This window comes from Hemitrygon akajei, chromosome 5 (assembly GCF_048418815.1).
Source record: "Hemitrygon akajei chromosome 5, sHemAka1.3, whole genome shotgun sequence".
Lineage (NCBI taxonomy): Eukaryota > Metazoa > Chordata > Chondrichthyes > Myliobatiformes > Dasyatidae > Hemitrygon > Hemitrygon akajei.
Window position 1 is genome coordinate 124917762 of NC_133128.1, and position 243647 is coordinate 125161408.

At 47.8% G+C, this 243647-nt stretch overlaps 1 protein-coding gene across 2 annotated transcripts; it reads left to right on the top strand.

The window, feature by feature from the left end:
• The first annotated feature begins 82173 nt into the window (after window positions 1-82173).
• igf2bp2a (insulin-like growth factor 2 mRNA binding protein 2a) lies at window positions 82174-224251 on the top strand. Of its 2 annotated transcripts, XM_073046398.1 has the most exons (16): window positions 82174-82600; window positions 83949-84009; window positions 156893-156941; window positions 159208-159259; window positions 167523-167586; window positions 170244-170510; window positions 171496-171630; window positions 172777-172899; window positions 173839-173974; window positions 190692-190814; window positions 193220-193288; window positions 201580-201696; window positions 204876-204950; window positions 205910-206041; window positions 213214-213327; window positions 223449-224251. In XM_073046398.1, the coding sequence occupies exons 1-16, from the start codon at window positions 82429-82431 to the stop codon at window positions 223533-223535; spliced, it is 1776 nt and encodes a 591-aa protein (XP_072902499.1). In that variant the 5' UTR covers window positions 82174-82428; the 3' UTR covers window positions 223536-224251. The 2 variants fall into 2 exon arrangements, with proteins under 2 accessions (XP_072902499.1, XP_072902500.1); XM_073046399.1 differs by lacking the exon at window positions 193220-193288 and having other exon boundaries at window positions 82175-82600.
• The last annotated feature ends 19396 nt before the right edge of the window (window positions 224252-243647 follow it).

The window sequence follows — 243647 nt, forward strand, 5'->3', positions numbered from 1 at the left end:
ACAGGGTGCAAGATAGATCGGAATCAAAATCCGAATCAGAATCAGAATCAGGTTTATTATCACCAGCATGTGTTGTGAAATTTGTCAACAGCAGCAGTTCAATGCAATATATAATCTACAAGGGAAAAACATAAGAAATAAATAAATTACGGTATACGTATAGATAGATAGATAGATAGATACTTTATTCATCCCCATGGGGAAATTCAACTTTTTTCCAATGTCCCATACACTTGTTGTAGCAAAACTAATTACATACAATACTTAACTCAGTAAAAAAATATGATATGCATCTAAATCACTATCTCAAAAAGCATTAATAATAGCTTTTAAAAAGTTCTTAAGTCCTGGCGGTAGAATTATAAAGCCTAATGGCATTGGGGAGTATTGACCTCTTCATCCTGTCTGAGGAGCATTGCATCGATAGTAACCTGTCACTGAAACTGCTTCTCTGTCTCTGGATGGTGCTATGTAGAGGATGTTCAGAGTTATCCATAATTGACCGTAGCCTACTCAGCGCCCTTCGCTCAGCTACCGATGTTAAACTCTCCAGTACTTTGCCCACGACAGAGCCCGCCTTCCTTACCAGCTTATTAAGACGTGAGGCGTCCCTCTTCTTAATGCTTCCTCCCCAACACGCCACCACAAAGAAGAGGGCACTCTCCACAACTGACCTATAGAACATCTTCAGCATCTCACTACAGACATTGAATGACGCCAACCTTCTTAGGAAGTACAGTCGACTCTGTGCCTTCCTGCACAAGGCATCTGTGTTGGCAGTCCAGTCTAGCTTCTCGTCTAACTGTACTCCCAGATACTTGTAGGTCTTAACCTGCTTCACACATTCTCCATTAATGATCACTGGCTCCATATGAGGCCTAGATCTCCTAAAGTCCACCACCATCTCCTTGGTCTTGGTGATATTGAGACGCAGGTAGTTTGAGTTGCACCATATCACAAAGTCCTGTATCAGTTTCCTATACTCCTCCTCCTGTCCATTCCTGACACACCCCACTATGGCCGTGTCATCAGCGAACTTCTGCACATGGCAGGACTCCGAGTTATATTGGAAGTCTGATGTGTACAGGGTGAACAGGACCGGAGAGAGTACGGTTCCCTGCGGCGCTCCTGTGCTGCTGACCACCGTCATATATATATTGAATAGATTAAGAATTGTGCAAAAACAGAAATAATATATATTTAAAAAGTGAGGTAGTATTCAAGGGTTCAATGTCCATTTAGGAATCGGATGGCAGAGGGGAAGAAGCTGTTCCTGAATCTCTGAGTGTGTGTCTTCAGGCTTCTGTATCTCCTGCCTGATGGTAACAGTGAGAAAAGGGCATGCCCTGGGTGCTGGAGGTCCTTAATAATGGATGCTGCCTTTCTGAGACACCGCTCCCTGAAGATGTCCTGGGTACTTTGTAGGCTAGTACCCAAGATGGAGCCGACTAAATTTACAACCCTCTGCAGCTTCTTTTGGTCCTGTGCAGTAGCTTCCCCCCGCCCCCCAATACCAGACAGTGATGCAGTCTGTCAGATGCTCTTCTATAGAAGTTTTTGAGTGTTTTTGTTGATATACCAAATCTCTTCAAACTCCTAATAAAGTATAGCCGCTGTCTTGCCTTCTTTATGACTACATCGATATGTTGGGTCCAGATTAGATCCTCAGAGATCTTGATGCCCAGGAACTTGAAACTGCTCACTCTCTCCACTTCTGATCCCTCTTTGATGTGTTCCTTAGTCTTACCCTTCCTGAAGTCCACAGTCAGCTCTTTCCTTTTACTGATGTTGAGTGCCAGGTTGTTGCTGCAGCACCATTCCACTGGTTAGAACATTACAGCACAGAAACAGGCCTTTTGGCCCTTCTTGACTGTGCCGAACCATTTTTCTGCCTAGTCCCAGTAGGCAGACCTGCACCTGGACCATATCCCTCCATACACCTCTCATCCATGTACCTGTCCAAGCTTTTCTTAAATGTTAAAAGTGAGCCCGCATTTACCACTTCATCTGACAGCTCATTCCCCTTGATGTTCCCTTTAAACTTTTCCCCCTTCACCCTTAACCCATGTGCTCTGGTTTTTTTCTCTCCTAACCTCAGTGTAAAAAGCCTGCTTGCATTCACTCAATCTAGACCCATCATAATTTTATATACCTCTATCAAATCTCCCCTCATTCTTCTAGGCTCCAGGGAATAAAGTCCTAACCTATCCAACCTTTCTCTGTAACTCAGTTTCTCAAGTCCCGGCAACATCCTTGTAAACCTTCCCTGCACTCTTTCAACCTTATTAATATCCTTCCTGTAATTCGGTGACCAAAACTGCACACAATACTCCAAATTCGGCCTCACCAATGCCTTATACAACCTCACCATAACATTCCAACTCTTATACTCAGTACTTTGATTTATAAAGGCCAATGTACCAAAAGCTCTCTTTACTACCCTATCTACCTGTGATGCCACTTTTAGGGAATTTTGTATCTGTATTCCAAGAACCCTCTGTTCTACTGCACACCTCAGTGCCCCACCATTTACCTTGTATGTTCTACCTTGGTTTTTCCTTCCAAAGTGCAATATCTCACACTTGTCTGTATTAAACTCCATCTGCTATTTTTCAGCCCATTTCTCCAACTGGTCCAAATCCCTCTGCAAGCTTTGAAAACCTTCCTCACTATACACTACACCTCCAATCTTTGTATCATCAGCAAAGTTGCTGATCCAGTTTACCACATTATCATCCAGATCATTGATATAGATGACAAATAACAATGAACCCAGCACTGATCCCTGTGGCACACCACTAGTCACTGGCCTCCACTCAGAGAAGCATTTCTCCACTACCACTCTCTGAATTCTCCCTTTGAGCCAATGTCTAATCCAATTTACTACCTCACCATGTATACCTAGCGACTGAATCTTCCTAACTAACCTCCCATGTGGGACCTTGTCAAAGGCCTTACTGAAGTCCATGTATACAACATCCACTGCCTTCCCTTCATCCACTTTCCTTGTAAGCTCTAATAGATTTGTTAAACATGACCTACCACGCACAAAGCCATGTTGACTCTCTCTAATAAGTCCCTGTCTATCTAAATACTTGTAGATCCTATCTCTTAGTACTCCTTCCAATAATTTACCTATTACCAACGTCAAACTTACTGGCCTATAATTTCCTGGATTACTTTTAGAGCCTTTTTTAAACAATGGAACAACATGAGCTTTTGGTTCCATACATAGCCGACCACTCTGATCTTCAAGAGGACCAATTTTATATCTTGCTATCCTTTTGCTCTTAATATACCTGTAGAAGCTCTTAGGATTATCTTTCTCCTTGACTGCCAAACCTACCTCGTGTCTTCTTTTAGCCCTCCTGATTTATTTCTTAAGTTTTTTTTGCACTTTTTATACTCCTTAAGTACCTTATTTGCTCCCTGTTTCCTATACATGTCATACATCTCTCTCTTCTTCTTTATCAGAGTTCCAATATCCTTCGAGAACCAAGGTTCCTCATCCTTATTCACTTTGCCTTTAATCCTGACAGGAACATACAAACTCTGCACTCTCAAAATTACTCCTTTGAAGGCCTCCCAGTTACCAACGATATCCTTGCCAGAGAACAACCTGTCCTAATCCACGCGTTTTAGATCCTTTCTCGTTTCTTCAAATTTGGCCTTTTTCTAGTTTAGAACCCCAACCCAAGGACCAGATCTATCTTTGTTCAGGATCAAGTTGAAACTAATGGTGTTATGATCACTGGAACCAAAGTGTTCCACACACACTTCCGTCACCTGTCCAAACTCGTTTCCTAATAGGACATCTAATATTGTATCCTCTCTAGTCACTACCTCTATATATTAATTTATAAAGCTTTCCTGAACACATTTTATAAACTCTAACCTGTCTAGACCTTTAACAGCTGCTGGAAAACGCCGATCTTACCTTACGCTCGGCGATCGAGCTGGCCGACACGCTGGAGGCCGCTCTGCACAACGTTGACGCTGTCCAGCCGCACGATCTCCCGCCGGCCCCCTGGATGCCGCAGACCCTGCCACTCGCCGGCAAATCGACCTCGGCTGCTGCCAGTCGCGAGTCCATACACTCCCCGCAATCGACCACAGCTGCTGCTAGTCGCAAGTCCGCGCAGTGTTACTTCTGTGGACTCGAAAAGCACCCCCGAAAACGCTGCCCGGCCCGAGAAGCTACCTGCTCCAGCTGCGGAAAGAAGGGCCATTTCGCCAAGGTCTGTAAGTCTAAACCACGAGCGGGGTCGAGCAGCGCCGCGTGCGAGGCATGGGTGTCGCCATCTTGGTCGCCACCATCTTGCCTGCCCGCCTCATGTGAGGCATGGGGGTCGCCATCTTGGTGGCCGTCATCTTGCCTGCCCACCTCGTGCGAGGCATGGGGGCGGCCATCTTTGTCAGCGCTGCCTCGCCCCGCCTCCAACCCACGGGTGCTTACCGGGCACCAAGACGGCGATTCCACTCTGGCCTCCGTAACCCTCGATCAAAGCGCCCCACTCCAGCTTGCAAGGTCAATGATGGACATCCTGGTGGAGGGACACAGGACTAGCTGCCTGTTTGACACGGGCAGCACTGAGAGTTTTATTCACCCGGATACGGTGCAACGCTGCGGACTCGTGACACGGCCGGTAAGCCAGAGGGTCACCATGGCTTCTGGGTCGCATTCAGAATCAGAATCAGAATCAGAATCAGACTTTAATCGCCAAGTACCTATGCACATACAAGGAATTTACTTCCGGCAGATGTTGTCTCTCTGCTCATAACAATAATAATGATAAATATAAATGAAAATATAGATTATACATACAGGTAGTGCAATCCAAGTAATAGTTAGCCGACAGTTAACCGGCAGTTAACTGTTCAGCAAAGTGACCGCAGTAGGGAAAAAACTTCTCCAGTGCCTATTAGTCTTAGTCTGGAGGGATCTGAAGCGCCTACCAGATGGAAGCAGATCAAACAGTCCGTGCGCAGGATGGGAGGAGTCCTTTATGATGTTCCCCGCCCTCTTCTTCAACCTGGAAGAGTACAGGTCCACAATAGAGGGCAGGGAGGCTCCAATAATGCTCTCGGCAGTCCTCACTGTGCGCTGTAGTCTGGTTCTATCCTGCTTGGTGGCGGCTCCAAACCACACAATGATGGAGGTGCACAGGACAGACTCAATGACTGCAGTGTAGAAATGCAGCAGCAATTCCTGAGGCAGACCGTATTTCCTCAAGAGCCGCAGGAAATACATCCGCTGCTGGGCCTTCTTCAGGATGGAGCTGATGTTCTGCTCCCACTTCAGATCCTGAGAGATGGTGGTTCCCAGGAACCTGAAGTTCTCCACGGTGGACACAGGGCTGCTGAGGACTGTGAGGGGAGACATAGCGGAGGGATGTCTCCTGAAATCCACTATCATCTCCTTTGTCTTGAGCGTGTTCAGCTCCAGATTGTTCCGACTGCACCAGAGCGCCAGTTGGTCCACCTGCTGTCGATATGCAGACTCATCACTATTCTGGATGAGTCCGGTGATGGTAGTGTCGTCTGCAAACTTCAAAAGCTTCACATAGGGGTTGGAGGAGGGGCAGTCATTGGTGTAGAGGGAGAACAGCAGTGGAGAGAGGACACACCCCTGGGGGGCGCCGGTGTTGGTGATTCGAATATCCGAGGTGACCTGTCCCATCCTTACCTGCTGACTTCTGTTGGTCAGGAAGCTGTAAATCCAATCGCAGAGGTCAGGTGACATCCGGGGGGTTGTGTAGTGACATTGGTGGTGCAGGGCACAGAATATCGGGACTTTGCGCTGGGGCTGGACTTCCAGAGCCACCTAAAAAGTGTGACTATGGCATATGATGGGCCTTTCCCACCACTCACTGTCAGGAATCCTCAGTTTTGTGGGACTTCGTCATATACCCTGCTACTGACCACACACACACACCGACCCACACATCCCACCCAGCACCATGCCGACAGCTGCGCTACTGACACCACTTGCAGCCTCTTCATCCTCAAGATCCCTCCCCCACCGCTGTTCGCCGACTGTAAACCTGTGGCAACTAAAAGCAGGAGGTACAGCGCGGGGGACAGGGCCTTCATTCAGTCAGAGGTGCAGCGGCTGCTCAGGGAGGGGATCATTGAGCCAAGCACAAGTCCTTGGAGGGCCCAGGTGGTTGTTGTTCGGACCGGGCAGAAAAATAGGATGGTCGTGGACTATAGCCAGACCATCAATAGGTTCACGCAGCTTGACGCGTACCCCCTACCCCGCATCGTGGATATGGTCAACCAGATAGCTCAGTACAAGGTGTACTCGACCATAGATCTGAAATCCACTTACCATCAGCTCCCCATCTGCCCAGGGGACTGCCCCTACACCACTTTCGAGGCGGGTGGCAGGCTCTATCACTTCCTGCGCATCCCCTTTGGTGTCACGAATGGTGTCTCTGTCTTCCAGAGGGAGATGGACCGGATGGTGGACCAGTGCCAACTGAAGGCCACATTTCCCATATCTGGATAACATCACCATCTGCGGTCACGACTGGCAGGATCACGACACTAACCTCCAATGATTTTTCCAAGTGGCCAAAGCTCTGAACCTTACTTATAACAGGGACAAGTGTGTGTTTGGAACCACCCGACTCGCTATCCTTGGGTATGTCATGGAAAATGGGGTCATTGGCCCTGATCCCGACCGTATGTTAGAACTCCCTCTTCCCACCACCCTCAGAGCCCTCAAACGGTGCCTGGGCTTCTTTTCCTATTACGCCCAATGGGTCCCTCACCATGCAGACAAGGCCCGCCCCCTGGTCAAGTCCACCGCATTTCCCCTCTCTGCTGAGGCCCACGCGGCCTTCAGCTGCATTAAAGGGGACATTGCTGAAGCAACGATGCATGCGGTGGACGAGACCATTCCCTTCCAAGTAGAGAGTGACGCCTCCGACTTCGCGCTGGCTGCTACCCTCAATCAGGCAGGACGGCCGGTAGCATTCTTCTCTCGTACCCTTCAAGGCCCTGAAATTCGGCACTCCTCGGGGGAGAAAGAAGCCCAGGCCTTAGTGGAAGCTATTAGGCACTGGAGGCACTATCTCACCGGCAAAAGGTTCACCTTGCTGACCGACCAGCGCTCAGTTGCATTCATGTTCAGCAACAAACAGCGGGGCAAAATCAAAAATAATAAAATTTTGCGGTGAAGAATGGAACTCTCCACCTACAACTATGACATCCTGTACCGGCCTGGAAGGCTCAATGAGCCCCCTGATGCCCTATCCCGGGGAGCATGTGCCAGCACGCAGCTCGACCAGCTATACGCCCTCCATGCAGATCTTTGCCACCCGAGGGTCACCCGACTTTACCATTTCGTGAAAGCCCGGAATCTGCCTTACTCCCTCGAGGAGATCAGGACGATGACCAGGGACTGCCAAGTCTGCGCTGAGTGCAAACCGCACTTCTACCGTCCTGAAAAGGCACATCTTATCAAGGCCACCCGCCCCTTTGAGCGACTGAGTGTTGACTTTAAGGGCCCCCTTCCCTCCACAGACCGCAATGTCTACTTTCTCAACATTATCGACGAGTACTCGCGGTTCCCCTTTGCCATCCCCTGCCCCGACACCACTGCCACGTCCGTCATAAAAGCCCTGCGCCAGCTCTTCACACTGTTCGGATATCCCTGCTATATCCACAGTGATAGAGGGTCCTCCTTTATGAGTGACGAGCTGCGCCCCTACCTGCTGGCTAGGGGCATTGCTACTAGTAGGGCCACGAGTTATAATCCCCGGGGAAATGGACAGGTGGAGAGGGAGAATGCCACAGTGTGGATGGCCACACTTTTAGCCCTTAAGTCAAAAGGGTTGCCGGTCTCTCGATGGCAGGAGGTCCTCCCCGAGGCACTCCACTCCATCCGCTCCCTGTTATGTACGTCCACCAATGCCACCCCTCATGAGCGCCTCTTTTCTTTTCCCAGGAAGTCTGCCACTGGGACCACCCTACCAGCTTGGCTGACATCCCCAGGGCCAGTGCTGCTCCGGAAACATGCGAGGAGCAATAAATACTCCCCGCTGGTCGAGAGGGTTCACCTTCTACATGCGAATCCCCAGTATGCCTCCGTGGTCTTACCTGATGGGCGGGAGGACACGGTCTCCGTCCGCGACCTGGCCCCCGCAGGAGCAGCAGACCACTACCCCAAACACTCCACGGTAACTATGAACCCTGTACCCGAGGTGACACCGCGCACACCGAGCCCTACACAGACCCCTCACGACACTCCCATACCGGGTGCCTCGCACACGCATGAGGGATCACTGACGCCTAGTGGGCTGACACCTCCAGTTAGGCCGGAACCAGCACAACCACCGTCTCTGGTGCAATCACCACCGGTGCTACGTAGATCGCAGCGACAGATTCGACCACCTGATAGACTTAACCTGTAAATATACTTGTAAGAAACTTTGCCCCATGGGGACTCTCTTTTAAAACAAAGGGGGGCTGAATGGGGTGAACTACATATACCTGTCTGGACACGCTCCCCCCCCGCTGACTGCTCCTGTGGCTCCTCCCACAGACCCCGGTATAAAGGTGATTGGAGGCTCTGCTCCTCCCTCAGTCTCCAGGACGTTGTGTGGTGGTCTCTTGCTACTGACGGTGCTTCCTTCCAGCCAATAAAAGCCTACCTTGACTCACATCTCCGAGAGTTATTGATGGTGCATCAGCGTCCCAATCAATATGTGGAAAATTAAAATCCCCTACAATCATAACTTTATGTTTCCTGCAGTTGTCTGCTATCTCTCTGCAGATTTGCACCTCCAATTCTCACTGACTAATGGGTGGTCTATAATACAACCCCATTAATGTGGTCATACCTTTCCTGTTTCTCAGCTCCACCCATATGTCCTCGGAAGACAAGCCCTCTAATCTGTCCTGCCTGAGCACTGCTGTAACATTTTCCCTGACTAGCAGTGCCACCCCCCCCCCCCCCACCCTTCATCCATCTGCCTCTATCACGTCTGAAACATTGGAACCCTGGAACATTAAGCTGCCAGTCCTTCCCCTCCTGTAGCCAAGTTTCACTCATGGCTACAATGTCATAATACCATGTGTCAATCTACGCCCTCAGCTCGTCAGCCTTCCCCACAATTCTCCTCACATTGAAATAGACACACCTCAGAAGATTATTACCACCACACACAACCCTGCTATTTGTGACTTTGCACGAACCTTTAACATCATTGATTTTCACCCCCGCTCCACTATCCACTCTGGCACTCCGGTTCCCATCCCCCTGCAAATCTAGTTTAAACCCCCCCCCCTCCCCATAACACTAACAAACCTCCCTGCAAGGATATTGGTCCCTCTGTAGTTCAGGTGTAACCCGTCTCTCTTGTACAGGTCCCACCTGCCCCAGAAGAGATCCCAATGATCCTGAAATCTGAAACCCTGTTCCCTACACCAGTTCCTCAGCCACGTGTTCATCCTCCAGAGCATCCTATTCTTACCCTCACTGGCACGTGGCACAGGTAGCAATCCTGAGATTACCAATCTCAAGGTCCTGCTTTTTAACTTCCTACCATACTCTCTATACTCACTCTTCAGGACCTCCTCACTCTTTCTTCCTACATCACTGGTACCGATGTGTACCATGACATCTGGCTGCTCACCCTCCCATTTCAGAATGCTGTGCACGCGATCAGAGAGATCCCTGACCCTGGCACCCGGGAGGCAACAAACCATCCGGGAGTCTCTGTCACGACCACAGAACCTCCCGTCTGTACCTCTAATTTTTGAGTTCCCTATCACTACCACTCTCCTCTTCTTCCTCCCTCCCTTCTGCACTGCAGAGCCAGACTCAATGTCAAAGATCCGGCTTCCGCAGCTTGTCCCAGGTAAGCCATCCCCCCAATAGTATCCAAATCGGTATACTTGTTGTTGAGGGGAATGGCCACAGGGCAGCCCTGCTCTGCCTGCCCTTCCCCCTTCCCTGACGGTAACCTAATTACCTGTGCAGTGCTCCTTTGGCGTAACTGCCTCCCTGTAGCTACTATCTATAAACTCCTCATTCTCCCGAATGATCCGGAGGTCATCCAGCTCCCGCTCCAGTTCCCTAACGCAGTTTGATAGGAGCTGCAGTTGGCAAATGTTGCTCCTGTACGCCCTCTCGTCACCACCTGAGATTCTACCAACAATGGTTGTATCATTAACAAATTTATAGATGGTATTTGAGCTATGCCTAGCCACACAGTCATGTGTATACAGAGAGTAGAGCAGTGGGCTAAGCACACACCCGAGGTGCGCCAGTGTTGATTGTCAGCGAGGAGGATATGTTATCACCAATCCGTACAGATTGTGGTCTTCGGTTAGGAAGTCGAGGATCCAATTGCAGAGGGAGGTACAGCGGTCCTGGTTCTGCAAGTTCTCAATCAGGATTGTGGGAATGATGTATAGTCGATGAACAGCATCCTGATGTAGGTGTTTGTGTTGTCCAGGTGGTCTAAAGCCATGTGAAGAGCCATTGAGATTGAGTCTGCCGTTGACCTGTTGTGGCGATAGGCAAATTGCAATGGATTCAGGTTCTTGCTGAGGCAGTCTAGTCATGACCAACCTCTCAAAGCATTTCATCACTGTCGATGTGACTGCTATTGAGCGATAGTCATTAAGGCAGCTCATATTATTCTTCTTTGGCACTAGTATAATTGTTGCCTTTTCAAAGCAAGTGGGAACTTCCGCCTGTATCAGTGAGAGGTTGAAAGTATCCTTGAATACTCCTGCTAGTTGGTTGGCACAGGTTTTCGGAGCCTTACCAGGTACTCCATCAGGACCTTCCACCTTGTGAGGGTTCACTCTCTTTAAAGACAGTCTAACATCAGCCTCTGAGATGGAGATCACAGGGTCATCAGGTGCAGCAGGGGTCTTCACAGCTGAAGTTGTGCTCTCCCTTTCAAAGCATACATAGAAGGCATTGAGTTCATCTGGTAGTGAAGCATCGCTGCCATTCATACTATTGGGTTTATATAGTTAAGTCCCACAGAAGAAGTTGTTCTCAAATGGCAAGAGTAGGCAACCGTGGTTGACAAGGGAAGTTAAGCACTGCATAGGAGCCAAGGAAAGAGCATATAAGGTAGCAAAAGTGAGTGGGAAGTTGGATGATTGGGAAGCTTTTAAAATCCAACAAAAGGAAACGAAAAAAGCAATGAGAATGGAAAAGATGAAATATGAGGGCAGACTAGCCAATAACATAAAGCAAGATACTAAAAGTTTTTCAGTTATATAAAGAGTAAAAGGGAGGTGAGAGTGGATATTGGACCACTGGAAAATGATTCTGGTGAGGTAGTAATGGGGGACAAAGAAATGGCAGATGAACTTAATAAGTATAATCAATCTTTACTATGGAAGACACCAGCAGAGTGCCAGAGGTCTGTAAGAGTCAGGGAGCAGAGAGTGAGTGCCATTGCTATTACAAAGGAAAAAGTGCCAGGCAAACTGAGAGGTCTTAAGGTGGATAAGACACCTGGACCAGATGGACAACATCCCATAGTCCAGAGAGAGGTTGCTGAAGAGATAACAGATGCTTTGAATATAGAACATAGAACATAGAAATCTACAGCTCATTACAGCCCCGCAGCCCGCAATGTTGTGCCAACCACGTAACCTGCTCCAGAAACTTCCTAGAATTTCCCTACTGCATAGCCCTCTATTTTTCTAAGCTCCATGTGCCTATCTAAGAGTCTCTTAAAAGACCCCATTGTATCCGTAGCAGTGCATTCCATCTGTGTGAAAAACTTACCCCTTGCATCCCCTCGGTACCTGTTTCCAGGCACCTTAAAACTATGCCCCCTCAGGTTAGCCATTTCAGCCCTGGGAAAAAGTCTCTGACTATCCACACGATCAATGCCTCTCACCTCTATCAGGTCACCTCTCATCCTCTGTCACTCCAAAGAGAAAAGGCCGAGTTCACTCAATCTATTCTCATAAGGCATGGTCCCCAATCCAGGCAACATCCTTGTAAATCTCCTCTGCACTCTCTCTATAATATCCACATCCTTCCTGTAGTGAGCACAGTACTCCAAGTGAGGTCTAACCAAGGTCTTATATAGGTTTAACATTACCTCATGGCTCTTGAGCTCAACCCCACATTTGATAAAGGCCATTACACAATACGCCTCCTTAACAACACTGTGAACCTGCACAGCAGCTTTGAGTGTCCCATGGACATAGACCCCAAGATCTCGCTGATTCTCCACACTGTAAAGAGTCTTACCATTAGTATTATATTCTGTCTTCAAATTTGAGCTACTGAAATGAATCACTTCACACTTATCTGGGTTGAATTCCAGCTGCCACTTCTCAGCCCATTTCTGCATCCTATTGACGTCCCTTCAGACTATCCAAAACACCCCCAACTTTTGTGTCATCAGCAAACTTACTAACCCACCCTTCTACTTCCTCATCCAGTCCATTTATAAAAATCACAAAGAGGAAGGGTCCCAGAACAGATGCCTGCAGAACTCCACTGGTCACCGTCCCTCCAAACAGAATACGAACCATCTACAACCACCCTTTTCCCTTCTGTGAGCAAGCCAGTTCTGGATCCACAAAGCAAGGTCTCCTTGGATCCCATGCCTCATTACTTTCTGAATGAGCCATGCATGGGGAACCTTATCAAATGCCTTACTGAAATCCATACACACTACATCCACTGCTCTACCTTCATCAATGTGTTTTGTTACATCCTCAAAGAATTCACTTAGGCTTGTAAGGCACGACATACCCTTGACAAAGTCATTCTGACTATCCCTAATCAGATTATGTCTCTCCAAATGTTCATAAATCCTGCCTCTTAGGATCTTCTTCAACAACTTGCCCTCCACTGAGGTAAGACTCAGTGGTCTATATAATTTCCTGGGTTATCTCTACTCCCTTTCTTGAACAAGGGAACAACATTTGCAATTTTTCAATCCTCTGGTACTTCTCCCATCCCTATTGATGATGCAAAAATCATCGCCAGAGGCTCAGCAATCTCCTCCCTCGCCTCCCACAGCAGCCTGGGGTACATCTCATCTAGTCCAGGAGACTTATCTAACTTAATACATTTCAACAGTTCCAGCACATCCTCTTTCTTAATGTCTATACACCCAAGCATTTCAGTCCACTGTAAGACACCCTCACAATTGCCAAGGTCCTTCTTACTGGTGAATACGGAAGGAAAGTATTCATTAAGTATCTCCACTACCTCCTCCGGCTCCATGCACTTGTTCCCACTGTTGCACTAGATTGGTCCTATTCTCACATGGCTCATCCTCTTGCTCTTCATGGAGAATGCTTTGGGGTTTTCCTTAATCCTACCCACCAAGGCCTGCTCACGGCCCCTTCTACCTCTCCTAATTTCATTCCTGAGCTCCTTCCTGGTACCCCTGTAATTTTCTAGAGCTCTAACAGTACCTAGTTTCTTGAACTTTCATGAGATTTTCTCTTCTTCTTAACTAAATTTTCTACATCCTTTGTACACCATGGTTCTTTTACCCTACCATCCTTTCCCTGCCCCAATGGAACATACCCATGCAGAATGCCATGCAAATGTTCCCTGAACATTTCCCACATTTCTGCCGTGCATTTCCCTGAGAACATCTACTCCCAAGTTCCTGTCTAATAGCATCATATTTCCTCCTACCCCTATTAAATGTTTTCCCAAATTGTCTGCTCCTATCCCTCTCCAGCACCATGGTAAAGGAGACAGAGCTGTGGTCACTATCTCCAAACTGCTCTCCCACCGAGAGATCTGACACCTGACCAGGTTCATTTCCCAATACCAGATCAAGTACAGCTTCTCCTCTAGTTGGCTTATCTATATATTGTGTCAGGAAACCTTCCAGAACACACCTAACAAACTCCACCCCATCTAAGCCCCTTGCTCTTAGGAGATGCAGTCAATATTAGGAAAGTTAAAATCACCCATCACAACGACCCTATTATTATTGTACCATTCCAGAATCTGCCTCCCTACATGCTCCTTGATGTCTCTGTTACTATTGGGTGTTCTATAAAAAACTCCCAATAGAGATATTGTCCCTTCCTGTTCTGACTTTCACCTACAATGACTCAGTAGACAATCCCTCCATGACTTCCTCTTTTTCTGCAGCCATGATACTATCCCTGTTTAGCAATGCCACTATGCCATCTCTTTTGCCTCCCTCCCCGTCCTTTTGAAACATCTAAAGCCCATAACATGCAGAAGCCATTCCTACCCCTGAGACATCCAAGCCTGTGTAACGGCCACAACATCATGGTTCCACGTATTGATCCACGCTCTAAGTTTATCCGCCTTGTTTATGATACTCCTTGCATTAAAATAGACATATCTCAAACCATCTGGCATCTTTGCTTTATCAACTGCATATCCCTCCTCACAAACTCCCTACAAGCTGTCTCTACTTGTGCGCCAACCACCCCATCCTCTGCCTCTTTACTTAGGTTCCCACCCCACTTCAGATCTAGTTTAAACCCTTCCCGATAGGATTAGCAAACCCTTCTTTCAGGATATTGGTTCCCCTCCAGTTCAAGCGCAAGATGTCCCACTTGTACAGGTCAATCCTTCTCTAGAAAAGGTTCAAATGATCCAAGAACTTGAAACCCTGTCCCCTGCACCATCTCCTCAGCCACTCATTCATCTGTGCTATCTTCCTGTTCTGACTTTCCCCAGCCTCTGACACCGGGAGCAATCCGGAGGTTACCACCTTGGAGGACCTACTCTTCAGCCTCGTTCCTAACTCCCTAAACTTACTGTACAGGACCTCTACCCTTCTCCTGCCCATGTCAATGGTACCAACATGTACCACGACCTCCAGCTGCTCACCCTCCCCTTCAAGAATATTCTGCAAATGTTCGTGGACATCCTGAACCCTAGCACTCATGAGGCAACATTGGCCATGATCTTTCAAGAATCACTTGATTCTGACATGGTTCCGGAGTACTGGAAAATTGCAAATGTCACTCCACTCTTTAAGAAGGGAGGAAGACAAAGAGAGGAAATTAAGGGCCAGTTATCTTAACCTCAGTGGCTGGGAAAGTGTTGGAATCCCTTGTTAATGAGGAGGTTTCAGAGTACTTGGAGACTAATGACAAAATAAGTCAAAGTCAGCATGGTTTTTGTAAGGGAAATCTTGCCTGACAGATCTATTGGAATTCTTTGAGGAAATAATAAGCAGGATGGACAAAGGAGAGGCAGTGGATGTCATTTACTTAGACTTTCAGAAGGCATTTGATAAAGTGCCTCACATGAGGCTACTTAACAGGATAAAATCCTATGATATCACAGGAAATATACTGGCATGGCTAACAGAATGGCTGACAGGCAGGAGGCAGTGAATGGGAATAAAGGGGGCCTTTTCTGGTTGGCTGTCAATGACTAGAGGTCTTCCTCAGGGTTCAGTAATGGGCCTGCTACTTCTGTCATTGTTTGTCAATGATTTAGATAATGGAATTGCTGGCTTTGTGGCAAAGTTTGCGGATGATACAAAGATCGGTGGAGGGGTAGGTAGTCTGAGGAAGCAATGCAATTGCAGCAGGGCTTAGACAAACTGGAAGAATGGACAAAAAAGTGGCAGATGGAATACAGTGTTGGGAAATGTATATTTATGCATTTTGGTAAAATGAACAACAGTGCAGACTGTTATCTAAATAGGGAGATAATTCAAACATCAGAGGTGCAGAGGGACTTGGGAATCCTTGTGCAAGACTCCCAGAAGGTTAATTTACAAGTTGAGTCTGTGGTTAAGAAGGCAAATCCGATGTTGGCATTCATTTCAGGGGGAGTAGTATATAAAAACAAGGAGTTAATGCTGAGCCTTTATAAGACACTAGTGAGGCCACACTTGGAGTATTGTCAACAGTTTTGGGCGCCATATCTCAGAAAGGATGTGTACTCATTGGAGAGAGTCCAGAGAAGGTTCACGAGGATGATTCCAGGAATGAAGAGGTTAACATATGAGGAGCGTTTGGTAGCTTTGGGCCTGTGCTCGCTGGAATTTAGAAGAATGCGTGGGGATCTCATTGAAACCCATCGAATGTTGAAAGGACTAGATAGGGTGCACGTGGAGAGGATGTTTCCTATGGATGGGGTTTCCGGAACTGGAGGGCACAGCTTCAAAATTGAGTGGCAACCTTTTACAGCAGAAGTAAGGAGGGTTTTTTTTAGCCGAAGTGTAGTGAATCTATGGAATGCTCTGCCACAGGCTACGGTGGAGGACTTGTCCATGGGTATATTTAAAGCCGAAGTTGATGGATTCCTGATTGATCAAGGGACATGGTGAGAGGACAGGTGTATAGTATTGCATTGGATCCAGGATCAGCCAGGATAGACTTGATGGGCTGAATGGCCTGATTCTGCTCCTATGTCTTATGGACTTAAGGTGAAGGAGGAAAAAATTACATAAATGAGATCTGAGAGATAGGTTTTTGCACACAGAGGGTGGTGAATATCTGGAAAGAGCTTCCAAAGGAGATGGTGGAGACAGATACAAATACTGTATTGTGACGAGTACTTGAATAGGAAAGTAATGCCTGACTTACCATCACAAGTCATTCAACCGGCCCCCACCGAAAGAGAAGCAGGAATGCTTCATGGATTTGTGTATCTTCTACCCTCTTCACCTTTGGTCATCCAGTACAGAACGGGTCAGGGAGGGAGGAGGATGTCCTAGTCAACCTGCTCCTGGGACTGGCTAAGATAGCTACCCATGGGTCCCAGAGACCAACAGTGGAGGGTTCTGCTCGGCTGACTGCCTGGCAACATTCAGCGGGTATGTCCATGCCCAGGTAGTTGTGGACAAAGTACACATGGTGTCCACACATAACATAGAGCTGTTTCAAGACCGTTGGGCACCATGGAGGATTAATGTATCCTTGAGGAAGGAAATGTGTTATTTTAGCCTGCGTTAGTCAGGGTTTGTCTCTTTTTTGCTTGTATTGTGATTGTATGATAGTACTGCTGTGGTATGAGTTTATAATAACTGTATTTTGTGAAAAATAGACAGAGAAGCAGGATAATGCAATGCTGGGGGTCTCATATCAGGCTAAGACACAGAACATTACTGTTAGTTTGATGTTGTGGTGTTTTGCAGAGCTTGGCAATTATCTTGCAGACTTTTCATCACTAGTCAAGGTGGCACAACCTCAGTGCGCAGTTGTTGGTGTTTCTCTCTGGGGGGTGCTCGCATTTACATAGGCCCCCATTTGCTTGCCTCAGTCCTGATTGGCTACCCCTCCAGTTGACCTTTGAATTCTATTGGCTCACATTTCTTTGGCTCTTAGGGGGTCGTAGATGGTGTCTATTTCAATATGTTTGCTTACGGAGTTACCACGCTTCTAAAAATCCTCGTGCCTGCTTTGTGTTTGCCTGCGCCAGAACCTCCGCGGTGTCCCAGGTAAAGTGGAGTCCCTCTCGGTCTTCGTGTACTGAGATCAGCGAGCCAGTAGCAGGATTCCCTTACAGTCATCTCATCGTGCTGGAAGACCAACGAGTTCCAGGCAGACCAAAGTGTATCTTTCACCGAGATGATGATCTTCCAGCAGCACTCGATGCCTGTCTAGGTGCGTGACAGTAGTAACAGCCTATAGATCACAGAATCCAGCTGGCTGGAGCAAAGTTCAACGTAAATCGATTATACAGTATGTACACGTCACCACAGATTACCTTGAGATTCATTTGCTTACGGGCAGAACAAACAAATAGAATAGAATCAATGAAAAACTGCACCCAAAAATTGTCAAATAACCAATGTGGAAAAGAAATCGAACTCTAAACACAAAAATATCAATAATAACAATAAATAAATAAATCAATCTGGAGAACATAAGTTCTGCAGTCCTTCAAAGTAAGTCTGTAGGTTGTGGAATCAGTTTAGAGTTGAGGTGAGTGAAGTTATCCATGCTGGTTCAGGAGCCTTAGCTGTTTCTGAGCCTGGTTGAATGGGACTTAAAGCTCCTGTACCTCCTTCCTGACGGCAGCAACGAGAAGAGAGCATGGCCTGGATCGTGGCTGTCCTTCATGACAGATGCTACTTTCTGGTGGCAGTGTTCCTCATGAATGTACTCAATGGTGGAGCCTCGGCAAGAACCCTCACCTCCTTCTCCTCACCCTCTTTGTAAGCGGACAGTCTGTAAAGAGATGGGAGATTGTCTTATTCTCATCGTAGCCATCCAAGAGTGGTGTGCGTTAGCAGTGAGATTCCCACAGTACAGGAAGTATCTGACCAGGAAGGTGAACTGGTAAAATGCTCTACTGGTCACACGTAGTGGGAAAAAATGTCCTGCATGTCATCCAGGCTGGTTGTTTGATTTCATCAGTACATGGAGCTTCTGCGAGGCAAGCAATAAAAGTGCAGAATGAAGATTACGGTTACAAAGGAAGTGCGCTACGGGTGCAAGGTCATAATGAGGTAGATAGTGAGGTCAAGAATCCATTTTATTGTAGGAGGGGAGCATTCAGTCGTATAACAGCGGAATAGAAAATGTCCTTGAGCCCAGCGATTTGTCTCTACTGTCTGAGGGAGAGGAGAGAACGTCTGGGGTGGGAGGGATCTTTCATCATGTTGCCCCACCCCCTTACTGTGAGCCAGGCAAGGTCATGGTGTTCATTGATGAGGTCCAGCAATGGGCTCTTCCGACAGACGGCTTGGACAGTCTACACTGAGCATCTTCTCACAAAATGATCCATACTGACCCATGTTTCCCTGAAGGAAATTCCTAGAAGGGATAGGTAGTGTGGTAAAGCCAAGCTGAATGGGACCAGGCCCATCCTTTGTCAGGTGGAAGGGGTAGCTGAAGTACATAAGCACCATTCTTCAGCTTGACGCACTCACCCAGGAGGGTGACCATCTGAACACGGGCAACAGTGAGTAGGCCTCCCACCACTGGAGATCTGGGTGTGCTTCACAGTCAGTTGGATCCTCAGATGATGACAGAAGTAGGTGGAGATATTCGGCCTGGAGGTCGGTGACCAGTGGTGTTCCACAGGGACCTGACCTGGGAATACTGTGATTTTTATAAATGACTTGGATGAGGATGACTTGGTCAGTCTGCAGACGACACAAAGATCGGTGGAGCTGTGGATAGTGTGGAAGGCTGATTAGGTTGCAATGGAACAGTGACGGGATGTGGTGCTGGGCAGAGGAGTGGCAGATGGAGTTGAACTCAAAAAACTGTGAAGTGATTCACTTTGAAAGATGGAATTTGAAATCAGGATATAGGGTCACTGGCATAATTCATGGTAGTGTGGAGGAACAGATAAATCCTGGGGTTTACATCCATAGATCCCTCACTGACAGAGTTGTTAAGAAGGTGCATGGTGTGTGGGCAGTCATTAGTTGGGGAAGTTAATTCATGAGCCGTGAAGTAATGTTGCAGCTCTATAAAACCCTGGTCAGACCCCACGTTGAGTATTGTGCTCAGCTCTGGTCACCTCATTATTGGAAGGATGTGGAAGCTTTCGAGAGGTTGCTGAACAGATTTACCAGGATGCTGCCTGGAGTAGACGGCAAGTCTTATGAACGTAAGTTGTGCAAGCTAGGGCTTTTCCCTTTGGTGTGAAGGATGATGAGAGCTTACTTGATAAAGGTGTACCATGTGATAAGAGACATAGACAGAGGGGGCAGCCAGAGACTTTTTCCCAGGACAGAAATGGCTAATACAAGAGGGCATAATTTTAAGGTGTTTGGAGAAAAAATAGGGGGATGGCGGGGGTATGTTATTTACACAGAGTGGTGGGTGCATGGAATTCCCCAGCAGGTGTGGTGATAGAGGTAGTTACATTAGGGGCATTTAAGAAACTCTTAGATAGACACATAGATGATAGAAAATGAAGGGTTATGTAGGAGGGATGGGTTAGATTGATCTTGGAGTAAGTTAACAGGTTAGCACAGCATCATGGGCTGAAGGGCCTGTACTGTGTTGCAATGTTCTACGTTCAATGAAATGCAAGACAACTTGGATGACCACCACAGTGTAGGTGCGGGAAATGCAATATACCCCTGAGACCACCTCGCATCTCATCACAAAGTGTTGCTCGCCAACGAGAATGGACACCAATGGACACCACTCCCAGCTTCCGAACTTTTGTTGCCACCTGCCCATCCACTCCTGCCACTTTTTGGTGCTCACCCTGTCTCTTCCCAACCAGATCTCGGGCACCTTCAGGTGATCGGACCAGGCAGGGAAGTGAAAGGACGATCAGTCAGGCCAGTTGCCAAAGAACATGTGCTGCAGTTAACTTTGGTCATAGATGCTGATCGATCTGCAGTTTCAGGTGGAAGATCTAGTTTTGATTCAAGTACTTCCATTGCCTGGAATCATCACCCCGTGATAATCTCATCCTTCCTGATGCATCCAACAAAGGGTGAAACAAGAGAGGGGAGAGGACCACCCTTCCTGCCTCCCGATGATAAGTCGTAGTACAGGAAGGAGGTGGCCTAGCAACATGGTGCCATGACAACAACCTTTCCCTCAATGTCAGCAAGAGAGCTGATCATTAACTTCAGAGAGAGGGATGGTACACATGCTCTTGTCTACATGAATGGTGTTGAGGTTGAGAGCTTCATGTTCCTAGGAGTGAGCATCGACAATAGCCTGTCCTGGTCCAACTATGTAAGCACTATGGCCAAGAAAGCTCTCCCATATCTCTACTCCTTCAGGAGGCTAAAGAAATTTGGCATGTCCTCACCAACCCTTACTTTTTTAAAAAATTGATGCACCAAAGAAAGCATCCTGTCTGGGTCTATAACAGCTCGATATAGCAGCTGCTCTGCCCATGACTGCAAGAAACTGCAGCGAGTCGTGGACACAGCTCAGCACATCACAGAAACCAGCCTCCCCTCTACAGACTCTGTCTGCACTCCTCGCTGCCTCAGTAAAGCCCCACCCAACCTAGGCTTTCTCTCTTCTCCCCTCTCCCATTGGGCAGAAGATACAAAAGCCTGAAAGCACGTACCACCAGGCTCAAGGATAGCTTCCACCCCACTGTTATAAGAATATTGGATAGTTCCCTCGTACAATGAGATGAACTCTTGACTTTGAAGTTTGTTTAACCCACTAAGCAGTTTTTTAGGAGTTGATTAGTTTGGATCAATATCTACCTCATTATGATCTTGTACAAACATTTGTACTTTACTGTCTACCCCCCTGCATTTTCTCTGTAGCTATCACTCTTTACTGTGCACTGTTATTGTTTTACCTTGAATGCACTGTGCAATAATTTGATGTGTATGAACAGTATGCAAGACAAGCTTTTCACTGTGACTGTAATAAACCAATTCCACCTTGATGGGGAAGGCATTGTTATATACATACAACCTGCTCCATGGATAAGCAATTTTCAACAGCACAACACTATCATTTGGACTTTTGTCAAAGAATTCATTAATTTCCCCTGAATTAGTTGTCAAAGCTAGTGTCTCTAATAGTTAGTTCCTGCAGGCTGGATTTGAGCTGAAGCATTTTGAGGGTGAGTGTGTAAATGAGGTGTTCAGTAATTGTACCTCTCTTTGTAATTGGCAATATGAGAGCAGCTAGGTTAAGCTGTCTTGATGAGAGCTGTTTGAGTGGATAAAAAGGAGAGCAGACAAACTGTGGTGTGGTTTTACACGGCGGATCTTGAAATGCAGCTGTGTTGCCGGGGAACCCTTGGCGCATCTTGCTCCAAAACCATGTTGTAGGAAAACAGTGGAGCTGAACATTGGAGGAGATGACTTCCCTAGGAAGTCCGGCTGGAGCGAAAATCTGGCTGGGTCCAACCGCGTAAGGAGAAGAGCAAGAGTCCAAGGGCAATAATGGCAGACCTGTACTCGCCGGAGTTTCGAAGAATGAGGGGGGATCTCATTGAAATTTATTGAATATTGAAAGCAACACACACAAAATGCTGGAGGAACTCAGCAGGTCAGGCAGCATCTGTGTTGCTTGAAATGGACAATCATAGGACAATCATGTTGTGCCGACCCTCAAACCCTGCCTCCCATATAACCCCCAACCTTAAATTCCTCCATATACCTGTCTAGTAGTCCCTTAAACTTCACTAGTGTATCTGCCTCCACCACTGACTCAGGCAGTGCATTCCATGCACCAACCACTCTCTGAGTGAAAAACCTTCCTCTAATATCCCCCTTGAACTTCCCTCCCCTTACCTTAAAGCCATGTCCTCTTGTACTGAGCAGTGGTGCCCTGGGGAAGAGGCGCTGGCTGTCCACTCGATCTATTCCTCTTAATATCTTGTAATCCTCTATCATGTCTCTGTTCATCCTCCTTCTCTCCAAAGAGTAAAGCCCTAGCTCCCTTAATCTCTGATCATAATCCATACTCTCTAAACTAGGCAGAATCCTGGTAAATCTCCTCTGTACCCTTTCCAATGCTTCCACATCCTTCCTATAGTGAGGCGACCAGAACTGGACACAGTACTCCAAGTGTCAATGTTTCAGGTTCATATGAAGAGACTTAACCTAAAATACCAACTGTCCATTTCTCTCCACAGATGCTGCCTGACCCACTGAGTCCCTCCAACATTTTGTGTGGAACTTGAGTGTAATCTGGATTCTGTGGGTCTGATTACTGCCACAGATGGGTGAACTGAATCCACAAAATTAACCGCTTAAACCTCATAAAACCTCGAATCAGGTCACAGAAGCACTGCCTACGCAGTTCCCACCAAGCCACAAGACGTGATCAGAGAGGTGGCTTGTGAAATGGTGCGGCAGGGGTGCTCGGGATAAAGGTGGAAATCTGGCAGCCCGGGTGCAGAGGGGCGAGGAGTCGGGAGGGTGGTGAGGAGACGTGGAATTGTCCACTCTGGTGGCAAAAGAGGGAATTAGGAATTATTTCTGGAAATGGTGAATGGGAAAAAAACATTTTGAGGGCTTGGATGTTCCTGGAAATCACTGTGTGAATTCCAGAACTTTTAGGAATGTCAGTGGTGCATTGTGGCTGGAATTCAATGGCAAGCATATAAGAACATAAGAACATAAGATATAGGATCAGGAGAAGGCCATCCGGCCCATCAAGCCTGCCCCACCATTCAATAAGATCATGGCTGATCTGTCTGTAAATTCAGCTCCATCTACCTTCCTTTTCCCCATAACCCTTAATTCCCTTACTATGTAAAAATGTATCTAACTGTGTCTTAAATATATTTAGTGAAGAAGCCTCAACTGCTTCCCTGGGCAGAGAATTCCACAGATTCACCACTGTCTGGGAAAAACAGTTTCTCCTCATCCCCATCCTAAATCTTCTCCTCTGAATCTTGAGGCAATGTCCCCTAGTTCTAGTCTCACCTACCAATGGAAACAACTTTCCTACTTCTATCTTATCTATCCCTTTCAAAATTTTGTATGTTTCTATAAGATCCCCTCTCATTCTTCTGAATTCCAGAGAGTATAGTCACAGGCGACTCAATCTAGCCTCATAGGTTAACCCCTTCATCTCTGGAATCAACCTAGTGAACCTCCTCTGCACTGCCTCCAAAGCCAGTATATCCTTCCCCAAGTATGGAGACCAGAACTGCACAACAGTACTCCGGGTGCGGCCTCACCAGTACCCTGTATAGTTACAGCATGACCTCCCTGCTCTTAAATTCAATCCCTCTAGCAATGAAGGCCAACATTCCATTTGCCTTAATAACCTGTTGTACCTGCAAGCCAACTTTTTGTGATTCATGCACAAGCACTCCCAAGTCCCTCTGCACAACAGCATGCTGCAATCTTTCACCACTTAAATAATAATCTGCTCTTCTATTATTCCTTCCAAAGTGGATGATCTCACATTTACCAACGTTGTATTCCATCTGCCAGACCTTGGCCCACTCACTTGACCTGTTTGTATCCCTCTGCAGACTCTCCACATCCTCTGTACAATTTGCTTTTCCACTCAGTTTAGTGTCATCAGCAAATTTTGCTACACTACACTCAGTCCCCTCTTCCAAATCATCAATGTAAATGGTAAACAGCTGTGGGCCCAGCACCAACCCCTGCGGCACCCCACTCACTACTGACTGCCAACCGGAGAAACACCCATTTATACCAACTCTCTGCCTTCTATTGGTTAACCAATCCACTATCCATGCCAATACACTTCCTCTGACTCCATGCATCCGTATCTTATTATAAGTCTCTTGTGAGGCACTTTATCGAACACCTTCCGGAAATCCAGGTATACAACATCCACCTGTTCCCCTCTATCCACTGCACTCATTATGTCCTCAAAGAACTCCAGTAAGTTTGTCAAACAGAACCTGCCCTTTCTGAATGCATGCTGCGTCTGTCCAATGGATCCCCTCCTTTCTAAATGTTTTGCTATTTCTTCATTAATGACAGCTTCAAGCATTTTCCCAACTACAGATGTTAAGCTAATTGGCCTATAGTTTCCCGTCTTTTGCCTGCATCCTTTTTTAGAAAGTGGCGTGATATTTGCTGTCTTCCAATCCATCGGGACCTGCCCAGAGTCTAGAGCGTTTTGGTAAATGATTACCAACACATCTACTATAACCTCCGTCAATTCCTTCAGCACCCTGGGATGCATCCCATCAGGAGCAGGGGACTTATCTACCTTCAGACCCTCTAGTTTGCTTATCACTATCTCTTTAGTGACAGTGATTTTATCTAGGTCCTCACCTCCCATTTCGTCCATAACATCATTCTTTGGCATATTAGATGCATCCTCTACCATGAAGACTGACACAAAGTAGTCGTTCAATGCCTCAGCCATTTCCTTATCACCCAATATCAATTTCCCCTTCTCATCTTCCAAGGGACCTATGTTGACTTTAGCCACCCTCTTCTGCTTTATATATTTATAAAAACTTTTGCTATCTGTTTTTATATTTTGTGCTAATTTACTTTCATACTCTATCTTCACTTTCCTTATTTCTTGTTTAGTTGCTCTTTGTTGCTTTTTAAAGTTTTCCCAATCCTCCAGTCTCCCACTACTCTTTGCGACTTTGTACTCATGAGCTTTTAATTTGATACTATCTTTTATTTCCCAAGTTATCCAAGGCTGGCTCTCCCCACACTTACTGTCCTTACTTTTGACTGGAATATACTTCTGTTGAGCATTGTGAAAAATCTCTTTGAAAAGTCTTCCACTGTTCCTCAACTGTCCCACCAAATAGCCTGTGCTCCCAATCCACATCAGCCAACTCCTCCCTCATCCTATTGTAATCTCCTTTGTTCAAGCATATTACACTAGTTTTAGATCTAACTATTTCATCCTCCATCTGTATATGTGAAATTCAATCATACTATGATCCCGGACTACAAGATCGTTCATCTTACCTGTCTCATTGCACAGGACTAGATCTAAGATAGTATTTTCCTTGTAGGTTCACTAACATGCTGCTCAAGAAAGCCATCATGGATGCATTCTAAGACTTCCTTGACCAACCTGATTCACCCAATCTATGTGGAAGTTAAAATCCCCTATGACAACTGCCGTTCTGTTCTTACAAGCCTCAGTTATTTCTTGGTCAATCGCCTCTGCGTCAGCAACATTTTTATTAGGTGGCCTATAGACAACTCCCACCAGTGATTTTTTCCCTTTACTATTCTTAATCTCTACCCAGGTGGACTCAACATTCTGCTCTGTAGATCTTATATCGTCTCTCACAATCGCCCTGATCTCATCCTTAATCAAGAGCGCCACCCCACCTCCTTTGCCTTCCTGTCTACCTTTCCGTATTACCTGATACCCTTGGATATTTAATTCCCAGTCATCTCCACCTTGCAACCAGGTTTCTGTAATGGCCACTAAATCATATGCCTTTGTACTGATCTGTGCCACATGTTCTCTAACCTTGTTTCTAATACTATGGGCATTCAGATGAAGTGTCCTTATACTCATTGTCCTTTTAGAATCTAGTGACCTATGTGATTTTTGCTTTTTACTTTAATGCACTCTACTCTTACTTTTTTCTTCACTAATTCTAGCTTTGGTCTTTGCATCACTTCCCTCTTCTTTACTGTCTGGGTTCCCATCCCCCTCCATTTTAGTTTAAAACAATCTCCCTAGGACATCGATCCCAGCTGTTTGGTTAAACCGAGGGAGAAGCTCACAGCTCTGCTCTCATAACATAAAGAACACAGCACATTACAGCACAGTAAAGGTCCTTCAGCCTACCATGTTGTGCCAACCTTTTAATCTACTCTGATATCAATCTAACCCTTCCCTCCTACAGTACATAATGCTCCATTTTTCCATTATCCATGTGCCCATCTAAGAATTTCTTAAATACCCCTAACATTTCTGCCTCTACCACCACCCTGGCATGTGTTCCACACACCCACCATGCTCTGTATACAAAAACTTACTTCTGACATCTCTTGATACTTTCCTCCAATCATCTTAAAATTATGTTTCCTTGTATTAGCCATTTCCACCCTGGAAAAAGTCTCTTACTTCTTCACTCTATCTGTGCCTCTTGTTATCTTGTACACCTCGATGAAGTCACCTCTCATCAACCTTTGCTCCAAAGCAAAAAGCCCGAGCTCACTCGATGTATCTTCATAAAACATGTACTCTAGTCCAGGCAGAACTCTCGAGGTAAATCTCCTCTGCATCCTCTTTAAAGCTTCCACATCCTTCCTATAATGAACTGAACACAATACTCTGTGGGCTAACCAGGGTTTTATAGACGTGTAACTTCACCTTGCGTTCTTGAATTCAGTCCCCTGACTAATGAAGGACAGCACACCATATCCCTTCTAGAAACATGGAAACGTAGAAATCTACAGCGTTTTACAGGCCTTTCTGCCCACAATGCTGTGCCGACCATATAACCTGCTCTAGAAACTGCCTAGAATTTCCCTACCGCATTGTCCTCTATTTTTCTAAGCTCCATGTACCTTTTTAAGAGTCTCTTAAAAGACCCTATTGTATCCACCTCTACCACCTTCACTGGCAGTGCATTCCACGCACCCACCACTCTCTGTGTGAAAGTCTTACCACTGACATCCCCTCGGTATCTCCTTCAAAACACTTTAAAACTCTGCCCCCTCATGTTGGCCATTTCAGCCCTGGGAAAAAGCCTCTGGCTATCCACAAGATCAGTGCCTCTCATCATCTTATACACCTCTATCAGGTCACCTCGCATCCTCTATCACTCCAAGGAGAAAAGTCCGAGTTCCCTCAACCTATTCTCATAAGGCATGCTCCACAATCCAGGCAACATCCTTGTAAATCTCCTCTGCACTCCCTCTATAGTATCCTGTAGTGGGGTGACCAGAAATGAATACAGTACTCCAAGAGGGGTCTAACTAAGGTTTTATACACCTTAACCACCTTGTCAACTTGTGTGGCAATTCTGAGGGATCTATGGATATGGACCACAAGATCTTTCTGTTCTTCCACACTGCAAAGAATCTTGCTATTAACCCTGTATTCTGTCTTCAAATTTGACTTACCAAATTGAATAACTTCACAAATTTTCTGGGTTGAGACATTTGCTTGAAAGGAGGTCAACCAACCATCGACCAGATGGATCTCTGGGGGAAGGCTGTCAGTTGGAAAGGATGCACCTGTGTTTCCTGGAGCACAGAAAACTGAAGAAAACTGATTGAATCTGGGAGATAGGAACTTGGCACTGAAACCAACTGTCTGGGATGGAAAAGTGCAGATTCTTGGTCTCTGTACCACACAGCCAGAACCAGCTGTGGGTGCTTGGTATTCAAGTACACTGAAGAGTGAGAAGCTGAACTTCAGTGAGGATGTGCTGGTGAGGGAAGGAGAGTTTCACCGAACAGGCCGAGTCTGATGCAGAAACTCTGTAAGTCAGATAATTACCCTCAACCATCAGGATCCAGAGCTAATGTGGAGAACTTCATTCACCTCAACACTGAACTGATCCAACAGCCTATTGACTCACTTTCTACAACATGTTTTCAGAATTATTTATTTACTTATTTATCATTATTAGTCATTATTTTTGTATTTGCTAGCTTGTCTTCTTTTACACATTGATTGTCAGTCTTTATGTGTAGTTTTTCATTGATTCTATTGTACTTATAAGAACATAAGAACATAAGAGATAGGAGCAGGAGTAGGCCAATTGGCCCCTCAAGCCTGCTCCGCCATTCAACAAGATCATGGCTGATCCAATCTTAACTCTAGTTTTCACCGAATCCCACAAGGCAACAGTGCCAACCAACAGGGCACCATGCCGCCCATTTTATTTTATTATTCATCCCGCCCAAACCCATGTGATCACCCGGGGAAAAAAAACCGAGTTGCCAATTGAGGAGAAAAAATCTGGAAAATTCCTCTCCGACCCATCCAGGCGATCGTAAACTGGTCCAGGAGATCACATGGCTGATCTAAACCTAGCCTCATGTCCACTTACCTGCTTGCTCACCGTATCCCCTAATGCCATTTTTATCCAGGAAAATGTCTATCTCCGTTTTGAATTTATTGAGTGTAGTAGCTTCCACAGCTCTCTGGGGCAGTAAATTCCACAGCCCCACTACCCTCTGAGTGAAGAAATTTCTCCGCATCTCAGTCCTGGAATGGCATCCCCTTATTTTAAGATTATGCCCCCTGGTCCTAGTTTCACCCATCATTGGGAACATTCTCCCCGCATCCACCCGATCAAGCCCCTTCACAATCTTATATGTTTCAATAAGATTGCCTCTTCTCTGTTCTGCTATGAATGCTTATGAGGAAATGGATCTCAGGGTGACATACACGTACTTTGATAATAAATTTACTTTGGACTTTGAAACCCTGTACCAGGACTGAGAGTGGAGAGGGAAATGGTCAGTTTAAATAGGGCTCCGAGGCGAGTGAGGAAACAAGAGTCCAAAGTGATTGGTGAACCTGGACAGATGTAAGACGTCAATCTCCCTCTAGTCCTGATGTAGATTTTCAACCCAAAGTATCAACAGTTTCTTTCTCTCTCTCAGGTGTTCAAACTGCTGATTTTTTCCAGTAGAGTGTTGCTCCAGATTCCAGCGTCTGTCATCTCCTGTATCTTTGTTCCATTTCTTATTCTCCCCTAGATCTGCCAATACGCCTCTGCTCCAAACATTAAAACAAAATCATCCCAGAGAAAAGAGTGACGACTAGCAAACCCTGCTGACAGTCTAATTGTTAGTTTGAGTTTATTGTCATGGGCATAACAATCTCAGGGTAGAAATGCCATGAGATTTTACTTTTTGCAACAGCAGCAGCACAGAACATTACATATGTGACAATGTAAATTATATAAATTTAAATTAACATAAATCATGCATAACATACACAACGAACTAAACACAAGTAAACATACACTGGTGCAAATTGAGAGAGAGAGAGAGAGAGAGAGAGAGAGAGAGAGAGAGAGAGAGAGAGAGAGAAAGAAATATATTCCAAAGTAAAATTAAGGTTGTTCAGGTGGATTCCAGAAGTTGGAGAAGAAGGGGTCACTGAACATTGAGATATGGGTCTTCAGGCTCCTGTACCTCCTACCTAATGGCAACATTGGGAAGAGGGAACAGCCCGGGCTTATTGCTAACCTCAGCTCTCTACTACAGCAGCATGATCTTTCCAAAGGGTCAGAATTGTTTGTGTGACAAAGCTAAACTTTCAACAAATGTTCCTTGTTCAACCTCATGTTGAGAACATGAACCAGTCTTCACTTCTTAATGTAAGTTACAAGCAGTAATTTATTTGAAGTTAAGCACCAGTTCTGGCTGCTACAAGATAGGGTTTGCAAAGTGGAGTGACCAGAAGACTTCTTATCTGCATTAGCCAAACAGAATTCTTTGGAAAGTGACAACACAGTTACGTATATAGGGTCGTAAGAAAGCTAGCTTTCATAAATCAAAAGTATTTACAGGAGTTGAGATGTTATGTGAAGTTGTATAAGACTTTGATGGAGTATTGTGTGCAGTTTTGGACAGCTACCTAGAAGAAAGATGCAAATAAGACTGAAAGAGTACAGAGAAAATATAAAAGGATATTGCTGGGACTGGAGGACCTGAGTTATAAGGAAAAGTTGAATAGATTAGAACTTTATTCCCTAGAACATAGAATAATAAGGGGAGATTTAATAGAGGTATACAAAATTATGAGGAGTACAGATAGGTAAATATAATCAGGCTTTTTCCACTGAGGTTGGGTAAGATTACAACTTGAGGTCATGGGTTAAGGGTGAAAGGTGAAATGTTGATGAGGTGAATGAGGGAATAGTGAGAGGGTGGAATGAGCTGCCAGAAGAAGTGGTGGATGCAAATTTGATTTCACATTTAGGAGAAACGTGGATAGGTACATGGGTGGGAGGGGTATAGAGGGTGATGGTCCAGGTGTAGTTTGATGGAATGAGGCAGCTGGACAGATCGGTGTGTATTAATGGGCGGGAGGACCTGTTTCCGTGCTGTGTCCTCTGACTCTATGACTCTACTACATCAGCAGCACAGCAGTTTCAAACTCCAGGAAGTGTACACTTCACATGACTGCTCCTGGTCCCAGAACATACTGTATCCTTCTGTCCCGACCGTTGATTCCTCATATTCTCCGAATTCCCTTTTCCCCATGTTCTCCCAGGCTCCTTGATTGCGGCACACTGGATCCTCATCGAAACCTGCAGCATAAGTACCCTGGCTTTGTATCCACTCATCGCCAGATCGTTGTTTCTGCCAGTGTGGTAATTCACGTTCCCGGCCACTTGTGACTGTGCATTCTAAGCACTGTGGTTTGCCTGTGTTAACTCTGTCTCTCTGTGTCAGGAGAAGCATTGCCTGTTGCCTGCCTTTCCATTGGTGTGGGTTCAAAGGAGGTTCACAAGACTGATTCGGGAAATAAAAGGGTTATCGTATGAGCAGTGATTGAAGATTCTGAGCCAGTGCTCGTTGGAATTTAGAATGAGGGGAGATCACACTGAAAGCCATCAAATTTGGAAAGGCCTAGATGGAGTGGAGGTGAAGAGGGTGTTTCCTTTGGTTTAGGAGTCTAGGACCAGCTGGTACAGCCTCAAAATAGAGGGACGTCCATTTCGAACAGAGATAAGGAAGAATTTCTTTAATTCAGAGGTTGGTGAATCTGTGGAATCATTGCCACAGGTGGCTGTGGAGGCCAGGTCTTTGAGTGCATTTAAGGCAGAGGTTGATGCGTTCTTCGTTAATCAGAGGTGAAAGGTTAGGGGGCGAAGGCTGAAGAATGGGGTTGAGAGGGAAATGGATCAGCCATGATGAAATGGTGGAGCAGACTCTATGGGCCGAATGGCCCAGGTTTGCTCCTATGTCTTATGGTCTTGTGTGCAGACTTACTGTTTTTTTTTGTTTCTTTATTATGTTCTTTCTGCCTATTGTGTGTTTTTATGCTCCATTGAATCCAGAGTAACAATCACTTCATTCTCCTGCACAATCGTGACTGAAGAATGACAATAAACAATCTTCAATCTTGAATCTTGGACTCGTGTCTCTCTGAACAAGAAGAGTCCCTGCATTGCTCTCTGTGTTACACTGTCGCCACAGACTTCCATTCGGAAGAGCACACTTCCCCCACTGCCCACTTCCTTCCATCACCATGCCAACCTTGGATCCAATGAGCAAGTTCACCCTGGATCCCACATGCCTTAACCTTCTGGACCAGTGGGCCCTTGTCAAATGCCTTAATGAAGCCCAAATCTACACCCTGCCTTAAAGCAGAAGTAATTTACGATCAAGGGTCAATGTTATTCACCACACACATTGACATGCGTTTGGAAATTGATGTGGTGTACTGGCACTACATGCAACAAAAATGACAATTTCAACCATTATACAGAATAAAAAATAAAATTAGAAATACAGACATAGAATAAAATGTGCATAAATACACAAACACTGGCATGTATTTCAAGTCAAGTCAAGTCAACTTTTATTGTCATTTCGACCATAACTGCTGCTACAGTGCATAGTAAAAATGAGTCAATGTTTTTCAGGACCATGGTGTTACATGACACAGTACAAAAACTAGACCGAACTACGTAATAAAAAAACAACACCAACACAGAGAAAGCTACACTAGACTACAGACCTACACTGGACTGCATAAAGTGCACAAAATGCACTTATACAGAATGGTTTAACGTGTTGAAGTGCAGTGGAGTGTCTGATCAAGCTGGGGGAAGAAACCTCTGAGATGCTGTTGTGGTGAACTACATATACCTGTCTGGACACGCATCCCCCCCCCCCCCGCCCCCGCTGACTGCTCCTGTGGCTCCTCCCACTGACCGTGGCTCCTCCCATGGACCCCGGTATAAAGGCGATTGGAGACATAGCCCCGGCCTCAGTCTCCAGGATGTAGTGTGGTGGTCACTTGCGTTTGTTCTTTCTTCCAGTCAATAAAAGCCTATATCTCACCTCATGTCTCCGAGAATTATTGATGGTGCATCAGCTGTGAAGATTTTTTTGCATTAATTGCCCTGTAGCGCTTTCCAATAGGGAGATTTTGGAAAAGGCAGTTTGCTGGATGGGTTGCGTGCATGATGATCTTTTCCTGCCCATTTCTTTGTCCTGGACACAAAACAAGTCCTGCAGTGATGTGGACTGCAGCCAATGACCTTTTCTGCTGACCCGACAGTTCTCTGTAACTTTTGCACGTTGTAAGAGGCTGCTGCTCCAAACCAGGCTGATGAGAGGATGCTCCCCATGATGGCAGTGCAGAACTGCATCAGTATGTTGTGGGGAAGATGAAAGTTTACCGACTGCTGCAAGAACTACGTACATCCTCTGCTGAGCATTTTTGTTAATGAAGGAGATAAGGGTCTCCCACGTGAGGTCCCGTGAAATAACGAGGCTAGAAACCTGAATGCTGAAACAGCACCAGCTGTGGAGTTGTTAATGATGAGTGGGTGGAGAGGAGACACATTTCTCCTGAAGTGATGTTAGCCTCCGTGGTTTCAAGGGCATATGCTTTTGTGTTTGCACCAGGACACTAGCATGTTTACTGTGGTGAACTACATATACCTGTCTGGACATGCCCCCTCCCCACCCCCCCGCTGACTGCTCCTGTGGCTCCTCCCACAGACTCCGGTATAAAGGCGATTGGAGACGCAGCCCCAGCCTCAGTCTCCAGGATGTAGTGTGGTGGTCGCTTGCTGCTTGTTCTTTCTTCCAGTCAATAAAAAGCCTATATCTCGCCTCACATCTCCGAGAGTTATTGATGGTGCATCATTTACCCCTGGTAGCATTTGGATTCGTCGCCTCTGGTGATTAGTCCTATGACAGTGGAGTCATCCGCAAAACTTCAGTTTAACGGATGCATAACTGGAGACACAGTCATTGGTGTAGAGAGGAAACAGAAGATGTTGATAGGTTCTTGATTAGTCAGGTCATCAAAAGTTATGGGGAGAATGCAGGAGAATGGGGTTGAGAGGGATAATAGATTGGCCATGATTGAATGGCAGAAAAGACTCGATGGGCAGAATAGCCTAATTCTGCTCCTATTTCTTATGGTCTTATGAGTTACAGTAACATCCTGAAATCTCTGGTACAAAGTATTCTTCCCCTTGTACCTGCCACGTTCATTGTTGTTGGTGTCCTTGAAGTGTAAAGCAGTGTGCTCTCACCTACCAAGGTCTGAGAAAAGTAACACGCTACAAGATTGTTCATTCTGAAGGGGAATGCTTTGGTGCCACAGGAACTTTATTCTCCTGTAGGCTGAAACACCTACTACAAATATCAGAAACAGAACCGTATGTATTATCGCAAACAAGAGAAGATCTGCAGAAGTTGGAAATCCAAGCAACACACACAAAAAAATGCTGGAGGAACTCATCAAACCTGGCAGCATCTATGGAAAAGAGTACAGTCGACGTTTTGGGCTGAGACCCTTCATCAGGACTGGAGAAAAAAAGATGAGGAGTTAGAGTTAGAAGGTGGGGGGTAGGGGAGGAAGGAACACAAGGTGATAGGTGAAACTGGGAAGGGGAGTGGTGAAGTAACATTGATTTCTCAAATTTCCGATAATGCCCCCACTTCTCTACTCCCCATTTCCTTTTCCCTCTCTCACCTTATCTCCTTGCTTGCCCATTGCCTCCCTCAGGTACTCCTCCCCCTTTCTCTTTCTTCCACGGCCTTCTGTCCTCTCCCATTGGATTCCCCCTTCTCTAGCCCTGTATCTCTTTCACCAATCAACTTCCCAGCTCTTTACTTCGCCCCTCCCCCTCCGAGTTTCACCTCCCCTCCCCTCACCTTCTAAATCTGACTCCTCATTTTTTTTTTCTCCAGTCCTGCTGAAGGGTCTCAGCCTGAAACGTTGACTGTTTACTCTTTTCCATTGATGCTGCCTGGCCTGCTGAGTTCCTCCAGCGTTTTGTGTTTGTTGCCCATATCACTGGCATGAGATCTGTTGTTCTGCAGCAACAGTACAATGCAAAGACATAAAATTACTGTAAATCACAAATTAAATAAGTATTGAAGACTAAAGGAATAATGAGGTAGAGTTAATGTGTTCATAGACCATTCAGAAATCTGATAGCAAGTGGGAATAATCTATTTCTGAATTGTTTGAGTGTGGGTCTTCAGGCTTCTGTATCTCCTCCCTGATGGCAATAGGTGGCACCTCTTGAACATGTCTTTGATGGAGAGGCGAGTTGTGCCTTTGAAGGAGCGGGTTGTGTCTACAAGCCTCTGCCAGCCTCTTGCAATCCTGTGTTTCCATTCCCGTACATCTATTGAAATTTCCTTTGTCTTTGATGACCTACTGTATCTAAAACCAAATCAAGGAAAATGGGGGACTTCAGCTCTGAAAGAAAAAAAATATTCTATTAAGTATTGACCACAGTTGTCATTTCAAGATTTAATTCACTATTACCGTCATTGGGAGCAGGAATCCCATTGATTTTGTACAAAGACCATCCAGTACAGCAATTGAGTAATGACAACGACCAAACACCGCAGAACACTGTGTTGGTTAAACACCTGCTGTACGTCCAGCTTCTCTGAGTATTCAAGACATTTAATGTCACTGCTTTCCACAGCTAAGCCTAGGGTACACACAGGAAAATTTCTGTCCAGCTCATTAAAGCATTCTGTGGCTTTGAGGACTTTGTAGTATTAAAGGTACAAATACTCTGCCGTTACTGACCTTGGCTTTTCCAACAGGTACTCTTAGTTCACCTGGAAGGACAAAGGACAACAGGCATAAGGGAACAGCACCACCACAGCTCTGAGGTTGGGTGAGACTAGAACTAGAGGTCACGGGTTGAGGGTGAAAGGTGAAATGTTTAAGGAGAACATGAGAGGGGGAACTTCTTCACTCAGAGTGCGGTGAGAGTGTGGAACGAGCTGCCAGCAGGAGTGGTGGATGTGGGCTCAGTTTGAACAGTTAAGAGATGTCTGGGTAAGTACATGGATAGGAGAGATATGGAGGATTATGGTCCCACTGCCGGTCGATAGGACCAGGCAGAATAATAGTCAGACATGCACTCGATGGGCTGAAGGTTCTGCTCCTGTGTTGTTGTGCTCCATGCCTCTCTACTCTATTTATGCTCATGCCCACCTGCTCAAGTGTAATTAGCGGGAGACAATAAAAATGGCTGCCTTGCCAGCTATGCACAGATCCCAAAAATGAATGCAAGGAAAATCAAGCTGTTTAACTTTTCCTTGTGGGATGACTCCTTCATAACCCAACAAATCTCCTCTGATCCATGTCTTTCTTTATATAGGACAAAGAAACATGTTATTACCCTTCACCCATCAAGCTCTTGAGCCAGTGTGGACAACTTCACTCATCTCAACTCTGAATTGACTCCACAACCGATGGACTCACTCTACAGCTTACGTATAACACCCTGGTAAAGGTTTTACTGTAACGTTGTAAGGTATTTCATGTAATGGTCTTTCTGTAGGAGCAGTGTTTGAGTCACTGCTGGAGATAAGGGATGCTTAGGAATGTGGGCCTCCCAATCAGGAGAGGGGAACAGGGAGGAGGTTCTAGAGAAGGCTGGGGGAGCGGTTTTGTGACTGGCACCAGACGTGGGTCTTTGTTTTTTTTTTGGGCGGGTGATGAAGAGAGTAGATGCTGGAGAGAACCAATCATTGGATTCGATCTGGTTGGGAAATGCGACTCGATAGAGCCCAGGTGTGGAGGACTGCCAAGGGTCAGTGAATATGGCTTTTGGAAAGTTTGAGCTCCAGACTGTGCACATTTGACTGTTTAAGTATAATGGGCCCTTTTGTTTTTCACTTTCTTATCTTTACTAACTCTTTGATTAAGTTATCATTCACAAATATACTTCTTTATAATTGTATACAGTATGCGATCTGGCTAAGTCACACAGCATTCACACAAACCGGAGTTTGGGTGGGTGACACATCACAACCCCATGGATTTGGCGGGACCAAAGTCACATATTTCCCTAGACTTACGAAGCCAGAGAAATGTGGGTTCTCACCGCAGAATCCAGTGGCCGTTAGCAAAGGACTAACGAGCCACATTTCCAGAGGCCCCCAGTAAAAGTGGTTTCATATGTTCACAGTATTATTTATTTGTTTATATCATATTTACAAAATTCATCTTTTTTGCCAATTGGTTGCTTGTCAGTCTTTGTTTGAGTGCAGTTTTTCATTGGTTCCATTGTATTTTTGTTCTACTGTGATAGCCTTCAAGAAAACAAATCTCGAGGTAGCATATGCTGACATAAATGTACTTTGATAATAAATTTACTTTGAACTTTAGGAAGTCCTGTCAGGAAGGGCAGAACAGATTGGGGCTCTTCTCATTGGAATTTATGCTGAAGCATAAAGATCTTATGGTTAGTGTGGGAAAATGGTGAGAGGATAAGGACAGCCCCATCACGAAGGTATGGTCTCAGAAAAAAGGAGGCACTTGTTTAGGACTGAGAAGAGGAAATGTTTTTGAGTCTTTGACCTCACCTGGAAGCAATACTTCCACACAGGCTTTACCATATTTGGCTATAAACTGTTGGACAGATCGGTTGTCATGATTGACTCTTGCTGTGGTTACCGACCTCCTATCCTCTAAATAAAATGGTTTGTGTGGCACAGGAGAAGGGGCTGATTATGGTCTGAGCTGGGGTTAAGTGAAGTGGTGACACAGGAATCTGAAGCAACACACGAGATGCCGCAGAGCTCAGTGGGCCGAGCGGTATCTGCCGGGGCAATTGGACCACCGTTGCTTCAGGTCAGGAGACTTCACCTGGGCTGAGCAGAAGGACGGCAGGGGCCCGAGAGGGGTAGCAGTGAGTGAGGGTCTCACAGGAACCCTGTCGAAGAGAGGAGGGAAACCCTGACATAGTCAGCGTCCCATGACGAGGCTTTGCATTGGGTGTTACCATAGAGGTACAGGAGACTGCAGGTGCTGGACTCCAGAGCAACACACAAGACGCTGGAGGAAGGCAGCACACAGAGCAGCATCTATCAAGGGGAATAGAGAGTTGACATTTTGGCTCAAAACCCTTCATCAGGACTGGGGAAGTGGTGACAGCACGGAGGGTTGCAGTGGTACCAACGCCCAAGCAACTGCTCTGCCCAAGATCACAAAATGCTGCAGAGTTACTAAGAGCACCGTCACCCCCTCAGTACTAATCAATAAGCTCCAAAACCCGGGCCTCTGTGCATCTCTCCACAAATGGATCATTGACTTCCTCATCAGGAGACCATAGTCAGTGTGGATCAGAAATATCATCTCCTTCTCACTGACAATCAACACCGACACATCCCAAGGATGTGTGCTTATCCCACTGCTCTACTCTCTCTACACCCATGATTGTGGGGCTGGGCACAGCTCAAACGCCATCTATAAATTTACCACTGATATAACTGTTGGCAGAATCTCGGATGGCGATGAGCAGGCGTACAGGAGTGAGGTAGATCAGCTGCTTGAGTGGTGTCACAACAAAAACCTTGCACTCAGCTCAAGTAAGACCAAAGAATTGATTGCGAACTTCAGGAAGCTGAAGGGAACTTCCCTTCGAGGGTACACACTCCAGTTCTCAACGAGGGATCAGCAGTAGAAAGAGGGAGCAGTCCAGGTTCACGATTCAAGGGGCGCCATGATAGTGTGGCGTTTAGTATGACACTTTTACGCCTCGGGCATCGGAGTTTGGAGTTCAATTCTGGTGCTGTCTGTGCTCCCCGTGGAACGCATGCATTTTCTCCAGGTGCTCCAGTCTCCTCTCACAGTCCAAAGTCGTACCAGTAACCACGTTAGTTTCCCATTGTAAATTGTCCCATGATTAGGCTAGGGTGAAATCAGGGGTTGCTGGGTGGCACAGCTCAAAGGGCCAGAAGGGCTTATTCCACACTGTACTCAATGAATAAATAAATAAGTTCCTGGTTGTCAACACCTCTGAAGATCTACCTGGGCCCAACATATTGATGCAATTATGAAGAAGGCATGACGAGATCTGGTATGTCACCAAAGGCAGTCACAAATTTCTACAGATGTACCGTGGAGAGCATTGTAACCAGCTGTGTCACTGCCTGGTATGGAGGGACCACTGCACTGGATCAGAAAAAGCTGCAGAGAGTTGTAAACTCAGCCAGCTCCATCATGGGCAATAGCCTCCCCTGCGTCGAAATAACTTCAAATAGGCGATGTCTCAAAAAGGCAGCATCCATCATTAAGGATCCCCATTGCCCAGAACATGCCCTCTTCTCATTACTACCATCGAGGAGGAGGTACCCGGAATGTTTTGGCAACAGATTCTTCTCCTCTACAATCAGATTTATGAGTGGAAAATGAACACTGCCTCACTATTTTCGCTGTCGTTTTTGCATTGCGTATTTATTTTCTTTTTATATATCTTTCTTATTGTAATTTATAGTATTTTTAAATGTTTCACACTGTACTGCTGCCTCAAAACAACAAATTTCACGACATAGGTCAGTGATAATAAACCTGGTTCTGATTCCGAGATTATGGACACAGCTCAGTCCATCACTGAAAGCGACCTCCCTTCCTTGGACTCTGGCTACACTTCTCTCTGCTTCAGAAGAGCAGCCAACTTAATCAAAGGCTCTTCAAGTCACTGCCAAGCTCCCTTCTCTCCACACCCATTGGCCATTGGTACAAATACTTGGAAACATATACCACCAAGCTCAAGGGCAGTTTCTATCCCACTGTTTCAAGAAAACTCAGACCTTTTGTACAATAAAGATTAACTTTTGTTCTCACAAGCTACCCTGTCACCATCCCTGCACCTTTTTTGTCTGCCTGCACTGCACTTTCTCCATAACTGTAACACTTTATTCTGCTATCTGCGTTTTCCATGTAATCAAAACACTTCTGTTTTGAAATTATCTGTATGGATAGCATGCAAAACAAAGTTTCTCATTGTATCTCCATACAAAAATATAACAGTAATAAACTAATATAAATATTTAGACCATAAGACATAGCAGCAGAATTAGGCCATTTGGCCCATTGAGTCTACTCTGCTATTTGATCATGGCTGACTTATTACACTTCTCAAACCTGTTCTCCTACCTTTTCCCGTAACCTTTGATGTCCTTACTGAACAATGACGCATCAACCTCTGCTTTAAGTATACCCAATGCTTGGCCTCCACTGCCGACATCTTCTAAACTTCATCAAGTACAGGCCCAGAGCTATCAAAAGGTCTGTGTACATTAACTCTTCCATTCCCAGGATCGTTCTCGTGGACCTCCTCTGGACCTTTTTCAATGCCTGCAAATCCTTTCTTAGATAAGGGGCCTAAAGCTGCTCACAACACTCCAAGTGCGGTCTGACCAAAGCCTTCTAAAGCCTCAGCATTACAAACTTGCTTTTATATTTAGTTCTATCAGAGTGAATGCTAATGTTGCATTTGCTTTTCTTACTACCAACTCAAGCTGCAAGTTAAACTTTAGAGAATCTTGCACCTCCGATTTCTGAATTCATTCCCCTTTTAGAAAATTGTCAATGCCTTTATTCCTTCTAATCAAATGCATTGCCATGTGCTTCCCTACACTGTATTTCATATGCCACCTACTTGCCCATTCTCCAAATCCCTCTAAGCCCTTCTGCAGATTCCCTGCTTCCTCCACCTACTTTTGTATCATCCGCAAACTTGGCCACAAAGCCATCAAAAGAGATGGTTGTTGACTTCAGGAGGGAACAGAGCGACCACTCCCCACTGAACATCGACGGCTCCTCGGTAGAGATCGTAAAGAGCACCAAATTTCTTGGTGTTCATCTGACGGAGAATCTCACCTGGTCCCTCAACACCAGCTCCATAGCAAAGAAAGCCCAGCAGCATCTCTACATTCTGCGAAGGCTGAGGGAAGTCCATCTCCCACCCCCCATCCTCATCACATTCTACAGGGGTTGTATTGAGAGCGTCCTGAGCAGCTGCATCACTGCCTGGTTCGGAAATTACACCATCTCGGATGGCAAGACCCTGCAGCGGATAGTGAGGTCAGCTGAGAAGATCATCAGGGTCTCTCTTCCTGCCATCACGGACATTTACACTACACGCTGTATCCGCAAAGGAAACAGCATTATGAAGAACCCCATGCACCCCTCATACAATCTCTTCTCCTTCCTGCCGTCTGGGAAAAGGCTCCGAAGCATTCGGGCTCTCACGGCCAGACTATGTAACAGTTTCTTCCCCCAAGCTATCAGACTCCTCAATACCCGAAGCCTAGACTGACACCTTGCCCTACTGTCCTGTTTATTATTTATTGTAATGCCTGCACTGTTTTTGTGCACTTTATGCAGTCCTGGGTAGGTCTGTAGTCTAGTATAGCTTTCTCTGTGTTGTTTTTTTTTTACATAGTTCAGTCTAGTTTTTGTACTGTGTCATGTAACACCATGGTCCTGAAAAACGTTGTCTCATTTTTTCTATGTACTGTACCAGCAGTTATGGTCGAAATGACAATAAAAGTGACTTGACTTGATCAATTCCTTCATCCAAATCCTCGACGTACAACACGAAAAGAAGTAGTCCCAACACCAATCCCTGTGGAACACCACGTCACCAGCAGCCCACCAGAATAGGCAATTTTATTCCCAATCTTTGCCTCCTGCCAGTTAGCCAATCCATGCTAGTATCTTTATGGGACTCTTATTCTGTTTGTCAGCCTCATGTGCAGCACCTTGTCAAAGGCCTTGTGAAAATCCAAGGAAACAACATCCACTGACTCTCCTTCATCTATCCTGCCTATTATTTCCTCAAAGATTTCCTCCACATTTGTAAGACAAGATTTTCCCTTAAGGAAACCATGCTGACCACAGCCCCTTCAAGTACCCTGAAAGATCATCCTTAATAATTGGACTCCAACATCTTACCAACCAGAGAAGTCAGGTTAACCGGTCTATAACTTTCTTTCACCTGCCTCCCCCTCTTCTTAAATAGTGGAGAGACATTTGCAATTTTCCAGTCCTCCAGAACCATTCCAGAATCTAGTGGTTGTTGAAAGATTACTACCAATGCCTCCATAATCTCTTCAGCAACCTCTTTCAGAACCCTGGGGTGCAGTCCATCTGGTCCCGGTGACTTCTCTACCTTCAAACTTTTCAGCTTCCCAAGAAACTTCTTCTAAGTACTAGCAGCTACACTCATCTCTGGCCTCTGACACTTTCGAATTTCTTGCATACTGCTAGAATCTTCCACAATGAAGATTAATGCAGAATACTTATTAAATTCACCTTTGACCCCATTATAATGTCTCCATTGTCATTTTCTAGTAGTCTGATATTTACTCTTGCCTCTCTTTTATTCATTATATATCAGAAAAAACTTTTAGTATTCTCTTTTATATTATTGGCTAGCTTCCCTTTATAGTGTTACGTTCCCCGGTAACCGGGTGACTTCTCAGCAAAGATAGATGGGTCCGCTGAAGCCTGATGCTACTATTTTCAAACGTTTTTACTTATAAAGGGGCACAAACGTATGGTTAATACAAAACATTCAGATCATATATGTCGTCACAACTCAATCTAAAGCACAGGTATAGTAATAATCAATCAGAAATAAGCTCTATCGTTGTCTAGGGGTAATGTAGATATATATTGTTTACTGGATATCTAAAAGTCTCTTGCGGTCACTGCAGTTCCACTAGCTGCTGTCGTTGTGGTGTCGCGTTGGTGCACTTTTGTTAGAAAGAGAGACAGAGAATTGAATGAAACAGTTACCCGACAGGTTTTCCAACCTGTAGGAGTTCGGTTTGTCGGAGCCTCGTTGGGGAGTAGACTCTCATCTGTGGCCTCCCCTGTAGCTAAGCCATTCTTCCGTGGTGAGGTCGCCAATCTCAGGCAAGGAAAAGACGCACACGAACCCCACCACCGGCTGTCGCAGGATTTCTAGCGTGTCTTCTGGTGCGTCTGTGGCCCCCGCCTCGGCAGCCCACCTTTTATCTTCCTCACGGGATTGCCGGTGTCAATCTCTCTCTCAACCAGCCCACGTTGCCCGAGGGCTTTACACGTGGTCTTCATGAGACAATAGTCAGAGTCGCTTTATTCTGCTTCCCGGGGGAACGTGGTCTTCCGCACATCTCCCTCTCTCTCCCATTTTCCTGTGTCTATTCAGCACGTCTCTCCCCCTCTTGGGTCATTTGACCCCCCCTTGACTAGGGCTCTTGCGATTCTCACAAAGGAGGGGGCTGGGGTCATAACAATAGTTAATCTTTTCTCTCCTTATTGCTTTTTACAGTAATTGCTTATTGCTAGTTGTCTTCTGTTGGCTTTTAAAAGCTTCCCAATCCTCTAGCTTCCCACTTAGTTTTGTCTTATGCTATCTTTGACTTCCCTTGATAGCCACGGTTGCCTCATTCCCCCTTTAGAATATTTCTTCTTCTTTGGGATGTATTTATCCTGCCTTCCAAATTGCTCCCAGAAACTCCAGCCATCGCTGCTCTGCTGTCATCGTCATTATTGGCCTCCTCCAATCAATTTCCCATCAATTTCCCTCACCACCACCCAGGGTCTCCCAGGTGAGAAAGTCCTTCCCAAAAGAATCATGAGACATTATGTATTGCATCCAATGCTTCTTTTCAGGTCTCTTCGACATTGGTAAGACCAGGTTCCGATGGGGGGGTCCGATTTTGACGAGGATCTTCACTCTGTCCGGTGTACCTTCTGGGAACTCCTGGTGCCCAACCATTGTAATTCCACTTCCCATTCCCACATTGACATGTCTGTCCATGGCCTCCTCCACTGCCAGTTCGAGGCTTTACTCACCTTAGAGAAAAAGCACCTTAAATGCTGCCTGGACGGTCTCCATCTTGGTGGCCTGAACTAGGAACTCTCAAAGTTCAAAGTTCAAAGTAAATTTGCCATATACTACCCTGAGATCCGTTTTCCTGCAACCATTCACAGTAGGATAAAGAAACACAAACGAATCAGTGAAGAACTACACACAAAGACTGACAAACAACCAATGTGCAGAAGAAGTAAAACAGTGCAAGTATATATTAAATCGATCACTAAATAAATAAGTAATGCTGAGAACGCGAGTTGCAGGTTCCTTGAAAGTGAGTCCGTAGTTTTGTGGAGTCAGTTCGGAGTTGAGGTGGGTGAAGTTACCTACGCTGGCTCCGGGGCGTGATGCTGAGGGCTGATAACTGTTCCTCGTGATGGTGTGGGACCTGATCCTGTAACTCCTTCCCGATGGCAGCAGCCAGAAGAGAACAACCTTGATGATGATGCTACTTCCTTGCGGCAGTGTCCCTTGTAGACCTGCTCAATGGCGGGGAGGGTTTTGCCTGTGATGGACTGGGCTGTGTCTACCACCTTTTTTTTAGGCTTTTCCACTTCTGGGCTTTGGTATTTCCATCCCAGGCCGTGACGCAACTAGTCAAGATACCCTCCACTGCGCATCTAAATGTCCTCAGGTCTTCCTCTGCTGGTCTCTTAAATTTAAACCATCTCCCTCAAAAGTTAATTAGCAGATCAGCATTCTTCAACTAGACTCCCAAGCTGTAGAATTCAACACCTAAAACTGTAAGGGACACAGACTCAGCTGACACCTTGGAATGCCGGCTCAAAACCTATTTGTTTAACCTTGCTTTTAACTAACAACTTCTCATCTATTATTTTCACGCTTATTTTTATTTTAATGTGCGCACTTTATCCCATCGTAAAGCTCTTTGAAGTACATGGTCTGTATGAAATGTGCTCTATAAATAAGTTGTTGTTATTATTATTATAGCAGTTTATCGAAGTTTTAGATGACATGCCAAATCTGCACAAGCATCTCAGAAAGCAGAGGCACTGCCGTGCCTTCTTTCTGATGGCAGTTGCTGAGGAGAGACCCTCTAAAGTGATAACACCAAGGAATTTGGAGTTATTGACCCTCCCTCCTCCGATCTCCTAATGATAATAGGTGGCATGTTTAAGAAAATGAGATTGCATTCTTTGGAGTCTCCTTTCTCAAAGGGCTGAGAAAGACCATAAGATATAGGAGCAGAAGTAGGCCAGTCGGCCCATCGAGTCTGCTCCGCCATTCAATCATGGGCTGATCCAATTCTTCCAGTCGTCCCCACTCCCCTGCCTTCTCCCCATCGAGTCTGCTCCACCATTTCATCATGCTGAATTATTATCCCCCTCAACCCCAATCTCCTGCCTTCTCCCTGTAACCTTTGACACCTATCAAACTCCCCATTTAAATATACCCAATGACTTTGCCTCCACAGCCATCTGCGGCAATGAATTCCACAGATTCACCACCCTCTGGCCAAAGAAATTCCTCCTTATCTTGGTTCTAAATGGACGTCCCTCTATTCTGAGGCTGTGCCTTCTGATCCTAGACACCCCCATTGTAGGAAACATCCTCTCCACATTGAGTCTATCTGGGCCTTTGGATATTCAATAGGTCTCAGTGAGATACCCCCAACCCCCACCCCCATTCTTCTAAACTACAGCAAGTACAGGTCCAGAGTCATCAAACACTCCTCAAACGTTAACCCTGGTATCATTCTCATGAACCTCCTCTGGACCCTCTCCAATGTCAGCACATCCTCCCTTAAATGTGGCAGAAGGTGAAGCAGAGGGGGAGGGAGTGTGAAGTGGCAGAGTAGGTGGAAGACGGAGGAGAGAAGAGAGGGGAGGAAAGGTAATGGTAGAGGTGGAAGGCGATGCTATTGATCATCCATTAAGGCAGGGATAGTTAGACAATGATAACTATGGGGGGTGAAAACTTCCCAGGAGTAGACAGGAATGAGGAGTTGATTGGATCATGATCTTATTGAATGGTGGATCAAGTGACATCTTGCTCCGAACTGCTGTGATAAATGTGAGGTGTTGCACTTTGGAAAATGAAGGCCAGGTAGGAATTTCACAGTGAACTGTAGGGTGCAAGTACATGGTTCACCGAAAGTGCAGTCACAGGTAGACAGAGTGCTGACGGTAGCCTTTGGCATGGGCATATTGGCCTTCATCGGTCAGGGCACCGAGTGTAAACGTTTGGAGATTATGTGGCGAGGCTGGTGAGGCCACACTTGGACTATTGTGCTCAGTTTTGGTTGCCCTGCCATAAGAAAGATTCAAAGCACATTTATTTTCAAAGAATGTATAAATTATACAACCTTGAGATTTGTCTGCTCACAGGCAACCACTAAGCAAGAAACCCAGATAACCCAATTATAAAGAGAAGATTATAAAGAGAGAGAGAAAACACACACACACACACACACACACACACACACACACACACACACACACACACACACACACACACACACACACACACACACACACACACACACACACACACACACACACACACACACACACACACACACACACACACATCCTGAACCGACCGAGTCCCAGATCCGCTCCCGGAGCAGCCCGAGTGGGCCCGAGCCTTGGTCCCCAGTTCATCACAGAAGCTCACAGCAGCCAGATCAGTTCACAGCCTCGGCGCCGCAGAGAAAGAAATGAACATTTGCAGGAGGGCAAACGAAGTCAGCCTGACCCTTGCCTCCATACCCAACACTTGGGCTTCTGGTCTATCTGTGCCCATGTTTAAAATGTCCATGCTCCAGGACCCCAATCCAGGTGCCCAGCCTGAAGCTCTTCTCTGCTGCACCAAATCATCTCAGCTTGTGGATCCAACCTTGCACCCGGGTTTAGGTGGACGAACATCAAAACTCTTCTGCATTGATTCCTCTCCAAATCGCCCACTCCATCTCTGGTAGAGAAACGAACTCCGTCCACTACTCCAGCTTGAATACGTTGTACCTCACAATGCCCTAGGGCAGTTCGTCCCCCGATCCAGCCTCGCCTCCACCTCCTCCTCATTGTCCGCAGTGATAGTTCTCCACAATTTGCTTCAGAAAAGATGTTATAAGTGATGCTTTTGGTTGAATCTCGCGCTTTATGATTTACCAGTAAGCTGTCGCACATCTTCAGTCGCGTCATCTTAAACCGGAAGTTCATATCTTAGTATGTTATTAAACCGGAAAGAGTGCAGGAAAGATTTATGAGGATGCTTCCAGGACTTGAGGGACTGAATGATAGGGAGAGGTTGGACAAGCTAGGACATTATTTCTTGGAATGTCGAAGATAGAGCAGTGATCTCATAGAGGTGTATAACATTATGAGGGGCAGAGATATGGTGAAAGGGGAGAGAATTCAAAATGCAGAGATGCAAAGGGACTTGGGAGTCTTTGTGAAGATACCCTAAAGGTTAACCTCCAGGTTGAGTCGGTGGTGAAGAAGGCAAATGCAATGTTGGCATTCAATTCTACATGTATAGAATATAAGAGCAGGGATGTGATATTGAGGTTCTATAAGGCATTTGTGAGACTACACTTGGAGTATTGTGTGCAGTTTTGGGTTCCTTATTATAGAAAGGATATACTGACATTGGAGTAGGTTCAGAGAAGATTTACGAGAATGATTCCAGGAATGAAAGGGTTACTGTATGAGGAACGTCTGGCAGCTCTTGGGCTGTATTCCCTGGAGTTCAGGAGAATGAAGTGGGTGGGGGGGGGGGGGGGGGGTGGCGGGGGATCTCTTAGAAACATTCTGAATGTTAAAAGGCCTGAACAGATTAGATATGGCAAAGTTGTTTCTCATGGTAGGGGAGTCTAGGGCAAGAAGGCATGACTTCAGGATTGAAGGACATCCATTTAGAACAGAGATGCAGAGAAATTACTTTAGTCAGAGAGTGGTAAATCTGTGGAATTTGTTGCCACAAGCAGCTGTGGAGGCCCAGTCATTGGGTGCATTTAAGGCAGAGATAGATAGGTTCTTGATTAGCCAGGGTAACAAAGGGTACAGGGAGAAGGCAAGGGAGTGGGGATGACTGGAAGAATTGGATCAGCCCATGATTAAATGCCAAAGAGACTCGATGAGCCAAATGGCCTACCTCTGCTCTTACATGTTATGATCTTATGGAATGCACTCAGTCTTTTTCCTAGGGGTGGGGAATCAAGAACTGGAGGGTATAGGTTTAAGGAGAAAGAATTAATAGAAAGTTTTTATACAAAGGGTGGTATCGATGTGAAATGAGCCACCAGAGGAAATGATTGAGGCACATACAATAACAATGTTTTAAAAAACATCTGGACAGGTACATGGATTGGAAGGGTGAAGGAAGATTTGGGCCAAGCGCTGACAAGTGGGACCAGTTTAGATGGGAATCTTGGTCAACATGGACCAGTCGCGCTGAAGAGGCCGTTTCTGTGTTCTGTAGCTCTATGACTACATAGTTGTTATGTTCTATCCAGGCATATCACAGTTCACTGGACTCTGTATTGAATTGAACAAACTCAGATGAGGAGTCTCTTCTGTTAATGGCAGTAACATTTATGTATTTCGAGACACCGTATGGTAACAGGAGCAAAGGATTTTGTGCCACCCCACAACACCCACGTGAAATCCATACGCTTTTGGATGTGGGAGCAAACCAGAGTAGCCAGAGAAAACCCACACACTCGAAGTGTCACAAAGGGGCATTGGGACTGGAGCAGACCCAAATGCAAGACACAGACACTGAAGTACTAGGGACAGGACTATGTTTATTAAGAATACCAGGGAAGCCAAGGAGCGAGGACAAAATAATAACACAGACGCAGACATAGAATAACAAAACTGGAAAACCGGGACTTGGACTTGGGACATGAACTTGACAGGGACTCGGTACCTGGGTCTTGTCTTGGCTCTTGACTAGAACTCGGACTTGGCTTGGCTTGAACCTCAGGCTTGACTTGACCAGGCTCAGACTCCAACTTGACTAGACTTGGACACAGAGCCGGGACTCTTGGTATGAGTTTCTGATGCTGTGCTTCTTGGTGTGGGCTTCTGACGGGGATGGTCCAGCAAAGGAATAGCTGGACCCCTGAGCTATTTATGTTGCCAAGCCTGAAATGAGGATCAGCTGCCTCAATTAAATCGCCCAGCGGAACAAGGGAAAACAGAAACAACCGGAATGCGGAGTTCATGGACCGGACCGTGAACTGGATTGCAGACTTTACGGACCGGACTGTGACACAAAGGTTCATTTATTATCAAAGTACAGTATACAACTCTGAAATTCTTCAATTCTCTAGCTAGCCATGAAAGCAAGTAAGAAAAGAAAGGCAGCACGAACATCAAACCCCAAACCCCACCACCCGGCAAAAAAAAGAACAATGAAATGGAACAGGCACATCAATCCCCACAAATTCCTCGTCCCACACAAAAACCACTCAAAACGTATCAGGGACATTGACCCCCCCCCCAAATCCCTCCTCCCACACAAAAACCACTCAAAACGTATGAGGGACATTGACCTCCCCCCCCCCCCAAATCCCTCCTCCCACATAAAAACCACTCAAAACGTATCAGGCACATCAATCCCCCCCAAATCCCTCCTCCCACACAAAAACCACTCAAAACGTATGAGGGACATTGACCTCCCCCCCCCCCCCCCAAATCCCTCCTCCCACACAAAAACCACTCAAAACGTATCAGGCACATCAATCCCCCCAAATCCCTCCTCCTGCACAAAAAAAACAAACAAAACGGATCAGGCACGTCGACCCCTCATCCCCCTCCCTGTACAAAAAAACAAGAAGATCGGACAAAAAAAAACCAGAATATAAATCTATAAGACTGCAAAATAGAATCTATAGTGGAAGTCCACACCCACAACACAGAAAACCTGAGGACAGCAGCAGAGCTTTTTATCTCTGGTACAGAGCAAGCAAAAGACCAGCAGCCGGCGCTCACTGACTTTGATGCTTCAGTCTCCCTCGTCGGTTTAACCAGTGAACAATGGGAGCTTTAGTTGGCAAAATGGAACCAAACATTGACTCGCACCCCCCCCCCCCCCCCGCCATCCTGCAGTCTTCTCACCACGAGGTTCACTCACATAGAACATAGAACAATACAGCACAGTACTGGCCCTTCAGCCCACAATGTTGTGCTGACCCTTAAACCCTGCCTCCCATATAACCCCCCCACCTTAAATTCCTCCATATACCTGTCTAGTAGTCTCTTAAACTTCACTAGTGTATCTGCCTCCACCACTGACTCAGGCAGTGCATTCCACGCACCAACCACTCTGAGTGAAAAACCTTCCTCTAATATCCCCCTTGAACTTCCCACCCCTTACCTTAAAGCCATGTCCTCTCATATTGAGTAGTGGTGCTCTGGGGAAGGGGCACTGGCTGTCCACTCTATCTATTCCTCTTAATATCTTGTACATCTCTATCATGTCTCCTCTCATCCTTCTTCTCTCCAGAGAGTAAAGCCCTAGCTCCCTTAATCTCTGATCATAATGCAGACTCTCTAACCAGGCAGCATCCTGGTAAATCTCCTCTGTACCCTTTCCAATGCTTCCACATCCTTCCTGTACTGAGGCGACCAGAACTGGACGCAGTACTCTAAGTGTGGCCTAACTGGAGTTTTATACAGCTGCATCATTACCCCATGACTGTTAAAACTCTATCCCTCGACTTATGAAAGCTAACACTCCATAAGCTTTCTTAACTACCCTATCTACCTGTGAGGCAACTTTCAGGGATCTGTGGACACGTACCCCCAGATCCCTCTGCTCCTCCACACTACCAAGTATCCTGCCATGCAGCCTCTGCCTCCCGGAATCCTCTTGGAGAGTGCAAAGTGCTGAATCACCCAAATCATCTCCAAACGGCAAAACACGGCCTTCAACTAGTTCTTGAATCACATTCAAGATGAGAAACAAATGCAAAAGAAGTGAAGAAGATGGTTTCATGATCTATCCAGAAGCTGTCGACCAAAGGAGCAGAGCCATCTTGACCGGAAGGAACGTACATGGGGAGAGCGCAGAAACTCCTTAGCAACAGCTGCAGAACAGAAGCTGTTTCACTGGCGATGTAATAGTGTTACACTAACTGCAGTTCTACCATGCTGCCCCAACGTCCGTAATGATCTGTCCTGGTGAAGGACTGACTACCTATAATGTTTATTCAGCTTTTTCCCTCTACAGATGCTACCTGACCTGCTGGATATTCCCACCATTCTCTTTTACTATCACAAGTAGATAGGGTCTTAAAGAAAGCTTTTGGCACCTTAGCCTTAATAAATCTAAGTATTGAATACCCAGAGTTGGGATGTGATGTTCAAGTTGTACAAGATGACGGGAGGCCTAATCTGGGGTATTGGGTGCAGCCGTGGTCTCCTACCTACAGGGAAGATATCAATCAGATTGAAAGAGTGCAGAGAAAATTTGAGAATCTGAGTTATTGGGGAAGGTTGAATAGGCTAGTACTTTTACTCTGGTGTGTAGGGCGATTTGATAGAGGTACTTTATACAAAATTATGAGGGGTATGGTTAGAGTAAATGCAAGCGGGCTTTTTCCGCTGAGGTTGGGTGAGAACTAAAGGTTATAGGTTAATAGTGGAAGGTGAAGTGTTTGAGGGGAACTTCTTCACTCGGGGAGGAGGTTGAGAGTACGGAACGAGCTGCCAGCAGAAGTGGTGGGTGCGGGTTTGATTTCAACATTTCAGAGAAGTTTGGAGAAATACAATGGATGGGAGGAGTATGAGGGCTGTGGTCTGAGTGCAGGTTGACTGGAATAGACAGAATAATGGTTCATCATGGACTAGATGGGCCAAAGGGCCTGTTTCTGTGCTGTAGTTGTGGTGATACCACGTGTAAGAACGTGATTGGAGAGAGTTCTGAGCATGCGCAGATATGATAGAAAGATTGAGAAAAACATGGTATTGTAAGACACGTGTGGTTGCTGTTAAATAAAAGTTCTATTCTTCCAGAATATGGTTCTTTATTAGGAACCCACAGTACATATTAACATAAAGAACACAACATGGTGTCAGAAGTCGGTCTGGAAGAATAATACATTTCCTAACATGGGAGAATCAAAGATAATTTTCTGAAAAAAGAGCTCAGACTGTTTTGGTGTTGCTAGCAGTTTTACAAATGGAAGGTTTGCAGCCTCCATCGACACTTCAATTGTCTGGGAACGTAGCTGAGAACTGGAGAAAATTTAAGCAACGTTTTGAATTATATTTATTGGCGATCGATGCAGGTAAAAAATTGGAAAAAACTAAAGCTGTGCTTCTACTCCACGTAACAGGTGATGACACAATTGAGGTATATAATCATTTTATTTTTGAAAATGGAGATAATTTAAATTTAAAATTGATAATGGACAAATGTGAAACATTGAGTATACTGAAGCGTAATGTGATGTGTGAGCGGCACAGAGCTGGTGAAACTATTGATCAATATGTTACTGAGTTGAGACACCGGAGTGAAATACGCAAGTTTGGAGAATTGACGGACTCTCTCATTAAAGACAGAATTGTTTGTGGCATGCTGGATAATGGTCTGAGAGAAAGGCTGTTAAGAGGACAAGACTTAGACTTGGAAAAAGCTTTGATGCTCTGCAAAGCTTCAGAAACTGTGATGTCGCAGGCTAAAGAACTTCCCATTGCGAGCTGCAATGTAGACACTGTGAGAAAGTGTGAACATACTAGAAAAAATAATAAAACAATGACAAAAATGACAGATGTCGTCTGAGTGAAAAAAAGTTATGTGATCACTGTGGGTGGCAGCATCGGCCAAAACAGTGTCCAACGTATGGGAGAATGTGCAGTGACTGTGGTAAAAGTAATCATCATTCACGCTGTTGAAGAAGTAGAAAGAAAATAAAACACGTAAATGCAGTGCTTGAAAATGAATGTGAGGAGTTTTATATCGATGTGCTTTGTGAAAACAAAGTAAGAATGACTGGACTATGCCATTGCAAGTGAACCAAAACATTATTCTGTTTAAACTGGATACTGGAGCACAAATAAATGTTCTTGCAGAATCTGAGTTTAATGCATTAAAGCCAAGACCAAAGTTACATCAGACAAATATAAAAGTGACTGGGTATTCAGGTGCAGACATTCCAGTTAAAGGAACACCTGTGGCAAAGGTATCACACAAAAATATGGTGCACACGCTTTCATTTGTGGTAGTGCCAAAGAATGTACAGTTAATATTGGGTTTACCTGCCTGTGAGAGTGAATTTGGTGAAAAGAGTATTAGTCCTGGACAGTGACACAGAGTCAGAATACAGTGACTTGATGAAAGAGTATGAGGACTTGTTCAAAGGGCTTAGTTGTCTTCCAGGAGAGCACTCGATTAAAATTGACAACACAGTGCCACCCGTAGTACATCCATGTAGAAAAGTGCCTTTCGCATTACGTCATCAACTGAAAACAGAGCTTGACAGAATGGAATGGTTAGAAGTCATAAAGAAAGCTCCCAGACTCATCCCTTTGTTACCAGCATCCGACAAAGCATTGCCACCAAAACCAGGAGTTGCAATGTTGCCCTCTGGAAGTAACGCACATGCATCAACGGGCCATGCATTCCATCACAATCTCACCTCTGCAGGAGGACAGAGGCCAATCTTGCCGGTACAGTACAACACTGATCTGAAGCCAAAGAGTGACAGGAATCAGGATCCAATTGAAGAAGTGAAAGCACAGGTAAAGGAATTGAGAAGTTTTATTGAAACAATGAAGTCTCAGCATAAAAAAGAGATGACACAGTTAATGAATGAATTAGATGAAGAAAAAAAGATTCGTATTTCATTACAAATGGAAGTGGAAGGAATTAAGAAAGCTATAGTACCTGAAGAAGTACAACCCAGATCATACATGGTCCAAACAGAAGAAGGAGCAGTGTTAAGAAGAAATCGCAAAGACCTCAAGAAAGAAACTTCAGAGTTTCAGTTAACTGATGCAGACCAGACAAAACCTAGAAATAACAACAAAATACAAGAGCTGTGTGAACCACTGAGAAGGTCTACTCGTGTATGTAAACCCCCAGAGAGACTGATAGAGACATGTTAAATTATGCATTTGGTATGGTCAATGTTGCTGTTTTTCTTTTTTAAGGAAAGGAAGATGTGGTGATATCACGTGATTGGAGAGAGTTCTGAGCATGTGCAGATTGAGAAAAACATGGTATTGTAAGACACATGTGGTTGTTGTTAAATAAAAGTTCTTTTCTTCCAGAATATAGTTCTTTGTTAGAAACCCACAGTACGTATTAATATAAAGAACACAACAGCAGTGTTCTACAACTCTATTTCCAGCAGCTGTAGTGTGGTATATCTCATTGTCCCAGTATATTGTTCTACTCCTACCTGCCCTCATTCAATTTAGGAAGGTGTCTAGAAGACTTCTACCAAGGTGCTGCCTGGATTAAAGGGTAAAACCATAGGAGCAGGATATAGAAGCAGAATGAGGCCATTCAGCCCATCAAATCTACTCCACCTTCAAATTATGGATTTTTTCAACCCCAATCTCCCACCTTCTCCCCAATACCCATAATCCCCCCTTGAATAATCAAGAACCAATTGATCTCTAACTAAATGACTTGGCCTCCACAGACCTCTGGTTAACAAATTCTATAGATTTTGGCTGAAGAAATTCCTTCTCGTTTCAGTTTTAAATGATTGTCCGTTAAAGCACTGTTCTGCCAAAGCCAGTTCTAACCACATCAAGTTCACTGATGACACAACAGTGGTTGACCTCATTGGCAACAATGACGAAACAGCATACAGGGAGAAGGTAAAACAGCTTGTGGACCGGTGTAAACATAACCTGAGTCTCTACATGGACAAGACTAAAGAGAAGATTGTGAATTTCAGGAAGGTGCTGTTAGACCACTCCCTAAACATCAGTCGTGGAGAGAGTTAGGAGCACCACGTGCACTTTACTGACAATCTCATCTGGTCACTCAACAGCACCTCTTTAGCCAAGAGAGCGCAGCAGCACCTCCACCTCCTGAGGAGACTGAGGCAAGCGAGGCCTCTTCCCCCCCCCCCCCCATCCATTCAGGCCATATATCAGAAGCTGGTGCCTCAAAAACCCCTCCCATCCTTCCCACAACCTCTCTGACCTCCTGCCATCAGGCAGAGGTACCACAGCACAAGAACCAGAACTGTCAAGCTGGGTAACAGCTCTTCCTCCAGGCCGTTAGACTTCTTAACACCCTGCTGCCTCCCAGCACATGTGAATGTTCAGCCCGACCCCTCCCCAACTCTCAGACACACTCTCATCCTGCACTGCTCACTTTTCATCTTGCATTGCCGCTGTTCCACATATTTCCACCACTGCTTGTTTTATTATAATTGCGACAGTAACATTATACCGTCTTACATAAATACGCGCCTCACACTTCATGTCAACCTGTCGATCTTCAGGCCATGTCACTCAGGGACTTGTGTTCATATTACTTTGTGACTCTGTGTGCTGGGTCGTAACTATATGTGCTGCGGGTGACTATATACACTGTGCTTTGCACCCTGGCCCCAGAGGAACGATGTTTCACTTAGCTGGATACGTGTGTGGTTCAATGATAAACTTGACCTTGATCATAAACTTTTATTCTGAAGCCAAGCCCTTGGATCCCACTAATGGAAATATCCTCTCCATGTCCACTTGATCTAGGACTTTCAATATCCAGTAGGTCTCCCTGAAATACCCGCTCACCCTTCTAAACTCCTTTGAACACAGGCCCAGAGACAACAGACCCTCCTTTCTTGTGAACCTTCTCTAGACCCTCTCATATGGGGTAGGAGCTGCAAGGAAAGAGTGGACAAACTTGGGCTATTTTCTCTGGAGTGTTGGAGGATGAGGAAAGACTGTTAAAAGATTATAAAATTACGAGAGGCATAGATAGGGTAGACAGTCCACGTGTTTTTCCTAGAGTAGAAATGTCAAGTACTAGAGGTATGCATTTGAGGTGAAAGGGGGTATGTTTAAAGGAGATGTGTAGGACCAGTGTTTTTACACAGAGGGTGGGAGGTGTCTGGAATATGCTTAAAGGGGTGGTGGTGGAAACTGATATGGGGAAACAACAGTGGCCATGCCTCTGGCACTGAGTCTGTCCCTGTGGCTCAGAAGGGTAGGGAACTGAAGAGGGTGGCAGCAGTTATAGGGGACTCTATAGTCAAGGCGATTCTGTAGATGCCAAAAGGAAATGGGGAAGATAGTTTGCCTCCCAGGTGCCAGGATCCCAGAAGTTTCTGAGCACATCCACAAAATCCTGAAAAAGGAGGGTGAGCAGCCAGAAGTTGGGGTACATATTGGTACCAACGACATAGGTAGAAAAAGGGAGGAGGTCCTGAAAAAAGAATTCAGTGAGTTAGGAAGAAAGCTGAGAAGCAGGACCTCAAGGGTAGTAATCTCAGGATTACTGCCTGTGCCACGCGACAGTGAGGATAGGAATAGAATGAGGAAGCAGATAAATGTGTGGGTGAAGAATTGGAGCAGGGGGTAGGGATTCAAATTTCTGGATAATCAGGACCTCTTCTAGGGCACGTGGGACCTGTACAAAAGGGACGGGTTGCACTTGAATCCGAGGGGTAGCAATATCCTTGCAGACAGGTTTACTAGAGCTGTTGGGAATGGTTTAAACTAATATGGCAGGGGGATGGGACCCAGTATGATAGAGCTGAGGAGGAGCCAGCTGGTTTACAAGTAGATGATAGATGTTACATGAATGTAAGGAAGGACAAGCCAATGACTGGGTACAAATACAGTGAAATTGTACCACAGAGGCGAAATTCAAAAGGGCAAAGAACACAGGATTAAAGGTGTTATATTTAAATGCATGTGGCATTCAGAATAAAGTGGGCAAACTGGCGGCATGTTTACAGATTGGAGGCTGTGATGTTGTGGGCATCACTGAGTTGTGGCTGAAAGAAGGCCATAGTTGGGAACTTAACATCAAAGGAAATACTCCGGAGGCCCACTCAGCAGCCGGGACAGAGCAGTTTGAGGAGGTTACTCGCAGGTCAGTGCACCTTGAATAAAAGGAGAGCATTGCGGGCATTCAGACATTCTGGAGGGCCGTTCAGCGGAGGGAACAGAGCAAGCGGGGCGGCCATTGTTGGGAGTGGGCCAGCAGTCAGACTTTGACCCAAGAGGCTTCGGTGAGAAGGGGCTGAGGCCAAAAACACAGGTTAGGAGATCTGGTCTTGGTTGCCCATTGTACAGTGCAAGCAGGATGGCAGATATGGCAGTGGGATGCTCCTTGAGGATGTGAGAATTCATGGAACCTGATAGTCTCTCTGATAACTACATCTGCAGGAAGTGAACCCAACTCCAGCTCATGAAAGATAGCATTAAGGAGCTGGAGCTGGAGTTAGATGAACTTAGGATCATCTGGGAGGCAGAGCAATTGATAGATTCAACTTTCAATCTGGTGGTTACACCCAGAGTGCAGAATTTGGGGAGTAGGTGGGTGAACACCAAGAGAGGTAAAGGGAGAAGGAAGTCGGTGCAGGGTTCCTCTGTGGTCATTCCCTTCAGCAACTGGTATACCCCTTTGGATACTTCTGAGGGGGATGACCTATCTGGGCAAGGCAGCAGCAGCCAGACTAATAGCACTGTGGTCAGCTCTGAGCCTTAGAAGGGTAGGGTGAAGTCAGGTGGAGCAATAGTCATGGGGATTCGATAGCTAGGAGGTCAGACAGGAGATCCTGTGGCACCAAAAGAGTCACCAGGATAGTGTGTTGCCTCCCGGGTGCTAGGTTCCAGGATGTTTCTGAGTGGTTGCAGAATATAACTGAAGGGGAGAGTGAGCAGCCAGAGGTCGTGGTAGGTGTTGGTACCAATTACATAGGCATGAGAGGGGTAGACACAGCTTGTAGGGAGTTAAGAAACATAGAAACATAGAAAAGTACAGCACAATACAGGCCCTTCGACCCACAAAGCTATGCTGAATATGTCCTTACCTTAGAAGTTACATAGGGTTACTCATAGCCCTCTATTTTTCTAAGCTCCATGTACCTATCTAGGAGTCTCTTAAAAGACCCTATTGTATTCACCTCCACCACCATCGTCGGCAGCCCATTCCATGCACTCACTGCTCTCTGCGTAAGAACTTACCCTTGACATCGCCTCTGTACCTACTTCCAAGCACCTTAAAACTGTGCCCTCTCATGCTAGCCACTTCACCCTTGGGAAAAGCCTCTGACTATCCACACGATCAATGCCTCTTAATGAGTTCCTCACAATGAGCTTGTGAGGAAGGATGTGCAGATGAGAGAGCAAAGATGCACTCAGCCAGTTGGTTTGAGATGTGTCTATTTTAAATCAGGTTAAGAAAAGGAAAGCTTACAAAAGGTTCAAGAAACGAGGTATTGCTAGAGCTCTAGAAAATTAGAAGGGTGCCAGTAAGGAGCTGAAGGATGAAATTAGGAGAGCTAGAAGGGGCCTTGAGAAGGCCTTGGTGAGCAGGTTGTGGATGGTTTGTATTCTGCATGGAGGACGGGGACCAGTGGTGTTCTGCAGGAATTTGTTCTGGGATCCCTTGTCTTTGTGATTTTTATAAATGATCTGGGTGAGAAAGTAGAAAGGAGGGTTAGTAAGTTTGCTGATGACACAAAGGTTGGGGCTGTTGTGGATAGTGTGGAGGGTTGTCAGAGGTTACAGCAGGACATTGATAGGATGCCGAACTGGGCTGAGCAGTGGCAGATGGAGTTCAACCCAGATGTGTGAAGTGGCTCATTTTGGTAGGTCAAATTTGAAGACAGAATATAATATTAATGGTAAAACTCTTGGCAGTGTGGAGGATCAGTGAGATCTTGGGGTCCATGTCTATAGGACACTCAAAGCTGCCGCGCAGGTTGACAGTGTTGTTAAGAAGGCGTATGATGTGATAGGCCTCATCATCTGTGGGATTGAGTTCAAGAGCAGTGGGGTAATGTTGCATCTATATAGGACCATGGTCAGACCCCACTTGGAGTACTGTGCTCAGTTCTGGTCACCTCACTACAGGAAAGATGTGGATACTATAGAAAGGGTGCAGAGGAGATTTACGAGGATGTTGCCTGAAGTGGGGAGCATGCCTTATGAGAATGGTTGAGGGAACTTGGCCTTTTCTCCTTGGAGCGAAGGAGGATGAGATGTGACCTGATAGAGGTGTATAAGATGATGAGAGGCATTGATTGTGTGGATAGTCAGAGACTTTTTCCCAGTGTTGAAGTGGTTAACATAAGGAGGCATAGTTTTAAGGTGCTTGAATGCAGGTACAAAGGGGAAGTCAGAGGTAAGTTTTTACACAGAGATTGTTGGGTGTGTTGAATGCACTGACAGCATCAGTGGTAGAGGTGGATACAATTGTGTCGAGACTCTTAGATAGATGCATGGAGCCTAGGAAAATAGAGGGCTATATGGTAGGGTAATTCTAGGCAGTTTCTGGAGTAGGTTACATGGTCAGCACAACATTGTGGGTCAAAGGGACTATAATGTGCTGTAGATTTCTATGTTCTATGATTCTATACTTTGTATCAAAAGGACAGGCAGGAAGGCACAGACGGTGGTGTGGCTCTGTTGTTTAGAGATGGAATTACATCTCTATAAAGAGGTGACATAGGGTCAGAGAATGTCAAATCTTTGTGAATGCAGTTAAGAAACTGTAAGGGTGAAAAAAAGCATAATGGGAATCATATATAGGCCTCCAATTAGTAGCCAAGATGTGGAGTTGAGATTGCAAAGGGAGCTGGAAAAGGCATGTAATAAGGTAACGAAACAATTGTAATGGGGGACTTCAATATGCAAGGGGATTAGAAAGATCAGGTTGGTATTGGATCACAAGAGAAGGAATTTGTTGAATGCCTATGAGATGGCTTTTTAGAGCAGTTTGCGCTTGAGCCTACTCGGGGAAAGGCTATCTTAGACTGGGTGTTGTGTAATAACTCAGATCATATTAGGGAGCTTAATGTAAAGGAACCCTTACGAGGCAGTGATCATAATATGATTGAATTCAGATTGCATTTTGAGTGGGAGAAGCATAAGTCACATGCATCAGTATTGCAATGGAATAAAGAGAATTACAGAGGCTCGAGAGAAGAGCTTGCCCAGGTGGATTGGAGGAGGATACTGGTGGGGATGACAGCAGAGAAGAGGTGGCTGAGGTTTCTGAGAATAGCTCACAAGGTGCAGGATAGATACATTCCACAGAAGAAGAAATTCTCAAATGGTAGGATGAGGCAACCGTGGCTGACAAGGGACACTTATGCAGTCTCATGACACTGCATAAGAGCCAAGGAAAGGGCATATAAGGTAGCAAAAGTGAGTGGGAAGCTGAATGATTGAGAAGCTTTTAAAATCCAACAAAAGGAAACTAAAAAAGCTATTAAAAAAAGGAAAAGATGAAATATGAGGGCCAACTGGCTGATAAATCAGGATACTAAAATTTTTCTCAGTTATATAAAGGGTTAAAGGGAGGTGAGAGTTGATATTGGACCACTGGAAAATTATGCTAGTGAGGTAGTAATGGGGGACAAAGAAATGGGAGATGAACTTAAGAAGTATTTGTATCAGTCTTCACTGTGGAAAACACTAGCTGTATGCCAGAGGTCTGTGAGTGACAGGGAGCAGTGAGTGCCATTGCTATTACAAAGGAGAAGGTGCCAGGAAAACTCATAGGTCTTCAGGAGGATAAGTCACCCGGACCAGATGGACAAGATTCTAGAGTCTTGAGAGAAGTTGCTGAAGAGATAAAGGATCGGTCATGATCTTTCAAGAATTATTTGATTCTGGCATGGTCCCAGAGGACTGGATGATTGCAAATGGGACTCCACTCTGTGATAAGGAAGGAAAGAAAAAGAGAGGAAATTATAGGCCAGTTAACCTAACCTCGGTGGTTAGGAAAGTGTTGGAGTCTATTATTAAGGATGAGCTTTCAGAGTACTCGGAGACAAATAATAAAGTAAATCAAAGACAGCATGGTTTCTGTACAGGGAAATCTTGCCTGACAAATCTGTTAGAGTTCTTCGAGGAAGTAACAAGCAGGGTGGACAAAGGAGAGGCAGTGGATGTCATTTACTTGGATTTTCAGAAGGCATTTGATAAGGTGCCACACATGAGACTGCTTAACAAGATAAAATTCCATGGTGTTACAGGAAAAGTACTGGCATAGACAGAGGAATGGCTGACAGGCAGGAGGCAGCGAGTGGGAGAAAAGGAGTCTTTTTCTGGTTGGTTGCCAGTGACTAGTGATGTTCCTCAGGGTTCAGTATTGGGACCACTACTTGTCACATTGTTTGTCAATGATCTGGATAATGGAATTGATGGCTCTGTGGCAAATTCTGCAGATGATACAAACATAAGTGGAAGGGAACGTAGTGCTGAGGAAGCAATTCGATTGCCGCAGGATTAGACAAATTGAAAGAAAGGGGAAAACATTGGCAGATGGAATACAGTGTTGGGATATATATGATAAAGCATTTTTGTAAAAGGAACAATAGTGTGGAATATTATCTAAATAGGGAGAAGGTGCAGAGGGACTTAGGAGTTCTCATGCAAGACTCCCTGAAGGTTAATTTACAAGTTGAGTCTGTGGTAAAAAAAGGCAAATGCAATGGTGACAATTATTCAAGGGGAATAGAATATAAAAACAAGGACATAATACTGAGGCTTTATAAGACACTAGTCAGGCCGCACTTCAAGTATTGTCAACAGTTTTGAGCCCCATATCTCAGAAAGGATGTGTTGTCATTGGAGAGAGACCAGAAGAGGTTCACGAGGATGATTCCAGGAATGAATGGGGTTAAATTATGAGGAGAGTTTGGCAGCTTTGGGCCTGTACTCACTGGAATTTAGAAGAATGCGGGGGGGGGGGGGGGATCTCATTGAAACCTACCAAATGTTGAAAGGACTAGATATGGTTGATGTGGAGAGGATGTTTCCTCTGGTGGGGTATCCAGAACTAGAGGGCACAGCCTCAAAATTGAGGGGTGAATTTTTAGAACCGAGGTAAGAAGGAATTGTTTTAGCCAGAGAGCAGTGCATCTATGGAACGCTGTGCCACAGACTGCAGTGTAGGTCCAGTCCATGAGTATATTTAAAGCGTAAGTTGATGGTTTCATGATGGTCGGGGCATCAAAGGATATGGCGAGAAGGTAGGTGTATGGGGTTGAGTGGGATCCAGGATCAGCCATGATGAAATGGTGGAGCAAACTTGATGGGCCTAATGGCCTAATTCTGTTCCTATGTCTTATTGTCTTATGATAGTTTCATTTATAGAAGATTTTCTATCAACTCTTGAATATGCAGAGTATGGGGGGAATACAGATCATGTCTAGTCTAGTTTAATTTAGTTTAATTCAGCATCATATACAGCACGGACATCGAGGGCTGAAGGGCCTCTTCCTTTGCTGTAGTGTTCTATTCGAGATTCAACATTGCTTATTGTCATTCTTCAGTATACGAGTGTGAAGGAGAATGAAATAATTGTTACTCACCTGGTCCCAACATATCGATGTAGTTATAAAGAAGGCAAGACAGCAACTATACTTTATTAGAAGTTTGAAGCGATTTGGCATGTCAACAAATACACTCAAAAACTTCTATAGTTGTACTGTGGAGAGCATTCTGACAGGCTGCATCACTGTCTGATATGGAGGGGCTACTGCACAGGACCGAAAGAAGCTGCAGAAGGTTGTAAATCTAGTCAGCTCCATCTTGGGCACTAACCTACAAAGTACCCAGAACATCTTTAGGGAGCAGTTTCTCATTAAGGACCTCCAGCACCCAGGGCATGCCCTTTTCTCACTGTTATTATCAGATAGGAGATACAGAAGCCTGAAGGCACACACTCAGCGATTCAGGAACAGCTTCTTCCCCTCTGCTATCCGATTCCTAAATGGACATTGAAGCTTTGAACGCTGCCTCACTTTTTTTAATATACAGTATTTCTGTTTTTGCACATTTAAAAAAATCTATTCAATATACATAATTGATTTACTTGTTTATTTATTATTATGTTTTATTTTATTTTTAATTTTTTTTCTCTCCCTCTCTGCTAGATTATGTGTTGCACTGAACTGCCGCTGTTAAGTTAACAAATTTCACGTCACATGCCGGTGATAATAAACCTGATTCTGATTCTGACAGGGAATTATGAAGTTGTGGTGACTGGTGGGCTGGTGGTGTAGTCTAATGGGCGGAAGTGTTGACCAGCCTAATGGCTTGGGAGATGTAACTGTACTTGAGTCTGGCGTTAGCAGTCCTGGTGTGGACGCCACTTAGTCTTTTCCCTAGGTTTAATGATCTGTATTTACTCCCCTGCAGACAACTCAGAAATATTTGTCAGGCTGTTAGACAGTACCGCGTGGTCACCTGAACTCTCTAGCCATAGACGTTACTTCCATTCTTCCCACACCTCTCCTGTCTGCAACTTAAAGCACAACTTCTTTTCTGACCTTTCCAGTCCTAATGAACGGTCCTTTATCTGAAATGTTAACTCAGCAAACCTGTTAGATCTCCAAGGAGCTCCAGCATTTTCAGTATTACACTCAGCGGCCACCTTATTAGGCATTTCCTGTACCAAATAAAGTGTCCACTGAGTGTATATTTGTGCTTTCCTGTACCCCACTGTCGTAACATGTGGATATCTGAGTTACTGTCACTTCCCTGTTAGCTTGAACCAATCAGGCCGTTCTCCTTTGACCTCTCTCATTAAGGAGGTGTTTTGCACACAGAACAACTGATTTTGTTTTTCAGACCATTCTCTGTAAACTCTAGAGAGTGTAATGTGCAAAAATCCCAGGAGATCAGCAGTTTCTGAGATACTCAAACCACCCTGCCTGGCACCAACAATCATTCTACGGTCAAAGTCACTTAGATCACATTTCTTCCCCATTCTGATGCTTGGTCTAAACAACGACTGAACCTCTTGACCGTGTCTGCATGTTTTCATACACTGAGTTACTGCCACACGTTTGGCTGATTAAATATTTGCATTAATGAGCAGGTGTACAGACGTAACTGGTTAGGAGGCCACTGAGTGCATATATAAGCTCACGTGGGCCTTTTCTATTTCTTACTTAAAGAAGCTTGGAATTTATTGAATCAATAGCAACTGGGCACATTGCCACTGGAACAGAGAGGCTAGAGAGGTGATGTGATGATTCTAGGATCCAGAGAGGAAAGTACTGGGTAATAATGTAGAGCATGACAATGTGCTACAGCTTCGCACCAACATACAGGTAACATTCAAAGCCAATCTGTGGAAACATTTTCTTTCAGTAAATCTGCAGAACAGCGGTGGAATTGGAGAGCTTGAACTTTGTCATGTGCAGATTATATAATATTTCCTTGTTTTTCCTTCCCGCACCTTGTGGCGCATCAGGCAGCAACCTCGCCATTTCTTTAATATTTTGTCTGCTTTTTATGAGGCTGAGTTGCTGGCACGATGCTCGACCCAGCACATAAGGAGCCAGACAGACTCGAACCTGGGACCTCAAAGTCCAGTACTGATGCCACTACACCACCGGCCAGCAATATTGTTTCCTTACAGAGATAATATTTTGAGAGGCAGTTCTGGAATGGTATTTGGCAGATGTAGCAAGTGCATGAGTTATGGGCAATCTTGGTGCCATCGTTCCTAAAGTTTGACTTACCCGACAACTCTAATATTGTACGTTATGACCACCTGGGTGCTGCAAGATCATCTGGGAGGACAAAGGGCATCCAGACCAGCCACTTCTATGGTAGATCCTGCACTTGAAGTTCATGATCTGGTGACTAGAAGCAGCTTTACGTAGTTGCAAATGGACTCACTCATCAGCTGGCCAAAGTTGACAGGGAGGCCATGAAAGATATCAAAGTTCAGAGTAAAGTTATTATCAAAGTACCATATGTCACCATATGCTACCCTGAGATTCATTTCCCTGCAGGCATTCACAGTAGAACAGACAAATGCAATAGAATCAATGAAAATGTACAATCAATGTGCAAAAGACCGTCTGTGCAAATACTTAAATGGAACCATTGAAATAGATAAATAATACCAAGAATATGAGCTTAGAGTCCTTGAAAGTCAGTCCATAGGTTGTGGAATCAGTTTTGTGTTGAGGAGAGTGGTTCACCCTGGTTCAGGAGCCTGATGGTTGAAGAGTAATAACTGTCCCTGAACCTGGTGGTGTGGGACCTAAGGCTCCTATACCTCCTTCCTAACGGCAGCAGCGAGGAGACAGCATGGACTGGATGGTGGGGATCTTTGATGGTGTAGGCTACTTTATTGTGGCAGTGCTCCTTGTAAGTGTACTCAGAGGCGGGCATCTCTGGGATCAAGGGTCTTATCAGCAAGATCAACCCATAAAGAAATAATGAGTTTCCTGACAAATTTCTCCATTGAGAGGCAGGCAGAGAAAAAGGGTCCAAACTCTCTCAATTAGGACCCAATGACAAATCCTGCCTCCTTGCTTCCCTGATGACTCTCATCAATTTCAACAGGTGGCCCACAGAAAGCACGCTGTTCAGATGTATCAGGGTTTGGGATGGCAGCTTCTCTGCCAAGACCATGAGAAAATGCAGGAAGGGGTAAATGAGTCTCTGTCTGCATTCCTGCTGCCTTGGGAAAGTCGTCAATAAAATCAACAGCCCCGATCATGCCACCCCATTCATTCTCACCTTTCAGGCAGGAGGTACCTGGATAGGAAAGGTTAAGCGATATGGGTCAAACACAGGCAAATGGGACTAGCTTGGATGGGAATTTTGGTCGGCAGGGATAAGTTGGGACAACGGGCCTATTCCTGTGTTGTATTACTCTATGACTATTAATATACAAGGTTCTGAGAGCACACAGCACAGTCTCAAAGACAGCTTCTGTCCGGCCATTTTCAGGCTCTTGAACACAGCATTCCTATGCTAGGAGACAAACTCCTGAACTGCCAGTCTATCTCATCATCCACTCTATCTGTTTGCCTGGACAGCACTCTCTCAGTAATGGCAACACGACATAGCGATTCTGCTTTATTTTTTTACCACTTTGATGTACTTGCGTACGGCATGATCTGTGTGGATGGGCAGGGGAAACAAAACCTTTTCACTGTATCTCAGTACAAAAATCTATCCAACCTTATCTTAAATATATTTACTGAGGAAGCCTCCACTGCTTCATCGGGTGGAGATTCACCACTCTGGGAAAAGCATTTCCTCCTCATCTCCGTCCTAAATCTACTCCTCAGAATCTTCTATAAGATATCTTCTCTTTCTTCTGAATTCCAGCAAGTGCAGTCCCAGGTGACTCAATCTCTCCTCATAGTCTAACCCCCTCATCTCTGGAATCAACCTGGTGAACCTCCTCTGCACTGCCTCCAAAGCCAGTATATCCTTCCTCAAGTAAGGAGACCAGAACTGCACATAATTCTCCAGGTGCAGCCTCACCAGTACCCTGTACAGTTGCAGCATTATCACCCTGCTCTTAAATTCAATCCTAGCAATGAAGGCCAACATATCTTTTGCTTTCTTGATAGCCTGCTGAACCTGCAAACCAACCTTTTGTGATTCATGCACAAGCACTCCCACGACCCTCTGCACAGCAGCATGCTGCAGTCTTTTCCTATTTAAATAATAACCTGATCTTCTATTTTTCCTTCCAAAGTGAATGACCTCACATTTTACCAACATAGTACTCCATCTGCCAGACCCTTGCCCATTCGCTTAACCTGTCTACATCTCTCTGCAGACTCTCTGTATCTTCTGCACAATTTGCTTTTCCAATCAATTTACTGTCATCAGCAAACTTAGATACAATACACTCGGTCCCCTCTTCCAGATCGTTCATGTATATTGTGAACAGTTGCAGACCCAGCTCCAACCCCTGTGACACACCACTCACCACTGATCGCCAACCAGAGTAACACCCATGTATCCCAACTCTCTGCTTTCTATAAGTTAACCAATCCTTTATCCATGCTAATACATCACCCCCAACTCTATGCATCCTTATCTTTTGGATAAATATTTTAAGCAGCACCTTATCGAATGTCTTCTGGAAATCCAAGTAAATAACGTCCATCTGTTCCCCTCTATGCACTACACTCATTATATCCTCAAAGAACTCCAGTATGTTTGTCGAACAGCACCTGCATTTGCTGAATCCATGCTGTGTCTGTCTGATGGATCCATTTCTTTCCAGATGCCTTGCTATTTCTTCTTTAATGATAACTTAAGGTACTTTCCCAACTACAGATATTAAACTAACAGGCCTATGGTTACCTGCCCTTTACCTACGTCCTTTTTTGAAAAGTGGCATGATGTTCACCATTTTCCAACCCTCTGGGACCTGCCCAGAGTCCAGAGAATTTTGGTAAATTATCACCAAAGCCTCTACTATAACCTCTGTCATTTCTTTCAGTACCCTGGGATGCATTCCATCAGGACCAGGGGACTTGTCTATCTTCAGGCCCACAAGCTTGCTCAGCACTACGTTTTTAGCAAGCTATTGTATCGACATCTTCACCTCCCTTCGCTTTCATAACATCTCTCTTTGGCATGTTAGATGCATCCTCCATTGTGAAGACCGACACAAAATAGTCATTCGAAGCCTCAGCCATTTCCCCATTACCCAATATCAATTCCCCCTTCTCGTCCTCCAAGGGACCTACTTTCACTTTAGCCAACCTTTTTTGTTTTATATAATTATAAAAGCTTTTACTATCTGTTTTTATATCTCGTATTAGTCTATTTTCATAATCTAGTTTCCCTTTCTTTATTGCTTGTTTGTTGCTTTTTAAAATTTTCCCAGCCCTCTGGTTTCCCACTACTCTTGGCAACTTCGTATGCACAAGCTTTTAGTTTGATGCCTCCTTTTATATCCTTAGTTATCCAAAGATGGCTCTCTCCACCCTTACTGTCCTTGCTTTTAACTGGAATATACTTTTGTTGAGCAATGTGAAAAATCTCTTTGAAAGTCTTCCACTGTTCCTCAACTGTCCCACCTTATAGCCTGTGTTCCCAGTCCACACTAGCCAAATCCTCCCTCATCCCATTGTAGTCTCCCTTGTTTAGACATAATACACTAGTCTTAGATCAATCTATTGCACCCTCCATTTGTATGAGAAACTAAAACATACTGTGATCACTCTTTCCAAGAGGATCCCTAACTACAAGATCACTAATTTTTTATCTCATTTTTTGGTCTCATTGCACAGGACCAGATCCCTTGTGGGTTCAGTAACATGCTGTTCAAGAAAGGGATGCATTCTATGAAGTCCTCCTCAAGACTGCTTCACCAACTTGATTCACCCAATCTATGTGCAAGTTAAAGTCCCGCATGATAACTCCCGTTCCATTCTTACATGCCTCAGATATTTCCCTGTTTATTGCCTATGCCACTGTAATTTATTATTCGGTGGCCGATAGACAACACCCACCAGTGATTTTTTTCCTTTTACTGTTCCTAATCTCTACCCAGATGGATTGAACATTCTGCTCCTTACACCTTATATTATCTCTCAGTGTTGCCCTGATCTTTAGGAACTGTGTTAGGGAACTGGAGATGCAGCTCGATGGCCTTCGTCTGGTCAGGGAAAGTGAGGAGGTGATAGGAGCTATAGGCAAGAAGTCACACCGGGACCTCGGGAGACAGATAAGTGGGTAACAGTCAAGAGAGGGTAGAGCAAGAGTCAGATACTAGAGAGTACCTCAATGGCTGTCCCACCTAACAATAAGTACTCCTGTTTGAGTGCTGTTTGTGGGGGCGACCTACCTGGAGAAGCAACAGTAGCCACGCCTCTAGCACAGAGTCCGGCCCTGTGGCTCAGAAGGGTAGGGGAAGGAAGAGAATGGCAGCAGTGATAGAGGACCCTATAGTTAGGGGGTCAAACAGGAGATTCTGTGGATGCTGGAAAGAAACACGGATGGTAGTTTGCCTCCCAGGATGCGGGATGTTTCTGATCACATCCATGATATCCTGAAGTGGGAAGGTGAACAGCCAGAGGCTGTGGTACATATTGGTACCAATGACATAGGTCCTGAAAACAGACTACAGGGAGTTAGGAAAGAAGCTGAGAAGCAGGACCTCAAAGGTAGTAATCTCGGGATTACTGCCTGTGCCACACAACAGTGACTATAGGAACAGAATGAGGTGGAGGATAAATGTGTGGCAGAGGGATTGGAGCAGGGGGCAGGGATTCAGATTTCTGAATCATTGGGACCTCTTCTGGGGCAGGTGTGGCCTGTACAAAAAGGACGGGTTACACTTGAAACCGAGGGGGGAAAATATCCTGGCAGGGAGGTTTGCTAAGGCTATTGGGGAGAGTTTAAACTAGAATTGCTGGGGGTTGGGAAGAGACGGAGGAAGGGGCGGTTGGCTCACAAATAGAAAGCTTGTAGGCAGTGTGAGAGGGAGGATAGGCAGGTGATAGAGAAGGGATACGCTCAGACCGATGGTTTGAGATTTGTATATTTTAATGCAAGAAACACCATGAACAAAGCCGATGAGCTTAGAGCGTGGATCAGTACTAGGAACTATGATGTTGCAGCCATTACAGAGACTTGGATGACTCAGGGGCTGGAATGGTTACGTAGAGTGCCAGGCTTTAAATGCTTCAGAAAGGACAGCGAGGGAGGCAAAAGAGGTGGGAGCATGGCTCTGCTGATCAAAGATAGTGTCACAGCTATAGAAAAGGAGGAAATCATGAAGCGATTGTCTACGGAGCCTCTGTGGGTGGAAGTTAGAAACAGGAAGGGGTCAACAACTCTACTGGGTGTTTTTTATAGACCACCCAATAGTAACAGTGACATCAATGAGCAGATAAGGAGACAGATTCTGGAACGGTGCAGTAATAACAGGGTTGTCATGATGGGGCTTTTTAATTTCCCCAATATTGATTGGCATCTCCCGAGAGCAAGGGGTTTAGATGGCATGGAATTTGTTAAGTTTGTTCAGGAAGGTTTCCTGACACAGTATGTAGATAAGCCTACAAGAAGAGAGGCTGTACTTGATCATAATTCTATCTCCTTTACTGTAGCATTGGTAAGGGATAGGAACAGACAAGTTAGGAAAGTGTTTAATTGGAGTAAGGGGAAATATGAAGCTTTCAGGTAGGAACTTGGAAGCATAAATTGGGAACAGATGTTCTCAGGGAAATGTACAGCAGAAATGTGGCAAATGTTCAGGGGATATTTGCGTGGCGTTCTGCACAGGTACATTCCAGTGAGACAGGGAAGGGATGGTAGGGTACAGGAACCGTGGTGTACAAAGGCAGTTGAAAATCTAGTCAAGAAGAAAAGAAAAGCTTACGAAAGGTTCAAAAAACTAGGTAACGATAGAGATTTAGAAAATTACAAGGCTCGCAGGAAGGACCTTAAGAATGAAATTAGACGAGCCAGAAGGGGCCATGAGAAGGCCTCGGTAAGCAGGATAAAGGAAGCCCCAAGGCATTCTACAAGTACGTGAAGAGCAAGAGGATAAGATAAGAGAGAATAGGACCAATCAAGTGTGGTAGTGGAAAAGTGTGTATGGAACCGGGGGAGGTAGCAGAGGTACTTAATGAATACTTTGCTTCAGTAGTCACTGCGGAAAAGGACCTTGACAATTATAGGAATTACTTACAGTGGACTGAAAAGCTTGAGCATGTAGACAGTAAGAAAGAGGATGTGCTGGAGCTTTTGGAAAGCATCAAGTTGGATAAGTCACTGGGACCAGACGGGATATACCCCAGGCTACTGTGGGAAGTAAGGGAGGAGATTGCTGAGCCTCTGGCAATGATCTTTGCATCATCAGTGGGGATGGGAGAGGTTCCAGAGCATTGGAGGATTCCAAATGTTGTTCCCTTATTCAAGAAAGGGGGTAGAGATAGCCCTGGAAATTATAGATCAGTGAGTCTTATTTCAGTGGTTGGTAATTTGATGGAGAAGATCCTGAGAGGCAGGATTTATGAACATTTGGAGAGGCATAATATGATTAGGTATAGTCAGCATGGCTTTGTCAAGGGCAGGTTGTGCCTTACGAGTCTGATTGAATTTTTTGAGGATGTGACTAAACACACATTGATGAAGGTAGAGCAATAGATGTAGTGTATATGGATTTCAGCAAGGCATTTGATAAGATACCCCATGCAAGGTTTATTGAGAAAGTAAGGAGGCATGGGATCCAAGGGGTCCTTGCTTTGTGGATCCAGAATTGGCTTGCACACAGAAGGCAAAGAATGGTTGTAGACTGGTCATAATCTGCATGGAGGTCGGTGACCAGTGGTGTGTCTCAGGGATCTGTTCTGGGACCCTTACTCTTTGTGATTTTTATAAATGACCTGGATGACGAAGTGGAGGGATGGGTTAGTAAATTTGCTGATGATACAAAGGTTGGGGGTGTTGTGGATAGTGTGGAGGGCTGTCAGAGGTTACAGCAGGACATTGATAGGATGCAAAACTGGGCTGAGAAGTGGCAGATGGAGTTCAACCCAGATAAGTGTTAAGTGGTTCATTTTGGTATGTCAAATATGATGACAGAATATCATATTGGTGGTAAGACTCTTGGCAGTTTGGAGGATCAGAGAGACCTTGGGTCCAAGTCCATAGGACACTCAAAGCTGCTGCGCGGGTTGACTCTGTGATTAAGAAGGCATAAGGTGCATTGGCCTTCATCAAATGTGGGATTGAGTTCAAGAGCCAAGAAGTAATGTTACAGCTAAATAGGACCCTGGTCAGACCCCACTTGGAGTACTGTGCTCAGTTTTGGTCACCTTGCTACAGGAAGGACGTGGAAACTATAGAAAGGGTGCAGAGGAGATTTACAAGGATGTTGTCTGGACTAGGGAGCATGCCTGATGAGAATAGGTTGCGTGAACGTGGCTTTTTCTCCTTGGAGTGACAAAGGATGAGAGGTGACCTGATAGAGGTGTATAAGATGATGAGAGGCATTGATCGTGTAGATAGTCAGAGGCTTTTTCCCAGGGTTGAAAGGGGTAACACGAGAGGGCACAGTTTTAATGTGCTTGGAAGTAGGTACAGAGGAGATATCAGGGGTAAGTTTTTTATGCAGGGAGTGGTGAATGCATGGAATGGGCTGCCGGTGACAGTCATGGAAGCGGATACCTTTAAGAGACTCCTGGATAGGTACATGGAAATAGGTACATAGAAAAATAGAGGGCTATGGGCAACCCGAGGTAACTTCTAAAGTAAGAATATGTTCGGCACAACATTGTGGGCCAAAGGGCCTGATTGTGCTGTAGGTTTTCCATGTTTCTATTTCATTTTTAATTAAGAGCGCTACCCCACCTCTCTTACCTTCCTGTCTGTCCTTCCATATTACCTGATATTCTTGGATATTTAATTTCCGATCCCTTCAACCCTGCAACCATGGAGATGACCACTAATCATACCTCTTTCTACTGAGTTGAGCCACAAGTTCACTGACCTCGTTTCGAATACTATGGGCATCCTTCCACATTACCTGATATCCTTGGATATTTAATTCCCAATCCTGTCCACTCTGCAATCAGTCTCTGTAATAGCCAATAAATCATACCCCCTTGTTATCATTAATCCATCATTAAGGACCCGCACCATCCAGGCCATGCTCTCTTCTCAATGCTGTCATCGGGAAGGAGGCACAGGAGCTTCGGTCTCACACCTTCAGGTTCAGGAACAGTTATTACCCTTCAACCATCAGGGTCCTGAACCAGCGTCGATGACTTCACTCACTCAACACTGACTCTACAATCTATGGGCTCACTTTGAAGGACTCAAGTTCTCAGCTCCATTTATTTATTTACTTGCTTTTACGCAGTTTGCCCTCTTTTGCACATTATCTGTTTGCTATTCTTTGCTTTGTGTGATTTTTCATAAATTCTATCGTATTTCTCTGCTCCACTGTGAATGCACGAAAGAGTACTAATCTCAGGGTAATATATGTTGACATATATGTACTTTGATAATAAATTTACTCTGAACTTTGAAACCCTGACTGAGAGTGGAGAGGGGAATAAAGAGGGGAAGGGGAGTGGTGAATCTCAGGGTCGTATGTGATGATATATATACCTTGATAATATATATATACTTTGACCTTTTGAACTTTGAACTGCGAGCCAGCGGTTGGTCTGTGTAGCAGCAAGAGTTCATTGGAGTCTGTGTGTACTGTGTGATGGGCTCGGCTCCAGCCTTGCATGGGCGTTCTGTTATCCACGGGGCACACTGCGCTGACCCTGTCACAGAAGAAGCTCGAACCTGTCCACGGAGCCCCTGGCCAAAGGAGCGAGGACAAGACACAAGAAAGCTTTGCCCCGTGCACAAGTACATTCTCCCTAGTGGCTCAAACGGCATAATTTTAAAACGATTGGAGGAAAGAATTTGGGGGGAGGGGGGAATGATGGGCGTAAATTCTTTACACAGAGAATGGTGAGTGCACGGAGTGCCCTGCAGAGGTGGTACAAAGGCAGATACATTTGGGGCATTTAAGAAACTCTTAGATAGGCACGTGGATTATAGAAAAATAGAGGCTATGTAGGAGGAAAGGTCTCAATTGATCTTAGAGTAGGTTAAACGGTCAGCACAACATCATGGGCTGAAGGGCCTGTACGGTGCTGTAGTGTTCTATGTTCAATGATCAAGGACACCAGTCGTTGCTGTAACATCTGGGAGGTGACCTGCTGTACCTGTGCTGTCGCCTCCCCACAGGACGCGAAGGAACACATGTACGGGATGCATGGTCGCAGAATGGGGGCTGCCCTTCCACCATCTGCTCGGGGGCTTCCCTTGCTCCAGCCAATGCCACCCGGCAGCCCATATCAACTGCGGAGGCACTTGGGGCCCTTCCCCCATGCCGCAGAGATAATTGTATGGATGAGTGGAGGGTGACGGGGCACACCCGAGGGAGAGGAGTAAGCGATGGGGAGGAGGGTCATGCAATTAAACACTCAAGAGGAGGACATGGGTTGAAGGTATTCAGGGAGGGGGGGAATGAATTTGCCAGCTATCACCTTCCAGCTTCTCATGTCACCCCCACCTCCCCCACCCACTCACCTGGCTTCACCTATCACCTTCCTCCCCCCTTCTTTTCCAGTCCTAGGGAAGGGTCTGGAAACTGTTTATTCCCCTCCACAGATGCTGCTCGATCTTCTGAGTTCCTCCGGCATCTCGTGTGTGCTGCTCAGAATTTCCAGCATCTGCAGAGCCTCTTCCATTGATGGATTTACCAAAATGGCAGCACTGGGGAGGGACAGACGAGGCAGACGGAGGAGTTTGGATGGTGTCGGAGTAAAGGAGCACAGGGCAGGCATGGGGGCAGATGGGACTGGGGCGATCAAAGCCAATCCAGAGCACCGGGCAACAACAGTGAATACAATTAGGCAAGGCAGACAAGAGGGAAGAAAGCACCACCGTCAGTCTGACCCGTGCTACTGTCATCCCAGTGAGCTCTGGGAGACGCAGGGCTGGCTGGATATGGGGAACGTAGATACTAATGGCTCACACACACTGTAACTTGGCCCCCTGACATCTCACCATGCTCTTGGTTTCATTGCATTTCCACAAAAGGACAGTGGATGTGTAAAGTCCACCCACAATAGGGAGGATTTCTCGGTGATCAACTATTTTAATTCCAAACCCCATTCCCCTTTGGACATCTCAGTCAGTCCATGGCCTCCCCTACTGCCATGATGATCAGGCTGAAGGAGCAACACCTCATATTCCGTTTGGGTCGTCTCCACCTAATGCATGAACATCGATTTCTCCAACTTGTGGTAATTTCTCCCCCCTCCCCCTTCTCCCATTTCCTATTCTGGCTCCCCTTTTACACCTTCTCTTCTCTTCACCTGTCCATCACCTCCCTCTGGCACCCCTCCTCCTTCCCTTTCTCCCATGGTCCACTCTCCTCTCCTATCACACTCTTCCTTATTCAACCCTTGTATCTCTTCCACCTATCACCTCTCAGCTTCTCAATTCCTCCACCCTCCCCCACCCACCTACCTTCCTCCTCTCCTGGTTCCACCTATCACCTTTCAGCTGGTAAACCTTCTCCTCCCCCCTCCTTATTTTGGCTCCTTCCCCTTTCTTTTCCAGTCCTGAGGAAGGGTCTCAGTCGGAAAAGTCGACCTTTTATTCCTCTCCATAGAATTCCTCCAGCAGTTTGTGTCAGTTACTTGGGATGCGTAAAGTGCTTAGCCTGCGTGAGAGTGTACTAGTGAAGAGCTGTCCTCAGCCACCTACTCGACTCCCTGCACACTCAAGACTGCGTGGCCAGCCTCTGCTCTAGTTCCGTCAGCAGGTTTGTAGATAATGCCTCTGTACTGGGCCATATCTCAAACAGCAATGCATTGGAGTATAGGATGGTGATAGCTTGGCAACAAGGTGTCATGACAACAGCCTTTCCCTCAATGTCAGCAAAACAAAAGAGCTGGTCATTGACTTCAGGAAGGGACATGCACATGCTCCTGTCTACACCAAAGGTGTTGAGGTTGAAAGGGTTGAGAGCTTCAAGTTCCTGGGAGTGAACATCACCTGTCCTGATCCTCACTGAAGTCTCTACTTCTTCAGTAGGATAAAGACCTTCAACATACTCCCATCAACCCTTATCAATTTTTATCAATGCACCACAGAAAGCATCCTACCTGGACGTATCCCGGCTCCATATGGCAACTGCTTTGCCCGTGACCACGAGAAACTGCAGAGAGATGTGGACACAGCTCAGCACATCATAGGAACCAGCCTCCCCTTCATGGACTCTGTCTACAATCTCACTGCCTTAGTAAAGCAGCCAGCATAATTAAAGACTCCCCCCCATCCCCATCCCAGGCATTCTCTCTTCTCCATCCTCCTTAGGCAGAAGATACAAAAGCCTGAAAGCCCGTACCAGCAGGCTCAAGGACAGCTTCTACACTGTTGTAAGTCTATTGAATTGTTCCCTAGTACAATGAGAGGGATTCCTTTCCTCACAACCTCTCATCTTCCACCTTATTGTTTACCTGCACTGCATTCCCTGTAGCTGTTACACTTCACTCTGTACTGTTACAGTTTTGCCATGTTCTACCTCAATGCACTGTCTGTATGAACAGAATGCAAGACTAAGAACAGTGTGCAAGACAAGTTTTTCACTGTGATAGCAGTAAATCAATTCTAAATCTCGTAAGGTCCTACACCCTCTCCCTGACCATCCCAATCTCCACGTCAGCACAAATTAACAGCATGAGAGCCATCGACCTCAATCACACCCTTTGCACATCGAGCACCCTGATGGGAAGATGACACCCTTGCACACTGCAACAGTTAAACCTTGTGGCCGTGCTATGCTGGTGTGGTGTGGTGTGGTGACACTTGTGGGCTCCCCCGCCCCGCACATCCCAGGGTGTGTTGGTTGTTAAGGCAAACCACTCGTTTCACTGTGTGTTTCAATGTACATGTGATAAAAAAATCTGAATCTTACAAGCCCGACTGAGCAGAGAGATGTCAGAGGGTCAATTAACTGTGTGTGAACCATCATTCCCCACAACCTCCACCAATATACCTCCTCCAAAAAGAGCACGCAGGAGATTTATAAAGATGTTGCTGGGACTTCAGGGACTGAGTAATGGGGAGAGAATGAGCAGGTTGGGATTTTATTCAAGGAAGTGTATGACAATGAGGGGTGATCTTACAGAGGTGTATAAAATCACGAGAGAGTGAATGCACTCAGTCATTTTCCCCTCGGTTGGGGAATCATAGATTTAAGGTGAGCCTGAGGGCTAATTCTTTTTCTCCCCGGTGGGTGGAACAAGCTGCCACAGGAAGTGTTTGAGGGAGACTGCATTAACAACATTTAAAGGACAATGGGACAGTACATGGAGCGGAGAGGTTTAGAGTGATATGGGACAAACACAGGCTTATGGGGTGAGCTTGGATGGAAATCTTGGTTGGCATGGACTAGCTGGGCAAAGGGCATGTTTCTGTGCCATAAAATTCTATGACTATGACTCCAAACTCAGATGGCCCTACCTTTCCCCACAGGACATTCGGAGATCGTAGTATAGGTCACCCAAAGGGTGAGAGTCTAACACCTTCCTTGCAAAAGAGATGGAAGTATATAAGTCTCTGTACTGGTTTCAATCCTGATTCAGAGTTTCAAAGTTCAAAGTAAATTTATTATCGAAGTACATATATATCATCATATATAACCCTGAGATTCATTTTCTTGCAGATATACTCAAATAAATCCATATTAGAATAATAACCATAATAGAATCAATGAAAGCCCACACCAATTTGGGTGTTCAACCAGTGTGCAAAAGACAATGAACTGTGCAAATACGAAAAGAAAGAAATAATGATAATAAATAAATAAGCAATAAATAACGAGAACATGAGATGAAGATTCCTTGAAACTAAGTCCATGAGTTGTAGGAACAGTTCAGTGACGGAACAAGTGAAGTTGAGAGAAGTTATCCCCTTTGGTTCAAGAGCCTGATGGTTGAGGGGTAGTAACTGTTCCTGAACCTGGTGGTGCGAGACCTGAGGCTCCTGCACCTTCTTCCTGATGGCAGCAGTGAGAAGAGAACGTGCCCTGGGTGGTGGTGGTCTCTGATGATGGATGCCGCTTTCCTGCGACAAAGTTTCATGTAGATGTCCTCAATGGTGGGGAGGACTTTTCACATGATGGGGTGGGCCATATCCTCTACCTTTTATAGAATTTTCCATTCAAGGGCTTTGGTGCTTCCATACCGGGCTGTGATGCAGCCAGTCAATACACTGTCCACCGCACATCTGTAGAAGTCTGTAAAAGCTTTAGATATCGTGCCGAATCTCTGCAAGCTCTTACATGCCGAGCTCAGGACAGGTCCTCTGAAATAATAACAACGAATAATTTAAAGTTGCTGACCCTCTCCACCTCTGATACTCCGATGAGGACTGGCTCATGGACCTCTGGTTTCCTCTTTGGTCTTGCTGAGATTGAGTAAGAGGTTGTTGTTGTGGCACCACTCAGCTAGATTTTCAATCTCCCTCCTATATGCTGATTTATATGATTTAGCCTACGACAGTGGTGTTGTAAGCAAGCTTGAATATGGCATTGGAGCTGTGCTTAGCCTCACAGACATTAAGTGTAAAGCGAATAGAGCGGGGGCTCAGCACACAGCCTTCTGGTGAGCCTGTGCTGATGGAGATTGTGGAGGAGATGATGTTGCCAATCCAGACTGATTAGGGTCTGTAAGTGAGGAAACTGAGGATCCAATTGCACGAGGAGGTATTGAGGGCAAGGTCTTGAAGCTTATTGATAAGCTTTGAGAAGATGCAGTCTATAAAGAGCATCTTGATGTATGCATTTTGCTGTCCAGATGTTCCAGGGTTGAGTGAAGAGCCAATGAGACAGCATCTGCTGTGGACCTGCTGGTCCAGTAGGTTTTGGACCAGAAAGGACAGTTCCATTCCCCCCACACATGATGCTCAATCTGCTGAGTTCCTCCAGCAGAATATTTGTTGCCGTGTATGAGTATCTGTGTTTATTTCTCTCTTTCTGACCTGCCATCCTTGGGTGAATGCACTACAAACTACTGTGAGAGTGTGCATTGTTGCACTGGTCTCAGTGTATCAACACTGAGCCTATACATTTCAGTTCGACAGTAAGGCTATAACGTTCACAATGATTGGTAGTTCAGCGGGAACTAGGAGTAGAAGAGGCATTACAAGTAGACAGGGTGGTGAAGAAGGCTTTTGGAACACTTGCCTTCATCAGTCAATGTTGGAGTAGAGAAGTTGGGATGGCTATGCGGCAGATCTGCGAGACATTGGTGAGGTTGTATTTTGAATATTATTTTCAGTCTTGGTCACGCTGCTGGAGGAAAGATGCCATTAATCTAGAAAGAGCACGGGGTAGATATGAAGATGTTGCTGGAACTTGGGGGACAGAGTTATAGAGAGAGTATGAGTGGGTTGGGAAATTGTTTCTTTGGAAAGGAGAAGAACGAGGTATGATCACACAGAGATGTATAAAATCATTTAGGATGAATGCTTGAAATTGTTTTCCCAGGATTGCAGAATCAAGAACTAGAGGGCATAGGTTTAAGGTGAGAGGAGAGAGATTTAATAGAAACTGTGGAATGAGCTGCCAGAGAAAGTCTTTGTGGCTGGTAGATTAACAACAGGGACCGGTACATGGATAGGGAAGGTTTAGGGGGATATGGGGATAACACAGGGAAATGGGATTAGCTTAGATGGGCATTTTGGCCAGCATGGACCAGTTGGGCTAAAGAGGCTGTCTGATTCATGACTGTATGACGCGATGACTCTATACAGCAGTGAGCCATCTGATTAAGTCATGCCATTAAATCATCAGATGGTCCTGGGTTTTTTTTGTCTCAGAAGTAACTGTGTTATCACCAACATCGAAAGCATTCCTCTCTGACCAGGGGGATCCAGAATTTGAAAAGCATCCAAGGGCAGCTGCCCCTCCTACACTGCCCTGTGAAATGGTAGCCAGGGGCTGATCTTTTAACCATCAAGAAGGTCCCTGGATATCCCCAGTGCCTTGATGTGCTTCCCACTAAAATCCTGTTGCAAACGTCCACATGGGATGGGACTACTTCAGGTTGCCCAGTGCAGGAGGGAAGTGAATCCTACATCCAGACATCGCCCTGAAGAAACTCAACACATACATGCAATGAAGTTGGTAGGGAGGTTTATCTATTGTCTCATGTATTGAGGTAGAGTAAAAACCTTTGTTTCGTGTGCCATCCGAGTAGGTCTTTTCATGAAGTCAGTGCATCGAGCTAGTATAGGGGAAAATCAATAACCAGTTACAGTGAAAGAGTGGCAGACAATAAGATGCAAGGCTCATAACGGGTAGATTGTAAGGTCAAGAGTCCATCTTAGCATACTAGAAGAGTATTCAATAGTCTTCCAGCAGTGGGGTAGAAGCTGTCCTTGTCTCAAAAGCTGTCCATTTCAACAGATACTGCCCGACCTGCTGAGTTCATCCAGCTTGTTTGTACATGTTAAGCTGTCCTTGAGCCTGGTGGTCCATGCTTCGGGCTTTAGTATTTTCTATTTGATGGTCTGCCTTATTGTCTGCCTGCACTGTATATTCTCTGTAACTGTTAATACTTTATTCTGTGTTCTATTACTGTTTGCCCTTGTACTAACTCAATGCACATATGTGATGAAATGACCTGCAAGGATTGCATGCAAACTAAAAAGTTTTTCACTGTATCTTGGGATATGTGACAATATTAAACCAATTTATTAATTTTTACCTGGGTACCACTGTTCCAGGGATATAAACACAGTCTCTACTCAAAACCGAAATGTCCACCTAGATGAAGCCCCCCCTGCACCCTCTCCAGTGCAATCAGCATATCCCAGTATGCTACTGAGCACAGAGTATATATCAGGTGTGTATCAAGGTAATATAGCAATCAATGGCGAATAAATTGATGCATTGACAAATTAGTGGAAATAAATTGTGGATGGCTTCATGATATTTATGCAAGAGTGTTTTTAGGTAATGTGGATTAAGAATTGTTTCCCAGACAGAAAGCAAGGTGTGGGAATAAACAAATCTTTCTCGGGCTGGCAGACTGTGAGTAGCGGTGTACTGGTGCACCACAGGCACTGATGGTACAGACACAGCTCTACCCGATTGCATTAAGATTTTAGCTAAGGGGACTGATATTCTTTACTCTAAGTGGGACTGTGAGTGTCGGAAGAGGAGCTGGAGGGGATAGAAGGGGATACAGATGAGCTAAATGAGTGGGTGAATCCTTGACAGATGGGATGCAAGGTGGAAAAATGTGAGGTGCATGAAACAGAAAAACACGGAAAAATCTGCAGCACTCATACCCTTCTTCACATCAGCGGCATAGCAGTGAAATCTGCGAGTAGTTTCGAACTCCTGGGAGTGCACATCTTGTACAACCTCTCGTGGTCCCACTGGGCATCCTCCACAGTCAAGCAGGCTCACTGCCTCTACTTTCCGAGGAGGCTGAAGAGAGATGCTCTGTATACATTCATGACCTCCAGGTGCGCAGTGGAGATCATCCTAGCGTTCTGTGTCACTGTGTGGTACCGAAGCAGCATGGCGGTGGTCCGGAGGGCTTTACAACGGGTGTTTAAAACTGCCCAACGCATCACCGGCACCGGCCACCCACCATCAACGACGTGTATACAGAAAGGTGCCGGAAAAAAGCCGTCAATATCCTGAAGGATCCCACCCACCCTGCTTATGGACTGTTAGTCCCGCTCCCATCAGGGAAGAGGCTGTGCAGCATCCACACCAGGACCACGAAACTCAAACACAGTTACTTCCCCCCAAGCCGACAGGCTGATCAACACCTCCACCCATTAACCCACCCACCACCACGACACACACATCAGCTAGTATCATTTTATCTGCAGTACATACAATCAGTCTCTGTATATAACAGTTACCTGAACATTGTGTCTTATAGGATTGCTTTTATATTTATTGTGTTTTATGCTTTTTGTATTTTATCTATGCTACATCAGATCCAGAGCAACAATCATTTTGTTCTCCTTTACACTCCTGTACTGAATCTTCAATCTTGAATCTTGGTAGATGGTGTAGTATTGATATTCAAATGATTTGCTTGTACGCTTGTCACTGAAGGTCAGCGTGCGAGTGCAGAAGGTGATTCAGAAAGTAAATGGGTCATTGTTGTTTTTTGCTGGAGGATCTGTGAACAACTAAGTCACTGTAACTGGGTGAAGCTGTGGTAAGACCACACCTGGGGTATTGCATTCATTTCTTGCCCCTTATCCACGAAAGGATGGACTTGCCATAAATGGAGGTTTGTCCGACTGGTTTCCAGGGATGGTGTGTTTGCTATAAGAGGAGAGAATAAAATAGGGTAACACAGAACCATTTCTGGAGGAACAGAGCAGGTCAGGCAGCATCTATGGAGAGGAATAAAGAGTCGACATATTGGGCTGAGATAGTTCATCAAGACTCAAGCATTTGCAGAATCTCTTGCAGAAACTAGAACCTGCATTGGTAAAATGTTGTCACACGTACTGAGGTACAGTGAAAAACTTGCTTTGCATGTCGTCCATAAAGATGATCTTACAACTAAGTGTCAATGTGCAGATGCTGGAAGTCCAAGCAGCACACACAGAGTGCTGGAGGGACTCAGCATGCATGGAAAAGAGTGAAGAGTTGACGTTTTGGGTCAAAACTCTTCAACAAGACTTTACAACAGTGTACTGAGGTAGTACAAGGGAAAACCACACAGAATAAAGTACAGTGCAGGCAGACAATAAGATGCAAGGACCATAACGAGGTAGATTGTGAGGTCAAGAGTCTATTCTATTGAACTAGGGGCTGTTCAAGTGTTAAACTTCAAGACTGAAGCTGTCCTTGAGCCTGGTGATACATGTCTTCAGACTTTTGTATCTTCTGCCTTAAGGGAGGTAGGTGAAGGGAAGATGTCTGAGGTAGCTGCTGACATGGGCTGCTTCTCTAGAGTACAGGAGGGATCTTATGTATCAACAGGGGTGAAGAAGCCCCGACTGCAAGCTCTGGATCCAGGGCTCGAAATTTCAGAATTGGTTTGAGCCATCGGAGGCTGACAAAGGATTTCCATCAGAAGGTGGTGAATTCTGGAGTTCCCTCCCCTGCAGAGAATCAGAACCGAGCCCAATCCGAAGGGAGGTGGACGGATTTCTGGACACTGGGGTGCGGGGATTAGGCCAGGAGGTCGTCAATCCCGTTGAAGGATGGTCCACTCCTGTTCCCAGGTCTCCGGGTGGAGAGTGGGCTTCTGGCAGTTAACCCCTCCCAAGCGGTGGGAGTTGGTCGTGGGGAGAGAGAGGACGAGGTTGAAGGAACCCTCTGCCCAACGCATCACCAGTCACCACCCCATTCCAGGGGGGTTGGGGAGGGCCCAACCACTTGGTGGGCACAGAGGAATGGGGTCTGGAGCTACAGGCATCCTGGTCCTCCAGACAACACCACTTCACATCGCCCTCTCACAGCACCACGTGGGATCCAATCTCTTTTTTTCTCGATTTTTTAAGCCTGATTTTATTTAGAGGCGGCGCTTAACCCAAAGGAGCGTCATAGTGACACTTGGAGCCGGACTCATTCGCTTTTGTCTTGCTGCTGCTACAGTTTAGTTGTTTGCAGGCTGACTTGTATGTTGTGTGGGTTTAGTTTGTTTTTATTTCCCCCCTCCCTTCCCCCCCACTTCTTATATTTTCCTCTCTCTTGGGGGCTGGGAGGTTTGAGGAGTGAGTTCCTATTTTAATTTATGACTACATAGGATTTGAGTTGTTGATAATTTTCGATTGTGTGTGTGAGGAGAGGAGGAGGAGGCGGGGGTTGGGGGGGAAAGGAGTGAGATCATGAATAAGTTGTATATTGGGAATCTGAGCTCGTCTGTGACCCCCGCCGATATCCAGCAACTCTTTGGGGAGAAGAAGCTCTCAGTCGGGCAAGTTCTGCTCAAATCGGGCTATGCCTTCGTGGACTGCCCCGACGACAACGCGGCTATCAGAGTCATCGAGGCGCTGTCCGGTGAGTGGGATCCTCCTGACTAATGGAGGAGGGGAGGCGGGGGGAGGAAGGAGGAAGGGGGTATTTTGTTGCCTTCCTCTGGTGTCGGGACACTCTCACCCATTGCCTACACGCCGAGTCGCTTCCTCCCTCCTCTCTCTCTCTCGCGCTCTCTCTCTCTCTCTCTCTCTCTCACACAAGGTGTGGGATTCACCAGGCAAAACAAATCGCAGCAAAGAATAAAAGAGTGCTCCTGCGGGACGGGGAAATAGGGGTAGGTGGTGGGAGAGGAGGGTGTTCGGCTCCCCCCGGGGGCCGGGCCCGGCCGGGACGCCTCTGCAATCGGGAGCCGAAGTTCCGAGGAGCCCGTGGCAGCGCACTGCGCAGCCCCATCTCTCTCTCACTCTTATTTTTTCCCGATTTTTTTTGTCCCGATTTTATTCATGGACCGCTGGCAGAGTTCAGGCGCAGAAAAGCCCGCGTCGGTAATCCCCGGGAAGGTGCCCATCATTTTACGAGGTGCCCAGACTCTAGGAGCCGCCGTTCGGGAGCAAAGTGGCTGCGAATCGGTAGCGAGGAGGAGGAGGTGGTGGTGGTGGGGGAGGAGGGGAGGGAGGGAAGAAGGGATGGAGGGGAAGAACTGCGCCGCCAGGCCATGGCACACACACATTCTGAACATGCTGGAAGCTTCTCAACCATCCACACACAACTTTCAAAACACTGGGACCCCGAATGCAAGAGATGGGGGGGAGAAAGTGTGGGTGGGTGGGGTGTGCATTATTGGGTGGCTGAGGGAAGTGGTGGTGGTGGTGAGGAAGGAGGGGGAAAGAGTGTTACCAACCCCCTCCAAGGGCTGGAGTGGAGAACCTTCCCAGCCGCTGGGGTGGGTGTGAGGTGCCCCCACCACCTCTTCCCCTCGTTTGCTCTTCCGAGCGGGCTCAGGAGGTCGTTCAGAAGCATGGCGGCTCCGTCCTTCATTTTGTGAATCAAAAAAAAGAGATCTCACTCTCTCCCCTTTGGCGCCGCGCTTTTTTTTTGTTTTGTGTGTGTGTTCCTTTAACACACGGATTGCATTGCTTCAGATGACATTAGTACATGCTCCGTTAATGGTTCAATTCCAGCCCGTTACAAAAAAAAAACAAGATTCCCTAGCCCCAATGCAAACATTTATTTCTATTTGTTTTAAAGCCCGGGTTTGGCCATCTTTCAATGTCCTGCTATAAAGCTGGGCAGCCGAGAGAGGGAACGAGGAGCGCATGGGGCAACTTGTGTGGAATTGTTGCAGTTTCATGTGTAACGTCGGGGGCATGTGTCAGCCGGCCACCGCTCTCCCCAACCAATTTAACATCTCCTGCCTTCTCCCCACTAGGCAAAGTGGAACTTCACGGCAAGCTGATCGAAGTAGACTACTCTGTGCCCAAAAAGCAGAGGTGAGCCTCCACATTTTGAATTCGTGTATATTTTCTTAAATCGTTCACTGTTGAATCGATTTTCGGTTTGCGTTTTGCAAGCCAGTTTAAAATGCCCCCCCCCCCCAAAACACACACACACACGCCTGATCATAATTATTTCTTCAGTTTATATGTATCGGTGTAATCGTACTTTCGAAGAGTCCCGTGCGTTTGTGTAAAAATAACCCAAATATAATTTTCATTAAAGGGTACCACGTGTTAGTAACCGGGTAATAATACGTTATAATTAAAAAACACATGGATTATCTTGTTTTACACGGGGGGGCTGCTCTGGAATAAACTTGCAAAAGTCAGTAATTATTGAGACTTTCAGTTTGCAGTTTCCTGTTTTGCAGTTTATACTTCACTCGTTGAAAGAACAGAGATTGGTGTCCCTAATATATGCAAAACTAATTTTCCTAAAATTACTACAATAATTATTGATAGACATTGTTCACTACACTGATTTAAAAGATTCCATCCTCAATCTTTCTGCTCCAAACTTTTTAAAAAAAAAAACACTGTTTAATCAGAATCAGGTTTAGTATTGCTGGCATTTGTCGTGAAAATTTGTTGTTTGAGCTCCACGTCCTCCTCTTAAGTATCAATCTCAAATAAAAATAGTCCAGTGACACTTTGACACACGTGTAAGATGAAAAGTTGGTTAATTGACCCAGAGATTAACAAATAATGTTCATGAAGAAAATGGGGAATGCATTACACAACACCAGGGAGCAATAGGTTAAAGCAAAACTGGCCCATTGGCAGAGGGGTCCTGGTGGTCAGTATAATTCAACAGAATTTTCTTTCACTTTGTGATTGTAAATGCATTCATCAAATACAAATATATATTTAAAGTTCGAATAATTTCAGCTGTAGTCAGCCATGTTTTCAGTCCGTTTGCAAAGATGCCCTGTTCCTGTAATGCTGGACTGTTCTGAAGGTGTTAATTTCTGTGATTCAAAAATTTAAAAAAAACTGATCTACAAGTGATACACAGCGGATAGGATTTTGAAAATGTCAGGTTGGTTTTCAAAGAATGTGGTTGTGTGTTTGTCAGCTGTGGCACATCTGGACAATTTGCCTGTGGCGTTGGGGTGTTTCTGTGGACTGCGGTGAACAACCGATCGTTTGGTTCCCGTTGTACCCGTCCACATCTCTTGTACCATGCCTGTGGGGCAGCTCGGTGGGATAGCGGTTAGTGTAGAGCGGTTACAGCGCCAGCAATCCGCGTTTAACTCCAAGTGCACCAGTTTGGAGCATGGGAAGAAAGATGCACGGGATAGTGGGTGAATCGGTGACATGGGTGTATTCTGCGGCATGTGCTCATTGAGTCTGAAGGGCCTGTCACCTCTAAATTTAAAAAAAATTAAAATAAAAGAAATATATATTTTGGAAGGGTGGTTTTATCAGTCTACGAAATTAATGCTATTTGTACTAATCACTTGCCCGATTAAGTGAAGATGGTGGGGTTTACTTCATGCGATGTGAGATGTGATTGGGAGTGAGAGAATCATTGCAAAGTAGGAAGAAGCTTCAGAATATTGTGGGTGAGCTCCAGAGTATGCTTTGTGCCGTTTCCTGCTTTTTCTGTGGCGGCAGGTCACGGGGAGCAAGTAAATACTAGCAACCCCAGAGTAACACACACACACGCGCGATGCTGGAGAAACTCAGCAGGTCAGGCAGCATCTGCGAAAAGTAACTTCAACAGGAGAAAGCCACACTTTGTGCTGGAAAGTCCTTCCATTACTAGTGCCTGATAAACTTGTTCAGTTGCTAGCCATTACGGAGACCTTGAAACATCAGCAACATCTCCTCCAAAAATAAAAACACAACTCCCAAAATTTTTTTGGGAATATGCTTCCAGATAGAACAGGAATCCATAGACAGGAGTTGTAGGTGTATGTCACACAAAGTAAAAACTGAAAACAGCAGGATGCACTACACAGTATTAAATGGTGCAGATAGCATGGGGTGAGGTTACTCAGAAACCAATACATTACCAATTATTCAGTGTAAAGGTGATTCAGTGTTACGGAAAATAATGTATTTTTAAATGTGTAGCAATGGAATATGTTGCATCTTTGCTTTGCTCTTTACATTGTCCTATGATGTATAAACTACATAAAATATGCTTTTTTATTAATGAAATGGGAATTCCAACACCAATAGTGAAAATGTCTGTCTCCATTTATAAAATGGCAAAATAATTTTCTTTTATTTTTAATTAATTTTTTTTTTGTTTTGTTAGTTATAAGGGAAGAAATTTGCTTTTCTCTTAATGATCTGGTGCACGTGAGAAGCCAGAACAAGCTCGCTCCTGGTACGCCTGTCGCCTGGTAGTTGGTTTCCAACAAAAACCTTGTATTGGGTCTTGGGTCCAGTGTTGCTTCCCGAGTGTCCCACCCACCCTTGTCGTTCGGGGAAGGAGTGGTGAACTTCGGCAAGTTGCTTGGGCAGTGATGTGGCTGCACGTTTAATTGTTATTGAAGAGATTTTACTTTTGCAATACAATAGATGACAGAGGAAAAAAAGGATATTTGAAGAATAGTGACAAGAAAATACTGGTTTTACAATTAAGGATTAAAAAAAAAGTATTGACTACCAAGCATAATCTTGAAAAGGAGGTGCTTTATGTATTTGAACATATTGGTAACTCGTTATGAAATCAAGTTCATGCGAGCACAGTGGCAGTTTGGATTTAAGAGTTTGTCGATGTTGTAACTTTGCAAAAGGAATTGTATTATCTGACTACAGGAGATTCTGCAGATGCTGGAAAGCCGTAGGAACAAGTACAAAATGCTGCAGGAACTCAGCAAGTCAGGCAGCATCTATGGGAATGAATAGTTGGTGTTTTGGGCTGAGAGCTCCTGGATAAATCAATTAAATTTGTTTTCCATAATTTAGATGGGAAAAGCCTATCAATGGCTAGGAAACTCATTATTTTCTTAGTGGTTCTGTTCGTTGCCACCTATGTTTTGGGTGAAAGAAACAATTTGGAAAAAGCACACTGCTGAAATTTCTCGGGTACAACAGGCTGGGGGGGGGGGGGGAGAGAGAGAGACCAGTTCCTGCACCCATTTTGCATGGAGTTTCAGAATAATGCTAATCTGAGGTTCTCTTTATAAATGAATCGCTAACATGTCTACTTTGAGGATTTTCATGGATTCCACAAACCCCCTTGTTATACTTTGTTAGCAGTTTGATAGATAAAGTGTACTTGCAAATGACCAGAATGACAGAATTTATAAGAGCATCTTCCTCATGTAAACTTTGCTTTTGCCCTCTGCCTTTGAGGTATCGGGTGCAGTGGAATGGGGCGGGTTTTATTTTCAATTTCGTTCCCCGTGCTCTTTCAATAATCACAGCCCCTGTCCTATTTGATGTGTATAACGGCAGGGTTTCATACCGAGCTCTGCTGGTCAATTTATGCTTTCTGAACAGTTGAGGTGGAGGAGGGCTTTTGGCTCTGCTGAAAGGGCAAATGTTGTGGGGCTAGTTGGCTAGCGCTTCTCAGGAGCCACAGAATAATTACTGGGTGAAAGGTTAGTTGAGTCATCCGCTCAGTCCTGTGTGACTGCTCTTTGTCCTGAAGCTCTGCAGCTGATTTTCCTGTCCATTTCTGCCTGGCAAGTTTTATTTTAGTCTCCGTGTCCCTCGCAGGCTATGAGCTGCAGAGCATCATCACATTCTCATGGTTAGAAATTTCCATATGTCCCACCACCTCCCTGTGCATTGCTCGCCCATCACTTTCAGCCTGCGTTCATCCGGACTTGAAATTTTATGTAGGGAGGACGTACAGAGTTTTACAACGTTGGACAACAATGCTACTGTGTTAAATGTATGTAATCTAATTAAAACAAAATCGGATTTTTTTTATCATTAACATGTGTGATGGAGAATTTGTTTTGCGTCAGCAGTACAGTGCAAAGGATTTAAAATTGCTATAAATTTCAAAACAAAAGTACAAAGAGAAGGGAGCAATGGGGTATTGTTCATGGACGGTTCAGAAACCTGATGGTGGGGAGAAAGAAATCGTCTGAATTGAGTGTAAGTCTTTTAGGCTCCTGGTAATAACAACTCGCATGAGGGGGAGCTTGAATTTTGACTTGACCACTTTGTTGTACGGTGTTTGTTGAGAATTCTGGGTAACTTGGTGATTTTTTTTGAAGTCCAGTTACTTTGTAGGCAAATCTGTAGTTGGATGTTATGCTGATTTTTTGACATTTAAAAATTCCCTGTGTCATTTCCTTAACATAGTTTGCCTGAGACTAGGGGGAAAAATGGTGCAATTTCTTATTATCAATGCGTGTTTGACTTTTTTCATTATCTACACAACTTGCATCTTCACCCAAATCCACTCCTGATGAAGAGATATTTCATTCAACTTGCAGAAAGGAGCGTACATTTGAGTTGGCATTTACTTAATTCCGCGTCATCTCATAATTTGTTTTATTCACTCAGTTCCCATCTTTTCCAAAGAAATTTCCATATCTACTGGGGAACGTTGAAGTTGTCTGGTTGATGCTGTCATTAAATCATAACCAAAAGAAAATTCCTCATGTTGTGAAAAGCAAAAAAAAAAATGGAACTGAGTTTGTGAAAAAGTATTTTAAATGTTTTTCATTTAACATTTAATATATTACATCATCTGCATGATTTTTAGGCATTTATTGGGCATACATTGGAAATGAAGCATGAGAGAAAAATATTTTCTGGATAGCAAGCATTCAGTTACAGCCTTTCCTTTTTAAGTAGGTAAATTATTTGTCATTGGCTGTGAGCAGTTCAGAGTAAACAATCAGATTTATGCAGGGGAATGAAATCTTTGACTCATATTTCTGTGGTCTAGACAGTCCTGTGATTTGTCTTGAGTGAGTTGATTCGCCATACACTCAGTGCCACTTTTAGTTATCTCCTGTACCTAATAAAGTGGCCACTGCACGCATGGTTTTCTGCTGCTGTAGCTCATCCATCAAGGAGCGAAATGTTGTGTGTTCAGAGTTGCTTTTCTGCACACCACTGTTGTAACGTGTGGTTATTTGAGTTACTGTCACCTGCCTGTCAGCTTGAACCAGTTCGGCTATTCTTCTCTGACCTCTCTCATTTACAAACGCAAGAAAATCTGCAGATGCTCCTCTCCTTCACTATTCCTTATTCCTGATTTTCCCCCTCTCTCCATAGCTCCCTATATGCCACATGACCTCCCTCTGGTGCCCCCTTCCTTTTCTTCCACAGTCTCCTATCAGATTCCCCACTCCTCCAGCCCTGTATCTCTTTCACCAATCAACTTCCCAGCTCTTTATGTCACCCCCTCCCCCTCTCCCGATTTCACCTTTTATTACCTCCTCCCCTACCCCCTCCTCCTTACTCTGATTTCTCCCTTCCTTTCCAGTCCTGAAGATGAGTCTCAGTCTGAAACATCAACTACTCTTTTCCATCAATGCTGCCTGGCCTGCTGAGTTCCTCCAGCATTTTGTGTGTGTCTCATTTACAAGGCATTTTTCCCCACAGAACTGCCATTCCCTGGGTGTTTTCTCTTTTTTTTTTTGCACCTTTCTCTGCAAACTCTACAGACTGTTGTGCTTGAAAATTCCAGGAGATCAACAGTTTCTGTCAAAGTACCCCGTCAAGCACCAGCAACCTCACTTAGATCACATTCTTCCCTGTTCTGATATCTGGTCTGAACAACAACTGGGCCCCTTGACCATTTCTGCCTGCTTTTCTGCATTGAGTTGCTGCCACACGATTGGCTGATTAGATATTTGCATTAGCAAGCAGGTGTACCTAATAAAGTTGCCATTGAGTATATGTGTAGAAATATCTGTCTCCTGAAGACCACTGCTTGTTCTGGGCATACTAAGCCCCCAAACTAGAGTTCGCACTGGGGTGGTAATGGTGCTGTCTCCTTTACAGTTGAATGTGGCATTGTTGGATTGGTCTCTGAAGCAGTGGTACAAAACTTTTTTTTTAACAAAGCTTTTCATGTCGGGGGTAATGAAGGGAAGTGATTTTTGAGCAGGCGTCTTTGTGGCAGAGGGTAGTTTGCTCTTGAACACTGTCTGGATGTGACTGAAATGTCAGAGGAGCAGAGAGTCCACCCCCAGAGATGAAGCTATCGTCAAATTGACCAGCGGCAGTACATGGTTAATGATACTGTTCACTGCTGGGGGGGTGGGGGGCTGCGTTGTTTGGCTAAGTTGGAGGAGCCAGAGAATGTGCGGTGTTTTCCTGAGGAACCTGTGTGGATCGTACTTGACTAAAATAAAAGATTCTAGAAATACAGCTAAATGGCATGTTAGCTATTGTGGATGTTCTTGTGTATTGGCCTTCAAATGAAGGGATTCTATTCTTTATGCACTTCAATGTTCTTGTCCTTCTATATACAGTAGAACAGAGTGATCTAGGAATAACGGTGCATAGTTCCCTGAAGGTGGAATCTCATGTGGATAGGGTGGTGAAGAAAGCTTTTGGTATGTTGGCTTTTATAAATCAGAGCATTGAATATAGGAGTTGGGATGTAATGTTAAAATTGTAAGGCCGAATTTGGAGTATTGTGTACAGTTCTGGTCACCGAATTATAGGAAAGATGTCAACAAAATAGAGAGAGTACAGAGGAGATTTACTAGAATGTTACCTGGGTTTCAGCACCTAAGTTACAGAGAAAGGTTGAACAAGTTAGGTCTTTATTATTTGGAGCGTAGAAGGTTGAGGGGGGACTTGATAGAGGTATTTAAAATTATGAGGGGGATAGATAGAGTTGACGTGGATAGGCTTTTTCCATTGAGAGTAGGGGAGATTCAAACAAGAGGACATGAGTTGAGAGTTAGGGGGCAAAAGTTTAAGGGTAACATGAGGGGGAATTCCTTTACTCGGAGAGTTGTCGCTGTGTGGAATGAGCTTCCAGTAGAAGTGGTAGAGGCAGGTTTGGTATTGTCATTTAAAGCAAAATTGGATAGGTATATGGACAGGAAAGGAATGGAGGGTTATGGGCTGAGTGCAGGTCAGTGGGATTAGGTGAGAGTAAGCATTCGGCACGGACTAGAAGGCCCGAGATCGCCTGTTTCTGCGCTGTAATTGTTATATGGTTATATATTAACACCATTTTTAAAACATATCTGATCTCCTAAAAGTCCCATATTTCATTCCACCTTGCAGTTTTGCTGTTGTGTGAGTGAGGCTTGTAGATTGTCTTTGCAACCCCCAACATCTGTAGGATGGAAACTATTTCAGTTTGGGCTTCAAAAACATTTGCTGTTTTTCAAAGGTTAAAGTAAATTTTATTATCAAAGTACACGTGGGTCACCATATACAACTGTGAGGTTCATTTTCTCGCAGGCATTCCCAGTAGAACAAAGAAATGCAATAGAATCCATGAAAAATTGCACAGGAACAAAAAAACTGATGAGCGATGTACAAGAGAAGACAAATTGTATAAATACAAAAGGAATTAAGTAAAACAGAAAACACAAGTTGTAGAGTCCTTGAAAGTGAATCCTTAGGATGTGGAATCTGTTCAGAGTTGAGTTGAGTGAAGCTGTCCATGATGGTTCAGGAGCCTGATGGGTGAGGGGTAGTAACTTTCCCTAAACCTGGCAGTGTGGGTCCTGAGGCTCCTGTATCACCTTCCCAATGGCAACAGCAAGAAGAGAGCATGGCCTGGACGGTGGGCTCTCTGGATTTTTTTATATGCCGCTCCAGTAAAAAAAATCGAAGTGAAATAGATTTAGAGTCTGTTGTCTGTAAATATGACTACGTACTACTCTTCAATTAATAGCACTAACGTTGTGAGTTCACACTTTGCTTGTGGCTTTTTTCTTTGGCTGGTTCACATTTGTTGACCTGGTCATTGTCAGTGTTTGAACTGGATATGAGTTTGAATGGAGGGAACCAGCTGATGATTTGACATTGTTTAATCAGTAGTTGAGCTGGTAAAAGATGTTGCATTTTAGGAATTAAATCTTCCCAAATTTTCAGTCATTAATTTCCTACAGGGATGCTCCAAGTCCCACTTAGAATTCTGTTTTTACAAATCACTACCCGCTTCGAACAGTTAACTGTTTCACTCATCAGAGATAGTATTTCCAGCATTCTCTCCCCCCCCCCTCTCCGTTTTCTTAAATGGTCTTTTCCCACTTTAGAAAACAGTTTTAAAGATCCTTAGTTAAAATAATTTTAAAAAGAGAGTACAAGATCAATGAATGGAGTTTAAAATTTTTGTCATAAGTTATCACCTGTCAAGTTTTTGAAGTGAAGTTGAAAAATAAGTTGAAGGGTTAAAAATAATTGGATAATTATTACAAAATATATGTGTAAGTGGATAATTATATGTATTGATTATATAAATTAGATAATTTGTATACAAGTTAATAGATAATTTATATATAAACTACATATAAATATAGCTAATTCTAGATGAGTATTCAATCTTCTATTTGGGTTCTGCCAATCTAAATTTACACTAAAATGACATACAACTAGTTATAGTAGATAGACAGACTCTGAATGTAAGCGTGTCAAGTTTTGTTGGTGGGTACTGACATAATCAAAAGCGACGCGGATTTAAACACTGGGCTCAAAGTGGCAATGAGATGTTGTGCATTTTTACTGGAGGCATATTTATATTTAGTCGGTACTGTCTGTGATTCATATTTTTCTGATGAATATTGGCTGTTGACTTTAAAAACAGAAAATTCAGGGAGGAAGCCTTAGTTTGGGCTGCTGTGGTGTGTGAGGAATGTAACTATCTGAGCTCGGAGTAGGCTATTGACTTCAGTTTGAGCTTATCAGTGTGTGCGCGTGTGCATCTCTGTGTGTGTGTTTGTGTATAGAATGCTTCGGTAAGGAGCTCAGTATTAAGAGATGACACTGGGGGATCAGAACAGTAGAAGTGAGAAGTCAGGGCAAAAGCCAGGCAGTGTCAGTATTTATAACCATGATCCTGAGCCACGTCCTCAAAGGAAGATCAGAGCAAGCTGAGGATCTGCCGGGACTGGGGGTGGGGGATGAAGGGACAGGATGATACAGGACGGACATTAATACAGGAAGTAATAGCTGAGGCGGCAGTGCTGACAAGTGATGACTGTGGAATTTGCAGAGTTAAACAACTATCAGTAAATCGTGGTTATTTTGTGCCCTGGAATTTGGACCAGCACCGGATGTGTATTATATCACAAATGTGTAAGAAGCGGGAATACCAGAGCATATATCTGGGGCAGGAAGGGGCTGTACAGTTGGAGACGGGTCTGTCACTGTGCAGTACAGAGCAGCTGTACTGGTGGGGAAGTGGGGTCACGTCAGTCACTGTATAACACTGGGGTACAGTACTGGTGGGGATGGGTCTGTCACTGTTACGCTGGGGTACAGTACTGGTGGGGATGGGTCTGTCACTGTAACACTGGGGTACAGTACTGGTGGGGATGGGTCTGTCACTGTATAACACTAGGGCACAGTACTGGTGGGGATGGGTCTGTCACTGTGTAACACTGGGGTACAGTACTGGTGGGGATGGGTCTGTCACTGTAACACTGGGGTGCGGTACTGGTGGGGATGGGTCTGTCACTGTGTTACACTGGGGTATGGTACCGGTGGGGATGGGTCTGTCACTGTAACACTGGGGCACAGTACTGGTGGGGACGGGTCTGTCACTGTGTAACACTGGTACAATACTGGTGGGGACGGGTCTGTCACTGTAACACTGGGGTACAGTACTGGTGGGGACGGGTCTGTCACTGTATAACACTGGGGTACAGTACTGGTGGGGACGGGTCTGTCACTGTGTAACACTGGGGTACAGTACTGGTGGGGATGGGTCTGTCACTGTGTAACACTGGGGTACGGTACTGGTGGGGATGGGTCTGTCACTGTATAACACGGGTGTACAGTACTGGTGGGGATGGGTCTGTCACTAACACTGGGGTACAGTACTGGTGGGGACGGGTCTGTCACTGTAACACTGGGGTAGAGTACTGGTGGGGACGGGTCTGTCTCTGTGTAACACTGGGGTACAGTACTGGTGGGGATGGGTCTGTCACTGTGTAACACTGGGGTACGGTACTGGTGGGGATGGGTCTTACACTGTATAACACTGGGGTACGGTCCTGGTGGGGACGGGTCTGTCACTGTGTAACACTGGGGTACGGTACTGGTGGGGCTGGGTCTGTCACTGTAACACTGGGGTACAGTACTGGTGGGGACGGGTCTGTCTCTGTGTAACACTGGAGTACAGTACTGGTGGGGATGGGTCTGTCACTGTAACACTGGGGTACAGTACTGGTGGGGATGGGTCTGTCACTGTAACACTGGGGTACAGTACTGGTGGGGATGGGTCTGTCACTGTATAACACTGGGGTACAGTACTGGTGGGGATGGGTCTGTCACTGTGTTACACTGGGGTACAGTACTGGTGGGGATGGGTCTGTCACTGTATAACACTGGGGTACAGTACTGGTGGGGCTGGGTCTGTCACTGTATAACACTGGGGTACGGTCCTGGTGGGGACGGGTCTGTCACTGTGTAACACTGGGGTACGGTACTGGTGGGGATGGGTCTGTCACTGTAACACTGGGGCACAGTACTGGTGGGGATGGGTCTGTCACTGTAACACTGGGGTACAGTACTGGTGGGGATGGGTCTGTCACTGTAACACTGGGGTAGAGTACTGGTGGGGATGGGTCTGTCACTGTAACACTGGGGCACAGTACTGGTGGGGACGGGTCTGTCACTGTAACACTGGGGTACAGTACTGGTGGGGCTGGGTCTGTCACTGTAACACTGGGGTACAGTACTGGTGGGGATGGGTCTGTCACTGTGTAACACTAGGGTACAGTACTGGTGGGGACGGGTCTGTCACTGTAACACTGGGGTACAGTACTGGTGGGGACGGGTCTGTCACTGTATAACACTGGGGTACAGTACTGGTGGGGACGGGTCTGTCACTGTATAACACTGGGGTACAGTACTGGTGGGGATAGTTCTGTCACTGTGTAACACTGGGGTACAGTACTGGTGGGGATGGGTCTGTCACTGTAACACTGGGGCACAGTACTGGTGGGGATGGGTCTGTCACTGTAACACTGGGGCACAGTACTGGTGGGGATGGGTCTGTCACTGTATAACACTGGGGTACAGTACTGGTGGGGACGGGTCTGTCACTGTATAACATTGGGGTACAGTACTGGTGGGGACGGGTCTGTCTCTGTGTAACACTGGGGTACAGTACTGGTGGGGATGGGTCTGTCACTGTGTAACACTGGGGTACGGTACTGGTGGGGATGGGTCTTTCACTGTATAACACTGGGGTACAGTACTGGTGGGGATGGGTCTGTCACTGTGTAACACTGGGGTACAGTACTGGTGGGGACGGGTCTGTCACTGTAACACTGGGGTACAGTACTGGTGGGGATGGGTCTGTCACTGTATACCACTGGGGTACAGTACTGGTGGGGATGGGTCTGTCACTAACACTGGTACAGTACTGGTGGGGATGGGTCTGTCACTGTATAACACTGGGGTACAGTACTGGTGGGGATGGGTCAGTCACTGTAACACTGGGGTACAGTACTGGTGGGGCTGGGTCTGTCACTGTAACACTGGAGTACGGTACTGGTGGGGATGGGTCTGTCACTGTAACACTGGGGTGAGGTACTGGTGGGGACGGGTCTGTCACTGTGTTACACTGGTACAGTACTGGTGGGGATGGGTCTGTCATTGTAGCACTGGGGTACAGTACTGGCGGGGATGGGTCTGTCACTGTAACACTGGTACAGCACCGGTGGGGCTGGGTCTGTCACTGTAACACTGGTACAGTACTGGTGGGGTCAGGTCTGTTGCTGTAACACTGGTACAGCACTGGTGGGGCTGGGTCTGTCACTGTAACACTGGGGTACAGTACTGGTGGGGATGCGTCTGTCACTGTGTAACACTGGGGTGCAGTACTGGTGGGGATGGGTCTGTCACTAACACTGGTACAGTACTGGTGGGGCTGGGTCTGTCACTGTAACACTGGGGTGCGGTACTGGTGGGGAGGGGTCTGTCACTGTGTTACACTGGGGTACGGTACCGGTGGGGATGGGTCTGTCACTAACACTGGTACAGTACTGGTGGGAACGGGTCTGTCACTGTAACACTGGGGTACAGTACTGGTGGGGATGGGTCTGTCACTGTAACACTGGGGTACAGTACTGGTGGGGACGGGTCTGTCACTGTGTAACATCGGGGTACAGTACTGTTGGGGACGGGTCTGTCACTGTGTAACACTGGGGTACGGTACTGGTGGGGATGGGTCTGTCACTGTAACACTGGTACAGTACTGGTGGGGCTGGGTCTGTCACTGTAACACTGGGGTACAGTACTGGTGGGGCTGGGTCTGTCACTGTAACACTGGGGTACAGTACTGGTGGGGATGGGTCTGTCACTGTAACACTCGGGTACAGTACTGGTGGGGATGGGTCTGTCACTGTAACACTGGGGTACAGTACTGGTGGGGATGGGTCTGTCACTGTAACACTGGGGTACAGTACTGGTGGGGATGGGTCTGTCACTGTGTAACACTGGGGTACAGTACTGGTGGGGACGGGTCTGTCACTGTATAACACTGGGGTACAGTACTGGTGGGGACGGGTCTGTCACTGTAACACTGGGGTACAGTACTGGTGGGGATGGGTCTGTCACTGTGTAACACTGGGGTACAGTACTGGTGGGGATGGGTCTGTCACTGTAACACTGGGGTACAGTACTGGTGGGGACGGGTCTGTCACTGTAACACTGGGGTACAGTACTGGTGGGGATGGGTCTGTCACTGTGTAACACTGGGGTACAGTACTGGTCGGGATGGGTCTGTCACTGTAACACTGGGGTACAGTACTGGTGGGGACGGGTCTGTCACTGTATAACACTGGGGTACAGTACTGGTGGGGACGGGTCTGTCACTGTATAACACTGGGGTACAGTACTGGTGGGGACGGGTCTGTCACTGTGTAACACTGGGGTACAGTACTGGTGGGGACGGGTCTGTCACTGTAACACTGGGGTACAGTACTGGTGGGGATGGGTCTGTCACTGTGTAACCCTGGGGTACAGTACTGGTGGGGATGGGTCTGTCACTGTGTAACCCTGGGGTACAGTACTGGTGGGGATGGGTCTGTCACTGTGTAACACTGGGGTACAGTACTGGTGGGGATGGGTCTGTCACTGTAACACTGGGGTACAGTACTGGTGGGGATGGGTCTGTCACTGTGTAACACTGGGGTACAGTACTGGTGGGGATGGGTCTGTCACTGTAACACTGGGGTACAGTACTGGTGGGGATGGGTCTGTCACTGTAACACTGGGGTACAGTACTGGTGGGGATGGGTCTGTCACTGTAACACTGGGGTACAGTACTGGTGGGGATGGGTCTGTCACTGTGTAACACTGGGGTACAGTACTGGTGGGGATGGGTCTGTCACTGTAACACTGGGGTACAGTACTCGTGGGGATGGGTCTGTCACTGTAACACTGGGGTACAGTACTGGTGGGGATGGGTCTGTCACCGTAACACTGGGGTACAGTGGTGGGGATGGGTCTGTCACTGTAACACTGGGGTACAGTACTGGTGGGGATGGGTCTGTCACTGTGTAACACTGGGGTACAGTACTGGTGGGGACGGGTCTGTCACTGTATAACACTGGGGTATAGTACTGGTGGGGATGGGTCTGTCACTGTAACACTGGGGTACAGTACTGGTGGGGATGGGTCTGTCACTGTAACATTGGTACAGTACTGGTGGGGACGGGTCTGTCACTGTAACACTGGGGTACAGTACTGGTGGGGACGGGTCTGTCACTGTAACATTGGTACAGTACTGGTGGGGACAGGTCTGTTGCTGTGCTATTTTGCTTTGGTGGTTGTCTTGGTCCGTCACTCTATTTATGACTGTTCTTTCTGATTTCCCGTTGAGGTCCTGGGCTTTGAATTGCTCGTTTCTGTTTGGCACGAGGTGGTTTTCTCAGCGATCCTATCCTGACCCTCTGGAGCTAGTGAGATGCCTAATCCTCTTTCCTTCTCAAACCTCAGCCCAGGGGAACGCAGGCCAAGTGTGTCTGTGCTTGTCTTTATTTTGGTCATCGCCATGAGATATCATTCACTTTAAGCCCAGTTTTGCACTCCTGTACTATGTGAGGCCAAGCCTATTTCTTTTGGCGCTGGAGAATGTCATGGTGACTGGGAGGAGTTTGGAGATGCTGAAGAAGGGGTTGGGATGATGCAAAGTTGAGACGAACTCTGGACCACAAATCCAATGAATTAGTGGGTTAGGATCTGAAGGGATCCTGAGGACGTGGGTTGGCATTAACCGGGTGTTGGAGAAGTCAGGGACATGGAAGAGTGTATCACAGGAACAGGCCACTCAGCCCATCAGGGACAGGAGTGGTGGATGCAGATTTGAATTCATCATTTGGATAAGTACGTGGATGGGAGGTTTTTGCAGGGGCTGTGGTCCAGGAGCACATCGATGGGGCTAGGCACAGACCAGATGGGCTGATGGGCCCATTTCTGCGCTGTCGTCCTCTTTGACTCTATGAATGGACACATTTCTGCTCTTCATGAAGCGAGGGAGTGGAGAGGCAGAAAGACAGTGATCCCTCCATGCTAGGTAAATCCATCCTTATCCATGGAACCATGCGTTAGGCAATCTCTCGACCATCTGGAACAGTTGCCCCATAACTTCACTATTGTCATTCAGTCTAATTCAAGATTGTGTACTGAAGAGTGTTAATAAACAAGTGTAAAGGAGAACAAAATGATTGTTACTGCAGATCCAATACAGTACTAAAAAACACAATAAGCATAAAGGAAACAATAAATATAAAAGCAATCCGATAAAACACAATGTACAAGTCGCTGTTGTGTGGCTGTATACACATAAGATTAGCTTGTATACATGGACAGATTGGATGTCCAGAAAGTTGATGCTGGACAGTATTCAGTAACAATCCCCAACATTGCATTCTGTGCCCTCTGCTTGCTGCACCCCCCCCCACCCCCGCCACCATTTGTGATTCAGAATTTCAACCCCCCCCCCGCAAATCCTCATGTCCAAAGGGGGCTGGAGTTCAGATGATTCACACCTTTGCCCTCTGGTAATGGCCAGTTGGTTGGTGAGTGCCACCAAGCACTTACTGGGGGCATTGGGGAACTGTGGGTTAGTACTTCAGAATTCGAATAGAGTATGATGTGAAACTTGTTGTTTTGCAGCAGCAGTACAGTGCAAGACATTTTAAAAAAAACCCAACTATAAACTTAAATAAGAAACAGTGGATTCTGACTAATTGGGACTCATCAGGAGCAGTATATTTATGGTTGCACCAATTAGCCAAAGTTTCATGGCAGTAGTTAAAAGTTATACTAAAAAAAAGACAAGCTACCATTTAACTGAGTAACAATTTCTGTATTTAAATGAAATACAGAACAATTGGAACACAACTGATAGTGTTAGAATGCTAGAAAATGACATTAGTTCCTGATAGTTATCGACAAGAGGAGTTCATCCAATGCATGATGCTGCTTTTGTTTGATTGTAAGTGAACAAAATCAGTGCAGACACCTAGTGCAGATAATGGATTGTCTTCATATAATGCTTGCAGGGACTGCATCTTCCAAATCTTCATTTTCATTGTAACATTCAAGATGATTGTCTATACCTTAATTCTTTGTAATTCCTAACTTGTTCAAGTCAAGTCAACTTTTATTGTCATTTTGACCATAACTGCTGGTGCAGTGCATAGTAAAAACGAGACAACGTTTTTCAGGACCATGGTGTTACATGACCCAGTACAAAAAACTGGACCGAACTACGTAATTTAAAAAAAAACACAACACAGAGAAAGCTACACTAGACTACAGACCTACAGTGGACTGCATAAAGTGCACAAAACAGTACCGGCATTACAAAAAATAATAAACAGTACAGTAGGGCAAGGTGTCAGTCCAGGCTTTGGGTATTGAGGAGTCTGATAGCTTGGGGGAAGAAACTGTTACATAGTCTGGTCGTGAGAGCCTGAATGCTTCGGAGCCTTTTCCCAGAAGGCAGGAGGGAGAAGAGTTTGTATGTGGGGTGCATGGGGTCCTTCATAATGCTGTTTCCTTTGTGGATGCAGCATGTAGTGTAAATGTCCGTGATGGCAGGAAGAGAGACCCTGATGATCTTCTCAGCTGACCTCACTATCCGCTGCAGGGTCTTGCGATCCGAGATGGTGCAATTTCCGAACCAGGCAGTGATGCAGCTGCTCAGGATGCTCTCAATACAACCTCTGTAGAATGTGATGAGGATGGGGGGTGGGAGATGGGCTTTCCTTAGCCTTCGCAAAAAGTAGAGATGCTGCTGGGCTTTCTTTGCTATGGAGCTGGTGTTGAGGGACCAGGTGAGATTCTCCATCAGGTGAACAGCAAGAAATTTGGTGCTCTTTACGTTCTCTACCGAGGAGCCATCGATGTTCAGCGGGGTGTGGTCGCTCCGTGCTCTCCTGAAGTCAACAACCATCTCTTTTGTTCACATTAAGAGACAGGTTGTTGGCTCTGCACCAGTCCGTTAGCCGCTGCACCTCCTCTCTGTAAGCTGACTCACTCTTGCTGATGAGACCCACCACAGTTGTGTCATCGGTGAACTTGATGATATGGTTTGAGCTGTGTGTTGCAGCACAGTTGTGGGTCAGCAGAGTGAACAACAGTGGACTGAGCACTCAACCCTGGAAATAGTTGAAGTAGTGAAATAGTTTCATTTTCACTCCTGGCTGTTTATGACATCTCCAAGTCTAAATGCTTGAAACCACAGTGAGCAAAACAGTTTGGAAATGTCTCGCTGCTTATTACTTGCTAATTATCTGTGACAAAAAGTCTCTGCTTTTTAAACACAAACACACACAACTCATGTGATTTTAAAAACTGATGTTTTGAAGCACAGTGTAGTGACTAACGGTCACGTGAGTGTATGTGACTGTCCCATTTAAGAGGCATAGTGTCCCAAATAAACAAAGGCTGTTTTCTCAATTAGTTGTTCTTTAAGAGATGTCCCAAACAGGCGGCAGTCCCAATTAACCGGTTGCCCAATTAACTGGAATTGTGTGTGTGTGTGTGTGTGTGTGTACGTACACCATATTTCAAAATATATATAGAAAATGATAAATAGTGAGCTAGTGTTTGTGGGTTGGTTCATTGTCTGTTCAGAAATCAGATGGTTGCTCTTCCTCGATGGTAGTGATGGAGAAGAGGGCATGTTTTGGGTGATGGGAGTGCTTAAAGATGGATGCTGCCTTTTAGAGGCATCGCCTTTTGAAGATGTCCTCGATGCTGGGGAGTCTAGTGCCCATGCTGGAGTTGGCTGAGTTTGGAACCCACTGCAACTTTTTCCTGTACTTCGCTGCCATCAGGCCATCAGTGCCGTGTTCCTGGTGGGTTTTGTAGCTCTCTGGTTGCTGTGGGCACTGTACCCTCTGGTGTGGTGTGGGAATCTGGGTCTTTGACTTGGTATAGTCATTCAGACACTTTCTACAAATTGTGTTTCTGGAAATCAGTCCTTGCCCCGCCACCGAGCTTTGTACTAACAGTGACACAATCCCCTTAATATCCGATAAGCTGGACAAATTAATCAGTGTTTGCTGATTACTGACAGGGACTGAAAATGTTGTTACGAGCTGGGTGTTCCTCAACAGAAAAACAGGCTGCATTGCAGTTTTCTATTTAATGCGAAGCCAAACTATTGGTTCGTGTGTCAAGAAACACAGTTATTTTTTTGAAAAAACTAGTAAACATCAGAGGTTCTGCAGATGCTGGAAATCACACTCAGAATGCTGGAGGAGCTCAGCAGGTCAGGCAGCATCTACGGAAAGAAATAATGAGACAAAGTTTTGAGGCAACTCATGAAGGTCCGGATGGAAGCTTTCAAGTTAAAACATTAACTCTTTATTCCTTTCCATAGATGTTGCCTGACCTGTTCAATTCCACCAGCATTTAGTGTGTGTTCCCTTGAATAAGAACTTTTTATCTACTTTTTAAAATATAAATACTATGAGAGCAAATATTCTGGATTTTGAATATCTGGGCAGCGATTTATCCATTCTCTAGGGGTGGATTTCCATTATCTGAACAGACACAAGGTGAGGGTTGGCTGTACTCCAGTCTCCAGCTCTGTAACCCATGGAATTCTCTGCCCCCATCTTGTCTGGATTTAACCCATCACTCTGTGCCCCTGCCTTCAACCGACAAGGCCAGTGGGCCAGGAATTCTCCAAAACTTTCTCAGTGCATCTTTAAGTCTTTGTCTCTTCTGAAATCGGAGCGTATAGTTTTTTGTGAGCCCAAGAAGTGGGGGACGTAGGAGAGGATAGTCTGCCCAGGCATTTCTGATCCAAAGCTGGTGTGTGTCTGATCTTCGAGTGATGCAGGATTATCGCCAATAGGAGTCCCAATACTGAGTTTGCATCTCAAACACAACCAGGTGTTTTCTTGTACGAGGGAAGATTGGCAGAAGTGATGAGGTGATGGAGTTATTTGCCCTGGAAGCAAACCCTTCAGCCCACAGTGTCTGTTCTGTCCATCAACCATTCATTTGCATGAATTCTATTCTTCCCACATGCCAGCAACCTCTCCTTCCACCCAATTCATCTCTGCATTGGAAGCAATCTGTAGCGTCCAGTTAAGCCTGTGACTGACACATTGTCGGTATGTGGTAGGAGACTAGAACACCTGGGGGGGGGGGCAGTAGATAGCCCCCCCCCCCCCCCCCCCCCACCATCGTACACATCTACACGGAGTGCTGCCACAAGAAAGCAGCATCCACCATCGAGGACCCCCACCACCCAGGCCGTGCTCTCCTCTCACTGCTACCATCAGGAAGGAGGTACAGGAGCCTCAGTTCCCTGACAGCCGGGTTCAGGAATAGTTATTACCCTTCAACCATCAGGCTCCTGAACTGGCGTATGCAACTTCACTCACCTAACACGCTGAACTGATTCCACAACCCATTGTTCCACTTTCAAGGACTCTGACTCCCGTTGTAAATATTTATTACTTATTTATTTATTGTTTATTTTTCTTTGTATTTGCACAGTTTGTCTTTTGTGCGTTGCTATTTTGTCAGTCTTGTAGTTTTTCACTGATTCTATTGTATTTCTGTTTTGTGAATGCCTGTGAGAAAATGAATACGCTATATATGAATATCGGGGTGATATATGGTGACATGTACGTTGATAGTAAATTTAACTTTGAGCTTCCTTTGGGAGTTTGGGATGGAGTGAATGAACTGAGTTTGTTGGGGGTTGAGGTTCGGGAGGATGTACAACGAAAAACTTCAGGTAGAGTTGACTGTTCTGTAACTGGTGGCAGAAGAAATCGGAGCATTGAGTACAGGCGTTGGGATGTAATGTTAAAATTGTACAAGGCATTGGTAAGGTCAAATTTGGAGTATTGTGTACAGTTCTGGTCACCGAATTATAGGAAAGATGTCAACAAAATAGAGAGAGTACAGAGGAGATTTACTAGAATGTTACCTGGGTCTCAGCACCTAAGTTACAGAGAAAGGTTGAACAAGTTAGGTCTTTATTCTTTGGAGTGTAGAACGTTGAGGGGTGACTTGATAGAGGTATTTAAAATTATGAGGGGGATAGATTTGACGTGGACAGGCTTTTTCCATTGAGAGTAGGGGAGATTCAAACGAGGACATGAGTTGAGAGGGGGCAAAAGTTTAGGGGTAACATGAGGGAATTTCTTTACTCGGAGAGTGGTAGCTGTGTAGAATGAGCTTCCAGTAGAAGTGGTAGAGGCAGGTTCGATATTGTTATTTAAAGTAAAATTGGATAGGTATATGGACAGGAAAGGAATGGAGGGTTATGGGCTGAGTGCAGGTCGGTGGGACTAGGTGAGAGTAAGCGTTCGGCACGGACTAGAAAGCCCGAGATGCCCTGTTTCCGTACTGTGATTGTTATATGGTTATATATGGTTAAGAAAGATGGTAAACAGGTCAGGGATCTGCACTTGTGACAGTCTCACTGAGTAGTCCCAAATATAAAATTATATCCTTGGGTGTAATCTTGGGTCAGATTTGCACATGCCAGTGTGGTTTGAACCAGATTTGTGGAATGGAGACTTACTGGCTCTTGTACTTTAAGCTGCTCAGCTTCTTACTGGCTCTGGTTAAACTGGAGGTTTTAACACAATGTATCCTATGCCTGAACACCTTCCTCACCCATTCACTATTGTGGCATGATCTGGCTCCTCGTTCCCAATAGAGCAGTTGTTGATGCTGTATTAAAGACCCTAATTCCCAATGCTTGTGGAGCATATTGACAGTGTTCGAAGAAAACCCCTGGGTTGGAGGGTTGAAGACACATCTTTTTCAGTGTATTCCATGTTGTTGTCACATTTGCGTGGAGATTTTCCCAGAGACTCCAGTAATCCAGGGAGGTAGGCAGACTCAGAGTGATGTTAAACTGGAAAGTTGTGTGAAGTGTTTAAAGAGAATTTTTTGAAAGGTTTGGTGTGCCCTCCCTCTCTTACATGCCCCCACCCATGGTTTCAGCCCTCCTCTCGGTTGTGTCTAACAACAAGCTGCTGAGAAGTGAAAGTGGAAATGAGTTTTCACTTCTGGTTTGGAAAGTGAATGCTGATTGCTGTAGTGATGTCATCAGGGAGTGTCACATGACTTCCAGAACACAGGCCTTGCTGTCACTGGGCCACACATCTTCACACGTTCTCAGTGAAACCACAGCTGAGTTTTTTTTAACACCTCACACGTCAGATCAGGTGTGGCACGAGAGAAAAAAAACAACCTCCTGAAGAGTCCTGAGCTGGTGTGTGTTTTTTTTTGAGATTCTTTTGAGTCTTTTTTTTAATCTGGTATCCACTGACAGCATCGCCATATGGGATCCCATTCACACCTGCAGCTGTCCCGTGGGACTGTCAGAACCCCCGATTTGGCCTATCGCTCCAGCTGCCAGGGTGATTTTATTAAGAAAGAGGCACAAATGGTGTTATCAGTCACATGATCGAGCCCAACTTGTGGGCTGGGTCTACCCAGTCAAGATAAATTTATTGAAGTACATACACTCTGTGGCCACTTTATTAGGTACACCTGCTTGCTAATAAGATCCCTGCTGTACCTGACGACCTTGTGATCTCCGTCTCAGAGGCCGATGTTAGACTGTCTTTAAAGAGAGTGAACCCTCAGAAGGCAGAAGGTCCCGATGGAGTACCTGGTAAGGCTCTGAAAACCTGTGCCAACCTACTGGCAGGAGTATTCAAGGACATTTTTGACCTCTCACTGCAACGGGCATTAGTTCCCACTTGCTTCAAAAAAGCAACAATTATACCAGTGCCTAAGAAGAATAATGTGGGCTGCCTTAATGACTATTGCCCAAAAGCACTCACATCAACAGTGATGAAATGCTTTGAGAGGTTGGCCATGACTAGACTGAACTCCTGCCTCAGCAAGGATCTGGACCCATTGCAATTTGCCTATCGCCACAATAGGTCAACAGCAGACACAATCTCAATGGCTCTCCACACGGCTTTAGACCACCTGGACAACACAAACACCTACATCAGGATGCTGTTCATCGACTATAGCTCAGCATTTAATGCCATCATTCCCACAATCCTGATTTGAGAAGTTGCAGAACCTGGGCCTCTGTACCTCCCTTTGCAATTGGATCTTCGACTTCCTAACCGGAAGACCACAGTCTGTACGGATTGGTGATAATATCTCCTCCTCGCTGATGATCAACACTGGTGCACCTCAAGGGTGTGTGCTTAGCCCACTGCTCTACTCTCTGTATACACATGACTCTGTGGCTAGGCGTAGCTCAAATGCCATCTACAAATTTGCTGATGATCACAACCATTGTTGGTAGTATCTCAGGTGGTGACAAGAGGGCGTACAGAAGTGAGATATGCCAGCTAGTGAGGTGGTGTCACAGCAACAACCTGGAGCTCAACGTCAGTAAGACAAAAGAGCTGATCGTGGACTTCAGGAAGGGTAAGACGAAGGAACACATACCAATCCTCATAGAGCGATCAGAAGTGGAGAGAGTGAGCAGCTTCAAGTTCCTGGGTGTCAAGATCTCTGAGAATCTAACCTGGTCCCAACATATTGACGTAGTCATAAAGAAGGCAAGACAGCGGCTATACTTTACGAGGAGTTTGAAGAGATTTGTCACGTCAACAAATACACTCAAGAACTTATATAGTTGTACAATGGAGAGCATTCTGACAGGCTGCATCACAGTCTGGTATGGAAGGGTTACTGCACAGGACCGAAAGAAGCTGCAGAATGTTGTAAATCTAGTCAGCTCCATCTTGGGCACTAGCCTACAAAGTACCCAGGACATCTTCAGGGAGCGGTGTCTCAGAAAAGCAGCGCCCATTATTAAGGACCTCCAGCACCCAGGGCATGCCCTTTTCTCACTGTTACCATCAGGTAGGAGGTACAGAAGCCTGAAGGCACACACTCAGCAATTCAGGAACAGCTTCTTCTACTCTGCCATCCAATTCCTAAATGGACATTGAATCTTTGGACACTACCTCGCGTTTTTTAATCTACAGTGTTTCAGTTTTTGCATATTTTTAAAAAAATCTATTCAATATATGTAATTGATTTACTTGTTTATTATTATTATTATTATTATTATTATTACTTTTCTCTCTCTGCTAGATTATGTATTGCATTGAACTGCTGCTGCTAAGTTAACAAATTTCATGTCACATGCCAGTGATAATAAACCTGATTCTGATATCTAATCGGCCAGTCATGTGGCAGCAACTCGATGCATAAAATGGTCAAGAGGTTCAGTTGTTCAGAGTGAACATCAGAGTGGGGGAGAAATGTGATCGAAGTGACCATTGATTGATTGTTGGCACCAGGCGGGACGGTTCGAGTATCTCAAAAACTGCTGATCTCTTGGGATTTTCACTCACAACAGTCTCAAGAGTTTACAGACGATAGTGCAAGACACAAAAAAAACAGTGAGCAGCAGTTCTTGTGGGTGCAAATGCCTTGTTAATGAGAGAGGTCAGGGGAGGATGGCAAGTCTGATTCAAGCGGACGGGAAGCCGACATTAACTCAGATAACCACATGTTACAACAGTGGTGTGCAGAGAAACAGCTCTGAATGCACAACTCATCAAGCCTTGGTGTGGATGGGCTGCAGCCGCAGAAGACCATGGACATGCACTCAGTGGGCACTTTGTTAGGGACAGGGCGTATTTAATAAAATCGCCACTGAGCCTATATATCACCATGCAGATTAACTTTCCAACAAAGAAATTTTAGAACAAAGAAATACAATAGAATCAATGAAAAAACTACACACAAACACAGACTGACAAACAACCAATGTGCAAAAGAATATAAACTCTGCAAATACAAAGAAAAAGGTAAATAAATAATACTGTGAATATGAATTGTAGAGTCCTTGAGAGTGAGCCAATCAGCTCGGGAATAATTTCAGAGTTGAGGTGAGTGAAGTTATCCACACTGGTGCTGTAGAGTAATATTGTTTCTGAACCTGGTGGCGTGGGACGTCAGCCTCTCATACCTCCTGTCTGATGACAGTAATGAGAAGACAGTATTGGCTGGGTGTTTGATTGCTTTATACACAATTCCCATCCTGAGAACAACTGCCAGTCAGACTGGGAGCATAACATAGCGTTTAGGCTTCTCTGTCGCATGAACTTGCAGGGCTGTTCGTTTAGATCATAGTAATGGTTCCATCAGCACAAGAACAGGCTCGTCAGCCTATCTGTGCTGGCTTTCATCTAACTATCTGCAGTATACTATCTCATTCATTTGCTTCTAATCTATCAGCTTTCTATGCCATGGCAAGAGATTCACTAGGCAAATTTCTAGAAGAAAAGATTGTCTTGGAGGACCATAAAATTTAGAAGCAGAATTGGGGCTTTCAACGCATCAAGTCAACTGCCCCCATTCTGATTTTTTAATATATAAGCCCCATTCTTTCACTTCCCCACAACCATTAAACTTTCCCAATCAAGAACCTATCAACCTCCACCTTAAATATAGCCAGTGAAAATTAGCCTCCACTGCTGTTGTAGCAATGAAATCCACAGATATTTAGAAGAATGTCAGGTGATCTATTAACCAGTTGGAGGAGTGTGACAGGATGGGCGATGAGATGTTTCCACCAGTGGGAGAATCTTGAACAAGGGATGCGGTGAAGTTTAGGATGTTAGTCACTTGAAAGCGGGAAAATCTCTTCTCCTGTGGTATGGTGGAACTCTGGAATTGTCTAGGCTGGAAACTGGAGCTGAATGAATTTTTGAAAGATTAGGACAATGAGGGCAGTGGAGGAGAAGTTGAGGCCTGAGGTAAAACAGCCATGATTGTATCAGTTGGCAGGGCAGGTGAGACACTGATGGCTGACCTCCTGTTTCGACTGTCTTGTGTTCTCAAGATTGTTTAACATCTTTTCCAGTACACAAGTGTAAAGGAAATAAATTTTACTCTGGATTTGAGCAACGTTTTTTTAAAAAAAAAGGTAACATAATTATAAACCAATAAATATAAATACAAAGGATAGCTTATTTACATTGATTGTATGTCCATAAAGTGACGCTAGGCACAGGAGTGTCTGTACATAAGGTGACTGACAGGAAATGATAAAGTAATGGTGGTTGGGGGTGTGAAGGGGTGGGTTAGTGGGTGGACGTGTTGATCAGCCTTACTGCTTGAGGAAAGTAACTGTTTCTGAGTCTGATTGCCCTGGTGTGGATGCTACGTAACCTCCTCCCTGATGGGAGTGGCACAGCCAGTCCATGAGCAGGGTGGGTGTGATCCTTCATGATATTACTAGTCCTCTTCTGGCACCTTTCTGTATGTATGTCCTCGATGGCGGGTAGGCTGCTGCCTGTGATGCATCGGGCAGTTTTCACTTCCCATTTAAGAACCTTCCTGTCTGTGGCAGTACAGTTTCCGTACCATGCACTGATGCAGCTCGATAGGACGTTCGCTACTGAACATCTGTAGAATGATGCAAGTATAGCTGTGTGGAGTCCAGCTCTCTTCAGCCTCCTCAGCCGGGAGACACATTGGTGAGTTCTCCGGATTGTGTAGGATGTGTTCTGGGACCGTGAGAGGCTGTGTGAGATGTGCACTTCGAGCTTGAAACTGCTCACAGTTTCCACTGCTGTGCCGCCGATGTTCAGGAAAGAGGATCCTCCTGAAGTCGATGACCATCTATCTCCTTTGTGTTGTTGGCTTTGAGGAAGAGGATATTTGCCTGGCACCAGGCCTGGACCTCTTTCACCACCTCTCTGCGGGCTGTCTCGTTGTTGGTGGTGAGCCCCACCACTGTTGTGTCATCAGGTGTTTGGCCGTGCAGTCATGTGTGAGTAGCGTGCACAGCAATGGGCTCAGCACAGAGCCCGGGGGGGGGGGGGGCAGGAGGGAGGAGGAGCAGTTGTGCTTGCTGACTGTCTGAGATAAGTTGGTTAAGAGGTCCAACATCCAGTTGCACAGTGTGGTGTATTTAGACCCAGGAGTAGGAGTTCGTTCACCAAGGTCTGTGGAACAATAGTGATGAATGCTGAACTGAAATCCAGAAACAGCATTCTGGCATGAAGTGTGTCAGGGCCAGGTAGGTGAATGACATGCTATGGCATCTGTTGCAGAGTGGTTCTGTCGGTAAGCACATTTAGTGAGTGTCCAATGTGGCAGGATTGGAGCTTTTGATATCAAGGATTCATTTATTAACAAAGTACGTAGATGGAGTTCGTCAGCCTGGGAAGGCAGTCCATTTAAGAGAGGGAAACTCTGATTTCAAACCTCCGCTGCCTTGCGGCCATACCCACTCATGGGAAAGGCTTCGGGAATAAACCCTGAGGACAAATCCGGAGCTGGCAACTCCTGTGGCGACACTGGTGCCAAGCTGTATCGGCTCTTGCAACCCTGGCACAACATCGGTGTCGTGGAGAGGGGAGACTTGCTGCTTGGGCAAATGCTGGTCTTCCTTACAACCCTGCCCAGCCCTGCGCCCTGGAAACCATTCCAGGCGCAGATCCATGGTCTCGCAAGACTAACGGTGCCACCAAATGTATGCAGTGCACGACTCTGAGATTCTTCTTCAGATAGCCACAAAACAAAGGAAAAACTGTACAAGTCAGTTCAGAGAGAAACATCCCACAACACCAGGCTCAGGAACAGTTATCACCTTACAACCATCAGGCTCTTGAACCAACATTAGACAATTTCACTCATCTCAACTCTGAACTGATTCCACAACTTACAGTTAACTATCAAGGAATCTACAGCTCGTGTTCTCAGTATCTATTTATTTATTATCTGCTCAATTTGTCTTTTCCACATTGGTTGTTTGTCAGTCGTTCATGCATTTTTTTCCCCATAAATTCTACTGTGTATCTTTACTTCCAGTGAATACCTTCAAGGAAATGAATCTCAAAAGATAGTATATGTATATACTATCATGTATAATGTATACATAATGTAACATGTATACTTAAACCAATGCCCTCTAACTCTAGATATCTCTGCTGGGCGGAGGATTTTCCAGGAAATTAGATTTGTAGAATGTGTTTCCTACGTTACAAGGGATTTGCATGTCTAGAAAATGGTGCACATGTTGATTTTTTTTTTGCCCATAATGCAAAACTGTCATATGTATGCTTCACAAAACACCAGTTGCAAAGGAATAACTTCCTTGTTGACTTGTTTACTGCACTTTTTCCCATGAAATCCACGAGACTGAATTTTATTCCATATCTCAGATTTCTGAGGGGTTGTTCATAAATTCTGTAAGGAGAAACTCTGTAACTTGTGTACAGTCGACGCCCCGCATATAATTTGCATAACTCTGTTAGGACCTCCACAGCAGCTACCACCCCAAGGAAAACACGATTGGCTTGAGCAACGGACAGAAGAGCTGGGGAAATGCAGTGGGTCAGACAGCATCTATGGAGGGTTATAAGAAGATAGATAGATACTTTATTCATCCCCATGGGGAAATTCAACTTTTTTCCAATGTCCCATACACTTGTTGTAGCAAAACTAATTACATACAATACTTAACTCAGTAAAAAATATGATATGCATCTAAATCACTATCTCAAAAGCATTAATAATAGCTTTTAAAAAGTTCTTAAGTCCTGGCGGTAGAATTGTAAAGCCTAATGGCATTGGGGAGTATCGACCTCTTCATCCTGTCTGAGGAGCATTGCATCGATAGTAACCTGTCGCTGAAACTGCTTCTCTGTCTCTGGATGGTGCTATGTAGAGGATGTTCAGAGTTATCCATAATTGACCGTAGCCTACTCAGTGCCCTTCGCTCAGCTACCGATGTTAAACTCTCCAGTACTTTGCCCACGACAGAGCCCGCCTTCCTTACCAGCTTATTAAGATGTGAGGCGTCCCTCTTCTTAATGCTTCATCCCCAACACGCCACCACAAAGAAGAGGGCGCTCTCCACAACTGACCTATAGAACATCTTCAGCATCTCACTACAGACATTGAATGACGCCAACCTTCTAAGGAAGTACAGTCGACTCTGTGCCTTCCTGCACAAGGCATCTGTGTTGGCAGTCCAGTCTAGCTTCTCGTCTAACTGTACTCCCAGATACTTGTAGGTCTTAACCTGCTCCACACATTCTCCATTAATGATCACTGGCTCCATATGAGGCCTAGATCTCCTAAAGTCCACCACCATCTCCTTGGTCTTGGTGATATTGAGACGCAGGTAGTTTGAGTTGCACCATATCACAAAGTCCTGTATCAGTTTCCTATACTCCTCCTCCTGTCCATTCCTGACACACCCCACTATGGCAGTGTCATCAGCGAACTTCTGCACATGGCAGGACTCCATTCCAATGGAAGTCGACATTTGGGATGATGAAGGGTCTCAGTCAGAAACTTTAACTGCTCATTTCCCTTCATAGATACTTTCTGACCTGGCGAGTTCCTCCAGCTCCTTTTGTGTTTTTCCAGTTTCCAGCATCTGCATTCTCTGGAGCTGATCCTTGCCATGAGTAGGCATTGCCCTGCATTAACACCCCAAACCCTGACTTCCATTAATACGTGTTTTGTTGAGCTGGCTGGAGTTCTTGCCGGGGGGTGGGGGGTAAGCCATTTGAGAGCAACGCAGTGTAAGTTTCGGGTTCTTGTGGATGCTGAGAATCTGACTTTAGCAGCAGGTCGGGGAGCCCCTGCAGAGAAAGAGGCAGAGCTTTTCCCAGACAGGAGTCCAAAGTTGAGCCTGGAGTACGCACAGGTGCAACGGGACACTGACTTGCAGCAGCATCACATGCGCCTAGCATTAGAGACACAACATTCTCAAGACAAACATTAATTAGACAAATTAAACACAGTTGTTGCAAGAAAGAACACAATTAGGACAAAAAGAAAGTTTATTTGCAGTTTGAAGTGGTCATAGATTTGCTGTATTGAGGTAGCGATTAGGGTTGTGCTGGTTGTTTCGGTTGAAGGAATGTAGCCGTTCTTGAACCTGATTCTGTGGGGTGAGAGGCCTCTGTACCTCTTGTTGATGGTAGCTGTGAGAAGATGGCATGGTCTGGATGGTGGAAGTCTTTGATAGGCTTTGCCTTGAGCCTGGGTCTCTGTACATAGTGCCAGTGGGGGGAGCGATGGGTCAGTGATGCATTGCCACCACTCTCTGCGGCTTCTTGTGTCCTTGTATATTTCAATTGCCTTACCAGACGGTGATGCAGCTGGTCAGGACACAGGTAAAGTCGATGACATGCTGAACCCCTTTAGCCTTCAAAGAAAGTAAAAGCATTCGCGTGCCTTCCTTCTGTTTGCACAGTTTCAGGATATCCTGATATATTAGGGCTCTTTAAACCACCACCATGCCAAATAGCTTGTAGGAACCAAAGGAAAGATGTCTACGATACCTTGCCAGCAGGCAAAGGGGGTTTGGAGTGCAGCAGCCAGAAATGTCGCACTTTCCCTCCAAATCAAAGTTGGATGGTTGGTGAGAGTTGGAGGGAAGAAGGTCCCCTTGTGTTCACTGGAGGAGATCTGCCCAAATTACTGCTGAGGCTGGTCGTCGGTTTAAAAGGCGGAGTTCTTATTCCGTCTGGCAACTAAGGAGAGAGTGAGGGCATCAATCGGACTAAATTACTTTCGAGTCCTCTGGGTGCTAGTGCTAGGTAACGTCATTGAAGTTGTAGAGAGATGACTGGGCATGTTGGGTGACCTCACTTTAGACAACATGTGATGTGGGCAATAATTGGTCTGACCTCTCCCTGGGGGAGGAAGCCAGATTAAGAAAGTAATCTGAAGGGGAGAGAATCTGAGAGGAGAGTGTACAGTGAACACCGATTTCTCCAACTTCTGGCAATTCCACTCCCCTCCCTCGTCTCTCCTTTTCCATCCCCCATTCTGGCTCCTCTTTTACCCATTCTTCTCACCTATCACCCCTGGTGTAATCCCTCCTCCATTTTGTACCATTGTCCACTCTCCTCTCTTTCAGATTTCTTCCTCTCATCCCTTCACCTTTTCTACCTGTCACCTCCCTGCTTCTCACTTCACCCCCCCCCCCCCCCCACACCCACCTTCCCCCTCACCTGGCTTCACCTATCACTTGCCAGCTTGTACTCCTTCCCCTCTTCTCACCTTATTCTGGTTTCTGTCCCCTTCCTTTCCAGTCCTGGTGAAACATCAACTGTTTATTCACCTCCACAGATGCTGCCTGACCTGCTGACTTCCTCCAGCATTTTGTGTGTGTGTGTGTGTGTGTGTGTGTGTGTGTGTGTGTCGCTCTGGATTTCTAGCATCTGCAGAATCTCTCGTGTTTGTGTTGTGGACGAGAATGCTGGTGGAGGGGAACCTGCTGGTTCTATATTTTAGGAAGTACCGGAAATCCCTTGTAGTTCTCCTGATGAGGAATGGAACTATACAAAGACTGAACATCCATGGTGAAGATGAGGCAGTGTTCTGTGTGATGTTTTTCCCAGGCAAGTATAAAGAAACTGTCTTTGTTCGTCGACTGTGTTGCATCTTTCAGGAGAAGCCCGTGCTTGATACAGTGAGACTTTGAAAGTTCTGTGGCTGCAGTAGATTGGAAGCCAATCACACACAAGGAAATCCCACCTAAACCAGCAACTGCACACCCTGGAGATGTAGTCGATGGAAGCTGGAACTTTGTTTTGTTTTATTTAGGTTAACATTCCTCTTGGTTTTTTAAAATCTTTTAAGTGCAATCCTGTTCTACTCTTTGTCAAGCTGAGGGCAAAGATACAGGCTTGCAGTCCTAAACCATGCAATTGTCAGCAGCAATGTAGAATGCCACGTTGATTTTGCTATGAGAGCTTGATTTGAGAGTCAAATTCCATGAGTGCTGAGGCTGGAGGAATGGCCAGGTTTGCAGAGGTACCCTGAATTAAGAAAGCGGTGGAGGGTCACAGGACGAACCCTGAGGACAAGATGTTAACATGGCTGCTGACAGTGGGAACAGAGGTGCAGTGGCCTGTTTGGAGGTTCTTGCTGATGTGGTACTGGGAGGATCGAAACACAAGGCTGATAATTTTTGATGGGGAAGGTTAGGCTGAGGAAACGAGTGGATCTGGTGAAATGATTTCTTTCTCCTTTGCACTCCTGTGTTGAAAAATGACAATAAGCCATCCTGAACCTTGATTGGACACGAGAGTGATGCCAGTCTCCAGTAGCTGACCGTTGTACGGCAGTGCTGGGTATGTGGTGGCGCAGATCCTGCCCGTTGGCATGAGTGGCTTGCTGTTGGACAGCTGACCAGCCTGGTGTCGCGTACAAATGGGGAAGGCTGGCAGGTTTGCTGAGGGAGGCTGACCAGTGGTTACTGGTTTTTAAGTTAAATATTAATGACCTGAACTCTAAATTCCATGGCTGCTGCGATGGGGTGTGAACTCTTGACTCGAGGTTAATGGTCCAGTCCATCGAGTGACTGTACAGCTGGAGCACAGAGGCTTTGTGCTCTGACCCTATCGAGTCTACCACAGGCACCTGACTGGGCCAGCACTGACTGACTCGGGCTAGTGTCAGATCGGTGGGGGGGGAATGTAGTGATTGGCGATGGTGTCATTGAGTGGGGGTGTTGTGATTTGGGTCGGAGAGAGGGGGTGTTCTGATTCGGGATGGTGTCAGAGAGGGGGTGTTGTGATTTGGGTCGGAGAGAGGGGGTGTTGTGATTCGGGATGGTGTCAGAGAGGGGGTGTTGTGATTTGGGTCGGAGAGAGGGGGTGTTGTGATTCGGGATGGTCTCAGAGAGGGGGTGTTGTGATTTGGGTCGGAGAGAGGGGGTGTTGTGATTCGGGATGGTGTCAGAGAGGGGGTGTTGTGATTTGGGTCGGAGAGAGGGGGTGTTGTGATTTGGGATGGTGTCAGAGAGGGGGTGTTGTGATTTGGGTCAGAGAGAGGGGGTGTTGTGATTTGGTTCAGAGAGAGGGGGTGTTGTGATTTGGGATGGTGTCAGAGAGGGGGTGTTGTGATTTGGGTCGGAGAGAGGGGGTGTTGTGATTTGGGTCGGAGAGAGGGGGTGTTGTGATTCGGGATGGTGTCAGAGAGGGGGTGTTGTGATTTGGGTCGGAGAGAGGGGGTGTTGTGATTTGGGATGGTGTCAGAGAGGGGGTGTTGTGATTCGGGATGGTGTCAGAGAGGGGGTGTTGTGATTCGGGATGGTGTCAGAGAGGGGGTGTTGTAACTCAGGATGGTGTTGGGGGTGTTGTGATTCGGGATGGTGTCAGAGAGGGTTGTTGTAACTCAGGACGGTGTTGGGGGTGTTGTGATTCGGGATGGTGTCAGAGAGGGGGTGTTGTAACTCAGGACGGTGTTGGGGGGGTTGTGATTCGGGATGGTGTCAGAGAGGGGGTGTTGTAACTCAGGACGGTATTGGGGTTGTGATTCGGGATGGTGTCAGAGGGGGTGTTGTAACTCAGGACGGTGTTGGGGGGGTTGTGATTCGGGATGGTGTCAGAGAGGGGGTGTTGTAACTCAGGACGGTGTTGGGGGGGGTTGTGATTCGGGATGGTGTCAGAGAGGGGGTGTTGTAACTCAGGGCGGTGTTGGGGAGGTTGTGATTCGGGATGGTGTCAGAGAGGGGGTGTTGTAACTCAGGACGGTGTTGGGGGGGTTGTGATTCGGGATGGTGTCAGAGAGGGGGTGTTGTAACTCAGGACGGTGTTGGGGGGGTTGTGATTCGGGATGGTGTCAGAGGGGGTGTTGTAACTCAGGACGGTGTTGGGGGGGTTGTGATTCGGGATGGTGTCAGAGAGGGGGTGTTGTAACTCAGGACGGTGTTGGGGGGGTTGTGATTCGGGATGGTGTCAGAGGGGGTGTTGTAACTCAGGACGGTGTTGGGGGGGTTGTGATTCGGGATGGTGTCAGAGAGGGGGTGTTGTAACTCAGGACAGTGTTGTGGGGGTTGTGATTCGGGATGGTGTCAGAGAGGGGGTGTTGTGATTCGGGATGGTGTCAGAGAGGGGGTGTTGTGATTCGGGACGGTGTTGGGGGGGTTGTGATTCGGGATGGTGTCAGAGAGGGGGTGTTGTGATTCGGGATGGTGTCAGAGAGGGGGTGTTGTAACTCAGGACGGTGTTGGGGGGGTTGTGATTCGGGATGGTGTCAGAGAGGGGGTGTTGTAACTCAGGACGGTGTTGGGGGTGTTGTGATTTGGGATGGTGTCAGAGAGGGGGTGTTGTAACTCAGGACGGTGTTGGGGGTGTTGTGATTTGGGATGGTGTCAGAGAGGGGGTGTTGTAACTCAGGACAGTGTTGGGGGGGGTTGTGATTCGGGACGGTGTTGGGGGGGTTGTGATTCGGGATGGTGTCAGAGAGGGGGTGTTGTGATTCGGGATGGTGTCAGAGAGGGGGTGTTGTAACTCAGGACAGTGTTGGGGGGGGTTGTGATTCGGGATGGTGTCAGAGAGGGGGTGTTGTAACTCAGGACGGTGTTGGGGGGGTCGCTGTTGAGCATTCAGACGGTGTTGGAGAGGGAAGTTGTGACTCGGGACAGTGTTGGGGAGGGGGTTTTGTGACTTAGACGGTATCAGAGCGGGGAGGTGTTGTGATTCGGGACGGTGTCAGAGAGGGTGGTGTTTGTTGTGTTTGGGGATACTGTCTGGGGGGGTGGTGTTTGTTGTGTTTGGTTATAGTGTCCTGGGGGGGTGCTTGTTGTGTTTGGATATAGTGTCTGGGGGGGGATTTTTATTGTGTTTACGGATAGTGTCCTGGGGGGGGGTGTTTGTTGGTTTGGGGATAGTGTCTGGGGTGGGGTGTTTGTTGGTTTGGTGATAGTGTCTGGGGCGGGGTGTTTGTTGGTTTGGGGATAGTGTCTGGGGCGGGGTGTTTGTTGGTTTGAGGATAGTGTCCTGGGTGGGGGGGGGGGGGGGTGATGTTTGTTGGTTTGAGGATAGCCTGAATGAGGTGTACGATTACTGTGGTGATCTCAATCTCCCTTCGGGCTACTCTGCCGCAGGTTTGATCTCACCTGCTCCCCGGTGTGTCTCTTCCCGGAACACTGATTGCCAGTCTGTGAAGGGCTGAGAGCATTCAGAATGCTGGGAATTAAAAGCTGTGAGTCAGCGGCAAGACAAACATCTGATTACACACTGAACACTCAGCACTTCCCATCAAAGCCCACTGACTCACTGATCCTGAACCGCACTCCCTCCCGAAGGTGTGATCGGGAGCCCAGCACGAGGGCGGGGGGTGGGGGGGCGGCGTGCGGGGAGTAGGTCTGCTCTGCTTTGGGTGGGTTGGGCAGGATGACTGTTTGCTGAGGGCAGATTAAAGGCAGAGCCGACCTGTTCCCACTCCCAGCAGTGTTTGTGGAGGAGGCACTGTGATGCAGGGTAACAGTGTACCTGATACCTCGGTGAGCTGCCAGATCTCCCTGTGACTGCTCATTTGGCGACTGTCATAGTGGTTCAATATCGGCATATACGGAGACACGGAGATGTTTTGTTGAAAGATTACAGATTAGTTTTGTCATATGTACATCGAGAAACACAGTGAAGTACGTTGTTTGCAGAAATTCAAATCTGCGAGCGTTGTGCCTGGGAGCCCACAGGTGTTGGCGTGTTGCCATCGCCAACATAGCGAGCCCACAGCTCACTGACCCTGATTGTCTTTGGACTGTGGGAGGAAACCGGAGCACCTGGAGGAGACCCACGCAGTCACTGGCAGAACATACAAGCTCCTTAGACAGCAGCAAGAATCGAACTCTTGATCTTGTAGCTGTTTGCTGTAAAGCGTTGTGCTGACCCTACGTGACTGTGCCAGCCCCGTGGAGCGATACAGAGCAGGTTTTGCAGTGCTGTGATGCCCGTTCTCTTCTGCCTTTGTGCGATCCATGTACCTCCAGTCTCCACACATTCGTAGGCTGTGTACAGAGAGAAAAAAAAACATGTCCTGCTCTTCTCCTTCTGAAGTTGCCCCCTCTCAACATGCCTTCTAGTATTTTTGACCAGAATACTTGGAGAAAGATACTGGCTGCCTCGCCTCTCATAACCTTATAAACCTCAATGAGATCTCCCTCAGCCTCTGCCGCTCCGGAGAAAACAGCCCAAGTTTGTGCTACCTCTCCATATAATATATGCTCCCTAATCCGGGCAGCATCCTGGTAAACTCTTCTGCGCCCTCTTCAGAGCCTCCGCGCCCTTCCTATCAGGGGGCGACCAGAACTGAAGCTAATACTCCAGCCTTGTTCTGGTTCGAGTTTTTAAAAAAATCTGCAAACATAACTTCCCGAGCGTTAAACTCGTTGCCTCAGCTAACAAAGCCAAGCACGCCATACGCTGCCGTTAGGAACTGTCCAGACAGATGGTACCATATGAAAGCATAAGCCTCTCACTCCCCTCAGTCCCTGAACCTCTGCCGTCCTCAAACCAGTCCTGTTCAAGGTTAGACAAGCAGGAATGTACTGCAACATAAACTTCACTTGCGGAAGGATGGAGGGTCCCTCGGCGATTGACCCCACCAGTCCCATTCCACTCTCCTGTGGCTTTGAAACTCCAGCAGCTTGTTCTCATTTCTCACAAGACCACCAACTACTACCCCCAGATTCCACTGCTCACCTGCACACTGGAGGACAGTTCACCGAACTGGTAGTGAACCTACCAGTGGCAGAATTAAGGTAGGAAGGTTCACCTCCCAACCCACTTGTGTTGGGGGTGCGGAAGGAAACTGGGACACCCACGCAGTCACGGAGCGAAGTGCGGACTCCACACCGGCAGCAGCTGGTCAGGACTGAACCAGGGTCACTGGAGCTCCTTAGGAAGCCGTACTACCCGAGGCAACACTGCTCCGCTCTATCTTGGGAGAAGCCAGTGGCCTGGGGGGGTGTGGGATCTCACTGAAGTCTTAAGCATTGAAAGGAAAAGCTAGAGCAGATATTGGGAAGATGTTCCCACCAGTGGGAGAGTCTGGGACCAGAGTACAAGGACATCCCTTTAGAACAGAGGGTAGCGAATCTACAGAATTCGTTGCCACAGTCGGCTGTGGAGGCCAAGCGTTGGGTATATTTAAAGCCCAGTGATAGGTACTTGATTAGTAAGGGTGTTATAGGGAGAAGGCAGCAGAATGGGGTTGAAAAGGGATGATCAATCAGTTGTGACTGAGTAGGGGAGATTTGATGGGTAGAATGGCCTGATGCTGCCCTTGTATCTGTACGGTTTCTGGTCTTGTGTTCTCTTTTCTGTCTCTGGCACAAACTCTGGTACCTGGCCTTTGCCTCAGGTCGTCCACGGTATCAGTCTGATGCCGGTTCTGACCTTCTCCAACAGGTCTGTAGCTGTCTGCCATGTCCTAGCCAGCTCCAGAGACCACAGTTCAGAGCCCTCCTGGCCATCTGCCGAATTCTAGTCCCACTGCCAGGAGACCGTTGAGAATATGTGCAACCGCGTTGAAAGACTCGTGCAACTGACGACCAACTCCCTATCGATAAACAGTCCTCAACTACGTCGTTTTCAAATTCCTCTTTTAATCTCACCCTTCTGTTTTCGTTGAAGCCCCTTCCTTGTCTATGTAATATCCCCATCCACCACTAGTCCTACCTCCCAGTAGCGCCTACAAACATCCTCCTCCACGCACAGCACTCATCCCCATCACTGCTCCACCAGGGTACAGTACTGGTGGGTACTCTTCTGTCACTGTATAACACTGGGGCACAGTACTGGTGGGTACTCTTCTGTCACTGTATAACACTGGGGCACAGTACTGGTGGGGATGGGTCTGTCACTGTGTAACATTGGGGTACAGTACTGGTGGGGATGGGTCTGTCACTGTGTAACACTGGGGTACAGTACTGGTGGGGATGGGTCTGTCACTGTAACACTGGGGTACAGTACTGGTGGGGATGGGTCTGTCACTGTAACACTGGGGTACAGTACTGGTGGGTACTCTTCTGTCACTGTATAACACTGGGGCACAGTACTGGTGGGGATGGGTCTGTCACTGTGTAACATTGGGGTACAGTACTGGTGGGGATGGGTCTGTCACTGTGTAACACTGGGGTACAGTACTGGTGGGGATGGGTCTGTCACTGTGTAACACTGGGGTACAGTACTGGTGGGGATGGGTCTGTCACTGTATAACACTGGGGTACAGTACTGGTGGGGATGGGTCTGTCACTGTGTAACACTGGGGTACAGTACTGGTGGGGACGGGTCTGTCATTGTAACACTGGGTTACAGTACTGGTGGGGACGGGTCTGTCACTGTGTAACATTGGGGTACAGTACTGGTGGGGATGGGTCTGTCACTGTGTAACATTGGGGTACAGTACTGGTGGGGACGGGTCTGTCACTAACACTGGGGTACAGTATTGGTGGGGATGGGTCTGTCACTGTGTAACACTGGGGTACAGTACTGGTGGGGACGGGTCTGACACTGTGTAACACTGGGGTACAGTACTGGTGGGGATGGGTCTGTCACTGTGTAACATTGGGGTACAGTACTGGTGGGGATGGGTCTGTCACTGTGTAACATTGGGGTACAGTACTGGTGGGGATGGGTCTGTCACTGTGTAACACTGGGGTACAGTAATGGTGGGGATGGGTCTGTCACTGTATAACACTGGGGTACAGTACTGGTGGGGACAGGTCTGTCACTGTGTAACATTGGGGTACAGTACCGGTGGGGATGGGTCTGTCACTGTGTAACACTGGGGTACAGTACTGGTGGGGATGGGTCTGTCACTGTATAACACTGGGGTACAGTACTGGTGGGGATGGGTCTGTCACTGTGTAACACTGGGGCACAGTACTGGTGGGGATGGGTCTGTCACTGTAACACTGGGGCACAGTACTGGTGGGGCTGGGTCTGTCACTGTGTTACACTGGGGTACAGTACTGGTGGGGATGGGTCTGTCACTGTGTAACACTGGGGTACAGTACGGGTGGGGCTGGGTCTGTCACTGTAACACTGGGGTACAGTACTGGTGGGGATGGGTCTGTCACTGTGTAACACGGGGGTACAGTACTGGTGGGGATGGGTCTGTCACTGTGTAACACTGGGGTACAGTACTGGTGGGGATGGGTCTGTCACTGTGTAACACTGGGGTACAGTACTGGTGGGGCTGGGTCTGTCACTGTAACACTGGGGTACAGTACTGGTGGGGATGGGTCTGTCACTGTGTAACACGGGGGTACAGTACTGGTGGGGACGGGTCTGTCACTGTATAACACTGGGTTACAGTACTGGTGGGGACGGGTCTGTCACTGTGTAACACTGGGGTACAGTACTGGTGGGGATGGGTCTGTCACTGTGTAACATTGGGGTACAGTACTGGTGGGGATGGGTCTGTCACTGTATAATACTGGGGTACAGTACTGGTGGGGACGGGTCTGTCACTGTAACACTGGGGTACAGTACTGGTGGGGACGGGTCTGTCACTGTGTAAAACTGGGGTACAGTACTGGTGGGGACGGGTCTGTCACTGTGTAACACTGGGGTACAGTACTGGTGGGGATGGGTCTGTCACTGTGTTACACTGGGGTACAGTACTGGTGGGGATGGGTCTGTCACTGTGTAACACTGGGGTACAGTACTGGTGGGGATGGGTCTGTCACTGTAACACTGGGGTACAGTACTGGTGGGGATGGGTCTGTCACTGTGTAACACTGGGGTACAGTACTGGTGGGGATGGGTCTGTCACTGTAACACTGGGGCACAGTACTGGTGGGGATGGGTCAGTCACTGTAACACTGGGGTACAGTACTGGTGGGGCTGGGTCTGTCACTGTAACACTGGGGTACAGTACTGGTGGGGATGGGTCTGTCACTGTATAACACTGGGGTACAGTACTGGTGGGGATGGGTCTGTCACTGTAACACTGGGGTACAGTACTGGTGGAGATGGGTCTGTCACTGCGTAACACTGGGGTTCAGTACTGGTGGGGACGGGTCTGTCACTGTGTAACACTGGGGCACAGTACTGGTGGGGACGGGTCTGTCACTGTGTAACACTGGGGTACAGTACTGGTGGGGCTGGGTCTGTCACTGTATAACACTGGGGTACAGTACTGGTGGGGATGGGTCTGTCACTGTAACACTGGGGTACAGTACTAGTGGGGATGGGTCTGTCACTGTGTTACGCTGGGGTACGGTACTGGTGGGGATGGGTCTGTCACTGTAACACTGGGGTACAGTACTGGTGGGGACGGGTCTGTCACTGTGTAACACTGGGGTACAGTACTGGTGGGGACAGGTCTGACTGTGCGTGTGGTGAGGAGTGTGCATGCGACAGATTGCTGAGCTGCACTTTGCCCCATTGCAGCAACGCTGGCACTCTGAGCTCACAGCGGTACCCCCCCTGGACCGAATAACCGGTTGTGGATCTGTTTGGTGCATGGGTCCCCTCCCTGCTCGTGTCTGATCTCAGCGTCCAGGGCCCCTGCCAGTCCCTTCACTGTATCTTCTGGTGATCACAGGACCTGCATGTTCCTTAAACATCTCCCACCGCACTGGTTTTTGCTGTCAAGATCCTTCGAGCTTCCTCGATCCTCCTAGTTGTCACCACACAGTTGGGCACAACAAAACAACAGCAGCAAAATGAGCCCTTTGCCTCCCTCCCATCCTCCCACACGTACAGTTCTCCATCTCTGGGACTGGCTTCTTGGCCTCCAGACCCCAGGTTTCAGCCATCAGCCTTTGACTTTGGACTTGCAGTTGACTTTGATCTTATGTTGTATTGACCCACAGATGCTGAGCCCCCGAGCCCTGGGCTCACTGGAGCCTGTGTGCCTCCTGATCCCGGGCCTTGCTGACTCAGGACAGCCCGTCATACACGCCTGTCCTTCATTACATGTCCACGTCGCTGGCCTTCGAGTGCGGACCCTAAATCCTGTCCATGGACTGTAGGCCATCCACGATCAAAGAGTGTTTGTGTCAGGTACTATCAAGCGCTGCTCCTGCCTCCTGGTGTCCAGTACGCTGCTTCAGTGGCTGTTGGTGTCCAGACCCCCGGCTTCCTCACTTATCACTGTTTGCAGCTCCGAAGTTCCGCGCAACGACACAAGAATGCAGCCTTGATGAGGGGTCTTGGCCCGATATGTCGACTGTTTATTCCTCTCTGTAGCTGCTGCCTTACCTGCCAGTATTTTGTGTGGATTACCATCATCGTTAGCGTGTCTTGTGCTGATGATCGCTGTTCGCCTGTGGCTACATGAGTATCTGACGGGGCTGTGGCACGACTTCCACAGTTGCATTTCAGCTCCTTGCTCTGGTCTTTGGGCACCCAGAGCTGGGAATGAATTGGTGGTGGAGCTCGTCAGGGGGCCACGCCACCTCTTTGCTTTTGGGCCACACTTCCAAGGGTGTGTCTGTGCTTGGGTGTCCCTCAAGAGAAAGAACTGCTGCTGCTGTTTCTCTGGAGGCCTTCCAGGGCCAGCGGGCACCGTAGGGGCTGAACTGTATGCCGGACAGCGAGGAGCACATTTTAACTTGAGCTTTAATTTTTGTTGCTTTGCCAATTTTGTTACGTTGGGTGAAAACTGTCCAAACACACAGAAGTGCAAAGTGAGTTGTCCACAAGGAAGCTAATAACTGCCGGGCTTTTAGCCTGCTTGTCATTCTTTGGGAAGTGTTGGAAGCTGTTCTTACCTTTGAGCACACCGTGCATCTTCAATCTTTCCACCACCTGTACAGGTAAATTTGTAACAAAGGAAAGCAAGTGTTTGTCACTTGGCCCTTCCTTCTCCAGTTAGATCGACCTTGGTGCACCAAACCCACAATCCCCGGATGCCTTTCATATCCAAAGATCTACCAATCTCCGTCTTAAATACGAATTCAGATTCTCAATTATCACAAGAACATCAAAACAAACTGTGAAATGTGTTGTTTGTGTTAATAGCCAACACAACCCAAGGATGTGCTGGGGGCAGCCCGCAAGTGTTGCGGCATATTCCGGTGCCTGACGTAGCATGCCCGCAGTGTTCAACGCTGTATTCCGAAGTGAAGGGGTTCCATCCTCTCTCCGTCCTGAATGGCTAACTTTTACCTTGAGACCGTGACAATGGGCTCGCGACATCCCATTGGGGAATGTCTAGCTTGGCAGCCCTCCACTGTCCCTCAAAGAGATCACTTCTCCTTCTGTGGTTGCTGGAGAGGACGAGCCTAGTCAGCTTAGCTTGTTTTCCAGTGAGTTGACCTGATGAACCTTTCCTGCATTCCCTGTGTCATTAAAAAAAATCCTAGACCTGTTGACCCTACCACTGGAGTCAAATGCATTGAAGTCCTTGTGTTATTTCCTTGGCGCATGGATGATATAGGTGGAAAAGGTTAGCTTGATCTTACAGTAGGTTAAACAGACAACACAACGTTGGGGGCTGAAAGGCTTGTGCTGTGTGTAAGATCAAGCTGGAAATAAAGCTCTGATTGACATTCTAGCTGCTTTCGGAACCAACTTACAACTTTCGGTAACTTGTGGATCAGGATACCCAGGTCTCTTGAAACAAAAGAAAAAAACTACTTTTATCCTCTCACCATCTTAAGATGGAAAAAAATCTGCACTGATGAAGGAATTTTCACAGTTAAGGTGGACCACTTGCGCTGAGACTAACATCGCAGTAAACAGCGGAATTGCTGTCATGGTATCCACCCTGGATAAGTCTCTGTAAGCTTTCAGTGCAATCATTTCTGCACTCCTTTATAACTCTGGAGTGAGCAGGTCCACCCTCTCACATCCTTGTCCTTTCACTCAGCTGATCGATATTGCCTAAAGTCTCTCCACATCTTACCATGCCACCCAGCTTTGCATTATCAGCAAGTTTGGATACGTTATGTTCGATCCTCTCACCGTCTGGGGCCCAACTCTGTCCCAGGCAGGTCCTGACAGCCAGCAATCTGCCGTTTGTGTCTGGTCTCCAATGTCCGTCCATCAATGAATCCTCTGAGCCAATAAATTACCACAGTGCTCTGTCCTTCAATTTTGTTTCCTTATTGGTTGGTTGGGAAATTTTATCCTTTATCTGTTCTGCAGTGTTGGCTTCTACAGGAAAAACTCATTATGATTTTCCTTTTCATGTGAATTGCTGTGCCTTTGAGCAGGATGATGGCTACTCTGATTTTAATCTCAAATACACAATTCTTAGTAATGATCTTTAACCTCCTGGCTTATCAACAATCTTTTATCTCGGTCTTGAAAACTTTCACAGACTCTGTTTTTGCTGCCATTTGAGGAAGAGAATTTCAAAGAAAATACATCATCTCATCTTTTCCTTTAAACAGGCGACCCCTTGCTTTTAGCCAGAGCTCCCCCCACCCCCAACCACCTGGTTATGAATTCTCCCACAGGGGGAAATGTTTTGTCCCCATACACCCTATGAAGAGTCAGCGGTATTTCATGTACAGTACGTCTCTACCATAGCATGGTGATGCAATGCTGTTACAGCACCTGCTGTAAGAACAGGGTTCGATTCCTGTCGCTGCCTGTAAGGAGCTGGTACATTCTCTCCCCCCCCCATGACTGCATGGGTTTCCTTGGATGTTCCAAAGACGCGTAGGTTGGGGCTGGATGGGTGGTGACGCCCGCAAGCTGTCCACCACGACCCTCACTGGTTTGAGTTGATGCAAATGATATGTTTCACTGAATGTTTTGATGTGCACCTGACAAAATATTCAGCTAATCTTTGATTCCAGTGGAAGCAAACCCAGCCTGCCTAGTGTAAATCGGCGCACCACTCTGTGTGCTCAACTCCTTCCAGTGTGTTAACTTGCTTCTTCAAGAGTCCCTGCAAGGACTTTCTATTTGTCACTCTGGTTTCGGTTCCAGTTCTGCTGTGCAACTGTTTAATGTTATGCCTGCTGTCCTGCTGTGGCAGCAGTGATGCCATGGGCTTACCCTCGATCTCGAATGCCTCTGTGCCATCGACAAACTATTCTGGTTTAAGCAAGCTCGTTGTCAAGGATCTCAATAAACTGCCCTGAACGTTATGGGGAAGATTTTGTTTAGAATGTTACAGTTCAGTACAGGCCTTTCAGCCCAGAATGTTCTGCTGACTTACTCTAAGATCAAACTTGCCCGTCCTGTTTACATAGCCTTCAATTTCTCTATCGCCCATTGTCTCTTTAAGAGTTTCTTCAATGTCAGTAATGTAACTCCCTCTGCCACCACCACCCCAGGTTTGATGCAGTCGCTACTCTGTGTAAAAGAAAAATTTAACTCTGACATCCCCTCTATACTTACCCCCCAAGCACCTTGATAAATATGGCCCCTTGTATTAGCCATTTCCACTCCGGGAGAAAATCTCTGGCTATCCACTGGATCTATGCCTCTTATCTTGTACATCCCCTGTCGCCGTGTACTATCCCGTTACCTCTCATCCTCCTTGGCTCCAAGGAGAAAAACCCTAGCTTGTTTAATCTGTCTCCCTAAGACATGCTCTCTAATCCAGGTGGCATGCTGATAAATCTCCACTGTACTCTCCAGTACCTTTAGTGACAGTTCTATGGCCACAAACCTGCAATGGGAGGGCATCCATTGGATTGAAGTATTCAGCCCAGTCTCTGTGAGGGAATGTTACTCTGTCCCTCCAACAGATTGTCAACAGCAATCCTGCCCAGATTGGTAATTGGTTTATTATTGTCACATGTACCAAAGTTTAAAGTAAATTGATTGTCAAAGTACATATATGTCAGCGTATACTACCTTAAGATTCACTTGCTTTCAGGCAGCACAGTAGAATCAACTGCACACTGACAGACAACCTATTTGCAAAAGAAGGCAAACTATGCAAATAAAATATTAATAATAATAAAACAATACATAAATAGCATTGAGAGCATGACTTGTGTCTTTGAAAATGAGTCTGTAGGTTGTGGAGTCAGCTTAGTGTTGAGGAGAATGACGTTATCCACACTGGTTCAGGAACCTAATGTTGAAGGGTAGTAACTGTTCCTGAGTCTGATTGCTGGGGTCTAAGGCTCCTCTACCTCCTTCCCGATGGCAGCAGCAAGAAGAGAGCCTAGCCCAGATGGTGGGGATCCTTAACGATAGATGCTTCTTTCCTGTGGCAGGGCTCCGTGTAGATGTGCTGAATGGTGTCCGGGGGGGGGGGGGGGTGCTTTGCCTGTGATGGATTGGGCTGCGTCCCCCACTTACTGGTGGCTTTTCCGTTCCTGGCCATTGGCGTTCCCGTAGCAGGTCGTGGTACAACCAGTCAGCGAGCTCTCCACCGTGCATCTATAGATGTTCTTGTCAAAGTTTCTCAACGTTTGCCAAGATACAGTTGTAAAACTTGTTTGCATGCCATCCTGACAGATGATTCCAAACATGAGAGTGTGCTGAGATGGGTCAAAAGGTAAACTGAACAGAATGCAGTTATAGAGGAAGTGCAATGATGTAGACAAATCGGGCGCAACGGCCATGAGGAGGTTCAGTGCAAGATCAAGAGTCTATCTTGATTCTACAAGAGGTCCGTCCACTCGTATAACAGTGTGATAGCGTGCTTTTGGGCTTTGTGTTTTCTACCTGTTGGGTGGTCTATGATTATGTTGGCATTCCCTGGACTGGGGGGGGGCGGGTGGGTGTGTGTGTGTGAGATCGTGATCTATCTTGAGGGGGAAAGGGGAAGAGGTTGAAGTCAGCACCTGCTGAGGAGATGTTGAAAGGCTCCAGGCTTGTCTTGGCTCAGCCAGGCTGCATGCAATCGCAGTCTAGGCTGGGGCTGGGTGTCCTACCTGCTGTCTGAGGGGGTGGGGAGGTTTCCCCTCTGGCTGCCGACTGGTGCGGGGAAGATCAGTCCCACAGGAGGCGCTCTAGGTGCTGACAGGAGCTTCCATCTTTGTCATTCGGGGCAGCCTCTGACATCAAAGGCAGCATGGAAGCATGCAGTTCGCGTAATGCTGTTACAGTGCCAGCAACCTTTTCCGTTCCTGCTGCTGTCAGTAAGGAGTATGTACGTCTCCCCGTGACCGTGTGCGTTTTCTTCAGGGGTGCTCCGGTTTCCTTCCACACCTCAAAGATGTAAGGTTTATGAGGTTAATTGGTCACACAGATGTAATTCGGTGGTGAGAGCTAGTTGGACCCAAAGGGCCTGTTTCTGTGCTGTATCTAAATAATAAATAGATATGTTGTGGAAAGACCTTTTTTCTCTGAAAGTGGTTTATTTTCATTTTAAGTATTTTCAGAATTCATGTTATTAACAAATTAAAGTATTACCACCCCGCTTGGGATGCCCTGCAGTGGACACCAGTCATGGAAGGCCCCAAGTACCAGGAGACACCAGGTGCTCCCTCCCCAGGGTCACTAAGGCACAGATGAGCCCTCAGGAGAGGGGCAGGCAGTCAGCTTTGTGTCCTGTTGCTATGGATTTGTGAATGGTCTCCATGGACAGTCCCCAGAGGAACTTCGCCCCCTAACAGCAGCTGGCATCCACAGGTCAGGAGCACGGGGGCTGAAGTGCCACCAGAAGCTGAGGAGTTGTCCCTTAAGGTGCTGGGAGGGGCTGCAGCCTCTGGCAGTGCGGTCTGGGACGCAGACTCCTGCAGGCCATGACTTTGTGAACCAGCTGAAGAGCCTGTTGCATGGCACTGCTCTGTGCAATACTGTCCTCCCCAGCTCCCTGGTGTAAAGGGGAGGGTTCCCACATGGAGAGACCTGCACTGGGGAGCTGTGAACAGGAGGCGACGCTCTGTCAGTAGTTGTTCCAGGCCTGTCGATCTGCTGTGCAGAAAGCACAGGCGATGGCTCTGTGCACATGGATTACAACTGGCCTGACGTAGAACATAATTATCACACTCCTTCCCAAAGGGGGTTGGTTGCCTCAAGACCTTGCAACGCTCTCAATGCATTGGAGTACGTGGCTACAGAGTATAGAGGTGGAGTCGGCCAGTGTCACAGCGGACATACAGGTCTCCCCATTATTGAGGATGTCTGTGAGAGGCGTTGTCAGGGTGCTGACACCCATTATTAAGAGCACACGGAAGATACTAGAAGAACTCACAGCAAGCTGGTTCCTCCCACCAGACTCTGCATATGTTCTCGCTGGAGAGCAGAGCCCTGTGAAGGTGATGAGCAAAGCCTCCCATTCCGTCCCGATCTACGATGGAGCTGTTACCAGCCATCAGCTCTGGTCAATACCCAGCCATTTCCCCAGTGGGTAGAAGAAAGCTGCGGTGCAGCTAAAACTGGACAGGATCGCAGTCTGCACTCTCACCTGCACACCTCAGCGACTTGTTGGGCTGCATCAAAACCATAGAAAGAGGTGACAAAGAATCAGAAAATGTAAAATTCTTGTGGGTGGAGCTAATAAACTACAAAGATCAAAAGACCTTGATGGGAGTTAACATGCAGGCCTCCGAACAGAAGGCAGAATGTGTGGTGCGAAGTATAATCGCAGATAGAAAAGGCATGTTGAAAGGGCAGTGTTATGATGGCCATGGGCTGCTGCTGGATCCCAAGAGAGTGTATTAGTAGAATGCCTGTGAGGTGGCTTTCTAGAGCAACTTGTGGTTGAGCCCACTAGGAAAAAGGTGATTCTGTAATGGGTGTTGTGTAATGTACCACATCTATTAGAAAGCTTGAGGCAAAGGAACCCTGAAGAGAAAGTGTTCATAATATGATAGAATTCACCCGCAACTCGAGACGGAGAAATGAAGGTCAGATGTATCAGTATTACAGTGGAGTAAAGCAAATTATAGAGGCGTGGGAGAGGAGATGGCCGAAGTTGATTGGAAGGGGGCACTAGCAGGAATGATGGCAGAACAGCAATGATGAGAGTTTCTGGAAGCAATTCAGAAGGAGGGTAGATGCATCCCAAAAATGAAGTAGTTTAAAGTGAGGATGGCATAACCGTGGCTGATAAGGGAAGTCAAAGACAGCACAAAAGCAAAAGAGAGGGATATAATATAGCAAAATTTAGTGGGAAGCTTTTAATAAGCAACAAAAGGCAACTAAAAAGTAATAAGGGAAAAAAAAAGATGAAGGTAAGCTAGCCAATAATAATTTCAAAGGGGATGCTTAAAGTAGTTTTTCAGCTAATATAATAAAAAGAGGCGAAAGTGAATATTGGACCACTGGAAAATGGCGCTGAAGAGGTTGTAATGGGGGACAAAGAAATGGTGGATGATCTTAGTAAGTATTTTACATTGGTCTTCACTGTGGACGAAACAGTGCCAGGAGTGTCGGGGCAGAAGTGAGTGCAGTTGCTATTACCAAGAAGAAGGTGCTTGGGAAGCTGAAAGGGCTAAAGATACATGTCATCTGCGTCAGATGGATATACCCCAAGGTTCTGAAAAAGATAGCTGAACAGATTGTGGAAGTATTAGTAATGATCTTTCAAAAATCAGTAGGTTATGGAATGATTCTGGAGGACTGGAAAATTACAAATGTCGTTGCACTCAAGAAGGAAGAGTGGCAAAAGCCCAAGAAGTTATTAGCCAGTTGACGTGATTTCAGTGGTGGGTGAGATATTGGAATCCAGTTGGATAAGGTTTCGGGGTACGGAAGCAAATGATAAAATAGGCTGAAGTCAGCATGGTTTCCATTTTCTAAAGGGGAAGTCTTGTCTGACAAATCTGTTGGAATTATTTGAGGAAATAACAGGCAGGATAGACAATGAAGAATCAGTGGACGTTTACTTGAATTTCAGAAGTGATGCAGACGAGGCTGCTAAACAAGAACCCATGGAGTTACAGGAAAGATACTAGCATAGGTGATTGGTTGACTGGCAGGAGGCACAGAGAAGGAATAAAGAGGGCCTTTTTCTAGTTGGCTGTCAGTGACCATTTCATGTCCTGCCGGGTTCAGTGTTGAGACCGCTTCTTTTCACCTGATAAGTCGATAATTTGGATGATGGAATTGGTCAAGTTTGTAGATGATATGAAGCTGGGTGGAGGGCAGGTGGTGTTGAGGAAGCAGGGAGTCTGCAGAGGGACTTGTACAGATTAGGACAATGTGCAAAGTGTGCCAAATGGAATATAGTGTATGGTCATGCACTTTGGTACAAAGAGTAAAGGTGTAGACCATTTTCTAAATGAGGAGAAAATTCGGAAATCAGACATGCAGAGAGACTTGGGAGTCCTCGTGCAGGATTCCCTAAAGGTTAACCTTCAGGTTAAGTTGGTGGTAAGGAGAGCAAATGCAATGTTAGCATTCGTTTTGAGTGTTCAAATTTATTATCAAAGTATGTGTATCAGATGAGACCTTGAGATTCATCTTCTTGCAGGCACCCACAAAACAAAGAAACACGATGGACAATGGAATCCAGGAAAAACCCCACACCACAAAGATCACCAGACACCCAAAGTGCAAAAGAGGGCAAATCGCGTAACATAAATGTGGGAGGGGGCGCGTGGAACATGGAACATGAGCTGCAGTGCTGAGGCAATTGAAAGCTTGTCCAGGAGCACGATGGCTTCAGAACAGCAACTGCTCTCAAACCAAGACTTCCGATGGTAGAAGGCAAACGGGTCAAACAGAGGCAGGCGGTGCTGAACCCCTGTTCATTTTCCATTCTCAATTTTAATTTGACTGGATGCTTTAATCGCCATGGAGTATTGGAGCTGAGTTATGGGCTTGCTCTCCACACTCGAGTCTCGACGCAGCATCTTCCCCCAGCAATGGCCATACCTGCATTCTCGCGAGTCAAGTTCACCGAATTCTTTAGGAGATCGTAAAGGGAAATTACAGGCTGCGGATTGCAATGATTGTAGTTCAGAAGAAGTGTACCTAGTAATTTTGTGAGCTGTACTCAATATGTCACCAACACCATCTTGGATTTGCCAACTAGACTAAAGAGGACTAGAATATAAAAGCAAGGAGCATCATGAGCAGTTTTGTCTCCTTAGATAAGAAAGGATGTGCTGGCATTGGAGAAGGCCCAGAGGAGGTTCATGAGAATAATCTCGGGAATGAAAGAGTTAACATATGAAGTGTAATTGGGCCTTTCAGGCCTGTACTCCAACTGAAGTAATTGGGCCTTCAGGCCTGTACTCCAACTGAAGTAATTGGGCCTTCAGGCCTGTACTCCAACTGAAGTTTAGAAGAATGAGGAGAATCTCATTGAAAACAAATATTTATGTGGAGAGGGTATTTCTTATAGTGGATGAGTCTTGGACTGAAGGGCACAGCCTCAGATTACAAGGATGTCCCTTTAGAATAGAGATGAGGAATTTCTTTAGCCAGCGGGTGGTGAACCTGTGTTAATTCATTGCCATGGGTGGCTGTGGAGGCCAAGTCATTGGGTGCATTTAAACTGGAGGTTGATAGGTTTTTAATTAGTAAGAGTGTCAAAGATTAAGGGGAGAAGGCAGGAGAATAGGGTGAGAGAGACAATAACCCAGCCATTATTAAATGATTGATAGAACAGAACAGAAGGTGGGGAGAGTTATCGGTGTGGCTTTGACATTCTCCCAGTTACTGCGAGCCAGTAGCTTCTTGCACGGGATTCACGGCCGTCTTGGACACCAGGTCAGATGAGGATGGCCAGTGGTGGAGCTCAGTCTCTAGTGGGGTATGGGGCTCCTCGTAGGAGAGGGAGGGTGGCAGCAAGGTCAGCCGAAGTGGAAGGGTGGCATGGTTGGTGTGGCTGGCATTGGGGAGGGTTATTGTTCCTCCTGGTGCTGAGTCGCAGAAGAGATTAGAGATGATCTTGTCACATGTACACCAGATCACCCAGTGAAATGAATTGCGCCAGTGACTAGTGCAGTCCGAGGATGTGCTGGGGGCAGCCCGCAATGGTCACCACGCTTCTGGACCCAACGTAGCGTATGTCCACAACATACTAAGCCAAACCATGCGTCTTTGTCAAAAGGAAGAGAAAACTGGGGGAAACCCAAGTGGCCGAGGGGAGGACATATGAATTCTCTACACACAGCAACAGAATTGGAACTCCGATCAGCAATCGACAGTGCTGTGAAGCGTTGTGCTGGCCGCTATTCTACTGTATCACCATTTTTATCTTTGTCTTTTAAAAACTTTTATTGCAATGTTTATGCAGTTCTTGAAAACCAGTCAAATGATGCCAGTGTTATTAAACGTCCAATGCTTCGTAGTCTGGGACCAGGCTTCCTTTTCACTGTCAGGCCTGATAAGAGTGTTGACTTTAGCTCCATCAATACCATACTGTTTCTAAACAGCCTGTTTGATTTGGTGCTGGATGGCTTTCATATCAGCAATGAAAACCAAGGTGGTATTGCCCTCTGTGGTGAGTGGGAATTTAATAATGGTCCAATTTGTTCCACTGGTATCCCTCTTTCTGGGAGGCTTCCTCAGTCTGAGTGACTTTGGTCCCTGAAAGTAGGTGTGTTTTCTTCCACCTGTGACTGAAGATGTAGCCCATCACCAACAGACCTGTGCAGAAGCTGGTTGGGAAACAGCACTGTTTATTCTCCAGCTGTGGGGAGTCTTCCAAGGCTTTCTAGTGGGCAGCACATCTCCCAGAGAGAGAGGGGGGAACCTGGCGAGTGTGAGATAAATGTCAGCAGGTGGGAGGTTGAAGGGTATCATTCTAGTGTGGGGTTACTGTCGCTGGAGTGGAGTGAGACTTGGTCACAGGTCGGAGGGCAGACCTCTGAAGTGTGAGGGATATAGATGCTGCCTGACTTGCTAAGTCCTCCAGCATTTTGTGTGTGTGTGTGTTGCTCAAGATTTCCAGCATCTGCAGAATATCTTGTGTTTATGCTCAGGCTGGGCACAGGCTTGTGAAGGGGAGGGAGTGTGGGTGAAGGAGGGGTTTCATGTGATTGTTGACGGGGCACTGTGCAGTCGTAGGCAACACCAGAGCCTGAGGAATTCTGCTTGGAGGACCTTTACCCAAAGCCCTCAGGCAATCCTTTTCTCTGCTTTGGGGTATCAAGAACTAGAGAGTGCAGGTTTAAGGTAAGGGGGGAGAAATTTAATAGGAACCAGAGGGACAAATTTTCCACCCAGAATGTGGTGGGTATGTGGAATAAACTGTGAGAGAAAGTAGTAGAGGCAGGCATGTGAACAATCTTGAAAAGGTACTTGGGCAAGTACAGTGCATGGTCATGGGTATGGTAAACGGAGGCAAATGGAGGTTATTGAGACGGGCATCTTGGATGAAATGGCCAAGTTGGGATGAAGAGCCTATTTCTGTGTCGAAAGCTCTTGGATTGACTATTACTTCTGTGCTCCTTATTTTGTTTTTAACCTTTTTTCTGTGCTAATTTAGAGAGGGTGCAGATAGGATTGACAGAGATGTTGCTGAGACCTGGGGGTGGGTGGCTTGAGGTAATAAGGAGAGACTTTGTATCCTGGAGCGTAGGGGTGACCTAATAGGTACATGAAATCATGAGGGACATAGATACGGTGGATTTTTCCCCATGGCTGGGGAATCAAGAGTTGGAGGGCATTGGTTTAAAGTGCAGGGGGAGAGTTTTAACAGAAACCTGAGGGACAACTTTTTCACCCAGAGGCTGGTCAGTATATGGAATAGGTTGCAGAGGAAAGGGTTGAGGTGGGTACATTTGGACAGGGACCTGGATGGGAAATTGTTGGGCCAAATGCAGGCCAATGGGACTAGCTTACATAGGTGCCTTGATCATTATTGACAAGTTTGGCCAAAGCACCTGTTTCAAACTCTTGACCCTGTCCGTGCTTGGACGAGAGTCTTTCTGGTCCCACCAGTGTCCTAACACCGGTTTCTGTAGGGTTTGTGGGGCCCTTGAGCAGAGGTCCCACCCAACACCACCTGCAGCATTAGATGGACTCCCTCCTCTACACTGAGCGCTGGTAAACATTGCAACTTCACCGCAGGCTGCAAGGCAGCTTTGTAATTGCATGCAGAAGTGAAACAGGGCAGCAGTGTTGTTACCTGTGGGCTGTGGGGGTGACTATTAGTCATGCAAAATGCAACTGAAGTTGCTTTTCAGTCGAGGCTGATAAAGGGTTGTGTGCCGGTGATTAACTTCACAAGAATCCCGGTTTTGATTCTAACCTCGCTGGTTATTTCCACTTGGTCTTCAAACTGGTGTGTCAGAATCAGGTTTTAACATCACTGGCATGTCGTGAGATTTGTTGTTTTGTGGCAGCAGTGCATTCCAGTCATAAAAAAGAGAAACAATAAATTGCAATAAGAAATAATTGTAAACATTAAAATTAAATAAAGTACTGCAAAAATAGTGAGATATTGTTCGTGGTTTGGTTCATTGTTCAGAAATCTGATGGCAGAGGGGGAGAAGCGGTTTCTAAAACATTGAGTGTATGTGTGGCTCTTGTACCACCTCTCTGATGGTGGTAAGAAGAAGAGGGCATGTGGGTGAGGGGGGTTCTTAAGGAAGGATGCTGCCTTTCGGAGATGCCCAGTGCCAATGACGGAACAGACTGAGTTTGGAACCCATTGCAGCTTTTTCCCAATCCTCTGCATTCGTCCTTCCGTACCAGACAGTGATGCAGCCAGTTAGAATGCTCTCCGTGGTACATCGTAGACATGTGCTCGAGTCTTTGCTGACACACCAAATCTCCTCAAGCTCTTAATGTGTATCTGTGTGCTTGTGTGTGCATTTGTGTTTGGTCCTACAGAAGTCTGTGTGTGCGTGCACGTTTTGTGTTAATGCTGGGGGAGTTTCTGGTGCAGTTAGCTTCTGTCCACGTGAACAGGAGTGTGTTACAGCAGCGAGTGAGATCAGGGTCCTGACTCTACGACACTACAGTTCCCTGAGCTTGCGGTATACAGTCACCCCTCACAGCCACGATAGTGAGTTGGGCAGTGGCAGCCGGCTGGAGGGGCCTGTCACACTGACGAGACCGGGAAGGCCCGGGGTATGAGGGATGCTGTTCGGGCACAGTAGCTGGTGGGAGAAGTGAGTACTTTCTATTTGGAAGGAGTGAGAAGAGTCTGAGTGGACCTGAGGTGAATCTTTGAAGGCGAGTAGGAGGATGCCAATGGAAGGAGCTGTTCCTCTCCAGTGCAAGCCCCGGAAACACTGGCAGGCCAGAGTTGAGTCCTGGTCTTCGCGCTTGTCGGTCAGCTGCGTCTCCTCACTGCTGACTGAGCGATAGAGTTGCGCAGAAATGCAGCAGATACGAGGCACTTCAACGCATCAAGTCCACACGGACCACCCATTCACACCAACCTGTTTTTTTTGTTACACCACGGAACAGTACAGCCCAGGAATAGGCCCACACAAATTGAACTCAATCCCTCTTGCCTCTGCACAGTCCGTACCTCTCCTTGGCCTGCATGCTCATTTATCTAACACAGCCCTGAATGCCACACTCATACCTGCTTCAACCATTCTCCCAGCAGCCGGTACATATAAAATTACCTCACTCATCTCCTTTAACAACTTTCCCCCTCTCACATTAAATCATGGCCTCTAGTTCAAAGTTCAAAGTAAATGCACTATCGAAGTACACACATGTCACCGCATACAACCCTGATATTTGTTTTCTTGTGGGCAGTACAAAGAAACACAATAGAATCAATGAAAAAAAATGCACACAAGACGGACAGATAACCAATGTGCAAAAGACGATGAACTGTGCAAATACAAAAACATTCATATGACGTTTCTGCACTAGGGGAAAAAAGACTGAATATCCACTCTCAGTGACTCTCAGAATCTTATCTATCCGGTCTCTGATGCTCCAGGGAAAACAGCCCAGGTCCAGGTCCGTCCTTGTACGTCATAACCTCTAATCCTGGTCAACCTCTTCTGAATCCTTTCTCAAACATCCACGTCCTTCCCTGTAACAAGACATCCAGAATGGAATGTAATACTCCAGATGCACCTGGTCACTTCTATAATGCTGCGCCACAATTTCCTAATTCCAATGAAGGCATGCGTCCCGTACTACACTATCTGTTTGTGCCACCACCTTCAGGGAGCTATGGACTTGGACCCCGATCAGTGCTGTCTGTCCATTAAACGTGTACTTTCCCCCTACACTCTGCCTTTCAAAGTGACCCCACGTGTCTGGGTTGAGGTCCATCTGCCATTTCCCTGTCGGTATCGATAGTTGATATACTCTGTGACCACCTCCTATACCTAATAAAGTGGCCATTGAGTGTATGTTTGTGGTCTTCTGTTTCAGTCCATCCACTTCAAGGTTTGACGTGTTTGTTCAGAGATGCTGTTCGGCAAACCACTGTTGTAACGTGGTTATTTGAGTTACTGTCACCTTCCTGTCAGCTTGAGCCATTCCGGCCATTCTCCTCTGACCTCTTCTTTCATTAACGAGGCGTTTTCGTCCACACAACTGATGCTCACTGGATTTTTCGTGTTTTTTTTTGTTGCTTTTCACAACATTTTCAGGAAACTCTAGAGACTGTCGGTGTGAAAATCCCAGATCGGCAATTTCTGAGAAACTCAAACCAACAATCATTCCAAGGTCAAAGTCACTTAGATCACATTTCTTTCCTATTCTGATGCTTGGTCTGAACAACAACTGAACCTCTTGACCATGTCTGCATGCTTTAATGCCTTGAATTGCTGCTACGTGATTGGCTGATCAGATATTTGCATTAATGAGCAAGTGTACCTAATCAAAATGGACAGTGAGTGCAGATTGTATCATTTGACAGCCTCCTGCACTATCAACAGTTCTACCCCATTATCCTCACGACTTCCCCCTGGGATTCTGCCGATCATCCTGGGAGTACCCAGAGGAAACCCACACGCTGCCAGGGAGAGCGTGCGAACTCCACACAGGCGAGATGCAAGGTCAGGATTGAACCTGGGTCCACAGAGCTGGGAAGCGGCGGCTCCAGCTTCCCTTGGCCGTGGGGCAAGTCCGTTGTCCGCTGGCTGTGTGGCTGGGCTGGACAAGAGATTGTTTCGCTCGATGTGCACTGGGCAGAATTTTGGTCTGCTGCAGATGGTGCTCGGAAGGGGGACATTTTGTGGGAAAAGCTCCTGAATCGGAAAGGGTGCAGGGCTTTTAAAGAGGAGGTGGTCAAAAACTCGGGCAGCTTGCTGGTGACCTTCAGTCTTTCATCATCTTGCTGAGAGACCAGAGCTGTGGATCTTTCCCCTCAGAACTGGCTGGTCAGAACCAGGGCCCGCCCCCCCCACCCCCACCCTGCAGGAGCAAGGTGCTGAGTGGCTGGGCTGTCGGTGCCAGAGTGAGTGATTGAGGGAAATGCAATCAAACCTGCGGTTCCTCTTACGACTGGAGGCAACGTTGCTGCCGCATGGCTGCAGAAGCCTGGGAGTTCGATTCCCAAATCCTGGCACTGTAGAGTTTGCACACCCTCCCTGTGACCGCGGGGGATTCCTCCAAGCTGCTTTCATCCCTCGTCCCAAAGTTGTATGGGTCGGAGGCTTAACTAGCCCCCGTAAATTGCCATGAGTGTGGGTGAGTGGTAGAATCAGAATCAGGTTTATTATCACCGGCATGTGACGTGAAATTTGTTAACTTAGCAGCGGCAGTTCAATGCAACACATAATCTAGCAGAGAAAAATAATAAACAAGTAAATCAATTATGTATATTGAATAGATTTTTTAAAAAAGTACAAAGTAGGAAATACTGTAAATTTTAATAAAAGTGAGGTAGTGTCCAAAGCTTCAATGTCCATTTAGGAATTGGATGACAGAGGGGAAGAAGCTGTTCCTGAATTGCTGAGTGTGTGCCTTTGGGCTTCTGTCCTTCCTATCTCATGGTAACAATGAGAAAAGGGCATGCCCTGGGTGCTGGAGGTCCTTAACAATGGACGCTGCCTTTCTGAGACACCTCTCCCTGAAGGTGTCTTGGGTACTTTGTAGGCTAGTACCCAGGGTGGAGCTGACTAGATTTACAACCTTCTGCAGCTTCTTTCGGTCCTGTGCAGTAGCCCCTCCATATCAGACAATTGTGCAGCCTGTCAGAATGCTCTCCACAGTATAACTATAGAAGTTATTGAGTGTAGTTGTTGACATGCCAAATCTCTTCAAATTCCTAATAAAGTATAGCCGCTGTCTTGCCTTCTTTATAACTGCATCAATAACTACAGTCTCAGTGGGAGGGGGGGAGCAGTTGGAGAGAGTTGATGGGGATGTAGGGAGAATAAAGTATGGTTGATGGCTGCATGAAACTGGTAGACTAAAGGACTTCTGCCCCAACTGTATCTCTCCTTGAGTGGTGTGTGGGATCTTTCCTTGCAGATGTGTTGTACAGAGCTCACACTCCAGTGTGTGGGGAGGGTGGTGCCTCTCAACAGAACAGACTCCCCGCGCCACCACCCTGCATGGGGGTATGAGCCCGGCAGGAGCAGGGACGTCCACAGTGCACAGTGACCCTGGGCAGAGGGAGCCAGCACCGTGTGCTTGCTGCTCAGACAGGAGGTGGTCAGAAAGGGGCTTTACCTGCACCCACACCACAAACCCTTGGCCCCCTTCCTGCAGTGACAAACCCACCAGCACCATAGCCAGAGTGCCATAGAACATTGCTGAGAGGATTGGTGCTGAGAATCCGGCTCCATAATCGTGATGGGAGGATCAAGTCTGATATACTCGAGCATGCAAAGTTCAAAGCAAATATATTATCAAAGTACGTGTATTCACCATGTTCCACCCTGGGGTGCATTTTCGTACGGGCATTTGCAGTAGATGGAAAGGAGCAGAATGAAAAACCGCGCGTGGCAGAGACGGCCATACAATCAACGTGCAAAAACTGGCAAATACAAAAAGAAATGAAAAACTAATAACAATAAGTAAATAAGCAATATATATTGAGAACAGGAATTGTAGAGTCCTTAAAAGTGAATCCATAGCTTGTGGAGTCAGTTCAGTGATGGGGTGAATGAAGAGCCTGATGGTCGAAGGGTAATAACTGTTCCTGAACCTGGTGGTGAGGGACGAGGCGCCTGTGCCTCCTTCCCAATGGCAGCAGTGAGAAGAGAGTGTGGCCTGGACGGTGAGGGGGTCTTTGATGGCTGCAGCCTTTCTGCGACAGTTCTCAGTGGGGGGGGGAGGGTTTTAACTGTGCTGGATACAGCCCAGTCCTCTCTTTATTGGAGTTTTTTTTCCCTCTGTTCTGCCGTGATGCAACCAGTCTATATACTCTCCACTGTTTATCGAAGTTTTAGATGACATGCCAAATCTGCACAAACTTCTAAGAAAGCAGAGGCACTGCCGTGCCTTCTTTGTAAAGGCATTCACGTACCGTTTGCAGGTGATACAAAGCGAGGTGTCTGTCTCCCACAGGCTCCTCACTTCCATCCAATCCCTAGCCACAGATTTTGCTTCAGGAAGGCTAACGGTACTGTCGAGAATACCATCCCCTATTCTCTCTTCTGCCTGTTCGGGGACCATTACAGAGGCTTGAAAGCTAGAAATCCAGACATGCTCTTCCATATTCCTTCTACATTCTCAGTCCTCCTGTCTTTTCAAGGTTTGTTTTTTTGCATGATCTCAGCTTTTCGTGCAGTCTCTGCAGTCTTGCACTCATCGTTGCATTAATTGTTCCCTGTTCATGACGGTTTACTGTGCGGGCTACACACCAGCAAGGAATCTCATTGCATTCTGATCTCATCTGGATTGAGGGGAACAGGGAACTATTGAGCACATCTACGAGGAGTGCTGACACAGGAAAGCAGTGTCCACCATCCGGGCCGTGCTCTCTAGCGGCTGCTGTTGGGCACGGGAGGTTCAGGAGTCTCTGGTACCCCTCCTCCAGATTCAGGAACAGTTAGTGCCCTTCAAATGTCAGGCTTCTGAACCAGCATGGATAACTTCACTCACTCCAACTCTGACCCGAATCCACAGCCAGTTCAGGTGTGAGCTGCCGTGTGGGAGAGTTTTCAAAATGGAAAAGCCATCGCACTGGGGCAGTTCCGATCTCTTGACCTCGGAAGTCCGGGTCCGGAGGTGCAAGTGGTCTTCACTGGTTGCAGTAGGTGGCCACGACTGCTTCTGTGTCTTGTCATGCCCTTCGCTCTCCACAAAGCGTTGCAGAACCGTCTTCCTGGCCTTTAGATCTCACGTTTGATCTCATCTGCTCAGTCCACCAGAACTGACTTCACGTGCTTGGACAGACATCTCACCAGGGTCTGAGGCCAGCAAGCTACATTCAACTTGTTTAGCCCGCTTGTCAAAGCAGTATACTGGGTTGTGGCTGCTTTCACATTTAAACGGCTACTTGGAGCCACAGGTGAGAGCTGAGTGTCAGGTGGGAATCAAAGATGAGTGATCTGCCCCAGAATGGACATGACGAGCCCCTTCACCAGAGATGGTACCCCTCGCTGAATGCCCCGTACACCCTTTCAGATGAGAAATAAGAATTCTCACTTGTATTCCCTCTGCCACAGGATAGAAACAATTTTAAAATGGTAAGGTGGTGGTGTTTTGAGAGATCTGTTGGTCCTTGACACCAATCACTGAAAGTTAGCACGCAGTTAGCAAGACATCTGGAAGTTTAATAGTACCTTTGCCTTTATGCCAAGAGGATCTGAGTAAGAGAGTTGAGGTGTCTGACAACAATTATTTTGGCTGAGTATGAGCTAAAGGGTTGTCTATTGTTGGGTCCTCGGGAGGGATCCACGTGGTCCGGTGCGGTGTAGGAGAAAGTTAAGTGGTGGCTGTGGTTAGTGGTTGAGTCTGTTGGTTATTCACCCTCTCCTTTCGCAGCTGCTGGTTGTTCCCTGGTACAGTGGAGTTGTTTTCCTTTGTTCTGGAGACGAATGCAGAGAGGGTGTCCACGACCCATGGGCCAGGAGTGCTCGTTGTGCCGCAAGACCCGGCGGACCTCAGTCCGAGGGGGCTGCCTATTGGCCAATTTATACTTCTGCGTCAAATCTACGCCGTAGGTACGGCGTAGCCGCGTACCCTACGCCCTAGCCTGACGCGCACCTCCCCGAAAATGTAACCACGCGTCGCAGCGACGCAGACCGCAACGACTGTGATTGGTCCACTTGGTAGCATCGCATTTCCTCCTACACATTTCCGGTTGCTTCTTCTCATCAAATCATCAAATCTACCTGCCGAAATCTGAAAATATCTGAAATGCATTTCCTCGTCCATGTCTCTCAGTGGCCGGACAAGCACAGAAGATTCACCCTCCTTCTGCCTCAATCCGTTCAATGGTCGTACACACCATCTCCTCCGACATCTTCTCACTTTTCTGTGTTGCAGTAATTTCAATAAAAGTAACCCTTGTTCAACATTTATTAGCTCCAACTCCAATATGATGCGCTCAGTCGCCATTGTTTGAAGTACACAAAGAAACTCAACACAGTGGCGTAGAAACCCCAGCGCGGGCTAGTGTTTTGGCAGTGAATTGCGGAGCGACGCAGACACACCAACACACAAATATAAATGCTCACAACGGCGTAGAGCCTACACAGAAGTATAAATCAGTCTTATAGCTGAACCAAGCACCGACCTACCCCGGCAGCAGGGGGTCTCTGTGCACAAACACAGCAGTTTACTAATGCACCCCCCCCACCACCACCAGCGCTTTGACTGTGGTGCAGGCACAGTGGTCGGAAGGTCGGATAGTGCAATTCTATTGGACCCTGGTGAGGCCACATGTGGAATGTTGTGGACTTGTCTGCCAGAGGAATATACTAGTGTGCAGCCGAGGGTCAACTCCAGGAGCGGTGGGGTTTAAACAGTGTGGTGAAGCTGAGCTGACTACACAGTCTAGAGGAAAACTGGTTTATTACTGTCGCACGTACTGAGGTGCAGTGAAAATCTTCGTTTTGCACACCACCCATACAAATCATTTCCTCACATCTGCACGTGTGGGTAGTACGAGGGAAAACAAAACCAGAACACAGAATAAAGTGCGACAGAAAACGTACAGTGCCAGCAAGACAGTAGGGGGCAAGTGGCATGGCGGGGTAGACTGCGAGGTCAAGAGTCTGTTTATACACGGGGTCAGAATCACAATCAGGTTTAATATCACTGGCATATGTTGTGAAACTTGTTGTTTTGTAGAAGCAGTTCAGTGCCATACATAAGGACTATAAACTGCAATAAGAACTGTATATAGTATTTAAAAAAATTAAGGAAGTAGTGCAAAATAGATCAAAGAATTCCATTTATTTATTCAGTGGCGTACAGCACGGACTTGGCCTCTCCCGCCCTTCAGGCTGGGCCACCTAGCAAACCCTCCGATTTAAATCCGAGTCTAATCACGGGACAATTTACAATGACCAATTAACCTTCCAACATCTTTGGACTGTGGGAGGAAACCAGAGATCCCAGAGGAAACCCACACTGTCATGGGGAGAATGTACAAGCTCCTAACAGTCCATTACAGGGATAGTGTGATGGTGTTTATGGGTTCATTGTCCATTCAGAAACCTGATAGCAGAGAGAAAGAAGCTGTTCCTAAACTGTTGAGTGTGTGTCTTCAGGCTCCTGTGGCACCTCCTTGATGGTAGCGATGAGAAGAGGACGTGGGTGTTGGGGGTCTTTATTGACGGATGCCACCCTTTTCAAGGCATTGCCTTTTGAAGATGTCCTCGGTGCTGAGGAGGCTGACGCTCATGATGGGGCTGGCCAAGTTTGCAGTGGTGTGGAAGCTGGCCCTGAGCCTGATTGTATGTACTTTCACACTTCCTGTATCTTCTGCCCAGTAGGAGTAGTTTTGTGTTGTTTCAGGTTGCCTAGTGTAGTTTTGTGTTGTTTCAGGTAGCCTAGTGTAGTTTTGTGTTGTTTCAGGTAGTCTAATGTAGTTTTGTGTTGTTTCAGGTTGCCTAGTGTAGTTTTGTGTTGTTTCAGGTAGTCTAGTGTAGTTTTGTGTTGGTTCAGGTACCCTGGTGTAGTTTTGTGTTGTTTCAGGTAGCCTAGTGTAGTTTTGTGTTGTTTCAGGTAGTCTAATGTAGTCTTGTGTTGTTTCAGGTAGCCTAGTGTAGTTTTGTGTTGTTTCAGGTAGCCTAGTGTAGTTTTGTGTTGTTTCAGGTAGTCTAGTGTAGTTTTGTGTTGTTTCAGGTTGCCTAGTGTAGTTTTGTGTTGTTTCAGGTAGTCTAGTGTAGTTTTGTGTTGTTTCAGGTAGCCTAGTGTAGTTTTGTGTTGGTTCAGGTACCTTGGTGTAGTTTTGTGTTGGTTCAGGTAGTCTAGTGTAGTTTTGTGTTGTTTCAGGTAGCCTAGTGTAGTTTTGTGTTGTTTCAGGTAGCCTAGTGTAGTTTTGTATTGTTTCAAGTAGTCTAATGTAGTTTTGTGTTGTTTCAGGTAGCCTAGTGTAGTTTTGTGTTGTTTCAGGTAGCCTAGTGTAGTCTTGTGTTGTTTCAGGTAGCCTAGTGTAGTTTTGTGTTGTTTCAGGTTGCCTAGTGTAGTTTTGTGTTGTTTCAGGTTGCCTAGTGTAGTCTTGTGTTGTTTCAGGTAGCCTAGTGTAGTTTCAGGTAGCACCAGGGTCCTGGAGGAACGTTGTTTCGTTTTTACTGTGTACTGTACCAGCAGTTACAGTTGAAATGACAATAAGAGCGACTTGACTTGAAAAGGGAGAACTTCCAAGATGTGAGGAGTCTTGGCTGCTTCACCAAGGCAGAGGCTGGCTTCCCTGATGTGAGGTGACCTCTATGAAACACACAGAATTCTTCCGTAGCACGTGAAGTGCTGGAGGAACTCCGTGGCTGAGGCAACAGCTAATTTCTCTCCATAGGTGCTGCTGACCTGTCATATTCCTCTATTTTTTTGTGTGGTGTGGCTCAGATGCCAGCATCTGCAGTCTCTTGTGTGAATGTTTCTCTGGCTGAGGTGTTGGGGACTCGGCTGCTGAGTGCAAAGGTTGGCAGATTTCGAGATGGAATTGAGGAATACGGGGATCATGCAAGAAGGTGGCACTGGGGTAAAGGGTCAGCTGTGAGCTGACTGAGGACACACGAGGCCAGACCCGGCTGCTCTCGGGCTCCCCTCCTGACTCGCCAGGGTATGGGATCTAGGTGCTGACCGGCCAACTGGCTGTACCATTTCAGCTGTCCCTGCAGGGAGGGTGTGAGCAAACAGACACAGACACTTGCACACGCGTGTGGGTGTGTATACACAAGTGTCTCTGTGTTTGAGTGAGTGGCTAAGTGTGAATGAGTGTGTGAGTGAGTCTGATTATGAATGGGTGTGTCTCGGCATGTATGAGAATGTGTGTGTGTGTAACGCGAGCCTGTGGCCTATCTGTTCACATGCTGGTAGTAGAGGATTCTCTGTGTTGGGCTTAGTACGTTAAGCAGGGCTTAATCACAACAGGGATTTAGCTGACCCGCAAGTAAGCACGGAATCTTCCGGAGCAGCTTTAGTGCTTGTCAGCAGACACCGTGTGTGACGAGCACCAGGTTAAATTTACTCCAGAGATATCACCGGGCCTGGGGCTGGGTGTGCAGCCGTTTGGGGCGGTGGGAGCCAGTCACTGGCACCAGGTCCCACCTGTCACTCCAGGGTCCCGTTGGGGAGGGTATGAGGGAGGCTGGTGCAGCTCTCAGCCACAACTGCCCTCTGTACTTTCACTTTTGATTTCTGTACTGTCTTTGCAGTCTCCAGCTGTACACCCAGTGTTTAACTGCTGGCCTGCTTGAAGTGAGCCTCGGAGTAAACGCTCTCTGTCCCCAAATGTCCACTCAGCTCGTCTACCCCAAACCCCCAACAGACCAACCCCCCCCCCCCCCAATCTCTCTGCCTCTCCTGCCCACCACCTTCCTCCGAAGAGAGCAGAGTACTGGCCCCGCACAGTAGCCTGGGCACGGGGTATCCCTAACACACTCCTCCCTTAAAGCGAGTACATCAGATCCTCCACCTCCACTGGCATCCAACTCTGAGCTACGTGAAGCTATTTGCGATCCAGGCAAGAGACCAGCCGTCTGCCAAAGGTGGGCTAGTCATCTGTTACCCTGAATGGACCTGTCTGGGATTTTGTAGGACTGGTCGGAGCAGACGATGGTCCACACGCTGTCTGTTCCTCCCAGCTGCTGCCTCTCTGGAGTGGTTGGGCCCTGGGGAGCAACAGTCAACTCCACCAGCATCAGCAGAGTGTCCCATCGTTCTGGGCCGAGCTTTGCCAGGCCCTTCCGCAGACTTCCACCTGGGTTTTCACTGGATATCTTTACCCCAAAGCCCCACCTTATATTTGGCTTTTCCTTTTAAATAACTAAAAGTTCATAGAATTTTAGTCTTGTCCTCTGTCTAGGGTGTAAGGACCCACCAAGGCTCGAAGGGCTCCGAATGAGCCTCCTCCCCAGGGTCATCCACCCTTTCTAGGTAGGCGGCTCCAACAGACTCCTCGAGGACCCTCTGCCGGGACAGCATGCAGTTTCCCCCGACACATCCGCCCTCCCACCCGCGTGATACTCAGTTCTACAGCACACAGCCGGGCTCACCTGACACGTGCCAACCTAGTCCCATTTGCCCATGTTCGGCCCGTGCCCCACTGAATTCAGGGATTTACTCACCTCTTTATGCTTTTGTATCACCAATACTTCCTGGTATGGGGTCCAAGATCTTCTCCCCAGCAAGAACTGATGAGAAATATTCACGGGAAAATCCCACCTATCTCCTGATAATTTTAAAGGCCACGAGCCTATTCTCTCTCAAGCTGGAGAGTTTCTTGGGATTTTCCTAAATCTTGCCTGCTGGATCTGTCCCATGCCCTTTTTGATTTCCTGATTCCCATCTTGAGTGTATTCCTGTATTTCCTGTACACGTTGGGAGCATTCACTGTTCATGAACATTGACTTCTCTAACTTCCGTTAATGCCCCTCCTCCCCTTCTTACCCCATCCCTGACATATTTAGTTGTTTACCTGTTCTCCATCTCCCTCTGGTGCTTCTCCCCCCCCCCCCCCCCACCTTTCTTTCTCCTGAGGCCTCCCGTCCCATGATCCTTTCCCTTCTCCAGCTCTGTATCACTTTCGCCAATCACCTTTCCGGTTCTTAACTTCATCCCACACCCTCCGGTCTTCTCCTATCATTTTGCATTTCCCCTTCCCCCCTCTACTTTCAAATCTCTTACTATCTTTCCTTTCGGTTAGTCCTGACGAAGGGTCTCGGCCCGAAACATCGACATCGCTTCTCCCTATAGATGCTGCCTAGCCTGCTGTGTTCTACCAGCATTTTGTGTGTGTGTTGTTGTTTGAATTTCCAGCATCTGCAGATTTCCTCGTGTTTGCGCATGTATGTTCCCTTTTTCCTGATGAAAGGCCATCTTAAACATTTTTTCTCCCAGTCAACCTGATCAACTATTCTACTTAGGCCTCCCAACTCCCTCCCCTGTCTATCACCTCACTCACTGCTTTCAATTACTTTTGATAATGCTGCTTACATTCTAAATACTGGTGAATTGGGCAATGGTTAATCGGGACCGACTCATGAAGAACAAAAACTAATGGAGAAAGTAGCCGGGATTCCCTTTGTTTATGTGGGACACTGTGCCTCCTAACTGGGACGGGAGACTATTGCCAAATAGTTTCTAACTAGAGCCAGTCACATGCATGTCATGTGGCTGTTTGACACTGCACTGTGCTTCGAGTGAACTTTTTTAAAAATAGTGGCAGTTTAGTGTGTTCAAAAAGCACTGATTTTTGTCTCTGATAGTTGGTGAGAAATAAGCGAATAAGGCAAATGAGAACGGTTATTCCTCAAATTTGTCCACAGTATTGTAAAAAGTCAGCCCATTATCTGCGCTTGGGTGTTCTGCATTTCATTTAAGTACACTTGTTACTTATTTAAACAGTACTTTGTCTTCTTTTGCATGCCTTTTTAACTATTTCCATGAAACTTTGGCTAATTGGGGCGGCTGCTTAATTGGGCCAAAATGTATTGGTCCCGATGTGACCCAATTAAGAGCAATCTACAGTGCATGTTGGTATTTACATGCATTTTATTCCATATCTACACTCCTAACATTAATTTTGTATAATTCTTTATAATTAATGCTTTTTTTTTGTTACATGTCACACCAACACACCACAGCAAAACCCTGTTACGTGTAAACGTATACGGTGCATCAAGTCAATCCTTGATCCCCGACTATCTCCCATTAGCAAGGGTTCTCCAAGCTTGCCAGCCCTGCCCTTCATCCTAGCGAAGTTTATTATCAAACTACGTACATGTCATCATATTCTGTACTATGCAGGCATTTACAGGGAAATATAGAAATACAATAGAATTTATGAAAAATGTACACAAACACTCTCAAACAACCAACGTGCAAAAGAAGACAAACTGTGCAAATAAAAAAGGAACCAGTAAATAAAGTTGCCAGTGCTCTAGTGGGGTGGGGGGGGGGGGGGTTAAATTAGAGTTAGAGTGCCAGAGCAGGTAGTGAAGAGGTTGTGGAGATAGATGTTGTTAAGATTTCGGACGAAAATCAAAAGGTTGAGCATCTTGTCCTGAGTTGCGTATATTTCAATGCAAGAAGTATCGTAGGAAAGGCAGGTGAGCTCGGCATGGATTGTGATATTGCGGCCTTTGGTGAGACTTGGTTGCAGGAGGGGCAGGACTGGCAGCTCAATATTCTGGTATTCTGTTGTTTTAGACATGACAGAGCAGGCGGGATTAAAGGAGGAGTGGTGGTGTTACTAGTCAGGGAAAAAGTCATGACAGTGCTCCATCAGGATAGATCAAGAGAACTTGTCTAGTGAGGCGTTATGGGTGGAACTGAGTAATAAGAAAGGCATGACCATGTTATTAGGGCTATATTACAGACCACCAAACAGTCTGAGGGATTTAGAGAAACAAATTCGCAGAGAGTTCGCAGACTTTTGTAAGGAACATACAGTTGTTATGATATGTGATTTTAATTTTCCACATATTGACTGGGATTCCCATACTGTTAAAGGACCAGATGGGATAGAATTTGTCAAATGTGTTCAGGAAAGTTTCCTTAATCAGTACTTGGATGTCCCAATGAGAGAGTGTGCGATACTTGATCTCGTATCAGAGAATGAGACAGGGCAGGTGAGAGAAGTTTGCATCTAGTGAACATAATGCCATGAGAAGTAAGTATGGAAAAAGTGAGGTCTGGCCCATGGGTTGAGCTACTACACTGGAGAAAGGCCCATTTTGATGGTATTAGAAAGGATCTGGCAAGTGTGGGTTCGCACAGACTTTCTTGATGATCCATGCATGGAGCCAAAAGAGGTGGGGGACATCTTAAATTATATTTTTGCATCTGTATTTACACAGGAGATGGATACTCAGGAGTTTATAGGAGTGAGGCAAAGTGGCATCAACCTTGTACAGATTACAGAGGAGGAGGTGTTTGCTACCTTGGGGCAAATTAGGGTGGATAAATCCCCAGGGCCTGACCAGCTGTTCCCTCGGACCCTGTAGGAGGCAAGTGCAGAAATTGCCAGGGCTCTAGCAAAGATATTTAAATCCTCCTCCTTAGAGACAGGTGAGGTACCAGAGGATTAGTTCTGCTGTTTAAGAAAGGCTCTTAAAAATAAACCAGTAAGTGTACCCACATGGGAGGTTAGTCAAGAAGGTTCATTCGCTTGGCATTCAAGATGAGGTAGTCAATTGGATTAAACATTGGCTTTGTGGGAGAAGTCAGAGAGTGGTAGTAGATGGTGCCCCTCTGACTGGAGGCCTGTGACTAGTGGAGTGCTGCATTGATCGGTGCTAGGTCTGTGTCATCTATATCAATGATCTGGATCAGAAATTTGCAGCTGATACCAAGATTGGGGATGTAGTGGACAGCGAGGAAGGCTATCATTGGCTTGCAATGGGATCTCGACTAGCTGGAAAAATAAGCTAGTCAGATGGCAGATGGAATTTAATGCAGACAAGGGCAAATTCATTGAAAGTGGCGTCACAGGCAGATAGGATTATAAAGAAAGCTTTTGGCACATTGGTCTTCATAAATCGAAGTATGAGTTCAGAAGATGGGACGTTATGTTGAAGTTGAATAAGACATTGGTGAGGCCTAATTTGGAGTATTGGGTGCAGTTGTGGTCACCTACTGACAGGAAAGATGTAAATAAGGTCGAAAGAGTACAGAAAAAATTTACGAGGATGTTGGCGAGACTGGACCTTGTACAGTTATAAGGAAAGATTGAATAGGTTAGGACTTTATTCCTTAGAACATAGAAGACTGAGAGGAGATTTGATAGAATTGTACAGAATTATGAGGGGTATAGATAGGGTAAATGCAAGCAGGCTTTTTCCACTGAGGTTGGTGGGACTACAACTAGAGGACATAGGTTAAGAGTGAAAGTTGAAAAGTTTAAGGGGAAATGAGGGGAAATTTCTTCACTCAGGGATTTGTGAGAGTGTGGAACGAGCTGCCAGCACAAGAGAAGTTGAATAGGTAAGTAGATGGGAGATATGGGGGGGGTTATGGTCCCGGTGCAGGTCGATGGGACTAGGCAGTTTAAATGGTTTCAGCGTGGACTAGATGGGCTTAGAGCCTGTTTCTGTGCTGTGCTTTTCTATAGTTCTATGACTTAAAATAATACTGAGATCATGCATTGTAGATGTGTTGTAGAGTCCGTGAAAGTGAGTCTACAAGTTGTGGAGTCAGTTGAGATGAGTGAAGGTATCCGCACTGGTTCAGGAGCCTGATGGTTACTGGGGAATAACTGTTCCTGAACCTGGTGGTGTGGGGCCTAAGGTTCCTGTACCAACTCCTTGATGAGAGCAGTGAGAAGAGAGCACGGCTTGGATGGTAGGGATCATTGACAATGGGTGATGCTTTCTTGTGGCAGTGCTCCTTGTAGACGTGCTCAGTGATGGGGAGAGATCTTCCTGTGGAGTTTCAGGTTGTATCCGGCACTTTCTGTGTGAATTCTTCTGTTCATGGGCATCGGTGTTTCCATTCTAGGCCGTTATGCAACCACTCAGGATGGCCTCAACTGTGCAACTGTATAAACTTGTCAAAGTTTTAGATGGCTTGTCGAATCTGCTCAAACTTTTAAAGAAGTTTCTTCTTTCTGATGGCACTTAATAAGCTGGTAAGGAAGGCGGGCTCTGTCGTGGGCAAAGTACTGGAGAGTTTAACATCGGTAGCTGAGCGAAGGGCGCTGAGTAGGCTACGGTCAATTATGGAAAACTCTGAACATCCTCTACATAGCACCATCCAGAGACAGAGAAGCAGTTTCAGCGACAGGTTACTATCGATGCAATGCTCCTCAGACAGGATGAAGAGGTCAATACTCCCCAATGCCATTAGGCTTTACAATTCAACCGCCAGGACTTAAGAACTTTTTAAAAGCTATTATTAATGCTTTTTGAGATAGTGATTTAGATGCATATCATATTTTTTACTGAGTTAAGTATTGTATGTAATTAGTTTTGCTACAACAAGTGTATGGGACATTGGAAAAAAAGTTGAATTTCCCCATGGGGATGAATAAAGTATCTATCTATCTATCTATCTATCTATCTATCTTACTCCCAGGACAGATCCTCTGATAAGATAGCACCAAGGAATTTAAAGTTACTGATCCTCTCCACCTCTGGTCCCTGATGAGAACTGGCTTATGACCCTTTGGTTTCCTTCTCCCGTAGTCAGTAATCAGCTCTTTGGTTTTTCCGACATTGAGTGAGAGGTTGTTACTGTGGCACCACTCAGCCAGATTTCCAGCCTCCTTCCCGTTTGCTGATTCGTCACCGCCGTTGATTGTCCATCGACAGTGATGTATGTCGTCAGCAAACTTGAATCTGACATTGGGGAGTGGGGAGCTGTGCTGTAGCTTGCCAAGAGTGTTGTGAAGCTGAGCTCTGCGGCTAGCGACTCAGTTCCATGCCTGGGGTCCTGCAGTTACGACCAAGACTGCTGCCCTCACCCCACAGCCGTGTCCTGCCTGGGGCCGCGCCGAGAACCTGGATAGATAATGCACACGAGATTCTGCAGGTGCTGGAAATCCATAGTGACGTACTCAGAAAGCTGGAGGATCTCAACAGGTCAGACAGCATCAATGGAGCAGAGAAAGCAGTCGGCATTTTGGGCCAAGACCCTTCATCGCGACCTGAAAGGAAGGGGTAGAAGCCAGAACAAGAAGGGGATAAATAATAATTGGTATTTTAGCATCAGGCAGTTGCATCAAAGGGGGGAGTGCTTTGGTTGTCTACTAGGCGGTCATCAAGTCATGTTTGAACATGGTGGGGGCTGCAATAGTGTTGAATTATTGTAGTTACAGGAATGTGCAGAGAATGGAGGGATGTGGGTATTATACAGGCAGAAGGAATTAGTTTAGTGTGACGTTTAATTGAATTCAGCACAACATCATGGGCCAAAGGGCCTGTTCATGGACTGTATTCGATCTAAGCCTGGAAACGATTCAATAAATAGAAGTTGCAACTCCACAAATCTCTGATGAGACCGCACTTGTGTTCAATTCTGGTCGCCTCATTATAGGAAGGATGTGGAAGCTATGGAGAGGGTGCAGAGGAGATTTACCAGGATGTTGCCTGGATTGGAGAACAAGTCATATGAAGCAAGGTTAGCAGAGCTGGGACTTTTCTCTTTGGAGCGTAGAAGAATGAGAGGGGACTTGATAGAGGTCTACAAGATTATGAGAGGCATAGATAGGGTGGATAGTCAGTACCTGTTTCCCAGGGCACCAATAGCAAACACCAGAGGGCATATGTACAAAATTAAGGGAGGGAAGCTTAGGGGAGACATCAGGGGTAAGTTTTTTACACAGAGGGTTGTGAGTGCCTGGAATGACTTGCCACGGATGGTGGTGGAGGCTAAAACATTAGGGGTATTTAAGAGCCTCTTGGACAGGCACATGGATGAAAGAAATATGAAGGGTTATGGGGTAGTGTGGGTTTAGTACTTTTTTAAAGGATTATATGGGTCAGCACAACATGGAGGGCTGAAGGGCCTGTACTGTGCTGTAGTGTTCTATGGTTCTAAGTTTTACATTCATAAAATGCTGGAGGAACTCAGCAGGCCAGGCAGCATCCATGGAAAAGAGTAAACAGTCGACATTTCGGGCTGAGACCCTTCATCGGGACTCGATGAGAGGCTCCTCATCTTTCTCCCTCCAGTCCTGCTGAAGGGTCTCGGCCCGAAATGCTGACTGTGCTCATTTGCACGGATGCTGCCCGCTCTGCTGAGACCCTCTCTCATTTTGTGTTTGGTTGCTCAGATTTCCTGCATCTGCTGATTTTTTTTCCTTGTTTGAGTTTTGCATTCATCATCACTTTGTGAACACTGAAGGATATCTAACTCCAACATTTTATTGTAAGAATGGGAATTGTCATACTGTTTTTTATCTTTGGACTGAAATACAGTGGAGAACGATTGTTGTGCTATCTACAGATCATTTCATACATGCAGAATATGGTTATCGAGAAAGTGCAGTGCAGGCAGACAAATAAGGTGCAGGGGCCATGAGGAAGTGATTGGGAGTTCAAGTATTCACCTTTACCAAACGAGAATTTGATTACAGCAGGATAAAAGACGTGAACACAAGAGATTCTGCAGATGCTGGAAAACCAGAGCAACACTCACAAAATGCTGGACCCACAAAATACACACACAAAACTCGGCAGATCAGGAAGCAGCTATGGAGAGGAACGAACAGTCTGCGTTTCAGGCGAGGCCCTTTGCTGCCTGGAACAGATGCTGAGAGTGAGGCTGTCCTTGACTCTGGTTGTATGTGTACTCGAGTGTTTGTGTCTCCCCCTCCAGTGGGGAGGGGAGGAGACAATGTCTGTGGTGAGAGGAGTCTTTGATAATGTTGGCTGCTTTCCCGAGACAGTGGGAAGCGTGGATGGAGGCAGTCTGATGTGGGTGACTCGTACTGCTGTGTGGTCCCAGCCCTGTATCGCACAGTGCTCCAGTGAAACCAAAGCCTGTAATTTGTGATGGAAGGGTTTCAGTTATCTGTTTAAACGATGAAGCGGAGTGGGGGGGGGGAAGAGTTTTTGTTTTGACCAGGTCAGTGATAGAACCCCGTCTGTATCTGAGGTTAGCCTCTGGGGTTAGCACACTTCACTATACGTTGTGGTTCTTGTGATCGCTGTCAGCTCTCCTCTGGTTTTAGGTGGAAGCCTGGGGACGAGATGGCTGAGGTGCACGGACCAAGCTGAGTGATTTTTAGACACTGGCCAGCAACTTGATGCTTTGTCAGAAGTGATTGTTTAATTATACATGGGCCAGAGCAGGAGCTGTCACATGAGCCTTGGAGGACGTGTAACCAGCTCACTGTCCTGAGTTCAGTTTCCTTTCTTTTGTATCGTGAGGCACAGGCAAGCACCCGGCAGTCCTCTGTCCTAAGGACTGTGCGTTTGGCTGATGGGCCCGTTCGCGGGGGCGGGTCTGAGTAGAGGCGAGGCGTGATACTCCATGGCCTGTGACTGAAGTGTCCTCCTCTTGGGTCCGCTAGGGACCCCTCGAGCTGGCTGCGGCAGAAAACCCTCCGGCTGTGGAAAGGGTGAGCAGCTTCAAGTTCCTGGAAGTCAGAATCTCTGAAGATCAGCATATTGATGCGATTACAAAGAAGGCACGATAGTGGCTCCCTCTCAGTAGGAGTTTGTGGGGATTTGTTATGTCGCAAATGCCTATGGAGAGCATTCCAGTTGGTTGCATCATCCGGCACGGGGAGACCGCTGGACAGGTTCCGAAAGGGCTACAGAACATTGCAAACGCAGCCAGCTCCATCATGGGCACCAGCATCCGCGAGGCCTCACACAAGGCGGCATCCATCATTAAACCCCATTAATGTGAGGAGCCGTTGTCCTTAAGGTGATTGGAGGAAAGTGCAGGAGGGTTGTTGGAGATGAGGTTTTACACAGAGGGCTGGGTGCATGGAACTCACTGTTAAGTGTGGTGATCGCAGCAGATAGATTAGGGACATTTAAGAAATTGTTAAGACAGGCACGTGAATGATAGAAAAATGCTGAAGGCGGGAAGGGTTAGGTTGCAAGGTTGGGCTGAAGGGCCTGTACTGTGCCGTGGTGATCTATATTGTGAGGAATCTGGCCTGGGTCTCTCTCTTTGCAGTAAACTGTCCGATGGTTTCAATGGCTCAAATAACCTTGTGTCCCTTTTGGAAGGGAGTTCCTACTAAACCCGAGAGTGCCCGACAGTCTGTCATCGTGCCAGGTTTCAGGGACCTCCCGAGGGCCTGAGGGTGGTTGTGTTGAAGGAAGGGTGCACCCTCGCTCTGAGGCAGTGACCGGGGGAGGCGCTCTGTTCAGTTAGGTAGCGGGAGAGGGGTGGGTCCCCTGGGGGGTGGGGTGGAAACGGGGTTCAGAGAGGTAACATGGTCTCTCACTGGCCACTGAACACACACCTCTGGGTCCTGTGCCACCCCTCTTGTTCCCGTGTTAACTTTTGTTGGGGCCAGCACAGTGGCGTTAGGGATCTTACAGTGCCAGTGACCCGGACTTGATTTCCACCGCTGTCTGTAAGGGGTTTGTGTGATCTCGCCGTGACCACGTGGGTTTCTCCCAGTGGGCTGGCTTCCCACACGGAACTGGTGGGTTCATTAGTCACACGGGTGTAATTCGATGGCAGGGGCTCGTTGGGCCAGAAGCGTCTGTTACTGTGTTGTGTTTTTTTAAAATCCTGTTCTGACAGCCTGCCTTTCAACACAGAGGTCTTGGCTCTTCCTCTGCCTCTTGGCAGTCTCCCCTCCCCAGCGCGTGGCTGGGTCTCCCTGCTGTTGTCTCCACCTTTCATCCCTGCCCCCACCTCTGCTTCATTTGCCCCCTACACCAGTCCTTTTGCCCTGTTTTCTGCCCTGCCCCCTTCACCCTCATACCCTGCTTTTCCCTTTCTTGCTCCCTCCCTCACCTACTCTGTGGCCCGGGTTAAACTCCGGGGGTCAGACGATGCTCTGCAGCAGATCACTGAGGAATACATTAAAATTACTATAAATTATGATAGGAACTAATTTTTTTAAATGAACGTAGCAAAATGGGTGCAAAAATAGTGAGGTTGTGTTCATTGTCCGTTCAGAAATCTGACGGTGGAGAGGGAAAAAGCTGTTTCTAAAGTGTCTGTGTCTTCAGGCTCCTGGACCTCCTCTGGTAACAGTGAGAAGAGAGCATGTCCTCGAGGTGAGGGTCCGTTGTGATAGGTGCTGCCTTGCGGTGTGGAGGCTAAGTGCCCACGATAGGACTAGCTGGGTTTATGACCCTCTACATTTCCGGCTAAGCAGCCAGTCAGAATGTTCTGGGTTTCGGCTCGAAACATCGACTGTAATCTTTTCCATAGATGCTGCCTGGCCTGCTGAGTTCCTTCAGCATTTTGTGTGTGTTGCTCGGATTTCCAGCATCTGCAGATTTTCTCTTGTTTGAGAATGTCCTGCAGAATTTTCCATCTGGGAGTTTCCATCACAGAACTGTTTGAGGATCGTCACTGGCACTGAATTCCCCGGGGCCGGCATGTCAGGGCCCCCCTGTCCCTTCACATTCCCGTACTGATGTGCACAGTGTGGAGAGTGGAGGAGTTCAGTCAGGCATGTTCTCATACTGACGGGTGCTGTGTGGGAGTTGGAGGGGTTCATCGGGGCACGATCCCATACTGCCGGGTGCTGTGTAGGAGTTGGAGGGGTTCGTCAGGGCACGATCCCATACTGACAGGTGCTATGTGTTTCTTTGCAGGAGTCGGAAGATTCAGGTTCGGAACATCCCTCCACATCTGCAGTGGGAAGTGAGTAGCAGCTGACGGGAACGGGACCTCACTGGGTGTCACGGGGAGAGGGTGCAGCATCAAAGCAAATCGAGTTTAATTGTCATTCGAAGCATGCACGGATACAACTGAACGAGACCACGTTCCTCTGGGGCCAAGGTGCAAAAACACACATGCACATTCACAATAGTGAGAAAGAAAGATAAAGAACATAGTTATATAAGAAAACACAATCTTAGTCTGAAACCCTGAGCAACAAGTCCCACAAATTGATGATTCCCAGCAGCCCAGCCTGTAATTGCACCCATCCAACCCTGGAGGGCAGCACTGACAGGAGCGGCCACCCCCATCCGAGCACAGGTACTATGTTACAATGCAAGCCACGGCTTGAGGCCTACTCCTCACTACAACCGAGGCAACACTGCTGCCTCACTGCCCGTCTCACCACCAGACTAGGGAAGCAGGCCTGTGGCGGTCAATGTCCTACAGGGTCTTGTGATCGCAGAAGAAATGTCCAAAACAGTCACTCGCAGTTTCATTGCACGCCCCCTTTGTGCCACCACAAGGCCCCGATTCCCGTGCCTTCGATTAGCGACAGCAGGGGGGTCTGCACCCAGTCCGGCTCCTCCTGTGGCCCAATGGCCCAGCTCAAATCCCTCTGCCCAGTAGTCCGAACCAACTTGCCTTCTCTGAACTGCTGGCAACTCTAACAACACCCCAGACAGCTACTCCAACCAAAGAGCAGCTCCCTGATGTGGTAGTCCTGCTGTACGTGTAGTTATAGGAGTCTTACTATGTAGGAAAATGCACTTAACAAAGAAAAGAGCAGTTTTGTTTGTGCCCCAAGAGGCTACTGCGTGTATACTCACTGCCATCTTACCAGATCTTTTGAAGTAAACCCTTCCTCCTACAGATTATTTTCCTCTATATCCCACCATTCACCCACAAACCAAGGGGAAATTTACCACGGGCTGTTAACCTACTGACCTCCATGTCTTTGCGATGTGGAGGGAAACCCAGAGCACCCTGGGAAAACCCAGGCGGTCACAACGAGACCGTGCAAACTCCACGCGGGTTATAGGAGCTGAGGCTGGGATTGAACCCGCGTCGCTGCAGCTGGGAGGCAGCGGCTGAACTAGCTGAGCCACGTGTAGGTGCACGTGCTCATACGTATACACACACACAGGCGCGCGCACTCAGGCGTGTGTACACACACACTCAGATGCACTCAGGAAAGTGCACGCACACGCGTTCAGGTAAGCGCAAGCTCATTCTTGTACACTCAGGCGCAAACACGTGTGCATGAGCGCGCAAGGGTATGGCAGTCATCACACTGTGTCGGTATTTTCACCGCTGTTGTGGCTGTCGGAGTTGTGACTTGCGTTTGGCTCCCATGTCCGGCTCGTGTCCTCTGTCTCCATCCGGGAGTAAATTCACAAGCTCTGCAGCCCTGGCCGGGATGAGGGAGGTGTCATAAACACGAGGGACTCGGCAGATGCTGGAAATCCGGAGCCATATACACAACATGCTGGAGGAACTCAGCAACATCTACGGAGATGAACAGACCGGTGACGTTTCGAGCCAAGACTCTTCTTCAGAACTAGAAAGGAAGGGGGAAGATGTCCAAATATAAAGGTGGGGGGGGGGGGGGGAAGGAAGATTAGCTAGAAGGTGATTGGTGAGGCCAGGTGGGTGGGAAAGGTAAAGGGCTGGAGAGGAGAGTGGACGTAGGAGAAAGGGAAGATGGCGTACTGAAGGAGATCATAGGCAGGAGGGGAGAAAAGCCAGAGTGGGGAATTGAAGAAGAGGAAAGGGGGGAAAAATTACTGAAAGGAGAAATCGATATTCGTGCCATCAGGTAGGAGGCCACCCAGACGGAACATGGGTGTTGCTCCTCCACTCTGAGGGTCGTCTCATCATAGCAAAAGAGGAGGAACGGGAATGGGGAAAGGAATTAGAATGGTTGGCCACCGGGAAATTCCGCTTTTGGTGGATGGAGCAGTGTTGCTCAACGTAGCGATCCCCCAACTTACATCGGGCTTCACCAACGTAGAGGAGGCCGTGTCGGGAGCACTGGATATAATCGATAATCCCAACAGATGCACGAGAGAAGTGGAAGGATTGTTTGGGGCTGTGAATGGAGGTGAGGGAGGAGGACAGGTGGACAGGATGAGTGAGTGTAAGGAAAGGGGAGGGTTGGACAAAGCGTGTGCGGGGCAGTTGAGGGGTGGGCCCAGTGGCAGGGTGAATTGTCCCATCTAACTCTGCAGCTTTTGGTTTCCTTCAGGTTTTGGACGGACTCCTGGCTCAGTATGGCACGGTGGAGAATGTGGAGCAAGGTAGGCAGGCTGATGCTCTCCCTGAACCCCTCCGCGCTCTCGCCATTGTGATGGGACAGAACGTCCTGGGTAGAGGGAGGGGCAGCTTGTGTTGAAGCAGGGAGTCTGTAGAAGGATGTAGACAAGTACAGTGTAGGAAAGTGTGTGGCTATGCACTTTGGTAGAAGGAATAAGGGCATAGACATTTTCTACAGGGGGAACGAATTAAAAATCAGCGTTATAAAGGGTCTTGAGACCTTGTGCAGCATTCTGTAAAGGTTCAGTGGCAGGACGAGCTGGTGGTGAGGAAGGCAAGTTCAATGTTAACATTCATTTCCAGGTGACTAAAATATAAAAACATGGATATGATGCTGAGGATTTGTACGGCATTGGTCAGACTGCTCTTCTGGGCAGTTCTTAGCCCCTTGTCTAAGAAAGGATGTGCTGGCATTGGAGAGGAGGTACACGAGGATGATCCTGGGAATGAGGGGGTTAACATAGGAGTAGCATTTGATGGCTCTGGGCCTGTACTCACTGGGGTTTAGAAGAATAAGGGGAGGAATCACGTTGAAACCTCCTGAAGATTGAAAAGCATAGAGTGGATGTGAAGAGGATATGTCCTATATTGGTGGGGGGGTTCCAGGACCAAATGGCACAGCCTCAGAATAGAAGGGATGTCTCTTTAGAACAGAGATGGGAGGAATCTCTTTAGTTAGAGGGTTGTAAACCTGTGGAGTTCATTGTCACAGATGGCTGTGGAGTCCAAGTCCATGGGTATCTTAAAAATGGAGGTTATAGCTTCTTGATTAGTAATGATGTCAAAGGTTATGGTGGGAAGGCAGGAGAAGGCCTGCCTTAGGTCAGGCAGCATCTAAGGCGAGGTGTTAGCGGTGTGCGGGGAAATGAAGTGCAGTGATCCCGTTGTGCAGAGAATGTGGAGGCTTTACCATGGGGAAAGGGCAGAGCAGCCCCCGTCTCATTGACCAGAGGGCAACTCTCTGCTTCTGAGACCTGGAACAGGCCCTTCAGCCCACCATGTCTATGCCGTCCCCAATTAAACTAATCCCATCTGTCTACACGTGTTCCATGTCCCTCCATTCCCTGTCTGGTCATGTGCCCATTTAAAATGCTTTTTCAGCATTGTTATCGTATCTGCTCCACAACCTCCCCTGGCAGCATGTTGCAGGCACCCACGTCGACAGTGCTGAATCTGAAAGGGTTGAGAGCTGCAAGTTCTTAGGGTGAACATTACCAATAGTCTGCCCTGATCCAGCCTCTTGGGTACATTGATTAAGAAAGCTGACCAGTGCCTCTAACTCATCAGGAGGCTGAAGTAATTTGGCGTGTTCCCTTCGACCTCACCATATTTTACTTATGCTTACCCACGGCCACTTCACCCGGTGTGCCATGGCTGTGAGCTGGTGCTCAGTGTACACGAGGACAAGGCTGCATTTGGGCCCATGGGTCACTAACTCAGGGTCCTTCCTGAACAGCACCCTGGTTGTGGAGAGCTCTAGACAGCTCCGTTCCCACTGCAAGTCTCAGGCTTACCCGAGTCCACGTATCCACTCATAGCAGTCACTGTCCTCACTAATTCCGCACAAAAGGAGGCTGTGCGGACTGTGCTTTGTTGTAGATCCGACCCCTTCTGATACACTGCCAGCCGGGCACACACACAGACAACGATTCCAAACCCCGGTACACTGATACACTGCCGGGCACACAGACAACGATTCCAAACCCCGGTACACTGATACACTGCCAGCCGGGCACACAGACAACGATTCCAAACCCCGGTACACTGATACACTGCCAGCCGGGCACACAGACAACGATTCCAAACCCCGGTACACTGATACACTGCCGGGCACACACACAGAGACAATTCCAAACCCCGGTACACTGATACACTGCCAGGCACACACAGACAACGATTCCAAACCCCGGTACACTGATACACTGCCAGCCGGGCACACAGACAACGATTCCAAACCCCGGTACACTGATACACTGCCAGGCACACACACAGACAACGATTCCAAACCCCGGTACACTGATACACTACCGGGCACACACACAGACAGCGATTCCAAACCCCGGTACACTGATACACTGCCGGGCACACACACAGACAACGATTCCAAACCCCGGTACACTGATACACTGCCGGGCACACAGACAACGATTCCAAACCCCGGTACACTGATACACTGCCGGGCACACACACAGACAACGATTCCAAACCCCGGTACACTGATACACTGCCAGCCGGGCACACAGACAACGATTCCAAACCCCGGTACACTGATACACTGCCGGGCACACACACAGACAACGATTCCAAACCCCGGTACACTGATACACTGCCAGCCGGGCACACAGACAACGATTCCAAACCCCGGTACACTGATACACTGCCGGGCACACACACAGAGACAATTCCAAACCCCGGTACACTGATACACTGCCGGGCACACACACAGAGACAATTCCAAACCCCGGTACACTGATACACTGCCGGGCACACACACAGAGACAATTCCAAACCCCGGTACACTGATACACTGTCGGGCACACACACAGACAATTCCAAACCCCGGTACACTGATACACTGCCGGGCACACACACACAGACAATTCCAAACCCCGGTATACTGATACACTGCCGGGCACACACACACAGACAATTCCAAACCCCGGTACACTGATACACTGCCGGGCACACACACAGACAACGATTCCAAACCCCGGTACACTGATACACTGCCGGGCACACACACAGAGACAATTCCAAACCCCGGTACACTGATACACTGCCGGGCACACACACAGACAATTCCAAACCCCGGTACACTGATACACTGCCGGGCACACACACAGACAACGATTCCAAACCCCGGTACACTGATACACTGCTGGGCACACACACAGAGACAATTCCAAACCCCGGTACACTGATACACTGCCGGGCACACACACAGACAATTCCAAACCCCGGTACACTGATACACTGCCGGGCACACACACAGAGACAATTCCAAACCCCGGTACACTGATACACTGCCGGGCACACACACAGACAATTCCAAACCCCGGTACACTGATACACTGCCGGGCACACACACAGAGACAATTCCAAACCCCGGTACACTGATACACTGCCGGGCACACACACAGACAACGATTCCAAACCCCGGTACACTGATACACTGCCGGGCACACACACAGACAATTCCAAACCCCGGTACACTGATACACTGCCGGGCACACACACAGAGACAATTCCAAACCCCGGTACACTGATACACTGCCGGGCACACACACAGACAATTCCAAACCCCGGTACACTGATACACTGCCGGGCACACACACAGACAACGATTCCAAACCCCGGTACACTGATACACTGCCGGGCACACACACAGACAACGATTCCAAACCCCGGTACACTGATACACTGCCGGGCACACACACAGACAACGATTCCAAACCCCGGTACACTGATACACTGCCGGGCACACACACAGACAACGATTCCAAACCCCGGTACACTGATACACTGCCGGGCACACACACAGACAGCGATTCCAAACCCCGGTACACTGATACACTGCCGGGCACACACACAGACAGCGATTCCAAACCCCGGTACACTGATACACTGTCGGGCACACACACAGACAGCAATTCCAAACCCCGGTACACTGATACACTGCCGGGCACACAGACAACGATTCCAAACCCCGGTACACTGATACACTGCCGGGCACACACACACAGACAATTCCAAACCCTGATACACTGATACACTGCCGGGCACACACACAGAGACAATTCCAAACCCTGCCGTCACTGTCTACAGTGGCACATAACACATAGGAGTAGAATTTAGGCCATTTGGCCCATCAAGTCTGTTCCACCATTCCACCATGGCTGACTTGTTATTCCTGTTAACCCCATTCTCCTGTCTTCACCCCTTTGACACCCTTGCTAATCAAGAGCCTATAATCTCCACTTTAAATACACCCAATGACTTAGCCTCCATAGCTGCCTGTAGCAATGAATTCCACAGATTCATCTCCCTCTGGTTAAAACCAATTCCTCCTCATCTCTGTTCTCAAGGGACATCCCTTGAGCTGGGGAGCTGGGGGGTGGCTTTGGGGTTCTAACTTTAAGTGTCATTCATGCTTTGTGGCATTCCTCTGTTTTCGTAGATGATTTCAAAGATAAAGCATTTCAGGATGTGTATTGTATACATTTCTCTGACATTAAATGTACCTTTGAAACCTGTGTATTCTGAGGCAGTGCCCTCTGGTCCTGGACTCACTCCCCTCCGTCCCCGCCCCACTGTTGGAAACATCCTCTTCATGTCCAGTCTATCCAGAAAAATCACTCACAACAAAGACTGACAATGTGCAAAACAATACAAATTATGCAAATAATTAAACAAAAATAATGGAACGTGCGCTGTAGATTTCAATATTGGAACTGGGTTGCATGCCGCAGGTACCATGGTACAGTGTAAAACGTGTTTTGCACAACTCGTATGCAGATTAATTCATTACAACAGTGCAATGGGATTGTACATGGGAAAACATTAGCAGAACGCAGAATGAAATGCATAGTTCCGGAGAACATGCAGTGCAGGCAAATACGAAGCAAGGGTCATAACCAGGTGGATTGTGGACAAGGGTCCATCTGTTTTTACTTGGGGATCATTCAGTAGTCTTTCAGCAAAGGGATAGAAGCTGATCTGGAGCTTGCTGGTATGTGCTTTCGGACTTTTGTACCTAGTGCCCGATGGGGGGGGGAAGGAGAAGCAAAGTGGGAGGGGTCTTTGATTATGTTTGCTGCTTTACTGAAGGAATTGTTGGGGAGCCTCTTACAATGAGCTTTAGGCCAATGCATCTCCACGTTTTCACCTCGCTGTGAGCCACAGGCAGGGGAGGTTTGGGTATGAGGCAACAGTAGGGCTGGCAAACCCAGTCCCATCCTGCAACAGGGGAAGGGACCTTGCTGTTTGCTCTGCCCATAGAGTGGTTCTGCTTGCTCTCCCCACACAATCGGCTGGACACTGCAGTCTGTGGCCTACTCCTTTCCCCAGTGTGGGTGGACTGTGGCTCCAGGCTCCAACCTGTGCCTAGCCATTGGGCAAAAGATGAGTGGGCAACTGTTGACTGTAGTTGGACTCATGAGAAGAGAAGGTGCTATGGTAGATCATCAGGGTAGAAGCTGTGTTAACACCATAAGACACGGGGATTAGGCCATTTGGCCCATCGAGTGCTCCACCGTTCCATCATGGCTGATCTATTATCCCTCTCAACCCAATTCTCCAACCTTCTCCCCGTAACCTTTCATCCGTTACTCATCACAAACCCATCAACCTCTGCCTTCTGTGGTAATGAATCCCATAGTTTCACCACCCTCTGGCCAAAGAAATTCTTCCTTTTCCGCTCCAGACGGACATCTTTCTATTCTGACTCCCCCACTATAGGAAACAATCTCTCCACATCCACTCTCTCTAGGCCTTTCGATATTTGGTAGGTTTCAATGAAATCCCCTCCTCGTTCTTCTCAACTCCAGCGAGTACGTGCCCAGAGCCATCAAGTGCTCCTCATACATTAACCCTTTCATTCCTGTGGTGTTCACTATCCCTGCCCCGGAGGGGTTCACTGTTACCACCGTAGCCTCAGAACTGCTGTGTGAGAGAGAGACAGACAGACAGTCGCAGCTGCACTTTGTAGCCCATGTGCTGAGCTCGAGACGTGGCCCATGGCATTTCACAGACGCCGGTAATCGTGCCCTGAAATTGCCGTGATGACCTCACACCCATAGGTGAAAGTGATAAAGTAGTCTCTCCGAGTGTCACTGGAAGACGAATATTGGGCTCAATATTGGGGTAACACCATAGCCACAGGAGATCTTCACATGCATTAGGGGCAGGAGAGGGACACAGCCCTGCCCTGTCACTTGTGGTAAAGAGAGGGGAATGCCTCCTTTGAACACAGGCAACATCCCCTCCATAAACACAAGGTTTTGCAGATGCTGGAAATCCAGAGGAGAACACACACAAAATACTGGAGGAACTCAGCAAGTCAGACTATTCAGACTCTCCAGCTTACCTATAGACCCAGTGAGGTGACCTCCACCACCTTCTGTGGCAGAAAATTACATAGATTCACCGCCCTCTGGCTGAAGGTATGTCTCTTCATCTCAGTTTTAGAAAGATGTGCTTTAAAATCCAAGGTTCTTTCTGCCAGAGAAGCTTCCAGAGCTCTGCAGAATCATACAAGTGTAATCACCAGGGACATACTAAACAATTGCATATACATACTGTAACCACTAGGGGGCATACTAAACAATTGCATATACATACTGTGACCACTAGGGGACAAACTAAACAGTTACATGTACAGTCGGCTCTCCTTATCCGCGGGTTCTGCAAGCGCGGATTCAACCAACTGCAGATCGGGAAAACCCAGAAGTTCTCTCTCCAGCACTCGTTGTTTGAGCATGTACAGACTATTTTTTCTTGTCATTATTCCCTAAACAATACAGTATAACAACTATTTACATAGCATTTACATTGTATTAGGTATTAAAGTAATCTAGAAATGACTTAAAAGTACAGGCAGTCCCCAGGTTATGAATGAGTTCAGTTCCTGAGTCCATCTATAAGTTGGATTTGAAGTCGGAACTTGTGCATCCGGTATTAATTAGCGTCAATTAGTGAAAAGTTTTTCTTAGTATATAGTACATATTTTACCTTTCTATGCATATAAAACATTTAAGAAACATATGTATTTCAATAATTAAACCACTGCGTTGCTTAGTAATAATTGTAGCCTTCATTGGGGCAGGGACTTTCACATGCTCCATTAAAATTGTTCCGATTGTTGACCGACTGTAGCCTAACATTTTTCCAATGACCGATGGCGTTTTACCTCTTCGATCGCTTTATTACTTCCACCTTATTTTCAATCGTGATCGTGATTATTTTCTTGAACAGAAACACTGCGGATTCAGAGCTGCACCGCCAGGTCCTAATGTCCACCACACTGAGACAGGTTAAATAAAGTCTGGGGTTCTGCTGGGTCCTAAAGACCACTGCACTGAGACAGATTAAATAAGGGACTTGAGCATCCGCGGATTTTTTGGTATCCACGGGGGGTCTCGGAACCAATCCCCCCGCGGATAAGGAGGGCTGACTGTACTCTATACAAGTACAAGCTCTAAATGAAATAATAATTAAACAGGAAGATGATGACAATTTAAAAGTCTAATCCAATGTCAGTTACAACACGTCAAATGTAGGGAAAACACAAACATCATTTTATTGAAATAAAACTTGGAAACAAAAAATACAATCAAAATTTACCAGCTCAGCCATGTTGGCTGTGGTCACCCGTCCAACTGGCGTAGTGAGAATACCTGACACTACGTGTCCAGTGAGAGTGGGTTGCGTACAATGGGTGCTCGTCCAGTGAGTCTGGAATAGGTAATGATCCCTTTCAGGGATAAATGTTATATTAGAAATAAACTTTATTTATGAAAAATGTGTCCAAGAAAAATTGAACAGTACAGGCTCGTTCAGAGCTACGTAACATTCTTGCAGGTCAAATCGGTGGGGAGGAGGATTTGATGGTCCTGGCCCTGTAGTAGCTTTGGTTTAGAAGAATGAAGGGGAGGAGGAATCTCATTTAAACCTACCAAATATTGGAAGGCCTAGATAAAGTGGAGATGGAGAGGATGTTTCCTATACTGGGGGAGTCTAGGTCTAGAGGGTACAGCTCAGACAACATCCCTTTAGAACAGAGATGAGGTATTTCTTTCGTCAGAAGGTGGTGAATTTGTGGAATTCATTGCCACAAGCTTCTCTGTAGGCCTAGTCGTTGGGTGTATTTAAAGCAGAGACTGATAGGTTCTTTATTAGTAAGGGTGTCAAACATTATAGTGAGGTTGAGAGGGATAGTAAATCAGCCACGATGGAGCAGACTCGAGGGGCCAAATGGCATAATTCAATGTCTTTTGGCCTTGTTTCGGGGAAAGTGTTCTGAGTGATACCAGGACATCCCCAGGATCCCATTCTCACTTGATATCCGTAGAGAATGACCAAATGCTGATTTTTCTCTTGCCCCCACCCCCTGCCAGTGTGTGAGACCATGTGAGGGAGTGGGTCAGTGCCTGTCTGTTGGGAACTGAGGTCATGGGGTTAGCGTTGTATGTGGGATTGGGTGTGTGCTGCGCAGTTTGTGTGCTGATTCATTCTTCCCTCTCTTCTCAGTTAACACAGACAGTGAGACAGCAGTTGTGAATGTGACTTACGAAACAAAGGAGCATGCAAAGACGTAAGTGATGATGGGGGCTCCGTGCCTTTTGAAAATCTTGGTGTCAATGAATTAATTCTTCACACTGGTGCCAGGCAACTGCCCAGTAATGTCATCACATGTGGTAGGTTGCTTCTGTTGTTCTGTGATGTTGTCGACTCAAACTAGCACTCAGTCCACAGCAATACAGGCGGATAATTGCCAGTTTCCTACAGGGACAGACACGTCCCACCCATACTATACCCCAGTGCCACACAGACAAAATACTGGAAGAACTCAGCAGGCCAGGCAGCATCTGTGGAAATGAATGAACAGGTGACGTTTCGGGCCGAGGCCTTTCATCAGGTTTGAGAAGGAAGGGGGAAAACGTCTGTCGCTGTATGATGGTGGGGAGAGGGGAAGGAAGACTAGCTAGAAAATCTGCAGATGCTGGAAATCCAAGCAACGCACACAAAGTACTGGAGAAACTCAACAGGCCAGGCAGCATCTGTGGAAAAAAGTACAGTCAACGTTTCCATCCAAGACCCTTTGGCTAGTTAGAAGGTAATAGGGGAAGCCAGGTGGGTGGGAAAAGTAAAGGGCCAGAGAGGAAGGAATACAGTGACAGACCCAGTCCCACATGTACTGTACCCCACTGTTACATAGTGACAGACCCGTCCTCAGCAGTACTGTACCCCAGTGTAATACAGCGACAGACACATCCCCATTAGTAGTGCGCCCGAGATCCATCCCCACCAGTTCTGCACCCACTGTTACAGCGAAAGACCTATCCTTAGCAGTTCCATTCCCCAGTTTTATACAGTGACAGACCTGTCTCCAGTAGGACTGTGTGAAGAGGCAACTGATGCTGGTTTGATCTCTCTGTGGGTATGTGGGGTGAATGGTTCAGCACAGAGACAGGCCCGTCCCCATCAGTGTTGCACGGTGAAAGGCCTGCCCCCATGCTGGTGTTGTCACGGTGATATCATGCGGAAGGCATGGTGCCAGGGCACGAGCGGGCAGAGGTGCAAACAAGGTGTCATTTAGTCCTGGGTCCCAAATATGCCCAAATATTGGGTATGTTTAAAGCATGGTTGATAGGTTCTTGATTAGTAAGGCTGTTAAAGGTTACAGGGAGAAAGCTGGAGAATGGGTTGGGAGGGATAGTAAATGATTGAATGCCAGAACAGGCTCAATGGGCTGAATGGCCTAACTCTGCTCCTATGTTACAGTGCAAAGTCTTAGCACCCTCGATTTCTTATATCAATTTTGTTTCAGACGTGAATTTTCTTTGTTCTTTGCATTAGTGTCGGGAGAAAAAGCAAATAGATTTCCAAATGTTTTCCAAAAAAATGGAATGTTACACGGGAGTTTTTGTGTTTTGTTACAGAAAGTAACACATTAAGTAATGGACCACTTTACAAACAAAAACTTGATTAGTATACATCTCAATGCCATGATTAAACAGAGATAACAGACAGATGCTAGTGATCAATGAGATAATGAGTTGAAATAAATAAACTGATTAACTGAAACAGAAATGGGTGTAGAAGGAATGAAACTGGGTGAAGGACAACCAAACTGAGAGGTGAGGGTGTGGCCAATGTGACAGATTAACCTTCAAACCACTGATTCTTGCACCGTGGTAAGAGTGAGCATAGCGACAAGACACAGGTGGTCATTCTGCATCGGCAAGGTCTCTCCTGGTAGAGTTTCAAGATGTGCTGCCCAAGTTCTTCTGAAGAAGCACAAAGAAATGGGCAAGGTTGAGGATCAGAAATGCAGCGGTCATCGGCAAAAACGGAGTGCAGCAAACGAGAGATATGGACAACTGATGTCCCTTCTAAATTGGAAGTCAGCTGTGAACTGTCCGAAACCACTGGAACCCAAGTACATCCCTCTCAAGTCTGGAGAAGTCTTGTCGGAATAGTTGCTGCTGAAAAGCCATTCCTCTGAAGTGGAGACAAAGCCAAGAGACTCACCTACACACAAAAACACAGGAACTGGGGTGCTGTACAATGGCAGCAAGTGCTGGAGAGCGCCATGTGGATGCCTGGCTGCAGTCAGCAGTGAAGCACAGCGAAGGTTCTCTGCGGGTTTGGGGCTACATTCCTGCAAATGGATTTGGTGATCTGGTCAGAATTAACGGAATCCTCAATGCTGAGAAGTACAAGCAGGTTCTCGTCCATTGGGGGGCGTTTAATGGGTCCCAACTTCATTCTGCAGAAGGACATTGACCCCCAACATGTGGCAAAGGTGTTTTCAGCGAAGAAGAAGAAAAATGAACAAGGAGTTCTGCAGCAGATGGTGTGGCCTCAACGGAGCTTTGATCTCAACATAACGGCTGTCTGGGATTACCTGGAGAGACAGAAGCAAGCGAGACAGCCAAAGTCTGCAGAAGAACTGGCAAGTTCTCCAAGAACCTTGGAACAGCCTACCAGCTGATTTTTCTTATAAAACTGCGCGATAGTGTACCTAAGAGAACTGATACAGTTTTAAAGGCAAAGGGTAGTCGCACCAAATATTGATTTCATTCAGGTTCTTTTTTACTGTTTACTGCTCTTTATAGTAAATCTTTTGATATTAAGAGACTTTATTTCATTATTATTTGAAAGCATTTTCGCGATACGGAGTTTACTTTAACATGCGGCTAAGACCTTTACGCAGCACTGTATGTCTTGTGGTCTCACGGTCCCCAGTGCTATCGAGAAGCTGAGCGGACACCAGTTGGAGAGCCACGTCCTGAGGATCTCCTACATCCCGGATGAGGAGGCGACGCAGCACCTGACCCACCGGCCCCGCCGCGGGGCAGCCCCTCACCCCAGCCGGGACCACGGTTCCACGGGCGCCTCCCACAAGTCGCTGGACGTTCCGCTGCGCATCCTGGTCCCCACCCAGTTCGTTGGGGCCATCATCGGGAAGGAGGGGCTGACCATCAAGAGCGTCACCCAGCAGACGCAGTCCAAGTAGGTGGAGTCTCTCGCGCAGGAGAGGGGGTGGTCGCCCGCATGTTTACCTGGGGTGGGAGGGGCCGGATTGGACATCCATCCACTGTGGATCGGACCCATATAGAAACGGGAGTCATATCTTTGCATTTGGACTCTAGCCTGCTCTTCCACTGGCTGGATGGTAATGGGAAACTAGCACCCCCCCCCCCCCCCCCCCCCAAGCAAGGGTGAGAGGGGGTGGGTGGCTTCCTGTTGGATGGGATTGAGTGGAGTGGATGGAGCTCTGTGGTTGGATGGGGCTGGAGAAGTTTGTCTTCTCCTTGAGTGTGTGTGAGTTGAGTTCCTATTGGCCTGTGGTGGAATGTGTCGTGCTGCCTATTAAGAGGGGATGGGTTAGTGTTGTCCTCCTTGTCGTTGAAGCTGAGGTCCCACCCCTTCTCCCCCACACCTGTTGGGTGGTGGGACCATTGTTCCTAAATGAATATTGGTCTACCTTGGGATTCCAATTAGGTTGGGTGAGGTCTGAGACCCCTGGGTTGTTAACAGGCCAAGCTTTCCAGTGGCTGGTGAGGTTGGGTTGGGGTCCCCTCTGGGTGAGGCCAGGCTCTGCTCTGGACCAGGGAGAGAGGCGATAAGCTGACTGAGGTGCATCGAGTTGCTGTTGGGGCTACAGGTGGTGGAATTGCCAAGGTCTCACCGCTGGATCAATGGAGTGCTATTGGGCAGCATGTGAGGGATTCACATTTGGGTGTGACATTGGAGACCTGGTTCCCCTTTGGTGTGGGATCTCACTCCAGTGCCTGAGGCAGAGGTTTTGTGCCAAGGCCACAGACCAGGGTCTTGGAATACGCTGATGTCCCACTCTACTGTGTTTCCAAGGTGTTGCTGTTGGTGACGATCTTCTGGTGTCCCTCATCAATCCTGCCCTCGATGCTGACACTGGCCCATTCTTTATTCTCTGTCTCCTCCTCCCCCCCTCCTTCTGTCCGTCTTTTCTCTCTAGGGTGGACATTCATCGGAAGGAGAATGCAGGAGCAGCTGAGAAGCCCATCACCATCCACTCCACGGCCGGAGGATGCACTGCAGCCTGCCAGATGATCCTGGAGATCATGCACAAGGAGGCTCAGGACACCAAATTGTGAGTTCCTGGGCCCCATTCGCTCTGTCACTCTCTGCCGTTTGTGGATCCCATCCTCCTTCACCCTTCCCTGGCAGGAACCTCTCGTCCTCTTGTGTTCTCTCTCTCTCTCTCTCTCTCTCTCTCTCCCTCTCTCTCTCTCTCTCTCTTCCTCTCCCTCTCCCTCTCCCTCCTCCTCCTCTCTCCCCCCCCTTTTATTCTTATTCTCAGCAGACTGCAATTGCTGCCAGCGCTCGACCGCTACAGCCCGTGAACACAAAGCTGCGGTTCGTCTATGTTTCAACACCAAGGGAGAGCTGACCCAAATCATCTTTCTCCCTCCCTCTCCCTCTATCTGAACTGTAAGCTGCCCACAAAATGTTGTCATCTCCATTCATCTCTCACATTGTCAGGTTTTATTTTATATTTGCAGTTTGCCTTCCTTTGCACATTGGTCGTTCGTCAGTCTTCGTCTGTTTATGTGTAGTTCTTTGTAAAATTCTATTGTACTTTTTTCCTTCAAATAATAAGGCGATTGGAGGAAAGTATAGGGGGATGTCAGAAGCAAGTTCTTTATGCAGAGTGGTGGGGTCAGGGAGATTTAAGAAACTCTTAGGTAGGCACGTGGATGAGAGAAAAATGAAGGATTGTGTTGAAAGGAAGGGTTATATTGATGTTAGTATGGGTTTAAAAAGTAGGTACAACATTGTTGGCCAAAAGGCTATACTATACTGTGATGTTCTATATCAAATGCCTGCAAGAAAATGATTCTCAGAATAGTATATGGTGACATATATATACTTTAATAATAAAGTTACATTGAACTTTTGAAATTTGAACTTCCCTTCCTACTGACTCCTCCCTGCTCTGCAAGACCACACACTCAGGCAGAGACGGTATGGCTTTGCACGGAGTAAAGCTTCTCGCCCGATCTTGTCAGGGATTACTGAGGCAGGGACAGCTGGCACTGGATATAAACGAAGTTCCTCTATGCGGCCACGCTGCAGACATCCAGGGGCAGGGAAAGCAGGCAGTAAGGTTCACACCCCTCTGCACTGGAGCTGGGCTTCAGAAGATCGGATACAGGCCCGTAGCGCTGTCTAAGTTGCGGAGTGTGCAAGGGAGACGGCGGCCCGCGTGTGTAACGTCTGTCCCCTGTCTCGGCAGCACTGAGGAGATCCCGCTGAAGATCCTCGCTCACGACAGCTTTGTGGGCCGGCTCATCGGCAAAGAGGGTCGCAACCTGAAGAAGATCGAGCAGGAGACGGGCACCAAGATCACCATCTCCTCGTGAGTCAGGCCGCCGCTGTGGGGCTGGGTGGTGGGCTACCTTGCCCCGAGCTGGGGGAAGGCGGAACCTGGGGTACAAGTCACAGTGGCGTAGCGGTTGGCATAACACTATTAAGTCGCCAGCCATGAGACTGGGCTTCAGTTTTCACCACAGTCTGTCAGGTGTTTGTATGTTCTGCCAGTGACTGCGTGGGTCTCCTCCAGGTGCTCCGGTTTCCTCCCACAGACCAAAGACAATCAGGGTCAGTGAGCTGTGGGCTCCCAGGCACAACACTCGCAGATTTGAATTTCTGCAAATATTTCACTGTATGTTTCAATGTACATGTGACAAAGCTAATCTGTAATCTTCCAACAAAACATCTCCCTGTGTCTCCGTATATGCCGATATTGAACCACTATGACAGTCGCCAAACGAGCAGTCACGGGGAGATCTGGCAGCTCACCGAGGTATCAGGTACACTGTTACCCTGCATCACTGTGCCTCCTCCACAAACACTGCTGGGAGTGGGAACAGGCCGGCTCTGCCTTTAATCTGCCCCCAGCAAACAGTCATCCTGCCCAACCCACCTTAACCTTTAAGCTCTCTGTCCCGTCCCTCCGCTGGAATGGTAGGGTGCGTTGAGCTTTGGGGAAAGAACTCCAAGGGATTGACACTGGGAGAATACCCGTGGGGAGGGTCGTTCCGAAAATGTCCCACCCTAGCTCAAAAGGCAGCAGCATGAGCATGGCCTTCCTCAACTATGTAACGCTGCCGAATTCAGCCCAGACTCCACCCACACCCCCTCGCCGCCACCTTCCACTGTGCCGACATACCCCGCCACGGGGCAGCAATCTTACAGCCCAGGGTGGAGAGCAAGTGTAAATGGAGAGGGTGGGGGCGGGGGAGGTCTCGTAGTGGGGAACATTTATGTACTAACGCTGCGTGCCGTGGTTTGGCAGGTTACACGACCTGACGCTGTACAACCCAGAGAGAACCATCACAGTGAAGGGGAGCATTGAGGCCTGTTCCAAAGCCCAGGCGGAGATCATGAAGAAGCTTAGAGAGGCCTACGAGAACGACCTCGCTGCCTTGAATGTGAGTTCCGCGGGGAGGGCACGGGCGGCGCTGAGGACACACCTCCCTTGTGCCAAGGATGTATTGTGGTGAGGCAGACAGAGGGACAGAGACTTTTAGATGGGCGCAGGAATGTGGTGGAGATGAGAGGACGTGGATTGTTCAGAGAGATGGGCTGGGGTTGGTTCATTCAGCACCCAGCAGCCTGTATCTCGGTGTTTACACATTGCACAGTGGTAGTGTGGAGCCTGGTGACATCTGCTCACTGAGACCTGCATGGGTCGCCAGTGAAAGTCGGGTTTGTGGTCGTACGCACGAGTATATGTGTGAATGGGCTCAGTGAAACAACATCACAGGCACAGAGTGTCAGAGCAGCTATGTTCATAAGAAAAAACAAATAGCATGTATCACACAAAATCTTAACAGGAACACAATTACAACATTGAGTAGTTGGTATCGGTAAAGTTGCTATACTGAGTTGTGCAGGTTGGTTCAAGACGTGAATGGTTGAAGGGAAGTAGCTGTTGTTGAACCTGAAGAAGTTAGACTTCAGCATTCTCTACCTACTGCCTGATGGTAGCTGTGAGTCGATTTTTGATGATAGATGCTACCCTCTTGAGGCAGCACCTCATGTAGATACCTGCAAAAGTGGGAAGGGATGGACCCCCACCCCATCAGTTTTCAGAACCGCTTGCTTCCAGACCTCATCAGTGTCTGCTCTAAACTTGCCAAAAGATGAAAGGATGTGTGTTCTGGTGAGATTCATCTCGCATCGAGGCAGAATGTGATCAGGGAGCTGTGGTGATATGGGGGTGATCTTCGATACTGCAGGTCCAGAGGACGTTCGGGTTCAAGTTTAATTGTCATTCAACCACAAACAATACAGCCAAACGAAACAGCATTCCTCTGGGACCAAGGTGCAACAGAGTACCAACAGTCACACACAGCCGACATTACATAAAGTTACATAAAAATAAAGCACATAAAGAAAAATATAGTTACAAAAATATTTAAGTAGTGGGAATCCCTGAGTGTCATGGCCTGTAGATTGATGTCCTGGATGGATGCTATTCTGGAGCCATGTTTCCGCAAGAACAAGCCCACAGCCGTTCCTCATCTCGCGCAAGTGCGGCCAGAGATGAACGCAGTCCAGCTTGTCTTTCACTGAGTGAACACTGGAGGGCAGCACTGTTGGGAGGGGCCAGCCCCTCAACCCAACACAGAATCCATCAGCACACAGCCAGTTTCAGGCATCCTTTTCCCAACAGACAACCACCAGACAGCAATGGAGGTCACACAGCTCCCTCGCTCTCGATCTTGCCAGTGATCCAGTGAATCAGGCTTGCAGTTCCCTGCATTACCAAAGTCCAAACGGGATCTTACGATCATAAAAAAGACATAAAGGATGAACAATTACACCTTTGTTTGGGTCCAGAGAAACCAGTATGAATAAGTGTGTCACCGTCTTACTGAACGAGAGTTATCCCGGGATTAAAAGGGTTAATGCGTGAGGAGCATTTGACGGCTCTGGGCCTGTACTCACTGGTGTTTAGAAGAATGGGGGTTGGGGGGAGGTCTCGTTGAAACCCATCAGATTTTAAATAGTCTAGATAGAGTGGACATGGGAAGGATATTTCCAAAAGTGGGAGAGTGCAGGACCAGAGGGCACAGCCTCAGAATACAATGACGTCCCTTTAGAACAGAAATGCGAAGGAATTTCTTTAGCCAGAGGTTTGTGAATCTGGAATTCATTGCCACTGATGGCTGTGGTGGCTTAGTCACTGGGTATAGTTAATGCAGAGGTTGATAGGTTGTTAATTAATCAGGGCATCAAAGGTTACAGGGAGAAGGCAGGAAAATGGTGGTGAGAGGGATAAATCAGTCGTGATGGAATGGCAGAGCAGACTCGATGGGCTGAATAGCCTGATTCTGCTCCTGTGTCTTACAGTTTACGGTACGTGCTGCCTTTGCTGGTAAGGGTCATGGATCTGGGAGGGCTTTTGGAACAGCCTGGGAGACTGGCTCAGTACACTTTATCCACGGTGCACACTGCAGTCTCTCTGCCGGTGGTGGAAGGAGCACAGCGCAGGAACAGACGATTCGGCTCAGGGTGTTGTGCCAAACTAATTAAATTAGTACCCGGATGTCAAAGCAAACCTGCCGCCTCCATTTACACGATGTCCATTTCCTGCTCACTCATTTGCCTGTCTAAGAGTTGCTTGAAAGCCTCCCTATTTGTTTCCAGCACCGCCCCCGGCAGAACGTTGCAGGCACTCATCACTCCAAAACAAAATGTGCTCAGCACATCTACCTTCAGCTCTCCCCCCCAAAGTGCTTGGCCCCTTTTATTAGACGTATCAACCCTGGGAGAAAGATGGTGGTGGACCGCCAGCCCGATCCCGTAGTCTTCTCAATCTCGTATCAAATCTGCACTCTGCCTCTGCTGGACCAAGAGAAAACAACCCGGGCTTGTCCAACCTCTCCTCGCAGCAGATGCCTTTGTAACCCAAGCTGCATCCTGCTAAACCTCTTCTGCCTCCATGCCCTTCCCATAACGGGGCAACCAGAATTGAATGCAGATTCCTCCAGATGCAGCCTAACTTGAGTTTTATTAGTAACTTTTCAACTCTTGAACTCAGTTCCTCAACAAATAAGTGCAAGCATGCCGTGCATACACCTTTCTTTACCAGCATATAGACTTGTGTAGCCACTTTCACTTGGACCCCAAGACCCCTCTGCATATCAACTTGTTAGGGGTTTTGCCATTAACAGTGAACTGTTCCTTCACATTTGATCTCCCAAAGTGCAACACTACACGTTTGGCTGAGTTGATCTCCACCTGCCATTACTCCGCCCATATCTACAACTGATTAATGTCCCCCTGTATCCTTTGCCAGGCCTGGAAACTGTCCAGAATATCAATCTTTGTATCATCTGCAAAATTGCTAACCCACCCATCTATGTTTTCATTGTTGGACGCTGATGTTTTTGATCCAAGGATCTTCAGGAGTCAAGAATGAGGCATAAAACTTGTTACTCAGGAGAACAAAGGGATTGGCGGGGGGCAGGAAGGAGACCAAGGCAACATGGTTTAGCCGCCTTATATGAATTTATTAACAGCAATGAATACCATTCAAATATTGTAGAATTAACCAATCAGATAGCCCCTATTTAAATAATACCCAAGAAGTTTTCAGAATGATACAGAAGAACTGTAATCACTAGGAAACACACTAAATAGTTATGTGTATATAGGTAATTGTATGAAAATACAAACTAACATAAAATATTAAATTATAAGGAAAATAATTATACAGTTTAATCCAACATCCCCCACCCCCTTTGATTACAAATCACATGTTTAGAATCATTACATCTGAAAATTCAGAGGCAGAAAAACTGGTGGCATCTACAGTACGTTAAAATAATCAAAAGAAATTCACCTAAGATGGAAATATCAAAGAGTATTCATAGGCTTATGTCATTGCTAGGTTGAATTGGTTTTGTAAGTGGGGACACTTGCGTGAGTTTGAACTTCTCTAATAATGATTGCCCTTGTACAAGTTAAAATAGATGTCAATTATGATAAGCCAAATCAGGACGAATATTATGACTCATAATATTGAGTTCAGCTTCCGAGACGTAAATGAATCCAGTCAAAGAAATGCCATCCATCAGATTAACGACACACACAAAGTGCTGGAGGAGCTCAGTGATTTGCTTTGATTTCCAGCGTCTGCAGATTTCCTCGAGTTTGCCATCCATCAGGTTGATGTATTTTAACATCAGGTTGTTTCCTTGCGAATGTGATCAGTTACTGTACATCTTCAGACTTGTCAGGTATGCAAGTACAACACTCCCTGTCTATAACTGCCCCCCCCCCCCCCATTAACTGCTAAGAGAAGATCTAACGCCATACAGTTTTGAAGAACCATGTTATGCTTGGTGACCGTTTCTTTTGTTACCTTAGCAACACACACAAAATGCTGACCTGCTGAATTCCTCTAGCATTGTGTGTGTGGCTTTGGATTTCCAACATCTGCAGAATTTCTTGTGTCTATGATTCTGTTGTTACCATTCCCAAGGCTTCAGCAGTGTCATTGGTTACTCTAAGGCTGCAGCAAGATTTTAAATCTCTCTCAGACTCCTTGCAACACCATAAAGTGGGAATAAAACCGATGCAGAGCAAACTGCTCCTGAAATGTCGCGTTTACTTCTAGACTCTGGATGTAAAGATAAGGTCTGTGTATGTCTCATAGCAGGAAAGTCATAACCCAGATAACAAGATCCCAACCAATTATGGGGAGGAGAGATACAAGACCCATTTCCTGACATAAAGTATGTATTATTCCAAGAGTGTTAACTACTCAGGATCAAAATCCGTTCAATATCACCAGCATATGTCATGAAATTTGCTGTTATATGGCAGCAGTACATTGCAGTACATAATGATAAACAAATTTACACTGACTATATATATTAAAAAGCTAATTTTAAATAAATAGTGCAAAATGTGAAAAGGGAAGTATTGAGGTGGTGTTCCTGGGTTCAGTGTCCATTCAGAAATCTGACGGCGGAGGGGAAGAAGCTGATCCTGAATCATTCCTTAAGCCTGCTGTACCTCCTCCCTGATGGTAGCAGTGAGAAGAGGTCACGTCCTGGGTGATGGGGATCCTTAATGATGGATGCTGCCTTTTTGCGGTATCGCTGCTTGAAGATGTTCTGGCTGCTGGGGAGGCCCTTGATACAGCTCACTGAGTTTGCAGCTTACTTTGGTCCTGTGCAGTGGCCCCGCTATACCAGATGGTGCAGCCAGTTAGAATGCTCTCCATGGTACATCTGTAGAAATTTGGGAGTGTCCTTGGTGACTTGCTAAATCTCCTCAAACTCCTAATGAAATGTAGCCGCTGCCACCATGCCTCCTTTGTAACTGCATCGATACGTTGGGCCCAGGGTAGATCCTCAGAGATGTTGACACCTAAGAACTTGAAATTGCTCACCCTTTCCACTACCGATGCCTCAGTGAGACTGGTGAGCATTCCCTCATCTTACCTTTACTGAAATCCACAATCAATTCTTCAGTCTTACTGACATTGAGTGTGAAGTTGTTGCAACCTCACTCAACCAGCTGATCGACCTCTCTCCTGTACACCTCCTCGTCACCATCTGAAATTCTGCCCACAATAGTTCTGTCATCATCAAATGTGCGGATGACTACTTAATATTTGACAGGAACCTTTTATGATGGATATTGTCAATAAAAGTTACCGCAACATGAAGTAAAATTTCATATAAGCTGCATCTCACTGAAATAGTACTTTCTGAATTCAACAATAGGTAGCTTTCACAGTGAACACATGAAAAGATTTAATAGGTTTGTCATGACCATTTGATGCAGATATGAAGATATCCTGTTTCTGTAGGGTCAGGAATGATACGATCCCCTGAATCATGCTGATTATATTTACGTAAATGTTCCAGTTCCAGACAGTATGTGGGAGGACATGATCACTCTGTATTTATGTCTCTCCTGAGAATAATGAATCACAGGCATAATGTCAGTATCACCATTGCTGGACTGTGATCGTGAACTTTGCTTAAGAAAGAGGGTGCACGTTTGTTCTGGATGTGAGGGCGTGCCTAGCACAGGTGAACATTTTGAAGAGTGTGGTTTATATTGACATACCCGATAACTAGAGACATTAACACCACCAGTCAATCCATCTGATACCTACAATTGGCAGAAATATAACAAGAGCAAATAATATTAGGATAAAGTCCGCAATGTCCAGTAAGTAGTTGTCGACTTTGTTCTGGCTTGTTAGTGATCTGCTCACCAATGTAGGCACTGAGTCAGAGGTTAACCAGCACATTAACCACAGTGCTTGTTGTCCATTTGCAGTGGTTAGCATGTATCCACTTTACCTTCTGCTTTCACCGCCAAGTTAGAAACCATCAGCACTTGATAAGGATCTTCCCATCCAGCTCCCAGTGGTTCCTAGAGTGGTTTTCAAATTGGGACTCTCTCTCACCAGGTGAGGGTGTGTCCTCCTCCTGTTGGATCACTCCAAGTGGCAGAAACCTGTTGAGGAGCCTACAGTACAGGTTGGGTTAATCTTACACAATAGTTAACTAATTGTCTATCATAACGTGTAAGTCAGTGCCTCTGAGATTAAGAGCTCTCGGCAGTGACAGATGCCCTGTTGCTAACTTCGAGTGGACTTGTGTTTGAGGTTGCTGTGATACTACTCAAGGCCAGAGGAGTAGCCTTAGGCCATGGTACTCCTTCCTTGTGATACTTAGTTTGATGATTCCAATCATTCCTGACTTGTCCTGACTCCGATTCTGATTCCTGGTTCGTCTGACTTGGTTACTAACTTGGCAGTGAAAGCGGAAGGTAAAAGAGAATGGAAGCACACCATGTTGAATGAAAAGACCATTCAACGTCGACATAATTCCTGGCAAACACTCCCAATGAAATGTGTTCCTTGGTCAGAATCGATGCGACAAGGCAGTCCTCACCAAGGAGTATAGTCCTTGATCAGTGTTTTTACTGTGAGTGTGGCAGTGCATTTCCTTGCTGGAATAGCTTCCACCCATCTCCAGAGCTTGTCCACTATTACCAGTACATATACCTATCCTTGACACTTTGGCGGAGTAATGCAGTCCACTTGTAAGAGCAACAATGGACCAAGTGGGCAGGAGCACTCAATTGGGGAAGCTTCTCCACTGCCCCAGGATTTGTTTTCTGGAACGTCAAGCATCTTTCAAACATTTGTCAAGTTTGTGCCCTAAACTTTGGATTCCACCACCACTGGGAGAATCTGCTGATCATCTTTTCTACTCCATTGTGTCCAGGCAGTGTTACTTCTGTGCCAGATAAGGAAGCACATAATTGGAACTGCTAGTCTGTGACTGGTGACATAGCTCCATGCTCCGTCACTGTTTAACCTCCCACCATTCTCCATCCAGAACCACTTTTCTAGTTGGAGCGTTGAGCTTGCATCTCTCTAATATCTTGTATGTTTGTCTGTGATACAGATTCAAACTTCATTTCCATAATTTCAGTTGTCAGGTTCACTGCATATGTCTTCAGTTCCTATTTAAATTCTTTGACTTTCTTAACTTCTTTTAACTACTTTTATTTCTTTCACCCCTTGCCTTGTTGCCTTCTTTTGCAATCTTATTCACGAATGTATTTGCACAGCTTTCCATTGTAATCATTTTGGAGTGAATTTTACACTTTAATACAGCAACTTCTAACCAGAGTTGTTGACATCCTTGAGTTCTTGTACTAGTTGGCCATTCTTGATTGGTTCCTTCAGCCATAAGAAATTCCCCTGGTCTCCATAAGTTTCCAAAATCATAAACAACTTCAAAAGCATATTGATAATCCGGGTGAGTATGAGCTGATCTTCTTTCTGCCACCTTACAGGCTTCAATCGGAGCGCATTTTGCACAAAGGCACCAAGAGCCATGCTTCCTGATTCCACTGATTCAGTTTCCGAAACAATGGCCCATCCAGATATTCAAATTCCTTCCTCAATCGTTAAAGAGCCATTGGTGTACAGAATCAGATCTGGGTTCAATAAAGGCGTTTTCTTGTAACAGTTTGCATCTTTATGGCATGTTATTATTCCTTCACAGTCACGATCATCATAGTCTAACAAGAATTCAGCATATCCATTTCCAATGAGCCAGTTAACATGTGAGCCTTCTAGATTTTGTGTTATCAAGGCAAGCAAGGGCTGCAGGGAAAGGCTTAGTCATTCAATTTTGCTTCGACAACACATCCATTACATCCACATTGTTTGTTGAAAACACATCATCACATTAGAATCTCCCAACTTTTGCGAGGCCCAGGATTGAACTTGCTGTTGGGCTTGATTCTGTTGTCCACCTTGTTTTCTGTGCCAACAGCTTCTAGCCCAAATGTCCGTCCCTGCCACTGAAGTGACATTTTGCTTTCGGGGATCGACCCCGCCAGTGTGGCTCGGACTGCAGTGCACACGTTGGATTCCAGTAAACTTCTGCCGCTCAATGGCTGTTGACTCATGGTCAGTAGCTGTTCATCAACAGGTCACTAACCCTCCTGTAATCATCTTAATTGGATTTCCATAACTCGTTCTCCTTGTGTGGCGGCTTGCATGAGCTTACTACCTGGGAAGACCAACTTCATTCCGATTCAATTTTGTCAGCTTCACCGTTTTGACAGTATTTGGTTTTAAGCCATCCATAAAAGATGACTTCAATGGACCATATGTTGGGTCCTCTATGTTACCTTCATTTACTCCCAGAACTCCTGAGTAACTCAACCGCACCATCCTGTAGCACGTCTCATAATCAGAAACACCATCCAAAATCTTTTGCTTCAATAAACCACTTTTCAGTCTGTATTGGGGCATGTTCTTCCAATCACCTCTTAACGGCATTCCAACCGTCTTCTCTATTTTGTTTATCATCTCTCATGTTGTCCTCAACTCTACGATTCAATGTCTGATTTGCTGAGAAGACAACATAATAGCCAAAATTTGGATGCTATCATATCGGTGCAGTTTTTTATACATTCTTAATATGTGGAAGCTCAGCTCAGGTCTTTAAACTTCCATTTTTTTAGAATGTGGAACAACTTTTAACCACTTATCAATCTTCTCTGGTTCAGGTGGTTGATTGGAAAACCATCTGTCTCCTTTTATAGATTCCTGCGTGTCTTCACTTTCTTGGTTTTTATGGATCAAGCTGCAAATCCTGTTGTCATTCACACTTTAGTCACTAGAGGCCACCGTAGAGTCTGCATCATGTCCGTGCTGGAGCTTCTTGGAGTTTGGATGGTGGCCCCGTGTCGGAGGACTGCCCAGCGTAGGGGGTGTTTCTCAAGTAGAAGCGTTGCTGGCAGGACAGCCCACTTGGGGTCCCTGCTGGGCTTTCTCATACTGCTTCAGTTTGCTTCTTAAGTCCGTACAATGCACTTCAGTTCAATTATACTTAACCTGTGTTTTCACCCATTAGTGCAAAAATTGTGCTGTTTACACATTTTACTGTCTCTGTCATAAACTCTTTTTCGTAGTTTATCACAGGTTTCTCTTCCCTTTTCTAAGTGAGCAGTTAACTTTTCTACTTGTTCAGTTACCTCTCGAATTTTGGTTCTCAAGCTGACCACATTAGCTTAAACTCACAGATCTGTTCTAACCCAACTGCTCACGCTTTCTTAACTGTGATGATACTGTTACCATCCAGCCGGTTTTTTCCCTTACTTGAAGGCATTCTCTGGATCTTATTCCAAACTTTCTGAATATCATGCAAGAGTCACATTTCATTAATCTCATCAAATCTCATGAAACAATTCTAGGTGACCTAGATCTACAATGAGCTCTAGGTGTTCTTGTACATCAGTCAATGAAAGCAAGCAGGCAGTGAAGAAAGCTAATGGCATGCTGGCCTTTATAACAAGAGGAATTGAGTATAGGAGTAAAGAGGTCCTTCTGCAGCTGTACAGGGCCCTGGTGAGACCCCACCTGGAGTATTGTCTGCAGTTTTGGTCTCCAAATTTGAGGAAGGACATTCTTGCTATTGAGGGAGTGCTGTGTAGGTTCACAAGGTTAATTCCCGGAATGGCGGGACTGGCATATGTTGAAAGATTGGAGCGACTGGGCTTGTATACACTGGAATTTAGAAGGATGAGAGGGGATCTGATAGAGACGTATAAGATTATTAAGGGATTGGACACACTGGAGGCAGGAAGCATGTTCCCGCTGATGGGTGAGTCCAGAACTAGAGGCCACAGTTTAAGAATAAGGGGTAGGCCATTTAGAACTGAGATGCGGAAAAACTTTTTCACCCAGAGAGTGGTGGATATGTGGAATGCTCTGCTCCAGAAGGCAGTGGAGGCCAAGTCTCTGGATGCATTCAAGAGAGAGTTAGATAGAGCTCTTATAGATAGTGGGGTCAAGGGATATGGGGAGAGGGCAGGAACGGGGTACTGATTGTGTATGATCAGCCATGATCACAGTGAATGGCGGTGCTGGCTAGAAGGGCCAAATGGCCTACTCCTGCACCTATTGTCTATTGTCTATTTTACTCAGGTAAGAACTCAAACCCTCAGTCATCTGTTCACATGTATCAGCCTAGGAGGGAGAATAAGCAAAGGAGTAGAGACAGAGACAATGTGGTGTAGCCTTCTTATACCAATTTCTTTACAGCAGTAAATACCACTCAAATTTTGTAGATAAAAATTAACCAGTTAGCCCCTATTCAAAAAAAAAAGTGATATCCACATTCAAGTAATGTGATACCCAAGAAGAATCCAGAAGAACTGTAAGAAGAACGTTCCTTCTTGAAAAACTTTCCTACCACTGACGTATAGTCTTTTAACGTCTTTGGACTATTTTTACTGTGCCCATGGTCTGTTTTTTTAAAAACCAATTATGGTATTGTTTGCACTGTTGTAACTATATGTTGTAACTATGTGGTTTTGTGTAGATCTTGTAGCTTTAGTTTTTGGTTTGTTGGGTGGTAGAGTTGGTCTCTTGACTTGGTGTGTCTGGGTAGTCTTGTTTTGTCTGGTGAGTTCGGAGCTCCTTTCCGGGGAATGCGCTAAGATGGTAGCACGATATTAATACGCAGCAGCCTCTCTGGACTCTAGATTGGGGATTGCCAAACGTTATATGGATTTTCTGGTGTAATCTGTTTTGTCGTGTGCTTTTGTGATAATGTGGCGACCCACTTCCCAGCACACTTGAACCGGCTCACAAAATGGCGTGCACCCGGCATTGAGGCCGGTCCCAAAGAGGGCGCCAAGTCTGCTTCACCAGCAAGGGGAAAAGCCCGCGCGTGGGACAGGACTATGAATACGTGCCCCCTACAGCATTCCCACCCGGGGAGGGCGGGATCAGGAAGGTTTTAAAGTGAGGCCACAAAGTTTGAATAAATCTCTTTGCAACTGCAGCTCACCGACTCCGTGTCGTTTATTTCAGCGCTGCGTGTAGCACACCACTACAATTGGTGACCCCGACGGCCCAAACGATATTTGGGCGGAAGATGAACGACACCACATCTGTTCGTGCAGTTTCGTTAAAACTGCCAAGCTTCTGGACGCTGCGACCTCACCTATGGTTCCAGCAAGCAGAAGCCCAATTCCACGTTCGGCAGATAACCTCGGATGCCACACGTTACTACTACGTGGTGAGCTCCCTCGACCAGGAAACAGCGGCCCAGGTTGAGGAGTTCATACAGTCGCCCCCAGCGGACGGCAAATACACAGAATTCAAAGCCTTGCTCATAAGGACTTTCGGACTCTCACGGCACGAGCGAGCTGCCCGCTTACTGCACCTGGATGGTTTGGGGGACAGGCCACCATCGGCTTTAATGAATGAGATGCTCTCCCTGGCTGGCGGTCACAAGCCCTGCCTCATGTTTGAGCAGGCACTCCTGGAGCAGCTGCCCGAGGACATACACCTGCTGCTGTCCGACGCGGATTTCAGCGACCCCCGGAAGGTGGCGGCCCGGGCGGACGTGCTGTGGAAAGCCAAGAAGGAGAGTGGGGCGTCCGTAGCACAGATCACCAGGCCACGCTCCCAGCAGCAAACCAGACCAGGCCCGGCCGCAGAGCCCGCTAACCCCAGAGGCAGGGGTGAGGAGATCAACGAACAATGGTGCTTCTACCACCAGCGGTGGGGCGCAGAAGCCTGCCACTGTAGCCCGCCCTGCAAATTCCCGGGAAACGCCAGGGCCAGCCGCCGCTGATGGCTACGGCGGCTGGCCATCGGGATAGCCTCCTGTATGTCTGGGACAAGCGGTCGGGACGCCGCTTTTTGGGCGACACCAGAGCCGAGATCAGCGTCTTACCTCCGACGTTACAACACCCGCAACAGGGCACCAGCTCCCACCCTGAGGGCCGCGAACAGCAGCACAGTAAGGACCTACGGCACCCGTACGGTGCAACTACAGTTCGGCTCCGGCCGGTTCACGTGGGACTTCACACTGGCCGCCGTAGCCCAACCGCTCCTGGGAGCGGATTTTTTGTGAGCTCACAGCCTACTGGTCGACCTGCCAAGGAAGAGACTGCTAGACTCCATCAAGCTGTCAGACAACGACTTCACCAGAGTCCTGGCGGATTTCCCATCGGTTCTGGCACCGCAGTTCACGGCAGCCATGCCCAGACACGGCGTACAGCACCACATCCCGACACAAGGACCACCCCTTCCACCCCCGTGCTCGAAGGCTTCCCCCGGAAAAACTCCGACTGGCGAAGGAGGAGTTCAAGAGGATGGAGGAATTGGGGATCATACGTCGGTCCGCCAGCCCATGGGCCTCACCCCTGCACATGGTGCCCAAAGCGACAGGGGGCTGGAGACCGTGCGGCGACTACCGCAGGCTGAACGAGGCTACAACACCGGACCGCTACCCTGTGCTGCACATTCAGGACTTTGCAGCAAACCTGCACGGCGCACAGATCTTCTCCAAGGTAGACCTCGTCCGGGGATAACATGAAATCCCGATGCATCCGGACGACGTCCCCAAAACGGCACTCATCACCCCTTTCGGCCTTTTCGAGTTCCTCCGCATGCAGTTCGACCTAAAGAATGCCGCACAGACGTTTCAGTGGTTAATGGACGCGGTGGGACGCGACCTGGACTTCACTTTCATCTATTTGGACAACATCCTCATAGCCAGCAGCAGTCGTCAGGAGCATCTGTCCCATCTCCGTCAACTCTACGCCCGACTGAGTGAATACGGCCTGACAATCAACCCGGCCAAATGCCAGTTCGGGCTCAACACCTGGGCCACAGGATTACTAAAGACGGGGCAACCCCTCTGCCCGCTAAGGTAGACGCGGTCCGCCATTTCCCCCGACCCAACACAATCAAAGGCCTTCAGGAATTCGTGAGTATGGTGAATTTCTACCACCGCTTCCTCCCTTCAGCTGCCCGAATCATGCGCCCCCTGTTCGCCCTGACGTCAGGTAAGGGCAAAGACATTACCTGGGACGCGGAGTCCGCCGCTGCTTTCATTAAAACCAAAGAAGCCTTAGCAAACGCCGCGGTGCTAGTGCACCCCAGAACGGACGTCCCTACCGCCCTCACAGTGGACGCATCTAACACGGCAGTCGGTGGGGTGCTGGAACAGCTCATCGAGGGTCACTGGCAACCCCTGGCGTTTTTCAGCAAACACCTACGACCACCCGAGCTCAAATACAGTGCTTTCGACCGGGAACTGTTGGCGCTATACCTGGCAATCTGGCATTTCAGGTACTTCATAGAAGGTAGGCCCTTCACTGCGTTCATGGACCACAAACCTCTTACCTTTGCGTTCACGAAAGCATCCGACCCCTTGTCGTCCCGCCAGCAGCGACATCTGTCCTACATCTCCGAATACACGACGGATGTTCGGCATGTCTCGGGAAAGGACAATGTCATGACGGACGCACTCTCTCGCCCTAACATCCAAGCCCTGTCCCATGGGGTAGACTATGAAGCGCTGGCGGAGGCGCAGCAGGCAGACGAGGAGATCCCTAGTTACAGAACTGCAGTCTCTGGTTTGCAGCTCCAGGACCTCCCCGTAGACCCAGGTGAGAGGACCCTACTCTGTGACGTCAACACCGGCCAACCCCGCCCCGTCTTCCCGGCAGCCTGGCGGCAGCGAGTTTTCAACTCCATTCATAACTTAGCGCACCGCTCCATCAGTACAACTGTCCGGATGTTAGCAAACAGGTTCATTTGGCACGGACTCCGCAAGCAAGTCAGTGAATGGGCCAGAACGTGCATGCACTACCAGACGGCCAAGGTGCAGCGGCACACCAAAGCCCTGCCGCAGCAGTTCCACCCCACCCACCGGCGTTTCGACCACATTCATGTGGATATCGTGGGCCCCCTGCCAGTGTCGCGAGGAGCGCAGCACCTCCTGACTATCGTGGACCGGTTCACAAGATGGCCAGAGGCAATCCCACTCACCAACACCACCTCTGAATCTTGCGCCCAGGCACTGATCACCACCTGGGTGTCCCGCTTTGGTGTACCGGCCCACATTATCTCCGACAGAGGTGCCCAGTTCACCTCCCGCCTGTGGTCAGCTATGGCCAGCCTTTTGGGGACACAGCTGCACCACACAACTGCCTACCACCCACAGTCGAACAGGCTAGTGGAGCGTTTCCACTGTCACCTGAAGTCAGCTCTCATGGCCCGCCTCAAAGGGCCTAACTGGGTGGACGAGCTTCCCTGGGTCCTGCTTGGAATCCGCACGGCGCCCAAAGAGCATCTGCACGCCTCGTTTGCCGAGTTGGTGTACGGCGCACCCCTGGTCGTCCCAGGAGAGTTCATACCAGCCCCAAAGGGGCAAGAGGAAGAACCCGCAGCAGTCCTGGACAGACTACACGAAAGGCTCGGTAACCTGGCCCCCATACCCACTTCACAGCATGGGCAGAACCCGACCTGCGTACCCAAAGACCTGCAGAACTGTAAGTTCGTTTTTGTACGACGGGGCGGACACCGGACACCACTACAGCGGCCCTGCGAGGGGCCGTTTACGGTGATCAGAAACAACGGGTCCACATTCATGCTGGATGTTTGGGGGAAAGAGGAGGTTTTCACGGTGGACCGACTCAAACCGGCCCATGTGGACTTGACGCAGCCGGTCGAGATTCAGGCACCGCGGCGCAGAGGCAGACCTCCCAAACAGAGTCCGACCCAGACTGTGGACATTGGGGGGTGTATTGCCGGTTCTGGGGGGGGTTATGTGGCGACCCACTTCCCAGCACACTCGAACCGGCTCAAAGTGGCGCGCACTTGCATTGAGGCCGGTCCCTAAGAGGGCGCCAAATCTGCTTCACTAGCAAGGGGAAAAGCCCGCGCGTGGGACGGGACTGTGAATACGCGCCCCCTACAGCATTCCTGCCCGGGGAGGACGGGATCAGGAAGGCTTTAAAGCGAGGCCGCGAAGTTTGAATAAATCTCTTTTTGCAACTGCAGCTCACTGATTCCGTGTCGTTATTTCAGCACTGTGTGTAGCACACCGCTACAATATCATTCTAGAGTAACGTCGTTTCATTTTTTAACTGCATTGCAATTGTGGTTTCTAAATGACAATAAATCGAAATTCAATTCAATTCATTTCCCTCTGTGAATAATGGAACTACGTTGGCAATTTGTTGGTCCTTTGGGATCTTGTAGCTAGGGAGGACACAAGGATACTGGTCAAAGCCACAGAAATCTTATCTCTTGCCTCTCTAAATAACCTGGGGTATATCCCATCAAGTGCTAGGGGATTTAAACCATTTGAATGTTCTTTAAGAGATCTAACACTACCTCCTCCTTCATCTGGAAATGCCCCAGAATGTTAGCACTGTGAAGGCTTTGGGGACGGTGAGGGAACCTGTGGGAGGGGTGTGAGTGATGGGCAGGTGAAGTAGATGCAGGAGGGGAACAGGAGGATGACGGGGGTGTTGGGACAGGTGTAGGAAGAACTGCACACATCAGGAGGAGAGAGATGAGGCATAAGGAGGGAAGGAGCAGTTTACCAGAGGTTGGAGAATTCACTGTTCACTGTCTCCCCTCCTGATACAAGTTCTCAGCCTAAAACATACTGTGATTATTGCCCCTCCTCCCCAGATCCACCTATCACCTGCTAGCTCTTGTTGCACCTCTTCATACACGCCATCTCTCCTTTATCTTTCAGTCCACTTGAAGGATTTCAACCAAAACCTTGATGACCCATTTCCCCAGCCAAGACACTGCCTGAGCCACAGCACTTTGTATGTTGCCCCAAATTCCAGCACCTGTAGTCCCTTGTGTCTCCAGCTGGGATTCTGCTGTCCCATCGGCTTGGGTGTGGAGTGCACCCTCTGTTGGTTAGGGTGAAACAACCAGACTTGTGTGCCTCAGTGTACGCACGCCCGACCCTTGCAGTGGCATTGAACAAGCAGGCACAGCCAGAAGGCCACTGTGAAATCCAAACTCAGAGAAAGCTGCGATCTCTCTGGTTTCCTTCTTAACGTGGTTTAAAGTTCACCCAGTTCCCTCGATGCCACAGACTGAAGCTCCAGCTGCTCTGGGTTTCGCTGTAGGACCTGTGTGTCGGTCAGTGCGTTGAAGATCAGCAGCACTACCTGTTGCCGTCTCTGAGAGAGCTGGCGACGGCGGCTCAGTTTTGCGTTAATGCCGGAGTTGGGCAGCCGGGGGTCGGGTCACTAGCTCTGACGGCAGCATCTGCCAGCTTGGTTGCACAATTCCGACTCCAGCCCAGTGGCTGCAGATGGGAAACCTGTCCGAGGTGTATCAGACCAGGAGAGGTACAAGCCGAGTATCTTTTCTCTCCCGGTGTCTACTACAGTGCATTTAAGGTGAGATGGGGTAGGTTGAAAGGGGAGTTGTGGGGTGAGCTTGTATTCGGACACAGCGGTGGGTGACTGGTACACACTGCCAAGGGGGGTAGAGGCGGATGAGATGGGTGTTGGAGGCTTTTACATAGGAACGTGAATTTGCAGAGAATGAACAGATACAGACATTGTATTGGCAAAAGGGATCAGTTTAATGAAGCACTCAGATTAGGTCAGCACAGCACTGTGGGCAGAAAGGCCTGCTCCTGTGTTGTACTGATCTGCGTTCCCAAGTCAGGAATTGCTGTGAAGATTTGTTCTCCGGAAGAGGGAAGGGTGGCGGAGGTGGGGGCTGGGGGTGCAGGTGTGGTGGGAGTCGGAGAATCACACTGCCGAGACCTGACTCTGGTTCACCCATTACTCTTCCAGCAACAAGTCAACCTGATCCCGGGCCTGAACCTCAACGCTCTGGGAATCTTCTCATCGGGAATGTCGGTCCTTCCGTCGGCTGGTCGGCCTCGAGGGGGTGGGAGCTCCTACAGTCCCTTTGTGGTGAGTTTGTGAGCTGGAGCTTCTTCCCGGTCGTTGGTGTCCTTGCGTAGGAAGGGGAAGGGTGAGTCTTCTGCCTCCTCCCCTCCCAGAATGGAGCTTCCCAACAACCGCAGCCCCCCTCCCCAGTTGAATTGGTAGTTCACATCCCTGGGGAGGGTCTCCGCCTCCCCCTCCTTCGGTGGGAAGCAGTCTCCCCCTTCCCCTGTTGGGGCAGTCTCCCCTTGTACCTATCCAGCCATTTGCCCAGCTCAGACAAGACCGATTGTGTATTTTCAGAACAGGATTGTCCCTTGGCCTCTCCTAACCCACTGCCTCCACATCCCTCCCCACCTGCCGGCCACTCTGGTGCAGGTACGTGAGATGTCGTTCTGAAAGGATACAGGAGCAGCGCCGGACCATTCGGCCCATCGAGTCTGCTCTATCATTCAATCGCGGCTGCTGTGTCCTTCACTCCTTTACCAATCGAGAAACTATCCATCTGCCTTCAGTACACCCATTGACTTGGGCTCCACCACCTTATGTGACTATGAATGCTACAGATTTGTTACCCTCTGGCTGGTGAAATCAGTGTAGTTTTTTTTATTGATTCTATTGTAGTTCTTTGTTCTATTGTGATTGCCTGCAAGTATGAATCTCAGGTAGTATATGGTGACATATACGTAGTTTGCTAATAAATTTACTTTGAACTTTGAAATTCCATTTCATGCACGGCTTCTGGGCAGCGTTGCTGTTGTACCTGTGACCCCCCCCCCCCACCTCCATTCTCTTCCTCTGCAGGGGGAGTACTGGGTGTTACCCTTCCTGCAGAGCAGATCCAATGAGGCAAATTGGCCAAATTCTGCTCCTATGTCTAGAGTTCTCTGGGCCAGCCATACACGCAATCACGCTCCACGTTCTGCCTCAGCAGCTGATCCACTGGAAGATCTCAGGAGCTGAGCAGCATCTGTGGGGAGGAAAGAATTGTTGATGTTCCAGGTTCCTCCCGCTCCACACACGTGTTCCTTAACCCTCTGAGCTCCTCGGGCAGATTGTGTTTTGTGACGCACACTAGATGCTGGGGGATCTCAGCAGGTCAGGCAGCATCTATGGAGAGGAATAAACAGTCGACGTTTCAGGCCGAGACCCTACATCAGAATGAAGATGGGGTCCCGATGAAGGGTCTCAGCCCTTAATGTCGACTGTTTATTCCTTTCCATACTGAGCTGCTGTGTTCCTCCAGCATTTTGTGTGTTGCTCCAGATTCCTACATCTGCAGACCCTTGTGTCTACTCTGTCTGGGCTCATTTTCTCAGAGGCTTCCCTTACCTCCATCTCATTCTGTCTCCCTCCACCTCTTACCTACCCGCCTCCGTCTGCCGACATTGAAGTTTGTTCCATTGCCCTGTGATTCTGGTGCCTGTGCTGACAGCCTCACACTCAAGGTCTCCTCCTCTACCTTCACCCTCTCACCCTGTACCGCCACCCACGACCTCTTCCCCACTCCCTTCCCAGAACACCCACCTCCTCTGCCCCACCTCTCTTTCTGTCCCTCCCAGCTCCTTCCACCCTCCCTCTCTACATCTTCCCCCGTTCCTTTCCTCCAGCTTCTCACTGCCTCCTTCCCTCTCACCCAGCCCCCTCACCCTCTCCCTCCTCTGGATCTGCCCATCTGCGTTGCTGGGCAGCAGTAGCCTGCCAGTGTAAGGTGGAGCTGCTGCTCGAAGGGGGGGAGGGTGGAAAGATGGATAAAGGGACTGACCTCCCACCTTTCAAATTGTGACAGGAATCAGGGTGGTGCCCTCAGCATCCCCCCCACCCCTGGTGTGGGTGCACTTGTGTTCGTATGTGCATGGGTCTGTGTGTGGACATCTGTGTTTATGCATCTGTCTGTGTGTGTTTATCTGTCTGTTTCTGTGTTTAGTCTGTCTGTTTCTCAGTTTATCTGTCTGTTTCTGTGTTTATGCATCTGTCTGTCGTATGCCTGTTTACACATCTGCACCTGTGTGTGCGTGTCTCTTTGTGTGTGGCATCTATTTGTGCATATTGGCACACATCGATTTGTGTGTGCGCCCCTCTGTGCACGTGTCTGTGTGTTGGCACGTTTGTTTGCGGGACCGTTTGTGCATGTGTGTGGGTGCGTTTGCACGTCTGTTTGCGTGTGTGCCTGTATGTGCGCACACGCACGCGCCAGTGTGCACTTGCAGTGTGCGTTTGAGGTGTGCTCCCACACTGTTTACGATGGAAGTGACTGTACCACGCGTTCCTCTGTGTAGGCGACACTCGACCTCCCCGTGGGGAGCCTCGTTTCCCTTCCCCTGTGCCCGTGGTTGGTGGTGGTGGGGCGTGAGGACTTCTGACACTGAGAGAAATGTAATGAATTGTGACGGGCCGGCAGTAACTGATACCTTTTTCCTCTCCTGATGTAGAGTCAGCTGTGCTACCCAGGGGCTCTGTATAACACAGCGGCAGTCGGTGCAGTGGCTCAGCCGTACACTGTAAGTGCCACACACCAAACAAGTACCAAGCTGGCACAGCCTTGAGCCGAGCTTGTCCACGCCGCGCGCCGGCTGTTGCCACCCCTCTGACCCGTCACTGTCGGCTGCTGGGCCCAGCCACAACGGTGGGGGGGGGTAGCAATCTCACCGAAATGCAGCCCCCAGCTGCTCAAAGTTCAAAGTAAATTTATTATCAGAGTACGTACCTGTCGCCATGTGCTGTCCTGAGATTCGTTTTCTTGCAGGCATTCGCGGTGGAACAAAGAAGTACAATAGAATCAATGAAAAGCTGTGCACGAGGACTGCCAAACAACCAATGTGCAAAAGCAGCTGATCACAGTTCAAAGGGAGAGCGCCGTTAAGTTCAGCATCATCGTTCCCTGACGAGGGAGAAGGAGGCTACACAGATTAACTTGTGACCTATTCTTCCTACGCTCCCCTCGTCTACCTGTCACCCACACGCTGGTGTAAACTGTACGGCTGTTTTACCTACCATCCCACTAGTCTTTGTGATGTGGGAGGAAACTGGAGCGCGCAGGGGGAACGTGGAGAGCGGGTGAGCTCCGCAGGCACAGCGCCCGACCTGGGGCTTGAACCCGAGTCTCTGGGGCTGTGAGGTAGCAGCCCTGCCTTGGGGCCCCCCTCCCCCCGGGCCGCCCCCTGTGTCTGTCCGCTCATCTGCAGCGACTGGTGCACCGGGACACCCAGGTCCTGCTGCACACACTTCCTGATCCTTCGCCAACAAAGTGGCTAACAGTGTCGTCATCCAGATCTTGCTGTTCCCTCGGCCTGTCCAAGTCAGCTTGGACCGCCTCTGCATCTGAGGATATCGGGGCCAGCTTTGTGTCATACACAAACACTGGGGACAGTAGATTTGCTTCCCTCATCCAGATCATCAGTAAGAGCTGGGGTCTCAGCACTGAGCATGGGGCTGTGCTGCGGGGCCGTTTGCTGGCCGAGCGGTTGGCGCCACCCTTTACAGCACCGGCTGTAAGTGTGGGGTTCAATTCCCGACACTGTCTGTGAGGAATTTGTACGTGGTCCCCACGACCAAGTGGATTTCCTCCGGGTGTTCCGGTTTCCTCCCACAGCCCATTCAGTTAGGGTCCGGAAGCATGGTGTCACCCAGCATGGTCCTCACTGATTTGATCTGATTCCTTTCACTATCTGCCTGGATGTACATGTGGCAAATAAAGGTGATCGTTATCTTAATCTGATCCCTGTGCCGTGCTGCCACTTGATTTCCTATCAGCCATTCGTCCCAGCACCTTAGCCCAATGCAGGTGATTTAATTTTGCAGGCTAAAAGCTGTCTGAAAGTCCAAATGCACCCACTCGCTGGCTCTTCCTCGTCCATTCAGTTCATTACATCCTCCAGAAACTATCAGGTAGATTTGTCAAAGATAATTTCCCTTTCATGAGTTCATGTAACTTCGATCCGGTCACTCAGCCAATGCTTAGCTATGGCGTCTTTTCTAAGTGCCAGCACAAAGAAGGCATGACAGCGCCTCTGCTGTCTTACAGGTTTGCACAGACTTGGCACACCATCTAAAAGTTTCGACAAACTTCCACCATTGCACAGTGGAGAGTGGCCTGGTATGGAAACACTAAAGCCCATGAGCAGAAATACCTACAAAAACTGGACACAGCCCACTCCACCACAAGCAAAACCCTCCCCAACATTAATCAAACTACAAGGAGTGCTGTCACCCACCATCCAGGCCATGCTGTCTTCTCTATGTATCCATCGGGAAGGTGGTACAAGAGCCTTGGGTCCCACCCAACCAGGTTTAGGAAGAGTTACGACAATCAGACTCCTGAAACAGCATGAATAACCTTAACTCTGAACTGATTCCACAACCGATGGACTCACTTTCAAGGGCTCATGTTCTCAGGATTATTTATTTACTTTTTTTTTTGCGCAGATTGTCGTCTTTGACACATTGGTTGTTTGTCAGTTTTTCTTTGAGTGCAGTTTTTCATGGATTCTATTGTATTTCTTTGTTCTACTGGGAATGCCTGCAAGAAAATGAATCTCGAGATAGTATATGGTGACATGTACATGCTTTGATAATTTACTTTGAACTTTGCGCATTTTGCCTATTACCAGTGTCAAACTAACTAGTCAATAATTCCCAATTTACTCTCCAGCTGCTTTCAAAAAGTGCTGTTTTATCTCCCTCCAGTCCTCTATAGCTGTTCCACAGTCTAAGTAATGTGAACGATGATCTCCAACGTATCTGGTATCTCCAATGCCACGTCCTCAGGACATAGAGTCATAGAGAAATACAGCGTGGATGGAGGCCCTTTGGCCCAATGTGTCCATGCTGTCCACAGTGCCCAGGTAGTTGCCATTTCCTGCGTTCAGCTCCACCTCTCCATGTGCTTATCCAAATGCATCTACAGTGGTCCCTGGCTCAGCCACAGGCTCTGGCAGCCCATTCCATATGTGCCACCCTCTGCTTGCCCCACCAATCCCCGCTCATCCTAAATCTACACACTCGAGTTCTGGACTCTCCTATTTTGGGGAAAATCCGTTGCCATCCACCTACTGTCATTTTGAAATGACTTGTAGTGATGATACTGGGACACTGGCTGGGGATTTATCTGCCTTTTATCTCTTGTTTCCCTAGAACCATTTCCCCACTAAAACTAATTTAGTTACTTTCTCACTGTACCCTGTGTTTTCCAACACTTCTTCGGAGATTCATTTTGTATATCCTCCTTTGCAGAGAGAGGAGCTGAATACATATGTAAAGCCTAGAAATAGAAATATAGAAAGGTACAGCACAGGCCCTTCAGCCCACCATTTCTGTGCTAACCATGATGCCTAACTAAGCTAACCCCGTTGGCGTGCTTGTCATGGTCTAGCTCTGTCCATTCCCTGCCTATTCGTGTGCTGCATGAATTCCTCTTAAGTGTTGTAACTGTTTCCACCCTTCTCCTAGCAACCCTTTCTAGGCATCTACCACCAAGTTTATATATATTTAAAAAAACAAGTCTTTTTAGCCTTGCAAATCTTTAAGCTTTCTCCTTCTCACCTGAAAACTGTGCCCCCTAATATTTGACATTTATGTGCTGGGAAAATTCTGCAAGCATACTGATAAATTTTGTCCAAATCATTTGCGTATACTTATCACAAACAACGGAGGTCCGAGCGCTGATCCCTGTGGAGTACTGCTGTCACATTTCCAGCAACATGCACAAGAGATTCTGCAGACGCTGCTCTCACATCTGGAAAGCCCTCCACTTCTACCTTCCAGCTTCTACCCTCGAAGGCTAATTTGAATCCAGTCTACCGAGTCTCCATGGGTCCCATCTTCCAGAACAGCCTACCATGAGAGATCTTGTTGAAAGCTATACTACAATTCATGTAGACAACATTGCCCTACCCTTACCAATCACCTTTGTCATCTCCTCAAAAAAAAACTCAAGTCAAGTTCATAACACGTGACCTGCCTCACACAAAGCCATGCTGGTAGTCCCTTAGTAAGTCCATGCTTTTCCAGGTGTGAGTCAATCCTAAGAATCTTCTCCAATAATTAGCACTGAAATAAGGCTAGCTGACCTATAACGTCCTGGATTATCCTTGTTGCCCTTTAATCTGGGATCAGTACTGGCTACTCTCCAGTCCTCTGAGACCTCACCTGTGGCTTTGTGGGGGGCACAAAGAGCTCCGTCAAAAATGCATCAATCTCTCTTGCCTCTCTTAGTAACCTGGAGTATGGCCAGTCACCCCGTCCTGGGGACCTATCCTTCAAGAGACCCAACTCCACCTGTTCCTCTATCACGTGCCCCTCCCTAATCTCACAAGCCCCCCCCCATGTCCTCCTTGGTGAGTACTGGTGTGAAGTGTTCATTTAGTAGAACTTAGAACACTACAGCGCAGTGCAGACCCCTCAGCCCATGATGTTATGCTGACTGTTTAACCTACTCAAGATCAATGTAACCCTTCCCCACCCACATAGTTCTCCATTTTTCTATCATCCATGTGCCCGTCGAAGAATTTCTTAAAGATCCCTAATGTATCTGCTTCTACCACCACCCCGGCACTCTCTGGGTAAAGAGCATACCTGTGACATTCCCCCCCACCCCAAACTTTCCTACAATCACCTTAAAAATATGATGCCCTGGTATTGGCTATTTCTGCCCTGGGAAAAAGTCTCTGGCTATCCACTCAGTCTGTGCCTCTTATCTTGTATACCTCTGTTCATTCACTTTCCATCCCCATTCTCTTCAAAGAAGAAAGCTTTAAGTTGAATGAGCTATCTTCATAAGCCATGTTCCCTAATCCAGGCAGCATCCTGGTAAATCTCTGCACCCTCTCTAAAGCTTCTACATCCTTCCTATAGTTAGGCGACCAGAACTAAAGAGATCAGAGTACTTTGCCCACTTCCTCTGAGTAGTCCTACCCTGTCCCTAGTTTTAAAATGTCTCGGGATTCTCTTTTATCCTCCTCAGGAAGGATAGTTTGAGCCCCTTTAAGCCTTTCCGATTCTTTGTTTAGCTTATCACCTGCCTGCTTTATATTCTTCATAGGTCGTGTCCGATATTGGCTTCCTAAACGCTACACGTGCTTACTTATCCTTCCTGACCAAACCTGCAACCTCTCTCATCTGCTGAGCCTTGCCAGTGAACCCATCTACACTACCTCTACTTATGTGCTCTCATTTTACACTACTTATTTAATTTGACGTTATACACTATATATGTGTATGCTGTACAAGTATATATTTCGTATGTATTATAATTGATAGTTTTCATTACTATGCACCGTACTGCTGCCACAAAACGACAGTTTTCATGACACATGAAAGTGATATTAAACCTGATTCTGACATTCATCTGCCTTAACCTTGTACTCCTTGCACTGAAACAAAATGCGTTCACTAGGGGCCTTGTCCTCCCACTCTGCATTTTGCAGCTCTCTTGTTCTTCTGAAGGTTTTATCCATGTTTTCTCTTAACTCCCTCCATTCACTCATTGACCAGGTAACCTTATTTACAGCTTAATTTAATCCCGGGGTTTTACCCTATCAGAAACGAGCTCCCTCCCCACCTCCCTGCAGCTTTACCAGCTTTTTTAACTTTGTCTCCATTTTGGTTGTGACAAAGCGTCTCCAATCTGAAACCTTAACTCTTGTTCCTCTTCCCAGAAATGCTGCCTGAGCTGCTGACTATTGCCAGAATTTTCCGTTTTATTTCAACTTTGTCCAACCTTTCTTTATAAAAAAAATAATACTCTCCAATCCAGGTAGGATCCTAGTGAGCCTCTTTTACACCAAAGTCTTCACATCCTTCCTATATTTCAGTGCCCAGAACTGCATCAATACATCGACTGCAACCTAACCATAGTGCAATATCTTTTCGTTGCTCCTTATAGAGTTCTCTGTTTTCTGACCATGACAAACCTACTGTATATGTGTCTTTCTCTTTTCACTTTTTTGTTGCTTTTACATTTTGCAGTTTCAGTTTTAATTATCTCTGCAAGCTTACCCTCGCTGTGTATATTTCTCTCCCTTTGCTGTCAGCTCTATTCTAAACTATAGCCAATCCTCAGGGTCGATGCTGTCTTCGGGTTTCGATGTGTTTACCATCCTTGGTTCCAGTGCTAACCCGGTCGCAATCCATGGTTTTCATTTGTGCAAGGCCGAGCTGTTGAATGCTTGTTAATCCCTGTCCACTGTGAACCAGTGAAATATCTTTCTCCAATTTGTGACAGACATAGTTGTAGTTAGTTAGGAACTGGGAGCCTTTCCTTGGAATTGAATCTCTCACTCTCCATCTAGGTTAAGAATTCAATTCATTTCAATTGCCGTTCTTCCGTAAAGCACACCCATAACAATTTTGTTTGTTAATCCTTTCTCATTGGACAATATCCAGCGTCAGGTGGCATATGGACAGCAAGGGTGTCAGCCCTAGTCTCCATAGTGACAGTCCCTTGGAGTTAGTGGTGCTTCTGGTCCCCATGGTAATGGTATCTGCTCTGGTCACCATGGTGAAGCCCGAGTCCCTTGGTGACAGTCCCACAGTTAATGGTGGTGCTGACAGTGTTGATTACAATCCCTATGGCAACAGTGCCCTCAGTGATGATGATGGGTCTGGTATCCATGGTGATGGTCCCCTCAGGTTCCCATGGTGACAGTGATGCCATTGGCACAGCTCTGGGCCCTACAGTAATGTGTTCCCATGTGGTGACGGTTCCTGTACTCACAGTGATGCTGACAGTCTGTGCCCATGAGGAGACTGTGCGGTTCTCGTGAGGCACGTATGGGTGTCATGGGCGATCGGTGTGGAGGGAACTGCCCGATGTTTTGCTGTATCATTGGTTCTTCCCTCAGGACCGGGTGATGTTGGACTCTCTTGATTCTGTATGCCATGTAGAAGGTGATTGAGTCCGGCATGGGGGAAGGAAGAGCTGATCACAGGGAGGTCTCCCTCTGTATACCCGATAGGGTATCTCAGCAGATAGTTGCCTCCTTGGTTGTGTGAAGGTAGTGTCAGAGTTCAGGGCAGCAATCTGTGCCCTTCCCTCATTTCTTGTGTCACCTCTCCTTCCCAGAGGCCCCTCACTCTTACCCCAGTTGAAGACTGCAGCACAGGAGTAGGATCTTTGGCCCACCATGTTATGATGAACTAATTACACTAATGATACCTAGTCCCTCTGCATGCATGTGATTCAAATTTCTCCATTCTCTGCATATTCATGTGTCTATGTAAATAACCTCTTGAAAGCCTCTACCCTATCTGCCCCCACGAGGCCTCTACCATATTTACCCTCCGCCCCCAGCACTCACCACTCTGTGTAAAGAAAAAAATTTGTCCAGAACATCCCCTTTGAATTTAACCCCCCCCCCCCCCCACCCCATCTTTAAACACATGTCCTCTGCGGTTGGACATTGCAGTCCTGGGAGAAAGGTTCTAGCTGTCTGCGCTAACTGTGTCTCTCATAACGTTATAAACTTGTGTCAGGCTCTCCTCAGCCTTCCATGCTCCAGATTTGTACAGCCTTACCTTGTCCCTAATCCAGGCAGCGTCCTGGTAAACCTCTTCTGCGCCCTCTCCAAACTCTCCGCGTCCTTCCTGTAATGGGGGCGACCAGAATCCCACACCGTACTCCACGTGTGGTCTGACCAGCGTTTTTTATAAACAGCTGCCTCAGATTGCAGGCTGAGGCGCAGTGTACAAGGAATACCGTGCCTCACACAAGCTGTGGTGTCGCCTGTTGGGTCACTGGCAGCGGAAGCTGTGGGGCTCGGTGTACCGTAGTGGCTGTCACACACAAACCTCCCCACCCCCCAGCATCGGCTCTCCTCTCTGGGTAGCTTCGGACAGGGGGGTGTGAGGGTCTTCCCAGTGGGCCTGGAACCGGCCTTGGTTGGCTCTGTCTCTCAGGTGCTGCCCTGACAATCGCGGTAGCAGTTCCTGTAACCGAATGCCAGACAGCAGTGTGGCACCCCGCTGAAGTTCCACTGTCATCTCGCCATACAGCGCCAGGCCGGGCCCTTGCATCGAGCACCCAATTACGCCGTTCCCACGCGAATCCTGTTTTGTTCCCACTGCATTGCCACCAACTCCCATATCCCAACCCTTTCCCCACAAGCCGGGTGCATTACGGCGGACGGTTAACCCAATGGCCCAGCTTTGGGATGCAGGCGGAAACCACAGACACAGCCTCCTCGACTGGCTCACTCCAGTCTCCCTGTCCCATATGGGCTGCAGTCACCAACTGCCTGACCTGAGGACGTGATGCACCCCCTCTTCCCCCCCCCCCCCACATTTGATCCAGCCAGCTCCTACTGCAGCCATGGTGGGGGCACGTTGGGGAGGGTGTTGTGCAGTGGTTGTTGTCGAATAGCCCGGGATGACCTCCTGCCACGAACTCTTGTATCAGTTGCAAGTCTGCAATGCAGCACAGCGTTGCGTTAGTGCTTGCATTGCTGGGTCTCTGCGGCTGCAAGGCTGCTGTCCTCCTGTGTGCTGTGGCCTCCTCCTGTGGTGGCCACTCTCCCCTCTACTCGTGCTGTCCCTCACTGGGACACTTCCTCCCTTTAGCCACCTGTGTAGGACTTGCCACCTCAGACCTAATAGGGGCGAAAATGATGGTGACAGATCCCTGGAGAGTGGAAGGGGTGATTCTCACTCTCAGACCCCCCCCCCCACTGTCGCTGACCACTGATCACAGTGGCTGAGTGGGCTCCACCTACGTAGAGCGGCCCGGGCCCGTTGATCGGGGGAGGGGGGTGCCTATGTTTTCCTGCACCAGGCTGACCCGTGTCCTCCTACCCCGCAGACCTCAGAGCAGGAGGTGGTGTACCTCTTCATCCCCACCCAGGCAGTGGGGGCCATCATCGGGAAGAAGGGACAGCAAATCAAGCAGCTCTCCAGGTTCGCTGGTGCCTCCATTAAGGTAAGACCCGTGGCTCATTCCTGGCTCCGTCCGTGGCTGAGAACCTGCTGCCAGCCCTTCGAGCCAAGCGGCCTATCGAAATGGTTTTGGTGGTCAAGTCTGCAGCTGATACAAAGATAACTTAGACGGGAAGGTGGTGTTGAGGAAGCAGGAGGACTTGGACAGATTAAGAGAACAGGCAAAAAGTAACAGATGGAATATTGTGCAGAGAAGTGTACGGTCATGCACTTTGCTAGAAGGAATAAAAGCATTGACAACTTTCTAAACAGGGAGAAAGTTTACAAATCAAAGGGACAGGCGTCTTCATGCGGAACAGATGGGGTGAGTGGATTAAATCTGCTCCTGTGTCTTATCGTCTAAAATTAAGATTGAAGGATCACATTTATTTGCCACGTACACGTTGAAGCAGACAGTGAGATGTGTTGTTTGCATTATCTGCCAACACACCTGAGGGTGTGCTAGGGGCAGCTCCAAGTGTTGCCATACGTACTGGAGCCAACACAGCAAGCAACAAACCCCGTTCCCCTCTCACACGCACACAGACCTCCAATCCCGGGGGGACAGGCTGGACTCGCAGACCAGGCCCTTCGACGTCCCCAGTGGACTCATAGATCCTGTCCCCAAAACCATCACTACGAGCCTAAAATCATGAGACTGAATGCACTCGGCCTTTTTCCCAGGGTTGGGGAATCAGGAACCACAGAGCATGGGTTTGCGGTGAGAAGGGAAGGGTTTAATAGGCCCTGAGGAAAAGTGCAACAAACACTAAGTTTCAGTGTTCAAGTAGCAAGTTCGCACAGTTGTCTTACATTCTTGTGTCTTCATTCTGGTCAGAAGAGTGAGGAGAGTGCATTGCTAAAAAGGGTACAGAGAGGGGAATAGGAGGAATATGTAAATAGCTTGTTGATAGTTGTAGTTTAAAAGCTCTGGAGATTCTGAACACAGAAAGTCATGGTGGATCCGCAGACAGCACTGGTCTGGCCACAACTGGAGTATTGGCCCCACAGTGGTTAGGCCCCAGCTGGGTTGTTGGGCCTACTGGTTTGACTGTAACTGGATGCAGGGGTTCCCAACCTGGGGTCCACGGACCCCTTGCTTAATGGTATTGGTTCACGGCATAAAAAAGGCTGGGAACCCTTGAACTAGAGTGACTGGCCCAGTTGTGGGCAGCTTACTTCAGGAAAGATATGAAGGCTTTGGAGGGCCATCAAAGAGATTTATTAGTATGAGTCTTGAAACTTGGTGTTGCACTTTAAGAAACACTTCCCTACAAGCCATCTGATGGTTACGAACACCCAATTTACAGACAGCCCTACATGTGAACTAACTGCCATGATATTATTAAATTCAGATGTCTGAATTCCCCCCCGCTCCATGTTTCATAATTCCCATGCTTATCACTCATGCCCATCCTGGTCACCAGATTGAGTTTTGTGCATTTTCTTGCTTCTGGCCAAAAAATCAACTCATGGACGTCTGCAAAGACAAACCCTGCTGGTGACTCGGGGATGGACTGCATTATAATTTCCTCTCAGACAGACAACTCTCTGGCAGTGCTACAGATCCTCCTACTCCACGGCCGTAAGTTTGGGCCACGTAAGTCGCAAAGTGTGGAGTGATGATGAGCAACGCCGCTAGTCCTGGAGTCATTCAGCACTGAAACAGGCCTGAGTGGTCCACAACAACCAAGATGCCCATCTAAGCCTGTCGCATTTGCCCATGTCTGGCCCACACCCTTCTAAACTTTTCCAGTCCATGCACCTTTTAAATGTTGTAACTCGGGTGTCCCAACCACAGCCTCTGGCAGCTTGTTCCATATCGAAGTGAAGTCTAGTCACAGTCAAACCAGTAGGCCCAAAAATCCAGTTGGGGCCTAACCACTGTGGGGCCAGTACTCCAGTTGTGGAGTACTTGCTACTTGAACACTGAAACTTAGTGTTTGTTGCACTTTAAGAAAGGGACAGTGCACAGTTAATGGCAGCATCATTAACAGAGTTGGTATACAGAGAAATCTTGGGGTCCACGTCCATTGTTCCCTGAAAGTACCTCAACAATTTGAGAGAGTAGCGAAAGAAGGCATATGGCATGCTGGCCCTTATTAGTTGGAGGCAAGAGTCAGCTTTATAAAACTAGTTCGGCCACACCTGAGCAATCACCGCTGGCCGCCTGATTCTACACGTGGAGCAAGTGCGAGGCTTTGGAGAGGGCGCAGAAGAGGTTTAGCAGAATTAGAGGGCATGTGGTATAAGGGGAGGTGGAACAAACGTGGGTTGTATTCCTGGCAGCGGCCGGAAGCTGAGGGGAGACCTGAGGAGGTCTGTAAGAGTATGAGAGGCTTAGACAGGCTGTGTATCTCTGTTGCATGTTGAAAATGTCTGAAACTGGAGGGCGTGCATTTCAGGTGCGATGGGGTAAGATCAGAGGGGCTGTGTGGGGTAGGTTTTTATTGCACAGAGTGCTTGGAGCCTGGCGTGTACTTCCAGGGGTATAGTGGAGGCAAATATGATAGAGGTGTTAAAAAGGCCTATGAATATTCAGAGCATGAGAGGGAGAAGCCCCCATTACAGCTGGGTGATGGGTAGGAACGATGCAGGGGTATTGATCACGTGCAGACAGAACAGATTACTTAGGCGTTGCCAGCTCGATTAATTTGGCATAACATGGTGGCTGGAAGAGTCTTTTCCTCTGCTTTACTGTACCATGTTCTGGGGATTAGGGTCTTTAGTGAGCACTTCTGAGGCAGTCAGAGTCTATTGAGGAACTGCCTTTGGGAAAAGATATGAGAATCAGGAGACATTGGATGGAAGTGGCAGATAAAGCGACCCGGGGTGACGTGAAGGCTATGTCCCCCCACAGTGGCTGGGGGGTGATGGGAAAGATGCCTCAAGACTGGGTGGTAGAAATCCAAAGGGAAGTGGGTCAGTTTCCAAAGGGGAAGGATCTGCAGGGCTGCGGGGGAAGAGCTGAGTAGCGGGCTGTTCTTGTGCAGAACCAGTGGTCATTCTGCGAAATGTGTGTGGAGTGACATCTGTGTGAACGGGCGGCGAGAGGTCTAATCACCCACACTCAGCTGCTGAACGAGGGAGGAAGTGCAGCGTTACCACTTGGCCGATCCCAGCAACGGTCCGGTGGGGAGGATGGTGCACTTACTGACTATGTTTGTGTGTGTTTGTGTACAGATCGCTCCCGCGGAGGGCCCTGACGCGAGTGAACGGATGGTGATTATCACTGGCTCTCCAGAAGCACAGTTTAAGGTTGGTGGATGAGCCCAGGATGGAACAAAGGGGGCCTCTGGGGTGGGGGGGGGGGGGTATCACTCCAGAAACAAACACACACTTTCTCCTCTTTTTTTCTCCCTCTTCTCCTCCTCCTCCCCCTTCATTTCTCTTCCCCTCCCCATAGCTATTCCCCATCTCACCTCTCCCTCTCTATTTCTGAGTCTCCCTCTCTACGTTAGACATGGGGGGGACAGAGAGGGTGAGAGTTGAAGTGGGGAATGGCTATGGGGAGGAGAGAAATGGGGATGTGGGGGAGGGAGTAAGGTGAGATGGATGGACTGGTGGGAGGAGAGGTAGAATGGTATACATGGGGGGGGGCTATCCCACCCGTCCTTCCACCTCACCTTACATACCCACACCCGTCTTCTCCACTCCCTCTCCATTCTCCTTGTTCCCCTTCACACTCCCACATCTCCTCCTCTTCCTTCACCGTACCCAGCATCTCTCTCTTCCTCCCCCTCCCCAAGCCTGCTGACCGACGCTGGGGTTGGTGATGGGAGGCCGTGCTGGCCGTGCCTGGGCTCTGGAGTCCCAAGCCTGCTGACCGACGCTGGGGTTGGGGTTGGTGATGGGAGGCCGTGCTGGCCGTGCCTGGGCTCTGGAGTCCCAAGCCTGCTGACCGACGCTGGGGTTGGGGTTGGTGTTGGGAAGCCGTGCTGGCCGTGCCTGGGCTCTGGAGTCCCAAGCCTGCTGACCGACGCTGGGGTTGGGGTTGGTGTTGGGAGGCCGTGCTGGCCGTGCCTGGGCTCTGGAGTCCCAAGCCTGCTGACCGACGCTGGGGTTGGGGTTGGTGATGGGAGGCCGTGCTGGCCGTGCCTGGGCTCTGGAGCCCCAAGCCTGCTGACCGACGCTGGGGTTGGGGTTGGTGTTGGGAGGCCGTGCTGGCCATGCCTGGGCTCTGGAGTCCCGGGCTGACATTCTCTGCTGTTCTCCAGGCCCAGGGTCGGATCTATGGCAGGCTGAAGGAGGAGAACTTCTTCAACCCCAAGGAGGAAGTGAAGTTGGAGGCTCACATCAAGGTGCCCGCCTCGGCCGCCGGCAGAGTCATCGGCAAGGGAGGCAAGACGGTGAGGAGACCCCAGGCTGAAGCCTTCCACTTGCTACATCCTCACTCCGCCACCCTTCCTCTCGCTTTGTCCCCTCTCCCCACCCTCCAATTCTTTTGCCATGCTATGCCCCACCTTCCCCCTCTTTACCCCTCCCCTCCCTCCACCCCTTCCCCTTGCTCTATCCACTCACCCTGCAGTCCGTTCTGCCCCACCCCTCATTTGCCCTCGCCCCCTCTCACTATATTCCCCCTCTCCCTGTTTTACTTCTTTACTCTCAATCAGCCCCAGGCCTGACCAATGAGAGGCTTTGCCCAACCTCACCACCAAACTCTGCTCTCTAATCTGTGTTTGAATCCAGAATACACCCACACCACTCTGCTCCTGGGACCCAGCTGAGCTTTACCTACTGCAGCAAGTGGGTAGTGGATGGAGGGTGGCGGGTCAGGGAACAAGACAGTGCTCACTCTATACTACCCTCCTCCCTGGGATATATGGGGAGTGGGCAGCTCCCTCCCCTTACCCCTGTGCAACAATAACCGTGTTACCTAGTTCAGATATGGCCCATGTGCGGAGTGAGAGACACTGAAGCTGGTCGATAGTTCACAGACTTTAATGCAAGTAGTGTAATAGAGAAAGTTAAACAATAAATGTGAGGCCAAATGAAACCGTTAACTAAGACTCTCAAAAGGAAAACGAAGCCTACACTGCGGCTGAAAAGAACATCTAAACATTAAACAAATACCGCTAGCCTTCAGAGTCAGCTGACTCGACAGTCCGATTTCTCAGGCAAGGCTGAATGCAAACAGGCAGCAAAGAGTTGCTGTGCTCTGTCCAAGTCTCGACAAGCATTACAAGTATGGAGTTAAATACCATCACGATTAAATAATTAGCCGACACATGCACATTCATAAGCGCAATTGCTGTATCTACTGCGCTGCTGAATCTGTGGTTGTGACAGGTCCCCCCCCACCCCCCCCCCCCAGACGCAGCCCCTGAGGTGCCACAGACCTGTGTCCGCTGGAAGTCCCGGATCAGCGACTTGTCCAAGATGTCCTTCGCTGGGATCCAAGTATGTTCCTCTGGGCCATACCCTTCCCAGTCCACAAGGTACTGGACCTTACCACGTACCCAGCGAGATGCCAGGAGACACCTCACAGTATAGACAGGGGAACCATCTACCAGGCAGGGAGGAGGGGGAGGTGGGGTGACTGGGGCCAGGGGAGAGGTAGTAACCGGCTTGAGATGGGAAACATGGAATACTGGGTGGATCTTCAGTGATGCTGGTAGACACAATCTATAGGACACCTTGTTGACTGGGGCCAGGGGAGAGGTAGTAACCGGCTTGAGATGGGAAACATAGAATACTGGGTGGATCTTCAGTGATGCTGGTAGACACAATCTATAGGACACCTTGTTGACGGCCTTTTCCACTGCAAATGGTCCCACGTAGTGTGGTGCCAATTTCCGGTTCTCGACTTTCAGGGGAAGATCCCTTGATGCCAACCAGACCTCCTCCCCTGGCTTGAATGGCCTTACCTGTCGACGGAGCCGATCGGCCTGCCGGGAATGCACAGCAGAGAAGCCCTGGCTCGTCTCCATGTGCGCTTGTAGCGCTGGATCAGCTGTTCAGCAGCAGGAACTCCGACATCGATCTCCTGATCAGGGAAGAGCAGGGTCTAGAATCCCTTCTGGCATTCAAAGGGAGACATACTGGTCGAGGACGACTGGAGATTATTGTGGGTGATCTCTGCCCAAACCAACTGGGATTGGACATAGGGTTGGAAGAGGCAAGACAGTACAGGGTTGTCTCCAACTCCTGGTTCACCCTCTCAGTCTGGCCGTAGACTGGGGGTGGAAGCCAGACGAGACAATACAGGGTTGTCTCCAACTCCTGGTTCACTCTCTCAGTCTGGCCGTAGACTGGGGGTGGAAGCCAGGCGAGACAGCGCAGGGTTGTCTCCAACTCCTGGTTCACTCTCTCAGTCTGGCCGTAGACTGGGGGTGGAAGCCAGGCGAGACAGTGCAGGGTTGTCTCCACCTCCTGGTTCACCCTCTCAGTCTGGCCATTAGACTGGGGGTGGAAGCCAGACGAGAGGCTGTCTGTGGCTCCTACAAGAGAGCAGAAAGCCTTCCAAAAGTGGGAAGTGAACTGTGGTCCACAATCAGACACTATGTCCTGAGGAAAGCCATGGAGCCTGAACACATGTTGAACCATGAGTGTGGCAGTCTCACGAGCTGATGGGAGCTCGGGGAGGGCAATGAAGTGGGCAGCCTTGGAAAATCGATCCACAATGACCAAAATGGTGGTGTTTCCATTAGATGGAGGCAGACCAGTGATGAAATCTACTGAGAGGTGGGACCAGGGATGGTGGGCTACAGACAGTTGACATAACTGACCCACAGGATGCTGGCGTGATGTCTTGTTCTGAGCACAAGAGGGACAGACAGATACAAATTTGTGGATATCCTGGGACATAGATGGCCGCCAAAATTGTCTCTTTATAAACTCCTGAGTCCATTGAATTCCCAGATGTCCAGCCAGATGGGAAGAGTGACCCCATTCCAACACTTTGGAACACACCCCAGCAGGGACAAACAGCCGGTTGGGAGGTCCCCATCCGGGCCTGGATCTGATTGTTGGGCGGCCCTCACCTCTGCCCCTATTCCCCAGATCACTGGAGCAGTGATACACGAGCGAGGAAGAATGGGGTCTGGAATGGCATTGTCCTCAGATCCGTCGAGCTGCCGGGAGAGAGCTTCGGCCTTTGTATTCTTGCTGCCGGGACGACAAGTGAGGATGAAATTGAACCGTGTGAAGCCCACCTGGCTTGATGAGAGTTGAGTCTCTCATCATCCTGAATATAGGACAGGTTCTTGTGAACTGCCCAGACCAAGAATGGATGCTCTGCCCCCTCCAGCCAGTGTCGTCATTCTCCTAGCGCCTCCTTGACAACCAGAAACTCCCGATTCCCAACGTCGTAATTCCTCTCGGCCGGAGTCAAGTGACGGGAAAGAAAGGCACAAGGGTGAAGCCGGCTATCATCAGACGAGCGCTGAGAGAGGACAGATCCAATGCCGACATCAGATGTGTCCACCTCGACAATGACTGGCTGAGAGAGGACGGCTCCAATGCCAATATTGGATGTGTCCACCTCGACAATGAATGGCTGAGATGGGTCTGGGTGTTGCAGCAGTGGGGCAGTGGTGAAACATCGCTTCAGCTCGGAAAATGCTTGGTCAGCACCGTCCATCCAGTGGAATCCTGCCGAGGTCTTCTTGGTGAGGGCATTAACTGGAGCCACAATAGAGCCGAAATTCCGGATGAAGCGGCAGTAAAAGTTCGCAAACCCCATGTAGCACTGCACCTGTTTGACTGTAGACAGTTTGGGCCACTCTGCAACTACCTGAACTTTAGTAGGATCCACTTGAACACTGGATGGGTAAGTATAGAGCCCAGAAACTACACCTGGTCTTTATGGAGTTCACAGGCTTGGCGTACAGGTTATTTTCAAGAAGGCGTCAGAGTTCTCTCCGGACATGTTGGACGTGCTCCTGATGTGAGCGGGAATAGATATCGATATCATCTAAATACACAAACACAAACTGGTTCAAAGTGTCCCTGAGCACATTGTTAACCAAGGCCTGGAATACAGCGGGGGCGTAGGCCAGACCAAAAGGCATCACCAGGTATTCATAGTGGCCATTAGAGGTGTTGAAAGCCATTTTCCACTCATCCCCTTCTCCTGCAAATCGGATTGTAAGCATTGCGCAGATCAATTTTGGAAAATATTGTTGCTCCCTGGAGATGTTCAAACGCAGATGCCAACAAGGGAAGAGGGAGCGGTTCTTCACAGTGATGTTGTTCAGAGGCCGATAATCGATGCAGGGACGGAGCTTGCCAGCTTTCTTGCTTGCAGAAAAGAAGCCTGCTCCGGCCGGCGAGGTTAACGCACGGATAAACCCCCATGCTCAATGCCGCCGTCATGTATTCCTCCATGGCTACCGAGAGAGGGAAAGGAGCCGGCCCCGGGGAGGACTAGTGCCAGGTAGGGGGTCTACGGCACAGTCGTATGGCCGATGTGGGGGCAGAGTGGTGGCCTTTCGTTTACTGATCCGCTTATTCAGCCAGAATTCCAGACAGGTCCACATCCTCAGCTGACACAGGAGGGGATTCATGGAACGGAGTTTGAGCTGGACCCAGACAGGTAGACAGGCATCCTGGTCCCCACTCTTGGAGTAACTTCAGAGACCAATCAATCCGTGGGTTATGTCGGGATAACTGGGGGAGACAAGAACGATTGGCAGTTCAGGTGAATTAACCAGATAGAAAGATATTTCTTCATGATGGTTGGCTTCGAGCACCAGTTGGAGGGGTTGGGTGGAAAGGTGGATCTGGCCGGTTCCCAAAGGTCGACAGTCCAGCGCCTTGATGTTGATCTTTTCTCTTAATTCCTGAGTCGGAGCTCCCCACCTTTGAGCGAGAGAGAAGTCCATAAGATTCCCGGCTACACCGGAGTCAATAAACGCTTTAGGGTCATGGGTCAGAGACCTCCACGACAAGGAAGCTGCGAGCATTGCAGAATTAGGGGAAGCTGACTGAAGAGAGAACCGACCCGTTAGGATTCCCCTCCCTGCTGACGGGTGTTCTCTTTTACAGGATGCTTGGAACATGCCGCCTGGAAGTGTCCTGGATCACCACAATAGAGGCAGGAACCTGTTCTCCAGTGCCGCTGTCGTTCCTCCTGAGACAGGCGCATGTGCCCCACTTGCATAGGCTCCTCCGTGGGCTGGGTGGTGAGGGAGAGAAAAGACGGTGATCTGGCGGCGCGTAGGAAGTTTGAAACATTCTTTCCCTGCGCCACTCAGTTACCCGGTCATCATCTCGAACAGCCAGATTAATCAGGTCATCCAGACTATCCAGCTCGTCCCGGACAGCGATCTCATGCCAGACTTCTGCATTCGGTCCACACTGGAAGGCAGTGATGAGAGATCTCTCATTCCATCCCATCTCTACTGCAAGGGTATGGAATTTGACTGCATAGGCCCTCACTGTTCCACTGCCTTGGCACAGGTCCAAGAGTCGTTGGGCAGCCTCCTGACCCATACTGGGAGATCAAAAACCCTCCTTAACTCCGTCATGAAATGTCGACACAACCAGGCTGCGGGGTATTCTTGCTCACGAAAAGCGTTGAACAGGCTGAGTGGAGGTCCGTTAAAAAGATGGACCATGTCCGCCAATTTTCACGCATCATCACCAAAACGACTAGGCTGGGCTTGGAATGTCAGCTCGCATTGGGTGATAAAATCTCCACAACCATCGGGATCACCAGAATATCTTCCTGGTGGTGGACTACCCGGTACCTGAACGGTCGTGGGAGTCGGCTCTTGTCCAGGCGCAGGACCAGGAGCATTTGTAGCAGAGATTGTTGGGGCAGCAGGAAAGGGGAACCTGTGAGATGCTTGGAGTGGAACTGAGGCCGCCTGAAGCTGCTGAATTGAGTTGTCAGCCGACGCTGGCTGTTCCGGACAGCGGCCATGAATGCAGAAATCGCAGACACCTGAGTCTGATTGTCTATGGTGAGCTGTTGAACAGCTGCGGTAGGGATGATACCTGTTCCTCCAAGTGAGGCTGGGCTTGTCGGCACGAGACTATTTACCTCATTGCCTCCATAATTTCACTGAGAACAGATTCCATCGCCTGTAGCTTGTCTCCTACCTGACCAATGAGTCTCACAGCATAGGTCAGCAGCTCTCTCTCTGCTAGGCACATCTTTGTGGTTTGGAGACTTGCTGTTACCTGGTTCAGATATGGCCCAAGTGCGGACTGAGAGACACTGAAGCAGGTCGATAGTTCACAGACTTTAATGCAAACAGTGTTAAAGGGAAAATTAATAATCCCTCAGGATTAATGAAGTATGTCTGTCTGTCTGTAAACAATAAATGCGAGGCCAAACAGGGCCGTTAACTAAAACTCTCAAAAGGAAAACGAAGCCTACACTGTGGCTGAAAAGAACGTCTAAACATTAAATGAATACCGCTAGCCTTCAGAGTCATTTGACTCGACAGTCCGATTTCTCAGGGAAGGCCGAAAGCAAACAGGCAGTGAAGCATTGCTGTGTTCTGTCCAAGTCTCAACAAGCACTATGACGACAAGTATGGAGTTAAGTACTATCATGATTAAATAATAATTAGCTGACACATGCAAATTCACAAGTGCAATTGCTGTATCTACTGCGCTGCCAAATCCGTGGTTGTGACAAACAGTCTCTGTCCCACCCTTTGTCCCCCAGTGCATGTCTCTGAATGCCAGCGGGCAGATCATGTCACGCTGTATAAGATGTTGGTGAGGTGGCGTTTGGAATATTGTTTTCAGTTTTGGTCAGGCTGCTGCAGGAAAGATAACATTTAAGCTGAATAAGTTTTGAGGAGATTGACGAGGATATTGTCTGGACTCGAGGTTGACTTCCCCTGCAGGCTGGACTTTATTCACTGGAGTGCAGGAGAATGGGGTTGGGTCATCTTAATAGATGTGTATAAAATCATCAGGGGCAGGGTAAATGGGGGCTTCTTCCCCAGTTTTGTGAGTCAAGAACCAGAGAATGTGGTTTTAAGCTGAGAAGGGATTTAATAGGAACCTGAGGGGCAACTTAAAGATCAGCTTTATTTGTCACATCTGCATCGAAACATCAAAAGTACAGTGAAGTGCATCAGTGAAGAACATAGTCCAAGAGTTGTGCTGGGGTTGGGTCGAAGATGTCGTCACACTTCCAGCGCCAACGTAACAAGCCCACAACTCACTAACCCTAATCCGTACGTCTTTGGAATGTGGGAGGAAACCAGGGCACCCGGAGGAAACACACACACTAACTCCTTAGAGACCGTGGTGGGATTCGAACCCCAATCGGTGATGTAAAGCAATTGCACTGGCCACTTCGCTACAGTGTCGCCCCAGACAGTGGAGCCGTTAGGGCCAGTGGCTGAGGGAAGTGCATTAACAATATTTAATCAGCACCTAGACAGATGCATGGATAAGGAAAGATTTGAGAGTACGGCCCAAACGCAGGCAAATAGGATTAGCTTGGATGGAAATCTTGGCTGACGTGGACCTGTTTCTGTGCAGTTTGACTCTATCGCCCCTGTTTGACCATTCTCCCACTGCTGTGCTGACTGTCCCCCTCTCTGCCTTCCAGGTGAACGAACTGCAGAACGTCACAAGCGCCGAGGTGATTGTGCCCCGGGACCAGACACCGGACAGCAACGACGAGGTCATCGTCAAGATCATTGGACACTTCTTTGCCAGTCAGGTAGTCTGTAGGCTGTGCTTTCCCTCTGCTAGACGGGGTGGGAGGTGGGTTAGGTGTGTGTGTGTGTGTGTGTGGGTGTTTGCACTGTCCTACCCCTCACCACCTCAACTGTGTCTGCAACCCCCGTCAGCTTTCCACACTGCAGCACAAGGCAACACACCAGCTTGCGCACAGCAAACACCCCGGGCAGCGTGGTGAGAGTGAGTGACACCGTTTCCACTGTCTGTGCCCAGGTATCAGCTTTACCCAGCCTCAACGACTGATCCTTTGCTCTGTCCCACTCTGTGCCCATGTCCCCAAAACAAAGGGGGCCTTGTAAAACTGGGCTGCATTCCAACCCAGGGGCCGGAAACACCAGTGCTCTTGCCACACCCTCAGTCTGTCGATGTGGTGGGTCCTGCCCGCGTTTTGCTACAGGCTGCCCCCACCCCCATCCGATCACAGCCCCCCCCCCCCCCCCCCCCATGACAACTAGCCTTTGCACCTGCCTGCCGGTGACTGGCGTGCGGACTGACCGTCTCGCCCTGCGGACAGGCGCTACCCCGGCATCTGGTGACAGCAGTGATTCAGCAGTGTGGCTGCATTCAGCGGCCTCTGGGAGGAGTCTGCCCCCACACAAACGGACCCTCTGACTCCGTGCCAGCCATCATCCCCGCCAGTACTGACTCAGTTTCCAGTTTGTCCCACAGGAGTTCAAGCACCTGTCCGTCCTCATCAGTGTACCTCGCCGGCTCCTCAGAACGTTCAAACAATTTGCCCTGACTGCACCCCTAACAAACACCTGCCAGATGTGACCAATCCCACCTCTTCATGTATAAAGTACAGATTAATCCTGTCTTGGGATTTTTTTCCCAGTAATTCCCTACCACTGGCCTGTAGTTCCCTGACTTTTCCCAGTAATCTGGCCCCTCACCTGTGTGAGTGAAGCTCTAATCATCTGCATCAGGGCCCCAATGAACTGTTCCCTTGCCCTTCCGCTAATAGCCTGGGACCTGTCTCATCAGACACTGGGGACTCTTTTAAGGCTTGTAGATGGAGATTAAAGATGTTGGTCACATCTACGTTGAAATGCGCTGATTGCGTCAATTCGAATCAGTGGGGTTTGTGAAGGGGTTAGCCCACAAGGGTAGCCAGGCTCCCGGCACTGGCAAAGCCTGCCCACAACTCACTAACTCTAACCCGTATGTGTGTAGAATGTGGGAGGTGACCAGAGCCCCAGGAGGAAACCAGGGAGATCGTACAACTCCGTACAGTCAGCAGTGGGAATCGAACCTCAGTCAGTGATCAGTAGCCGTGTAACAGTGTTATGCTGATCACTATGCTGCTCTGCCACTCTTGTATATGTTTTCTTTTAATAACGTTAATAGAATTTCATCGTCCCTCTCTCTGAATCCTCCAAGTACAGTGTCTACAGTAGATACAGATGAGAAGTGTTCAGTCCCGTCCTGTGGCTCCGTACACACATTCTTTTTGTCCCTGATGGGCCCCACTCCACTTCTGATTATTCTTCTACAGAGAAGCAGCATAGGAACAGGCCCTTCAGCCCACAGAGCCCCCATTTACTAATCTACACCAGTCCCATTTTGGTCTCCACCTCCCCCCCCCCCCCCCCCCCCATCTATTGTGCCACTCACCTACACTTGCAACTTAATGAACTGCACGTCTTGGCGGTGGAATCAGGGCACCCAGACAAAACCCACGCAGTCAAAACACTTCGGGATTTTCATTAATCTTGTCCCCACTCCTTCTGCCCTGATGTATTTTCATCTAAACTCCAGAAAGGATCCTTTTTGTTTCCAGTTCTACGTCTGCTACCCTTCAATATAAGACCATAAGACATAGGAGCAGTATTAGGCCATTCAGCCCATCAAGTCTGCTCCACCATGGCTGATTTATTATCCCTCTCAACCCCATTCTCCTTCCTTCTCCCCACAACCTTTAACACCCTGACTAATCAGAAACCTATCAATTTCTACATTAAATGTATCCAGTGACTTGGCCTCCACAGCCATCTGTGGCTGTAAATTCCAGAGATTAACTCTCTCTGCCTAAAGAAATTCCTCCTTTTCTCTACTCTAACACGACACCCTCTCCACATCCCCTCGGATCTAGGATTTTCAATATCCAGTAGGTTTCAATGTGATTTCCACCCCCCACCCCTCCAACATTCTTCTAAATTCCAGTGAGTGCAGGCCCAGAGCTTTCAAACACTCCTGTCGTGGCATCTTTTCCTGCCCTTTTATATCCCTTCGCATTCTGGATTCATCCGACTTTTTGGCCTTAATTCTCACCTTCGTGGGAACGTTAGCCCTAAACCTTTGCCGTTTCACTTCTGAATGAACCTCGGTGGTCACATCCTGACCAACCCATATGCCGTTACTCCCTGTACTTCCCGGTCTTATCATGTTGAAATAGGCCTTCCTTAATGTCTGATCTATCTTCGTCATTCTTGGTAAGTGTCCTGGCTGCTCACTCTGAAATGTGCCTTCTCTGCCAGTTCAACCACTTGCCTGGCTTCATTTAAAAAGTTAGGACCAGTACTTACCTTTCTCTAGTCCAACCCAAAGTTATTCTCAGTACACTTAAAAAATTCTGAGCCTTTTACACAAAAGCAATCCCAGTTGATGTACAGAGGGATGGTAAGGTCCAACTTAAAAAGCACCCTGAAAGTGACAACTCCAAAGTGGTAAAGGAGTATGGTTTCTTTGCCTTCGTCGCTAGCAGCAAGTCAGGATACTGTAAAACTGGTAGACCACAAGTTGGAGTATCGTGTGCAGTTCTGGTCACACCATTATAGGCTATCCGCTGCGCTGCCCCGCGGCTGAGAACCAGACCCCTGACCTTCCAACCGGGTGACCTATCTGAAACGGCTTTGACAGACTGAGTGTTGCTGTGCTGCAGAACACGGGGGTGGGTCACAGCCGTAACGGAGTTGGGGCCCGTGGTGGGGAGAGAGGAGCCCCACCACACACACACACAGGGGTCTGGGGCTCCTGCTCCGACTCCACTGGGAGCCCTACTCGGCATCGAACAATAGCTGCAACAGACCGTCTGCTGGGGGAAACCAGCCGACAGGGCAGCAGCAGGACTGACTAGCAAGCTATGGTAAAGAAGCATGCCTTCTGTACAGATCACTTCAACACATCAGTGCATTGAGTTAGCACAGGAGAAAACCAGGTAACAGTGAAGAATCGGGCATTATGCTTACAAAGAGCAGTGCCATGCGAGGTCAGCAGCCCACCCTGGGGTACTGTTATCACTGCAGGGTAGAAGCTGTCCTTCAGCCCCGGGGTGCAGGCTTTCCAGCCTTTGCATCTCCTACCAGAAGAGAGGGTGGAGAAGGAAGAACGTCTGGTGTGGGAAGGGTCTTTGATGATGTCAGCTGCTTTACCAAGGCAGCAAAATGAAGACGGCCCACGGAGGGGAGGCTGGTTCCTGAGACGTGCTGAGAGATGTCGGCAGCTCTGCGGTTCCTTGTGGTCGTGGTGCATCGCGATAAAATGCTTTCCGCGATGCAGTCTGTAAAAGTTGGTGGCATTCGAATTTCCGAACTCTTCAGAGGAAATAGAGGCATTGGTGTGATTTCTTGGCCGTGGCACCTACTTGCTGGACCAGGAGAAGTTTGGGTTGCTTTAGTGGGGGCGCTGAGACTGTGCAGGGCAGTAAAGAGTGAGACAGAGTCAGGCAGCTGGAGATGTAGATCAGCTATACCCCGACTGAAGATTAGGCGGGCCCATGGAGGCAGATGACCCTACTGTGTCCCGAGTGAAGCCCGGGGGTTCGATTCCCAGACTGCCCCCGGCGACCAGCCGTTAGCCCCTGGCAGAGCCATTGCCTCCCAGCGATCCAGGTTCAGTCCTGACCCTGGGTGCTGCCTGTGTGGAGTTTGCCCGTTCTCCCTGTAACAAATCCGCGGGGCAAGAACAAGGAGGAAGTAGTATGATTAGGCGAACACGAGGAAATCTGCTGGAAATTCAAGCAACACACACAAAATGCTGGTGGAACACAGCAGGCCAGGCAGCATCTATAGGGAGAAGCGGTGTCGACGTTTTGGGCCGAGACCCTTCATCCTGACCAGCATTTTGTGTGTGTTGTTAGTAGAATGATTAAATGGTTTTTTTTACTGAGTCATGTTCATAACGGTTCTCGCTGGGCATTACAGTGTGGGGGCTATGAACTGGGCCCCGAGACGGAAACCTTTGCACAGACGAGAGCGCCCCCTGTGTGCAGGAGGCCCAGTCAACTCACCGTGCATGTGCTCTCCAGCCATTCTCACAATCAGTCCAATACCGTTCCTCCCTCCCCCCCTAGATGGGGACTGCAGAGGAAGGGAATCAGTGAGGTGAGCTGACAAAAGTGACCACGTGGTAGTGGCCAACTGGATGGGTGGCGAGCACGTGGTGAGTGCGCCTGCGCCGAGCAATCTGATGTAGCGGACTACCAGCAATGGCGTGGCTTTCCTCGTGTGGGCGCTCCAGTTTCTTCCCACATTCTAAAGGTGTGCAGCTGGTAAATTACTGGGCTGCACCAAGTGCCCCCCACCCCCCCCAGTGTGTGGGTCAGTGGCAGAATCTGGGGGGTGGTGTGGGGAGAGTTGATGGAATATGAAAGAAAGTAGGGGGAGGGGGTGGAAGAGACTCATGGGATTGCTTTGACAGCCAGAACACACACGAGTAAGTGTTCCACAGCACAGAGAAAGACCTCGCAGCCCACACACCTCTATTCCAACCAAAATGCATCTTCAAGCTGATCCTGTTTCCCAGCACTTGGCCCGTATCCCTCGAAACACTTGTCATCCATATACCTGTCCATGTACTACTAAAACGTATCTTATGTACCTGCCTGAGCCATTTCCTCTGACAGCTGCAGCTATATAGGACCCTGGTCAGGCCCCACTTGGAGTACTGTGCTCAGTTCTGGTCACCTCACTACAGGAAGGATGTGGAAACTATAGAAAGGGTGCAGAGGAGATTTACAAGGATGTTGCCTGGATTAGGGAGCATGCCTTATGAGAATAGGTAGAGTGAACTTGGCCTTTTCTCCTTGGAGCGAAGGAGGATGAGAGGTGACCTGATAGAGGTGTACAAGATAAGAGGCATTGATTGTGTGGATAGTCAGAGGCCTTTTCCCAGGGCTGAAATGGTTGCCACAAGAGGACACAGGTTTAAGGTGCTGGGGAGTAGGTACAGAGAAGATGTCGGGGGTAAGTTTTTTACTCAGAGAGTGGTGAGTGCATGAAATGGGCTGCCCACAATGGTGGTGGAGGCGGATATGATAGGGTCTTTTAAGAGGCTTTTAGATAAGTACATGGAGCTTAGAACAATAGAGGGCTTACAGGTAAGCCTAGTAATTTTTAAGGTAGGGACATGTTTGGCACAACTTTGTGGGCAGAAGGGCCTGCATTGTGCTGTAAGTTTTCTATGTTTCTATCTATCTGCCACCCAGTGTGTAAAACAGTCAGCCCTTTCACCTCTAGCAAAAACTATGTCCTCTAGTTTTCAATTGCCCAATCCTGGAGCAAAGACTGCACTCATTACCTATGGCCCTCATGATTTCACATACAGTACTTATATAAAATCACCCCTCAGTCACCTACACTCCAAGGAGTGAAGTCCCAGCCCTGTCTGTAACCTCAACCCCTCAAGTTCTGTCAACTTCTTTGTAAATCTTTTCCGCTCTCTTTCCAGTTTAATCGTGTCTTTTGCATAACAGAGCAACCAAAACTGAACGCAGTACCCAAATGTTATGTGGCCTCACCAGCATCTTGTGTAGCAATCTCAACTTTTATATACTCTGCGGCCACTTCATTAGGTACAGTGTACACCTTGTTAACGCAAATATCCAATCAGCCAATCATGTGGCAGCAGCTCAATGCATAAGAGGTTTGTGGTCAAGAGGTTCAGTTGTTGTTCGGACCAAACAGCAGAATGGGGAACAAGTGTGAACTAAGTGACTTTGAGGAATGGTTGTTGGTACCAGACGGGGTGGCTGGAGTATTGCAGGAACTGCTGATCTCCTGGGATGTGCATGCACGGCCATCTCTAGGGTTTACAGAGAACCAAGTGGAAAAACATAACACATCCAGTGAGCAGTAGTTTTGTGGGTGAAAATGCCTTGTTAATGGTTTAAGCTGACATGAAGGTAACAGTAACAAATAACCTGGTTACAACAGTGGTGTGCAGAAGAGGATCTCTGAATGCACAGCACACCGAACCTTGAAATTCATGATGAACTACAGCAGCAGAAGACCATGAGCATACCATTCGGTGGCCACTTTTTTAGGTACAGGGGGCAGTTAATAAAGTGGCCACTGTGTATATTCAGTGCCTTAACTGTTGAGGATCAGGATGCCAAAAGCCTGTTTCACTGCCCTATCTACCTTGAAGGGCCAAGTGATTTGTACTTATTGAGGTACAGTGCAGAGTAGGTCCTTCTGGCCCTTCGAGCTATGCTGCCCTGCAATCCCCCAATTTAATCCTAGCCTAATCGTGGGACGATTTGTGATGACCAATTAACCTACCAACCGGTACATCTTTGGACTGAAACTGGAGCACCCGGAGGAAGTCCACGCGGTCAAGGGGAGAACGTACAAATTCTTACTGCGGGATCTCCACCGTTGTACCAACTGTTACTGCTGATTTCTAGTACTTGGGAACAACAATAAACTATTCAGCCCTTTCGCCTGTTTGACTACTCACTGAGATCCTGGCTGATCTACCTTCACCATCCTCCAGCGTCCCTTAATGTACAAATGTCCATTAACCTCTGCTTTGAAGGAAGCTGTGAAACTGAGCCTTCACAGTCACTGGGAGAGTTCTTTCAAAGATTCTCCTCCCTCTGCTTGGAGAGAGGTCTCTTACTCCCTGAACACCTGAACACCCCTTACACCCTGACTGTGACCCCTTGTCTGCATTCTTATGAGGATGAAATTTCATTGGGGGAAGGGGAAAAACTCAGCAACTCAGGCAGCATCTGCAGAGAGAGAAATGCAGTCAACATTTCAGGTCAAAGACTCTTCATCCAAACCTTTACAGGAGACCTCCCCACAAGTGCTGCCTGACCTGTCGAAGGTCAATATCTTTGACCCCAAATGTGCTTCTCTCCTGTTAGGAGGTCCTAGGGTCTGAGAGCACAACCTCAGAATAGAGGGGTGTGCCAGTAAAGCTGAGACGAGGAATTTCTTCATCCTGAGGCTGGTGAAGCTCTCAGTTTCATTGCCCCAGAGAGTGGTGGAGGCAAGTAATTGGGTGCATTTAAGGCAGAGATTGATAAGCACTGAGTGGTAAGGGGGCGAGGAGAATGGGATTGGGAGGATAAATCAGCCATGATTGAGTTGTAGAACAGACTTGTTGGTTTGAACGGCCTAATTCTGCTCCTATATGAGAACATAGGAGCAGAATTAGGCTATTCGGTCCATTATTTTTTGCTCCACTGTTCTATCATGGCTGATTTATGATTCCTCTCAACCCCATTCTCCTGCTTTCAGATTCAGATTCAGTTTATTGTCATTTAGAAACCACAAATCCAATGCAGTTAAAAAATGAGACAACGTTCCTCCAGAATGATATCACAGAAGCACACGACAAAACAGACTACACCAGAAAATCCATATAACGTTTGGCAATCCCCAGTCCAGAGTCCGGAGAGGCTGCTGCGTATTAATATCGCGCTACCATCTTAGCGCGTTCCCCAGAAAGGAGCTCCAATCCCACCAGACAAAACAAAACCAAAAACTAAAGCTACAAGACCTGCACAAAACCATATAGTTACAACAGTGCAAACAATAGCATAATTGTTAACAAACAGACCATGGGCACAGTAAAAATAGTCCAAAGATGTTAAAGGACTATAAGTTCAACAGAAATCACCACACAGTTTCCACAAGTCCCCAAGGTCCCGACAGCCTCGCAGACGCAGCACACAATGAAAGCTCCGTCAAACCCAGCCTCTCAGACACAGCACACACCGAAAGTGACCTGACTGCAGCGGACTCCGAATCCGTCGAACCTCCGAGCCAACGACCATCCCCTCCGGCACAGCTTCTCCGAGCACCATCCTCTGCCGAGCATATTAAGATGGCCCTGCCAACGGCCATCGGCAACGCGACCCCGAGGACTGGGGGCCTGTTCTTCCCAGCAGAGTCCCGGACCTCACAGCAGCAGCAGCAACGAAGAAGGTCTTCCTGGAGATCTCCCGATGTTCTTCCGTGCTCCCAGTTCCGCTTTCAATCGATTATGATTGCGCACGGCACCCCACTTCACAAATAACAGATAATCAGCTCCAGAGTGGCCACTGCAAGCTGCGTCGCGCCGCCATCTTGGAAATCAGAACCTTTTACATCCTATCAATCCTCTCTTTAAATATACAAATGACATGGCCTCCAGAACCGTCTGTGCCAATGAATGCCACAGATTCACCATCCTCTGGCTAAATAAGTTTCTACTCTTCTGTGTTCTAAGGGGACATCCTTCTATTCTGAGGCTGTACTTTGGTCCTAGTCTCCTCTCCATGTCCACTCTATCTAGGCTTTTCAATATTTTGAAAGGTTACAATGAGATCCCTCAATCTTCTAAACTCCAGCTAAGTCATCAATATGCTTCTTGTACATCATTCCTGGGATCAGTCTCGTGAACCTCCTCTGGATCGCCTCCAGTGCCAGCACAGTTCTTAGATAAGAGGTCCAGAACTGCTCACAATACAAGTGCAGTTTACCACTGCCTTACAAAGCCTCAGCTCTTCTTGTTCCAGCCTGGGCTTATTTAGGAATCCTGACCTCTGAAGCAGCACGCAAAGTGCTGGAGGAACTCAGCAGGTCAGGCAGCATCGACAAAAAGGAACAACTAGTCAGTGTTTTGGGCTGAGACCCTTCATCGGGACTGGAACGGAAGGGGAAGAAGCCAGAATAGGAAGGTGGGGGAGGAGAGGGAGTATAAGCTGGAAGGGTGGGGGAAGGATAATGAAGTAAGATGCTAGGTGGTGGTAGTGAAGGACTGGAGAAGGAGGAATCTGATAGAGGGGAGTGGACCACGGGAGAAAGAGAAGGTGGGGCACCGGGGTTGGGGGTGATAGGCTGGTGAGGAGAGACCAGGGAGGTCAGAGTGAGGAATTGAAGAAGGGGGAAGGGAAGACATTGGAGAAATCAATGTTCATGCTATCAGGTTGGAGGTAGGTTATGAAGTGTTGATGCCCCAACCTGAGAGTGGCCTCATAATGACAGTAGAGGAGGCCATGGACTGACCTGTTGGAATGGGGATGGAATTAAAATGGTTGGCTGCTGGGAGATCCTGCTTTTTGTGGGTGGGGCAAAGGTGTTTGACGAAGCAGTCCCCCAGTCTACGTCGAGGCCACGTTCTGAGCACTGGATACAGCAGATGAGCCCAACAGCTGCCTGTTCGCCTCTTCCCCACCTCCATTCAGAGAAACAAACAGTCCTTCCGGCTAAGGCAACACTTCACCTGCGAATCTGTTGGGGTCGTCTATGTATCCGGTATTCCCGACGTAGACTGGCGGACCCGCTTTGTCCAGCAGCTTCACTCCATCCACAGAGGGAGGATTTACCAGTGGCAAATTCCAATCCCCATTCTCATTGTGTCCTCTACTGCCTCGATGAGGCCACACTCGCGTTGGAGGAGCAACACTTCCTTTTCCATCTGCTTAGCCTCCACCCTGAGGGCGCGAACATCCATGATCTCCAACTTCCAGCAAGTTTTCCCCTCCCTCTTCAATTCCAACTCTGATTTATCTCTTTACCTGCCTATCCCCTCCCCTGGTGCCTCTCCTTCCCTTTCTCCTCAGATTCCCTCTCCAGTCCTGTGCTTTTTCCACCCATTCGTGTGTGTGTGTAAATGTTGACAGTGAGGTGTGTATGGTCCTGTGAGTTTCCAGCTTTGCAGAGTGTTGTGTGTGTGTGTAAATGTTGACAGTGAGGTGTGTATGGTCCTGTGAGTTCCCAGCTTTGCAGAGTGTTGTATGTGTGTGTAAATGTTGACAGTGAGGTGTGTATGGTCTTGGGAGTTTCCAACGTGTGCTGGTTGCCGGCAGTAGGACAGAGCTTGCTTTTCCACGCCTGACGCGTTGTTTTGTTTTGTCCTCCCCCCTCCACCCCCACTTGCCCGGCCCAGACAGCGCAGCGCAAGATCCGGGAGATCGTGCAGCAAGTGAAGCAGAAGGTACAGGCGGGCGGCCCCAGCCCCCAACGCGCCAAGTGAAGCGAGAGGCGCCAGCCGGTCACGTTGAGGAACAGCAGACGAATGTAGTCCTTCCGACACACGTACACGAACACGCAGCGTGCACACACACTCATACACATACACACACACTCATACACACACACACACATACACACACACACACACACTCATACACACACACACACTCATACACACACACACACACACACACTCACTCATACACACACACACACACACACACACACACACTCATACACACACACACACACACACACACACACACACACTCACACTCGCATACTGACACGTTCACAGACACACACACTGACATGTTCACACACACACACGGACGCACCAGACCGACAGGCCGGGAACGAACCAAAGAAACGATACCACAGCAGACACAAAGGAGGTCTGCGCCAGCGACCGAAGGCTGTGGCTCCAGGGGTTGCCGGAGGGAGGGAGACTGCCGGCAGTCCTCCTACAGTCTGTGTGAAACCCTTGCATTCCCCTCCCCTCCTCACTGGGTCACCCCACCCCGACTGTAGATGGCTCAGGAACCGGAGCAGACTGCTGAGCCGCAGTAGTGTGAATAGGGTTTTTTATATAATAAAGTTGAAACTAGTTCTGGTTTAACACTGCTTTGTAGATAACACGTGCATTTTTTTTAAGAAGAGATATTCATTTTGTCTGTTTTTTCCGAGAGATTAAATCATATCTTTTTGAGGCAGAAATGGTAGCGTGTGCGTGGTCCGTTCTTTGGGAGGTGGGGCAAGGGCTTGCTGGTGGGTCAGGGGTTTACAAAAATAAAATATGGTTACTTTTGTCTGCCAAGCACTCAGTTCCCCGGAGGGCTCACCGCCTTCGGAAATCTACCCTACCTCACCACTTGCTCCCGCTGCCGGGCACCCGAGCACGAACGTATTCCCGGGAGATGGGCAAGCAGTCGGCACGGGGAACGAGAAAAGAAATGGGTGGGGTGAGCGAGAGAAGATAGGGACTCTTCGGGCAACAGGAAAGGGTGGGGGTCTCGGGGAACGGGAGTGTGTTATCTCAGGGAACGGAAGAGGGTTAGGGAGCCGGAGTACGGGAGGCGCCGGGTAAGCTCGGGCAACGGAATAGAGTGGGGAATGTCGGGCAGCAGGAGTGGACGGGAAATCTTAGAGAACTTCAGAGGGGGGGGGGGGTTGATCTCGGAGAACAGGAGACGGGGCGTAATTTGGGGAACGGGGTAGCGTAGAGGACCACGGTGAACGGGAGAGGGTTCAGATATCGGAGAACAGGATCCCGGGCAACGGAGAAGTGGTGGGGGGGGGGGGGGGGATTTGGAAACAGAAGATGGGTGATCTCGGAGAACGGAAGAAAGTGGCAGACGTCAGAGAACTGGAAAGGTTAGGGAACCTCGAAGAATGGGAAAAGGTAACATGAGAGGGTGGGGAACCTCAGAGAAGGTGGGAGATCGAGAGAGCACGGTGCATCTCGGAGCGGTAGAAGGCGAGAGGACGGGGTATCTCGGAGGTGTCAGAGGGTGGGAGATCTTGAAGAACGGAAGACGCCGGTGTTTCATGGGAAAGTGAGGGATCTCGCTGAACGGGACAGCGTGTGGAATCTCGCAGGACGGGGGAGGGTGGGGATTACCAGGAACAAGAAGAGGCGTGGGATCTAGGGGAAATGGGAGATCTGGAAAAGCGGGAGAGTATCGGGATACAGGAGAGTGGGTTGTGTCTGAATTCTCCGGAAATGGTTGATGTCGGAGTACAGGAGAACACGAGTGTCGAAGACTTTGGGCACCAGGGGAGGGTGGGGAATCTCGGAGAACAAGAAAAGGTGATCGGTCTGGGAGAAGTTGCGTTATCTCGGGAAACGGGAGAAGATGGGGCATCTTGATGAACGCGTGAAGGTGGGGTGCCTCGGCAAAAGGAGAGGCTGGGAGATCTCGGAGAACGGGACACGTTGTGGGACCAAGGACAGCGAGAGAGGGTGGGGGAATTCGGGAACGGGAGAATGTGTGGGATCTCGGGGAAAAGAAAGGTGGGAGTTCTCAGGGTACGGAAGTACAAGTGGCGTTTCGCAGAGGGGAGGTCTCCGAGAACAAAAGTAGGCGGGGGTCTGGGTGAATGATGTCGAAAAGGGGGAACATGTGCGACGTACCGTGGAGGGTCTCGGGGAACGGGAGAGGTGGGCTATGTCTAAACACGGAAGAGGGTGGTGGGTCTAGAAGCACAAGAAAGAGTGGGTGATCTCGGGAAACAGGAGAATGTGCGGGATCTAGTGGGGCATATCGAGGTATGGGAGAACGTAGGGAATCGGAGACCTCGAGGAACATGGATCTCGGATAACGAGACAGTGTGGTTTCGCAGGAAATGGGAGGTAAAGGATCTCGTGGATCGTGTGGAGTTGGGGGTTCCCGGAGAACAGAAGAGGGTGGGGGAATATTGGAAAACGTACGAATATGGCGGTTCTTGGGGAACGGAAGTCTGCGGCGATCTCACTGAACGGGAAGCGGTGAGGGATTCCGGAGAACGGGAGAAGGTGCAGGACTCCGGGGGATGGGTGGGCGAGGGATCTAGAAGATTGAGAGAACGGTGGAGGATGGGCATCTCGGGTAGTGTGAGAGGGTTGGGGTTTCGTGGAGCTGGCATCTCCGGCAGCTCTAGATGGTGGGGGATATGGAAGAAGGTGGTGGGTCTCCAAGAACGAGAGAGACTGGGTGATATCGGGAAATGGAGAAAGATGGGACTCTCAGAGAACTGGAGAGGGTTCGGATCTCAGGGAAAATGGAGAGACACGGGACCTCGAGGAAAGGGGTTGGATCGGGGAATCTTGGAGAATAAGAGAGAAGGTGGGGGATTTCAGTGAATGGATGACGGTGGGGTCCTCGCAGAACTGAAGATTGTGAGTGATCTCGGGGAACGGGCGAAAGAGCGGGACCTGGGGAAACAGGAGTGGGTAGAGGATCTCGATGATTGAGACACCTTACAGTATCTCAGGGAAGTGGAATCTTGGGGAACAGCAGAGTTTTGAGATCTCGGGGAACGGGAACAGGTGAGGGATCTCGGGGAAAGGGAGAACGGGAGAGCGTGGTGCATTTCGGAGAATGGTAGAAGGCTGCAAATGTCAGCAAACGGGAGACGACAGGGAAAGTTCGGAAGAACGGGACAGGGCGAGGGATCTAAAGGAACGCGAGTGTTAGGCATCTCAGAGAATGTTTGAAGGTGGGAGATCACGGACAACATGAGAGGTGGGGAATCTCGGAAAACGGCAGAGGGTTGGATTCTCAGGAACAGGGATTTTGGGAAACGAGAACACGAGGAAACTTTGAGAAAGGAATATGTGAGGGATTCGGGGAACGGGAGAGGGTGGGGTGTGGAGGAGAGTGGTAGATGGTGGGATATGTCGGTGAACGGGAGGTGTTGAGGGATCTCGCTAAACGGGAAACTGTTCGGAGAACAGGAGGACGTGTGAGAGCTCGGGTGACAAAAGTGGATGGGGAATCTGGAAGATTGAGAGAAGGCGGGGTATCTCAGGGAACGGCAGAGGCGGGTTTCTTGGGCAAAGTGAGAGGGGTGGGGTGTCGGGGAATGGGGGAGAGTATGGTATCACGGGGAATGGGAGAATGAGGATCTAAGAAAACGGGAGAGGGAGGGGGATCTCTGGATACGGGAAGGTGGTTGATTTCGGGGACAGGGAAGATGGGGGATTTTGGAGGACTAGACTTGTCCAGGGCCTCAAGGAACGGGAGTGGCTGGAGATCTCAGGAAACGTCAGATTGTGGAGGAAGATCAGAGAATGGGGAAACTCGGGGAACGGCAGAGGGTTCGGATCTGAGGGAACAAGGCTCTCGGGAGAAGGTGAGGGATCATGGAGAAGCTGTGAAGGAGCGGGACCTCGGGGGTCTCGAGGATCTCGAAGATTGAGAGAAGGCGGGGTATCTCGGGGAACGACAGTACCCAGGGCAAGTGAGAGGGTTGGGATTTCGAGGAACGGGAGAGAGCGGTAGATTGATGAACACAAGAGAGACTGGCTAGTCTCGGAGAACGGGAGAGTGTGCGGTATTTCGGAGAGCGCAGGAATACGAGGGATCTCGGAGAACGGGAGAAGATGGAGAATCTTGGGGACGAGATAGAGTAAAGCATCACGGGGAACGGAAGAGCACCAGGGATCTCGGAGAAACGGAGAAGATGGGTGATAACGGAGAACGGAAGAATTTCGGGATATCTGGAAGCGGGAGGGCGTGGGGGATCTCGGGAAATGGGAGAAAGTGGCTCTTAGAGAGGATGGGGGATCCCGGAGAACGGGAAAGGCTAAGGGATGTCGAAAAACGGGAGAATGTGCGGGAGAAGATGGGAGGATTCAGGGAGTGAGAGAAGTGGGTTATGTCGGAGAACAGGAGAGGGTGGGGGATAAACTTTGCCTCCAAGTTCTTCCCTGCCCTCAAATTTACCTGGTCCAATTCCGACAACCTCCCCCCGCCCTTCTCGATCTCTCATTATCTCCGGAGACAGCTTATCCGCAGTTGTCTATTATAAATCCACGGCTACCTGGACTGTACCTCCTCCCACCTTGTCACATAAAAACGCCATTTCCTTCTCTCAATTCCTCCGTCTCCGCGCGGCTTTTCATTCTCGAACTAAGATGTCCTGCTTCCTCAAAGGAGGGGATTCCTTTCCTCCGCCATCAACGCTGCCCTCAACCGCATCTCCTCCATTTCGCGGAAGTCACCCCACCAGAGTTAAGGTTCTTCTTGTCCTCGTTAACCAACCACCAGCCTTCGCGTCCACCACGTAATCTCGTAACTTCCGCCATCTCCGGCGGGAAACCCTCCCCCCCCCCCCACCCCGATCACTCCCTACACGACCCCGTTGTGCATTCATCCCTCCCCACTGATCTCCCTCTGGCACTTATCCTTGCAAGCGGAACAAGTACTCCACTTACCCCTACACCTCCTCCCTCACTACCGTTCAAGGCCCCAAACAGTCCTTGCGGGTGAGGCGACACTTCACCGGTGAGTCTGTAGGGGGCATATTCAGTGCCCGGTGCTCCCAGTGTGGCCTCCTGTATAACGGTGAGACCCAGCGGAGATTGGGAGACCACCGCAGAACATCCACGCTCTGTCCGCCATATCTCCCAGTGGCCACTCGTGTTAATTCCACTTCCCATTCCCATTCCAACATGTCAGCCCACGGCCTCCTCTACTGTCGCGATGAGACCACACTCAGGTTGGTGGAACAAAGCCCTATGTTCCACCCGGGTAACCTCCAACCATAAGGCATGAACATCGATTTCTCGAATTTCCAGTAATGACCCCTTCACCATTCCCCAATACCTTATCTCCTTACCAGCCTATCACCTCCCTCCCTCTGGTGTTCCTCCCCCTTTTCTTTCTTCCATGGCCTCCAATCTTCTATCCAATTCCCTCTTCTCCAGCTCTGCATCTCTTTCTCAAATCACCTTCCCAGTTCTTTACTTCACCCATTCCCCCCTCCCGGTTTCACCCATCACCTTGTGGTTCTTCCTCCCTTTCTGACTCTGACTCCTCACCTTTTTCTCTCCAATCCGGCTGAAGGGTCTCGGCACTATACCCTTTTCCATAGATGCTGCCGGGCCTGCTGAGTTCCTCCAGCACTTTGTGTGTGTCGCTTGGATTTCCAGCATCTGCAGATTTTCTCTTGATTCTGATACAGGAGAGTTCGTTTAGTCCCTGGAATCTTACAGGAAGTCGTTCAAAAACGGCTCCTAAGGCACAGCTTGCATTGAACCGAGCAGTGGAAATTGCTGTATCACGGGAACCACAGACAGTGATGCAATCGAGTCGCAGGCAGGAACGATAGTGCGTGCGGACAAAATTGCAGCGTCCAAAAAGCAACCAACCTGGCCGAACAAACCGTCTTACCGTTGCGGCAGGAGCTCACATTCACCAAACAAACGCAGGTTTACAGGCAAAACTTGCAGAAAACGCAACAAAATAGGACACCTACGAAGAGCATGTCGAGCAGACAATATGAATGGTCTGCACATGGAAGAGAAAAAGATAAAAACTCAAGTTGCGGTTTCAAAAAACCACTAATCTGCGTGCTGCTGGTGAACGATATGATAATAATGAGTGACGCAGAACTACGTTTGAGACTCCAGCGTGCCCTCGATCCGGGAATTGTATTTTGGCATACGTGTTTGCGAGTGAGTGTGCCTTGGTGTACAGATGCAAAGCATCGTGAGTTCAAGTGCACAGAAGTGACAGATTGTGGAGTACACACTCTGCGGTTTTAAGTGTGTACTGTTTAAATGGTATCCGTCATTTATATTTTGCATAGTGTGGGAATGTTTCAGAGAGAGGCTCTACCCAGATGTATCTGTCAGGATGCCACCTGTTGAGGTCGGGCAATGTTAGGTTGACAACGCTGATGATCCGAGCCAGCCCTTGACCCTGATTAGGACCATTCATAAACCATTCGCCCCCGGGGAGAAACGGAGCATTTTGTCAGAGTTGCCCTCGGTTAACGTTGCACGTGGGAATTCAGAATCCTGGCGCAAGCTCGAGGAGATGGTTGAGGTCCGGAGCTGTCAGAACCACTTCCTGCAGTGTCGGAATCAACTCCTACAACCACCACAGAGCAGGTCGGTCTCAGAACCTGAGATTATTTCACAGCCACAAGTCTCACCTGCATAGCTGTGATTTCCCCTCGTCAGAAAAGATGTTCTCCCTCGAGTAAGAAATCCTCCACAGTGATTAAAAATCTTTAGACCTGAATGGGATAATCCTAAAATTTACTATGTTGTGGATGTCTGTATATAATAGTTGTATTATATGTGTATATAGTTGAGATGTATTCTATATTGAGGTGGGGGTTATAGCTAAGCAGGGAGGAGCGTTATGTGCTTAGTGTTTAAATAATTTAATTAATTTATTAAATAATTTAATAAATATTTAAATAATATTTGAGTAATCATATATATAGTTTGATTAAGCATTCTTGTTCTCTTAAATAATTAGATTTTTACGTAAAATTCATTCGTTGCCTACGTCATCACGCTACTACGTGTACGTACACGCCTCGCTTATTGCGAACTGGAAGTTATGCCCATATTTTCAGGGTCGGCATCTTCCTTTGAATCAATTTAATGTTTTGAAGTTACAAAACACAGCGGGTGGGTGATAACGGAGAACGAGGGAGCATGGCCCATTTCGGGGACCGCAGATACCGATGAACAGGAGAGTGTGGGGGATGTCGGCGAACGACAGAGAGGTGGGAGAATTCTGGAAACGACAGAAGGCGAGAGATCTCGGGCAAGAGAAGCGACTGGGAGTCGATGGGAGATCCCGGAGAACGGGAGAAGGTGCGGGGGTCGGTGGGTGGGGTATCTCAGGGAACGGGGATCTTGGTAAATGGCAGAGGGCTTGGATCTCTGGGAACGGAAGGAAATGAGATATCTGGGAGAAGGGGGAAAAGTGAGCTCCCTGGGGAAAAAGGAGGGAGTGTTACATCTCGGGGAGCGGGAGAAGGCGGCAGATGCCCTTGAACGGGACAGGGTGCGAAGAATCTCGGGGAACGTCAGACCGTGGGGGAACTCGGGCAACAGAAAAGGATGGGGGATCTTGGAGAATGGAAGACGGTGGAGTATCTCGAACAGGATAGTGTGATCGCATCAAAGCAAGTTTAATTATTAGCGTTCTTCTGGGTTCAAGGTGCAAATAGCGAGTAACATAACTCAAAATATCCAGCAAAGAAGCATATTCACTAGCGGAAAAAAAAGACATATATAGTCCAAGACCCTGAGCGACATCATAAAGGACTTCTCCCATCCTGCGCACGGACTGTTTGATCTGCTTCCATCTGGTAGGCGCTTCAGATCCCTCCAGACTAAGACTAATAGGCATTGGAGAAGTTTTTTCCCTACTGCGGTCACTTTGCTGAACAGTTAACTGCCGGTTAACTGTCGGCTAACTATTACTTGGATTGCACTACCTGTATGTATAATCTATATTTTCATTTATATTTATCATTATTATTGTTATGAGCAGAGAGACAACATCTGCCGGAAGTAAATTCCTTGTATGTGCATAGGTACTTGGCGATTAAAGTCTGATTCTGATTCTGATCCTGATTCTGACAATGTCCAGCAATCGATGGTACAGTCTCCCGGCACGCAGTCCAGCCTGTCATTCCACCGCTCGAACACGGGAGGGCAGCACCGACGGGCGAGACCAGCTGTAGCGCTTCCACTTCTCCCACCTGCACTGCAGCAGCAGGCAAGCCCGAGGCTTCAGGCCTAGTTCTCACTACAACTCAGGCTACACAGCTCCTATGCCGACTGTCCCTACACTAGACAAAGATAACAGGCCTGCGGTAACTTACTTATCACTGTCCAACAGGGTCTTGCGATCGCAAGTGAAATGGCCGAGACAATCTCCCCTGCACCAACTCCGAGTAGCGGGCTTCAAAACGGTCTGCGGCCAGGTCAGCTCCTCTGACGGATCGGCGGGCTCCTCCGATATCCCGGCCAGCGCATTCGACGCCTTTGCCCGTCCCACCGCAACGCCAACACCAGACTAGCTACTCTGATCAGCGAGCAGCTCACTGATGGAGTAGCCCTGGAGTACCGATGTACTTGGAGCAGAATTGTCTCTGGATCGTAAATTAACAACATTTACAAAGACAAAGGCACCTGTGGTTGGCGCCCGAGCGGCCGCTGCGTTGGTACGCGCCGCCACCTTACTGGCAGGATCTCGGAGAACGGGAGCAGGAGCGGGACCTCGGGGAAAGGGAGGGAGTGGTGAATCCTGGAGAAGGAGGGTAATCGCGGGGTCCGGGAGAAGGTGGAGGATATCGGGAAACGTGAGAGATCACGGGGATCTGGAGGGGCAGGGGAATCCCGAATGACGGCAGAATGGGTGGGAAGTCATGGTCAGGGAAAGCGTGGGGGAACTCGGGGAACGTAAGATGGTGTGGAATATCGCAGAGCAGTAGTGAGTGAAGAATAAGAGAAGGCGGGGGATCTTGAGGAACGTCAAAGGGTGAGGGACCGCGAGGAACGAGAGAGAGAGGATCTTGGAGAATGGGAGAAGGTGAGGAATCTCGGGCAACAGGAAAGGGTGGGCATCTTGGAGAACGAAAGACAGTGGGCGATCTCGGGAAACGGAAGACGTGAGATCTCGCTGAATGGGAAACAGTGAGGGATGGCCGGGAATGAGAGTGGGCGGGCGATCTTGAGTAACAACCATGGGTGAGGGACCTCGGGGAAGGGGCGTGGGAGGAGGAATCTTGTAGAATAAGAGAAAAGGTGGGGGGTCTCGAAAATAGGAAGTATCTCAGGGAATGGGAAAACGTGAGGGATTGTGGGGAAAGGCGGAGAGTAGGGAATCTCGGAGAACTGGAGAGCGTGATCCATATCAGGGAGCGGACAAGGCGGCAGATGTCGGTGAAAGGGGGAAGGTTGGGGGATACCAGGGAACATCAGAGAGTGGAAGGTGTCAGGGATCATGAGAGAGTGTGGGGGAACTCGGGGAATGGGTCAAGGGCATCTCTGAGAACGTGTGAAGGTGGGGGTTCTTAGGCAACAAGAGAGGGTGGGGGATGTTGGAGAATGGAAGACGATTAGGCAACCTCGGAGAACAAAATTCGGTAGGGATCTCGCTGAACGGGAAAAGGGAGCTCTCAGAGAACGGGAGAGGGTGGGGGAATCTCGATCCACCAAACAGGTTGAAGGATTGCGGAGAATGGGAGAAGGTGCAGGACCTCATAGAAGGGGGGGGAGTGGAGCATATCGGGGAACAGGAATGTGTGGAGGTACTCGGGAACGGCAGGGAGGAATGATCTCGGGCAACGGAAGGGCGGAGGATCTCCGAAAAAGGGAGTAAGTGGGGATCTCGGGGAATTCATAGAAGTGAAGGATCTCGGGATACAGGAGAGGGTGTGGGATCTCGGAACGGATGAGGATGGAGGACATCAAAGAACGGGAGACGGTGGAGGATCATGTGGAAAAAGAGAAAGTGGGGGATCTCCGCTAATAGGAGAAGATTTGGGATCCTGGGCAATGGGAAAGGCGGGATTTGGGGAGGAAGGAAGCCGGTGGTGGAACTCGAGAACTGGGGTATCGCAGAGAAAGGGAGATGGTAATGGATCTTAGGGAACGGGATGGAATCATGGGGAATAAGAACGCGTGAGAGATCTTGGGGAACGGGAGAAGGTGTTTGACTCAAAAAACGGGAGAAGATGTGGGATTTCTGGTCATGGGAAAGGGTGATTTCAGAGAAGGAAGACAGTGGGCGATCTTGTGAAATGTCAGAGTGGGTGATATCGGGTACAGGAGAATGGGCGATTTCAGAGAACAGATGAGGACAGGATCTCAGTGAACGGCGGACGTTCGGGAATTTGGGAACTGTGTGGAGTTAGAATCACAGGAAACTGGAGCGCACAAGGGATATCAAGGAACAGGGGCAGGAGGGTGATCTCGGAGAACAGGAAAAGGTGGGGGATCTCCGGGAATGTGAGAGGATTGGACCTCGGGAGCAAGGAGAGGATGAAGGATATCTGAAAATGGAAGGAGACGTGGGAGCTCAGGAACGCTTGAAGGTGTGGTATATCAGGCTACAGGAGAGCGTGGCATATCTCTCAGAACGGAAGAAAGTAGTGCATCATGGATATCAGGGATATTGAAGAGTGGAAGAAGGTGGTGGATCTTGGGGAACATGACAACATAGGGGATCTCTGGAAACAGGAGAGTATGGCAAATCTTGGGAAATGGCAGTGGTTGGGAACTTGGGGAACGAGAGAAGGCGAGGGATCGCAGAGAACGAGAAAAGATGAGTGATCTTGGAGAAAGGGAGAGAGTGGGAAATCTTGGAGATTAGGAGAGCATCTCGGTGAGCGGCAGAAAGTGGCAAATGTCGGTGAACAGGAGATGGTGGGGGATCTAGGAGAACGTTGGAGTGTGGGTATCTCGGGTAACGTTAGAGGGTGGGAGAACTCGGGGAACAGGAGAAGGGGATCTCAAAGAACGGAAAACAGTGGTGAATCTCGTAGAAGGGAAGGAGAATGGGAGATGGTGGGGATCTTTGGGAGAAGAGAAGGTGGAGGGAACTCTGAATTGGAAAGGATGGTGGATGTTGAAAAACGGGAGAATGTGCAGAATACCGGGTTACAGGAGAAGGCGGGTGGTCTCGGGGAACGTGAGGTGGATTATTTCGGAGAACAGGAGAAGGTGGGTGGTCTTGGGGAACGTGAGGTGGATTATTTCGGAGAACAGGAGAAGGCGGGTGGTCTCGGGGAACGTGAGGTGGATTATTTCGGAGAACAGGAGAAGGTGGGTGGTCTTGGGGAACGTGAGGTGGATTATTTCGGAGAACAGGAGAAGGCGGGTGGTCTCGGGGAACGTGAGGTGGATTATTTCGGAGAACAGGAGAAGGTGGATCTCGGAAGACAAGCGGATGAGTGATCTCAGGGAACGGGAGAATGAGGAGGATTCCGGAGAAAGCAACAGCATGGGGGATCTTGGAGAACAGGTGACAATGGAGAACGTTGGGAATGAGATAGATTATAGCATCACAGAGAATGGGGTAGCATGAGGGATCTCAAGGAACCGGAGAATTTTGATGACCTTGGGTAACAGGACAAGGTGTGGGATCTCAGGGAACGGAAGAGGGTGGGAGATCTCGGAGAATGAGAAAGGGTGTGGGATCCTGGGGAATGGGAGAGAGTGAGCATACCTGGGACTGGGAGATGGTGGGGGACCTCAGATAAAGGGAGAAGTTTGGTACTTCAGGAAACCAGGATCTCAGGCAATGTGAGGGTGTGGTACCTCTGGATATGGGAGGAAATGGGAATTCGCGGGCAACTAGAAAGGGTAGGGGATATTGGAGAAGGGAAGAAGGTGGGGATAAAGGGGAAAAGAAAATGATCGGGTATCGTGCGGTAATGTTACAGTTATATAAGACCTTGGTCAGACCACTATGAGTACTGTATTCAGTTCTAGTCACCTCACGATAGGAAGGATGTGGATACTATAGAAAGAGTGCAGAGAAGATTTATAAGGATTGGAGAGTGTGCCTTATAAGAATAGGTTGAGTGAACTTGGCCTTTACTCCTTGGAGCGACGGAGGATGAAAGGTGACCTGATAGAGGTGTATAAGATGTTGAGAGGCATTGATCGTGTGGATAGTCAGAGGCTTTTTTCCAGGGCTGAAATGGCTAACACGAGGAGGCACAGATTTAAGGTGCTTGGAAACAGGTACCGAGGGGATGTCAGGGGTAAGTTTTTCAGACAGAGAGTGGTGGGTGCATGGAATGCACTGCTGGTGGCAGTGGTGGAGGCAAATTCAATGGGGTCTTTTAAGAGACTCTTAGATAGGTACATGGACCTTAGAAAAATAGAGGGCTTTGCAGTAGGGTAATTCTAGGCAGTTTCTAGAGTAGGTTACATGGTTGGCACAACAGTGTGGGCCGAAGGACCTGTAATGTGCTGTAGATTTCTGTGTTCTATTTTGGAGAACAGGATAGTGTAAGGCATCACGGAGAAAGGGAGAATGCTTGGGACCTGGGGGAAAGGGAGTGGTGGGGGGAATCTTGGAGAATAATGGAGATGGTGAGGGATCTCAGCGAACGTAGTCAGTGGGAGATGTCGAGGAACGGGATAACACGGGAGATCACGGCGAACTGACGAGCATGGGGATCTTGAAGAATGTGAGAAAGTGTGGGATGTCGGGGCACTAGAAAGGGTGGGGAAACTCAGGGAACCTGAGAGGGAGTGATATCTCGCTGAACAGGAGATCATGGGGATCTCCAGGAACACGAGAAGGCAGGGGGTTTTGGCAAATGGGAGAGGACGGGTCATCTCGAAAAACGGGAGAATGTGCGGAATGTCAGGGTACGGGAGAAGGTGGGAGACCTCGGGGAACAGGTGAGGTGGATTATGTCAGAGGACGGGAGAGGGTGATAGATCATGGAACACAAGGGAGGGCAGTTGATCACGAAGAATGGGAGAAACATAGAAAACCTACAGCACAATACAGGCCCTTCAGCCCACAATGCTGTGCCGAACACATATTTACTTTAGAAATTACCTACGGTTACACATAGCCTTCTATTTTTCTAAGCTCCATGTAACTATCCAGGAGTCTGTTAAAAGACACTATCGTATCCATCTCCACCACTGTTGCCAGCAGCCCATTCCACGCACTTACCACTCTCTGAGTAAAATACTTACCCCTAACATTTCCTCTGTACCTACTTCCAAGCACCTTAAAACTGTGCCCTCTCATGTTAGCCATTTCAGCCCTGGGAAAAAGCCTCTGACAATCCACATGATGAATGCCTCTCATCATCTTATTCACCTCTGTCAGGTCACCTTTCATCCTCTGTCGCTCCGAGGAAAAAAGGCCGAGTTTATTCAACCTGTTTTCATAAGGCATGCTCCTCAATCCAGGCAACACCATTGTAAATCTCCTCTGCACCCTTTCTATAGTTTCCAAATCATTCCTGCAGTGAGGTGACCAGAACCGAGCACAGTACTCCAAGTGGGGTCTGACCAAGATCCTATATAGCTGTAACATTACCTCTCGGCTCTTAAACTCAGTCCTATGATTGATGAAGGCCAATACATCATATGCCTTCTTAACCATAGAGTCAACCTGCACAGCTGATTTGAGTGTCTTATGGACTCAGACCCCAAGATCCCTCTGATCCTCCACACTGCCAAGAGTCTTTCCATTAATACTATATTCTGCCATCATATTTGACCGACCACATAACACTTATCCGGGTTAAACTCCATCTGCTGCTTGTCAGCCCAGTTTTGCATTTTATCAATATAACGTCTGACAGCCCTCCACACTGTCCACAACACGCCCAACCTTTGTGTCATCAGCAAATTTACCAACCCATCCCTCCACTTCCTCATCCAGGTCAATAACAAAAATCATGAAGAGAAGGGGTCCCAGAACAGATCCCTGAGGCACACCACTGGTCACCGACCTCCATGCAGAATATGACCCATCTACAACCACACTTTGCCTTCTTTGGGCAAGCCAGTTCTGCATCCATAAAGCAATGTCCCCTTGGATCCCATGCCTCCTTACTTTCTCAATAAGCCTTGCATGGAGTATCTTATCAAATGGATTGCTGAAATCCATATACACTACATCTACTGCTCAACCTTCATCAATGTGCTTAGTTACATCCTCAAAAAATTCAATCAGGCTCATAAGACACGACCTGCCTTTGACAAAGCCATGCTGACTATTCCTAATCATATTATGCCTCTCCAAATGTTCATAAATCCTGCCTCTCAAGATGTTTTCCATCAACTTACCAATCACTGAAGTAAGACTCACTGGTCTATAATTTCCTGGGCTATCTCTACTCCCTTTTTTGAATAAGAGAACAACATCTGCAACCGTCCAATCCTCTGGAACCTTGCCCGTCCCCATTGATGATGCAAAGATCATCGCCAGAGGCTCAGCAATCTCCTCCCTCGCCTCCCACAGTAGCCTGGGGTACATCTCATCCGGTCACAGGGACTTGTCCAACTTGTGCTTTCCAAAAGCTCCAGCACATCCTCTTTCTTAGTGTCTATATGTTCAAGCTTTTCAATTTGCTGTAAGTCATGCCTACAATCACCAAGATCCTTTTCCATAGTGATTACTGAAGCAAAGTATTCATTAAGTACCTCTGCTATCTCCTCTGGTTCCATATACACTTTTCCACTATCACACTTGATTGGTCCTATTCACTCAAGTCTCATCCTTTTGCTGTTCACATATTTGTAGAAAGCTTGGGGTTTTCTTTAATCCAGTTCGCAAAGGCCTTTTCATGGCCCCTTCTGGCTCTCCTAATTTCATTCTTAAGCTCCTTCCTGCTAGCCTTATAATCTTCAAGATCACTATCATTACCTAGTTTTTTTAATCTTTCATAAGCTTTTCATTTTTTCTTGACTAGACAACAGCCTTTGTACACCATGGTTCTTGTACCATAGATAGATAGATAGATAGATAGATACTTTATTCATCCCCATGGGGAAATTCAACTTTTTTCCAATGTCCCATACACTTGTTGTAGCAAAACTAATTACATACACTACTTAACTCAGTAAAAAAATATGATATGCATCTAAATCACTATCTCAAAAAGCATTAATAATAGCTTTTAAAAAGTTCTTAAGTCCTGGCGGTAGAATTGTAAAGCCTAATGGCATTGGGGAGTATTGACCTCTTCATCCTGTCTGAGGAGCATTGCATCGATAGTAACCTGTCGCTGAAACTGCTTCTCTGTCTCTGGATGGTGCTATGTAGAGGATGTTCAGAGTTATCCATAATTGACCGTAGCCTACTCAGCGCCCTTCGCTCAGCTACCGATGTTAAACTCTCCAGTACTTTGCCCACGACAGAGCCCGCCTTCCTTACCAGCTTATTAAGATGTGAGGCGTCCCTCTTCTTAATGCTTCCTCCCCAACACGCCACCACAAAGAAGAGGGCGCTCTCCACAACTGACCTATAGAACATCTTCAGCATCTCACTACAGACATTGAATGACGCCAACCTTCTTAGGAAGTACAGTCGACTCTGTGCCTTCCTGCACAAGGCATCTGTGTTGGCAGATACCATCCTATCCCTGTCTCATTGGAATGTAGCTATGCAGAACGCCAGGCAAATATCCCCTGAACATTTGCCACATTTCTTCCATATATTTCCCTGAGAACATCTGTTCCCAATTTATGCTTCCAAGTTCCTGCCTGATAGCTTCATAATTCCCCTTACTCCAATTAAACATTTTCCTAACTTGTCTGTCCTATCCCTCTCCAGTGCTATGGTAATGGAGATAGAATTGTGATCACTATCTCCAAAATGCTCTCCCACTGAGAGACCCGACACCCGACCAGGTTTATTTCCCAATACCAGATCAACTAACTACAGCCTCTCCTCTTGTAGGCTTATCTACATATTGTGTCAGGAAAACTTCCTGAACAGACCTAACAAACTCCAACCTATCAAAACTTCCTGCTCAAGGGAGATGCCAATCAATATTTGGGAAATTAAAAATTTCCCATCACGACAACCCTGTTATTATTACACCTTTCCAAAATCTGTCTCCCCATCTGCTGTTCGATGTCCCTATTACTATTAGGTCACCTATAAAAAAACACCCAGTAGAGTTATTGACCCCCTGCTCTTTCTGACTTCCACCCACAGAGACACAGTAGACAATCCCTCCATGACTTCCTCCTTTTTTGCAGCCGTGACACTATCTCTGATCAGCAGTGGCACATCGCCTCCTTTTTTGCCTCCCTCCCTGTCCTTTCTGAAACATTTAAAGCCTGGTATTCTAAGTAACCATTCCTGCCCCTGAACCATCCAAGTCTCTGTAATGGCCGCAACATCATAGCTCCATGTACTGATTCATGCTCTAAGCTCATCTGCTTTGTTCATGGTGCTTCTTGCATTAAAATAGACACATCTCAAACCATCGGTCAAACCTGCTTATCTTCCCTCTTGCATTGTCTCCAAGCTTTCTCTATTTGTGAGCAAACAACCCCTTACTCCATCTCTTCAGTTCAGTTCCCACCCCCCCCCCCCCACCCCAAGCAATCCTAGTTTAAACTCTCCCCAGTAGCCTTAGCAAACCTCCCTGCCAGAATATCGGTCCCCGTCGGATTCAAGTGCAGCCTGTCCTTTTTGTACATCAACGTGAAGGTCAGTGATCTGAGAGAACGGGAGAATGCAGGGGATTTCGGGGAACAGGAGAATGTTGGGAACACGTGAAGATGGAAGATATCAGGCAACAGGAGATGATGGGGGATTTCAAAGAACGACAGAGGGTTGGCATCTGAGGGAGCAGAATTGTCGGGAAACTGGAGAAGGTGAAGGATCTCTGACAAATGAAATAGTTGACCGATCTCAGGGAACGGGTGAGGGTGGGGAATCGCAGAGAACAGTAGATGGCGGGGAATGCCAGTGAACGAGACTGTGGTTATTAAGGAATGGCAGAGCGTCAGGGACCTTGGGGAATGGGAGACGGGGAATCTTATAGAACGGGAGATTTTTAGGGTGCTTGGGCAACAGGAGAGGATGAAGATCTTGGAAAACTGAAGACGGTGTATCTTGGGGAATGGAAGATGATTGGGATCTCGCTGAACGGGAAAGAGCGAGGGATCTCAAAGAATATAACAGGCACAGAGCCTCGGGCAGCGGAAGTGATGACCTATCCCGAAGATTAAGAAAAAGAGGGGTATCTCAGGAAACAATAGAGGGTAGGTATCTTAGCAAACGTGAGATGGTTGGGATTTCGGGAACTGTGATCTCAGGAAATGGGACAAAGTGAGGGATCTCAGGGACAAAGTGAGGGAATTGGGGAAACGAGAGAGGGTGGGAGATCTTGAGGAACGTCAGACGATGCAGAAACCCGGGAATGGGACAAGGGATAGGTCAGATAACAGAAGACGGTGAGTGATCGCGGGCAACGGGAAAGCGTGGGGACGGGGGGGGGGTGGATTTCGGGAAAAGGAAGATGGTGCAGATATAGCTGAACAGGAGATGGTAAGGTATCACAGAAAACGGGATAAGGTGTTGGATCTCGGATCTGGAAGGTTGAGAGAAGGTAGGGTACATCGGGGAACAACGCAGGGTTGGGGTATCGGAGATCTCCGGAACCGGGGATGGAGAGCATATCAGAGAATGGGAGAGAGTGGGGAATCTCTGAGAAGAGGAGACTGTTGGGACGTCGGAGAACTGGTATGTTCAGCAGCGGGTTATCTCAAGAAACAGGAGGAGATGGGGGATCTCGGGGAACGCGAGATCTCAGTCATCAGGATGGGGTGGGAGTGTCAGAGAATGGAAGAAAGTGTTGGATTTCAGGGAATGTGCAAGGAGGCGGATATTGGGGAATGGGGAAAAGTGGGATCCTCGAAGAAGAGCAGAGAGAGCGGGATGTCGGGGACGGCAGAGGCTGGGCATATCGGGGAGCAGGAGAGGGTGGGTGATCTCGTGGTAGGAAAAAGCTGAGGGAGGTCTGGGAATGGAAAATGGGGAGGTATTTCGGAGAAAGAAAGAGTGAGGAATCTAGGAGAACGGGAGAGCATCTCGGGGAGCGGCAGGTCTCGGTGAACAGGATAGGGTGGGGGATAACAAACAACGTCAGAGGGTGGGGGATCCTGAGGAACGGGAAAAGATGCCTGAATCCCTGGAAAGAGATGAGGTGGGGGTTCTCAGGGAACGGGGGAAGGTGGGTGAGCTCAGAAACGGGAGAGGTGCGAAAACAGGAAAGGGTGGGATTCTCGGAGAGCAGAGAGGTGCGGGATCCCTGGTAATAGGAGACCGTAGGGGATCTCGGGGAAAGGGGAAGGGTGTCGGGTCTTCAATAAAGGAAAAGTGTACTGGATCTGAACGAATGAAAAAAGATGGTGGACCTCGGGAAAGGCGAGACGCGGGGGAGGGGAGATCTCCGGCAACAGGAAATGATGAAGGATCTCGGAAAAAGGAAGAAGGTAGCAGATCTCCGAGAACGGGAAAGGGTGAGGGTTGGGTTCTCAGGGAACAGGAATATCGGGAAAATAAGGATGGCAAGGGATCTCGGGTCAAGGGAGAGGGTGGGGGATATTGAGGGGGAATGGGAAAGGGTGATGGGTGTTGCAGAAGGAAGAAGTTGGGGGATCTCGAGGAAAGTTAGAGATCAAGAAACGGATGAAGAGGGATCTCAGAGACGGAAGTACTGGAACAGGAGAAGGCTAGGGGTACTCGGGAACTGGAGACGGTTTGAACTTCGGGGAACAAGGGTCCCGGGCAACATTACGGTGGAGGATCTATGGAAACGGGAGAAGGAGGGGAACATGGAGAATGGATGTGGACAGAGGATCTCGAAGAATGAGAAACTGCAGGCGGTCTCGGGACAAACGAAAGAAAGGTGGATTTGGGGGAACACGTTAAAGTGGAGGATTTTTGGCAATTGAAGAGGTTGGGGATCTCGGGAAACCGGCAAGAATGCGGGGTCTCGTGGAACAGAAGGTGGGAATTTTGGGGGAACGGTAGAAGATGGGGGATACCAGAGAATGGAAGAGGATGGGGTCACTTGGAGGAAAGAGAGATGATGGGGAACCTCGAAGAACGGGAGAACACGGGTGACTCGGAAAACGGAAAAAGGTTCGGAATTTCTGTCAATGAGAGAGGATGACCTATCTTGGAGAAAGGAAGACAGTGGGCGATCTCGATGAACACCAGAGAGTTGGGAGCAGGCATGTCAGGCAGCGAAGGGTGAGGTATCTATGGAAACGGAAGGTGTGGGGTCTCGGGGAAGGCCTGAAGATGGTGAGTCTCGGACAATGAGAGTGTGGGGATCTTTCAGAAACGAAGAAGGTGGTGGATTCCGCTAAACGGGAGAGGATGCGGGATCTCGAATAACAAAAGGTGGTGAGTCTTGGGGAACACAAGGAGGTGGGGATTCTCCGGCAACAGAAATGGGTGGGAATCCCAGGGGAACGGGAAAGGTGGAATTTGTGGAGAACGGGAGAGTGTGTGTATTCTCGGGGAATGGCTGAGGGTTATCAGCTCGGGGGACGGGAGAAGGTGAGGGATCTCGGTGAACTGGAACAGGTGAAAGTTCTCGGGGAAAGGGAGAGAGTGTGGAATCTCAGAGAATGGGAGAGCGGGGTGCACCTCGGGGGAGAGGTAGAAAGTGGCAGACGTCTGTGAACGGGAGAGGGTGCGGGGCCTCGGGGAATGTCAGAGTGTGGGATCTCATGGAATGGGAGAATAGAGATCTCAGAGAACGGGAGAAGGTGCGGATCCTGGGCAATAGGAGGGGGCGGGAGATCCTGGAGAACGGAAGATGGTGGGGTACCTCGGATAATGGGAGCAAGTGTGGGACCTCGGGGAATTGAAATAGGTGGAAGATCTTGAAACCTGAAGGAAGGTGGGGCACTCACTCGGGGAGCTGGGATCCTGGGGAACGTCACAGGGTTCGTGTTACGGACTCAGCAACAATAAATATATGAGTGAGGCAGGGGTTTTTATAACAAATAAAACATTTATTAAATATTGAAAAACAAACCCCCAAAAGTAAGCAAATCACTAACGCAACCGGAAATCAGCTGCTGTGTGGCAGCTTAAACAGTTCTTAAAGCGATGTTGCAAAAACAGTTCTTCAAAGT

Coding starts and splice junctions, on each gene's coding strand:
- igf2bp2a (XM_073046398.1), top strand. CDS start 82,429: ATGAATAAGTTGTATATTGGGAATCTGAGCTCGTCTGTGACCCCCGCC. Junction 159,260..167,522: donor GGTGGAGAATGTGGAGCAAG/GTAGGCAGGCTG, acceptor CTCTCTTCTCAG/TTAACACAGACAGTGAGACA. Junction 173,975..190,691: donor ACGACCTCGCTGCCTTGAAT/GTGAGTTCCGCG, acceptor TTACTCTTCCAG/CAACAAGTCAACCTGATCCC.